The 264,792-nt window shown below is 28.4% G+C and overlaps 1 protein-coding gene across 4 annotated transcripts; it reads left to right on the forward strand.

The window, feature by feature from the left end:
- Window positions 1-30,834: 30,834 nt before the first annotated feature.
- LOC107447905 (sal-like protein 1) lies at window positions 30,835-217,508 on the forward strand. 4 transcript variants are annotated; one of them, XM_016062946.4, is made up of 4 exons: window positions 30,928-31,132; window positions 74,313-74,404; window positions 96,596-96,998; window positions 209,166-217,508. In XM_016062946.4, the coding sequence occupies exons 3-4, from the start codon at window positions 96,950-96,952 to the stop codon at window positions 213,851-213,853; spliced, it is 4,737 nt and encodes a 1,578-aa protein (XP_015918432.3). In that variant the 5' UTR covers window positions 30,928-31,132; window positions 74,313-74,404; window positions 96,596-96,949; the 3' UTR covers window positions 213,854-217,508. The 4 variants fall into 4 exon arrangements, 3 of the variants coding, with proteins under 3 accessions (XP_015918429.2, XP_015918432.3, XP_015918431.2); XM_016062943.4 differs by lacking the exon at window positions 96,596-96,998 and having other exon boundaries at window positions 30,835-31,132; XM_016062945.4 differs by lacking the exons at window positions 30,928-31,132; window positions 96,596-96,998 and adding an exon at window positions 39,330-39,427.
- The last annotated feature ends 47,284 nt before the right edge of the window (window positions 217,509-264,792 follow it).

Here is a 264,792-nt window from a genome sequence, read left to right on the forward strand (position 1 = left end):
TTTGCTTTGGCTTTATTGATACAATATCAGAAAGCACTCTGTTTTGCGGATATAATCGTGTGGGCTGAAGAAAAGATTATATCTTTTTTTCCGGTTTTCTAATTAACCTTTCATTTTTTTATTTATTTATTTATTTATTTATTTTTTTTAATAAACTGTTTGTTATTTTTTTACTTATTATTTCCCCCCCCCTTTTTTTTCATATGTCTATAATTTTTCTTTGTTTTATTCTTCATTTTGAACTATATTATATATATATATATATATATATATATATATATAGCACAATAAAGACAAAAAGATGAAAAGAAAAAGCAAAAGAAATTAAGAAAATTAATAAGTTTTATTAACTGCGCGTAAGCTGCAGTTAAATAGAACTCATAAAATAAGTTCAAAATATAGAGAAAACATGGAAAATAAAGATGAATGAAAGAAGAAGAAAAATTATTAATAATAATAAAAATATATATAATTAAGAGCAGGGGTGTAAAAAAAAAAAAGGAAAAGATTTTTACGGATACAATCGTGTGAGCTGATGAGGAGATTATATCTTTTCACTTTTTTGTTTTCCGATTTTTTTATATGTATTTTTTTAATTTTTTTTTTTATTATTATTAAAAAAATATTTTATTTAAATAACTTTTCTTTTTACCTTTTCGTTAATCTGTATTATTTTCCATGTTTTCTCTATATTTTTAACTTATTATTTTAGCAAATATGATCCATTATGTCATTAATTTGAGCAATAAGATAAAAGTTTTCTGCAACATTATTATGGTGCGAAATTGAACCATGCTTTCCCTTGTACAAGACGGGTTAATCCAATTCACACAATTCAATACCATGTTAATATTGCAGCAAATTTGAACGATATGATAATTCAACTTTCTTTTAGCATTGTTCTATGTATCAGAATTAAGTTTTCAATAATAGGTTTTAAAAGAATGTTTATATCGTATGAGTGAGTAAAAGTTATCAACAAAAAGTTGACATAAGAGTCGACACCATCATTGTAAAACCAATCGGCATACTATCCATAACTTGGTCATAAAAACGATAAGTTTTTGACTTTGCTGATTTTAAGGTCAAATAAGGAAAAAAAAGTTACTGTCAAACTTGATAAGAACTGCCTGAATTGATTAAAATTATGTAAAATAAGGTACTGACGTTACTAATTAATTTAAAGTCAAATTTAAAGAAAAACTATTAGTAGTTATGGTTAACAAAAGAGAAATGCAATAATGTAATCAGTGGTGACTATTGCATTTTAATTGAATTAAAAAATTAAGATTAATTTGCCTATATTTAACTTCAGAAAAAAACTTACATTAATTTTAAAAATAAATCCTATTGAATCCCATACTATCACTGAAAAAAAAATTCATAAATAAATATTTGTATTACTAAAAGAATGAGATTTAATTACGACCATAAATATACTTAATTTAGAAATAAGTATCATAGTTTCAACGTAATTTTTATAACAGGCTTTTTTATCATTCGACCATTAAATTATATAAGTTCCGAATTATCTCATAATACTTCCAGATGCTAATAGTCTTAATCTTTTGTTTATGGATACAGAAGATTACTTTTCTGGTTATTACGTTCCGCTGAAGGAAAAACCATTTCTCGACTGCGTGCTGATTGCAACCACCATACAGTTGCTCCATATAAAACCCATATTCAAGAACCATATCACCTTACCCCAAGAACAAAAACAAAAGAAAGTATAGTGTTGCGAGATGGAATTACAGTCCAAGACCTTCTCCCGTTTTCTTGAAGGCCAAATCTTAACAGAAATAACCGCCAAGTGAGGTAAATAGCATCGACCTCATCTAACTTTTACTAGGCAACGCCAATGCTTGATCCAAGGAACGTGCATTTTACAAATGTAATGCCTGTCGTTGGGGCCAATATTTGAGGGGGAAGAAAGAAAGGTCATCCACATACGAATTTTCGAAAGGTATATACCCATACCATCTATATCTAACGAAGTTCTGCAGGCTTTGAACGAGCATAGTTCTGGAATATTGGTGGGGAAGTGGTCAGTACAACGGTTAGTTGGTCAGCGTGGAAGACATAACCATCAAATTGAGGTAAGTTTCCTCTCTGGAGCGTAGACATCGTCTGGTATTAGTGGTTATAATGTTCTACCTGAGCTGAGGGCACTTTTTTTGTTCTCCGTAGAATAAAACAAAAGAAATGGAGGGTTATTCTTTAACTTTTTTTTTATCTGCGAAAATATTGCACTAAACTTTCCGGAAACAGTTCCTCTTCGCAAAGATAAAAAAGGAATTATTTGTCTTTATTACCAAATATTTACTTCCTTTCTCGGAATTTCTCTTTATGTTTAAGCTATAAGAGAAATAAAAACTTAGATTCAGAAGTATAAGTTTTGCTTTTTATTTCCTCTTTAACAAATGATACTGAAAGTTCATCTTGAAAAATTATCTATCTTGAAAAATATTCGCAATGAAAAATCATGAATAAAAAAAGAAGAAACTTAGTTTAAATTAGAGACCTTAATTTATGCATGCTGCCACAAAAAAAAATTTGTGAAAGTACTCAAAAATGGGGTTTATGTTGAACCATTATATCATTTCTACAACTTTACTTTGATGCTGAGTGATGAGAATTAAAATCTTGATCCATCAGAGAATCCATACTGTAAAAAATTCCGGATCATATTGCGGCATAAAGTATTGATACTTAACGTGCATCATCCACAAAATCCACATTTTACTGTAAAATTTATTTTTACTATAAAGTTATATATCATATTTTTTAAAGTAATATTTATTTAATTCGAGTGATTCAGTAGTTTTACGGTAATTATTACTGTAAAAATTGGATTAAATAACATTTTTTTGTCCCGTAACATGTTCCAGTAAAAATGGATTTTACGGTAAAAAGTACTTAAATGGGCTGAATGCTGGTACTTTTTACCGTAATTTGATCTATAATTTTTTGCAGTGTACAACTTATATTGCTTTAATCAAGTTTTAAGATACTTTTGTATTATTTAAAAACTTAAATTTCATTAATTTCCTGAAAATAATATTGAAATAATCAATTTTGAAATATTTTGTTTGTACTTAGTTTAGTTATTTACATTCAATGTAATTTAAAATTGCTTGATGAAATTGTCGGTTATGACTTTTTAATTTTAATTTTGAAAAAAAAAAGCAAATTTAGTTAAAATTAGAATTGTGTGGGCATTTATGAAAAGAAAGAGCATGACAGTTAAAAGTCATATAAAATTTTAACACCACATTAAAGAGAAAACCAAAGCTGTTAAAAATTGAAATATACAATACATATAATAGTCTTTCATACATAGTCTTACATAGTCTTTGTTCTCACAAAGAATAGGAACCATCAGAGTTGAGTGGGTGGAGAACAAAATGTTTAATGTGACTTTATAACCGTCGATGAGCAGCCGACCCAATTTTGAGTTTACAACTAATAATGCTCAGATCTGTAGCCTTGTAATTTTGAACCCAATTCAGAAGACAAGGGAATTTTGTATCAAGTATTGGACGAAATTTGCCTTTGTAAAGAACTTTTGAAGGAAACTAACCTCATTTGCGTTACATGAAGAGGAAAATCACAAAACCCTCCCAGGGTTAGCCTGACGGCAAGGAAACTGTAACCAATGATTCGTCAACCACTGAGGATATTTTGCGTCACTGTTGTCGGTGCGAGCCGGGGGTGAAATTCGTATCGACCAGCCATCGCTGGGATTCGAACCCGTTTAATCTCAATGTTGGGAGAGCGCTCTATCCCTAGAGCCCCCATGGCTCTTAATATGATTTTAAACATATTCATTTAGTGCTTAAACGTGAACTACCAATCCACTTTGCAATATCTTTAAGACATGTATGGTTTTCTGTAGAGACCACCCTTAATCCTTCAACTGAAATTGATAATTTTAGAATCTTTTCAAAAATGAAGGCAAGAAAGTGGGCACATTGGGGTCAACAACTAATATGTAAGAACGGAAAAATGAAAAAGGCAATTAAAATTTGTTAAATCGTAGTATGAAAAAGGTAGCTGCTGGAAACGCCGAAACCTGTTTCATTGCGTTTTATATTTTAAAAAAAAAATTTGGGCTGTTCAATTATATTCTATTATCATTAGAAGAAGCAAAAAGAAGAAAATTAAATTAAATTTCAACCGAAAAACCAGAACAAACGATGCCTCTTCAAGCAACAAAAATCTGTTTTGTTTCCTATAAACAATTATAAATAATTATAATTGTATTTTAATAAGATATATTTATTAGTAGTTGGTTTCTTTTATGTTTACAAGTTCTGGGTTTTATATTTTATAAAGATTAACATTATTTTTAAAAACATAAATTTGATTTCTGAAAGTCATCAATTATAGTTTCATTATTTGTTTATATAATGTACTAAAGCAGAAAGTTTTTTTCAATTATTAGACCAGTGATTCTCAACCACTGTGCCGCGGCACTTTCGTGTGCCGCCAAATTCTTAAAATATGCCGCCAAATCTTAGAAATGATACAATAAAAATTATAATGCCTTTTTTATGACGAGTAAAGTTTAAATTAAAGAAAAGTGTATGTATATAAAATATTATATATATATGTATATATACATTTTATAATTTTTCCACGCTTTAACAGCGTGAACATCTTTGTCGGCTATTGTTTTGTCTCTGACAATCTTAAAATAAGTTAAAATAAGAAGGAAGTGTTTAAATTGTCTTTGACAATTTTAAAAAATGTTGAAAAAAGTAGGAAATTTAGTGATTATTAAAATTATTAATTAACAGAGGAAAGCAAGCTAAATATTCAAACGGAAATAAATCTAATCATTAAAGTAAGCTATGCAATTAATAGTTAAAAGAAAATTAACGAAGGATAACTGACAAAAAAGTAATCTAACAATTAATAATCAGTAAAAAAACTAGTTAACAAGTAATCCCATAAAAATAACAGTTAATAGCTATAGAAAACAAGCTATAACAATTAATAACTAGCAAAAAAAAGTAACTGTTACTAATTAATTAAAAATTAGTCGAAAGATATAATTAATCCCTTAATAAACGTTCTTTTGTAGTACATATTATTTTATTTCACATTCAAAATTATTAGCACAAACTATTTAACACAGTGTATTATAGGTAAGTAAACAACTTTTTAACTAATTTTTTTCTCAGTGTGTGCCGTCAAATTTCAAAATCGTTAAAAGTGTGCCGCCCCCAAAAAAAGGTTGAGAATCACTGTATTAGACATTTATGAAGGAAGAAAATTTAATTGAAATAGGCTAAAATTGTTTTGTAAATTCAACAGTAAGCATTTTCTTTAAAAAAAAGAAAGTTATTTATTTTCTTAAGATAAACGTATTTTTAAATTCATATTTTTTGAACAAAATTATTATGTTATTTACATAATTTACAGATTGACTATTTACGGATTCCTGAAAAGTCACTCCCTATGCTAGTTTAATACTAAAGAAGTTATAAAAAGTTCACGCATAAAAAATTATTATCTTTACAGTGACGAACTTTTCAAAACATGTTTAAAATATATTCCATTCATTAACTTTTATTTTATAAAAACAACTAATGAAGCAAACAAACAATAAACCAATTAATTAAAACATAAAAAATAATCATAAAGAAAGAGTTCTTACCAAACTAAATGACACTTCAATTTTTTACTCTAACACCTAAAGAAAAACTTCCATTTTTTATTAACATTGACAAAATGACAATGTTTTGTCCAATAAAAAAACTTTTTGGGGATTTTCATCTATGGTTCAATGTGCTGGAAGGGGAAAAAACGAACTGAGACAAAATGATTTTTTTTCAAATTTATTTATTCTTTTTTACTGAATGAAAGTTCTGCTAGTTATGTTCTAAAGCGATTGAAAATCAGGGAATTGTTTGATTCAAAGAGCAGACAGTGGGAAAAAAAAAGTTTCAGGGACTTGCGAACGCTTGGCTAGTTTCAATCAAAGCGTGTTTCGAAAACTCGCCAACCATGTTACTCAAAATCTACATTCCCACCTGATCCTACTAGTTTTCTCGATGGTGCGTAAAAACAAACCGAAAAAAGGTGATAATGAGTCCTTTAATCACAACCAGAAATATTTTTTTTAAATGGGGGCTTTTTCACCATACTCACCAAAAATACAAAGATTCTTAGTAGTTCTGTTCTAGCGAAACTGTTATATAAATATTTTGCTGTTGCCTTCTTTCTTAATCAGTCTAATTTTAATTGATTGAATTAAACTGAACTTCTAACTAAATGTGTAGAAAACCAAAATCGTAACAAAACAAACTAATAACTAAATTAACTAAAAACAAACTAATAACTAAATAAACTGAAAATAAAACTAACAACTAAATAAACTAAAAATTAACGAATAACTATATAAACTGAACATCTTACCAATTAGTAAGTGAACTTAAAATAAAACCAATAGCTAAATAAACTAATGATAACTAAATTAGGCTATGATAACAACCATCAATGGGCACCATCTTGCTAAAAAGTAAATATGTATGGAGCAATGCTGACCAGATTACCACCATAATGCCGTTAGTCACGAAATTTATGAAACCTTAACCTTATTGATTCATTTGACAGAGGAACCGGCTATTGAGAAATTATTTCTAATAATTAAAAACAGAAAATAATAATTAAAGATACCTAAAACTAATAGCTAAATTTACTAACTCTTAGTAGCAGCAATAAACTCTTAGTAGCAACAATAAACTCTCAGTAACAAGAATAAACTAACATCTGAATGAATATGAACTGAATACTTTTTTCAAAAAAAAGTTTATATTATGTAAAAAAAAGAGAAAAAATTTAAAAGAACTCATTTTTATTTTTCCCTCAAACTTGCTTATTGTAGATATAATTGTAATGATCTTGCAATTTAAAAAAAAAATGAAGAAATGCCAATCATTCTTTCATTGGACGCATAATTTTTTAAACACTTCAAAATAATTTTTGAGTTGTTTATGATAAGTTGTAATGCATACCAGCATTACAACTTATCATTACATTCAATGCATTATACATTGCAACTTATCTTTACAGGGTAACAAAAAATTATAGGGATCATTTTTTAATGTTTTTATTTCCAAAATTTATTACATAAATTCAGCGATGTTTCTCAATATGTCGACCTCCGGCATAATAGATTTGTCTACAACGCTTCGGCCATGATTTTAAAGCCCGCAAAATGATTTTCTGGGGGATTTTCTTCACCTCTTCTCTAATAGCTCTTTGAAGGCCTCTCAATGTAGAAAATCTTTTCTTATTCAGTTTGTTTTTCAGATGTCCCCATAGGAAATAGTCGCATGGTGAAGCATCAGGACTGTTTGGAATCCATTGTTCTGGTCTCAGGAATTTCACTTGCTGATCTGTTAGGAATTTCTGGGTGACCTTAGATGCATGCGATGGGGCAGAGTCCTGATGGAACACAGCATCACTATTAGAGTACAATCTGCAGTAATCATCCTTAAAAAAGGGCTTTAATATCTTCTGTATGGAATACTCAAAATTTATTTTGGGCCCCAGGTTTCACAAACCGAGGTTTGGTCGCACCATGGGCGGATATGCCCATCCAAACCATTACGCCTTTGACATGAGGCACCGTGGTTGATGGTGTCAAGTCTCGCCTGTTCTGTCCACGGCTAAGATATTGAACCTTAGATTTAGCATTGGTATCAGATAGATAGATCCAAGCTTCATCAGTTGTAATGAACTTTCGCCATCTGTCCTTACGGAGAAGCTTGTAGAGAGGCCATAAGCGTTGCCTCCTAATCTGCACCGATCTCTCACTTAAATGATGACATTTAGGTTTTTTATGGCATTTTTTCTTCAACTTTTGTTTTAGTTGATAGCTTACAACTTGCTGACTCCCGTTAAGAGCTTTAGCCATGATTGTCTGTGTTGGAGGATCCGGTTTTGATGTCATCTTATCAAGCTTCTGCAAATCTGATTTCTTCAATTTGCTTGACCGTCCACTTCTTTTTGGTTTTGCATTATTTTGCATCGATCCAAGTTTTGAATTCTTGATGCGACTGATATGGCTGAGTGAAATCGCAATACCTTTCTTTTTAAAATGGGTTTCTATAATCTTGTGGCTCCATCGAAGTTCTAAAAATGCTTGTACTTGACCAATTAGCTTTTTGTCAAATTTCTTCAAAAGCATTTTTGTGATTTTATGAAATAGTATTGCAATTGAAAGTCAAATAGTAGAGCTTTAGATCAGTATGCTATATATGTAAAAAGGTTTTAAAACTTTAGTGGTAGATAACCACAAAAGTGATCCCTATAATTTTTTGTTACCCTGTAAGTATGGCAAACAGATTTTAAAAAATATTAGTGAATACTGTGGCATACAAATGTCTCCACCCAGTATAAAGTTAATTCAACTTGAATACAATAAGAAATGAACTGAAAATTAATTATCTTTCAAAACAGCCTTATATTTTCAATACAGCACAGTTTTTATATTCATCTTTTTAAAGTTATGCAGAATCTGCAGAAATCTTCTGCCAGTATATTGTCACTTTAATTTAATTACAATAAATAAATTGAAAATAATTTGTCTTTCAAAACAGCCTTATGTTTTCAATTTACAGCTCAAATTTTATATACACCTTTTAAAAAATGTGGACCTCTTTATTAAGCTATACAATAGCTTGTAAATATCTCCGACCAATTTGATTGCCATAAAAAATAGTTTGTCTCCCAAAACGGATTAATGTTTTCAATATGCAGCATTTTTATATGCACATTTTGAAATATGTATTAATCTTTAAAAAAGCTATAGTAGTTTACAAACGCTTTCATACAATATCCAGATATTTTATTACAATAAAAAAATTAACTTTAAATTATTTTTATTTTAAATCAGAATTATATTTTCAATACTGCAGAGTTTTTATTTGCATCTTTTCTAGAGGGATATAGATCTTGCAATAAAAAATATTCTGAAAATAATGTGTCTCCTAAAACAGATATATGTTTTCAATATGCAACATTTTTCATATGCACATTTTAAAAAAGGACTTTTAATACAGTAAAAGTCCCCAGCCAGTATATTCGCATTTTAGTTTGATAAGCAAAAAAAAAAAAAATGAAAATAAAATTATAGTTATTTGATTTTAAAGCAGCCTTATATTTTCAATATAGCATAGTTTTTATATGCATCTTTTTAAAGTTATACTTCAGTGACCTGAAAAAATCTCTGGTTATTATTTTATTTTGATTACAATAAAAAATAAATTCATCATCAATGTAATCAAAATAAAATATTATTTTATTTTGTTTAAAGTAAAAACTAGTTTTTATTTGTCTTTAAAAACTATTTTATGTTTTCAATACATAGTTCATGCATAGTTTTTTATGCATGTCTTAAAAGTTATGTGCTACAGTGACTTGCAAAAGTCCCTACTCTGAGAAAGAAGTATGGTCAGAACTAACAGAATACGGTAAAATTTGCAGTGTTTCTGGATATATGGAAACACCAGAAAGCTCGGTAGCTTTTACCGAGGCGCTTTGGTAATGATTTTGTGAAAATTGACAATAAATATTATGTTAGAATCTGCGTTAAAATTTGGTGAAGAACGGAAAATTTGGTAATTTTTTCATGATACCTTTTCATGATACATCCAGCATAAAAAGTTATTTATCGATTAAATTTACTTTTCAGTTTCGCATGTTTTACTAATTGTGTGGTAATAAGAACTATAATTTTGAAAACCAGAATTTACTTGAAATCGTTACAGAATTACTGAATCATATGAACGAGAAAATATCAAATGGAATGGTTTAAATACGAAATATTTTGGTTTTATTACTGGACCGTTATTTTTTTTCGTACCAGAGATGTGATTACCATTTAGAACGGTAATTTAACCAGAATTTGTTTCTTCGTGAGACTAGCATATTATTTTATTTTAATTATACTATTTTTTCATCTTTTAAAAAAACTCTTATGTCTTCAACATAGCACAGTTTATTTTTCTGTGCGCATAAAAAGTCAGAAACTGAAATATACTGCAGGAAACGTTTGCATGCCACTTTATTCTCTACTCAACTTCGCAACACTGCATCTAATAAATGAAAGAAATACGCCCGTATGAATAGATATAATGGCTCAGAGAAGAGAAACTTATAAGCTCATAGCTGTGTGTTTCGAGTAAGATAAGCTGAAACCGCATCGGATGTCACCCTTTAATCCCTTGTTTGGCCAAATGACAAGGAAACAGATCATCCCATTGCATTATTCTGGCAAGCATCTTCATCACTTGAGGGTGAAAAATCATAGGATATTGAGAAAATGCACACAAAATAAGTTACGCTGTCTAGATTTGATCTAGAAAAATGAAAAGGTGTAGATATATATAAATACATAAGGAGATTCGAAAGAGGTAATATGTCGAGAAAACAGTTTAAAAATTTGAAACTAATTATTCATCGATTAAAGTTATTTTTATTTCTTAGCTCATATTAAGGTTGCTGCAGAAATAATGGTATAAATTTATTTTATGATTTGAAATACAAAGAAAATATAAACTTTAATAAAATTAGTAGTGCGGGAAAAGGAAAGAGAAATAATAAAGAGTTTCAAAATTCGAAACATTAAAAACTGCTTTTGTAGGATAAAACTTCCATGAAAATTGTTTAATAAAAAATAATAAACTTACAAAGAAATAAAAACTGAACTAATATTTGACTTTCAATTAAACCATATTTTTAAATAGAAATAGGGGTGCTGTTTTTTTAAATGTTAAAAAATAAGCAAGTATAAATGTTAAAAATGGCACCTTTAAATCTTACAAAAAAAAACAGAAAAAGCACCAATATACTTTAAAAAAAAAACATGCTTTCTGCAATAATTATTTATTTTCTTACAAAATGCTGTAAGAAAGAAGTAAGCATTCATTTTCCTTTTGAAATTTACTTAATTTTTGATCATTAGTTTTCGGTACAGTTACTTCAAAATTTGAATTTCTCAATGGTCACTTCATATTTTCAGTGTTCGTATCCCAGTGTATAAATAATACAAAAAAAATGAAATATCTAAAATACATATTTTACCATATTTCCTTATTCATTATATTGAGTAAAGCGAACAAAATAATTTAGAAAAGTTTTATTTTCAAATTAGATATTTATTTCCTTTTGTTTTCTCGATTAAAAAATTAAAATGCACGGGTGTTTTTCTGTGTCGAATGCGAAAAAAAGGAACTCCAATTAATTCGAATATAAAGAGATTAAAAGGGAATTCTGAAATGTAGTTAAAAAAAATATACAAAGTTGAGCTTAATAAAATATAAAAAACCTTTAATTAGAAAAATGTTAAATCCTATGCTTAGGAAGATACAAAAAGAGAAAGTCCTATCAAATAATTCCTTTCTTATTACTAATACTCCACAAACCCTATTCCACATCATAAAAAAATATGCCCACATCCTCATTAAAAAAATAATCGTACAAAGTTGAGTCGTATTAAAATAATGGGATGCAACTAATTTTTAATTTACAGTTATTGAATTAATTATGTATTATTTGTATTAAAAAGAGTCTGATGTTTGAGTAAAATTGCTTGAGGAATAAATCAATTTAAACCGCATATTGGCTATTTTAGTAGATTAAAATTTTTCTGTTAAATCATTTTCATGTTTACTTAAAGAAAATTATGTATATTGATTATTTTTAACTATAGAATATTTTTCAATTTATTGTTTGAAATTAATATTCGTTACTATCACACTAATCTTTCAGATCTTTAAATTTCATGTTTCAGATCTTTAAATTTGATGTTTAATGGTTTTTTAATCATATTTTTTGTATTGTTTTATGCAAGTTAATTAATTGATGCAAAATAAGGAATTCTTATTTAAAGAAAGTAAAAGATGATTAGGGTCATTAATTAAGAAAAAAATACTATCTAGTATTGAAATGATTTTACTTCCAGTAATCGAGCTGAGATCCTTTGTTGTCAAATCATAATGGAGGAACACTTTTTTTTACCTATTTACACAATAAAGCATTTTATAAAGCCTTTATGAGGATTTTTACTTTATTTTGATGATCATTTTGATATTTTGATTTGATTGGATTCATAATACTAACCAACTTTTTAAATATCCCCAAAATAATAACGTTAATGTATTGTAGCATTTCACAGATATTTAAACATTTCCCCCCTCGTTCTTTTGGTTTAATTCAAGGTAACGTACTATTGATTCACAATATTTTCCGAAGCTCAAGGAAAATAAAATATCCACAGTTTAAACACCTTAAACTCGAAATAATTTTGTACTTTTAAACTCTCTATACCTCCTGCCTTAAAAAGGATATAGACTTAACCCTTTGATGCAAAATTTTTATTAAACATATTTTTCATACTTTTTCATTATTTTGTATTAATTTAGGTCAAAATGAATTAAACTGTTATATTTACCATTGTAATAAATCATGGGTATGAAATATAGTATGAAACACTAGTGTCTGTTTCAGTGATAAATATAAAATCTTCCACTCAATAATTTTTCAAATTTGCAATTATTTGCAGATATTTAGATCTAATAAAAACAGTTATTTATCATTGAAATTTCTTTAATTTATAAAATCAATTATTAATAAATTTTTGAATATGAACGAATAAAATATCTTATTTGGACTCCTTTTCTTATTTTATATTTTAGCACAAATATAATTCTGATATTCTGATAGATTTGTTTATCAACTATCATACTGCTTTTTTTTATAATTAAAAATTCAAAAAACCAAATACATTTTTACTTGTACAACTACATTTTTAACTACACTACAGCTTGTACAACTACATTACATTACATTTGCCAGCTACATTTTTACATAAAATACCAAAATAAATTTTTACTTGTAATTGGAGCATTAGGAAAAATATATAAAAGGGACACCGGTGTTCAATCTGTGTCAAAGGGTTGAGAATGGTCAAATAAATAAAATATTTAAAAAATATATAAACTATCATAAACATTATTGTTGAGTTTCTTCAACCTAAATACAAAACATCAAAATTAGTTCTCAAAATATAAATAGTTTTCATAGAAAAATAGTTTTCAATTTCTTCCTATTTTTACGAGCCCATTGAATGCTGCGTTGGAGTAACTTAATAAATACTAAAAAATTAAATCGCAAACGCTTTCAGTTTTCATTTAACTGTGATATTGACGTTTGCGCTATTTTGATAATTAGCATAAAAACACTGGATAAAGATGGACAAAACTTAACATTACAATCATCAGTAACTGTTACTCACTCACAACAGTTATAAAAATGGCATAATATTTGCTAAAAAAATGTTATTCCTTTTGACAATAGAGCCTACGCGAAGGCTCTATCGTCTATAGTTCTATAGACGAGTTTTGAAGTCTATATTTGCAGTTTTAACTGTGGATAAAGAGAACGTGTTTTTCAACTGAAATGCTCAAAAGCTTTTTAATATAATGTAATAAATATAATTAATTACATAGTAAACAGTATAATAACTAATGTAATATATAACATTAAAAGATTATATAATTTAAATATATTATAATTTAATAGTTAAAATTAGAATGTTCTCCACATTTTGAAATATCCTGCTATTAAAGCTAAATGGTAGAGTTTTTGTTTCAAAACAACTACACGGAGAAAAAATTCATGTAAAATTACCATACTGTACAGTAATAACATCTCTGGTAAGAAAAAAAAACCATAATTCCGGTTAATAAACACGCCGCTTAAACCATTCATTTGATAATTTTTTTGTTCATATGGTAACTGTTCACCAGAAATTCTAGAAACATTACTTTCTTTTTACCACACATTTTCTACAAAATACGTAACTAAAAAATAATTTTACAGAATAAATAGTTTTTATTCCATATCTAAGGTATCATGATGAAATTACCACATTCACCAAATTTTATCACACATTATAAAATCATGCTTTATTGTTAATTTTATCAAAATTACCGGAGTACTTCGGTAAACATTACAGAGAGTTTTGGTGGTCCCATAGAGCCCGAAACTCGGTACATTTTACCATATTCTAGTAGTTTTAACCGTACTCATACTATTACAGACCTTTTTTTTCAGTACAGACTTAAAAACACTTATCAAAATTTGAATTCACAAGCATTTTGCATGATAGTAAAATAAGAGCAAATAATGGCAATTTCGATTAAATTTTGAAGTAATTTTGTATTATCAGTGATATCTAATATTTTCAGACCAATGACACTAACAGCAAGTCAATGCTAATTTAATTGGGATAAAGGTTCATTTCTTGATATGTCTATTTTTTTATAGAAATAGTCATCATGCTTAATAAACAGGCGTATTTTTGGTGCTTTAATTATATCAAATGAGATATCTTAGAATTTAAGGAAAACTTTTTTGTGAAAAGTAAATTACTTTAATTTTTCCACAAAACATTCTCATGTTTTAAAGCTATAAGAAATTAAATTTATTTATTAATGCAATTAAAGACAGGATTAAAGTAACTTATCTGACTCTCTAAGTTAATGAATCAGTCTTCCTAAATATAACAATCAATTTCAAATGCTGATCATAAAAAGGAACAAAGTCACCTCATGTCGAGGAAAGACAATCTCAGTTTTTCTTTCTTTTTTCTTCAAATAAATGAATAATAAAGTTAGGAAATTATTATAATTTTAAAATTTAGAGAAGGTCTATAAAGTCTTTTAATAAAAGTCATTACAATACATTTTTAAGAAAATTAAAATCAATTTAGGAGAACATGGCACATACAAATTTAAAAAAAGTAAAACTTTCATCATGATTTTCAATTTAAGTAACTTAAGTTATTAAATATCTCTTAATTTAGAAGGAAGTTAACATAACGTATTATGGTTAACCTGTGCAACCTTTACATACTAAATTTTATTAATTGCATACTCTGCGTGGAGTGATTAATTTAGAAATGTCACTTTATTTTATACAATTATCTTTTCAGTCTTCATTTTAGCATTGTTAAGCACACTTATATTCTTTTTGTTATATCTATTCTCTTAATTTACTTATTTTAAATAAGACTAACATTGAATCATGAAAAGAACAGAGATTATTTACCAAATCCGGTATTTTTACATTACTGCACAGAAAAGTTTTTCATGAAAATTACTTATTCTATAGTAAAAATCTTTGTATTTTAGAAAAGTGATTGCTTGTTCGTTGTCGTGAAAAAATAAAAATAAAAGTATTTTATTTTACCAAATAAAACATACAAAATAAAAAAATAAAAAGATTATTTTCTTTCTACTAGTATCTTGAAAAAATTTTCTATCTGCACACTGGTTTATTTTCCCAATAGAAAAGAATAGGCAAAGGACACTAGATAGCTCTAGAATGATAATAATTATTATCTTAAATAAGACGTTATCTTTTCCCACACAAAATATAACAAGGGTATTTATGTATTCGTTTAAAAACTGAAAACGTCTACAAAAAAAATGCATTTCCAACTCTTCTAAAAAAGAGTTGGGTTTCAAATCTAATCTTTTTATATATCTCTTACTGTTTTCTTTAATCAATAAAGGAGATGACAAAAGCGCTACAATAAAACCTCACCACAGGCATTATGGAATAAATTATTAAAAAGGAACTCGCTTTTCTTTCTCTAAAATTCAGAAGCAATTTTCGAACCACTTTTCTTCGATTCACCCTTTCATTTCAGTCTAGCAACGGCCAGCAGGGCGTATTCCAATAAAGTTGATATGTCCCATCAATTTTGTTTTCCTTTGCAAAGGTCGACCCATATCTCCCTCTTTTGCTTTTCATGTAGGCGCCGTTCGCCATTTCCCAGACATTTTCCAATAAGTACATTCCAATGATACATGAACATAAACTTCTACAGTTGGCTGTATTCAAGAAACAAAACAAAGAAAATGTGCAACGCTATAATAAGTTTTGATTGTATCATTAACTTAGATTTTAGCCAATAGGAAAAGAGACTTCTCCCTAAGTATTTTTTTCTCGATATCTATTTGAAAATTCGTCTGTCATTTCTAGTCTTTTAAACTCAAAAGATCAAGAAGAATGTTTTTTAAAGATACATATTTTTATACAAAAAATGTTCCTAAGTTTAAATCTTGAAATCAAGGGAGTGCCTTAAATAACAATGCCGTTCAAAGATACCTTTTTTTTAATCTAAGTAATGGTAAAATAAAGAAATTTGTTTTTATAGGAAAATATTTGTATTGACTGGAAGATTTTTTAGGTTACTTTTAAATACGATGTGAATGCATTTATTGTAATGAAAAATATTAATTACCATCAAAATATTACATTGATTTTAAATTAATTAAAGCTAGAGTTTCTTCTTAAAAATGAAACTAATGATTCCAGATGTTAAAAAAGAAAAATCTGAGGAGAAAAAAAGAGTAACTAGTGAAATTTGATAAAACAAACTTTAAAAAAAAAGTAGATAAAATAGAAATTGATACACCTTGAATCGTATCAGAGCATTGAATCATCATATTATTCTGTGCTGAGTTTAACTATTTTTTAATTGTTATTAATTAGAAATATGAATAGTCTATTCTTCAACAAGTAACATCTGATTATTGAACATTTCTTAGCGGTGAAATTGTTAAATAAAAATCATTGGTCATTGTATCAGCGTAGGTTAGATTCGCTTTCAATTTGGTGCTGAGTCTGAAACTTAATAGAAATTCAATTTTACCATTTTTACATTTTCGCACTATAGTTTGAACTTAAAAGGTAGCGTGGTTGCTCAAGCCTTGTGCATTTACTGAGCAATCAGATAACCTAATTAATTGGGTACAGCAATAAAGACGTATTCTTTAACAGTACTGAACCATTTTATTCAAATAATTTTCATAGCTCATTTTTGAAACGTAATTTAACTAAGTATCTCTCTTGAAATTTTTTATGAAACATGAATTAGTTGATGAATCACATGATGATACATTTGTGTAAGATAATTCATCAACTGAATACTTCTTTTTGTTAGTTAAGAAAACATAATTCACTTACTGAACCACTTTGCGTTTCATTTATTAATTGTAATGCTACTGACGAATCCTTCTGTGGTTCAAATGTGAAACCTAAGTTAGTTACTGGATGCTTCTGCTGTTAATTTATGGAAGTAAACTCAGCCAATAGTAATACTGGCTATTTATACCGAATAATGTACTGACCTTATTGGTCTTCTTAATCTCTTGAGAAAGCAATCTGATAATCCTTCCTTGCAACTAACAGCTAAAAATTATTCAAATGCAACAGAAAATATCGTCAGAGAGTGGTTTAGAGTTATCTTACAATTGTATCACGTTTGTTTCAGCGGCAATTATATTAGCGTTGTGATTCCCCGTGGCTTTCTCAAAGCAAGCTTTCTGATTTGTGTAGATCGGAGAGTATTCTTAGCAAAGTTGTTGCAACGTAATATCTAACCAAAAGTTGGGAGTTTAATTAGAGATTTGGGTCTCACGGTACCTCCACCTCATCCGGGCATTTGAATGGCCTCCCAGTAATATAGGTTTCATGAGGTCGTCTGGACGTGCACTCCTTTGGCAATGGGTCCCTGGAGGACGTAGAGGCAGTTATGAATCACAACATAAAAGCACATTCATTCGTCGAGGGGTGAAAACCTCTCATGTACCATGCCTTCCCGTCCTATTATTGTGGGATTCGCAGGTGCCGGGAAGACACTCAGGAAAAGTGCTTTCACCTACGTTTGGGTCAAGCACAGAGCAATCCAGTTCCAAATATATCCAGATTATTTAGGAACTTATCTGAACTTCTATCATTTGCAATTATCGTGTGTTATTTTTGATTCAAAATTTCTTGTCTTGCTTGCAGAATTCGGAGGAAGCGTGTAGTTCTTTCAACGCGCGAAATAACGCTTTTTAGCTGAATTGGTAAACTCTAAAAATTGGTTCACCAGAATCATCTTTTGTTTTTATAACTGATTTTATAACAGTTGGTTTTAACTGTTAGGCTATGTTATGTTGATATCTAGCTAGAACCCTCTACGTTGATAATGATGATGGTGCTGAATGAAGAAGTGTTTTTTAATAAATAAGAAGTGCCTGATATCTTTCTACAGTTGAAAAGTTACTTTATCACTTAATCTTTGGGCTCTTAATGAATTTTTGATTGTTTTGAAGATTAAACAATTTTGCCAAATCGATGACAAAGAAATACTTACGAATTTTAAAATATTCAAAATAATTGTTTCATTTTAAGTCCAGTAAATAGTTTTCAACAAGATAGCAGAGTGGGACAGTTTTACCTCGGACTAGTGGGTAAATAATTTTATTTTATTTTATAACTGTTGTTGAGCATCCGACCCAATTTTTTGTGCTTACGACTACTAGAGCTTAACTCCATAGTCTTGTAAATTTGAACCCAATCCGGAAGACAAAATAACTCCTGGATAAAGTATTGAGAGAAATTTGCCTTCGTGGAAGACTTTTTGATAGAACTAATCCGCATTTGTTTGAGAAACATAGAGAGGAGAATCACGAAAGCCTCCTATGGTTAACCCGACAGCAAAGGGACTCTAACCCGCGATCCGTCTATCACTGAGGATATTACACGTGAGCACTGTCGTCGGTGCAAGCCGGATGCGGAATTCGTAACGACCTGCCATCGCTGGGATTCGATCCCGGTTTACCTCATTGGAAGGTGAGGGCTCTATCCCCTGAGCCGTCACTGCTCTGGGTAAATAATTTGCCAACCAGTTGAGAAGTTTAGAATAAGTAGTGTAGACCTGTGACAGGCATTATCCTAAAATGTGGGGGACAATTTCAGGTATACGCTAAGGAATCACTTCATTTAATTTCTTAGATGCTAAGTAATTTTTTTTCAAACAATTTTATATTTCCTTATCGTATTTACATTTGAAAACAGGTTCAAATTTCATTATCTTTAAGGCGAAGTAGAACGATTCTTAAAAAAAAAAAAAAAAAAAAAATTATTTTTGTTAAGCCTAAAAAATCTGAAAACTGTGTACCTGGGAACTGTTTCAGTATCGTACTTTGGGTTTTAAAAAAATATGTTCTTTGTAAATTTATTAATTTTTGAAATATACCAATTAAATATTGTATAACATTTATAATTAATTTGGTTTATTTTAGCTTATTCAGCCAATTTTGAAAAAAAAATTTCAATTGTATGAATATACAAACTCCTTCAACTAACAAGTTTAAAATAAAGGAACTCAAAATGAGTGTTTCTTTGAGCACAATCCAATGGTCAAAAGTTTGCCATAAAGCAAAAAAAAAAAAAAAAAAAAAAAAAAAAGTATTTTTCGAATTCGTTCACAAGAGAAATGACATTAATAGATTAACATATAATGTATTTTCGACAAAATTACTTGAATTTTTAATTTCTGCATAAAAAATAAAAATAAAAATTATCTTGGACCATTCCTCTCTATATATGTAGGTCGATTGATAAATCAGGGTCAATCAATCTTTACTAGCGAGTATGTATCGCCGTCATTTTCCAATGCACCAAATTATCTGGAAAAGTCTCTAACATTTTCTAATCAGTCTAACACTTTTTAGACTTATTTCAATGATTCCTTTTGGGTAGGTAGGTACTTTATTTACGTCGCACTGGAGCTGCACAATGGGCTATTGGCGATGGTCTGGGAAACATCCCTGAGGATGATCCGAAGACAAGCCATCTCTCCAGAGGATCAATTTCGATCCTCTGCAGAGAGGATGGTTCCCCTGCTTTGGTAGCAGACGGTCTGTGAGCGAAGCCACGCACTTAACGGTAGAACAGTTTAATGAGGACCGATACCGCACACCCACGGTCCCTATGCAGATCGATCAAAGGGGTCACCCACCCGCTTACCGATCGCAAACAGTGATGCTTGGCATCGGTGTTCTAATGGGAGCTGCGTCCTTACGATCAGTCCACTGCGGGACCCAGATACTTTTGGACAATGGGCAACTGCATAATTAATACTTTAATCAGTCTGATTTATTCAAAGTCTTTAGCCATAAACACTTTTAGGCTAATAGGAAATGCATAGTTCCTTGCTTAATTAGTCTGATATTTCTTTATTGAAAGCGCTTGCAATGATGCACAGCTCGTTGCAATAAAACTAAACTAATTCAGGCCAAGTAAGTAAAGTTTTCTACATTTTTATTAACCTATGGGTTGATTGTTATAAGCCTGAAAATATTAGGCAGAATAAAACTTCTAAACATTTTTTTCCAATGAGCTGCGTGCATTTCATAATGCTATCAAAGGAAAATTATGGAAGAAGTAATAGATTTGAAAATTTTTAATTTTACAATAAGTATGAAAGCATTTTAATTGAAAAATTATGTAATTAATGCGAAAATATTTTAATTGCTGTCCATTTTCTATAAGTTTGTAAAATTACAGAAAGTTCCATATTATTTTAATGGTTTCGAGAGCTTCACCAAATTGTTTTTTGTTACAGGTAATTGTGCCTTTTAGCCGTCTTCATAGGTATCACTTCGCACTTCTTGACTTCAACAATTTTTTTAGGCGACATCACCACAAGTTTCATCATTTCCATCAACTGATGCGTAACAATCAAGCCTAGTGTTTGAGGCATTTTCCCCAAACTGCAACAAATCCTCATTTCCCCCCCCTTCATTACTAGCATCTTAAAACGAAATAACTTCAATATTTTTAGAATGCCGATAGAACTTCGAAACTATAGGCCGAATATGCTGACCATAAAACAATCTAGGCTGATATTATGAACATTATGAGAATAGCTTTTGTGACGGAAGAGTTAAAATAAAATTATGCTAACGGGAAAAAGAATTATTGGATCGAGGTTCAACTGTTTTGGAAAAATTAAAATAAGTATTATTAGTTCAACAAAGGAAACCAGTCTCCTTCATTGAGCTAGTGAGTTTCAATAAATGGGCTGGCTGCTATTTCATTTCCTTATGAAGTAGTATTAGATTCATGCAAATCAGTAAAATGTTTAAAACTATTAAGAGCGTCATTTGCAAATATAAAATGCTGATTAGAAACCAACACTGTAGAAAAAACCTTTAAATATTCCATATAGCACACTATTAGTGGAATCATGTCAAAGTTTTTGTCTCAATTACACTGATGTCTATAAATTAAGGAACCTCCCACCATTCGCCCGACTGCTAGGAGATTCCAACAAATAAAGGTTCAGAAACGAAACAAATGAGAGTTGTTCATGAATAATAATTTATTAAACTAAAGGTAAATAACGAAATATATATATATAGGTATGATACCATTAATAAAAACTACGATTTTTGCTACCTGGCGGAAATATAAAAAATATCTTTTTTTTAAAAAACTTAATATTACATGGTTGATATGATGGTTTATACATTGCATGTCTCCCATTCGATAAAAATAAAGTCCGTACTATGACTAGACATGCTGAGTTTCAAATTATCTAGCTGATCTAATTTTATTTTATGATAGACGTTGAACAACCAACTCAATCTTAGTTTACGACAATCAATATTCAGCTCCGCAGACTTGTAATTTTGAACCCTACTCAAAACTCTAGAGAGCTCCTGGATTGAGCATTGAGACAAACTAGTCTTCGTGGATGACTTTTTGATGGAACTAATCCACATTTGGGTTGCGTGGAGAGGAAAACCACGAAAAACTCCCACGGTAAGCCCAATGGCAAGGAGATTCTGACCTATGATCCCACTACGCAGGGTATTTAACTCCAGCACGGTGGTTGGCGCAAGCCAGGTGCAGAATTCGTATCAACAAGCCACCGCTGTGATTCAAACCTTGGTCATCTCATTGAGATGGAGGCCCCTCTATTCCCTGAGCCACCACAGCTCATCGAGTTAATCTTGGGAAAGATTGCGCCACTCAGCGAGCAATGTTCTCTGAATTTTTGGTATACATGTAGGAGGCATGTGACGAGCTGCAACTCGTAACACACACATGCTCAATCGGATTCAAGTAAGGTGAGAATGCTGACTATTCCACTCAAGTGATATCTTCAGATTGAAGACATTCGTTTGCGGTGTTGCTAGATAAAGACAGTCAATGTCATCCATAATAATTCACAAATTCTGATCTCATTGCTCCCCTAAACAAACGCACAAGTTGCTCCAGAATGATGCCCCTATAAATTTGGTTGATTATAGTTCCGATTTGAACATGCAGATCTGTTCTGCAGGCAACGCAATTCCTTTCCAAACGAATAATCCTGCATTTCAGTAACGGTGTCGCTCAATGACGTTGTCTTGGCGGTAACGGGTAACTGGCGTTCTCTACATGAGAGTCTGGCGTGAATTAAACTGAGAGTAATCCTGCATCTCTGTAACGGTGTCGCTCAATGACGTTGTCTTGGCGGTAACGGGTAACTGGCGTTCTCTACAAGAGAGTCCAGCGTGAGTTGAACTGCGAGTTGAACCTGAATTAATGATTAGCATCACACAAGACCACAGTGACGATGTTAACATTGCATGTTTTCTACTCCAGACTAATCGCTGGTACCAGTGAGTTCTGATGATGTTTCTTTCTAGTAATTAATTTGCCTCTGTAAATGACCAAATTTGTAAAAAGAAAATTTATTTCATTTTTCTCAATATTTCAAAAACTTTCAGTATGTCTAATGAAGTTTGTATCTACCATTTATCTTGCGAACAGTGGCAGTTGTAAAGATCAATGTAGTATCTAGGTATAGTAAAGAGGTTATATACTATATGTATTAAAAAGTCATGTACAGCACCGCCTGATAAAAACTTTTGGAGTTAGTGATATTAATTCGAATGCGGCAAAAGATTGGAATGATACAAATTACTAAGTTGTAAAACATCATTGATTTAGCATGAAAAATTTTCTTGTAGACGTAAATGTTAAAAATAAAAGAAACTTTCGTGATTAACACTGTAGCAGGACTGCACAATATGGAAAGAACAGAAATTAGTTATGATGAGACAAAAGAAGTTAAACTTTAAGAATTTAAAATAAAGGAATTTAGCGATAAGGTAAAGCTAAGAGAAATTTCACGATGAGAGCAATTGTGCACAAAGAGGATAAGAGGGAAATAGTATAGTAGACTAACTCGGTATTTAAATTTTAATTTTAAAACTAAGCCATTTTTCATGAGGCAATTTTTCATGACCTTGGCAAACAGTGCTACATATGTCAGTGATTCCTTCTAAAAGCTGTCACTTCTCATAAAAACCACACAATCTCTAACCAAAATGGGAGAATTTGACCATTGACTAATAAGAAAAATGGAGCATTAGTCCTATGTTAAGCTAGATTGGGCATGGTTGTTATGTTTGCAGAAATTACGTAGTGTTTTGAGCAGTCATGAAAAAAAAAGAGAAAAAAAGCTGACAAACTATGGCAACTTTTGAAAGCTGTCCAATTCATTTCAGCAAAAGTTAATTGTTCTCATTCTTTAAATTTTTCCTCAAATAAAAATTCTTTTATTTTTTCAATTATTATTTTCTTGTTTCTTTGTTCCTTAATAAGTAACTAGAAATATTCAATTTTAATATTATGATTGAAAAACCTCATAACAATTTTATTTCCAACCCAGGAAAGATATCTCTCCTACGTCGTAAGAACAGAATGTGATAAAGAGCTTTTTCGGTTTTATTACAGTTGTTGTTTAAAATTATAGCAGAACAATAAAATAATATCATAAAAAGCAAAATGTAGATAGTATTACTTATCGTTAATTTAGTAAAAAAGCAAGATTTACTTTTTTGTCTTCTTTTAATTATTTTGTTGTATTCCTTCCAAACTCTTCTAGCTTTATTTTCTTTCTTTTCGTGTTCGTTACATTAAAAAAGTAGTAATAAAGTTTTCAAAAAAATGCTTATTTCAATTATTTTTTTCTTAACTTTAATATCCACAAGATAACTTTTCGCACTAAATCGACGACGCGAGTCAACTTTAAAATTCCCACTTTCTCATTTCTAAATTTGAACGAAAACTCTTCCGTTTTACAAGCAATTGCACTGCAATTGGTTTTATTTTATAGCATATACCCAATTACTTACCGTAATTGAATTCTATTTCATAATTTTTAAAAAACAAAAATAAAATGAATATTCATGATATAAATTTGTATGACATTAACTTTCATATTTTTTAGCTAAATGGCTCACTTATTTTATTTAGAAACAGAATTACCCATTTATAATAAGCCTCGATTTAAAGGAAGGTTGCAATTCTTTACGGCAAAACTATATCACAAATTTACTCAAATAGAAAGTAAATAGAACTCACATTCCTCAAATAGAAAGTAAACAGTGGGCCCCTTTTCAATTGCGTTTAATTTCCAATGATAACGATTACTTCCTTAGCAAACAATGTTTTTTTAAAAAAAATAAATCTAACTAAAATAAAAATAAAATTAAGAAATTATATGAAATTTAACTTTTAAAATAATTGAAAAAGAAATTTTTTTTCGGAATATTCACTTTTAGAACTTGGTGAAAACTGATTTTTATTGTTTTATCGTTGCAGTTTAGAAAAAAATTGACAAAATGAGTATTTTGTCAAGCCTAGTTTGAAACCTAATAAAATACATCTCTATTAAAAAAGTTTTATCATAAATAGTTTTGACTATTTTTTCCGTTTTAAAAATGAAAATTGTTAAAAAAAATTTAACAGCAAAAAATATTTTTAGCGATTTTTAATTTTAGAATTTGATAAAAAAATGATTTCCCCTTTTGATGAAAAACAATTTTCACTTTAGAACTTGATGAAAAACAATTTTAGCTTTATCTAACATTAGTTTCAAGAAAAATTTAAAAGTAAACACCTTATCTCACAAAATTTGAAATCTAATGAAATACAACACATTTTCATTAAAAAAAAGTGTACTTATTAATCAATTGCGTACTTATTAATCTATTATTTAATATAACTGATTATAAACGTTTTACGCATTTTATATCTCCTTCTTTTCAATGAATTTGTGTAGTTTTTCATTAAAAAAGTTTTAACGGCTGTTTTGCTTTCTTTCATCAAATGATTATTTTTGTAACGAACAAACTGCATTAAAATCTGAATTAACAATGTTAAATGAATGCGGTATAGCAGCCAATTGAAAAATCATGTGATATCGTTGTGAAAAATCATGAAAAAGTTGCTCACCGAAAGAGAACATTTTAATTAACTTAGTTGCTCATAATACTCCTTCACAATTATTTGTTTCTTCTGCAACCTCTGCGCTCGTTTTTGGAGGTTCTGTTGTCACAGGAAGTTAGCAAGTGTTAATAAAGTTAGAAACAGTTATTCATTCGCTTTGCCAGCGCCCTCTAGGCTAATTATGAAAACGGCGCAAAGTAGCAAAATGAAGATAAGCCAAAGATGTGTGGAAATGAAAACCCTTTGTAATCTAATTTTTTGATGCTTGAAAAATTACTACTACGTTGTCCGTTCTTATAAAAAGTTGCACAAATTATTCATTAATTTAAAAAAATAGAAAAATAATACCAAATTGGTGGTTTTTAAAAGAGATAAATAATCTTTTAAAATAAAGCTATATTTCCGTTTCAAAGCCCAAATAATTCTTTACGACAAAATAGTACATATAAAATTATAGCTCTGCTTTGTGTTTAAGACACTTGACTTTTTCAATTTTAAGGAAAAACACGTTTATTAGTTTTTATTTATTAGAAAAGCACCTTAATTTATTTAATTAAATGTAATCACCTAAAATTATTTTTATAAACTTTAAATATTATTTTAAGTATAATTATTGCGTAAATATACTTTAAGTCTGGTTTGACAAATATTCAGCATTTCTCAAAACAATGTTAAATTTAGTAGTATATCAACCGTCTGAAGTTTTAATTTTAAGTTATATTTTGTGTTTTAATTTTTCATTGTATTTGTTCTTATTAATATTTTGCTGATAGAAATCCTTCTAGAAAAGCTGGAAGGTCCTTTACTCGGATGAGAACCTTTAGAAAAATGACAAATGATAACATGGAACGATTTTCCTATTTATTCTTATGAATTTATATCAATAAAACTATGCAGTTGTTTTGGATAATTAGCACCTCTTTTCTTTTGTAGATCTTTAAATGCTTCCTTCTATTTTTGATTAAACTGGCGAAAAGCAATATCAATGCTTAATTTTATTTTATCGCCAATACCACAGAATAAAAATATTTTTCATCAATGTAAAAACGTGCTAACGAACACATTATAATCTTTTTCCAAATAACACAACTAAAATTGTGTATTTTTAATTTTAAGAAAAAAAACAAAGGAGGAGGAGGAAATTTTATAATAAGAAACGCAATTTTGTTTATTCTTAGAAGGCAAAACCCTTAAATCTTATAATGTCTCAATATGTTACCTAAGAAAATGAAGAAAGCCTCGGTGGCTTAAGTGATAGATCGCTTTTCTTCCAAACAGTTGACCGAGGTTCAAATCCCAGTTACGGCTGGTTGATACAAATTCTGCTTCCGGCTCACACTGTTCACAGAACTGACCCTCAGTGGAAGAAAGGGGGGCGGCTTTATTCTTTTCTGGAAGTTCCACTATCCCCATAATTAGGCATGTCACACGTCTGCACTCGACTAACTCCCTCTTTAGTTCAATATAAGCTGCGGCAAAATAAAGTTATAGGTGTGCGCCAAGTTAGCGAAACGAAGCCAAATATCGATGGAATGACATTTCATAGGAAGTGTCTGACTCTCTTTTCTTTTGTTAAGATCATAGTGGCCGCCTTTTTAAGAATGTTGCTTAAAATAATCTTCTTTAAAGATTTGTAGTTGGAAAAATATTAGGAGCGCGAGGATGAGCAGAGGAAAACGAAGGGAAAAAGGAATACAGAATAAAACTAGTAAAAATTTCTGTACATATTGAGCACTCTAATTTTTTTTTTCAAATTTGGAACTCAATGTTCCAATGTATAAATGATACTGACAGTTAATAATTTTAATGCGTTTCAAAAATGAATAATTTCATATCATGAAAGACTTCATGACTGGACCAATATATAATTGATGAATGGTTCCAAAGTTTGAACAATCAAATTCTGCGAATTTTACAAACATTATAAGTTTAAATTAAAAGATTTTAGATCGAAAATCTATATTTTCGATTTCTTAAGTTCGATTTCTTAAGAAAATGCGGTGTTTTAAACAAACACAAAAATTAGGAATATTAGGCTAAAAGTCAGGAATGTCAGACCAAAAAACTAAAAAACATGATATAAAAAGACATAATTTTTTTTAGCAAAAAAAAATAAAAAATCAAGAATATCAGGACAGCAATTTCACTAAGGAATATATTTTTCAAACGAATCAAAAAACCAATTTCAAATTTTAAACTGCTTAATTTCAGTGTACAATTGCGCTTTGAAAGAAAGAAAAATAAATACAAAAAATTTGACTTACGGAAAAATGCAGGTGAAAATTTTGTTGGAAAAAGACTACATTTAAAACACATTGTTTTTTACTTTTAAAAAATGCTGAGAGATCCCCCGGTTGCTCAGCTCACGAACGGCTGCTTCGCATTTGCTTAAAAAACAATTTTAATCTTTCTTGAGTTTTATGTTTAATGTAAAATTTTAAGATTTATATCTAATTTTTTTTCTTATTTTCGTTATTGTAAACTATAATTTTCAAACAAATTAGAATTTCTAAAAAAAACTTGTGCTAAAATCATAAATAAAAAAGGTCCTTTCAGAATGTCAACTCTGTAGTTGAATTATTGCAACCTACGCAGGGGCCTGCATGGTATTTTTTACTACAAATTTAGTAGATAAAAATTCTCGAACTAATTATTAAATGTAATTATTTTTTTTTAATCCATCTCAAATCTTATAGTTTTTGCACACTAATGCGAGATGTAACGTTAACTCCCAAAAATAGTCTCCGCTATATTTGGGATTTTCATACAGAGAGACACTAAATAATTAACAGCAATTATAAAGTAGTGAGCCGTGATGGCTTAAGGAATAGAGCGTTCGCCTTCCAATGAGGTGAACCGAGTTCAAACCCTAGCGATGGCTGATCGATACGAATTCTGCATCCATCTTGCACCTACCACTGTGCTGAGGTAAATTATCCTCGGCAGTAGACGGATCATGGATTAGAGTTCCCTTGCCGTCAGGCTAACCGTGGGAGGTTCTCCTCCTCATGTAACTCAAACACGGGTTAGTTCCATCAAAAAGTCCTCCATGAAGGTAAATTTCTCTCAATACTTGATCCAGGAGTTCCTATGTCTTCTGGTTTGGGCTCAAAATTACAAGGCTATGGAGTTGAACATTAGTAGTCGTGAGACTGAAATTTAGTCTGCTGTTCAACGACGGCTGTAAAATTATAAAGTAGTAGTAATATTTAAAGTTTGTTTAAAATTGAAATCGTAGCTTTCGATTTGTAACAATTTTTTAAGATATCAATTACATGAAAGTATTAATTATGAAATTATTTTATTAAACTGTATGTAAACACTTTAAAAACTGTAATTTTTTTTAATTAATAAAATACTACAAAATATGCTCATCTTCTAAATGCTTTTGTTAATAAATGAAAATTATGAGGGAAGGGCTATCTATACATTAGTGATGGATTCTAATAAGTAATCCAACTGGGCGCGCAATCGCAGTACAGATATTTTTCACGTTCTAAGATTTTTTCCCAAATTTAGAGTTATGATAAGTTATTTTCTCCATTTCAGTGAAACTCAACAATTTTCCCTAAAAATAGTGGTTTAATTTTAAAGGGTCGTTAAAAGAGTTGCTAAGGAATTCTATAATTTCCAACCAGTTTCTTTCTCCAAATCTTTGGCGATGGACATGAAAAATTTCTTGATAGCAATGCACTTTCCCCGTAAATATATTGATGGACTATATAACTATATCTATTGTTATAACCCATACCCTACCTTTAGTATGGAAGTTCCAAGTAAGGCTAGCACCGGACTCGCAGTTGGATTATGGATAAAAATTCCCTTAGGGCTAACGGAGAGAGTTTTTCGTGGTTGTGGTAATGGAATTTAGTTTCACCAATAAGTCCTCCACGCATGATAGTTAATCCAAATGCTTGATAGAGGAGTTTCCTTGTCTTCTTGGTTGGGATCAAAACTACAAGGCTATGGAATAAAGCAGTGATATCCATAAACACAATTATGAGTCGGCTGTTCAACACCGGTCATAAAATAATGTAAACTGATATTGGTGGCCAATTAGTAGCTTTTTAAATTTTGTACACAGTTTAGTGATTATTATTAAAATAAGTATCATCATCCTAACAAATTTCCGCGTTATAGAGCAAAATCATTAATTGAAAGATTAGTGCACTTGTTGTTATATTAAAGATGCTTATATAAGCATGTGTATAATATATGTATTTTTTTTTTGCTCTACTTGTTTGGCTTAGATGTTTAAATTATTTTTTTTAAGTAAAAAGAAAAAAATGCATTGAAAAAGTTTAAATCGCTATTTCTTGCCTACCTTTTGGTTTTTACACAATTTTTGTCTCCTCTCAATTTTCGAGCCCACATTCATTGTTCAAAAATATTCTCTGAACTTTTTACTTGACTTAAAACAATGCAAAAAAGTAGAAATAATCGTCTTTATATATAGGGTTATTCATAATTCCCTTCGGGGTTTCGAAGCATTATAGTAAAAAAAAGACGACGAATATGAAAAAAAAAAACATGACATCATTCCGAAACTATTCAAGTTTCACTTACATACATTACAGGTGTTCTATGTGTGAACCCTTGAAATTAAGAAAAGCAATAAGTTTTATTTACTGTACATAAGCTGCAAGTAAATAGAACTCATAAAATGAATTATATATATATATATATATTCCGAAAAAATTTAAGAGAAATATTGCTTTTTTTTTTTTTTTTTTTTTTTTGATCGGTTAGCTTAAATGATTAAGTCATTTTTTGAAATATAAAGGAATAATTGCTTTGAAAAAAGAATAAATCATAATTTCAAGCATGCCTTTTAGTTTCAACAAAACTTTTGTCCCTCCAAAAATTTTGGGGGGACTGTTGAACCTCCAAGGGTTCAACAATCTTTTCAAATCCACATTCACTGATGAAACATTTTCATTAAGTTTTTTGTTTGAACAGATCTCCAAGGATCAAGGAAGAAAAACGAATTTTTTTCCCGTTTTAACAATAATTATAAATTATAACACTAAATCATAAGCAAAAGATAAGACTTAGTAGAGCTTTAGCTTCCATCTAAATTTTACTTAATATTTTAAAGGAATTAAGAAAATACAGTTTTTCATTCATTAAAAAAAGTGTGAATCATAGTTTCAATTATTTTTTAGGCTGAACATACTTTTTTCCTTTCCCTTTTCGATAAATTCTCATTCATTGATCTTTGTAGTCATTGATCTGAAATTTTTCAGAACTTTCTTTCTCAACACCCCTCCTTCAACCATGGGAGGAGGGAACGAAAGAAATCGTTCCAAAAATATTTCTGAGTAATAACACCAAGTCATAAAAAAATAAATAAATAATTAAATAAAAATTAATGCTCTTTTGTTTTTGTTTTGCTTAAGACGCTAAAAGAAACAAGAGAAAAAATATATATTTTTTTCACTCTGCTTGATTGGTTGGACAGGGAAAAATAAATAAAATAATATAAAAATGGTGGGCGTCCGCAAAATAAAATATAACAATAACAAAGGTACGTCAAAAACAAAGGTGATGACAGTTTTCCAGGGACAAGAAAGAGGGGGGGCGATAAAGGACTGGGCATTAGCCCCTCCTCTTCTATCCGTCAGTGGTGGATGCACATATTCAAAACTTCAACGTTGCACACACTAACTATAAATCACATTTGCCACTCTACATGATTGCGCTGACGTCAGAGGTTGGGCCGGGCTAACGGAGCCAATCGGAACAGACAACAGTGGAGTGTGCGCTTAGGAATCAGCCGATACTAGTGGCAGATTATTACAGCACCCGGTCCGCTCGGGGCTTTTCTCCGCTACTTTTCCAATCTTCATTCAACTACAATTTCAAGACGATCAGCTGGAATTCTATTCTCTCTTGCTTATGTCACAGATGCTGCTGCTTTAACCTTATGACGGACATCTTACCTTTTACATGTCTCTGAAGCAGATATCAACCCCCTCAAACGGTGAGTTTAACAATTAGTAAAGTTTGTTTTCCTTTCAAAACTTTGTGATTTTTCTGTGCGCGCTCTTTTGCATCCCCGCCAAATAAACATGTGCTTTCCTCCTATAGGATTTGGGGTGGCTTTTAAGTCTTGTTTTGATCTGTGCTCTCATGTGTACATTTTGATTGGTTTTATAGTTACATTTTAATACATTTCATGTTGACTATAACGCGTATTTTATTTATACATTTTTACGTAAAATAATTCATTTGACAATAAAATTAGTTTATTTAAGAATTGATTTTTTTAATTTAAAATTGCTTTAAAAAGTAAGTAGTAAAATAATAGTTTGTGTGAAAAATAATAAATTTATATTTTTTTGAAGCTGAATCCAAACAGAAAGCTCCCAATTGTTTGTAAATAACAAAATAAAATATATTTGCCTCTTTCTTTCAAAAATAATAATGATAATAATTCGTTTTTAAATGAAATCATACTAATTTAAACTAACTCGTCAATTTCACTAATTCTGTACCATAGTACAGACCTCTTTACTCTAAGCAAATGCATCCAACAACAACAAATACTAATGCCAAGTTAAGGATACGAACCGAAGGGTTTCTGTTTCATAAAGCTTTGAGTATTTATATTTTTTCCTTTGAGTCTTTTACAAACATTTCGAATCAAAAATATTAATTAATAAATATTGCAAATACATTAAAATCTAATCCTCACCCCCATCATTAGCTAATTAACTAAAAAAACATTTAATTATATTTTTTATATATATATTTCCACCCTCAATAAGCTAAATTATCAGGCATATTTTTTTATCAATATGCTCTTAGAAAATTAATTAAGAAATTTGATGCATTGTAGACAGTAAATAATTCTTTAATACATTGTTGATTATTAAGTGAGAGTGTTTGAGTTCCTGAGGTTCCATTTCCTTCAAATTCATTTTAAAACTTTTTAAATGTAAACAAATGCTTAAATTAAGTTCATAAAAATTAGCACTATTATCCTAAGGTAATAGATCACTTATTTAACTAACCATCAAAATTTAATGATTTTATTATATCTAGTACTTAACATGACTTATTTAATTTAATTATTATCGTATCTATAAATGTATCTTACGATTCACATACGTTTTGTGATAACATGAGTTTTAACTAATTTTTTCTAGATATTTAGTGCGTAGAAAACTAAAATGTCAAGTATAGATAATTTTTTTTTCTTTTTCTGTGACAACATAGTTTTTCTTTTAAAAAAATTATGAATATTAAATTACATAAGCATTGTTTTTTTTGTTTTTTTTACCTAAATTGAAGACACATATTCAAGCAGTTAATTTGATTAAAAATTATAATAATTCAATTGTTTTCATGTGCCCCATACAATGTATTTATTTAATAAAATAACTCTGTTTAAATGTGAAAACATTTACTACAGGGACAGACTTAACATATGCAGTATCACTTTTTCACAAGAATTTTTCAACAAATATATACCCGTAGCTAATAGCAATGTAAATATAAAGTGTAATATATATCACGAAATTTATTAATCAATCTTTATCACGCACTTAGTGCACACAATATTATCATCGGAGTTTGATTTAAATTTAATGTCAAAAATGTGTTGAACAGTAAGGGTTTTAATTTTAAAAATAAAAAATTTAATAATCAATATTTTTATATTTGTAAGTGTTGGAAAAAAAAGTATACCCTGATTTAAAAAAATTTTCATATAAATACTTATGAGTTACTCTAAACAATTAATAAATTATATTTCTGAACAAAGAGACTGCATAATAAATTTTGGGGTACCTTTCAAATTGTGTGAGTAAATATACGAAAAAAAAAGTTTTGATTTCTAAAAATGTTTAAATATTTTAAAGAAGTAATCTAAAGAGAAAAGTAAATTAAATAGTTCTTAATATATAGAAAAAAATATAAATTTTAACATGAAAGATTTTATTTAAAATTTCCAATTTTTTGTATACATTTTTTTCTGATTTATATATATTTAAAGATAGGACGCTTTCTCACTTTATTTTAGTCTTCACAAACCAAAATTATTTTAAAGTTATTATTTTCATTTCAAATAAATTGAATTCCAATTACATTTTTTAGTATTCGAGATGTGACTTTTTAAAAAAAAAGCAAAATAAATTTTTTTAGCACTCTTGTGAAACTAAGAGTGTGTAAGTGGTTGCTACAATAACTACTGAGATTACAGTAACTGCAGAGTTTGGGAGTTCCAGGTAGACCATTCCCCCTACAGACTGTTATTGCACCCCAAATGTTTTTAGTTTTCCCTTTCTCATGCATAGATTTATTTAACTTTACTTATTTATTCATTTTTTGTTTTCATTTAAGCGAATTTTTTTCTTTTTATTATTATTAATGGCACAAAATCTAAAACAAATTTTTATGTTAACATTAAATTCGGAAAATCTATGTTAACTATTTTATCAGGGTATATTATCATAAATAAGATAACTCACTGGCCACCTCTTAATGGGATTGAATCAGTACCTGAATGTTTGATTATTCCAATAAACAGCTGATGGTACTGGTCAAATATATACTTCGCAATATAGATGAGATAATATTTTCACGACATTTCACAGCATTATGAATATACTTATACAATAGTATTCATTTAGGCACACTGAAAAAAAGGGTATTTTATTTTATATTTCATAGCCGTCGTTGAACAGCCGACCCAATTTTGGGTTTACAACTACAAATGTTCAACTCCGTAGCCTTGTAATTTTGAACCCAATCCAGAAGACAAGGGAACTCTTAGATAAAGTGTTTGAGAAATTTTGTCTTTGTGGCGGACTTTTTTAAAGGAACTAACTCGAGTATGCGTTACATGGAGAAGAAAAACCACGAAGACCTCCCACGGTTAGCCTAACGGCAAGGGGACTCTAACCCATGATCCTTCTACCACTGAGGATATTTCACGTCAGCACTGTGGTCAGTGCGAGCCAGGTGCGCTATTCGGAACGATCATCCATCGCTGGGATTCGAGCCCGGTTCACCTAACTAGACGGCGAATGCTCTATATCCTGAGTTATCACTGCTCTAGAAAAAAGGTATTGTCACAATTACCGGAATACGGTAAATTTTACCGTATTTCTGGCTCCATGGGAACAACAAAAAGCACCGTAACTTTTACCGAAGTGCTCTGGTTAATGATTTTGGTAAAATGGACAATAAAATATGGTTCTATAAAAAGCGATAAAATTTGGTAATTGTATCACGATGGCGTAGAACATGGCATAAAAATCATTTATTCTGTTAAATTTACTTTTCAGTTTTGTATTTTCCACGAAATGTGTGGTTAATGTGTGGAAATGTGTGGTTAAGAATTACAATTTGAAAACCAAAATTTCCGGAAAACCGTTACCATATGAGGGGGAAAATTATCAAATGAATGATTTAAATACCATATAGATTTATTTTGTTTTTTGAACCAAAATTGCGTGTCTTTTTTTCTTTTTTTCACCACTTCTCCGCATTCTTAAAAATCCGAAACTTCAACTTCCTAAACAATTGATTAAAAATAATTATTAATTTAAGTGAACATGTAAAAGAAGCTGGTATTGTTAAACAAAACCTGAGAATGAACGCTTTTTTACAAAATCGAAGCAAAGCATTACAGCTGGACATTTCTGACCCTTTGATTTAAAAGCTCTATCTCCCTTATTTGATGAGTTTTGATTTCGATATCTAATGGTCTGATAGCAAAACAAATTTCAATGTTGTCACATATATTTTTTTCTTGTTATTAAACTCTGCTGAAACTTTGAAATCTTAAAAAAAGCAAACACACACGGAGGAAAAACTCTAGTTAAATTTCCATACTGTATTTTTGGTAGAAAAAAAATAATTTTGGCTGATAAAACCAAAGCATACGGTATTTACAAAATTCATTTGGTAATTTTTCCGTTCATATGGTAGCGGTTTACCGGAAATCACACCTTATTGCCTCTCATTAAATGAAATATACAGAACTAAAAATTAATTTAACCGAATAAATGATTTTTATTTCAAGCTCCATTTGTCATAAAACCTCGATTGACGAAATTTTTTCAGACATTATAAAACCATTTTTAATTGTTACTTTTACCAAATTCATTACCAAAGATCTTCGGTAAAAATCACCGAGCTTTTTAAGATTCTCATAGAGCCAGAAACACGATAAATTTTACCATATTCTGGTAGTTTTAGCCATACATTTTTTGTCAGTGCATTGTAAGAGAGGGGAAGACATTTCTTTGTGAAAAACAGTTGTATCTGGGTTCGTTGAAATAAGCTATGTTTATAATATTTTTTTTTCTTTCCTTATTCTTCTTCCAAAACTCTTCCCCGGTTTTTCCTTCGTTTCTATAAATAAGTCTCGTCACTATGTCAAAATAGCATTGTTCTAAAAGTAATTCAGTTTCTCGACCTCGTGTCATCAGTAGATGTATAATTACAAAAAATGTTGAAAATAAAATTAACCCTTCGAGGTTTTCAAAAAGCAATTTTAACACTACATTACAGCTATTCTGTCCTCGGGTTGATAAATTTGATTTCTTCAGATATGTGAATCTCATTTATCATTTAGTGTTTATTTCTAGCACTCCTCTTTTATGCTTTGTATTACGCAGCAATATACTTTGTAGTCCTAAATTTTTTTAAATTCAAATATTTTTTGAAATTTGCTTTTTGGTAAATATTAATATTTTTAATATTTACCAAAAAGCACTTCAAATATTTTTTGGAAACTTTTCGGTTTTTCCATTAAACAATGGTATGAAATTGTTTCATATCCATGTCTGTATTAACTTATAATAGTTTAAAAACGAAAAAGTTAGGCCTAGTTACAATTAATTATAATAGTAAATACTTTCTCGTTTTAGCTATCACCCGATGAGTATCATACTAAAAAAAGAAAGAAATACGAGCAAACGTGAAAGCACAAAAATGTGATGCTCCTTTTTGCGATAAACCAAACAAGTAAAAAAAATAAATGATAGAAATCAATTAGCAACAAAAAATAAAATTAAGAGCAAATAATAAATAATCATCACTATTAATTCGATTGTTGACTCGTACAGTACGTAAACTGATTTAAACAGTTATGATATATAATGCAATTGTTCAAAAAGTGTATACTATATAATAATTTCTGAATCATATGAATCGAATTATATCATAATGCATATAAATTTCATTTTTTTCTCTCGATTTTTCGCGTACAGTGAGCAAATATTTTTAAAATAAAAGGAAGGAGGTTTTGAAAATTAAAAATTACTCATAATTTTGATTAAAAAATGAGAAATAAAAACCAATGGTGATATGCGTCGTGCATTTTTTTTAAATGCATAAGCACGTTTAACGCGTTAAAACAGACCACTCCCCTTCTTAGCCCCATATTTCACATTTTTTAAATTGGTTTTATGACATGTTCAAAAGTTCAGAGAAAAAATTCAACTACCGAAGCATGATATTATCTTCTCCATTAAAATTATTCAATGAGTTAATAAATTTTTGAATTTATATCTATGCAAAATAGAATCTTTCCCCCCCCCTTTTTTTTCTTCTTTCGTTCATAAACTCCTTGTGACACAGAAGGTGGTATGTTTCAAGGTCGATAGAGAAATGCTCTTAAAACAGGAAGATAGTGAATCTTTCAAATGATGTAATGTTAATGCCCTCATCTAAGTGGGTTTTTTTTTCTTTCTTTAGCACCTTTATACCTTTTCCTTTTTTAATTAATTCAAACTTAGTTGAAAGTAAGCTATTAAAGTTTCTATTATCTGATGATTTGTTATTAGCAATCAAATATTATCAAAAATCACGTGCTTTAATACTTATTCTGAAATTTATCTTGTTCAATTTGCTCTTGACATTAATAAAATGTTTATCTTGTGCACGTATATATATATTTTTAATACCACTTAGTTCGAAATTAGGCGAATTGATTAGATAATAGTAAAAACTTAAGTAACGTATTGAATTGATTAAGAAAACTTGATCGATGACTTGACTTGACTTAAGCAACTTAAGTAAATTCTTTTTCTAAGACCAATATAGTAGATAGATCAAAATTATCGGTCAAGATAAGAAATTATTATTCCTAAATATAAAAAAATATTATAAAAAAATTCTAAGATGATTTGTGTTTAATAACGACATATTAAACAACAATCAGAAACATCTTTTGTGGGAGTGAACGTGAATGCTTTTGGCAGAAACTTCGTATTCTGAAGAATAAAAATTTAAAAATGAGAGAAGAATTTAATCGCTCCTTGTTAACTACCTACACTGTTCTTTTAAATATGTTAAAATTTATTTTATTGATCATTCCTGTAAATTATTCTTGTTATGTCTGCTTGACTTCATGGAAAACATAAATTTTTTTTAAATAATAGCATGCAAAATAATGAGTTTGTTCAAAAAACCCTGGGAAAAGTAGGCCTCGTAGTTTCAGGAAATATTAAATGAAGAGTTAAATCATTGAAAATGATTCAATAATTTAAAAATAAATGTGATTAAAAAATAAAGGAGAGAAATGTTTTAAATTTATCTGTATCAGTTAAACAGTTTTATTCAAAGCAATAACTGAATCTTACAGATGCTTAGGCCCGGAAATTTTTGCATGAGCCAAAAAACTGATTAAATCCGTTTTTTTTTTTTTTTTTTAGTGAAGTTTAGTCTGAATGAGGAGAGAGAGAAAAAAAATTTATATGGATTATTTTATAATTTCAACGTATTTTTCTTATTATTATTATTACTATTATTCAAAAGAGAAGTTTCCTTTAAATATCACCAAGTTTGCTTTATTAGAAAAAAAATAGAGTTAAGGTCTTAAAATACGGTCACAGTTGCTATAGCTGCATGATTTTTGCAAAAGCATAATTCGTTTTGCAATTGTTTTTGTAAATTGACCAGATTTGAACCAGAAAATACGTGCTTGATTAAAATAAATTTATAAAATAAAAACAAAAAAACATTAAAAAATATCAAATTTTAAAAAATGCTTTTTTGCGATAAGTTTAAACAGTTTTAGAATATATTTCAAAGCGCATGAGAAACCCTATGGCGCCATGGTTAAACATTCATGAACTACTCCAAAAAAAAATGATTTAGTGAGAAAACCTCTTATAAATCATAGGAGAAGAAGTATTTGAAAAAGCTTTTTTTTTTAATCAATTATTACGTAAGTTTTTTATTCTATAATATTTTTGCACGAAATGCAGATTTCTTAAACATGTTCTTCAAACATGTTCCACAGTGGTTTTTTATATATATTTTGAAAGGTTATAAATTTTTAAAATGCAAAGAGAAGGAGTTGGAGCAATTTTAATGTAATCGAGTTGTGTAATAAGAGAATGAACAAAAATAAGGATTTTATATAAAACTTAAATTAGAAAACCAAAACCATCGAAAGACCCAAAAGGATACTTCATTTTTTTTCTGAAAAAAAAGAATAATAAAATTTTGTTTGACGTTGTAACAAAAGATCTAACCATAGTGAAAAAGTTTTAAGTTGAGTCCATAGGATAAGAGCAAATAAGATTTACATAGCACTGTTCAGCAAGCGAAGGCCCGCTATGGACTGTAGTGGCATAAAAGAAAACTAAGGTGTCACAAAATGCGTAAATTGTGGCATTTAAGACGTTCTTGAATTGTTTCTAAGGCTTTTCAGAAAGTTAAAAAGAGAAACGGAAAGTTGTACGTTTTAGCAAATACTTTTCTTGCTATACGTTTATTTGTAAAAAAAATTATTGAATTCATTTAAGTTCAAATTTATACTTTTAAAACAATTAATTCTACTAATTAATAGAATCATAAAATACCCAAAAAATCTAACTAAATGCACAAAATATAACACAATTAATCAGTACGTTGCGTGTAATTTTAATTTTTACTGAACAAAGAATTTACCTTTTAATTAACTGAATAATTTTTTTAGATAAAATATATTAATTTTAATTAAAACGCGCAAAAGTTTTACCTTAAACTGGAAAATAAATTTTCTCTCGAAGACATTGGCGAGAAATTCTCTCTTTGCGCGTAGTTCAATTATAACTAAGAAATTTCGTAATGAACATAAATATTTATGTATCTTTTTGGAAAGTAAGGAACAAAGTTTTTTTGATGGTAGTTATAAGCAACTCTTCTGTCGCCAAATTTATCTGGCAAGAACGAAGATTTAATGTAAACGTTTCACGACGTCTGTAATTAGGAAGAAAGACGGAGAATAGGTAGTGTGAAGCTCTTGGTGCAAGCGAAAATAGAAATGATGAGAGTAAGTTTGTTCGTTTTGTTAAGTAAATTTGTTCTGCAATTGCTTTTCACTCTCTTCGTCAAGAGAGAGGGGGAAAAAAACCTGTATTTTGGGGCTATTTTTGTATGGTTTTCTGTGTAGTTCTCAGTTTTAAAAAATTTATGTATTAATGGTTTACACACGCAGAAAAAAGCTCGGAATTACGTTTTTTAAGGTAAAAACAAATCTCGTAAACTCTCTAATTTTAGATAAGATTATTAGAATTGCAATCAGATATAATGTAAAAAAAGAAAAAAAGAAGTAAAATGGCATAGCCACTTAATGTTCCTAATTATTCTAGAATATTTAACGATTAAGTAAGTTCAATATTATAGTTTCAAAAGTAAAAAAAATTCCACTGTCCATTAATTTTAGTTAAAATTGTTAGAAATCAGCCGTCGTTTTGAATGATATATCATAACAAAGCAAGGTTGAAATGCTAGATAAAGCTTTTTTTTTTCGACAGAAAGGTATAAAATGATTTAGTCAGACCACAATGATTTGTAATTTCAGTATTATTTTTCATAAGTAATAACGAATTTCGTATACTTTCTAATTTTAATTAATATTCTCAGAAACGCTTTGTTTTCTGATAGCGTAGGCAAAGATGGATACTATTTCTGATTATTTTCGGTGTTGTGACTTAGTTCAAAATCATTATTAAGTGCAGTATCACAAGGTAAAATCAAATATCTCTAATTTTAGTTAAGAGTCACTCCACCATTATTTTGGCGAACGAAACGCCATACTTGGTTTGTTTCTGATTCTTTTCGTTTAATAGCCGACCGAATTTTGGGTTTACGGTATCTAATGTTCAACTCAGTAGCCTCTTAATTTTGAATCTGGGTTAAGTATTGCCTTCGAGGAAGGTTTTTTGATGGAGCTAACGCGCAATTACGTTACATGGAGAGGAAGACCCCCACGGTTAGTCTGACGGCAAGGGAGCTCTAACCCATAATCCGTCTACCACTGAGGATATTTCACGTCAGCACTGTGGTTGGTGCAAGCCGGATGCGGAATGTGTATCAACCAGACATCACTGGGATTCGAACCCGGGTTCCCTCATTTAGGAAGCGAGCCCTCTGTCTGAGTCACAGCGGCTCATACAACTCTTATCTTATTTTATAACTGTCGCTCATGATGTATGGTAGTGAAAGCTGACCCTTAACAAAAATTTTTGAAAGTAAATTTTTTAATCCTCGAAAAATATTTGGCCCTATGAGAGAAAATGGCAGGCGAACAGTTTCGTTTGATCATGTGGTCTATAAAAGTAAATCTGAACAACCTCATGTTGCCAGATTCATCAAATCTTATCGTATTAGACGGCTTGGGCATATTTTTAGGTGAGACAATTTTGAGCCATGTTTAAAAGATAATCTTTTTTCTGATACTTGTTCTTTTTCCGATGCAAATGGGATATTTTTAAATTAACAGGTTTAAGTGACGAGTATTACCCAAGTAGGTTATTTTAACTATAATATGAATTTACTTTACCCTCAATGGAAGGAGAACGCTCTCTCCCCTGAGCTACCGCGGCTCTAAATAGCTATTTGGTGAGTCCAACGTGATTAGTAATGACCGCTGATAATTATTATCAATTCAACCAAGTTTACTTCCTCAGAACGGAGTTAAAACTCCGTTTTGTAGATTTCAAACAGAAACTCAGTAATGTTACAACTTCTATCTCATTTAATTCGGATGCTTTTTAAAAAATAGCATGATATATATTCATAACACGAACGTTACAATTTAAAAAAGAAAATATGCGACAAAATTCAATTTATGCTTAAAGTGAAATGCTTGAAATTCTGTCAGGTATGAACACTTATTTACGCAATTTATCGTAGGTAATGTGAGGTCACTCTAAACACTATTTTTATTAAATTGGCAATGCGCAGATTTTTTTTATTTTTTATTTTTTTTTCATCCTAAATTAAAATTCAGCAGCTAAATATATGAGAGCCTCAAAAGCTCTGGAGATAGAGCGCTTGCCTCCTTATTAGGTGACTCAGGTTTAAATCGCAGAGTTGGCTAGTCAATACAAATTCTGCTACCAGCTTGCACCAACCACAGTGCTAACATAAAATATCCTCAGTTACGAACGGATAATAGGTCAGAATCGCCTTGCCTTCAAGCTAACTATGGGAGGTTTTCGTGGTTTCTCTCTCCAAGAAGCGCAAATGCGGGTGAGTTCCATCAAAGAGTCCATCATGAAGGTTATTTTGTCCCAATGCTTGATCCAGGAGTTCACTTGTCTTCTAAATTGGGTTCAAAATTACAAGACTACGGAGTTGAACATTGATAGTCGTAAAATCAGAATTAGATCGGCTGTTCAACCCAGGTTACAAATGTAAATTTAATGTATGGAGAGCCTAGTTAGCTCAGGGAATATAGCTCTCTATTATCAATCATGTGGCCCAGGTTCGAATCCCAAATATGGATTATCAATACAAATTCTGCTTCCAATTCAATCTGATCACAGTGTTGACGTAAAATATTCCCCTTGGCTGACGGATTATGGATTAGACTGGAATTACTAAATCACAAAATAACCAAGTATTACTATAAATACACTAATTTTTATTTACTATTTTTAAAAGTTTAAAATTATTTTTGAGGCAAAAAAAAAATAAATAAATTGCTGATTTTAATTTTAAAACCTGATAGTCACCTGATAGTTCTAACACGTAATTACTTCTGTTTTGCTGATATTTGATATGTTAGCTTTTGTGTTAGTAATAGCCGATTTTTAAAAATTTGGATACAAACAACCTGTTCAAATAACCACGCATTGCAAGGAACACTCTACGGTGTTAGGGGGAAAGATGGTGTTATCTCAGTCAAGTCTGTTGCTTAGCAACCACGGAAGAAAATCCAGGGGGGGGGAGGTGTAAAGGGAAAAATCAAGACAGCTCTTCTCAGTTGCCTAGCAATAGCAAGAAACTGGATGAAATAACCCATGAGCAGTGTATATTTTACACAATTTAAATACCGCAACGTGTAGCCTTTTCAGATAAAGTATGTACTTAAAAAATCAATTACTCAAAAGTTAAATAATTAAAACTACTATTGTAAATTCTGTATAAATAGTAAAGCTCTTTTTTTAGAAGTCCATTCAAAAGTTTAAAATTATTCTGCATTTGTATTTTCAATGTTTTGTTTTTATTCTGTTAAATTTAAACGAAACTGTTTTTAGGCTAATTCGCCGCTCAGCACTTATAGGGGGAAAACGACTAGCTTCTCAATTGCCTTGCAACAACAAAGAATTTATAGAACTCCCCTTAAAAAGTAGATTATTCAAAATAAGATTTTTTAATACACCCTTGTTGTTTTGTAAGAAGGAGTACTTTGCAAACCGACTACTTATAAGCGAAATAATTAAAATAATAAATATGATTTCTACAGAAACATATAAAATGTCTTTTTTGCCACTTAAAGGTGGTTTTAGAAAGTTTGAAGTTATTTTTCATTCCTATTTTCAATTATTTTGTTTTCATTCTGTTAAAACTGAATAAAAGTAATTTGGTGTGAACAATTAAAATTATCTTTAATTATTTACATTTTAGAATGGCATCTTCTACTTTGAAGTCTGTTTTTGAAAACAATAATTTTCTTAATTTCCCACTATGTAATGGAAATTTTCTTTAATTTATTACTAAGATAATACTTTTTGATTATTTAAAAAGTTTATATCATGCCTTAGAGAGAGTTTTGTCACTTGAAAAAAGTCATTATTACTGTTTCAACAAGCAATAAATAAACGTTGTAAGTTGGGTATTGTTAATTATATTAAAAAAATAATAACTTACAATTTTGAATAATAACACATGATAAAATTTATTACGATAAATTTATGATTATTTTCAAAAATCTACTTTTCATTTCATGCTACAAACTGTTAAATAAGATTTAAAAGCAATTTTATCCTTCGCAGAATATTATATGATATAATTTCTTCAACGTCTTATTTCGTTACCATAAGTTTTGCTTTTTAAAATGCCTTTTCTTATTCCAAGGTAAGCAAATATCTAGCTTTTTCTAACAAATAAACTATAACGCTGTTGCTACGTAAGCATTTTAAGTAAAAAAAATAATAAAAATCTTTAACGTCACTCTAGAAAATATGGGCACACCGAGGAAACGATCCTAAGTTTCCATGATGTACAACCTTCTCATACGTCAAACTCCTATCGTAAGAGCCAGGCTCAAAACTAAAAGTGCTAGGTGAAAAAGAGTTCTTTCAATTCTAACATCTTTCCCGAGCTTCACATTTTCTCTAACTCATAAGTCATCAGAAATTTTTTTAACTTTTTGAACCTTTCAAATAGTTTTCTTATGACCACGTATTTCAAAAAGACTTTTCGAACGTAAATAGACTTAAAAGGTCTGTAGACATAAGTCATATTGCAAGATCGTTTTTCTAAAAATATTTGTTTCATCGTTTTATTGTTGGGCCAAAAAGTATTTCGTTAGCGTTGTAGTTACTTTTAATACTTTTGTAGAAGTTTTTTCAGGATAATTTGTTATTCTTATTTTCTTACAAATAAAGATTTTTTAAAAGAAGCTTTAACATATTTTTTAATAAACTGAGATAACGATTTCATATTAACTTACGACAATTGTTGATGTGTTGTGACAGTTAAATTTCATTCGAATGTCGTAAATAATCATTAAATTTTATCTGTTTTATCTATTAATCAGTCATATTGCACAAAAGATAGTTTTCTCAAAATATTAGTGTCACTGTTTTATTGTTAAATCAAAAAATATTTCATTACCAGAGTAATTTTTTATTATTGTCATGAGTTATTAGAGATGTTTCTAAAACTTTGTTAAAAAGGAAATTATTTACATTCTTTTGATTTAAGTTAATGATTTCCAATTAACGCTGAACAAAATTTAATAAAGTGTGACTATTAAATTTAATATCAATAATAATAATCATCATCAAAATTCATATCAATCATAAGTTCAGATTGATTAAGTTCCTGTAGTATGTTAACACAATTGAGGCTCTGTTCTGCGAATCTCAATTTATTACTCAAATTTCTTATCGAATTTTTTGGCATATCGTATTAATTAACTTAAATATAAAATAAAAGAATATATCTTTTAGTCTCAAGTTACTTCCGACAGTAATAAAAACTCTTTTGATCTATAAAAATCCTATTTAAATTGATTTATCTTCGAAAAAAAAAATAAAGTCATGGGAAACTATTTCCCCCCACGTTTAAGGCATATTTTTATAAGTCTCTGGCTCTGTATTAGTCTTTCCTTCAGTTTTCCTGTAGAGTTCACAATTGATTAAATTACATTAATTTTTTCATTGGTTAATAAATTAGCATTCGTTTTTTACAGAAGTTATTGGGACTAAAAAATTTGTAGGAGAACATATGCTGAAAACATATTCAATGAAAGCGAAAGAGTTTATATAGAAACACAGAGACACACAAACATCAGTTATAATAAAAACACATATTCACACAAACCCCAGCTAACAAACACAACTAATGACTTATACATAGCTCATATTTTGTAAGCAGCGATTGAGAAAACTCCGCTTCTTTTAGCTCGGTTAAAACCATTGAATCTCAACTGTATCTTTTGTTTTATGTTTTATGCACATACATGTACATACATTTAATATTTTAAACATAAATTACATTATTTAAATTAAAACTAAATTTAAAAGTTTCCAGGGATGATCTTAAGTAGAAAAAATAATGTGTTTTAATGAAAATCTAAATATTTTGATGATAAAATTAAACGAATTGATTTAAATGAGTGCATAATGCAATTAAAATGAAAATTATAAGTAAAAATTGCAAAAATGCCAAAATACATATTAAAAAATAATTTATTTTTCTTCCCTCGATGCTCAGTTGTTTTAAGACGTTGAATTAGTTGTTTTAGAACTGTGAATGTATAAAAAATTGATAAAAGATGAAGTTTTTTTTTCCCCCTGCAGTTTTGAGGTATGGTCTACCGATTTTGGACCATGGTAGTTATCTTTTTTTTCCTCACTTCTTTTTTTATCTTTTTTTATCAATGCCACAGGTTTGCTATGTTTGATTACAACTTAATCAGATCTGTACTGTCAAATGGTTCAGTGAAATCTTAAAGAAATTTAAATTGAGAGACAAAAAGTTTTTATCATTGGCCATTATCAGTATACATAAAATTAATTAGGCGTTGAAGACAAAAAATAATAGAATTAATTTAGCATTTGTGTGAAGCGTTTTTAATGGTCCAATTCATTTTATAATACTAATTGTTCATCGATTTCTTTGAAATCGATAGCCTGAAAATTACTGACAACAGAAAAAGTGTCAATATGTCCACATTTTTTTCTCCTTAATATTAGACAGTTTATTTTTTGTGACATAACTGCTTTTAATGTATCGTTTAAAAGAGGAAAATTGTACTTTTAAAACAACTCCTTGCTTTTCAAGAATATATTTATTGTAATTTCTTGTGATTCCTTTTTTATTTTAATGTTAAATTATTTTATATGGTGATATATTTACTGTGCTGTACTCATTTGTATTAAAATCTAAATTCCTTATTATAATTTTTCTTGTACTAGATTAGTTTTAAAGCATTTACTATATTTTAAAGGAATTTTAAAAATGTATATTTGCTAAGCCTGTTTGAAATTGTTTTCTAAATGCTTCAGAGATATTCTTTACTTTTTAATTGCCTATAATATTTTATTGAAGTTTGAAATTTTTGATTAACGAAGGAATTTAAAAAATCAAATATTTAGAGTTTTGACTAACAGAGGGAGGCTTTCGTGGGATTCCTCTCTGCGTAACGCAAATGTGAATTAGTTCTTTAAAAAATTCCTCTACGAATGCTAGTTTGTCCCTATGCTTGATCCAAGAGTTGCCTTGTCTTTTGGGTTGGGTTCAAAATTACAAGGCTACGATGTTGAACATTGATAGTCGTAAACTTAAAATTGAGTCTGCTGTCCATCTCCAGCTATAAATTATAAAATAAAATAAAATCTCTACAAAAATTAAGTATCTAAAAACTGTGCTGTATCGAAAACTTTAGGCTGTTTTGAAACGCAAATATTTTTCATTTCACTTGCAATAAAGTTTAGATAACAATATTCTGGTCAGGAGACTTTTATATTTTGTTGATTATTTTTTTGAGTTTATACTGTAATTTTTAAATATTTATGTTCGTGCAGAATAAAATGTGTATATATCTTTAGAAAACTAAAAAATCATTTAAATTTTTACAATAAGTGATGAAAATAACAAAATTTGAAACAAATTTTGTTATTTTTGCTTGAAAGTTCTCAATCATACTTTATATGCCCTTATAAAATATTTTTATGGAAGTTTTAAAGGACAATGTTTAAGAAAGCAGAAAACATTAAAACTTGAAAAAATTGGTCTAAGTACACATTATTTTTCATTATTACATTTAATAATATGCTCTGGCAGACTCCAAAACTAAAAATAAGATCCCTTTGCGTTTAAAAGCATATTTCAAACTTCATTAGTCAACTGTGTTTCATCTGCACATAACTTGTTAATGAATTTTTATTTAGCTTAATGATGAAACAATGCAGCTTTGTACAATAACTAATCTTTTCAAAAGGAAGGAAAATGTTTACAAAATACCGTTAAACTGCATGATTTTATTTACAAATCTAAACCACGCTAATTCTCGCTAAATATCTAATTCTTCTTTAGAAATTTAAAGAATCTTATGCTTTTAAAAACAAAACACTTATTAAATCTACTGATTCTTCCTAGCTTTCAGATGGTCCGACTGGCAAGAAAAAGTTAAAGTTAATTAGCTATTCAACAACTCAACTAATTTCTTAATTCTTTCAAATTAACTTTTGATTTAAAATGTTTTAGTCATTCATATATATGCGAGAAAAAAAAAAAATCTTAGCATTTTCTAACACAAGGAACTAATGGTAGCAAATATTGCGGGGAAATGTTTAAGCAATGTTTAATTCAAAAATACTTTTGAAATTGTTTTGTCGCTGAAAATGAAATAAATAGCAATGATTATTGGGTAGATTCAATTAGAGTCAATTTAGTATTTAAGTTCATTGCTTAAAATTCCACTTTTGTCTATCTTTATTTGGATTACGACTGTTTGTCAAACGTTTTATGCTCTTTAAAAGAAAGAAGGTTCTTAACTATTGCATCGAATGAAGTTAAATTACGAACATTTGTTCGGTAATCACTTGTGATAATTAAGAGCAGCACAATTGCCGTCAGATCAATAGTTTATAATTATTTTTAGAGCTAAAAATAATTTCTTTAATTTTAAATAATTATAAATAATTTCAAATACGTAATTTATTTTTCAAGCGTAATAAATAACTTGATTACTAGCTTTAAGTTCGTGTCTGGTTAAGAGAAGGTTTATCAAAATGGAAAGTTCAAAACTAAAAATCACAGCTGTGTTTTGAAAGTAATTGTAATTAGAAAAAATTATTTTTCTGCTTCTAAGATTTGATTTGATTTTCTAACAGTCGTTGAACAGCCGACCCAATTTCTCAGTATACGACAACCAATGCTCATCGCCGTAGCCTCGTAATTTTAGTACCCAATCCAGAAGACAAGAGAACTCATGGATCAAGTATTGAGAGAAATTTGCCTTCTTAGAAGATTTTTGGGTTGAACTTACACCCATTTGCGTTACATGGGGAGGAAAACCACGAAACACTCCCACGGTTTGCTTGACGGCAAGGAGACTCTAACCCATGATCCGTCAAACACTGAGGATATTTTGCGTCAGAACTGTGGTTGATGCGAGCCGGCTGAGGAATTCGTATCGACCAGCCACTGCTGGGATTCGAACCCACGTCCCCTATTTGAGAGGCAATTGCTCAATCCCCTTAGCCATCACGGCTCTTGCTTTTAAGATTGAAATAGGATATTATAAATATTTTTTAAAAAATATTATATGTAAGTTTTAATGAACTTTCGAGAGCCAGCTGTGATTTTTGGGGGAACCGTTGTAACCTGGCACCAAGGATATATATCCATACCTATTTGGGACCTGTTTGAGAATGTACCGTACTTTAGATTTATCCAAAACTATTTAAATAAATTAAATATGAATTGAATGATGACATCTGAATAATTTTTTAAATAGTAATCAGAATTTATATAAGTGATCAGATATTATATAAAGTTCTGGTCATAAATTAACAAAAAATTTTTCTTGTTTATCATCTAGCAAAAAACAAATAAATAAATAAAAATATAGAAAATTATGTAAGGTATAAAATAATTTAAGTTTTTTTTTTTCGTCTTGTCATCTTACCACTCCTTAAAAAGTGATTTATTTTCGTGAAGTATGATCTAAACGAAATCCTAATTATGAAGGCTTCTTCTACTTCAAAATGAAAGAAGGCGGCCCTAAAATATGTGACTTGCTATCTATATTTTATGTGAAACATGAGAAGAATGACTATTTGTATTACGACGCTTTCTTCGCTGTATGTACCTTAATCTTAAAAGGAATCGCCTTAATAAACTACTTCCTCAGAAGTCAGCTACCACAAGATCCTCCTTAATCGAGGACGACATCGAAAGGCAAGATCTAGATTCTTTATAGCCATGTTCAGCAAGGCTGTCGCTCATAAAGTCCATTTCAGCTCTTAAAGTCTTCTTGTTCATTTCATTTCATTTTTTTTTCTGTCTTCAAGATTGCTTAAGTAGCGCAATATTTGTCGTCTTCCTAACTCGACCGCCGTCGTTGTCACAACTTAAAATGCTTGATATTAATCTACGAGCTTAAAACATCAAAATGAGTGTTAAATACGGCGTTACTGAAAAATACTGATTTCATTTAAAGCGAACGCTTCGTTGGTTTATGTGTGGCTTTCTTAGAGATCATAGTAGAAAAATTGCCAATTACTTTTTAATTTATTTTATAAGCGTTTAATAGATTTGTGTCCTTTACTGAATTATTATTGCTAATTTTTCGATGCATTTGAATTGTTAATATCAAAATCAAAGTTGTTTTAAATTGAATAATTATTGCTAATTTTTCAAAATATTTTAATTTCTAATGTCGACGGCAGAGTTGCATTAAACTGAACTATTATAAATAATTTTTCAATGACTGAATTACTAATATCAATGAAAGAAGTTTTTTTTTTTTAATTTTTTTTTTAATATAATTTCTTTGGTTTTGGCATGTGTTGAACTATAAAGTTTTGCCAATTTTGAAACGTAATATATTTCAACGTAAAGATGTAAATGTTTAACATTGATCAAATTTTTATGCATGTATAGATTTTAACTGACACATATAATATGTATTCAACTAATTTCTTTTCCGTGATGTAGAGCAGCGATGTAAATTTTTTGGAACTGTAAGGTGTGGTATTTCAAAAAAGAATAAAATGATGAAAACTGAAATATATATGAAATTACAATGCATTGCTGCGAAAAAAAAAAAGCATACAGTTCTTAACTTTTCTCTGAATTTCTATATTTGAAACATAGATGCATCAATTTTAAAGGAATATCTAATTACCTACAATATAGTTACCTACAATATATTACAGTATACTCATTATAAATCATATAATTTATAATGAGTTTGAAAGAATTTTTCTTAAGTACATTTCACAAATACAAAGTTGGTTCTCTAAAAAAAGCTTTACTATATGTATAAAAACGCAAGATTCTTTTAAAGAAACTAAATTATAAGGAATTTATGAACTTAACAATAAATTATTAAATTGTGAAAATTAGTCTAGAGCAGTTTAGCATTTATAACAGTTCAAAATTTATTTTAACAGTTCAAAATTTAAACAACGAGACGTAAACTATGGTACTATTTTAAGCCAAATTATTGTTTAAAAAAAACTAAATATTCAAACTAAGCAAAATACAGAAATTCGTTTTGAGTTTCCTAAGAAAACTTATAAACAAACTAAAAAACTTTTAAATTTTACAAAAAAATTATAAAACTTTTTTTTAAAAATACATATATGTATTTTAAAAATTCCTTAGAATTTCGAAATATCTTAAAGTAAATATTATAAAAGAAAAGGCGTAACTATTTGAAAAGAATCATACAATATCCGTATCAGCTATGCATTTAATCCATTCACAAACATTACTTATTTTTGTTTCGAGTATTTAGTAGCGTGCATAAATCTCAGGCAAGTATAGTGTTATTTTAATTTGATTAGAATAAAAAATTAATAGAAATTTTTTGTCTTCAAAATAGCTTTTTTTTTAATACAGCATATTTTTTATAATAATCAATAAAAAGATTTATGTATCTTTATTAAAGTGATTTGTATAAATAGTAAAATATGAAAAAAGTTATTAAAAAAATATTGGCCCTATAATTTTGCTGGCTACTGTATACTTTAAACCTTACAACTTCTTCGGACTCTCGATAAATCAACTGACTTAATTCACTAAATTCATAAAATATGACTTAATTTAACTTAATAAGGTGTCAAATTTTTGCTTTTCTGAATAATTCGTAAAACAGGTTTAATTTTCAAAAAGCAATTTTCCTATTATTTACAACTACTAATTCACCTAACAAGTTCCAATAATTTTATATCACAAAATTTAGGACAAAACAATATAAAGTATAACATAACTTATAAGTTGTCAAATTTTTTGCTTTCCCAGGAAAATAAATTTAAAGTAACTTTCAAGCGTCATGCTTCAGCAGTTATTCGCTAATGTAACTTTTATCAAGTTGACACTTTTTGAAGTTTATTATATGCTTGTTGATAGAATACAGCATCTGTTTTCTATTGTGTTACACAGATAAATTAAAAGCTTCCTACCTTTCTGACATAACTATCTCTTTCTCGCTGCTACTAGTCATTGTTTTCGATATGCTTATCGAACATTTATTTTCCATTTTTACTATCAATCGTAGTTAATGAATTGTTAATCATTCTAGGAATGACATAATTCCTTGAAAATCGAACATTTTGGAGAGAGAAAATACGCTTTTAAAATTTGTAATGACATATCAAAAGTATAGAGGAGAAGAACAAATGAAATTCGGCTGTATCCATAGGAATTCATTATTTATTTCCTCCGTTTCAAGCTGTCAAATACAAGAGGCTCCAATTATTTTAGCTATATTTTAGTTTCCGTTTTATCTTCTAGGTAGGTTAATGCCAGAATTTAAAATTTTAATCTTAATTCTCGATCATACAAACATTAAGAAGACATTCTGTGATATATATGCAATATATATAAAATTAAATAAGCACACAAATCTGCATATGTATGTGTAGCATAAATAAATACTTAAAATAATAATATTCTTTTCTTTCCTTTTTTTGTTTTTTTTTTTTGCAGTTGTTTAGTCTTTCTACCAAACGGTATTTAAAATGAAGGTAGCAGGTTCGCACCAAAGCGTAACCATGGATGTGCAGTAGTAAATAAATAACTTTGGTTTAGTTGCATAAACAGGCTCGTGTGCCAAAGGCTTGTCAAATTGCGGAACTAATAGCACAAAACTGAGAAAAATAGCTCAAAGATATTGAACCCGCTGCCTCTACACTTCAAAGCATTTGGTGGATGGACCAAACCTCGTGGCATAGGAGGCCCTAATAATATATGATCGTTCTATTTGCAAGTCGCCGCGCAGTATTGCTTTTCATCTAACCGCTCTGAAGCGTAGATGTAGTGGGTTCGAATCCCGCTATAACACTGAATGCATATTATTGCTGTCCTTCGTAAAAGTGCGCTATCTGTTCTTTAAACTGAAAAGAGTTTTTAATCCGGGTTTTTTATTTACAAATATATCTTAGTTTCTTTAATACGCGTTAATTAAACATTTGAAACCATCATTCATTTGCCTTTGCTTCCTGTTATAATTGAAAAATTGCATTAGAATAAGTGATAATTATTTCCTAACTCCAATCAACATTTAAATAAACCACCATTTAAATAAAAAGAAAGTATGGAATTAATTACCAGATTATAAAACAGATTTATTACCATTTATTGTAAAAAAACATAGACGTCAAACGGTTAAAATTATCTAATGAATGGTAAAACGAGTGACACTTCTGACGGATATTTTGGTAATTTTATGGTTATACTTTGGAGCATGGAATAAAAACCATTTATTTGGTAAATTTGCATTTCACTATGTATTTTTTTAAAAAATTGTGGCAATAAAAACTATAATTTTGAAAATTTTACCAGAATAATTTCTTCCATAATTATATATATATATATATATATATATATATATATATATATATATTCTGGAGTTCGATACTCAGTGGAAGTTGAAGCACACTCAACGTCAGACCGAAGTGTAAGCCACCTTGTCTAATGAAAGTAAAGACAGCTTGTGCGCAGTGGTGACCACATTGCTAGTGCTGTTGATCATAAAATGGCGAAGCCTTAATCTCCATGAACCCTTGGCCTACAACGAACTGTTGCGAAAATGCTTTACTTTTACTCGGAACGCAATCACATTAAATTCGGAACAATGAATCAAGCTTAAGCTGGAAGCTGTTGATAATTTTCGGGACGATTAGACAAAATCTTTTTCGTGAAATTCTTTTTCCTCGGTAGCAAAGGGAATGAATGCTCTGCCTTTCAATATTAAATGATTTCAAAAGTTTTTTTCCTCTTTCTTTTTCAAGAGAATAATGGAAATATTTTGAAAGAGTGATATGAAACTTTGAGATGAGATTCTTTGAGTGGTTTTTTAATGGGGAAAAAATTTTAAGTTCAAGCTATAAATTTCATTCCAATTTCTTTAAATTAAGATTTATTTATAATATTAATGTTCACAATTCATCGAACTTTTAATATAATAACTTAAAATTATCTTTTTAAAAAATGCAAGCAAGCTATGTAAGATTTTATTAAATTATTCTTATAAATTAGCGACACATATAAACTTGTTACTACAAGCAAAAATATTTTTCATAAAATTTCATAAACTCATAAAATTCTTTATAAAAACTCATAAAATATTTTAAGTAAAATTGCGTGATTAATAGCATTTTGATTTAATGTAGCATATGTTAATCAAGTCCTTCTTTTATTTTGAAATGCAAAGCGATTAAATTCGGGAAAATATTTAATATCCTCTTTAAGAAAATTATAATTAGTCTCATCTGTGAAAAATAGTCACGCGCGACCGAGAACGGAACTGTTTTACTTCTTGGAAACAAATTTGTACTGTAAACGCGTTCAATTACTGAAAAAAAGAAAGGCAAAATTAATTACTCTTTTAAATAACGCAAACACCTTGGGAAAGCATATCACATACTTCTTTCTAGTCGTTCATTTGAAAGCGCGCTTTATAAAAACAGTTAAGCAGAGATTTTAATATTTTGGGTTTGCCGGGGAAAATTCTCGAGGGATCATTTTTCTAATTCTTTCATCTTTAATTTTCTAAGCTTTTATTTATATTCTCATTTTCTGTTTCATTTTTATCTCAATCTTATTAGAAAGAGGATGCATTTTTAATTCTTCTGTTGAGGCTTCAGTTTAAAGCTATGTAATCGAAGTATTTAGTTATATAGGGTTAAAATATTTTCACAATTATTTTTTGTTGAAACGTCCCATATAATTAATACAATTTAATCTTTTGGGCTGATGATAATAACGTAAAAAGACATTATTTGAAGAATTAAAAGAAAAAAAAACGTGTAAATAAAACTAATAAATACGTAGAAATAATCAGAAAAAGTTTAAGTAAAGTTATTGAAACATGTCTAAAAGATGTATGATAATTTGAAGACATTTCTAAGTGGATAGATTAAAAATATTGCTATAATAAATGAAAGTATTGTAACAGTAACTTTAGTTTTAACTTCTTATTTAAAGATCTTAATATAATCATTAGATTAAAGTTTGAAGCTATACTGTCAAATAATATGTAATTTAACGCCCATTTACTGCATAATTCTATGGACAAGGCCCACTTTTTAATTTTAACGGTACAGTTCCGTAAACTTACGTTATTAGTATAATGTTGTGACTTACTAGAGTATTTTTTACTTGCAAAGATCGTTTACACATGCAAGATGTTCAAAAATCTACAAACAAGCCGTTTATTCACTGTCAAATACCATCAAATGAAAGCTTGTCAGTGGCATCATAAGAGAACGCTTTATTTTCTGTGGTAAAATCATGATTACTAGTGAGCTCCGCTCTCTGCTTTCTGACGCTCGCCAACAATTAAAAGATTGCTGCGCGATATTATACTTTGAAAAACCAGGCTCACTTCGTTTGCTACTTAAGATGACCACATTTGAACCGTGACTTTGTAAATACAACCAATGAAGAAAATGGCAATAATTTTAAAAATTCCTCCTTAAAACTCCATAGTGATTACATGCCACAGAAATAATTGCAGAAATTGCATTGCAACAGAAATATTTGCAAAAACATTGCTCAACTGAAAATGTCGTAAAACAAAAACTCGTACTTAACATTCAAAATTTTTTTGAAAACCCAGTAATATATTTCGTGATTTAGAGTTATTACAGCCTTACAGAAATAAGGCTGTCAAATGACCTAACACTTGTGGCTCTGTTACCAACTTTTAGAATTATATGTTTCATATTTGTCATCAATGCTTTATTCTGTTTTACCAGGGCACTTTTTTATTATTTGTAAATGGCAGAGAAACAAGTCTGATATTCATCTTTTAATTGCAATTTAATATTCATTTTTAGTTGTAATTAAAGAGCCAAAAAGAAGAGCGTCTTAAATGGTATTATATATTAGTAAATTTTTAAAATTCAGTTAATTCACTAATATATGAAACCACCTTTCTAACTACAAATAATTTGGTCAAATATGTCAAAACAACTTTTGGCCATATTATTGTACCATACTGCAAAAATTTCCAACCATGTTTCTAAACATGTTGAAATCAAGATTGTGAATGTTAATCCTAACTTTTCATAACTATTTAAATTCAACCCTTAGTACTCTAACCATGACACTGTTAAAATAAACCATAATGGAAATACGGTTTATTTTAACAGTGTACCAAATACCGTAATGGTAGCTCAGTGACGTCACGAGGACGTCATCATTAAGGAGGTTAAAACAATGGAACTCAAAAGCCCATTGGGAATAATTTTCTTTTAGTACAAAAAGTGAGCTAAGCGGTCTTCGTCATTTAAGCTTTTTTCAAATACAATGAATTAAAATTTAACAGGAAAAAAAAGATTATATGAAATAAATACGGTTGGAGAAGTAAAATAGTATCGTAGTTTCGACTAGTATTAAAACTTATTAACGACTTTTTCATTTCCTTCTGTGTAGTTTTTCACTTAATTCTCTTACGAGTTCTTTAAAAAGAAAAAAAAAGCTATACAGTGGGAGAAACTTTTCATCACAAATTCTGTTTTACCAACATAGCTAATTTAAAATTCAATGTACAGAAGATGTGAGTTCAAGCAAATATAGAGTAAGCCGTGAAATTTCAATTTCTGAAAAAAAATTATAAATGTCAAAATGCAAACAAATTATTGAAAGAGAACTTCCCCATTGCGCAATCCCAGGATATCCTATCATAACTTGTTTTCATTTTGATATTTCAAAAAATTTTCTTCTGTATTTGAAACTTCTTGGCTTGCTCTAAGTTTGTCTGAATTTACTTTTTCTATACATTTTTATAAATTATGGAGGTGAAAAAGAATTTGCCATGAAAAGTTTCACCCGTGATAAAGCATTCCCTTAAGTACTGAATGTCCGTAATGGCTCAGTAGTCAAATGCACTGAAGTATTACTGCGATGGATGGAGGTTCGATCCACAGTGGCGACTTGCAAGTCACCCAGCATTAGATATAAATCTTGCGTGGGCAGAAACAGAGGCCTGTGCATAATGCTGACCACATTACCACAATCATGCCGTTGGCTTCGAAATTGAGGCGAATTGTTAGTCTCCAATTTAATTTTATTCTGTTGCGTTATTTTATGGACAGTGTCAATCTTATACTAGGGATCTTTTATGTAGCAATTGTTATTTTATGGGCAAAGCTGCTTATTTTATTGACTGATCCTATGTTTGCTAGAATGTAAAATTAGATATTCGTAATTTAAGGTTTAAATATTTTTTTTACGGACTTTGTTTGAAAACTCTGCTGCCGGCTTTTGCCCGTATTTTTACATGGATTTTTTTTTGCAGTGTATATAGTCGAAGTATTTAGTTACACGGTGTAAACTTTTTTTGTTTTATAGTAATTATGTTTCATCATTTATGCAATCTAATGAATTAGACTAGTGATTGTAATGTAATATGTCATATTATATATTTAGAGAAATGTAAAATAATCGACAAACAAAAGTAATAAAAGGGTAGAGATAAATAAAAAAACAGTTTGCAAATTTAAAGTAATTTCAGCTTTGCCTAAAAATTTCACAATTCGTTGTATTTTAACTTATGTATTCCTTAACTTATGTATTCTTTCTTATGTATTCACGTTGTATTCTTTCAAATACATAATTTCTGTTTTCATTTTTACCATTTAGTTTCACTAACCATTTAGTTTCACTAACTGAAAATAGGATATGATAGGACAATAAATTTTTTTGCCATAAATTTTAATTTTTTCTGCAATTAATACTGTTGTTTCTGAAATAAATTTTATTGTGATTAAAGCAGTGTAACCGAAAAAAAATAATAAACCACAAATATAATTTATTGGGCTTTATGCAATTCGTCAGTCATCAGAGTTCTTATCCAAGGAAACGTGTACTTTTACATTGTAAAACATTAAAAATTTGACAAAATGCCATTAAATTTTATTTTGCCTATAAAACTTTTAAACTAATTTTAAATATTAAGTAATCAAATGTAGATTTGGAAATAAAGCTTCTCTTTAATAAAGGAAAAAAATCAACGGAACAAAAAAAAAATAAAAAAAAGAAGAAAAAGAAATATTTTTCGTTTTTATGATTTATGAACGAAAGAGTAATGACTTTCATTGCTATCCCAAATTAAATAAAAATACTATTTCAAAAATTTAATCCGCAAAAAGAAATCACAAGAATTTTACAATGCGAAGTTATTGTTTCCATTGGCCTTAGCGTAAAATTGTTGTTTTCCCTGAACTAAAAAGAATTAATAGTTTTTCTAAGGAAAAACGAGAAGTAATCAATAAAAAAACTGATGTTTTTGAGAGTTTCTGCACTTGCTACATGGAATATTTGGACGAGTAAGCATAGACAGTTCTCCATAAGTGAGCACTGTCTTCGTCTTTTTTTTTTCTTTTGCTGTGTGTTTAATTTCCAAATGAGTGATTTTCTTGATACTGGACTGATGACAGAAAAATTCTTTATTTTTAAACAAGTACAACCCTCCCAATTTTCGGAGTCAGTGTACCTAAAATAATATACACACAGACTTCCTGGAAACTTCAGATAAAAGCTTTACTTTCCATTGAAGGAGTTATGTTTACAATCATTTTTTTTTTCCAAACATATTTGTAATTATAACAAAAAATTTTTCAAATTGATATTCTGCATTGTTAAAGTCTCTGGAAAATGCGAAAATTTGCGTTTACTTTATCATCCCATTATATAAAATTGTTAATTTTCTGCATACTAATGCCATAAACAAAAAATAAAATAAAATATTAACTTCCTTTTTAATCATTCATCATTTCAAATTTTTACCGTATGTCATTTTCAAATATGTAGTTTAGTGTTAAGAAAGCATTTTTAACTTTATTAATTTACTGTTTGTTTTAACTGTAAGTAGCACGATTAGAGTTAAATACCGATCAGTATTTACAGGTTAGTGAGCTGTTGTAATTTATAACTAATACAAAAGCTCACATCTAATTATTTATCCGACAGATAATGTGTGTTAAAACATATAGGGTTTGAAATAACTGTTTGACTTAACTACCAAAAACAATTATAGCGTACTGTAGTCTTATACTAAACGGGTGCAGCATGAAATCAATCTAAGTATACCACAAGATATTTCATTAGTAAATAAATGAAGGAAAAAAAAACAGTCATAGCCAACTGTAGTAATCCAAGAAAACATTATGGAGTCGGGGCAAATTGTTGATCCCTGAACGCTTACTATAAAACACTCTTTGTGATGGTTCTTATTTTTTCCTTTTGTTGTTTTAACTTTATTTGGTTCTTGTTTTTTTTTTTTAAGTTCTTCATAATTCTGAACATTCTTCCCAGTTCTGTCTGAAACAATGAGTACTGAATCCTTTTTAAAGCCCATAAAGTACAAAATACTTATTTTTCAAATTTGTATGATTCTGGGCATGTTGACAAATTAACTTGTAATATTTTGAGACTCAATAAACGCCATGCATGGTGGCCCAGCCGGGTCACTTGGCTGGGGTGCTGGGCCTGGGTCTATCTCTCACGGGAACTATTAGGACTTTGAATACCGAGATACTCGGAATACTTTCAGAATACCGAGTTGGGACGCCTGTCTAATTACTTACTGTAGTAATCTTTACACCCAATTTACATTTACAGCATACTGTAGTAATCTTTACTCCCAGCTTGCATTTATAGTGTACTGCTGTTATCGTAACACTCAGTGTTCCATGAAATCAATCTATTTAAGGCCATAAAACATTTTGCAAATAAAAGGATGAATAAAGAAGCAATTATAGCTTCCTATGATAATCTTCACACCTTATGTAACATGAGATCAATATTGATATGCCACGAAACATTTTATTAGTAAATATATAAATAAATGAGAAAAATAAAAATAACTTACAGTAGTCATTTTCCCACTTACAGTCCCTTGACAATCTAGTGGTACCACGAAGCAATTTGCAGATAAATAAATGAATGAAAATTGACTCAGGAGAATCAATTTAATTTATGTTCATTATAAGAACTAGAAATAATACAACATCTAAAATACTTCACATACCCGATCTTATTTTATAAAACAAACAATATAATAGCAAATCTTCATAAACAAATGATAATAGCAAATCTTTATTTGCCTCAAAATGTTACAGGTATATGATATTTTACTCTTAGATGTAAACAAGGAAATATGAGTTCCTTTTTATTAAAAATATATTTCTTTTATTCTGATCTCAATCTTAATTCTTCTTTATTTGACATTAAATAATAAATCGTTTTTTCAAAGAAAAGTATTCTTTTCTAAGAATCTTATAAGGAATTAATCGAATTCTAAGAATAAGAATTCTGAGAATCCTATAATTATTTTGAATTGTCAAAACATTTCTTTGAGATGATTTGGGTAGCTGATTTTTATGTGTTAATGATTTAATTTGGGAAAACTAATCATTGTTGCTTTTTTTTATAAAACATTTTTCAAATATCCCAACACTCCATGTTTGATATTCACAAATAAAACTCTGAATTGTGACTAATAGCATGTTTTAAACACTATTACATTGATTGAAATTCAAGGTAGAATGATTGGCGCCAATACCAAATATGAAGGTCTGGCGTCAACTTTCAAAGATTTTTTTAACATATGTTTGGACAAAAACAAGAGACAATACGGCAAAAAAAATTTTTTTTTACTTAGTTATCGAAAGTGATTGATAGATTTAGATATGTTTCATAATTTTTTATTTATTTATTTATTTTGAACTTATGTTTGCTTAAAAATACTATTTAACAGGTTTAATTATTGAAAATTTCGAATATTTGTTGCAATGTATTTTAAGTCACTTTTAAAAAGCATTTCACAATTGGCAATAAATGAAATATTTCCTGATAGCTATTATTTTGCTAATTGAATTTTTGTTAATTTCAATATTTACGAGGTATTTATTATTTATCAAAAATTTTAATATGTGTTTTTATCGAGAATTTTAGTTTCCTTACAATAATAATAACAATGGTGGTTTCTGATTGCATTCGAAACTTTTTAAACATACTGGTCGTAACGAATTGAATTATTGTGAATATTTAGATTTTTTCATCTCCAAATAACGTAAATGTGATTGTTTTAAATTAGAAAGTCATGAAGGCTAATTTGTATCGATTCACGGTTTACGTTTTTATGCAAAATGGAAAAATGCAACATTGATTAAAATCCTTTATTTGGTTTTAACAGAACATTAAAAGAATGTGAAATATTTACTGCGTGAAATATTTTATTATATGAAATATTTTATTATTAAATGCATTATGCTTCAAATACAAACTGTAAATAAATTTTTTTTTCTTCAAAGCATTATGCATTACCTGAATATAAACTCTGTCCAAATAAGAAATTTATATTTTAATATTTTTTAAACAATGATCTTTTTTATTTTATGTTTGAAAAATTAGGACACACAAAATGTCCCAGAAATTTAAAAAAACAAATTGAGAATAATTACTTTCTCTGTGCTACTTCAATGTCAATTAGTTTTACTTTTTTTGGTTACTCATATAATTTTTATAAATTTATTAAACTATTAAAAGTTACTATTAATTAAATTATACTTTTTATTTAATAAAACTATATAATTTCTTTTCTTCTAAAAAGGATTATCAATGCGCGAAGAAATATTTATATCTAACTTAAAACAATACTTACATAAATATAATTATTTTTGTTGTTTAATAAAGTCATTTATATGAAGGATCTGAAAATATCTTGCTTCTTTTAAGACAAAATCTAAAGATATAATAATATTTGTATAATTTTCAAATGATATCCATAAACACCCGATCGCCAGTAGAAACAATATTTTTGATAGAATTTGCTAATGAGAAAAATGAGGAAATTTAGGAAAAAAATGAACATAAAATCTAGTCAAAACATCCTAAAAAATATAATGTACATAAAATACAATACATACACATGTATGATTAATGATTATTTTATTCTTACAATTTCTTTTCATTAAAATGAAATATTCAAAAGCTAAAACTTAAATCCTATATATATATTCTTTTAAAGTCAATACTATTTATTTAAAAAAAATTTAAGATTAAAACATTTTCAATAAAACCAATTATATTTCCATAATATTGAATTGAATATGATAATTTAAGCAGCTATTTTTCGCTTTTCACAGAAACTTTTTTTTTTCTTTTTAGCTTAATCTTCGAGCCATAACGGTATTTTCATTTTTTTACTCTTATTCAAAATAACTCTCCACAAAGGGAAGGTTCTCTTTATTCTCAAAGTAAATTCAATATCATTTGATATTCATTCAATTTGTGTAAAAATATTATATCTCTCTCCATAAAACAAATAACACAGACTGCTTTTAATGGTTGCACAGGTGAATTTTTCCTTCCTTATGAATTATTTGTTCACAAAAAAAAGAAGTATATCTTTATTGACTTACTTCGAAAGAAAAAGAGGTGGATAAAAAAAAAATTGAGCCTGCGCTTCATATGATAAATTCACAATCTTTATCCAGAAGACAGATGAAATCCATATCAAAAGGGAAAAAACTCTCCTTAGAAACAATATTTCCTCATACTCTTTTCTTGACAATTTATCTCAATTTTCTCAGCGTTGAAAAATGGACTATTTTTCTTGTAAAAAATATCGTTTATGTCCTTATCGTTATTTTTGCGACGGAATTGCTACTGTTTTTAGTATTTTATTTTGAATAAAAAATGACATTTTACTGTTAGAAATAATTTTAAAATGTCCAAATTCAGCCTTTCTAATTGTGTTATTTGGATTTGAGTTATTATAGGGTAATATGTCCTTACCGCTATTTTAGTAATAATTTATATCCTTTTCGTTATTTTTAAGATATAGCTGATATCGTTTTTAGTATTTTATTGTGAATAAAACCGATATTTTTTTATTATAAATATTTTTATAAAGTCAAGCTTCAACTTTTTTGTTTACATTTATAGATTTGAATGATTATTAGTTATTATGTCCTTTTGTTCTAAACGTTATGCGTTATAATAATAACATAAATATAATATCTTATGTCCGTACCGTAATTTTTACGATGGAATTAATTTAGTTTCTAATATTTTTTTTTTAAATCATTTTTCATTATTAAAAATAATTTTAAAAAGTCCAGCTCAACCTTTCTGCTTGCATTATTTGAATTTGAACGATTATTGGTTAATATGTCCTTATTGTTAAGAGTTAGAAAGTCTTTAAGTCCTTATCGTTATGGATTAGTAGGCCCTTTTGTCCCAATAGTTATTTTTATGGCATGATTCATATTATTTTTAGTATTTTTCTTTGAATTAAAAAAAAACAAACTTATATTTTACATTTCGAAACAGTTTTATGTAGTCCAGCTTCAACCTTTCCGTTTGCATAATTTGGATTTTACCAAATAAGATTTAATTTACGTTAGTTATCTTTAAAAATAAGATAATAAAGTTAAGCAACAGTTACGCGAGAAAGTTGTTACTCGCCCATGTTAACAAAAAAAGTTACTTTTTGTCTTGACACTTTCAATGTCACTGAGTTATTAAATATGCCTTATTTTCTTCTGTTAAGAAATGGTGTTCGGTACGGTACCTTAAATTAATTAACTCATGTTAGCCATATTTTTATGCTGCTTTCAAGCATAAAAAAAATCCTGTCATCTCTATTTTTGAAAATTTTGTTTAGCTTCTTAACAACTTGCTGCCTCTCAGATAGAATTACTGTAACTCTGAAAGGATTGTTGCATCAGGCAAACAGAGATAAATATTGAAAATAAAGGATTGATGGAGATTGAATTCATATTTAAATCCAATCTACCAAATATAGTCAAAATATGTTTTCAAAAACACAATCAATTATGTGCATTAAGCGTACGCAGCGAAAAAAATTCTGGAAAAATTACTATCCTGTATGATAATGGCATTTCTGGTAAAATAAACAATAATTCTGTAATAAAACCAAAATATACGGCAATTAAACCATTCATTCGGTAATTTTTCAGTTCATCTGGTAATGGTTTACCTTGAATTCTAATTTTCAAAATTACCGTTCTTAATACCACACTTTTAGTAAAAAATACAAAACTGATAAGTAAGTTTAACCGAATAAATGGTTTTTATGATATGCTCTAAGGTATCATGATAAAATTACCAAATTTTATTTCATTTACCAAACTTTATCATACATAATAAAACCATATTTTATTGTTAATTTACAGAGCTTTTTTGTATACTCATGCAGCCGGATGCATGGTAATTTTAACCATATTCTGTTCGTTTTGACCATACTTTTTCTCAGTGTAATGTCGAGCTAATTAATTACAACTTTAATATGGTTCCTATTGTGTAAATTAAAATATCTTTCACGATAGTACGGTAACTGAAGCGTAAACATGAGTCAACTTAACTCCATATTAAGATTGCAGTAAAATTATATGGTATTATTGATTAAAGTTTAAACGATATCTAGAGAGGGATTATATTTACGCAACATGTGCCCTTTTTTAATATTATGAAATTTACTTAAAAAGTAAAAATTTTACATTTAACTGCATAAATTCCAAAATATGCTCCCAAAGAAAGACTAGTTTGATAAAACATTTAAAACGAATAAACATTAATCGATTGCGTTTTACTTAAATTTGCCATTACTTTTCTATCTTTGATTACGAAGTTTCGTTTTTCCTTTATAAGGCATGGAAAATCAAACAGGTTCGATTTTTTGAGGTTTCAGAAAGTCAAGGTGAAGAATTTATCATAGCTAAAAATTCGAGTTTGACCACCCTGTTTAATAGCATTGTTCTTCATAAATTATACTTATTTTTCATTTTAGTTGAGTAGAGAATTTTTGCTATTTATTTATTGAAGATTTAAATTTCTCAGTCTGAAACTGATTATTTATAGCAATTTTTTAATAAAAAAGTCTATGTTTAAAATATCAATTTATAATATTATAAACGATTTTCAATTATAGTCTTCTTGAAATTATTTTTGTTATCTAACAATTAATTCGAATTATTTTCGAGATTACCTTAAAACTATAGAATTAAGTTATTCTGTGTTTCAAGAATATATTAGTCCTTCATTTAAATATAAAAAGATGAAATGAGAACACGAAATTATAAATAACTATGAAATATTTTTTTAAAATCATGCATAATTCAACTAGAATTTTGGTCGAGACGGAAAATTACGTTTCTTGGTTTACTATTCCTCATCATCCTATGTAATTACTAAATTTACTTTCGTTTGAAACTCCTAATTTATTGATAAAAAAAAATTATTTTTTTGTTTTAAAAATGAATTTTTATAAATGCTGTTAAAGTCGCATTGTTCCCTTTGAATGTTCTGAGATATTTTGAATTATAAATCAAAACTAAGAATTTTTTAAGGAAGTCAATGAATTACGAAATGTTTGTTTACGTTTAATAATTAAGAAATTTAATGTAAGTGACATTCTTTAATTTTGTTTCACTTTTGTATATTCTAGTTTATTAAAATATTCAGGAAGTAAAACTGACAAGTACGAATATATTTTAAGTTCTTATACTAAGTTTTACTTTAAAATTAAAAAATTTCTTTTAATGAATGTAGTCTCTCTCTCTCTCTCCCTCCCCTAGTTACTAGTTATTAATGTGTGCAGTTTATGATTTTATGTTTAATTTATGTATGTAACTTACTTACATATTTTTTTTTTTTTTTTTGCGCACGTTAATTCAAGTTGCACGGTGTTGATATTGATTTCATTCAACTATAATTTAAGGTACTCTTCGATTTTTTCCTTTATTTTGACTTTTTTTTTTAACTGAATAATGATAAGCACACTAAAGAAAAAGAAAATGTGAGCAACGTTTTATGAATATACTGTATTGCTTCTTAAAATTGGAAATTTGTTTTTCAAAAAGTTATGATCTAATGAAATTATGTTAAAAAGTTCTATTACAAAATTATGTTTTCTTAATTATTATTTTGAACGCAATCTTTAATATGCATTTTTCATCTCTTATTATTTTTCTTTTCTTTCTCATACTTATAATTTGCAGTATAAAATAAATTAATTATTACTTTGACCCATGAATGCTTAAATCAAAGTATTTTGAACTTTCAAAATTACTATAAAAAATCCTACTCGATTAGTTTTGTTTAAAAAAAAATTTATATTACATATATATTATGTAATGTTAAAATAGTTACATATAAAATATAATTTATAAATAGAAGTTATATCTAACTCGCAATTAATTAAAGCCTTTCCCACAAAAAAAAACAATATTATTGAAAACAAAACAACAATAGAAACAAAACAAAACAATATAATTATCTCAGAAAATTTCATGATAAGACTTTACTTGCTTGGGAAATTGATCATTCCCACGTTACTAAGACGGATTAATATTTAAATATAACATATAAAAACTCTCGTTCCAATGTCAAACTGCCTCTTCTTTCCACCATGTAATGTTCTCATTTTTGGGCTTTGGGCCTCCAGTACTTACTAAAATAAAATTCTATTATTTCTCCATTTTCCTGCATCTATTTTCAATAAGCACCCGCCGCACTACAAATTTAAAATGTTTATGCTATCAAAACATAACAAGCATACATATATATATATATATATATATATATATATATATATATATATATATATATATATATATATATATATATATATATATATATATATATATATATATATAAAGAGACAATAAAGAATTAAAAAAAAGAGAAAAAGTTTTTAAAGAAAAAAAGCCGTAAGAAAATGAAAAGATGCTGATGATGAAAGGATACCTTTTTGTTATCAAATTTTCTAATTTTAGTTATTTTTTTTCCACTTCTTAATTTTTAATAAATTTAATAAATTTTTCTTCAAAATTCTGTGATTCAAATAAAGAAAGTAGTGACGTTTTCCTATTTACCTTGAAATAATGAAATAATTGTGGAAGGAAACTAAACTGATTATTAAACAATTTAACATCCCTTATTTTCACAATGTGAAAGAAGCAATTTTTAAAAAAATTAATACATACTTGAGGATTAGAAAAACTATATTATCTACCTTTGTCACCTATTGGCATTTATAAAATTTAAAAGTCATTAATTCTTTAAAAATATTTTTTGTTAAATGTGCAGTTCTAGCTGATTTTTCTTTTTTTTTTAAATTTCAAGTTTGCAAAGACGCTTTCAATGAAATAATACATACAGAGGTACTGGATTATTTAAAAGGGTTTCTATACGCATTTAGTGAATGTCTGAAAATTCTTAACAAAACCAGAAAGTTTGTAACAGAATTTTTTAACATAGTTGGTACAATATAAGATCCATACAAACTTTTTTGGCTATTTTTTTAATTTCGAAAGAAATTGGAAAATTGCATGACGAAATATTTCTTTAATTTTGACTAAATTCATTTTCTCAAAGAAATGAAGATGGTTATTTCGTCCCTTTGACGAAATTTTTGCTCCGAGCATATGCCAGGAAACAGTTTCGTCAAAAGAGAAGAACGTTTCGTGATATTGCAGTATCTATTTTCTTACAGAATGTAAATACGTGAAAAATTTACGAAATTTAAGATATTATAACTTTAAGAGATTTAAGAAAATTTGATAACTTTAAGAGAGTCTAAAGAAATAAAAATAAATGTTAGTCATTAATTAGTTGACACTTCATACGCATTTAAATTTGAAATTAAATTAATTCTAACAGATAAAATAAGCATCTAATTAACAGTATCAAAAGGAGAAAAATAATCAGTCTGCTAGAAGCTCAAAGGATCTTCAATACATATCTATGATTAAAGACCCAATACACTTTTCAACTGCGAATAAATATTTCGCCTTTTAAAATTCTCAACTAGTATTTTTCGGTACTTTTGATTCAGTTTTGAGTAAATGTCGACATATACCAAAGTGTACTTTATTCAATACCTTTTCATAAGTTGGGCAATTCTACAATTGATCCGCCTTCTCGTTCACGAGTTTTCATCGCGGTTTCCTTTTCCCCTCACCCAGTGTAATAGTCCTGGAATAGAAAAGAAAAAAAGATTCAGCAAGCACCTGTCAATTTTCTGAGGGAATCAAGACCTTTGCGTTTGTATCGTTCTTCCGCCCTCAAATTATTCACTTAATAGGGTTGGTGAAATTGAAATAAAAATGAAAGAGGGTCTCTCCTCAGTCTTTTAAACTTCATTATGTGGATGAAAGGTGATATGTGCGGCCATTGAAAAGACGATATTATGACATATCAATAACAATTAGAATATATTTCTAATATTTCAGAAATTTTAATAAATTCCATATAAGAAATTTTTAAAAAAAAATATAGGTATAAAATTGCCTATATCATGTAAAAAAAAGCGAATATTTTTGATTAAGTTATCATTTTTTATCGAATGATTTGATTTTCACGTATTAGGAATTAGTCTTAATGGTTCAAAAACCTAACCTTAAACAAACTAATATATTAGCGCAGAAGATATTTAAATTAAAAATCGGGTACAAAAGCGCTATTTAACTAAATAAACATACTTCTCTTTTGCTTTTCGACGGATTGGGGTCATTGACACTCAAAATAAGAGGGGGGGCGGGAAGTCGCATACTGGAAAGTATGGTCCGAATAGTTTAGAAACGAAAGCGGTAGCAGGTTTGTCCCCTTAATATTATCGTCACTTTTTGTGAAATTCGCCATAGCTCCAGAACTAATAGAGCGCATCAAAATAATTTTGCACAAAATATTAAAATGTATTTATTCAAAGATAATTCTATATTAAAAAATGTTTTTTTTTCCTAATTATTTATTAGTTTTTATTGCTTTAATTTACCCATAGTCGATAAAATCTTGAATGGTAAAGTATACATATTTTTATACCTATTTAATCTACGCAATTTTGAACCCAAAATTTGAGTTTTTGTCGGATTGAATTGGTATTTAATAGGAAGTAAGTTTAAATTATCTTTACTAATTTATAAGAAATATTGACTGTGGCTAATTATTTACCAAGTATTTTCAATCTTATCGGATTGCTTTAACAAACTAATCATATAAATTGTTATAAAATGCATGTTTGTTTTTAGTTGTATAATAAAAATAGTTGTTTTCATAAAATTTATATAAATCTGTCAAATGTATAAAAATAGTTTTGTAATATGTAACTTCTAATCGCTTCGGTTTTGCTCGAATTCATATTAATACTCTGTATGTTCTGTGTGTATGTCTGATTATCAAACTAATTTTATTTTAAGAAATATTGTATCTACACATCCTAATTTTATGATTCAAGTTAGATTCTAGTGTATCATGAAAATAACTTTACTGATTCGTGTGTATCATATCTTAATTTAATTATAAATTTTAATGCTTTTATGAATGCTAAACATGATGACGGCTACTTTACACCAAGTAATAGTTTAAAAGAACATTCTAAGTGTTTCACTACACCAAGAACTATCCTTGGCTTTGGTGTAGAGCAATACCTAGTTAAGTACCAAATGCAAAATAGTTATAACCATTTTTATCGTTCCGATACACCAGATTTTTTACTTAAGATAAGGCTTTCGAGTCATTAAGATTGAGTCCTAGTACCAGAAAATTCGATCAAACGATTGAAAGTCATTAAGGTGTTCGAGTTCTCCTTTCGCGTTTTGCTTAGAAAGGCAAAAGATTTGTTCGCCAATTAAATTAAATTTCTAAAACTTCTTCTATAGATCTTCTTACAATAAAAAAAAAAGAGCATCCTCCCCTCCAGAGATGGATTCACCAGCGATTCCCGTGGTGGCCTTGACCTAGAATCTGTTAAAAGGAACACTGAGATTCAAATAATAAATTTGAAAGAAGTATTTGTTTGGTCATCAATTAGTTATAATATTTTTCATTAAAAAGGAAGAGAAGAAGAAAATAATATACTTCTTCTTTCTCCGTAATTCTCATACTTCTTATTTTGCCTAAAAAGTTTTGTATTAACTGCCTGTATCATTGTATATGATTCCTAGGTTAACTGTACAAATATAATAATTCTCACATTTCTTCCTCTGTCCCCAAACTGCCAATCGCTGCATAAAATGCCGCTATTTCCTACCTTGTTTATATACACATATATATAAACTTCAATTACAATTTTGAAAACAACTAATTAAACTTTTGGCTCAAGTAAAATGAAATTTTACCCCTAAAATGTGGAAAATCGAAATTATTTTTTCAATTTTTTCTGTGTTACGCCTATTGCTTTCGAGTGTCCAAACCAGAACGAAAAATATTATTTTTATATTATTTTCTAAATCAAATATTTTTTTCCTCTTTTTATAATTTTTTTTTACTATCCGTTACTTGTTTGACAGTTTTGTCTTAATTTTTAGTTTAAAAAAATGAGTCTAATACCATTAATGCATATAGTTAGTTCCTGTATTATTGTACATCTTGATGAATCTTATTATACTTAAAATTTCTTAATTAAATCCATTATTTTTTTACATGTTTATATAAACTTATTTAGTTTTACAATTTCACACTGAGAAAAAAAGTTGTCAAAAGGGCCAGAGCATGGTAAAATTGACCATGTTTCTGGCTCTTTGGCCAAGCCAAAAATCACGGTAATTTTTGCCGAAGCACTTTGGTAATGATCTTGCTAAAATTAATATTAAAATATTGTTTTATGTCATTTGTTAAAATTTTCTAAATGTGGTAAAAGCTGGTAATTTTATCATGATACCTTAAAGCATGTCATTGAAACTACTTATTCGGTAAATTTACTTTTTGGTTATGTATTTTTACTAAATGTGTGGTAAAGAATTATAATTTTGAAAACCAGAATTTCTGGTAAATTGTTATCAAATTGTTAGCATATGAACGGAAACCGTCATCACATGAATGGTAATACCGAATATTTTGATTTTATTTCCAAAACTATATTAAATTTTTCTTCTACCAGAAATTTCTTTACCATACAAGTACGATAATTTTACCAGAATTTTTTTCTCCGTGAATTTTTTTGTATGAATCCATCAATTTTTTATAAAAATACAGAAAGAGGCAAATATTTTTCGAGTTAGCTATACTCACGATTGAGTATAAGGAAGCCTAAAATATGAAATACTTTCCTAAAAATGAAAGAGAAAAAAAAATCTGAAACGTATATAAATAACTTCAATATTCGCAAAAAGAAAAATTTAAAAAATCAAAAAATGTCTCGTCACATGATCTTGCGAAATTATTATTTTAATTAAAAATAAAAACCATCTCTGGAATAAAAAATCGACGCGTCGAGTGTTTTGTTATACAAATTTTTTCTACGATATGTATAAAAATAAACTTATCGAGAAAAAAAAAATTCTGTCATTTTTGATAAATCATTTGTAAAAAAAAAAAGAAAAAAAAATCGTTTTTATTGATTTAATAACTTCAGTCTCGATACCTGAAAATATGTAAGAGAAATGTAGTGAACAATTAAAAGTAAGAGCACCCAAATAAAATAATCTCGCCGGGCTTGTACATTTGTTAGATGCCTGAGATTTTCATTAACTCGTAGCTAAGTGGAAAAAAAAAATTAAATATGTCGCTTCTTCTTCAAAAAGAAAAAAAAAAATGAATAGCGGTGAGACAAGTTGAAGGAGCAAGGGTAAGAGGAAACGAAAAGTGGATTAACATTAAAATGAAAACCTAGGAAGGTTTTCAGTTGAAAATTCTAATCATTCTCTATACTTGCCCTGATGTACTTAAAAAAAATTATAAACGGAATGTTTTTAAAAGTGTTTTGAATGTTGATTTTCTTCCTTCATCTTATTAAACTTCATTCACATAAAAAATATTTTTTGTGGGCTTGATTAAAAAAAACTATCATTTTTCCTATGAATAAAAGTTAGAAATATGCTGTTAACATAAAAAAAAAGTTCACCTTTATTTCTTTCTCGATTGTTTTAAATTAAATAATGAATAAGAAATGTTCCTATATTTTAATATTTAATATTTTGAAATTAAAATTTATAGTAAAAAATTAAATAATAAAATTTTTCTTGAAGGAATTAAAAATATATAGTTTTTTAAAAACATGGACATATGTTTTAGTAAATATAAATTTATTTTCAGTTCTCTTTCTTTCACTATTGTTTTAAATGAAATAATAAGAAATATTTTTACATTTTGATATTTAAAATTTAGAAATTAAAATTTTTGATAAAAAATATAATTTAAAATTTTTCAGATAAAAACTAAAAATTTACTGTTTTTCAAAAAAAAATTTCGGGGTGTTGAAATATGCAAATTTTCAGCATATATAAGTTAAGTATATGTTTTTTTTTTCTCTATTTCTTTGAATGAAATAATAAGAAATGTTTTTACACTTTAACATTTAAATTTTTGAAGTTAAAATTTTTATTAAAAGTATAATAATTAAAATGTTTTTTCGATGAAAATTAAAAATACATTGCTTTTTAAAAATTTTTGATGAAAGTTGTGGAAAAAAATAATGTTTTATTCATAACAATTGCATATTAATACTCACATATATGTAAGGATTATAGACATTAAAAATATAAGATATTATCTTTTGTAAAATACGTGCAACAACGGAAAAGGAAAATAAACGAAAATACTTTCCAATCATGATGAAAAATGTTTAATTGATTTTCTGATAATTGAAGATCAATAAGATCAGGTTTTCAAGGTTTGTCTTTTATTTACACTATTGCTGGTTGATTTCACGCAACCTTCGCAATCAAACATTTGTTCTGCTTCTTTAAAAAGAAGCTGTCTTGTCTTCCGAGTCAGATTCAATCGAAATAACTGTGTTACAAATTAAACGTTTGCGAGCCATAAGCCATGAAAATTGAGAAAATGTCTTAAAAATGCTTCAATTGAAGTAATATTTTGTTGAAGTGGTGAAAATGCTCAGTTTTACATATTAAGATATAAACTGTAAAGTTATGTTATTTATAACATTTTCTCTTATAATAGGATATAATATTATTTTATTGCTATAACAAAAAGTTTGATGTTTAATTTCAAGACTTATTACATTTAGTTTTCAATGACACAGAGCATAATGTTTGCTATAAATATTCTTCGTTTTCTGGTTGTCTAAGTTATTTTTGCACTATCAAATACAAAAATGCTGTCTCAAATGCTTTTCCTGAAATATAAGGGTCAAGCGTTTACGTAAAACACAGAAAAACTATTAAAAGAGAGATCTTAACAGCAATGCCGCCATTTTTGACCACCTAAAACCATGGGTGAGAATCGTCACACTGTAAATAAGTAAATTAACTATTTACAAAATTCACCTTAGTTTTGATCTACAATTTTTATCTCAGCTCGAATTGAAAATTTTAATAACCTTATAAATAACGAGTTACGAAAGAAAAGACTTTTACGAAAGAAAAAAAAAGCTTATCATGCCGTTTGTATTTATGAACATTTTCTGTAAAATTAAATTTTTAGTAAATAAAAAAGCAATAAAAAGCTCATACCATGTTAGAATTATTATAAAGTTATTAATACATATAGCTCAACTCCGAAATGAAAAAGATTATGCATGATAACATCATGAAGTATAAATTTGAGTTCTGTTCCTGCTCAATTTTCGCACCCTTCAGTATTCTTCTCTCACATTATAGATATTAATTTAAAATGGTAAAATATATTTCCTACAAATTATGCGCCACCATAGCTGCAAATTTAGACCCATTCTAATTTATTTATTTTTCGCAATATGTTAAGTTTAATCTGTCTAAGAATCTATCTAAGTGGACTTATATTATCAAGAACTGCATTTATCCTCTATTATAAAAGGGAGCAAAATATTTGTAACTTTACCACATGTTTATCTTATATGTTGACCGCTGAAACAAATCATATTTGTCTGCAAGGACTATTAAATGCAATAATATAAGAAATGATAAGGAGCAATGACATTTTAGCCAACGTACTATCTAAGTTGACCGGTAAAGTAATGTTCCCCGCCCCCAAGTGGTCAACTTATATAAGTTCTATAGGTATATACTGGTAGAGGCATGCTGCGTTTTGAAGAAGTAACGCCAATTAACTCTGATAAAGCATTTTTGATTAAATAAATCTTTCTCTCTACCATTCTTTGAAATGCAAAGAAGGAAAAATTATTTAATAATATACTTCGATTAAGCAGGGTTCAACGAAATTTAAATTAAACATAGTTCAACGAATCAAAGCGCACCCGACACGCTTCCACATTTTTAGAAATAAAACTCTCAGTTCATCAATACTTGAGCTGCATTACGTTATTTTTGACCGTCATTTCGTCAAGAAAAACATGATTTTTAACAAAAAGCGTGATTTTGATGAAACTGTTCGTCACTCGTGTGTCATTTCACTGCGTTCTGGTTGTCCTTGAAAATTTTTTTCTTTGACTCAAAAAGAATCCGCACTAAAAGAGGGGATGGTACAGAGATTTGTGTAATCGCTTGTAAATCAAGTTTCGCGAGCTTAATTCTTGGCAATGACTGAATATTCATATTCCTTTCTCATAATGTATTTCCTAATCAATTAATCAACTAAGCCTAATGCTTTAGACGAAATCCATATCCTAAAAAATAGCAAATTCCTCAATTTTACTAAATGCTCGCTCGAAACGTAAACTTTTTGTCAATAAGGAAAAAACTCGCGTAATTTTTTAAGGTCGTTTTCTTATACAATAGATGAAATCACATCGATTAAAAACAGCGAATATAGTAAACTGGAAACTAAGCAGCTGTATAAAGGAGACCTATGCTTTATGAACGCTGGATGAAAAAGCTTTAGCGGGCAAGAGTAGAAAGACCCTCGGCTGAAATGAACCGCCCATCTACGGACTATTCTTTCATCCTCCGGCTAGCGGATGGGCGGCCAGGCATCGGTATCTAGCCGAGGATAGAAGCGGTGGTTGCCGTGGTCGAAAGATGGGGCGGTTCGCTTATGATAATCGGTCGGGGGTGGATAGATTGAGAATCATAACGGGGGGAAAAGAACGCGCGTGCGCTGGCTTCATATGAAGGACTGATTTGACCAACTGTGGATTTTTATCATTGCAGAGGTCGAGCTTTTAGGAAGATGTCTCGTAGGAAGCAACTTCACCCGCTGCACCTCGACGCTCATGATCAACTAGGAAGCCTTCTGGATAACGGTAATTCTATTTTCTCTCTATTCTACACCTCCAACCCCTCCTATTTTATTTCTGGTTATCTCGAAAAGAACCAAAGCTTCTCAAATTTAAATCTTCAGCAATGAAGGCGGGAAAGCCTTCGGTTCCTTATTGAGTGCAAAAACTAAAAAAAAAAAAGAAGCTACTTACGATTTTCCACCGATTTTTCTCGCCTGGAAGAAAGGAAAATGTGAGTGCTCCCCCTCTTTGACTTACTCCCTCTTCTAGAACAGCCACCCCCTCACCCCTTGGTTGAGGGAGATCCCTCCGTTTTTCCCGATTTAAACAAACCGCTCTCTCTTAAGTTCAAGGTCTGCTCCAACTTCCGTACCTTCCTTGAAAGAAAACTTGAAATCAATGTCCCTACGACTTCATTCAAAACAAACAGGACGATGAAAAAAAAGAAGAAAAGGAAGATAAAAAAGTAGGAGAGGCAGACTATAAGGGGTGGGTACAATTGCTTAAGGCTGCCCAAGAGCCTTATTAGATTGTAGAAAAGGTGTCCATATTGGCTAACCACTAAATGACCAAGAAGCAGTTGTACTAGGTCAAGAGTCTGTTAGTTCCAATGATATATTTATTGGTAAATATACATTTAAAGCAATAAAATACTTTTTTTTTTAATTTTTATGAAATTAAAATTCTGCATTTCAGGATAATAATATTCGCATTGTAATTCTTTTACTCTTAAGAAATCTCTTCGAATGTTGGAAGCTATTAGGATATATGTAATTACAGCCTCATTTAAATATGGATTAATTAATCATGTAAAACTATGGGTGCATTTGACCTTTAGGTTATGGGCATTTAATGATCTTTTTACAGAAGAAATTATTATCAGGTAGGGATTTTGTACTTGAATTAATTATATTAAATTTCAAAAACTTTCTTCAATTTTAGATATTTCATTTCCAAAATGAAGCTTTTATTGCTTTGATTAATACTACCAATTTCCAGATATTTTCGTATTCATTTCATTTTAATAAAATTATTTACAGCCTTAAAATTTTGAGTCCCCTGCCTCAAATGATTATCTAACCACATCAACACTCAAATCGGTTACAATAAGAAGCTGAACGTTATTGGATAAATTCAAAATTAAAAAATATGTAAAGGAAACAATTTTCACCTTTATACTTAAACTTATTTTTCATTAATTCGAATGAATAGTTAAAATATTAGTTGAGAAAATAATGACTATGAACATCATGATAAAATGTGTTTTTGAAATTGTTTTACTTTATAATAATTCTCTACGTAATAACAAAAAATAAAAAATATCTTCATTGTGATTCTAAGACTCCGTTTCGGATTAATTTTGTACAATAATCTTTTCGACTGATAACTTTATTAAATATTTGAGACATTCATTAAATGAAAATTAATATTTCTCTTCGAAATCATTTAAAAAAAAACATTACCACTGATTCCACTGAAATTAGTATGTTAGATGATGAAAAAATTAGAAGTTAATAACATTTTATGACTTCTACAAAAAGTTCTGAGGCATTCGTCTTTTCCTCATGGGTAAGTAAAAATCTTTTAAATTTCATGTTCGACTTTATTTGCATTTGGATGAAAATTATTCGATGGAGTAAGTTAGGTATTAAATTTTCTGATAATTAGCGATATATATATATATATATATATATATATATATATATATATATATATATATATATATATATATATATATATATATATATATATATATATATATATATATATATATATATATATATATATATAATTATTCTTTATTCAGAAATATTGCATTTATCGTAAAGGGTGTGTCCTGATGAAGACCTTTACGTTTTCTCATTAAAAGTTTTTCTATTTTATTTTATTCTTCTTCTTTGTGTTTATATATATTCTCACACATATATATGTGTGTGTGTAAACACTTTACTAGTATTTCTGATAATTTGTTCACTAATTTTTATTTTTATAAAGATTTCAGCTATTTCTAATGTGCTGTATCGTACTTTAAATCAATAAAGTGTAATAAATATTTTTAATTTAAAAATTGGAGACTAAATAAATGACAGTTTATTCTTATTTTAAATTTGCTTTGAAGCTGAGACAGAGCATGTTTAATGTTGTCTTAATTAGTATCATCAATTACTTACTCTACATCGTCAACATTAACAAAAGGAATTTCAGTTTAAATTGAATAAAATTTCGTAAAAAAAATAAAGTAAAAAATATTAAACTTGCAAAGCACATAATCATCTTACTAAAAAAAACATTGTGTATTTACTTATGATTAAATTTAAAACGTACTATTAGAAGAACAAGACCTTTGGATTACAATGGAAACAAGCAATCAATATAACTGCTTGCTTCCATTGTACAGTCATAATCTAAAATAAAAGTTAATAATTTAATTTCATCTTTTACTTTTAATAAAGTAAATAATTTTGTTTGACTTTATAAGTATCATCTTTTTATTCATTATTTAAACAAAGATTTCACATTAAAGAGTTTATCTGAAGAAAATAAAGATTAAGAAATATGACTTTGGAAATTTAATTTACCACTTTACAAAATTCCTGAACAAGCAAAATTCGAGACAGTCTCTTCGAAAGAAATAATTTTCAAAAGATAATTCAGTCAATTTTAACCCTCCTAGATGAATTATTAATTCCTTCTGGTTACAAAAATATAAATAATTTATGAGTGAGCAAAAATAGTCACATAGATCAAATAAGAAAACCGTTCTGGTCTTGTGGTAGGTTCCTGAAAATTTAAAATTGTCTGCAACTGTGCTTAAATTCTCAGTAAACGATTTTTTTTTTTTTTTATCTTATTTGTATTTAACGAAGCTCTTTTGCAATTGAGTGCCATTTGCATTCAAGCGAAGTAAACGAAAATATTGTTTAATATTTTCTATCGTGTAACTGAATAAACTTCACATTTTTAATCGTCATTTTTCTTTAGATATTTCTTAATATTTATATTTTATTTAATGCTGTTAAATGTTAAAGCAACATTTTTTCTTTAAATTTTTTTCGGTAAAATTTATTGGTTACCTTTACACAATTGTTAGTTAATTTTAAAGATTATTTACGTTTTGCTTAATATGCGGAATAAATATTTGCTGCATAACATTTCCTAACAAGTGGGCTTATCTGACTAATGTCATGAAATTTAACTATTTACGTTTCTTTTAATTCAAAATATAACGTTAAACATTTTCTTTTTGACCACTTTTTATTTTAATTATTGTTATTTATGAAAAAGAAAAGAGGAACCAACTTATTTACTTACATCAGTTTGTATGCACCCGCAAAAAAAGGAAATAAATAAATAAATAAAAATATTTTTCTGCATTAGTAACTATTTTTCTGTCTAACTCTACACTGAGAACAAGAGCATAGTAAAAATTACCAGAAAATAGTAACATTTACCATGTTTCTGACCCTATAGAAACACTAAAAAACACGACAGTTTTTGCCGAAGTGCTTTGGTAATGATATGGTAAAATTAACAAAAAATTTTGTTTTGTAATATGCACTAAAATTTGATAAATGTGGTAAATTTGGTAATTTCAGCATGATACCTTAACGCATGGTATAAAAACCATTTATACGGTTAAATTTACATTTCAGTTTTGTATGTGTTACTAAATGTGCGGTAATAAGAACTTTAATTTTGAAATCCGAAATTTTTGGTAAACTGTTACCATGTGAACGAAAACTTACCAAATGAATGGTTTAAATACAGTGAATTTCAGCTTTATTACAAAAATCAAGTTGTTTTTTTTTATACTATATAGTTAAGAGATTTTAACAGAATTTGTTTCACCGTGAAGCAAAGAAAATACCTTACAGTATTTTAATTGTAATTTTTTTTAAATTTCGTTAAAGTAAAGCAAAAACATTTTATTTCAAGAGGCAGATTTTAGGGCAAATGGGTTAATAAGTAAGGTAAGTGACACCATCTGATTTAAAATCATGCTTAATAATAAAAACTATACATGCAGTGTACGATTTAATTAAAAACATTTTATTGTATTCATTAAAAAAGTGTAACTTGAACAAAATAAACCCTAAAAAAAATTTCACTACTTTACGCCTAAAAGTTTATTTTAGGCAAACATTTATGCACGTATACCTTTTAAACATGTCTAGTAATTTCAGTTGGTTTGTTATGCAATCAATGCTGACAAAAATTTAATTAATGAACAATTTTTGTTCACTCAGAAACACGTTGGTCATGAGAACATAAATAACTCGTAAGATTATGGGTTAGTTGGGAAAAAATGTGTTGTATCTCTAAAGCATCCTTTCTATTTTTACTCTAAAAACCGAGTCAAAAGAAGATATTACACACGACAGTTAAAGTGGGGTGAAGGGGAAGGAGGGAGAAACTCAGTCAAAATCTCAGACATATTAGAGAAGTTTTGATGAATTTTGCTGTTATTCGTTTGGATCTAATCCAAAGATTTTTTTTTTCTTCCTTTCTCAACTGAATATTTTTCTGAGTTGTTTGGTGGTAAAGAATCTATAAACAGAGCAAGAATAAATCGTGCCTAAAAGTTGGTGAAAATAAATATTATATTCAATGTTTTTCGTCTCATTCTAGATGGAACAGCAATTCACTGGATATTTATATCTTACACAAAATTCGGAATACATTCTTGCTTCGAAACATCACTGCCAAATTCCATTTAGAGAAAGCTATCTGTATCCTGTTCTGTAGCATCGTAGAGGTACTGCGAGCAGTAAATTTTTCATGTTTTTGAGATTCAGTAATACACGTATTTTACCAGAACCTCATGATTAAAAATAAATAAATAAATAAAATTTTCAAAAGGATATTAAAAATTTACGATAAAGTAAAAGTAGATAAGAATTTATTTCTTTATTTAAAATTATTCCCAGTTAAACAGAAGCTTTATTTTTCGGATTTTATGTCTTCATGGTACATTAACTATAATATCACAAATTTCTCATATTAAAATGTGTATTTGCATAAATATTATAGAATATGTCTAAATAGTAGAATAATGAGGCAAAGGTCAGAAAAATTCTTCCCTTATAAATAACCCCCCATCTACTTAATTGAAATTAAATTTCAGATAATAATATTTAAAGGTAAGTGCAAGAAATCGTGATGATTTTTTATAATCACACAAAGAGAAAAATTCTGGTAAAATTACCGTACAGTAAGGTAACGACATTTCTGGTAAAATAAGCCATAATTCTGGAAATAAAACTTTGGGATACAGTATTTATGATTCAATTTCCCGTCAGTTGGTAATTTTTCCGTTCTAATGATAACGATTTACCAGAAATTCTGGTTTTCAAAATTATAGTTCTTATTACTAACATAAAATTATAGTTCTTGCTACATTTAGTAAAAAAAATATACAAAATGAAAAGTAAATATAACCAAATAAATGTTTTTTATACTATGCTCTAAAGTCTCATAATAAAATTATCACATATTTTAAAACCATTATTTTACCACATGTTATAAAACCATATATTATTCTTAATTTTACTGAAATCATTACCGAAGCGATTGGGTAAAAATTACCGACCTTTTTGGTGTTTCCTTAGCGAAGAAACATGGTACATTTTTACCATATTCTGGAAGTTTTGACCATACTTTTTCATTCAATAAGAAAAACGGTGGCACTATGCAATGAAAAAAAACCGCATTCGATATGATTTAGATCCATGAGCATTTCAGCTCTACAGAGCATTCTCTGATAACAACGAGGGGAAAAAAGAAACAAAGTGAATTAATTCTGTGCTGGATTTTGCTCTCCTCATCTCTATCTAGCGCCGCCACTTTTTAGGCTAAAAAATTCATTCCAACTCAATTTTAAGTTTTTTATTGTAAGGACTAGGTTTCGATAAGAAAAAATAATTGCTGCCAATTGAAATTTTGTTCTCTGTTGCAGTAAAAGCTAATTTATTTTAAACTAAAGTCTCGAATGCATATTTTCACATAACAATTTATAAATTTCATTTCGATTAGTCCAGCTTGTAGCTCACTAGAAGTCCGTATACAGGAAAAAAAATTTACAGATCACCCTTAATTTCTTTCTAGCTATTAATTTTTGTTTAAAAGTAGAAGAATAATCGTAATTGAAACTCTCAATTTATCGAGTTAGTAACTTTTCATGAAATTCTTTGGCATACATTAAGGTTACAAAGTGCAATAACTCTATGTAATATTTTTTCATTTAACATGCCTTATTACTTAATTCATTATTCAGAATGAAAAAAAAAAATTTTATAAAAGTTTTTAAGTAAAATTGAACTTCTAAATCATTTTGTTCAGGTAAGATCATGATTTTTTTTCCGTTTTCACTCAAAAATTTCATTTTCACTTGTAATAATATAAAACCAATTAATATATCCGATGAAAACAAGTTTTTTATTGCCGTAAAACAAGATTCTGAAAAATGTATGCTAGTTTTATCGATGCTTAACATCACGGATATAAATCAATATTTGGTATTGATTTCTGGAAAACTAGTTTTTACGTTAATGGTTTAATTAATAACTCTTAAAAACCAAATTATATGTAAATTGGTATGAATCACACAGGTTTTTTTATTTTCGGGGTTGAAATATATGTCCATGAAATACAATTTTTGTAAAAATCAAAATATGACAAACTGGTTTATACGTCAAGTTAAACCAAATAAATAAAATAAATAAATAAAAAGGAGTGAATAAATATTTTATTGAAAAATCAAAGACGAAAAAATTGATAATCAGAAATCAATATTTGGTATTGATTTCTGGAAAACTAGTTTTTACGTTGATGATTTAATTAATAGCTCTTAAAAACCAAATTATATGTAAATATGTATCAATCACACAGGTTTTTTTATTTTCGGATGTGAAGTATATGTCCTTGAAATACAATTTTTGTAAAAATCAAAATATGACAAACTGATTTATACGTCAAGTTAAACCACAAAAATAATAAAATAAATAGAAAAATAAATAAATAAATAAATAAAAAAAAGAGTGAATAAATATTTTATTGAAAAATATAAAAGGAAAAAATTACTTTAAGAAGAAAAAGTTCCGTACTAAGTGCAGCTATTTCGGTTACCAACATTAGCAACAACATTGACTGTTTAACATTATCCGTTTAATTTTCCGACCATTAAAATAACTACTTCGATATAAAGTTAGGAAACTTGAAGTTTACAAGAAGCTTGTCTAAAACAAGCTTCCTTCGTGTGGTTTCTTTCTTTGAGATTAGAAGCCATAAGGACATATTCAAATAGAAGCATACCTTTTAAAGACGCGTCCAGTCTAAATAAATATTTATCTAGAAGTTAAAGCGGTATAGAGCCCAAGGGAAGTTATCAACGAATGTTGAGAATCTCAAGCCGTCTCTCGGTGTCATTGGTCTTTCATCAATTGAAACCTGGATTATTTCAAATTTGTTCAATGGCCAAAGGAATAAACTTTTAATAAGATACTACTTTGCCGTTTCCTCTTAACTAAACTGCTACTTAATACTTATTTTTGTTCCAAAGTTTGCAAGTTATTGTAAAATGAAATATTTCTTTTCTTTTTTTTTTTAAAATAATAGCGAAAAATGCTCCTAGATGGAAACGTAAATAATTTAGTTTTAACGATTAATTCAGTGATGAACACTGGAACTGTTCAAATATTACGTAAGCATTTAATTGGGAAAGGGATTTGAGATTTGCTTATTTTTGCTGACAAACGAAGAAGCGGAGGCAATGCCTCCTCAAACTTTTTTTTTACTATTATAAAATAAAAATAATAATAAATAATTATTGAAGATTCTTTTTTGTGTGGAATTACTGTTGGATAAATGAATTTCATTATTGTATGCAAAATTTTCGATTCACTTAAGAAGTTCAAGATATAATTAAATACGCAAAAAGTAAAATTAACATTTAGGGATCCAAACTTTTTACCGCTCTCTTGCCTAAACCAATAGGTTTATATTTTCCAGATTGTTGCTACCCCAATATTTTAAAGCACAAAAATCCAAACCCTTTGAAAACAAAGGGAATGTTCATTCAGAGAAAGTACGCTTTTGAGTCTGACTTCGTAATTTAAATTATCGTCTAATATTAATATGCATATTTAAGCTAAGGCCGTGAAACAATTAAAATTGAGTCCTGATGCGAAAAAATCCGATCATTAAATCAGAAGTTATTCAGGTAGTTCAGATTTTTATTTTGCGAACTATTCAGAACGTCACATTTCAAAAATATGAGAACTAAAATTTTATGTACTAATTGTTCTATGTAAATTATTTAGACCTTTATTTCACATGTGAATGAACTTAATTATTGCTATACTTTTTTTTTAATTAGTGAAACTTCTGCTGAGATTAGCAATATACCCACTAAATAGGTTATTTTACAATATTGTCAGACTTCATTATAGTTAGAGATTCATTTTTTAAAAAAATGTTTCGTTTTGACAATTATTAAATTAATAAAATTAAAATAATTGTCCTCAAATTGCTGTTTTATCAAAACATAAACATTGTAAATTTCGGTATCTAAATTGACCTAACTCGATTTTCACATATTTGTAATATTAAAATCGCGGGTACTCCGGCAAATGTAAAACAGCAAAGCAATCTTCTAGGTGTATTTTAAGAGAATAATATTAGCCTGCTATTAACTGCATCCGGTATACTTAACAGGTTTATGAGCCTTTAAATAAAGTTTAATATCAGACTTTAACCGCCTGCTTTGCAACAAATTAAAGTATACTGAGTCGAAATGAAACTTTTACTTATAATTTGGTTGCAAAAACTGCCACAAAGAGAAAGAAAAAATTATGTATTAACCGAAATTTTCCTTTGTATGTCTCAAGCGATTTAAAAGACCTAATTTATATCCAAATGGGCTCGTACTTATGAAAGGCATATTGCGAGAAATATAAGCCAGTAAATCAGCCACAGAGGCCACGACTCTATCTGCCTCATTGATAAATAAATTATAATTCAATTTTTATTTAGTAGCAAGTTACATGCGAAGAGTGATTAACTTAAATAGTGTCTTTGTTGAAAACCGGTTTCTATAAATGCTATGTTTAAGTAGGGATTTGAAATCTTCGCCTTGTAACTATCTATTCAACAATGACTGTCACCTAACTGGTTCAAAAAGAGCTTTAGAAACTGTTGAAAAGATCTTTAACCTTTTTGTCCCTACTCTTATTCAAGTAATTAGTGTAAGATTTTGAATAGTACGGTTTTCTTCTGGAAACGAAAGCATTTAATCAGTAAATCGTTGGGCGGAGTAGGAAAGATTTACCCAAGTTGAATTGTTTGAGCTCATCCTATTTAATACCACAGAAGCCATGAGGCGTCAATCTAAACATTTGTCTTAACTTGCTGAGTTGATAATGAAAAATATTTTTTGCTTGATATCTTTTATTTACATTTTGATTTCTTTGGTGCTGTTCACACTATTGTATTGAAGTATTTTGTTTTGGCTATAGGAAAACAATATCAGAGAGCACTCTGTTTTACGGATATAATCGTGTGAGCTGACGACGAGATTACATCTTTTCCCTATTTTGTTTTCGGGCTTTTAATTTTTTAATATTTTTTTAACAAAAATTGTTTGTTTATAATTTTTCTTCTTCTCTTTAAAAACATTTTTTCTCTGTTTTGTTTACATTTTCAGCCTATTTAATGGATTCTATAGATTTGCAGCTTGTGAGCAGTAAATAAAACTTACTATTATTTTTTCTTAATTTTCTTTTCTTTTTTGTCTATATATATATATATATATATATATATATATATATATATATATATATATATATATATATATATATATATATATATATATATATATATATATATATATATATATACTATATATATATATATATATATATATATACTATATATATATATATATATATATATATATATATATACTATATATATATATATATATATATATATATATATATATATATATATATATATATATATATATATTGACAACGACTATTTGCTTATACCATTCTTGTTTCTCTACCATTTAGTTTTTTATTTTTATTTTATTCATGTTTTTCATGTTAATTTGTGTATATATATATATATATATATATATATATATATATATATCTGCTCATGTTTACTTCGATGGTTATTGCCATAAGTAGACAGACATTGTCAATAGCGCAAATTTGCATGAATGAATTTTTATTTCAATTATTATCTTTATCAATAATTTATCAATAATTATCTTTATCAATAATTTATCAATAATTATCTTTATTCTCAATAATTATCTTTATTGATTATACTCTCGATATTTTCGTACTCGATATTCCTCGTTGAAAATAATGATCACGGTATAATTGTTTACAATAATTATCGTTATTAACCCCATCATTATTGTATTGGATCATTTCTGACAGTAATATTTACAATACGACAGTAATATTACGATGTACAGTGATATTTTCGTCACCGATTATAATTATATCTCTGAGCACTATAATATTTTCGACATTTATTGTAACTCATAATATTGACGATGCATCGTAAGAATAAATTTCGAAGTATTGTATTTCGATAATTTCATTACATTGTTCAAATATAAGAGTATACGTTTTATCAACTATTGTTGGGTAAAGAGAGTTGAATTTACGTGTGAGCAGGGTAAAACATGAAAGAAAGTAAAAGTCCTTTTTTTGTGTGTGTGGTATAAACAGATTTTTTTTACTTCCTTATTATTAGTAAACATTTATAATTTTTCAAAGTTTATAAATATATTTACTCTTAAGATTATATAATACTATAAAAACACATCGTCTTCTGTTAAGATCCAGAATTTTAGTTATTAAAATATAAAAAAACTTTATCTCCTTTATTTTTTATCCTTACTATTAAAAAATTATCGATAATGAGCCTTTTAAATTTCCTTACTATAAAAAAGTGTAAGAATTTAACAAAAATATTTCCCCATAACCGTATTTTAATGACTTAAACTACGTATTTCAATTACTTAAATACTGCATAGAATAGATAACTTATTATTTGATGTATTACGGGTGCATCCCACAATAATTAATAAATGTAGTAATTAAAATCTATAAAGATAGTATTATTTTGCAATTGGATTTGAAATATGACAAATTTATCCCATGAACCAAAATAACATATCTGATAAAGACCAAAACCTTTAAAAGTATATTCTGTCCATTTGAAATAGGACAATTTGTCCATTGTTAAGAAGAACCAAAATAACACATTTGATAAGGACCAAAGCCTTTAAGATTAGTTTAAAATTTGAAATATGATAACTTATCCCATGAACCAAAATAACATATTTGATAAGGACCATAACCTTTAATAGTATATTCTGTCTATTTGAAATAGGACAATCTATCCATTGTTAAAAAGAACCAAAATAGCACATTTGATAAGGACCAAAGCCTTTAAGATAAATTTAATATTTGAAATATGACAATTTATCCATTGTCAAAAGGAAACAAAATAACACATTTGATAAGGACCAAAAATTTTTCAAGCTTAAATATTACAATGGTCAGAAGTAAATTCATGATGACTGGCCAATAGAGTTAAACAACAATACGAGCAAAATGAGATATGTATATCTTAGACAGTGATTACTTCCCAACAACTATAATAAATTGTGTCGTGAAAAAGGGGAAAAACTAAAATTACAGAAAAAAGAAGAAAAAAAAACACCGACTCATTTTGTACAAAGGCCATGGAAACTAGGCTAACCCTTTTAACCATGACAAAGAATGAGATGTTTTTTACAAAACCTTCTGACAACCTATAATATAAAGTTATTCTGGGAGGCAGAAAATGAAAACAAAGTATATCATTTTTTTGTGCCTTTTCCTGCTGCTTTTAAGAGACATTGAAGTCAAACAGTGCAATAAATAATGATTGGATATCCTAGCGTATCCTGTTTGTGTATGGATATTTTTTTAATGTCTCGTTAGCTTTTGTTTCTTGTAGACATATCTGTTCCTGTCTCGGTAGACAAACCGATTCCCACACATGGTCACCCTGCGTTACGGGTAACAGTGCGGTACATAGCAAATCGTTTCGCGCGTTTTTATGAATAAGCTGCTTTTTATTTTTTTTCCCTTCTGGGAAAGGCGATATTAAAAACGCTTTATGTCATACTTTTATGATTTTAAAACTGTTTAAATGTTTGGCAAATTTTTTAACGTAAGTTTCCACCATTAAAATTTTATTTAACCCTTTCTATAGCCATTTTTTCTAGTAACATGTTAAAATATTTTTTGAATTCAGATTGTTTAATAAAAAGAAATTCATGCGGCTTATTATCAAAATTTTGAGACCGCTTTTTTTTTTTTTTTTTTTTTTGGGTGGGATGGTAGGGGGCATTTTCGAAATTTTATATTTTGTGGTTATAAATAACCACATTAAAAAAGTATGTGTTGATATAACTACAAATAAACTCGGTGAGAAATGATCGCATGAATGAACGCATAACTTACAATAGAAAACAGCTTCCCAGTGTTGGCTTCTCTTCTTGATCCCACACAATCCTTTACTGTTACCCACATTTACATAAGCAAAGCCTCCCATTGTTTATTTTTTTCCTGAAGTTATCAGAAGAAGCTTAAATCATAGTTAGAAAAATAACATTTAAAAATTAATTAACTTAATGGAAAATATACTTCCCCAAACTCATAAAAAGTAAAATCTAGCACAAACTTAATTAATGGCATGAAAATAATTTCATAATACACTTTTAAGTAAAAACTTCTGTTGTAGGTAATGATTAGATTTTTACAATATTATTTTTAATGATCCAGGGAATGGCCTTGCATATTTTAATCAATGACTGATAACAAAACTACTAGTTAAAACAAAAAATATTTCCTTTCTTTTATTAAAAAAAGCACTCTTTTTATTCCAAAGAATTCAAATACTTACTCAGCAACATTTGAGAGATGAGGAATGATCTGTTAAATGTAACCTCAATAGTCTATATGAGCTGTTAATATTTTGCATTACTCAATGTTATTCTTAAAATTAGTTGTATTTTGCTAAATCAAATCAGTCTGCCTCAAATTTTGTATTTTGCTATATAAGATTACATTCTTTAAAATGATGCAAAAAATTGTAAACCTTACAATTCAAAAGTTTTCTGACCATTCTAAAATAAAATAATAAAAAAATCATGAATATTTGCTGAAAGTTACTTTTTGCATGGAATCACCTTTAGATAAACGAATTTCATAATTGTGTGTAAAAATTTTTAAATTCGCTTAAAAAGCTCTCGAGATATAGCGAAATACGCAAAAAGTGAAATTAACATTAAGGGGTCCAAACTTTGGAGCGCTCTCCTGACCTAACTATTGGGACCTTATTTTCGGAATGCGGCTGTCCCCTATATTTTGGGGGTCGGAAATCCAAATACGTCAAGAAAGGTATGTTTATTCAGAGAAAGTACCTTTTTTGCTTCTGATTTCGTGTCTTAAAATATTGTCTGCACTTATCAATTAGCATATTTGAGGTCACACCCTCGAGCCATTAAGATTGAGTCCTAGAACGTGAAGATCCGATTATAAAATCAAAAGTCATTCAAGGTGGTCCGTATTTTTTTTTCTTTTAACGCATTGTACGTATTTTACTTTTAATAACTGATAAAGTTTTAAAATGTAGTATATATATTAATTCGCGTGGGTATTATATTATAAGTTTTTAGGTCCTAGTAATGACAATTTATAATTTACAACAGCCTATAAAGTTATGTAATTGACATATTTTGCAATTACTTTGAAAAAATGGAAGAAAACCATAATTTGCGTAACAATAAAAAAATCTTGTCAACGAGCAGAATTGTTTTTCAGGTTTTCAAATAAGGAAAAGTGAGGCTGTTCTTTGAATACTTTGTCATCATATGAAATAACGTTTATTTGCAAAAAATACACTATTTTTGTCACTCTTATTCATGACGATTCGGTAAAGTTTCGCCCATCTTTTATCAGAGTTTTCAATTGTGATTATGAAATAGGTGTAAAATTTCAATATGAAAAGTCATTGGATATATTTAATATTTTTCAAGTTACTCCAACGCTTTAATGTTTGGAAAACCAAAAATATATAAAAATTGAGCATTATTAATTGGTTTGTAAATTTTCGTCTGGCGTAGAAAAATCCTGGCAAATTAGCAATTTTTAAAAAATTGAATGATTTTAAACAGTGTATTTTTAAACTCCAGACAAGGAAAGTAAAAAATCCACATTTTAATTGTTTTAAACATGAGGCATATATATAATTTTATAATGTATTTATCATCTTGTCGTAAAGGATAATCTGGATTTTAGAACGGACAAATTACTTAAATATTTTAAAACTCATCAAATTAGCGAGATTTTTTTCAACTTGATAAAAAGTATCAAAATCCATGAATAATTCTCAATTTTCGTTAATTGTTATGATCCCAGGTAAATCAAAAGTAGCTTTTTAAATAGCAAAAAAATTAGATGATAAACACTTTTCATTTTCATAAAACTGGGAATTTTCTTCAAATTAACATTTTTCAGCTATTTTTCGAATTATTATAGATGGCGCTGTCTGAAGATTGGTTTAACTTAACCTAGCAATCATGAATAACTGTTGCAATTTCACAGCAGTTACCAAAATAGCTGCAAGAAAAGCGTTTTTTCGTTCGACGACCGAGCCTTCGAGATACAACCTTAAGCTATGAGTTTGTCCCTTTTGAAGTTCAAACAATAATTTCGATTGGATAGCATATATCTTTTAAAATTAAAGCTTCTTGAACCGAAGCTTTGAAGAACCTGCTAATTTATTTGTTTAAAGGAAGAGAAAATGGATATATATTCATTAAATTATTTTTCCTTGTTTTCCTATAGCGGCACACTCTAGCCACAATCCTTCTTACGCAGTTTTGTCACAGATAATCAAACAGTTGCATGACACATGTATGAAAGTGGTCACGTGCCGGAGGGTCAGAGGTGCTTACGCCCCTACTAGTAGTGCGCACAATGCGTAAGTTTTATATTCTCTGGACTGGCATAGGGTCATCGTATTGATGAATGCGCTTTGTCCACTGGGTTCACGACCCCATGAAAGATTAGACCAACTGCTCTTCAACACTGAATTGCGGCTGGTCTACAAAGCACAACAATACCTGAACAGCCAGTAACTAGTGCCACAGAAAGGATTTCCTCAGTTATTGGTGGACATTCTTTACACTTACACCGTGTGTCTGTGGCAGATGGTATTGTTTCCTACCATTTAACTGCTCTTTCGTATTTCATTTCAGCTGCAACTGATGACTTCATTCTGAAATTGAATTTGCGGTATCCAAAAGGGCAAGAAAGCCAGCCTTGCCATTTTCTGATTTATAATAAATATAGAATAAGAGTGACCTATTGTTAATTTCCGGTCATTTATGGTTGTTGATTTTGGTATTGGACTGTCGAAACATCTGTGACTTTTTTTTGGTATTCAGTAAAAATTATGTCAAGTGAAAAATTAGTTAACTCTGCGAAAAAAAAATTTTTTTTTGTCCTTCTTTTATTTTAACTCGCACTATTGGAGGATATTGGCCATGCATAATCCATCCATAATTTAAAGTATCTTTGAAAGGACTTTTTCAAAAAAATATTCAGATTATTAATTGTTTCAGAAAAATAAGTACTAGCAGGATACTCGATTCCTATTAGTTTTCCAGCATTGAAGTATTAGTTGTTTTCCAGCATTGAAGTATTAGTTACAACTCTTTACCTTTTTGAGGGAAGCTGGCTTTGGGTTCACATTACATGGAGCTTAAACAAAATAAAAACAAAATTTTTTTATACAAAATACACTTAGCAGCAACCGAACTTATCTTCCGTCCATCATTGCGAATACTGTTATATCTGCTTTAAGGTAAATGCTTATCCATATTGCTATAATTTTTTGGTAGCTTTGAGCCGTAAGTTAGCCGCAACATTATAAAAGCACCAAATTGAACAATATTATCATGCAATTTAATCTTATTTAAATTTAATTACTTGATACTATTGTTAAACTGAGTTGTTATTGATACTGTTATTGATACTGAGTATCATTTAGCATTAACTGTTCAATTTAACATCTTATTAGAATTTCAGTAATTTGTGCGATATTAGTATTTACAGTTTAAGATACTATTATAACGGTTCTACATAGGACCGATTTTTCTGACAATGCTGAACTAGGGTATGTTGTGTAAAAGCATTTTAAAAAAAATAATTATCGAATGCGAAATTCACAGCAAATAGTGTAAATTTAAATTTCTGTCAAGTTAATTTAATTTATTGAAGTGAATAGTTTATTTTTCATAAACTTATTAAGTGTTGAAATTAATTTAAAGTTACAAAATTAAAATAACAAGAAAACGATCTAATTATGAAAACAAATATACTATAAATGTCTAAATGAGGCATATTAAATATTTTAAATAATAATAATGAAAACTTCGAGTATTGTGTCCATTGTATTAATGTTTTTTATTGATACACAATTATAATGATTATTTTGAATTTTATAGTGGAGACCGTAAAATAGTTAAGCTGAACTGAAGTTTTCAGTTCTTTTTAACATATTTCTCTTGAAAAAAATTCACTTTATATTTAAAATAAATTGTTAAATTTTATTACAGCTCAAGTTTCGAAACAGCGTGTAAATAAAATATAATTGCCAACAACATATTTTTAATAAAATGGAGCGCCGAATACGAGAGAAAAAATGTGCTTGGGTTTCAACTTTTGGTAAAAATTAAAATATCGCAAAATTTTATATACTAAAAGAAATATTACATTTATGTAACAAACAAATTGTAGATGTTAAATTTTAAATAGGTTTTTCATCTTATATATCTATTTTTTTTTTTTTTGGATAAATGCTTTAATAAACCCTTTAATAGCCTATTTTATGAATCAAATCTATGAGTTTAATCAAAATGAGTCTAATCAAAACTTAATTAAATATTGTTCTCAAGTAGTATAAATTTTTGTTTGCTGTCACAAAAGCACAATTTAACTTAAAGATACTTTTTTCTTCTTTTTTTTAAAGTAATAAAAAATTTTTATGGCTTCACAATTGCCTCTTATACATATTTTCATTTTACTAGATCTCATATGCTATTAAAGATGATAAAATGCATACTTAAATCCTATATTTACTCTTTCCCTGCAACCTCTTAAACTATGATAAATCTACCCACTATTTGTCACCATTCAAAGTATTTAATAAATATTCATGACACCATAATGCCGTGAAAAATAAAAATGTGATATGAAAAATAAAAATTGAATTCACATTTTATTTGAAGAAATCCTAAAGGGAAATGTTAAAGAATAAGGGTGAAAAGGAAACGATTTATCAAGTTAACCAAAAAACCCATCTAATTCCTTGACAGATTGATATAGACTGGCAGAGTAGGAAGCAAGTGCAATACAAATGCTAAAAATTGTCAAATCCATTTAAATTCCAAGCACCGACCCTCCCTACGGTTATGATGTATGTGTATAGAAAAACGACACAAGCTATTGAGTGAGTAACATTTCGAATATAAAAACGATCGCTAAAAGTATTACCGTCACATAAACCGATTTAGAGCATTGCCGGTTGTTTGGCTTGCTTGAATAACATTGCCAAGTGAAAAGAAAACATCGTATGGGTAAGAAAAGCGAAAAAATATTTGCATAAGATTCTTTCGCCTTTAAATCGCCTTGGCAAGCAATGATAGAAATATATGGATTATATCTTATCAGATTTGTGATATAACGTAGAGGTATCACATAAACCCTATTTCGTTATAAATACTGCGAAACAAGATGTATCTGGTATCAATATTTTAATGCCATATCTATCTCGACAGGTTTTATTACGAAACTGGATGTTGATATTGGCATTTCTTTTTTATTTCATCGGGATATATTTTTCTCTATGAATAACGTTTCTTGTGCAAATTCTTTCAATGTCTAGAAGGAATATATATCGAGATTCTTTCTGAAATTTTATATCGATGAAATCAGCATATAGATGAGAATAAAGTATTTCGTCTCATATAAATAATACATGAGTGAGAAATGAAAGTATTTTATTTTAGAAAAAAAATACTAAGAAAGGTATTTTATTTTAGAAAAGAAAAAAGATTGAGGTATAAATAAAAAGAATAAGAAATTGGGGGGAAGATTTCTCTTCAAGGGCAAATTTTATGCACCAGATTTATTCCTATACCATTGAAACCAATGTATTTCATTTCTTAAAACTAAATTTGACTAATTTTTTTAAAGAATTACATTCAACAAATAATAATTGGTTTTTTGAAAGAAATTTCTGAATTAAAAAGTAGTGTTCAGTAGTTGAAAATAAATTATTTTAGTTATTTAATTCGTTTTTTTTTTCTCAAAATATTATTTAATGTAAAGCTTTTGCGCTTAATAGCATTAAAATACATTTGTTTTAACTAAAATAATGCGTTCGGAAAATAATGCTTCCACTAACATTGAAAATACTTATCCTGAATATCCCGTTAAAAAAATAATATTTTCATCATATTAAAAATAAAAAAAATTCATCATTTACTCGTGCTGAATTTGATGTTTGGAAAAGAGTACTTAATTATATTTTTAAAAAAGTAAGTGCTTTGACATTCATACACTGATTTGCGAGAAAGTGGTAGAGAATCGGCAATTAAAATATAATATGCTTTGCTACTTTTTCTCGAATTACAAATTTATGAAAAATTTCTTCTACCAAAATTTCATTTTGGATTATTATTTTAAGTTTTATTCTCACATATTGTTGAACTTTTTTTATGATCAACTTACAGTTTTTTTTTTTTTTTTTTTTTTTGACGAATTTCTTTCCTGGCAAATGCCACGAGTGAACACTGCGTCCAATTAAGAAAATTGCTATTCTCTCCTGTATGGGGAGACGAATTCTATAACTTGAACCCGAGAATCTTGCTTGAAAAAAAAAAAAAGCTCACTAATTCATGTTCCATCCCATCATACAGTAGTAATCGGGGGAAGCAGCTTCTGTAAATATTTGCGAGTTCGCATTTCGTCAAAAATGGTTGATTTCATTTTGAAATCACATAAAATTCACATGAAGAAATTGTCAAACATAACCAAATATAGCTCAGGAATTTCTAAATCGTAAAATAGGGGGACTTTTTTTCCTTCGAGTGCAATAATTTAAAAATATTATTTTTATTCATACATAATTATATACTAATACTAATGAATTGCGTTTTGTCATAGATCGTTATGTATTTGCGTGCGTTAAAATAGGTAAACATATTAAGCCATATTTTAGGTAATTTCAAAAAATAAGTTTAATATATATAAATACCCCAGTAAAATGTTTATAAGTATCTTTTTTTATTCGAGACCTTCATTATATTGCTGCTTCTTTATTTCTTATAAGAACCTTATTTCCATTTGAAGACTTTTTCTTGTAACTTGAATAATTTTTACATTCTTCAAAAATAGTTAGATAGCTAAAAACAATTTATTCGTTTAATTTAAAGTCAGACAATTTTCAAATTTATTAAAATTTTTAAACTAAACTTTAAAATTAAGTTTTAAAAGTCCCGTGAATAAAACAACATCAACACTAACATAAAAAACTAGTTTTCTTTATTCTAATTTGATCTTTTTTAATTGAATCTTTTTATTTAAATTTTTATCTTGCGTGTCTTTTTGTATACAATTTCATGATAAAAGGAAATATATATATTTTTTTCTTAATTGTGAAATTATTAATAACTTTGATGTTCCACAATAAATGCCCAATGGCTTCATCATAAAATGGTAAGAGCTCTCCCAAAAATATTATCTGTAAAAATAGTAAACTTTATAGCGAGTTCATTTAAACTTCAGTCATTTAACACCGATCTACGGCGGCGATCTTCTAATGAATTGTAATGGTAAGACAGTAAATTGGTTTCAAGTCCACAGTCACAATAGCAGGAAGGATGACTAGCAAAGTATTTGAATAACTTACTCACGGAAGGTAAGTTCTTTTTACTATTTTTTAGTATTTAAAAGTAGAAAAATTCCAATTATATGCAAAACTTAAGCATACATTATAATTTTTAAGTAGTTTACATTAATTTACTAATTTAGAACTTAATAAAATGCGAATGAAGATAAAGTTCAAGTTTCTTCTTAAGCTTGCAATCTTAACTTTATTTCAAATTAGAAAGAAGAGGAACCTTTCTTCCTCTGTCTCCTAAAGCTTTTGGTTTTTATACTAATTCAAGCCTAATTTTTCAAACTATTTTAATTGTATTAGTTTTACTAAAGTTTCTGGCAACAACCGTAAACTAGTAAGAACTGAAAGCATCAAGTATAAATCTGTGTGGTGCTGTTGTTGTTGCTTCAATTCTTCCTGAAAAATTATTATCGAATAATTTTTGTTCTCAAAAGTATTTAACTATTCAGTTTACCCTTTAATGTAGCTAACAATAGTCTCACCATGTAATGATCCTAGTGTGATTTCATTTTAATATGTTCAGTGTTATAATCAGTGTGAACCGAAGGATATTTCAGTATAAACAAAAGTATACTTCATTGTGAAAAACAGGATCCCTTAGTATGAACAAAGAGTCAAAAAATATTGGAAAGTGAAACTTTTAAGATTTACACAAGAACCTTGATTATCCGAAGCTCTTTGATATAAATACCCATTTTAATCAATATCTATTTTTTTTAAAGCACGAGATCTGAGAAAAGTTTTAATTTCGTTAATATCAAGAAATTATTGAAAGTTAGAAACATTGAAAGAATTATTTGAAATATTGAATTTCCGTTTTATTTTAATACAACTGCACAAGTCCTTCAAAATAATATTGAAAAATTTAAAAAAAAAACACTCTTTGAAAGTATGACTACATTTAATTGATAATTTCCTGCGAGCAACAAATAAACTTTTTGCTAGTTGTTTCTTCTTGGTTTCGCTAAGGAAGTCAGAAAGTTTTAATTTTCGCTGTTTAAATCCCACTAATAATGAAAAATTGGTTAGTTTGACCACCATTGCATCTACTTCTGCTAAAAGAATGCGTTGTATCTAATATATATATAAGAAAATGCTTCATAGTACGAGAAAAATCAAGAGAATACCTTAAAAAGGAATGTAAATTATTGAAATATACATCGAAAATCGATGAAATCAGCTGTAATTTAGAATTATATGTTGCTTTATAAATGGTTTATTCAGAAAAAAAGGAATAATTACCTGTCTTAGGCAGCACTGTAAGTGAATTTCAAAATAAATAACTCTTCACCTGCTTCATAAAAATACAGGCACTAAATGATCATATTAAAATTCAATTTCAGAAAACATATCAAACATTTATTCATTGAAACCAATAATAATAAACTAAACTTTCAAAGTTCATATATGAATGTAGATTAAAAAACGATCATATCTCAATGACTCGAATATATTGATTATCAAAAGTAAATCTGGTCCCAATTACTTAGGTCCTTCTATACCTGAAATAAAAATATAATGGCAAGATTTATATGATTTTCTGTTCTATAGTTAGACAACATACGTGATCATGATAGTTCTTAAATAATATCCTTAAAAAAAGATATAACAGTGATGCATATCTTCGGACTATTTTACAAGTAAGCCAATTTAAATATTGGTACACATCCTTGGAAATAAGTAATAAATGACAAATATTATTCTTATTGTGTGTTATTCTTTTTACTATAAGGGTATGGATGAAAGGGCTCGGGGCATCACAATGCTAAGTCACATGTTTACATGCCGAGTGAACTATCTTTTGCCTGTTTTCAAAAATTGTTTTTCCTTTCGACGAATATTGTTGCTGCAAAAGCTGTAGCAAATGTGAAATATGATGGAAAGTATATTTTAGTTGATACAGAAAGTTGTGCTAATGCTTATTTCACAGCAAAAGTGATAGTAGAATCAAGAAACAGCAAGTCTGACTTCTGAAGATGTGAAGCTGTAACCAATGTAAGTAGCCTATCGTTTAATATAATTTAAAAACCTAAATTTAGCATTGTTTTGCCCCCGGCTCTTTATGCCCAATTTTATATTGATTTAGTGACAATATGATACATTTTAGCTATCTCAGTTAGCAAAAGCTTAAAGTTCAGACCAGCGGGTATAATGTGCAATATTGTTTTACAGATACTTGCTGCAGATGCCTTCAGCTAAACCTAATATTGCAGATGGATCTTACATGAAAATTTTTTTAAAAAACTGAAGAATTTCTGAATAGTTTTAAGAAGAATGTTGTTTTTGCTAAGAACTCTAATAACTAATTGGAAGCAACACTCAAAAATGAACAATCTTTGGAAAACCATAGGAATAACATGAGACTTTAGAGAGATATTTTGAGATAATGGCCAGACTTTAATCAGGATTAAACCCTTCAAATATATCTCTTTTGATAAACCTGCTTTCGCTGAAGATCACAAATACTGAGCAAGTACTACAGGAATTGGTAGCCTGCGAAACTAGATCATTTCCACTTGTAGAAAAATGGCATATTGGAAAACTGATCTTCAATCAATTGAAGTTAAAATCGAAGGTAAACAACAATGGCATATTATATGAATGTTCTGGTAATTGTATGTAATAAAGTTTTAAATTTGAATCGCTACTAGCGTAGAATTCCTTGTTAGATGCTTTCATTAATTCAGATTTAACGTGTGACTTAGCATAATAATGGATACCCGAGCTCTCATCCATTGCTTATTATGTCAAATATAAAACAAAAATAGAAATAATTAGGTTTAGAATTATTTCGTTCTGCATTCAACAGATAAGAATGTAACAAATTTAGTTCATTTATATTATAGATTTTAATACCAAAATAATGAATTTTATGATTATGTTTTTTTACTAATTATGCTTCGTTTATTGTTTAATATTATTGTTTAATATTATTGCATGATATTTAAAGATGGTGATGGTAAGAAAAAGAAATGGAGATAGTTTATTACTCTTTGTGCTGAAATAATTTGTTAGAAGTGTTGCATTTTCATGTACTTCTTTATCTCTGACAGTTAAATTACTTACATTCTTATAACTTCATATATTGATTGAAATCATGCATCCTACTAAAATAACTAACAATCGACTATTTTATGTAAATATTTTGATCACTAAGGAATGAGTAATGAGTTACAGTTTTTATAAAACATTAGTTTATATATTAGGTTTTTTCTGGGTTGAAAACCTCACGTATGTTTACTTCTCCAATAGCATTTAGTATTTTTATAATGATGTGGAAATTTAAAATATTCGTCGATTTTATAAAACAAAAATTTTATTTGAAAACTTAACAAATTACTTGAACTAAATTTAAATATAGAAAAAGTTTAAACCAAATTTTTGTTAATAGTTAATATGCTGAAAATATATGACAAAATCGGTAAATATATATTATCTTATAAATAATGTACAAATTAAACCTCTTTATCATTTAATAAATTCAGTCTTATTGTTTACTAATTTGTAATTGAATTCTGGTGATAATATTTACTTACTTACTACTTACTTATCCTCTACGTGCCTTGGGCACTTAAGGCCTCCAGCATATCCCTCCAACGCCTCCTGTCTTTAGCAATAGATCTTGCTTCCTCCCAGCCAGATATTCCACATTCTTTTAATTCGCCCAAAAACATGCGCTGGATGGTAAGTCTGGGTCTTCCTCTTGTTCTCTTACCATCAGGGGCCCATGTAAGCGCAACAGATGAAATTTTTTCTTTGGGCATTCTAAGGATATGTCCGAGCCAGCTCCATCTTCGTTTTTTAATTTCATCTTCGATTGTTTTTATTTTAGCTTTCTTTAATAGATTTTGATTTGATACTTTGTAAGGCCAGAAAATTTTAAAAATAAATCTTAAACATTTGTTTTGAAAGGTTTCTAATTTTTGTATTTCGATCTTAGTCTGTTTCCAGGTTTCTGCGCCATATAATAGTACTGCTCTAACAATAGCTTTGTAAACAACTATTTTTGTCTTTATTTCAATATTTGACTCTCTCCAAAATTTATGTAATCCCTTAAAACATGTTCTTGCTTTGATTTTTCTCTGTCTAATATCTTCGCTACTTCCACCTTTTTTATCTACAATAGAACCTAAATAGCTAAATGATTCTATGTCATCTATTTCGTGATTTTCGATTTTAATTTTGTCATTTTTCTTTTGATTTATTCTCATTACTTTAGTTTTCTTCTTGTTCATGAATAAACCTACACTATTTGAATATTTGTTGAATTTGTCTGTTTTAAGTTGAAGGTCTGTACATTTGGATGAAATAAGTACGATGTCATCAGCAAAATCAAGGTCTTCTAAAGTAGTTGTGAAATTCCACCTTATTCCTCTTTTTTCATCTTTCAAGCTGTTTCGCATAATCCAGTCTATCACCAGTATAAATAAAAATCCCGATAAAACACATCCCTGTCTCACGCCAGTTTTTACTAAAAAGAATTCAGTTAATTCTCCATTTACTTCTATACATGCTTTGCTGTTATCATACATATCTTTGATTATGTTAATATATTTTTCTGGTATATTATAAAGTGATAAAATTTCCCATAATTTCTCTCTCTTAACTGAATCAAAGGCTTTACTGAAATCAATAAAGTTTAAATATAAAGAGGTGTTAAATTCTAAGCTTTGCTCAATGATATTTCTAAGTGTGAAGATTTGCTGCATTGTTCCACTTCCACTGCGGAAACCTGCCTGTTCTTCTCTTAAAATTCCATAAATTTCATGTTTTAGTCTATTCAAAACTATTCTTCCAAATATTTTTCCCGGTATGGAAAGTAGGCTAATGCCCCTCCAATTTTCGCATTTTGTTAGATCGCCTTTCTTGGGAATTTTCACTATTACTGCTTCTTTCCATTGTTCTGGTATTCTTTCATTTCTCCAGATTTCATTGAAGAGCTTTTGCAACTGTCTTGTAGCGGTTTCAAAATCTGCCTTAAGCATCTCTGCCACGATTCCGTCTCTCCCTGCAGCCTTCTTTGGTTTTGTGGCCCTCAGGGCACTCTGTACCTCATCCAGCGAGATATCTTCCAAAGAAAAATCTACAGTAGATGCTACATTTAATGTAACATTTGGGAGTTGCTCAGAATTTTCAACATGGTGTGCGTTAAGCGTATCTTCAAAATATTCTCTCCATCTTTCTTCGATCCTCTTATCCGTAGTAAGTAACTTATTGTTTTTGTCTCGTACTGCACATTGCGAATTTCGTTTATTTCCTTTTATTTGTTTCACTTTCTGATAGAAAGTACTTATTTGTCCTTTTTGCGCTGCATCTTGAGCCTCATTGGCAAGGTCTGTGAAATATTTCCTTTTGTCTTTTCTGGCTGACTTTTTTACTTCTCTATCAATTTGACTATACTGCTGTCTATACCGATTAAATAATCTTTCAGACTTTGTAGTTTCCATCTGTATTTTCTTTTTCCTTCTGCTTTCAATTAGTATTAATGTTTCACCCGTAATCCATTCTTTGCTTTTCTTTCCTTTCTTTTTACCCAACACTTTTTCTGCTACGTCGCAATAAATGTTTTTGATATGTTCCCAAGTCTCTTCAACTTTTTCTTTTACCTCATTTTCTGATTGCCCAGTGTTGCCATGATTTTCTTCTTCCTTTAACAGCTCAAATCTGTTTTTCAACTCGATTGAAAATTCTTGTCTGCACTCTTTGGCTTTTAACTTAGCAATGTCATAGCTTATTCTTTTATGTCCCGTCTTCTTCGGTGGTTTTCTTAATTTTAGTTTTAATATTGCAAGAATCAAGTAGTGATCTGATCCAACGTCGGCACCTCTCATCGCTCTTACGTCTCTTAGTGAGCTCCTGAACTTGTTATTAATTGCAATATGATCTATTTGATTCTTTGTTCTTCCGTCTGGTGAGGTCCATGTACATTTATGTATCTCTCTATGCTTGAATCTACTCCCACCTATGTTTAAACTATTTAGTTCGCACAGGGAAACAAACAGTTCTCCATTTTCGTTCCTCTCACCCGGTGATTCGTTTCCCATGGAGGTTTCATCATCACTAATCCGTTTTCCAACCTTAGCATTAAGGTCTCCCATAAGAATTATCATGTCATGTTTTGGAACTCGATTTAAAACACATTGTAGTTGATCATAAAATGTCTCCTTTTCCTCCTCATCAGCATCATTCGTTGGTGCATACACTTGAATAATTGATAGTTTAATATATTTTGAATAAAATCGTGCTCTTAAAATTCTTTCACTGATTGGTTCCCATTCCAAAAGACTCTTCGCTGTTTCTTTATTAATGATTAGCGCCACGCCTCTTTCGTGCTTTTCTTCAGCTCCTGAGTACAAAATGATTTGTTCACTTCCAGTTTTAATCTTGCCAAAACCTGTCCATCTAAGTTCTGATATTCCCAAGATATCCAATTGGTATCTATCCATTTCCATTGATACCTGTCTACTTTTTCCACATTGGTACATAGTTCTTACATTCCAAGCACCAATTCGTAACTTGTGTTTAGGTTTCATCAATGACTTCTTCCGCATCGAAGGCTCCAAATGGCTTTCCCTTCGACACTTCATAGGCGTGATTTCCTCATTCCAGGTTAGATAACTGTCATTTGGAATTTCACAAGTCATTGCTTCCGCCAAGAGAATTTGGCCCGATATGCTTTTGGTTTCTGTAGTCAGGGATGTTTTACGGGGTAGAGGGACTAGCCCTACGCCCAACCCTCCTCCTTTATCCAGGCTTGGGACTGGCGCACGGAATAGCCGAAGCTACCCATGTGGCGGAGTTGGTGATAATATTTGGCATCAAGTTTATTTCCAGAATAAATAACTTAACTAATGTAGTTAATAAATATTTTTTACTTATTATAAATTTGTAAAAATATTAATTTATTCAATTATTAAAAACTAGAATAAAAAATTTGTCAATATGCACACTTGAACGATAGGCATTTAATTTAATCCCCAAATGATTTGCTAATAAGCCTGGTCTAAATAAAATAATGAAATATTCCAAAATAATATTTCCAATAAATAAACATATCCCGCAGGATATGAAATTGAGCTATCGAAGATTTGTAAGATTTTCTTTTTAAGAACGTGGCTGCATTTCATAATTCTAAAAGATCTATAATAAATTCAAGAAGTTTTTTTTGTATAAAAAATACGCTAATTTGATATGTATGCAAAGAAATCTTAAGGGAGGGGGAAAAAATTACATTTGTTTATTAATTATTTTGGTCGGTAACTTATTAAGATTTCTTCAACAATATCTCTCTTTTTGTTGTTCACGCCGATAAATTTATTGTTAGAAGTATTATCTTCCAATTTAGACTTGTGGAATTATAAAGACATTAATGCCGCTATTTTTATATTTTTTACACGCTTATGACAAAATCAAACCGCTTTTCTCACCCTAATGAAAGTTTTTTTTGTAATTTAAAACATTCAGTCTTAATTAAAACAGCCTGCAATAACTGTGGCATAATTGCAGTTTATAGAAGATTCTTATGCGTTTAATTTTTACTTTATTATTGTTATTTTTTCTTTCAATCTCTTAAAAAGATGAAATAAAAGAAGCGGGTGATAAGAAAGAATGTCTTAATGTTGATGAGAAAGATCTCCCATGAGTAAAAATGGTAGATTTATAATGAAACTATTGCTACTCAAAACGTTTTTATGCGTCTTCAACCATTGTTTCGCAACGATGGAATTTTAATTATAAAAGTGTAGAGGTTATTTATGAAAGAACGTAATATAAATATTACTTTTCGTTGAGACTAAATTTCTATATTCAGAAAAGACACTTATTTTTCTTCCTATGAAATTTGCATTTCACAAATATTTTTATTGGACAATAATATTCATTTGGAAAATGTACTGAGTATAAAATTTTTTACGCCAGTTTTTATAAACATTTTTTTGTTAAACATTAACCATCTGTACTGCGGAGGAATTTTTATGACAGTTTTTAAATATATTTTTTAATTAAACAATAATATTTATTTGGAAACAGTACTATAACAGAATTCTTTTTATGCCAGATTTTACTAATATTTTTTGCAATAAACAATACTTTTTTAAACAATAATATTCGCTTGGATATTATTGTTACAATTCAACAACATCCAAAAACAATAATATTCGCTTGGAAGTTGCAATGTTATAAGTTGCAAAAGCAAAGCAACGTTTTGCAATGTATACATAAATTATACAAAAAAAATCTTATTTTTTATTTCGTTTCATTTATTTACTTATTTTTTATTTTTGACAACGTTGAAAACGTTTGAAGATTCAATGAAAAAAAGGCGAGTCTTGTTTCGAAAAAATTTAAAGTAAACGCATATTTTTTGAACTAAATTTGCATTCAAAAGAGAAAAATATCTTAAAATTTTTTTTCTCCTTATTTGGAACCTTGCTACAAAAACCTTTTCAATTTGAATCTTACAAATTGAAAAAAGTTATTTTCTAAAATAATTTACATGAAAAGCAACAAGAGGCATAGTAGCAAAATTATGTTTTTAATAATAAAAATAATATTAAACAAAAAATTTTAAAAAAATTAACTCTGTCAGAAATCGAAAATACTAATTTCAGATTGTCTTAATTTTTCATGTTACTTAATATTTGAAGATAATTATCTAAAACATTTTCTGTAAATATGAATCCTAGGAGAGAGAAAAATTTAATTTTAATAACCATGAAATTAAAAATCATAATTTTGAAGAAAAATATAAAAAGCGATTTGCTAGAATTATTGTAAAATTATATGTATTCAAACTTTTAGTTATGCACTGTTTAAATTATTGGAGCTTGTTGGACAATAATATAGTTCCTGCAATCTTTAATATAGTGTTGGGTTGAATCTCATTATGATACTTCTTAAACTTGATGATATGATACTGTACTTCTATGATACTGTACTTATTTTTGCACAAATTTCGCACCATATTATGATTCAAAGTTGAGCTGATTCTTCTAGCAGAGTATTTAAAATTTAATTTTGCTACTATAAAATAATTGAAACATCACTTTCGATGCTTGCAATAATATCTTTTGACGTTGGAAATAATTGTTTGTAACAATAATATATTATTGTTAAAAAAAATTTTTTTTTTCAATTTTCATTAGCTAAATGTACTAATGCTATAGATTCTTTAATTAACTTTCTTTGCTGTTTCCCCTTGTTTTCTGTCATAAAAATAATTTGATAAAATCGATGTGTGTTTCAGCAAGAGAAAAGGAGGGTTGAAACCACCCCCTAATCATAACAAAGCCGTTTATATTTATGTATTGTTGGACCCTGTCCGAATGCATCTTTGATACCTTTTTATTTGGTCTGAATTGCAAAGGGAAAAAGCGTCATCTCCCCATTCATGTGTGATATCCTATGCCAAACAATGGCATAACCCCCAGATGAATATACTTTTATGACCTATCTTTGTCATATTTCCGAACGCATATTGGAAACACCAAACTGATTACCCTGTTCCTCTTCTGTTTAGTTGGCAGGAAATGATAAACGGTAACAAAATATTTTTAAATATTCCAGCGCAAATAGTTTTTTTTCTTTTTTTTTTTTTCTCTGTTTCAGGGTTTTTCCCGGTCAACATAGCGATTTCAAATATAGGGTAACCGCGTACCTGGAAAGTCATGAAAAGTCATGAATTTCGGTATTGAACTAAATTTGTCACGAAATGTCATGATTTTAACTATTTTTTAAAAAAAATATCATGGAAAGTCATGGATTTAGGTTGCCGAAAAATTTAATTTTTAAAATGGAATCCCCAAATTTCATGGTGTTTCGAATATCTTAATTTCTAACAAAATCCCCACTCACAGTCATATTTTATTAAAATATAAAATGCTTTTATCATGTTCTTTAAAAATTATGGTGTTCTTTCAAAAAATGAAAGAAAAAACATCATTTCTAGAGCAAATTATCTTTTAAACTTCTGTGATTTCAAGAGTTTTTATTATTATTATTATTATTATTATTATCTTATCAATTTAAAATCTATAAATAAGAAGATGCAGAGTATAACAGTTTTGGTTGTGCCTATCATTTCAATTAATGTTATTATAATGCCTTTTTAAATTTATTGTTCTGTTTTTGTCGGAGAAAATAGTAACTTCGTTAAGTCATGAAAAATTCTTGGAATTAGTCATGGAAAATCATGAAAAGTCATGAATTTAAAAATCTAAAATTTAGCAGATACCCTAACAAGCACCATTTAAATATACGTATTCATACATTTTTTTCCTTAGTTATTTTACTTAAGATAGACCTTTTTTTTCGATTACTTGCGTAATTTCTCAAAATCTACTAGAAGTTTATAAATAAGCACAACTGACTTTGAGTAATTTAAAACTATTGTCATGTAATCGAAATATTACTAGATTTAGTGTTAGCAATTAGCAAACACGTCTTTAAATACTTATCAAAGCATGACTATTGCTATAAATTAAAATGAGGAACAAATTTTCTGTCGCATTCCTACAAATAATTAATCTAGCCTAATTCGGGTGTGTGGGAATTCAAATCTGAAATTTATTTTGCTCGTAAAGCTACAGATTTTTTTTAAATGACATTTTTGGTCTATTTTTTGTTGAAATTTACAATAAATGTAGATCATATGTAACAGGAATCGGAAGTCATCGTGGAGAAATCTTCAGAGAAAGGCATTGGCTCACATTGGGCTGTCTGGCCAACTATGATGATGATATGTAACAGGGAGTCGCGCAAATATTGTGACAAACTTTAAGCAGAGATCATCAGGATTAAAACTACACACCTATAAATGTCATTGTATCCGTCTGGGGGAACTTCCCGACTATGATATATTTAGAACCACACAAAGAAACAGTTCATAATAGGAAAGCTCCCCTATTAGCGTATGAAGACATTTCCGGGCTTGAGTTTCAATTTTATTCCTGATGATGTTTTCTAATTCCCTAAAAAGTTTGTCGCAACATCAATGCGATCCCCTGTTATAAACAGCAATTTTAATCTTGAACATTTCGATAAGAACTAGTAGAATAATAGTAGAAAAAAGTCAATTAAAAAAATGCAAAGAGAAAGCTTTTGCAGATTTAAAAATTTCATGCAACTGAAAAAGAAAATTTTTCCCTAGTGTTATTGCATGAGTGAATACATGAAAAAAAATGGAAATAACTAGTTATCAATTAATGACTGTAAATTATTTTACTGGTTATAATTTTAATTTTTTTTTACTCAATTAATTATCCTGTTCCTGTGCAATTCGTTTTCTTTCTTCATTAGTGCCTCCCCCCCCCTGAAAAACATAGCATTTTTAAATATTAAAAAATATGTAATACTTGAATATAATATTCATAATATTTATCTTGATTATTCGCATTTGTATTTTAATGATTTTTAGGCAGATAAACATGAATTCAAAGTTCATGATTAAATGTTTCAGTAAGTAATGAATTAAATATATGAATGACAGAAACAACAAAATAAAAACCAGTTTTCAACTATAAATGTTGTACTGGTTTATTTGATTTATTTTGAAACAAGCAATTTTTTGCATTATGCTTATTTTCAGAATTTTTATATCAATTCTGCATATATTATTGCAGATTTCAGTTGCTTTTGGCGGTGTTCTTTTATAACAAAATCGTTTCGAATTTCAATAATTTTTTTTGTCCATAATTTTCAAAAAGAAAAGTAAGTCGGTATTAAATTTAAAAAGCGAACACTCTTTAAAAATTAAAAATTTATTTTACTTCAAAATTGTGCCTGTTGACAATTTTTTTTATTTGGATGAAAAATATTGAATAAATAACAATATTTCGAATCATCATCATAATTTTTAATTTATTTAGTAATAATTAAATAAATTAAAATTAATAATAAATAATTTAATAAATAATAAATTAATAATAAATAAATAAATTAAAATTAATAATAAATAATTTAATAAATAATAAATTAATAATAAATAAATAAATTAAAATTAATAATAAATAATTTAATAAATAATAAATTAATTATAAATAAATAAATTATTTATTTAATTAATCATTTTAAATTTATAATGTAATTTTTTAATATTTTAAAGCTTATGTTTTTATACTGCAATAATTTCAAAAAATATTTTTCCATGTAAATACATTTTTTTTAAAGAGAAAAAACGAATAAGCTATTAATTTAAACTAAAGCTCAAAGCTCGCATCTCTAAAAAATATTTAAAATGAAAAAAATACGTAAGATTAATTCGTGGTAAGTTAATCGTATTTTTCCGCTTATTTGTTAATCTCGCATTATAGCTGTGGTAGGTAAAAATATATTCGACGAACTAACTTAGACTGCAGAAAATGAGCAAATGACGAAGTCTTCGATCTAAATAATTGATTAGTTACAAAAATCTTTCAGAAAGCTGCAAGTCAGTATTTATTTCTTCTTAGTTCAAAAAGAATAAAAGAAAACTGTCAGGGTAGTTCGACTTGCATATATTCATATGTCTTTTTACTTATGAAAACGATACGACCGTGTTTATATATATATTTATATATATGTATATTTTTTTTTCTTTTTTTCCTCATCTTGCTTTTAACTTTGCTGTTTTCTTTTCCTACGGTTGGAAAGTTCTTTAACTGTCTTCTTCTGAATATTTTGTAGGTATAGAATTGTTTCTTTTCCTTTCGAAAAGAGATTATCGTTGGTCAAAAGATTAAGAAATCTTTCGGGTGCTTTTTTTTCGGAAATAGTTTTTTCCCCTTCTGTCTTTTTTTTTTCTTTTTTTCCGTCTGCTTTTTTTAGCCATAGAATATTTTAAATAATTCAATTTAGATTAAAATTAATCTGTAGTCAAGAAGTGAAGTTTACATGCAGATATTATATTATTCACGCGTCTCAAATACGAATGTAACTTTTCCGCTTTAGAAAAAAAAGGGGGTTCAAAAAGACTCACTTTTTTAAATGCGATGACGTTCTTTGTTGCTTTTTTATTCTATTTCTTTCGTCCGCTCAAAACAATTCAACTGCAGTAGAACTTTACTAAACATTTGTCAAAATTAAATATTAATGCTTCGACTTCTTAGTAAATCTAGAGTCTTTCTTTCGTTTTTTTTTTCTTTTGTTAGCCATTTTTTTTTCCCTTTAAATTTTTATTTTGCATTATAAGTGAATAAGTACTAATGGATATTTTCTTGTCTTCAATGTATAGAAATTATTAATATCCAAAAATAGAGACAAACTCAATAAATATAACAAATCCATTGTTAAATTTTAAAATTTTTCTTTATTCGTTAAAATAATTATTTTTTAAAATTACTATACATAGACTAAAACGTATTTTTGAGATTGAAACTGTTATAAAGTAACTATACAATGCGGTCCTTTTTAAAATCATCGAAATAATGTTCAATTTATGTAGAGCAATGATTATTTGCTTACTTATTATCTTATGTTCCTCCAATTGTGTTATTTTGAATTGTTTCTACAAATATCATTTTTTTAAAGTATATTGATACTAATAAAAAGTATATAATGTTTTGAAACTAAACGAATTTCAACTAAAGAAGTGCAATCGTAAGCAAGGTTTTAAGAATGAATATTTGATCTTTCTGTAAACGATTTTTAGTTTAATAATAAACCAAATAATTTACATTTTGTAACCAACTCTTCAGCAAAATTTCATTATTGTCTGTTTTTCTACTTTGTGTATTTCATATTTTTTTACTTTTTATATTCATACATTTTATATTCGAATAATGTTTAGAATGCTATTAAATTCCTCGGAATACAACTAATTTATTTCTTAAAAAAGCCTGAAATTATTACAGCTACTCGTTATCTTTGTTACGATCGAACCAAATGTTTTCAGAAATTTTATACTTCTTGCTAAGGTACCCTTTTGAGATTAGAATCTATGCTTTTCTGTCTATTATTAACTTTCAAATGTTAGGATTTAAAAAGTTAGTTGTAACATCTCATAAGCAGTGGGGAATGAAGCAAGATTTATAAGAATGATTATTTAGTCTAGCTCCTAATGATTTTTAGCTTTAATGCAGACAAAATAATTAAAACTACAACAAACTTTTTTAATAATAAAGTTTATGTATCTTTTAGTATCCTACTTTTTTATTTTCATATTTCTTACATACCTGCTTCAAGTTAATCTCCTAAAAATTTTTACTTTATGTCCCCATAAATTTTATTTACGAATAATTTTTAGAACACTATTAAAATCTCCAGACATCAACTACTTAGAATACAAGCTTATGGAAGATATATTTTATATCTTAAAGATGAACTGAAGTCTGAAACTTTTACAGCTGCTTGATGACTGCGTTACGATCGAAACAAATGTTTTCAGAAATTTTATATTTCTTGCTCACTATTGTAAAAGATGGCCATTTCAGATTACAATCTATGCTTTTTGGACTATTATACGCTTCCCAAATGGTTGATTGAAAGTAATAAACTTGCGTGCGTGCATTAGTCAGAAGGCATGAAATCTCTTCAATACCAAACTGGTTTCTGACATACCTTCACTATTTACAATCTCCCCAACTGTGGCTCTAAAAGTGCAGAAAAGTCAGTTTTGTTAGCAAGCTTTGAAGTTGGCAGTTGCATGGAAATTTGACTTAATTGGTATAAGCCTGCGGTCAAAGAGAAACGGTTCAAAGATTATGAATGATATATTTGTTGATAAGGGCTCCTCCTACTTCCGGGCAAACAGAACCAACCACTTTTCATATCTATCAAAAGTTCACGCCCATTTTTACCTGGAAGACCTACCTGTTCAGATAACTTTTTGTTAAGAAGTGTTTACGTCTGATTAATTAAAAGAAATTGCCGAAATCGCAAGAGAGAAGTGATGAAACTGTTAAATACAGATAAGTCTTTATCTCAAAATATTGAACATTTATTTTTGCGTGAAGTTATTTAACTATATAAAAAAGTTAGTAATATCTAGTTTGATATTTTCTGAAGTTGGCCATGTACGTCAATACTAGTACGATAACTATTAACAATGGTTTAAAAAAATATTTAATTAAAGTTTAATTATTTATTAAGGGATATTACTTCTGTACACATTTTAGGATTTTGGAAGTCCTCCCTACTTCCTTTTCTGAGTCAGTAGTTAAGAAAAAAAATCATAACTTATTAAACATAAAAATAATAATGATTCATTGGTAAAAAATAATGGGTAAACCAGACATTGAAATATAAATCTAGCAAACAAGGAAAAAATTTTAAAAAAGTCGAGTCAAATATTATTCTGATTACATCTTCTGTTAAATTAAAACATTGAATTTTATACTAACATTCTAACTAAATAATTTTTTGCGGAAAATTACTTTTATTATTTTGCTTATCTACTAATAGAGATAAAAAAATTTACAGAATTAAAAAATGAAGACAAATTAATCCAAAATAACAAACAGCAATTATTTTTAAAATATATAGTTATTTTTAAAATATATAGTTTTAGCAAACAAAATTCAATGTATAAACTATGATATCCAAAAGAGTTTAATACAAATTACAACGTTATAAATCAAATAATGTTAAATATTCAACAAACGCTTAGCAACTTATTAGCTTCGTTGGAGAAGTTTAGTAAATGAATTCTTTTGTCCGATGAAAGTAATTAAAACCGGTCCGATCCATTAAAAGTGCAATTACTCGTATTTTTAATTTCACAACTTTCCAAACTTGCATTTGATTTCAAGTTTTCCAACTCTTGGGGTGAAAATTGTTAGAGAAATGATGATAACTTCCATTCTTTTCCAATTGAAAAGATACTAGAAACAGAGAATTGATCGGTCCAATACTCGTAAGGGTGTTGTGGATGGAATGAAAGAAAATATTCATTAATTCCTTTGTGAAAATGGCAGAAACGTGAAAGTAGATAAAGCTGTTTATTGCATCGCTCTATAAAAATTTCTGAAAAGCAGTAACTCATAAAATTCTAAATCTTATCTCTCCCGTTTTCTGAGCTATTTCCAAAACTGGAGCGAGAAAACAGTTTCCCAAGTAGTATTAATTGGCTCAGAATCTAATTAGGCGCATTTAAGCCCGTTCTTCTCTTCATGCACATTCATTATAAGCCAAAATATTACATTATGTTAGAGTACACCATTTGTGGAGCTGAATTAGTACCGCTCATTTCTCAGAAACTTAATTCTTTATTTTTTCAGCTTTCAGTCTTTCTCCTCTTATCGGGAGAAGCCGGCTCATTTTAGCTATTAGCCTTATTACTTAGTGCGCTTAATCACTTTACAATCTTTTCTTCAGAATTCTGCTTATGACTCCAGATTCTTACCTCCTACATCTTGATATAGCAGAATCCATTATGCTTGTTAATCTCGAAACAGCTCTCTCACACAATATACTTCCCAGCTTTTGAAAACGCTACATATTTGCTGGTAGATGATGTTTTCTGACAGTGGCGTCTCTCTGATAAAAAGGTACTAGAATAAAAGTTTTAAAGACGAAGCAAGACATGTGATTTTAGATTAACTTTGACGTAATTTTTAATGGAAAATTTTTGTTGTGTATTTTTCTTTTTTAAAAATGTTTTAGCTTGTTGCAGATTTTAATTCAAATTTAAATAAAAAAAAGAACATTAATTTAAATTAATATCGTTGAATTATTAATGCCTGCCGACTTTATAGAGGAATGATGAAAGAAATGTAAAAGTTTTTTTCATTGAAAGTAATTTCCTAAAACATTTGTTTTAAGAAATCAAAAGGCTTCATTATTTTTACTAATTATCAAACAGTGTCTCATTTATGGTTCAAATTGACCTATCAAACAAATGTTTAACTTCTAAAATAATAAGGATTTACCGTTAATATCGTATACATAAATTAATGGCTTATTGCTTTTAATTAAATTCAAAGCAGCAAATATGAGCGAATGTCTTTTATTTAAAAATAAATTACAATTATTCTACCCTGAACTTCTTCTAATGTTTTGTTTATACAGAATTAAAGACAAATTTATGTGATGTTAATTTCTTTATATTTCTGTTAGGGACAACATCGGTGAATAGAGATCAGAATTTTTCAGATTTTTGTTTACAAGTCAAATCAAAGAAAGTTATTTTCGGATTTTCAGATACAATATCTCGAGGTCAAACTTTAAGGTTCGAAACATGGGTTTTAAATATGCTAATTAATAGTGTTGTCGATATTTCATATGTAATATGAATATATATATATATATATATATATATATATATATATATATATATATATATATATATATATATATATATACATATAATGGAAATAAAAATAATTATTACAATTTATTAATTATTATAAAAATAATTATTCATCATATATAGTATATATATATAATGAAATTAAAAATATAAAGAAAACAAGAAAAAAATTAAATTTTGAAAGAAATTCAAAAGCATGAAAACAAAATAACAGAAAGATATAATCTCATCGTCAGCTCACACGATTACATCAGCAAAATAGAATGCTTTCTAATATGGTACTAATATAGCCGAAGCAAAATATATTAATGCAATAGGGTACTATATATGGTTCCATATGATATATTGGTTCTATGTACTTATGCGCAGTTAATGAAACTTATTAATTTTCTTTGTAAATTTCTTTCTTCTTTTTTGTCTCTTTATTGTGTTATATATAAAATTAAGAGGAAGGTAGAAAAATTAAGAGGAAGGTCATGCTGTCTGCTTACGTGCTTCCGACTAAATCTCAGTCTTATTCCGACAGAATAAATGACAAATTCAAATATTCGGAGGCAGCTTGGAAAAAAAAAACAGCTTGAAGAATTTGCGATCTTCTAACGCGATAGGGAGTTATGAAAAATCCTTCTCCAAGTGTTCCCCAAAGTCAGCAAAAAATTTATGTGGGATGGATCGCAATAGTCGTAAAAAGTCTTTGCAGGGCTCTCGACCTTCCTAGTAGAAAACTGGGGGAAAGATTGTAGCGGTTCTAGCAAATTCTGGACGCGAGAAGCTTAGGAGGAGGGGTAGCAAAGAAACGATTTCCCACGAGCAATAAAGATAAGTTACAGTCTGAGTCTGTGGTGGTCTCTGATACCTTTTCGTCCCTTGCAAGCCGTTGTTTACGATAAACTAAACTCCCTTTTCTTACTTTTTAACTCAAGAAAATTTATTTTTTTGATTAGGAATGAATGAGAAATAGTTCGCGATATTTGTCATTTGTTCGTTTTCTTAGTGTTATCATTGTCAAATTTCACAAGAAAGAAAAAAATGTTCCACAGCTTCAAATTAGTAGTTAGATTTTTTTTTTTTTTAACTTGAATTTTAAACGTTTTCTAGGTTTTGTCACTGTTAAATATTTCATAACAAAGAAAAATGGAAAATAAAAATATTTTTGAAACTATAATAACTCTACAATAAATCGAGACTAAGATTTTTTTTTCCAGTAAAAAGCATCTTTTTTGATTGAATTCATGAAAAATTGAGGAATGATTCTAGGTTTCTGTCATTAAATCATTTTTTTGGTTTTATTATCGCCAAAAGAAAGGAAAAATCATGTTGCATAAGCTCAAATTATTCATTGCAAATTTTTAAGCAAAATAAAATATAAAGAGGGAGAGAAAAAAAAAAAGAAAAAACAATTTAAGTATGTTATTATCCTTTTTTTTTAATTAAAAGCAAATAACGGATTACGCACATTTAATTAAAAGCTTTTCAATTTTTTTTTAAATTTTTTTCTAAAAAAATGCTGGTTTTAACTAAATTTCTTAAATTTCAAGTAAAATTATTTAGTTACGAGCTAAGTTTACTTGAAATTTTCAATTTATAGCTATTATGTTCTAATTTAAATGAATACTTGGTGACTTGTTGTTTAAAACAAGTAAAATATTATTATAGTTTTTATTGAATTCAGATTTTAAATAATAGTTAATGCCATTTTAGAAAAATTACATTTATTGGTAAAATAAATATTTAAAGTTAATAAAATCCGTTTTACTATCTTTTAAATCTTTAGAATAAAAAGAAAGTTATAATAATCTACAACAGTGTCTTACAATAATTTTTTGCCAAATATATCTCTTTTTAACAAATGTCTATATGAAGCTGACAATATATTTTATCAAACTTAAAATTTTCCAAATAACTAATTATTTCATTTAATCCTTTCATTAAGTCATACTTTCTTTTTTGCTAAAGTTAAAAACTACTTATATTTTGTATAACAGAAACAAATTACGTAATTGTGCAATTGTGTTATTTAAATAACATATTTTATACCATAAGTAAATCCTTTATTTTTAAAAATTTTGTTAGATCAATTATATAGCAAAAAATACTAACCATAACCATAACTAAAAATTAGTAAAACCTGAGCTTAAAAATTTCAGTTTAAAATCCGCTTAGATAACAAAATAAACCGAACAAGTTAATCAGAGTAACAGTATTAACCAAAAACACGCAATAGAACCAAGAAAACGAAGGAATAAACGAACCAAAAAAAAGAAGAAAATCTTCGGAGTGTCTATATTTACGAGCTATCTGAAATGCATCTAAAAATTAGGATATGTACAGTAGGTGAAATATAGAAAAATATATTTGACGGAGATACTATAAAGGGTCGTTCGTTCCCTGGGGGGTCTTTGTGAGGGCCAACAGAATATAAAAGAAAAATCTTTTTCCATTCTTCAACGTTTTTATAGTAGACTGTAAACAAGCTATCCTCACCTTTTTTTAGAAACTTCGGGGGTTGTCTAGCATATTGGTGTCTAGGGCCATAAACTAAACTGCCTTTGAGTAATCAAGGAAAAGGTCTAGGCTTAACATCCTTGGGGAAATGGCAGCCACGCAGGGGCAGCACTTTAGGGATGGGGGGCGCATCTCAACACGCTGCCTCGAAAAGTGTTTCTCATATTTGGCGCAGTGTCGCCATATCATTTGAAAAAATACTTATGTTTCAGTAGAAAAAAATATGAATCGTAGTGCAACGCTTGCTGATACTTTTCACATTAGAAAAAAATTAAGTTTTTAAATGTTTTTATTAAATGTGTTAAAATAGAAAAAAAAAAGGAGGGTCTGCCAGCTGTAACTTCTTTTTGATAAACAAGGCACGCGCCTGAGCGGCTGGATCGTCTCTTTTGAAAGATAAGACATATCTTGTGTTAAAGCATACTTCGATAGTCCCTGCTTTCGCTATAGTTTACGAGCTTTTAATTATTTTCGTCCTTTTGTTTTGTTATTATTATTTTACTTTTTGCGTAAATGTACTTAAAGGAAAATGTGTTTTAGGTTCCTATTCGATATTTATTATTTAAGAAAAAATTATTACTAAATTTATGGGTCGGCACGGTATTATTTATTTATTTTTCTCCTGATGATTAAAATAAGCATAAAAGTTGTTCATTTTAGCTTCAAATCCTAGCTGTGGCATCAAATTAAAGTTTCCTAATGTTAGACGGTCGGAAATTATCACTTGTTTCATCCCTCTTATTGGGTAGCTACAAAACATTAAAGGAGATTTGATGTTTCGATGCTTCTTTCTGATGAGTTAAAAGTTTCATAAAGTATATAACTACTTTTTTCTCAACTATATGGCCTAGGTTTGGATCACGGCCTAGACTGAAGAGGTTCATATAATCATGTGTGTTTCGCTTGGTGTTTGCTGGAAAAAAATATTTTCAATCGAATATAGACCATGAATTAAGGGATCCATCGACGCAGAGTTTGCTAAGAGAAGTTTTCATAGTTTTTATTTTCCTCGAAATGTGGCTTTCTGAGTCGAATTCAAAAATGTGAAATATTGAGGGAAGAATTGATCACCTAAAATCCACAATATGTATTGGTTAATTCTCAATAGTGATGTAGAATAAAATAATATGAGATTTAAAATATTCATGAGTTTTTGCAAAATTTTACATGTGAACTTGAAACTATAAATTGCACGATACAATAAAGTTAATTTGTAATGCAATACAGCTAAGACTATAATTAAGTTTCAATCCCGAAAACTAGTAGCTTCTTTTTTTTTCAGAAATCCAACGCATAAATTTTACTTGAACTCTTTTATGAGTTTTTCATTACTTTCAATAAATAGTGCCCAAGAAATTTAACATTTCTCTTTTAAATCAAAACTTAACGCTAGAGAAATATTTGAATTTAATGACTTGTTTAAAAGAGCGACATAACATCGAAAAGTAGTATCTAAATAGAAGGAAAAAACAGCGATGAGTGAATTGAGCTGTTGGCGAGGAGCAATCGGGCAACCCCGATGCTTGGAACAAAAAATATTAGGCATCATTCTCCACGGATTGGTTCCGTAAATCCTGATCTTGGCTCGGCCAGCCGACAGTGCTCAGAATTCCATACGTAACCTGGCCACTAAAGGCAGATTTACGACTTGGAGGTGGCTCTTTTTTCCAAAGGCCAGAGGTCTCTTGGGTAAGCATAAAGGCAGGTCTGGACCAGGTCCTCGATTGCTGTCCCCATCTGTACTGGACTAGTACATAGACCCTATCATAACTGTCCCTGGATTTGGGGAAATAAAATTGTTTCTCATAAACTTTCGACGCATGAGCCTTGGCCACTAGGTCGTCTATTTTATTTGGCAAGACTGAATGCTGCTATAGAATTTACAGTGTAATATCTGTATAGTCCTCTAAAGCTACTTTTCTGACGGAGAGTTTAGTATATGAAAGATAGAGAGAAAAGAGGGAGTCGGGGATTTGAAGGGGAAAACGACTAGATAAGCTCGCTTTCTTTAAAAGAGATTTACTAAAAAACTCATTTTTCCCCTTCTCCTTATTTTTCCTCACCTTTTTATTCCCGTTTTACGATAGGTAGGTGATGTCATACGCCATTTTGTCTTTGTTGGGTCTTTTTGGAACTTGTTCATACCTATTCTTGTCATCTAGTAATCTGAACCATAATCTTAGCTTTGAAGACTCATATTTACTTTTAATATATAGAAATTTATTGCCGAAATTATAGATTAAATAAAATACGTAACAGGTCAAATTATTATAATAATTTGAATTTTCGATAATTTAATGATATAAAGCAAAATCAAGAATTCTTCATTATTGAATATGTTTTGTAAACATTCCTGCTAAACATTTCTGAATTCGGTAGGACCTGTTGCATAGATTAAGACTTTGATTCTATATATTTTCATTTATACAGAAAATTAGTGAAAGAGAAAAACATCTATCATTAAATATGTTAAAATACTTAATGATAGATGTTTCAGATAATGAGAGTTCTCATGTTCTTCAGAACAGAATTAAGAGAAAGATATCGTTCAGTATATTACGATCGCAATTAGAAATTTTGTCTTTGTCTTATATTACATAAAAATTTTATTAAAAGTCTGATACAAACTCCAAACATGTAAATATATCTTTTGAAAAAAAAATCAGAATTTTAAGAATATTATTTATTAGAGAAATCTAAGAAGTATGGTTTCCAAAATGTAAAAATAATAAAATTTATAAGTAATTATTGAAATACACCGATTAATGTAAAATTCATATTTAATCAATTATTAATAAATTATTTAAAGTATTTATGCATTATCAAACTTGATGTATTAGTTAAAAATGTAATGGATACTTGCTGTTTTAAAAATTAAACTAAAAACCATGCACTCAAGAAAATAATAATAAAGCTCCGATAAACTACATGCTAAAATTATGACAAATCAGACTCTAATCACACAAAATATTGAACTTATTCGACAAAAACAGGTCATCATCAAATTATTTAATTTTATACTTATAAATTTAAATTTGATTACTACACTTAAAAAAACATTCCCTTTCTAAAATTACTCCTTTGATCATACTATTTATCTGTCAAATCTGAAGATTTATATTTCCTATTTCGGTCTATTCAAAGTATAGTTAATCTAGAATTATAAACTACTTTCACAGTGTCGAGTATTTTTACATAACTAATTAAACTTTTCCACGGAAGAAAGTGTAAAAAAAAATATAGTGTTGAGGTGTTTACAATTGAAGATTGCGTTCGGAAACAGGTAACTACAGAAGTACTCGCCACCTCAGAGAAAATGACTAGGCGCGAATAGCGGCAGCCTCAAATAATAGGTTTCACGAGACATGTCATTGTACGGAAGTTCTGTCAAATTTCTTCTTCTTGATCCCACACATCTTCTAAAGAATGATGTGTTAACGTTTCTTTATTCTGTGAGTGGTCATTGCCGGACACGAGTCTGTGTGGTCTCTTCTTCCAATTTATAATTAGTTCTCTAAGCTCCATTATTTAAAAACCATTGGCGACTCCATAGTGCCTGCTATTGTGTTCCTGGCAGGAAATAATACCTGTTTCTAGCTTTCAGTCCTAGTATTTTAATGAGGGGTTAAAGATTCTAAAACTTCAATTTAAATTCTATCAATTGTGATTTTTAAAGATTCTTTTATTTTATATTTTATCCCAAAAGAATGATAAAAAAGATTTTTTATGAAATGAGATATATGAGATATATAACAATTAGGAACATTATTAAAGATTTTCTTTCCACTAAAATGCATTGAGTTACGTTAATATACTATTACCAACATTTGTTATTTCCTATTAAGTTACGTTAATGTACTATAATCATCATTTGCTATTTTATCAGTTTAATATGGTATTATTTTTTACTTATTGTATTTTTCAAATTTACTTCTGAATATATATATAGTAGAGCAGAGCTAATTGTAGCAGTAGAATAATCTGATAGTGCAAAGAATTACTAGTTATAAATAGTTTAAGAGCCCCTGAAAATATTTTATTTTACTCACAATATTTTACACGAAAAAGTTTTTTAAAGTAATGAAGCATTTTAAATAAGCTTTAAAAATACTTTTTTTTCCTTCTCTTCTGAGGTATAAAGAGAAAATTTAGTTATTCATTCTTTTCTTTCAAGTCAAGTTTTTAAAAACCATTCAATTGGGTGAGCTCGTTGAATATTCGTGTAAAAGATTATGATTTAATGTATATTGCCCCAATGGGATAACTTTTATAGGCTACTAGGCTCACCGAAAAAAAAAATTTGGTCAAAACTACCCGAATGAGGTAAAATTTACAGTGTGTATGAGAACACCAAGAAGTTCGGTAATTTCTACCGAAGCGCTTTGGTAATGATTTTGGTTAAATTAACAATAAAATATAGCTTTATGATGTGTGATAGAACATAGTAAATGTAATGAAATTTGATAATTTTACTATGAGACCTTTGAGTCTGACATGAGAATAATTTTTTCGGTTAAATTTAATTTTCAGTTTGCTATTTTTTATTATATATGTGGTAATAAAAATTATAATTTTGAAAACCGAAATTTCGAGTAAAGCGTTATCACATGAAAAGAAAATGATGACTGCATGACTACAAAATAAATAGTTTAAATACCGCATGTATCGGTTTTTATTACCAGAATTATGTTTTTTTTTTTTTTTTTTTTTTTTTTTCTTTTTTACCCGAAATGTCATTATAATACAGTACAGTAATTTTACTAGAATTTTTTTCTCCGCGTGGTTAATTTTAAATCACTGTGCTTTTACTATTATTCGTTTTATTTTAGTCATACTATTACTTTACATACTTGAGTCTGACCATAACTGTTACTTTTACTATTGCTTGTTCCAAGCAATAAAAACAATTTATCATATTTAAAGCTTAACAAATCATTTGCGCATGTAAAGTAAAATTCAAAATACTCTAGTTAAAGGAAATTCCCATCACTTGAAAAAATCTCCAGAAATATAGCACAATTTTCAATAAAATAAAAAAGTGTCTGAAAAGAAATAACACTGGAAAGAAACTGAATATCACTAATGGTAAAAGAATGAACGAAAAAGGAACATAAAAAAGAAGGAAAAGAAAAAAACAATCTAAAAGAAATATTCCTCCCCTAAACCAACTAAATAAATATTTCTCTGTTAAGCCTAGGGTGGAAAATAAATATCTTAGTATATAGCAAAAAGGAATCTTAGTAGTGAATTGTCATAATTATGGCGCTGTCAGACCGTGATTGATGATCCAGTGTCATCCACAAATATCATGATGGCATGTTAAAAACCTACATATTTTTATACTGTGTTGGCGTAATAATGGGGCAACACATGAAACCTAACAAAGACATTGTGTACAGTGTAGCATATGAGTTTATAAGAGGCAGAGGAGTTGGGGTAGTCAAAATCTGTATAATTTGGCGTGTGTGACTCCATTGCTGTCCACGCGCGGTCATTAGCGTCTGTTCGGCACACCCCTACTATTCCGGCCAGTGACGTCAGAGGTATGCAATATCCGTCTACACTTGGTTGTTTTGTCCGGTTTTATGAATAACCAGTCATTTCTTTGTGAACGAGCCTTTTTTTTTCTTCTTTTTTTTTTGGTGGAATATTAGAATTTTTTTCTTTTTCGAATCTTTTGAGGGGCGTCTCTGGTTCACCTACACATACTTTGGAGATAACGAGTTTAATCATGCTTATCTTGTCTCTTACAGAGTCTAGTTTTGACTTATCAAATACAGATTGAACTTGGGACTCATTTTGATCCTATGACTTGAAGTCTTAATTCTCAAGTTTAATGTCTCCTTTATTTCATTCTTTGTGTGCATCATTCTTTAAACGTTAGGTTTTAAAGAAAATAATGTTCCTAAACGATTCTAAATTGTCTATAGTTACAGCAATTGAGAAATTCTGTGTTTTAATACTTTCTGAACAATGCCTTCGAGTTCTCAGATAATTTATGCTACTTTTGTAACAAAAATTTTTTTTGAACTTTAGTTGTAATTTAAATAAAATCTGAATTTGTGATTATGTATTGATTGCAAGTACAAAGAGTTTAAACTGGCATTTTTTTCATCAAATTAATATGCAATGTTATTAATTTTTTTTTTCTCAAATGAATAGTGATTCATTGTTGATCAATACGTCTAACGAATTAGTTGATCAATACGTCTAACAAGTCGTATTGATCAACTAATTTCGAAAGTAAATAAGAACTAAATCTATGAGCTAAGTTTGGCATTTATTCCAAATACGTCGAAACAAGTTAAGATTTCACAAATATATATTTTGTATGAAAAATGCACCGAACTATAAAAATTATTTATAACTGTTATTCTTCACAAAATGTTTCGTCTTTACTTAAGATTTTTTTTTTTATAAGCCAATGCACAGTAGGGATCAGAAAAAATAATAATTTTATAATCATATTTTTTTCTCGTAATTTTGATTCATATGATTAATTTTGATATATATAATTCAAGTACGATTCCCGTATATGTCAGAAGTGAGACCAATATTTCTTAAGACATCCATATAGATTTATTCTAGATTAAACCTTTAAAATATTTACCCCTTAGTGTTTCCTAAACAGTAGACGGAAAAAAACACACTGGAAAAGAAGCACTTGGAAAAAAGAACACCAGAAAAAAAAAGCACCGGAAAATCATTTCTGAGGATATATCATTACTGAATTAGATAAATTTTGCTTAAGTGTAGAATTTCTTTCGAATCTTTCATAAATAATTCCGATTTATGCTCTTACAATGGAAAGTTAATAAGAAACTATTTAACACATTTTAAAAACAATAATTATCTGTGGAACTTTATTTCTTTTATTGTATTTATAAAATGGGTATTTCCGAAATGCTATTATTCCGTCTCAGCTGTTAATTAACATTAATTTGCAGAGTATAGTTTATAAAATAAAAATAAAATTCGACTTTAATAAAAAACATTTTTTAAAAAAAAATACATTTATTAAAATGAATTTTTATTTTAATTATTTTTGTTTTGCTGGAAATAAGTTCACTCATTAATTATAACTAATGCTTATTAGACCTATAGAATTTAATATTAATAAAATTTTTTAAAAAGTGTTAAGATTCTTTACTTCAGATCGTATTTTTAGGTTAGAAACAGTTCCATATAGATTATACTTGCTTTCTTTAAAAGCAAAAACGATTTAAATAATCAATTTCATTACATGTTCACATTTACCCTAGCTTGCTTTAAATCAAAAATCTAAAAATACACACATCTCAATTGTGAGGTCATGTCATGACCATTAATCGGTCATTAAATTCACATGTCCTTAAGCAGTTGTACGTTTTAAAAGTTCTTCACATCAAAACTAAATAATTCTATTTTTTTCTCCTTTTTTTTTCTTTGTGATATTACATGGATTCTTATGTGAAGCTTGCTATTTCAGACGTTTTTCAACGATGCTTTTTTTTTCTGGATGCTTTTCTCTAGTGTTTTCTCTTTTTTTTTTCATGATTGTTCTAAAATATCAGTCTCTTTTTCAATATTATTTCGATTTTGACTATAATTTAAGAAACTTAGGGTATTTGTGAAAAATTAATTTGCTTAACATTTATCTTACGATTTTCATAAATAAACAAGTATTTTCGTAAAAATTGACATTCGATTTTTTTTTCTTTTTTAAAATGTAATTATTTTGATAACTGCAAAAATAAATTTAGTGAATTAGTTTTCGTTTATTTAATCCCTAATTATATTAAAATATTTGTAATTATTTTTTCTTTTTCAAAATGTAATTATTTTGATATCTGCAAAAATTAATTTAATGAATTATTTTCAGTTTACTTAATGCCTAATTATTTTCATAATATTTGTAATTTGTTTATTTATATTTATAATTTATATGTATAATATTATAATAACAAAGGAAGACCTTACAAAGTTTAGTTTTTTTTTTCAAAAATTATTTTAAAAAAAATTTTTTTTTTTTTAGTCTTTCTTTTTTAGTCTTTTTCTTTTTTAAGTATTACACTTCTATGGGGCTAAAAATTCCTTTCCCATAACATCAAATACTATCCAGTTTCCTGTTTGTTAGAGAAAGGAATTCATGATCGGGAAAAGTGGGACCTCGAAGGTTAAGAATGTTAGAGGGGGAGGAAAAGCACCGCAAGCTGGTTTCCTGATTTCCAACCATGTAGGTCTGGTTCAATAACTTCTTTCTCAAGTAACGCAACTTCAGTTAAAACAACTGCAGAAGATTTAGAATTTATTGCGTGGATAGGGGTGTCCTTGACCTATAGGCAGGCAACTTTTAGAAAGGTCAAAAATTCAGACATCTTGTCGTAAGTGTCGCGTAACCCATGGTCAGCGGAAGATTCTTTACACCATCTGATATAACAAGACTTAGGTGAGAGTCAAGTTTTTCGTGGAATTCTCCAGATGGAATGGTTGATTATGGTTTAGTTCTAAAAACTGGCAGAAGCATTTTTTTTTCCTCTTCAGGGTTAGAACTAAAAGGTTATGAAGGATTAACTCTAACACTTTATAAAAATAAAGATCTGGTTTTGTCTAAGGGGGTGACAGAAATGTTTCTTCTTTTTCAGTGGTAAAACTAAAAGTGCATGAAAGATTCTTTGGAACAATTTACAAATAAAAAATTAGTTTACAACATGTAAATATTTTCCGAAATTTTAGTATTTAATTACACAATGATTCCATTTAAAGTGCTAGATGCAATTCCCTTATTTATCCCTTTTACACAGTATTTGGCACTAATGGGCTTATTTTTAATACGCCAAGAATCAGCAATGTGTGAATTTAACCAAAAAAATTCATTACTGCTTTAAAAATTAAGTTTTAATGAGTTATATTTGAAATAATGTAATAATGGGGAATAATTGAAATAATGAATACATGAAAACTAGTTCAAATTTATCAAGTAAATTGAGACTTTCAATATATATGTTAGGAATTTCTTTTAATTAAGCAAATAAATAACTGAACATATGATGATATGATATGATATGTCATGCAACTAATAAAAGTGGCCGCTGGCCAGTAGTCCACTCAAAGAAAACTTAATTGTTTAAAAGTTATTGTCAGAAATATTAACTTAAACCGTAATCGATTTTTTCACCAGAATATGACAAGTTTTACAGAACTAATCCACTGCGTCACTTATTTTTTAACCAAGAGAAAAATGTATTTTTTTTAATAAAAATTTATTTAAAAATAAGTAACATATTTTAAGTAAAATAATTATATTTTAGATAACCTATAAAATTTTATTTTATTTCTGTTGGTTTAAAAAATGGGCTCATTAAAAATATTTAAATTAATAAAGAAATCAGTTTAAAGACTTGAATCAAGGAGAAATAAATCCCTATAGAAAAAGCATATAGAAAAAGAACGGGAAAAAATGCAACGAAAAGAGGCACCTAGTTGACTACTATACGCCTGATTCTTATGATTATATTTTACGCCTGATTCGATTCTGTCGGTTAAAAACGATTTTAAAGTAGTTAAAGATTTATTCGAAATTAATTAGATGTTTTTAAGAAATATATTAAGAACAAAGTTTAGTTAGAAGTTCATTAGAGTTAAAATATTTATAAATTTTATTGTATTATATATATTTTTAATTTTGTATATATAATATTGTTATATAGTATATAATAGTATTTTCACATATAATGTATCAATTAACAACAATCTCCTAGACTTAATCTTGTGATAATCAACAAAAGTAACAAACAAGATATTAACAAAAACTATGAAGTGCTTTATTTAAATAATAAAATTTAAAAAAATCACAAGTTGAAAAAGCATTATTTCTATGTTATTATAACATAATACAAAGAGTGTAATTATTGAAATTAAGAACAATTTTCAGAACTACTTAAAAGTTAAATGCAAACTACATTTTACACAATAGTATGCAAAGGGAAAACTCTTTTCCTTTAACTTAAACTAATACTTGCAATTTTTAAAATAAATATATATTTCAATTCAAATAAATAATTAATTACGCTAAATAATGGTTCAACGCACGAATACAAATTATTAAAGTGGTGCTCATTCTGGAGACGCCTTTTTCACCCATGTCTTCCGGTGCTTTTTTCTGAGCTGCTCTTTTTGTCGCTTTCTTTTCTCTGAGCCCATCCATACGAACTTATCTTTTCCGCTTAAACGTTGATGATTCAAACACAAAGGATTCACGAGAACAATTCTTTTCCTTGTACTTTTAAAATAATGCTTTTACAAGCAACCTCCTTATGATGTCCATAATAGTTCTATGCAATATATGGTTCTATGCAACAAATAATAATACAATTGTAAGAAACATGCAATTAAAAAATATAAAATACTGAAAGTTTTGCCGTAAATTTTAAATTTATACTTGTAAATTAATTAACGTTTTAAAAATATCTAATTATATTTAAGCAATTTTTTAATTACACTACATATGAACTCAATGTATTATATATAATCGGCCATAAAATTCATTAAATTGTTAAATAGGAATTTTTTTTTTTTTTATTGATGCATTTTTTGTTTCGGCACTGTTTATTTCTGTTCTGATGAAATAAAGCGGTACGTTTTATGCAACAAAATGTGATAAATTTATTACAGTAAGTCACATCCTTGCAAAATGTTATATGTTTTTACTAAGGAGAAGAATTATTATAACAAAATAAAGATAAAAGGATATAATTCAGTAAAATCTATTTAATTTTGCACCTGCAGGACTTACTTCTAGGCATAACTGAAAAGAAGATTATTTTGTCCATAACTAATGCAACAAAAGTTTATTTATGACTACTATTTCTCTCACGATTATACCATGCGTACACACCTGCCCTCTTGCATTTTGAATGGAAATATGCCATAAATTTTAACTTTACTTACTTTTTATGAGAGCAATATTGTCTTCGCCTTGCCCCAAGTGATGATAGTGTACGTAAGCACAGGTGACATAACTAGTTTTTCCGCAATAAAATTTGTTCTTTTTGTACGAAGCGAGAATAATGTTGTTTGAACTTTATATAAGTAATGCTTATTAGAATACACATTAAAAAGAATTAGTTAAAAATAAATCTAAAATATTGCTTTCATAACTAATACATTAATCTATCGGAATTGTTTTTATGCTTTTAAAACTACAAAATTTTGGCTATATTATCATTAATTTTGTTATAAAGAAATTTGAAATTTATTATTCTTTAAGCCATTGCAAAAAAAGATAGAAGGATTTCTAACTTTTTATTTATCTATTGCTATGATATTCGCTAATAGCATTAAAATATTCTTTTAACTAGTATCATAATATTCCAATAACGATGCGTAATGTTTATGTTGCGTTATGTAAAGGATATTTTTTGTTTCGCGATTTTTCTAACTGAGAACTTTATCGCCTATTTTATATTTAACATAAAAACAGTTATGAATTATAATTTCATTTAAAAATAAATATTTATAACAAATTTTCGGAATAGTGAATTGTAGCTTAATTTCTGGTTCTTCACATCATGCCTAATAATAGTAATTTCCTTTACTGGTTTACAGTTAGCATTCCTTCTAAAAAAAATGAAATAATATTCAAATTTGTGTATTGAACTTTGCATTTTAAATTAATTTATTTTGTTTGGTGTAAAATGTTTAAAAAATATTAATTTCTTATTTAATATTTTCTTTCTCGTACTTTTCTTATTTTTTTCTAGTTGTCTTGTATCATTGTATCTTTATTCGTATGGTCTTAATTGATTGAATTGAATTTGAATCGATTGATTTGATAAAAATGGTTGACTCGATGAAATTTCTTTGCTATTATTATTTTTTCGCCATTTTCAATGTATTTAAGAAGAATATTATTTTTTACAGCATTCGCAATTCAAGAGTGACGAGACTAGATCATATTAAGTTCCTTTTTTAATACGAACCACCACTTTTAATATTACTTTAAAACCTTTCCTTTTTTTGAAAATTTAGGTAGATTTATTCCATTTTATGATTAAAAAGAAGAAACAATGTTAAAAAAAATTCAATATTTTGTAAGAAACAATGTTAGGAAGACATTGATCGATGGTGAAATAAAACTTTGACATAACTCCCAAAAAAATTTCGATATATTCATTCAAAGAATAAATCTTAATAAAATATTTGTGGTTAAATTATTTCTCAATAAAACTATAAGCAATGAAACAAAGAAATTGTAAAAATAGGCGAAATTTTTTTTAGAAATATATTTGTACATTTTTGTCGTCTCCCCCCCCCCTTTTTTTTTCACACTTTCTTTTTCAATTTTATTTAATATTATCTAAGATTATTAATATTATTAAGATAATAAAATTATTCTTTAAGAGGTATTTAATTCTTCATGCAATTATATGGAAGTCGAGCTTTCAGTACCAAAAAATACACACATTTTATTGTTAAAAATTACGCATTTATTGATTTTTCTTAAGCAAATGATAACAATAACGAAAAAAAGAGGAAAATTATTTGATTATTCGTTATTGCATGACTGTTGACTCCAAATAATTTATCAAGAATAACATTTCTACCTGTTGAATTATGAAATCCGGTATTCTCGAGACATGAAGCAATTTTTTCCCATCCATTGGAACCGTTCTTGTTTTACCATATATTCCCACTAGTATTCTATAGTGTTTGCTTTAAATCCAGTTTCATTTTAGATGCCAGGCAATTTTTTTTTGTATGTTGAAGGGGGGTATATAATAGTGCAATTAGATATGACCTCTCATTTCCACCCCCACGTGACAATAGCCACTTGATAGTGAAGAGTCTGGACCAACTGGAGAGCTTGCACCAGGCCACTAAAGATAGGTCCGGTTTGTGCTGTTGCATTTTGTTGAACTGAGAAATTCGGCACTTTACATGGTTGTGTGGGGGCACCTGCCTTAATATGAGTGTCGGCATAAGAAGGTTGCCGTATATTTGCGCCCACCCACGTTTAAAGGGAAGACGATTCTGTCAGCTACTTCAACTATCATAAGCGGGCCGTTGCAAGGTCAAGGTTTTTTTTCCCGCAACTTTTTTATCATTACGCTTTTCCAACACCTTTAATCGTATTCGCATTTTATTAATTTTTTTTTTTTTTTTTAAATTGTCGCGTTTTTATTTTGTTCTTCTTAATGGAAAGTAAAAATTTTTTCCCTTGGAATTAAATGGAAAAAAAATAAAATAAATAACAAAGATTTTTTTAAAACTCGTTTGCTCGCTCGGAAAATGTTCTTATCTTTTCATAATCATCCATTCTTCCTTTTGTCAACAAATTTTTTGCCATTGGTGGTTAAATTATAAAACCTAGTTTAATCGTTTCGCTTATCGATTAGCTAGAAATTTTTAATTTTCATGAAAACCTATTTAATTTTTGAATTTCCATAAATTGCTTTACTGCTGTAATTTACATCGTGATGCTTAGAGCAACAGCTTTTCCCGAATTCTTCTTTTATGACACAGCAGCCCATTGTGAGCCTTTGACTGTTGATAGTTTTTGGTCCTGCTCTTGACCTCAAATTTTCAGTTGATAATAGAAAGAATTATTTTGCAACAAATCATTATTTTAATGACAATTATCATTTTAATGACAATTATTATTTTAATCCTTTATCATTATTATAACAACTGATAACATTTAAGAAACAAACTTCAATCTTCAGTGCTTAAATCTGCATAAAAACTCAATGTTAGCAAAACATGCTTATAAAGGATTAGTTAATTCTATAACAATTTCATTTATTGTAACATATAAATTGTAACTACTATAATTATTGATATGTGATTAATTTCTAATTTGTTTGTTCTGCGTCGAATAGTTATAAATTTAAAAAAATAATAATTTGAATAAGACCATAAGACTTTTTTCTCTACCTTTAGAAGTGGCTAAGTTTTTTTTCCCCACATTCAAACATTTTGCTCTTACTTTCACAAATGAGTCCTCATCTTTTATTTTGAATGAACCATTTCGGTCACAAATGTTATTTTTTGCAATATCCTTTAAACATAGCCAGGCATTCTTTTTGTTATCCCAAAATAGCAACTACCTCCAGGAGACAATGTTCTTTTCTATTCATATCTATCCCATCCTAACTTCTTAGCAATGTTTGTCTTTTTGGCACAAGTCTCAAAGTGATAATTCTCTATTGTTTCCTCCATACCACTTTTAGAAGAACTTTATTGTTAAGCAATGAAATTAATAAGAAATGTAACCTAATATTGCTCGACCCACAGAGAAAATTTCATTTTCTCTTAAAATAAAATTCGAATTTTATTTTAATATAAACCCTCGTTTGAACCTAATTACTGATACCGCTCATTGCTGTTTTTTTGTTTTTTTATTGCGTTCTTTTTTTCTGCCTTAGTGCCTTGTAAGTTTCATGGCATAAGAAAAAATTAGCAATACAACTAAATCGTAGTTCAAGCTTGGTTTGCATTGTCAGGTTTTCATTAATATATACTGTAAAACTCCAGTAATAATTATAATAATTTACGTAAAATTGTAATAGAGTTGTTTGTTTTAATTCCACTCTGGTATGAGAGGAGTAAATGAAGTTATTTCAAATTGGAATAATAAAACTTTTTTTTTTTAATAAGAATTTTTTTTTTTCCTATTATCCTTTTTTCTCGGCCTGTAGATTCCATACTATCATTTTCGCAAACCTTTTACTCAAAAGTATAGCAAGATATAATAATTCCTTTATTTCTTAAAATTTAGTCCATAAATTTTAAAACTAGCTGAATTATTCAAATGCTACTCAAAAATTCAGTAATTCAAATGTAAAAATTCTTCCTCCAAATAAAATAATAAAGTCATATTTTAAGTGATTTAACCTCGAAGCAAAGTTTCAGAACATATTGCTGTAAAGAATTATATTTGATCGTTAGAAGAGACAATAAATATATTTAGAGATATTTATAAAAAAAAAATTTTAAAAAATGCCGATTAGGTGAGATTTTTCATCCAGAAAAAAAAATATTCAAATAATTGAATAATTCTAATTTTTTGTACATTTTTTATGATCAGCAATTTTGTAGTGCCTTTTTAAAGCTTTTTTACATCACAAAAGCTTATCATTTCCACCAAATTGCGGCTTTCTTTTTTTTTTTTAAAGTGACATTTTTTGAGTAGGTTTTTTGAAGTGACTTTATCAAAACAACTTTCATAGCAAAAATAGCTTATAAGAAACAAGCAAAAAATAATTAATCTTTAAAATTTCATTTAAGAGATAAATTTGTGCATGAAAATAGCAAAAGCAATTTCATGATAAATTTTTATCTCACAAAATCAAAACGTTCCTATCTAATCATTTCTTTCTTTTGCCTCGTTTAATAATATAATATAAGTAAAACTTTATCCTATCTGTATCCAAAAGTATTGCATATAAATGAAGGTTTTTATTAAAATAGTGTATCATCTCCTTTTATTAAAAAAGGAAAAAAATAATATTTTTATGTTCATAGTAACTTTGTTTCCGAAGATGGCTTTCAAGAGATGAGCTATGGTTAAGTTACCTAATTGACAGATGATATTTTCTTTCCTGACCCCCATTTCGCAATTGTATGCGCAAATTGTAGTAAGTATGACGAGGGGTCTCTCTGCATCCTGTCTCAAATCTTGCCGCTCAGATCCCTGTGTTATTGAGTTACGAGGACGCCTGGATGGCGCCGACCCCTCTACTGTCCGGCTCCTTAATTTTAGCTATGAAACCTCCCAACCAGAGTTGTGGATGACGCTGTCCAGATCACAGTTTTAGGGGAGGAATGGGGACACCTCATGGTGTTGGTGAGAGGGATCCACCAGTGAAGGACATCTGCTCTTCTCTGACATTGATAGTGAGTAATGGCTTACAAGATTCTGTCACCAACGCTGCCAAATGATTACTTATCCAATCCTTAGTATTGCGCAGACGCATTCAATGTAATGCATGCAATCTATTCCAACTGCATACAATAGTTGCGATTCCTACCATTCATTTGACTCAATGGAAACTATCCAAGCAATGCATGGACTGATTAAACTATATTTAGTAGATACTTTAAACTGTTTTAGGTTTCAAATTATTTTTAAAAAATTTTAAAGTGGAGTTAAACATTGAATGAGGTTCTTAGTACCTTTTGCAAACTTAAATACAGTATACTCTTGATATCTCAAAGTTGAAGGAACTCTAAAGAAATATCGAGTTTTTGAGATAAGTTCAGAACGAAATATGTTCTAAAAAGTAAAAAAAAAAATATCTTCTACAATATTACTGTGAAAAGTAGAGACATGAAACATACGAGTAACTACTTTTAAATATGTATGCAATGATGGTTGGCTATAAGTCAAAATACAACAAGGATAATTTCAATTTTAATAGTAAGCCAAAAACATCATGCATTAAATAGAAAAGAATTGGTTTGCAATGAACTTAAATTTCGATTTTTCCGAAAAATTCGTCATAGCAAAGTTTTAAGAAGAAACCCTTCGACATAGTAATTTAAATTAACATTAGGTGGATATATAATGCAAAAGGAAAAAATATTTTTTTGACATAACAAGGTTTTCGAGATATCAAGAGTATATTGTATTACTAAACATTACTTTTTGATTAATCTCCAGCATTAAATTCAAATTAATTACAGAAACAAAAAGCTTATGAAATATGTAAAAAAATACACATTAATGAAGGCCTTCATTAAAATGTATATCATCCTCGCGCCTATTACTCGAGTAGAAGTTATTTCTATCTTATTTTAAAACTAGTACACCTCTGTCTTATTTTTGCTACTAAATAGAGGGAATTATAAATCACACAATATGGGAAAAACAATACACTCATTTTTTTTTAAGCTCTATACCATAAAATGAAAAAAATGGGAATTGGTTTACTCTTTAAACGAGCCTGTGAATAATCTAAACAATAAAGTAAAATGTACTATTCAAATAAAATATAGGTAAATATTTTTTTTTTAAATTTACATGAATTCATATTTTTTAAACAATTTTTATAGCAATTTGGCGATCGAAGCATATAAAAATACATCAAAAATTTTACTTTCTACTTATTTTTAAAATAATAATAATAATAATTTCTGTCGATTTTTCAAAATCAATAAAAGAAAAGTTTAATAAGATGTTTTCTTAAATAAACGATTTCGTTGACTAAGTTTAACTTGGTCTTATGCATCAAATTCTTAAAAAGAAAAAGAAAAAATCATATATTATGTACGGTGTTCTAGTTTAATGTTTTCTGATATGGTTTGATAAACACAAAACGTATCATTAAATGATGTCTTGATGTTTTCCTATTTTCGCATATGCTTTCATGCCAGTCTAGTATGAACATGTATTTTGTTTCCATCAATAAGGAGGATGTTTTGAGAAGCATGGAAAGAATGTGGTATTTTTCAAAATGATTTCTTATTAGCCTTAACCACTTTCAATTTAAAAAAGCAGTCTAGATTTTCCTTAGCTAATATGATTTAAAATGTGCTGCCTACAGAGATTATTATGTTACATAACCTCCATATCGTAATCGGAAAATATTATTTATCATTATTTGATAAATCATTATGTTCCCATTACTTTTTCCATGCTATATAATTGAAAATTCTAGAAATTTCGAAACAGAAATATTCTACAGAGGTACAAAAAAGAAAGATATTAAACTACATAAATTTTGTTCTAATGATCAGGTTTTCTCGTACTAATTAATTAATGCTAACTATTAAGTTACGAAATCAGACTCAGAAACAAACATCAAATGAATATATAAATATATATATATATATATATATATATATATATATATATAACTATATATATATATATATATGTATGTGTATATATATGTGTATATATATATATATATATATATATATATATATATATATATATATATATATATATATATATATATATATATATATATATATAGATTCATATTTCAATCTATATGACCTAACTTTTAACTGATTGTTGCCACGCAAATCTTTCCAACTTTTGAGTTTTACAAAATTGTCTTTGACTCCCATTCCACAGCGATGGTTGAAACACGATTAGTTTCGTGTGTCGTTGGGACTTGAAATGTGATGCCGAAGTCAGAAAAGAAATCATACAATATTTAGTGGTGTGAGGGAATCGTATAGTGAAGGATTATTTTGAAAAAGTGCTTCACTCGAACTTCGGGCACTTATAAGTTCAGTCGGTTAAATATAATAAAAATAATAAAAAAAATTCATGTTATTATAAATATTTCAAAAATAATCAATCACTTTTAAAAATTACTTGTAGGAAAAAGCAGGATTTATATGTATGAACTTAGCTTTTTTCTTTTTTTTTTTTTTTTTTTACTTTTCATTTCAATTTATAGGTAACATTACATTTTGTATTATGTTCTTCCCTTCTTTAACCACGCTTCTGGCACTTTCCCTTATTTTTTTTTATTTTTTTTTTTACAAGTGAAAAGAGTGTTTTTGTGCTTGAAACATGTCGAGTGAGTTTGAATTTTTATAGAATCTTAAGAGCTTTAGTAATCAAATTGATTACTCTTCAGTTTACGCAAGTTTAAACTATTTCTGAATCGAATAAAATGCCTGGGTTGTATTTTTTAAACTAGGGAACTTATAAAATCATCAGAAACAATGGTATTACCAAAAATTCTAAATGAAATTTAATTTATAACTTCCACGAGAGCAATTTCTGTCATCTAAAATATCTTAAATATCTAAAAAATGTCATATAAATTTTTTATAGGTAAAGTATTATACAATAAAACAATCTTTGGAGAGAACAAAAATATTCTTTAAAAAAATCGATTGATTTTTTTTTCCTGAAAGCTTTCTAAAAATTGAAAATGCTTTGAGAAAAGCTATTTAAAAGCAACACTTTTCCTTGGCATTAACTTACTTCTGAGAAAATGTGTTTCTTGCATGGAAATAGTCACGCGTCATAAACTAGGCTATTATATAATTCTCATAGCATGTCTGAATCTTGAAAAAAAAAAGAATTGAATCATTTTCTTGGAATGAAAAGGTAGATAGATAATGTATTTATAAACTATCACTAAATGAGAATGTTTACTATCCACTCAACGGAAAATAAAAAGTCAATATTTTGATATTAAAAAAAGGAGAGAAAAAAAACAAGTATCCGGTGCTTTATAAACCATTATTTCCACATAAACTAAACTTATAAAAACAGATATTGGGCGTATATATTCATTTGAGGTTAAGGGTTTTAGTGCTTAAATGTATTTACACATAAAGGATTTTAAAAACAAACGACTATTTGGTACTTTGTGATACCATTATTTACACATAAGTTAAAGTTATGAGCACTGGTATTATTCATGCATATACATTTAAGGTAATGAGTATAGTGCTTATATGCATTTATTCATAGTGGGTTTTAAAAGGGATAAAACCCTCAAATCCGGTACTCCATAATACCATTATTTCCGCATAAACTAAATTTAAAACCACGGATATTTTGCACGTATATACAATACAGATTTAGAGTAGTTATGCTTATACTTGTGTATTTATATATTACGGATTTTGAAAAAAATTTTTATATCCGTTGATGCATTGTACCATTATTTCTGAATTAATTAAATTAATAAACATGGATATTGTAAATGTTCAGTGAGCGAAAAAAGAAAAGAAAAATGGAACATCTTTAACTTTTGATCTAATGATCGGTTTTTTTTTATTATAACTAGATCTAAATTTCGATCTAATAATTTACCTTGGCGAAAGAATTTCGGAAAACAGCCTTAACAGTAAACAATTATCGTGCCATTCTAAATGTATAATATGGGTACAAGTAACAAATGTAAGATAATAAACTATTTGTTTGGAGAAAGATATATTTTGATATCCTAGTACAACAATTGGTTTATCTGAATAATTTAACTTTGCCAATGTGTTAACAAGAAGATTCATGCAACCCTGCGTTCCCGGATTTCTTTTTGCCACATAATATTTTAGTGCCAGAAACCTCTCAGATTGTATTTTTAAAAGACAAATAATAAGAGAGCAGTGATGAAACATCATATACAAACTCTCGTAAACACTGTAAGAAGTGTTTAGAGTTCCAAAAGATATTTGTTGTGGCATGTGACATAATTAAGTTATAGTGTGAAAAAACGTTGTTCTGAAAAAATTTCCCGAAACTGCCACATAAATTTCTCTTCCAACAGTATATGGACAGTCAACGGGGGAATGTCTGTAGCACCAATAATTCTGTCAAAAACAGGGAGAGGGTAAAAGAAAATAAAAGGAAGTTGAAGAAAACAAGTTACGTTTACCACCCACATAACATTTCTCGCAGATTTGCCTTACTTTTTGTCTCTTTGTTTTGTTTTGTGTTTTGTTTGCCAAACAAGTTAATAAGCAAAGTGTTAGAAATTTTAGAACACGTTGAAGCTCAATATGTTGAAATTTGGGGATATCTTAAACTCCCACCAAACAAAACCATATGATAAAAAGCAGTTTTTAAAAACTTTTTACCCGATAATAGGGTTAATATTGAACTGGAAAAGGCTTTCAATTTCACACCTAGATAACGCTACAACCAATTTGCATGATGTAGCAATTCAAGTATGTTGAACTGATTTTTCTGAGAGTGACAAGTACTTACTAAAAGAAAAATATCTAATAAGCATTATTCTGTTTTTTAGATTTAAATTCAATCATGTAAATTTTGATACGAACATTCGATTTTGTTAATTTTATATGTGACAGACAACCCAGTGTTTTAGATTTTTGTACCAGTTTTGAAATTAAAACATTAACAATTTCTCAGTTCAAAAAATCTTCTGGACTCTTTATTCAAATCTTCTGGCATTCTTTAATTCAAAGTTGACATCATTGTATTCCCCATTAAAGAAAAAGAAAAAATATGTCATATGAACTTTGGGAATTATATTCTCTAAGAAATGAAAATCGCATTATAATTTAGAAAGGTAGAATGCATTTTTACTGGCAGAAAGAAGTCAAAGAATGCAAAAATTTACTATAAACATAATATAATATTTATTTTATCTATGATTAAATGGACCTTTTGTATTTTAAGACAATAACTATTAGTCTTATACGAACTGAGAAGATAAAATAATTTTAGAGTTAAATATTGCAACTAATCACCATAGTATATGGTTTTTTGAAGGAAAATAACACAAATATCATCCTACTGTAAGGAAAGCTTCCGATGATTAGTCCAAAAGCAATAAAACTTTATCGCTCCAATACGATTGAAAGTCTTTTATGTTTTAGCTGTGATCATTAGGAGTGGGATAAATTTCGCAATAATTATTTAGTCTGATAAACATAAACAGAACATTTTTTCAAATCCTGACAATATATTTGAAAGAATAAAATAAACATTGTTTTCCGTCAACAATTTAAAATTTTGTGGCAAAACATGTTTCTCAATTCGGGTTTTGCCATCAGATTTTTAGTTACAACGTTCAAAATATCTTGAAATGAAGAATGAATAGCAAAGGCTTGGTGCCAAAAAAGCTACCGTTGTCATCTGCATGCGGCGTCAAGAAGAAATCGGAAGTAGTTCATCCAAAGTAACTAAACATCCTCCTTTTCCAATGTTGCAGAGTATTGTATTGTTTCCCTGAGCCAAAGAATGGATCGGTTCCAACCATCATGAGCATAAGAAATACTGTTGGCTTCTTCCTCAAATTTTGGGACGGTGATGAACGAGGCAGTGCAAAATGCCTTCACAAAGTTGACTCACTTTTCTTGATAACTAGCCAGCACAGCATTTGCTAATGTTGGACCTAAGTATGAACACCTAATATAGGCGCCTCCCCATGTTTTCTCTTCGCATAGCACTAATTTATGGCTCTTAGTGCTGAAATACTAGCTGAATACAACTTTTTTTCTTTGGATGTCCTTGTCATAGAAAACATCTCTTAATGAGTTTCATATTGAAAAATGTTCAAAATATTTTAGTCTGACTCATGGTTATTGTTTTAGACTCTGGCATTTATGCCAAAGGTTACTTTGAATAAAACTGGCCATGTTTTTGTTTAATAGTTCACTCTTTTTAACTATTCAAATTAAATAACATATAATTAGTATTCATTATTGAGCTTCTTTAGTATCATATAATTATTTTAATATTTGTATTACTATTTATTATTAACAATAAGTGAAATAATACCGTTACCAAAATGAACTAATTTGTTCAAAATATTCTGACCTGTCACATTAGCATTGAACCTTCTAATGTTGGGAGTAAAAGGAAAAATCTAATAAACGTACATAGCTGTGCTTTTCTTTGTCATAGCACTAATCTCTTGATGTTGGATACAAATATTATCTTCGGATTTCCTTGACCTAGAAAACATTTTTAATAAGTTTCCTATTCATAGAAAAAAGATTCAAAATATTTTAGTCTGATTTATGGTCACTGTTCAGCTTATTATTACTATTTTTTTTTATTTCCAATTTCGTTTTTATTGTTAGAATTATTAGCATTAAATTTTGAATTTTTCAGCTGCTATAATTTTTTTTATATATATATTCTAAATTTAAAGCGCATTGAACCTTATTATCTGCTTCAGACTTAAAATAGTGCAAAGACGAATTATATCATCGTTAAATCGTAGATCATACTATATTAATTCTTGTTAAATTAGATAATACGATACTGTAGTTTAAATTAAATGAAGATATGGTTACATTTAATTATTTATTATGTACAGTTATTGAGCGGTTTTGAGTCTCACATAATCAAGGTTGCACTGATTTTTCTAAGAGTGTAAGACATTCTATAATGAAGCACGCATTGCATGATTTCAGCGCTTTATGAAATACAAAAAGCGCATTAAAACCAATTTATCACCCAATCAGAAATTCGCATTTCCACTTAAACTCAACATTAGCTTGAAAATATTAATCACGTGGCATAAGCCTTATTTTGAGAAAAAAATTTTTTAATTAAAATGAAGGTTGAAGAAAAATCCAATAAATCTGTAAAAACATGAAACTGACAGAAGAAATGGTTTTCTAACTGTTGTTCGGTGCACCATATTCTCATGGTTAAGTTATGAATAATTAATTTAATATTATATATGTCTTAAAATAAAGAATCTAAAATTTTCGGTTAATCTTCAATATTTTACCTCGATTTTAATCAAATACGAAGTTTAAGTGAAGTTAGATAATCTGATCCAAATGAGTAATACATTAGTTTTTCTGTAAATAACGATTAAGTAATGAGAAGAGTAAGAAATTTCAAAATTCACATTCTTATGGCTTATAAATGCTAAATAATTTTGTGCACCTAAGTGCTTCTGATGTAGTTTTTTGCTAAGCTTCTATTATCTTGGGTGATTTGAATAAGATATTTTTGTTAATTTACGTCGCACTAGAGTTGAATAAGATATAGTGAGTTAGATATGCCTAAAACCAATGAATCTTTCAATATATTTTTTTTTCGACTTTCAAAGATAAAGAATTCAAAATGAAATTAAATAATCGATTGCGTAACTTTTTACATTCGGACGAAGTTCAAGAGAGCTATATGAAATAGTTTTTCTATAAATAACGGTTAAATAATGAAGAAGTTAGATGATCTGAAATCATTTAATCTAAAATCATGCACTTAAAGTTTATAAATTCTAAGTAATTTTCAATTTCGAACATTTAGTTGTTTCTGATTTAGTTTTTTAACAAAGAAAAGTTTCCATTACTTTAAGTGGTTTTAATAAGGTATAGTACACTAGATATGCCTGAAAGCAATGAATCTAAAAACCTGGAGAATCTTTAACGTTTTGCTTCAGCTTTCATTAGATAAGAAGTCAAAATGAAGTTAGATAATCAATTCTGTAACTTTTAACATTCAATCGATGTCCAAGCGAGTTATATAATAGTTTACATTCCATATGTAACGGATAAGCAATGAGAAATTAAAGAAAAAAAATAAGAGTTTCTTTCCTGTTCCTTTTTTTTTTTATTATTTCACGAGAAAAAGTGGAGGTGAGGATGCAGTCAGAAAAAGAAAGAGAAAAAAAAGAAAAAACGTTTAAGAGCTTTCTCGCTTTTTCATCTTCGATTTCGTTGTGATTTTTTTTTTTTTTTTCTGTTTCGACACAAGACAAAGGTTTTTAGCTTCGACATTTCTGTTTTTGTAGAAAATGGGACTTTTGGTATTATTTTTTAAAACTACTATTTATTCTTTTTAATCTTAGATATTTTGTATATTATTTCAGAAAGAAGGATCCGGTATAATACACCGTGTTCTGAGATAGTATTAAAAACCTGAATGCTTTGAAGTACTTAAAAGCATTAAGTATTAAGTTTATGCTAGTTAGTTTTACATCTCCATGGCTATATAGCATGCCTTTTTTTTTTTTTTTAAATCCTTTTTTAAAAGTTATTATCTTTTTTGAAACATAAAATAAAAAAATAAGCAGTTGTACAAGAAATGTATTAATCATATTTTAAGTTTGTGTGAGTACTGTGTCAAATTGCTTGATTTTCAAATGTACTAATAATTTTTTCAATAAGCCCTTAGGCTATGATTTGACGTAATCCTTTACAGTTACAGTTAGTAATGTGAGAATAAATAGGCATAGAAAAATATCAACGTAATTACAAAATTTTCATATTTATTTTGATTTTTTTATTAAAAACTAATTCCCATTTCTCTTTTATATTTTTTTCAGTGATTAATATTGTCTAAAGATTTATTGTCATACATTAAAATTTAAAACTTTGTTTAATGTGGATATTTAATTTTAATGTTTCTTTTTTTTTGGTTTTTACTAATTTTTAATAATACTGTTATAAAAAAATGATCTTATGCCTCAAGCTGGATTGAATTACTTATAAAGCTCATCGCAAATTAAAAAATTCGCACATCGGATATTTTTTCTAATCACTTGTACACTTCATTTCTGAAAAATGGAATATTTCAGTTAAATATGAATCAATATATTCAAATAAATATTATCAAATATTTTCAGACAAAATTAGAAAAGCATTTTTTTTTAAATTTGATTTATTTATTAATTTTTTTGTATATTTATTCATTTTTTTATTATTTTTTGGAGTTAGGTTGATTTATTTTATATACTTGTAAATCACTACGCATCTCAGCAGATCTTTTTCGCAGATGTTTAGTTTAACTGTTCACAGTTCCATTGTTAATCCAAGTACAAAAGTAATCACTTTGTAAGAGTACAAAAGTCATCAATATGCAAAGCTATAGTTATGTACAAAATCGCCTCATTGATTGAAAGAGAACACCGTTCTACTTTTTGCTTCAGCATTTTTTTAGCATTCGGTTTTCTGATTTGAGCATTTTTTTAACATTCGGTCTAATTTGTTTGAACCGAATTTTTTTTACTGAATTGGGAAATTAATAATCGTAATTGTGAATTAATGAAATTAATATGGAATGAGATTTTTGATTGTACTCCGGTTTAATTTAATTTATAGTAAACGGGTATTTTGTGCTTTTAACATTAGAGAAAAAATAAAATTCGAATTTTAAATTACTTATTTTTTTATTATGTACCATAAATGAAATAAAAATTAAAAAATTTAATACTTATAAGTCTTTTTGATTATACAAAGCACAAACTTGATTATCGTAGTTATTCGTATGACACTTTAATTTTATAATTTATTTCATTTAATTAAACTCTTTGTAGCTCTTTAATATTCTAATTATTGCCAATAACATGATTGTTAAGCATTCTGAAAATAAAGAAGAAACCAATTTTAATTTAACCGAGTATTCTAAATTGTAGACTCAACCTGTATTCTTACAGAAATGAGTTATTTAAAACCTTTCGCTTATGCCTTTATGGATTTTGTAATGAAATAAAATGGATTAAATTCTCGAGTTTATCCCATACTAATTACTGAAAAGAATATTCTATTAGTAAAAATTGACGGAAACTTCTAGAAATTATAATATTTGGTAGGATTAAGAGGATTAAAGAAAATTAGTTATACATTTTGTGCATTATAGGAACTAAAAATTAAGAATCCATCTAAAGTAGATAAATGTTTTCCCATTAAAAATGTATACTGATTTACTGCTTAGAAATTTTATGAAATTGATGCAAATGGATTTAAAATGATATTAATTCATTAAATTATCCAAAATTGGAACTACTTAACTTTCTTTTTATTATTTATAACCTTAAATTCTGATTTAATACTGTTAAGGTTTATTGAATATATTGTTCGTTTTTAAAAAGTATAAATATGATTTTTGAATTGGTAAAATTAAGATTTTATACTGGTGAGCGACCACCTTTTTTGAATAATTGTCAAAAAATAATAAATAAATAAAAAATAGGTCTCACATATTGCCTAAAGCAGGGAGAAATAAAAATTTTATCCTAATGTGTCAAATCTCTGTACTTAAAAGAAATTCTTGAAAAATTGCGGTATTCGGGATTCCAGTATTTTTTACAGTCAAATTTTATACCGCAATATTTTTTGAATTACAGTGAATCAATAAATATTGTTGCAAAAATTACGGTTTATCAGATTTTTTTTTGTTTCGAAAAATTGTACTATAAAAAGCCTGATACAATAAATTGCCCCGGAGTGTCAGTACTTTTTACAATAATTTTTAAGGATTGTTTTTACACTGAAGTGTGGAAGGCGGAATGAAAACATTAGACCCTTTTTGACTTTCTGATGAATTTTGAATACATTTCTAGTCATCTCCTTAATTTTATCTCTTAACACTCCAGCAACTGAACAAGTCTTGAAGACGTCAGTCCCGCTTACGTTAGTAGTGATTTGTTAGATATTTACTGCATATGAAGATCAAGGAGGAAGAACTGTTTACGACAATTTTTCATAAAAATTGACGAGTGGATCTCCATTTTATATATTTCGATGACTGCTGAACTTTCACTAATCAATAACGTCGAAAATCAGAGTGAGAAAATATTGATTGGGGAGGAAATCTTGAAGAAAAAACGGTTTTTGTCCAAATTTTTGAATTTTATTTTTTTTCAAGATTAAAACTTGTGCATTTTGTTTTGAAATTTTCAGAGGATGCAAATAAACGCTTTTGCTTGTACGATTAAATTTTTTTTATTAATAAATGAATTCTTAAATAATTAAATTCAATATTTGAAAATTCAGTTAAATAACTGATTTTTTAATAAACTTAATTATTGATATTAAAAATAACGCTTATTTAATCGACAGTATTTTTATTAATACTTTTAGATAGTGATTTTTTTCATTAAGTGATAATTAATGATGGAATGATACCCTCAAATTGTTATGTGAGCTGTTGTGGCTAGAAATATGGTTTCACAACGACATTTACTTAAAGTAAATATTTTTATTAAAATTATACAACACATATAAACAATTAAACAAATACAACATTTTTAACGGCTAAATATTGAAAATAAAATAAATTTGAATAAAAATATTTATAATTACATCTAATAATTATAACCAATATTATAATTATAATCGTAAATACTTAACGAAAAATATTTATTGTAATGTTAAAAGAAACAATAATAATAGTTTTTTTTAAAAAAAATAAATTTATAAATTTTTAAATTAAAAATCCATTTTAATAACTGAATTCGTTAAACTCTGTTTAAAGAAAAAATAACACTCAATTTACTGTTTTCTTACTGATATTTTTCGGTATTGAATTTTTGTAAGTAGTGATTATTTTTGATGAAATGATACCTTCAAATAGTAATGTAAGCTGTTGTAGCCGGAAACACGGTCTCAGAACGAAGGTTACTTGAAGTAAACGATGGATAGCAGACGAGGTTGATTTCACCACGCTTCCAGCTTACCTATCATTCAAGTCCATAATTGATAGGTGTGAGGCACAGCATCACTTGGGATTTTCACACTTTGTCTCTTCCTTCGAGTGGGAGGACATTTTTTTCATTCACATTTCGTCTAAAAAAGAGCAGTTCCTTTGATTCGTTTCTTTTTTCTTCTTTTCTTTAAATGGTTTTATTTTAAGTCTTTTGCTTTTTCACATCTGAAAAGTTTTTGATCAACATTTTTCTACTGTAATAACTACTGAATAATGTTCGGAATTGCTACATATATTACTTCACATTTAATTTCATCATTTTATTCATTTTCTTTTACACTTTAACTCCTACTATAAAACTGTTTCATTGAATTCATTTTTTTAAATATTTGTTATTCATCGATTTCGTTGTTTTGCATTTAATTGTAATAAGAACTTTTATTTCGAAAAATCGACTTTATAAGATCGGATATTTAAATAATTTCTGGTAAAATGACTTTAATTATTACACAAATGAAATAATTATTTTTTTTTTAATTCTTATTTAAATATTTATTAATACAAAACTCACTGTTCACAATTTTTAGCTCCTAAATCAGATTCAAAACTAAAGAACCTAAAATACCCATTAAAATAGGCATGCTTTGAAGTTTTAAGTAGATTATACTCTGAAATATTGTATTAGTAATAAACAAATAGTTTTTGTTATTAAAGGAAATTTTTTATGCACTGAATTTTGTTACTTTTATTAAATGAAATTTGAAAATATTTTACATACTGAAATATAAAATATTTCATACAGTAAAATTTTAAGCTTTCTTAAGAACTGGCATTTAAAAATATATATGCACTAAAATAAATTATTCTCTGAAATATAAAGTCAATTCTTTTTGTAGCAAAACTTAAAATTGATTATTAATTAACATTTAAACTCATTATACATAAATAATTTTTATTCTATTCACAATAATAATCTACTTTAATTGATTTTCTACAACTTTGCATTCTTGTTAATTTTTTTCACCATTAAATCTTAAGCAAAATTTAAAAATATTTTAAGAACAGTACCCTTTAGTAAACTCAAAGTTATAATTTGTCGTGTTATTGTTTATGAATTTTTTTTTCTTTCTGAAAGAGCAATGAGCGCTCAATAATTGCGACAATCCTTTGTTAATTTTTTGCAGTTCAGTTGTTCGAATTCATTTTGAAAATTTTTTAAGGCGGGACATATCAAGCGCAGATTTTTCTATCGTTAAAAACGATACACCCATGTTGTATAGGTGAAGAAGAAAATAAATGAAATAGAATAAGGGACCATTTAATGAATTGACTAATTTAATTAAAGCGAAAGATGCGTAAATCATAGGAAGTGTTTCGCTCGATCGACAAGTTTCTAATTAAGACAGTAAAATATTTGCGAATAACGTTATCTCCATAGTGAAGAAACAGAACCGTAACTGCATTTATAAAAAAAAAATTCTTCGAGTATTAAGTGAAAATTTATTACCCTGAGAGAAAACATTACATCAATACGCCTCTAAAAAGAACAAGGATTTACTTGAAGGTCGCATTTAGCAAATTAGCGATTAAAAAATACAAAAAATTTTTCTTCGCAAAACAACTGCTTTTAATTAATCTCGTTGCCTCATATGCGGTAGCGCGTTTGAAAAGAAATTGAAATCAAAAAAGAGATAGAAAGAGAAAGAGAGCTTTGGGGCCTGAAAATTTGTGCTAAAAGCTGGCGAGGATCGATCCATGTGCGAATTGGTGTGCATCTTGCAGTGCAGTGCAGTTTTGATGAGTAGTTGGAGTTTTTGTGTCCTCCATTGGTCATTAGCGGGGTTTTGAGTTAATTGCGACGAACAGTTTTCCCTTACTTCTCCAAGAATTGTCGATGACATCTGAAAGGCGTGTCATTCAGTCCTGGTAGGGTAATTAGGTTTAATGCTTCTGAAACCTGAAGAAGCGCATTTTGACCGCTGCATCTGCCTTCCTCTCTTTCGTTAATTATCGAGGTTTTAATTTGCTCGAGCACTAAGTATTTGTTGTTGAAATAGCTTCATTTGATAATTTTTTCTCGACTTCCCCGCCTCGTTTCATTTCATCCTTATTACCTACTTTTCTTAATTATCAGACGGTTTCTCTTTACCCAAACATTGCCTCATACTAGTATGGATTATTCACGCTTTTACTTGAAAGAAGATAAACACATCGCGGACGGTGTCGCACTTTTTACGACCCCTTTTCCGTCTCAAATCCTAACTACCACTACAACATTATTAAGCTGTATTGATTATGCATTCGAATGCTGAGATTAAGATCTTTAGCAGTCATGCATTTATCTTTTTCTTTTTCGAAACTCTGATCGTTAGAACAAGTTTTAAAATCATTCCACTGGATTTAATATAAACGTGAGTTCTCAAAGTTTCTCGTGTTCTCTCTTTCTTTGTATACCGATTTATAAATTAGTAAAAAAGTTATAGTGCCGTACACTGTACACTGAGTACAGTGCCTTACAGCAATGCGATGATTTTAAACTATATATATATTCTTGCCATGAAGAATTATCTGGGCTCTTGAACAGACAATAACTTAATAGTTATTTGTCTGCTCAATCTTAATATCTTATACCTTGATATCTTATATCTTAATACCTTATACCTTGATATCTTATATCTTAATACCTTATATCTTAATATCTTATATCTTAATATCTTAATATCTTATATCTTAATATCTTATATCTTAATATCTTATATCTTAATATCTTATATCTTAATATCTTATATCTTAATATCTTATATCTTAATATCTTATATCTTAATATCTTATATCTTAATATCTTAATATCTTATATCTTACATCTTAATATCTTAATATCTTAATATCTTATATCTTAATATCTTATATCTTATATCTTAATATCTTATATCTTATATCTTAATATCTTATATCTTAATATCCTATATCTTAATATCTTATATCTCATTAATAAATATCTTAAAAGTTATTAAACTTTTTTAAAAATCACCAATTTTTCGACATTTTCCACCTAAATGAAAGTTATAAAAATCACTGCCTTATTCTCAGTTTTTGCAAATTTTTATGAGCCCAGATAATGCAGCATTGGAGTAAGTTTTTAAATATTAAAAAAATAGACCACAAATGCTTCTCATTTTTACGAAACTGTGGCTTTTCTCCATAATGACATTTTGCCCTATTTTAAAAATAAGCGTAGACACCACTAGCTTTAGATAGGCTTAACTGGACCTAACAGTTATTAGTAATATTTGCAAACTCAAAGCAGTAATGAAAATAGCATATTATTCGAAAAAAAAGCTTCATTTCATGTTACGACGTTGCCTTTTACGCTTTTGAAGATTTTGCATTGATTTAATAATTGTTTGACATTGTTCTTAAATAAACTAGCAGTCTGGAACTCTTTCATTAAACTATTATTAAGAAAATCGTTTTCTGTAGCTTCAAACAGATATTTCTAGATCTGAATTTTTCTTCCTTTTATACATTTTCTAAGTTTCTAAACAGTTGACTTTCTGTTTAAGCATTTTCTTTTTATTAATATTTTTTATTAACTGTAACTTCCACAATACATTGTCGTGTTCAATACTTAAGCAGTATCTTTTTACTATTTTATACTATTTTATACTTACTATTTTATCTTTAAAGAAAAAATCATTTAAATACTGAGATACAGATCTTTTGAAAACTCGCAATGATCGTTTTATTTTATTCTAAGCGTGTATTTAATTCTCTAAATCGTTTGTGTAAAGACTCCTTTTCCAAACCATTCTAATGTTATGTTGTCCTAAATAGAAACTCAAATGCTATTTTCCAAAAGTTTCCCATGTCTGTTAATCTAAGCTCGTTCTGTTTATGATCCAGTGATTCAACGTTGAAGAAAAGTAAATATTATTCTAAGTTGGTATTAAATTATACTGCACTTAGTTACGCATGGTATATTCAACGCTTAGTTACGCTGTTTAAGATTTCACACCAAATTTGAAAGTTAATTTGTTGTTAAGTAAATTACAGAATTAATCACCTGATGCTTTAGGTTCTCAAATGATCATTGTGATCATTTAATTTTTTTTTTCATTGAACTCTACAAATTGACTCTTTAAATTTTTATACAAATATACGTTAAATTCTTCGATGGATTTCAGTGAATTATATAATTTATACTATCACAGATAAATACATTCTAGTCTCGAGCTTTTATAATGTATAAAAACATTTTCTTTGATGTAGGACAAAATAACTTTGTAAAACATAAAACATTCACAACAAACATTTTGTAAACTACATTCTAAAATTAAGTGAACCTGTCGGGGTAACTGTTGGAGTGAAACTAATATTTGCATTTTATGAAAAGGCAAATGAAGAACCTTCTCGTGGTTAGCCTGATGGCATTGAGTTTCTGTTAGTTACTACTTTTTATTAATATTTCAATTCGTATTCCTTTATTTATATATCTCTGTATAATTTATTTACAATTATCAAAAATTTTTAATGGTTTTTTGATATCAGTGAAAATGTGATGGCATTTTACTTTCGAGAATAATTTCTAGCATTTCAGTAATTTCTTATTAATATTTTAGTAATTTCTATTTATTTATTATTGAACGAAATAATAAAAAAAATTAAACACTTTGGAACGTTTATTTTGGGTTTTAATCAAAACCTTAAAGCTGGTGGATATGAAATATTATTTCCCTAGACATAAGCCAAAGTAAACAATCAAAATGCAATGAAAGAGTAAAAATAAACACTGATTTTTTTCGAGTAAAAATAAACTATTTCGAAAGTTTTTAAAAGTTTTATTGAAATTATAACTTTTTTATTTATTTTTCCTGCTGTTTTTTTATAGTGCGATCTTCGAAAAATCAACATTGAACCATAATGTTTGTATCTTAAACCTTAAAAATAGACAAATTTACTGCAACCATAATAACGCATTAAAGTGGACCCTATTTCGTCAGCCATAGTACCGTGCAATCAAATTTAAGTTGATTCAATATGTTCTATATAATATGGTACTCTATAGAAGTCTCGATATTGCAGTATTTATAGCATGCTCCAGAATATGATACTGCGATTGAATTTAAAGTGTTAAATTGAAACACGCAGTAAAAAATTCCGGATCAAATTACGTTAGAAAGCATTTTTACAGTAAAATCTATTTTTACTGGAACATGTTACGGAACAAAAAAGCAGATATACCGTAATTTTTACAGTAATAATTATCGTAAAATCACTAAATCACTCTCATTGAATAAATATTACTGTAAAAATTACGGTATAATACCGTATAATATTACTGTAAAAATTACGGTATAATATTTTACGGTGAAATGGATTTGTCGGAACTTTATACTGCAATTTTATCCGAAATTTTTTTCAGTACATGTTTCAATTCATGTTGAAATCAAGGCGTAATTAATCAAGGTTCAGAGGTAGATAACATGGTTCAATAATATAACATGATTCATGGCACTATATAAAGGTTCAACGCGTTCGAAAATTACAAAAAGTTCATTTATGCCAATTTTTTAGCAAAACTGAAAGCTTGCTGCACATTTGCTTGTATAAGCAATAAAATATGTATACTATCAACGTTTTAAATCAATCATCAAATTAAACCTAATAATTACCCAAAATTAAATTAAACCGAATTTTAACATGATGTAGTTAAATGTCTTCCAAAAATTTTAGCAATGGTTCATAAGCATTTTAGCTGGATATAAAATGTTATTTCCTGGTGGAGGGACCAAAGAAAACAACCACAATGTTTCGCACAAAACCGGAAGTAAAACCGTAACAATTCAAAGTTCAAAACAGTGCAAGCCATTATTAGAGAACCGTCCCTTTCCTATTTCTCCCTAAAAAAAAATTTTTTTTTTAAAGCATTCATATATTTTGAGGGAGAGGGGGTTTTCCGCGTATATACCATATTCACCGGAAACTATGAATGTTATATATACGGTTGGTGCTTGGTTTTCGCTAATGATATGTTCTTTACTACGAATGTCTATTATACACAATAGTCTAACATGCGCTTTTTCTGAAATTGCTGTCTCTTTCTTTCTCTACTTGAAGGCTGTGATTAGACTTTTTTTTTTTCTAACCTCAGTTTTTCACGCCCAACTTTTTTTAATCGACCCAAGGTCAATCATTCGTCAGGTATCATTTAACTTGACATTTCGCCGGTCCTCATTTTATTGGCTATAACAGGCCGTCGTTAAAAATATATTCGTAGTAATCGTTTCAACGGATAAAGGATATAAGATAGCCATTAAGTAAAAGGTCAAAGTTAGTAATGAGGCGCAACTTATGGATATTACACGAAAAATAACTTCATTTCCAATGAATCATTTTGTTTTTTAAGCATCTAAACTGCACATTGTAGGGATGTTTAATTTTATTATTTCCTATTTAAGTTCTACTTCATTAAGTAAAAAAGTATTCTTGTCATAATAATAACTAATTGTTTTTTTAATTAAAAATCAATCGTATATTTATAAAACTGTCTATACAATTAATTTAATTTAATTTTAAAAATTAAGGGACTTTTTTTTTAATATATAATGGAGGAAATGAAAATAAGCATCTTTTAAATTTTAAATATATTTAGAATTGTATTCAATTTATCGTTCAAAAATATTATTCTTTGCTTTAAGTTAAGCACAAATATTTTTTAATTTTTTTCAGAAGGATTGGTTTTTCTATAAATCTATTTTTTTTCATACAATTTAAAAAACGGTTTATAGATGAGAAAACAGCCATACGGAAAGTCATTTTTATTTAAGTCAACTATTACAACAATTGTTTTGTTTTTTTCTTCCTTTTTTTGTGATTTGAAAATAGCTTATTATTTTATTTTTGTATAAAAACGCTGTTTGAAAATACATTTTTATTTCAAATTAACTTTTTTTTATTTAATAAATTCTTAAAAGTAAAGAAAACACTACTAGAGTTTAAACGAACTCGTTTTTTTTTCAGATGATTTAGTAATTATAATTCTATCAAACTCTTCGACGCAAATATTTTCACGGAAACATCTTTAGTTAGATTCTTCTAACGAAAAGGCTATACGCATTTAATCATAAGTCTAATAAATTTTTAGAAGCTGAATATTTTTAAGTAGTAATAAACATATTCATTGTCATACTGTGAATATCTTAGAGTTAAAATATGCAAAATGGAAGAAGTGTTTAATATGTTTAGTTCTTCGGTAAACGGGTTTTCTTTTACTTTTTCTATCAATAAGAAATCCATTAAGAGACTACACTTTATATATTTCTAACTTTCATGAAATTTATTTTAAAGTTGTTGCAATTACTTACATTAAAATTTCTAAATGAAAATTAAACTTTATAAATTTATACAAATTTATAAAGTTTATATATTTTTATTTGCAATGCAGTGTTGGAAAGTGATTTGTTGGAGTACGAAAGAGTTAGGATGTGAGGAATAGGCATTTTTTACCAAGAAAAATAAAAAAGTTCTTAATTTGTTTAGTTCTCTGATTAACAAACAGCAAAATTTTTCTTTTACTTTTAGTAGCATTAAGGAATCAATCATTCACGGGATTTGGCGTAAACTTGTTTATCCGTAATCTTATTAAAATTAAATTGAAAATAAATAGTTAAATTTGCTTTAATTAAGACTTCTAAATTTTTATAAGCGTAAATTTACTTCAATAAATCCTATTTTATGAGTATACACGTAATGACGTGAAAAATTGGAAAATGCTATCTCATTCATAATGCGAAGTAGACATTTGGTTAGAAGAATCAGCCGTTTATTGGATTCAAAACCTTCAAGTACCAATGTAACCACGTTAAATGATGGGCACTTTATTAGACATTACAAGTTTTTTTTGGAAAGAAGTTTCAATTTTTGAATCCCATTTGTTGTAATTCTGCTGTTTGTACAACAAAGCGGGCATTGAAGATAATGTCTTCTTAATTCAATCCCTAACAGTTTCATATTTTGTTAAATGATTGGCACTTTATTAGACATTACAAGTTTTTTTAGAAAGATGTTTCAATTTTTGAATCCCATTTGTTTGAATGAAAATAACATACATGGTCAGAGTAATTCTGCTGTTTGTACAACAAAGCGAGCATTGAAGATAATGTCTTCTTAATTCAATCCCTAACAGTTTCATATTTTGTAACTAATCGTCACAGGAAACAGGATACTCGAGCGACATTCTCGCCCACCGGTGCTGTTCAGATGACACATGTACGAACATAAATATGCGTATGTTTAGAAAGTTTTCCTGCAGGGTACTACGTGAGAAGTATTGAAGATGATTCCAATACATTTTCAACTCTGACTCACAAAGGTAAGCTCTGTATATAACCTTCAAAAAAAGCTCGCTCGACACACGTTCAATAATAAAGCGAAACCTTAGCTTATAAATTAAGCGAACACTACAACAGTCAGTATCCTCGTTAGATGTGACTCGATCTGCTTTATGATAAAACGTTATGGTGGCGAATATTTCTTTTCCTTGGCTGTTACTACATTGCGGCAGGGGGATAAGGGTGGAGAGGTAGTTATAAAAACCACTTGGTAGTCTGCCAGCACTCTACCAGAAACAATCAATTGAACTGGAGGTGAAAACAAAAACGGTTTTCCTTTTTATGACGCGCTCAGCACATTTTCTAGTCAGGGTGTCTTTTACCTTAAAAGAGGACTGGATTGTAATACAAAAGGGGAGGGTCGCGTTTTACAAGAAACCTTTTTTTTTTTTTTTTCTTCAGATCTTGTGTATGACAAAACTGATATACAGCCGACTTGGCAGCAAGCTATAAATAAAAACTAACGACCGTAGCTTGCGACTGCTTTATGTGGCTAACTGGACCTTCACTACCTAACCCACCTGTCTTACATTCTTCTTTTTATTAAATAATAACAAAGCATATTCTGTTTCGATAATCTGCCACTAATTGTCTTGTCAGAGTTTTTCGTGGCAATGAAAAATTTCGATCGTCAAAAACAGCGCAAAATAAAGCACAAATTTAAAACAATTTTCTGTCATACTTGATAAAAAAAAAATTTTTTTTTTTGCTGTTTCGCTAATCTGCCACTAATTGTCTTGTCAGAGTTTTTCGTGGCAATGAAAAATTTCGATCCTCAAAAACAGCGCAAAATAAAGCACAAATTTAAAACAATTTTCTGTCATATTTGATAAAAAAATTTTTTTTTTTTGCTGTTTATATAATCTGTCACTAATTGTCTTGTCAGAGTTTTTCGTTGCAATGAAAAATTTCAATCGTCAAAAACAGCGCAAAATAAAGCACAAATTTAAAACAATTTTCTGTCATATTTGATATTAAAAAAAAATTTTTTTTTTTTGCTTCTTTTAATCCTTTCTTCTCATAAATTATTTATTCATTATGTTTCGGTGATTTTTGATAATATTATACTATAAAGTTTTTTAAGTGTAGAGTAACTTGAAATAAATGAGAAGTTAGTGATATTTTAAAACAAAACCAGGATACTTACAGTTATGGTGTGTCTATACTCCTTAGATAATTGAAAAACCTTTTGCTCTAGTTATAGTTTTCTTCTTATTATAGTTGTTGTTGAAAATCCTTATAAACTTATATCATTTACTGGATATATATATATATTAAAATCTTTATGTCATTTGTTTACACCCGCCGCTTTAACTTATAAATCATTTCCGCTTTGCTTCATTTAATTATTTGCGGATTATTTTTTAAAGTCCTATAAACAATTCTTAGATTTCCTTGAGCAATTGCAATAAAGAAATTTTCATCAAAATTAATTCTTTTATAAAAAATTGGAAGTTTTTAAATTTAACAATATTTGTAAAACTAAATAAATACATGTTACAAAATTTTTAACCGAAACCTTAATACTAATGTTTTCATGCACATTTTAAATTAGTTTTACCATCAAAACTTGATAAATATAAAGCATCTTAAAAAAATTTATGAATAACTTTAAAATTGTCGTGAAATAATTCCATTTCAAACAAAACACCAAACACATTTATTTATCTAAATTCAAATGCAAAACTAAGGGTTGATTTTTGTTCACCCTGTAAAGTCATGTAAAGGAAATGCCTCAGAATTTATAAATTACGTCAATTTTTTTTAAAGAGCAAACATTGCATGAACGTACCTAAAAATAAACCAACTATATTAATTTTCAAATCTTACCATGTTTCAATGGTTTAACTTTTATTTGTGGTGAATTAAACTACTATAGAAGGAAAAAAAATTCATCAATTAAGAATAATGAGCTTATAATCTTTTAAATCCTTTTTGAAGGGAGCTGACTAATCCTGTGATTTTTATGTTCTTATTCCTAGAACTAATCTTTCAGCCATTTGATTAAAAACATTTATGTTAATTATCATTATGTCATAGTTTAAGCTTAAAACGACGTTATACTAATCTCTAATAACAAGGCGAATTCATTAATATTGCTTAAATATTTTCTTTTAAAAAAATTACTAATTTTTTTCTTAAATAAGAAATTGATCTATGGTCTATTTAGGTAAATTTCTATAGTTAAATGTTTTTTAGATTTTTATAATTAAATGTAGAAGAAGCATTTTTCAACAATTACGCCTTTTTGATTTTACAAGCTGCAATTACAAACTTTTCGGGTGGGTAGAGTTTACATAAATTATGCAAGTTACTTTGTAAAAATTTGCTCTTGAAAACTTTAAATTAATCGAATTTTTATGCCATTTTTTTGTTTTAATGCAGTAAAAAGTGTCGTCAAAACTAAAAGAAGAGGGTAACATTTACAGCATTTCTGGCTCTATGGGAGCATCAAAAATAGCAGTAAATTTTACTGATTCACTTTGGTAAGGATTTTGGTAAAATTTGGTAAACATGGTAAAATTTGGCTATTTATCATGACACATTGAAGAATATCATGAAAAAAACATTTATTTGGTTAATTTTACTTTTCAGTCTTGTATTTTTTACTAAATATGTGATAATAAAGTCAATGCTTTTGAAAACTTGCATTTCCGGCAAACCGTTACCACATGAACAGAAAAATTAACAATGGTTTAAATACTATATATTTTGGTTTTTAATGCTAGAATTGTGGGGTTTTTTTTACCAAAAATGTTAGTACCCTACAATTAGATAATTTTACCAGAACTTTTTTCTCATTCTGAAAACAAATAAAATCTCAACTAAATCAAACAACAGTCTACTGCAACTTCCTTAATTTCTGCATGAGTGGCAAAAGGACATATAAATTTTGTAAATCATTTTAAAAATAAATTTTAATAATGATGTTTTTAATAGTATAACAAATAAAAAAAGTTCTTTCCTTCGTGTTTTTCTTTTTTATTTACTTTTTTTTCCTTCTAATTTCTTCTCTTACTTATCCATTAAATAATTCTTTTTCCTTCCTAACATTATATATTTTCCGAAAAGAATAGCTTATCACTTTTTGAAAGCAGTGTGTCATTTTTGGAAAGGCTGATAAAGCTTATCAAACCCAAGCATTTTTTATTGTTGAAAATTTACTGAGGCGCTACTGAAAGATCAGTAACGCCCGTGTCAGAAATAGCCATTTTGTTATGAATTATGCTTTGTGTTTTCTAGCTTTTCTAATTAAAATTCCGTGCACACTCCAAACAGATGTCTTTTGAAGCACGATTTTCCAATCATATTAGATAACTAGAATCCTTGCGACATTGAATATTATTTTATATCTTATGAAAGATCAGAAAACTTATATGCTTGCGATGTTTATAACATTGTGTTTTGCTGGCCTCCAAATGTCCATTTTCTTACAATCTTCGAAATTTTACGTGCAAAGTTTGAATGAAATAATAATAAAAATAATATTTTTTTTTAAAAGTAAGGTAATCGATAGTTTTTATAAAAGATATAAAATATTTTTAAGGCTAATTAATAATAGCATGAGGTATTGTTTATGCTATGAATTAAAATTTGAATTGAGTCCCAATTATATAAATTAATTGAAGCCATGGTACACAAAATTTTGAAGAAAAAAAATAAGGAAACATTTTAAAGAAATTCTGAAATTGTTTTGCAGGAATGTCATTCTATCGATTTTTGAAACAGCTTTGTAGATTGAGATTATCGTATTTTTTTAATAGTACATTATTCGATATATATTAGTTATAAATTTTAATTAAAAACGTTTTTGAGGTTTACTTTTCATACTTTTCTGTTCAGAGTATTTATAATAGACTTTCGAGTTTTTAGAACGAATTACATAGTTTTGAGATTAAAATGACGACTTTCTGCAATTTCAATTTCAATTTCCTTGCAGTAACTTACAAGTAAGATAAGATAGGTCATAATGAAGGTATAGAATTACTACTTATACCTTGTAAGTACACATTTACAAGTTAAAAATAAAATACTAATATTATGGTAGATCTAATGATTTTTTACATAACTTTTATTAAAAAATTTATTACTTTATGTAATAAATATTATTTAAGATAACAATTTTTAAAAGCAAAATTAGAAGAGCACATTTAGTTGATAATTTTTTAAGAAATATTAAAAATGATATCTCTAAAACATTTTTTAACCAATTTTGTACTCACAACTTGACACATTTTTACTGTCACCTTTATGATTAAAGATATCATATTCCCCTAATTAGTATAATCCATCATCAGAAAGAACGAATCGATCAATAATTTAATGCGTCAAAACATATATTTGATTTGAAGTACTTGAACATTAAATAAAGATAAAGTCAAGAGTATTTTTGAGCTAATGTTGTGCTCCCAACTTGCACCATTTTAATTACTATCTTTACGATTAAAAAATCATTTTCAGCAAATTAGCCTAAACCAACATCAGAAGAAACGAATCAGTGAATCAACTGAAACAATGTTGTAAACTGAAAATCCCTGAAAGTTAGTGAAAGTATTGCACAAGTGATGGATACTGATTCTCTCAGAGTAACTACTGTAAAAATAGCTGAGTTCTCTTTCCCTGTTTCTCTCTGGGAATATAATTAAGCCATATCGGGCTCCCCCTAATGTCCATTAGTTCAATAATGATATTTAATTATTCTAAATGATATTTTAATGCTTCTACATAATAAATATTATTAAAAATTACATTTTTGAAAAGTTATGATCTGTAAAAATTATTCCAGAAATATTTTTCTCTTAATATTTCTACGTCCAACCTGATACTTTTTTTTTTATTATTATCTTTATGATTAAAAAAATCATATTCCATTAATTAGTGTAATCCAACATCAGCAAGAACGAATCTATTAATGATCTAATCTGTCAAAACATACATATTTAGATTCGATTTTGCCTGAACATTAAGCAAAACTAAACTCTGAAGCATTTTTGAACTCATTTCTTACTCCCATCATGCAACATTTCAATTATTACTTTTATGATTAAGGAATTATATTTAACGAATTAGCAAAATACAACATCAGAAGCAACGAACCAAACTATGAACTCGATGTTCAAAACTGAAGTTAATGAAAAGCATTCTGAACTCATTTATTACTCCCATCATGCAACATTTTAACTATTACTTTTATGATTAAGGAATTATATTTAACGAATTAGCAAAATACAACATCAGAAGCAACGAACCTAACTTGCTGTTTGAAACTGAAGTTAATGAAAAACATTTTGAACTCATTTCTTACTCCCATCATGCAACATTTTAATTATTACTTTTATGATTAACGAATTAACAAAATACAACATCAGAAGCAACGAACCAAACTATGAACTTGATGTTTAAAACTGAAGTTAATGAAAAGCATTGCGCAAGTGTTGGATACTGTCAGAGTAACTAATAGTATTGCGCGATTTCGGTGAAGTGTGGTACGTATTCTGATGAATTGAATCCCTGAGTTCTCCTTTCCTATCTCTCTCTGGGAATATAATTAAGCCATATCGGGCTTCCCCTGCTGTCCATTGATTCACTAATGAATCAATGCGCTTATCAAATCGATTCTATCCCTGGCTGGAGAAGGAAAAGAGAAATCAATTGTCACAGGCAATCAGAGTAGAGAAAAATAGATAGAAAGAAAAAGGTTCTCGGCCGAATTACAGATGGGCAGGGGCTCGTGACAAGGCCTGTGATTTAGGCCCTACTCCATCCCCACCATTTCTTCCTTCCTAAAAGAAGGAACTCACTGGACGGGCCCCAGAAAAGTGAACGAAAGTCTTGGTTTCAGATGACATGTTGTTATTAATCCTGTTATAGGTGCATTAGCGAAGGTGCTCTACTCATGGGTTGGGGGGTTTTATTCGTAAGGGTGGTGGGAGAGTGAATATCTGGAGATGGAAAAGACTAGCAATTTCTTCTCTCTTTCCTTCCATATCGAGAGAAATGGGCAGTCTTTGATGAAATAGTTCTTCATTAATTCGGCTGTAGTTAGATATCATCTTGTAAGAGTGAGTTTGAACTACTGTTCCAGCAAAGAAATATAAATCATTTGCATAAAAGAGTTGAAAAGATACACTTGGAATCTGAATCCTAATCAATGAAACTTATTTTCTGATCGTAAGATTGAACTTTTTATTTAATCACAACTGTGTTTTACAGCAATGTTCTTTTATAAATTAAAACTTATAAGGCTTTGTCAATTTTGGAAATGTGAATAATTGTAATGAATGTTCAGGCAACATTGAATCCGAATATGTTTGGACATATAAAACACAAATTGTCGGCATGTTTTTGTTTAAAATTACCGAATAAAGTAGTGATTAGTTAAATGTTTGAGGTAATAAATAAGTAACCTCACCTCAAAATTTAATTTCTTTTCGCAAATATATGCAGTGATGATTGTTCCAATAATGAGCAATAAAACATTGCAGTTAATATATTACCAAAACGGTTTTTTTTTTCCTCACTTGGTAGCTTGTGTTTGTAGGCTATGATTAAAATTGTATTCGTTTGTTGGCAACTAACTTTTTTCTACATTTTTAATATAAATTGAACAAATCGATGTTCCCTTTCTACAAATTTCCCTACAAATAGATATTCCATTTCTACAAATTTCCCTACAAATAGGTATTCCATTTCATTAAAAAATAATAAATAAATAAAAAATAAAAATTTTAAGAAAAAGATGTCTACAGTGATGGATTGACCAGAAAAAGTAAGAAAAAACACTCCTACCAAGCAAAATATCAGTTTCGAAGAAATCATCTTAATTATCGTATTTTTTAAAAGTTTAGCATGTTTCTTAACTTTTTTTGAAAATTTTTATGAGTAGGAAAATGATTTAAAGGAAATTAATAAATAATATTTTTTTCTATAACTTTTTAGATAGAAATTTGTTTTCGAGCAGTTGGTTTTAACATTTTATAATGAAGTTCGAATTAGTAATGCTTTTTAAAATTGTATCTTGGACGTCTTATTATGTTTTGGATTTCCAATGATTTAAACTTAACACTTCATTTGGTACTTTTATTAATGTTTAATAATTCTTCCGAATTGTTTTTCAAAAATTATATTTCATTTTATTACATTTTGAAGTGACGTTGTAAAAAATCAATAATAGTCTAATAAATTTGCAACTGCACACTTTTTTATATTTTTATAATGGCTGAAATTACATCTCTGAACTTAAATCTTTATAAGCTGAATAAAAAAATTATAAAAATCGAGTACTAATGCAATTTATTAAAATGCTATTAAATTATTATTAATGCATATCATTGATTTGCATGAACTACCAAGCTTTTTTCCGCATTATTATATAATGTATTAGATGTGTTATTTATCCATTTTAAAATATCCCTTAGGGAATTTAGAATTACCTTGTTTCTAATTTTTTGAAAATTATAATAAAACAAAAAGAATAAACAAAGTAAAATGTTTGAGAACTTTAAACTTTTAAAACTTCTTCATAACTATTTTCTTGTAAATAGCACAAAAGTAAAATAACTATTACGCAGCAGCAGTATTAAAAAATCTCTTTTTTTCTTAATTGAAGAATATGATTAAACATTACTAGCCATATTTTTAAAGCATTTATGATACTTAAGAAAATTAAAGAGTAATTGTTAAATCTCTTAAACAGTTAAACAGTTTTTAAACAGTTTTTAGTATGACGCGATTTCAAGAAGTAGGTAAGAAAAAATACAAAAAAGAAAAAAAAAATAAAGAAAATCTGTAATTAAGGCGTGAAATTCTTTCGACATAATTTCTTAAATCGAAGGGAAAACTAAAAAAATTCGTAATTTACCACAGTTATAATTTTTTATTTATTTTTTTTTCTAGTTTTTAAAAATTATCCTTGTTTTATTATAACTATAATTCATATAAAAAAGGTTTTTTTTTTACAGTAAAAACTCAAAAACAACAGTTTGTAACATAAATTCAACAAGCTGTGCTTCAATTACATTCAATAATATTATAAATTCTATTATAGTATTATAGTTCTGTATCAAATAAATTTCTTATGGAACATAGCATTAGATTTTTAAAAATCTCTTAAGTTAACCGTAATAACAGATTCAGGAACAAATGTTAACTTCGTTGCATTCGCCCTTGGCTTACCTCAACTAAATTCTTTCCCCTTTTGCGATCGAAAAATAAACTAAAAGTTGAATATGGAAATGAAAAGCAAAGAGAATTTCAGCTGGGAAAAACTGTTTAGTATTCTAAACTGCAATCGCTTTATGTATCTCCAATCAAGATTTCCGCCAATCCTTCGCCAACTGTATTGACATACACGATTCAACGAATTTCACGACTCAAATACTTCTTTTTCGTTTATGATCGGCCATATCTAAATGGATCGGCAATTATGTTGGAAGAAATATGACCGCGCGGATGAGGATTAAAAACGAATTATGAGACAAGGGCTGAGAGGCGAAATAATTGCTTTCAAGATGAATTCAAACCACTCTTTTATCCAATTGGGCGGACAAAAGTCTCGGTCGTCGTGCTACGATGAGTGTTTATAATGGCCGACTTAATTTTCAATAAAACATATCTTCACTAATCTTGGCGATAAATTTTGCTTACTATTTATAAAATTGATCCTACGCTATAAAATCTTAAAGAATTGAAAGCTTTTGCTTTGATGTATGTACTTAGAAACAACAGAACAACCATAGATATAATTTTTGTTTTATCATACAATCTCTGCAGTGTAAGCTGCATCGAGAAGAATGTAATAATCCATATTGTTTTTACTTGAAAAAGTTTGCCTTTGTTTTATAGCAAGAGCAAAAAAATTGAATTTAAATCAATGAAAATTTTTTATTTTGTGGTGAGAATTATCTTTAATAGGCATGCATGACAAGTTAATGAAAGCTGGAGCAAAACTAGGGGAAATATCGATAAATAATATTTAATGAATCTTTACAGATTGTTTGAAAATAAATGACGTTTCGTTTAATATATTTATTTTTTCTAACCGAGAGTTGGAAGACAATTTAGTTGAGTCTGTTTATGAAAACAAAGAAACCTTATATAAATTTATCTATTTCATACAACTTGTAAAATTTACTTAATAAATTTAATATTTATTTTCTCATAAAATTAGTCACTACAATTAGATTTTTGATACAATTCACCGATTTAAAAGATTAATTTTTTATACGCAAGCGCCTAAAATAGGGTTTGTGAGTTGCTTTATTTTGTCGACGAGAGTGAAGGAGGGTAATGTTTACGTAACACACTAAAATCCCTCATTTTCATTTTTTTTTTTTTTTAATAAAACATGAAAAAAAAGTTTAAAAAAACTACAATTGGAAAAATTTTAAGCAAAAGTTAAATCCGCAAAAAAAAAAAAAAAAAAAAATAATGGTTTGAAATTTTGACATCAGGAAAAAATCTCGTAAGATTCCTAAAGAATATTCGACTCAAAATTTTATAAAAAGAATTAAGACTCAAATGTCTCTTTATGCAAAGGTACATATTTTATTTGAATTTTATCCTAAAATTAGATTACTAAAGTCGAAGTTATAGCAGAAATGGAGGGAATTGTAACTTCCTTACGTAAGCAAGGGGATGAATTTGTGATTTGCTTATTTATGCTGACAAGAAGTTGGGGGATCCGAAATTGCCAATAACATGCTTACGTAATATTAAAATGGCCCTTACTACAAGAGAAAACCATTTTTCTCCTTTACTAAGGAGGGTATAGGATTTTAATTATGAATGAACTAACTTCGTTCTTGAAAAAACAATTATAATCATCAAGTTTTAAGAACGTACTTCATTTTTATTCAATCTATTTACTAAGTTAAATCAAAGTAAATACTATTTATCTTTATATTTTTTACATTTTCTTTCTTGGGACGTACAAAATTTTAACTGCAACAAAACAAAAATTTGGAAAAGCATATTCATTATCAACATTCATCTGAATTCTAAAATAAGTTAATGTAGTACAAATTCATAACTTTTTTTTTCAAAAAGATTCTTAAATATTTATGTGATAATTAAAAACGAAATCGTTTTTCAATTTTGATTGCGCTTTTATTTTCCTTTCTAATTTAAATGAAAGAAAGAATAAAGTTTTAATTTCAAGAAGATTCGAACGCACATTTTATCTCAAGTTAACTCAAAAACGTAAATTTTAAATTTAAGATATTCAATTGTTACTTTCAATAGATGTTGCCAAAACTTTTAATTACAGCTTTTAATTTTCTGCCCTTTTATTCATTGTATTTTAAATTGTAAAATTTATCAAAGTCACATAGGTTTAATTGGCTTGATATAAACTTTAATAATTATTTCGAAACATTTTACTTTATTTGTTTAGTATCCTTCCCTTTTCATGGGATTTATACTTTCTTTTTACAATCTAACAATTTTTTGTACTTGAAAGATATAATTGGTATAAACTTCATTTTATATCGAACAAAAACTCTTTCACCATTTTTCAACGAATGCCTGAATTTCGAAGCATGCGTTAACATTTGATCATTTGCATTACACTTTAAAACACATGTCTTCCTATTTTTAAAAATAATTTGTTCCTAGCTTTGGCCTCATATTTATTCTTCATACTTAAGACTCAGCATTTGAAAGGAAATTAATGTTCATATTATTCAAATAAAAAAATAAAAAATATAGAGGCTGCATTATTTAATCATAATAGACATATCTTAATATCTATTATGATTAAATAATGCAGCCTCTATATTTTTAGATTTAGCCTCTGATTAGGTATCTAGATTTATTTAGCCTCTATATATAATAGATATATCTTATTTAAGCATCATAATAGATATACGTGCATCATAAAATGGTAAAAGTTTAAGCATAAAGCATTACTGCCAGATAGTTTTTAATGTTCCTTATCAAAGTAGATAATTCTCACTCTCCAGTTTTTTATTTTTACAGATTTAAAATGATAGTTTTTTTAATTAAATTTTAATAGAAATATAATCCCTCTGTATATACGTGCAATAATAAATGTTCAAATGTTAATCTAATAATTAAATGATCATTTAATAATTTTTTATTGTTTTTTTTTAAAGAAAAAAACAAAACTTTAAATATAGCATTAAGAAAACTAAAAAAAAAAAATATTTTAAAGAAATGGTAGGGATTATCCCATTCAATAAGGTAGGAAAAGAATCTGAGAAACAATTTTAAAAAGAATCACGATAAATTCATCTTAAAAGAATGATAAGGATAATTCTTTTATCATGAAAAGAAAAAAAAACTAATCAGCAATATATTTATCATTGTTATTTTAAATAATCTTCCACATTCTCATTTCAAATAATCTCTTATTAAATTCATCTTAAAGAAATGACAAGGATAATCGCACTCAATAAGGAAAAAAACTATGCAAAACAAGATATATATCATTCCAAAACTTTTTATATCCATATGATGTTTTGAATTAATTTACTTTCCTACAAATTTAATCCTTTTGAATATTTAATTAATAATAAATGTTCACCCAATAAATTTCCACAGTTATTTATTAAAACTAAGCATTTTAAAAAACATAATATATGAAGAATGATGAAGATAATGTTTCTTCCAGTGGATAAAAAGAATTAATAAACAAGATATTTATCATTGTCATTGTAAACAGCCTTCCATCTCTGATGAATTCGGATTACTTTTAAAATTTAATCCTTTCGAGTATTCGTATAGTAATAAATGTCCATCTAATAAATTTCTATTGTCATTTATTACAATTAGACATTTAAAAAAACATATAATAACTTCATCTTAAAGAACTGATTAGGATAATGCTATTCAATACGGAAGGAAAAGATCTTCAAAACAAGATATTTATCATTGTCATTGTAAATCAATAGATAGGCCACCATCTCTCTCTATGATTTTTAATCTATCTACAGCGACTAAAAGGCGGTTCCTATGTCTCACTCATTTGCTTAAGTTCTTAGAAGGCGGCTGTATCGAGTTCTAATAAGGCTGCTTGATGAGTTCGTAAAGCCGGGGCACGTGATAGTAGAAGCACAACCCAATCAACGCCATTTGGGTTAGGGCGGAGGTTTGTACAATAGGGCTATGATTTCATTACCTCTCTGACCGAAACTGACTCCCCCCCTCCCACCATCTTTCAAACTTTAGGAATGGAAAAGGGAGAACACATTTATTTATTTGTTCTTTTCCTTGCATAGGGAGGTATTGATAGAAGCTTTAATTGAGAAAATGAGGTGAAAGCGGGTTTTGGGGGTTGTTTTCGATGGATTTGCGGGAGGGTTTTATTAAAATTTGACCAAAGCCTCATTGTCTTGTGTCGGGATCTGTCCCTGTGTTGCTTACAAAAGTGATTAGTAGACACTACGATTTAATATAGATGGTTGTTTGCTGGTCTTTAGAAGGACGTATTACAATTAAATTTAATTTTTAAAACACTGCTCTAGATAGAGTAGTGGAATATATATTCTTAGCGGAAAATATATTCCTGATGCATATAGAAGGAATAGAATGATTCAGTTGCATGTATCAGTTTATAATAACTAAGAGCCAAGAATCCATATAATATCATTATGCATCGAATAATGATTATTACATTTTTAGATTACATAATGTCTTATTAAATATAAGGATTTAAAGAAAATTTAGTTACGTCAAATTCATTTCGTTAAATTATGTAACGATTTTCCGTTAAGCATGTGTACAAAATAATTATTGTAGAGATTATATGCTATGTTATTGTTTCTAATGCCACTTGCCACACGGACAAGTTGGCTTGGTGAAACAGAGCAAATTCAAGTCAGAGTGCGAGTTTCTTATTTTTCAGTGACGCATTCCTATTGCCAAGAATTCGTCTTCATCCGCACACACGTCACAACCCGTTTTATAGGGCGGACCCATTCATACATCCATTCATTCATCCACAGATCGTAATTTTGACCTGAATCAGAGAACGATCGATCTCCAATCCAGTACCCCCAGAGGTATTGATTTGTTATGGGAACATGGAGGACTTTGCTACTCCAAAGATTCAATGTGCATCAGTCACCATTTACTACACGGGGAGTCTTCGGCCAGCGGTGTCCGAACCCACGAAATCTTGGACATGGGCTCAGCGCTCGACCGACTAGGCTATCCCAGCCACATTATATGCTATAAAATATGTAATCAGTATTTTACGAGAGTCATAACAATATATGTCCATGAAACGGAAAGAACTGGCAGCATAGTTGGACATATATACAGTTACTTTTATGACTCTTATAAGTTTATTTAATTGTTAATTTAAAGTTTATCCATTTGTAGCCAGTGTCTTCTATATTGATAATGTAAAAGCCCAAAATTCAGTATGAGAAAAATTTAAATTTCTTTTTCAACTTTTTTTTCTTTTTCAAAAATCTATTATTTGAAAACATGATTCATCAGTGCATTATTTGTTTCCATAAAAATAAGCAATTATTAAGAATTTTTCATTGATAGTAAAATAATTCACATCTAGGTGAAAAAAATCTCGCCAAACAAACATTAAAAATTAACGTTTAGCTTCGTTTTTATTAAAATATTTGAATAATATAATGTAATTCGAATAATGTTTTTACAATATAATTAAATAATATTGTTTCATTGAAGTAAGCTCCTTTAAATCTTTACAGCAAGTTAGTATTTATAGTTGAAAATTAAAGCGTTGTATATCTAGTTTAAGGTACTTAAACTATGGCCTTTTTTTATTTATTTATTTTCCTTGATAAAACAGCTTTGAAAAATAGCCACAGTGGAAGAAATTATAAACATTTTTTTATGTCTATGCTTATGGAAAATCTATCTCACATCACTTTCTAATGGGATTTCCAAATTACACAATATCCACTGGTTATATTTATTCCTATTCACTAAGAGCCTCAATTTTTATATGTTTTCCAGATAAATGCAGAGCATATTTGTAATAGATAATAGAATCAAAGAATTGAGTATAGAATCTACGATTACTATCCAGATTATTAAAATCCATGATAAAAGTGTAGCAATATGATTCAGTAGTTCCTAAAAGTACTAAAATTGATAACAAAAAATTATGAAGTTTTAAAACGCCATAAAGAAAATTTTCGAAAAAGTAATCCCTCATATATACAATACGTTATAACATATACAATCCGTTAAATAAATAATTACTCCTTTACAGACGACAACGAGATACTTCTAAAAGATAGAAAAGTATTTAAGTTTGTGAAAATAATAATGGAGTGAAAAAAATATCAAATTGTGATGAAATTCTTCGTAGTTTTCAAATATATATACTTCGTCTTTAATGGATTGAAAAATAGAAACTTGGACTGAGTAAATAAAAGAAGCGGAAACATGAAAAAGGGTTAAAGCAAAAATGCCCTGAGCTTCCTCTTTAAAAATGCAAGTTGGTGAAGATAAAGTTTTTTAATAATATAAACTTAAAGAATTTTCATGTTCTTTCTGATTTTTTTTCTTCTTTATATTGCTACTATTCTCATCAATAAAATACGTATTTGTTTGTTGCCAGCTCTCTAAGCAAAATTATAAGCAATATTAATGTGAACTATTCTATAGTGATGTAACATTTTTTATCATACTACATACAATGCTGAAAGGTTAGGTTTGCCATAATTACATATAATACAGTCATTAAAATTTTTAAATCATTTTCAGAAAATCGTATTTAAGAATAATACTTTGAGATGAGAAAATTTTTATCCTTACAATTTTACAATCAAAAACTACATTTTTAGGAAGTTGAAGATGGTGTTAGTTACGAGGTAAAGAAGGTTTTTTTTAAATTTTTGGTAAAAAAAAAAATTATTTTTTTTTAATAATAAACTGTAATATTTATTGCTTCAACTTTAAAACTAAGCTCACTCAATGACAATCAATTAATCACAATTTTGCATAAATTTAGTTAATACTGCGTTAAGAAAAGAGCTTTTTTCATGACGGTTTTCAAAAATTAGTTTCATCAATATAAAACAAATAAAACCCTTAATTCGTTAAAGCTTAAGAGTGCATACAATCTTTATACCATTCTCTGTTTATTCATTTATTTATTATTAATTTTTTTTCAAATTCCCCCTATTTCGAATTATATAATATTTACAATCTATAAATTTAGATGTTTTAAGTAAATATTAAATTATCTTAATAAGTTGGTTGCTAGAAAACGTGAAACTTTCTTATTTTGCAGATTTGTATTGCTAATTAAACGAATTTTATAAGAAGTCTTAAGCAATTGTCAGAAAAAGATTAATTTAAAAACATTGGGCGTTGTTCCCACAGTCTAAAAGATAAATCATTCAATTCTCTGAAATAAAATATAGCATTATATATTTTAAGAGAAACCTTTAAAATTAATTTTTCGTTTAGAGGAGCACACACCCTTTCATTTAAAAACGTTTTCTCGATTCTTTCTGCATCCTATTATCGTAAATAATATAAAAAAAAGTGGTGCGATACTAATATGTTTGAACTTAGAAAGCAATAAGAAAAATATTTTTTGGCAAGGAATTTCGTTGAAGTTTATGTCACGAAGTAAACACTTAAGCAATAAGAAAGATGCAACGATCCTTAATCTAAGAAAATGATTTTCTTAAACATTATCTGAAAAAGCCTACGCCTTGTGAGGCACAAAAACTGCTTTTATTTCAGATGTATCTCGTCTTCAGTTAGTGGACTGCGAGGTCCCATTAGCTTTCTATCCCCGCCTCACCGGACCTCCAAAAGTATGGTTCACTAGTGAGGAAATGGCAACAGTTGAACCATTATGGACAGTCATTACGCCCCATTGAGAGCTCAAGCAAAAGTCTATAGAGATCCACCCCCTCTCCACTTCTTCATTATGGAAGCATGGACAATTAGTGGATGGTCGGTTGCCTTTACTCATCCATCAATCAGCACAAACGCTTCAATTGCTCCAACTTTGGAAAGCTTTCTCCTTCCAAATTAAATCACTTGTTCATAGTTTTTCACTTTCTTCATCTACCCCACAAAGAAACTTCCCCAACACTACTTACAAACCATTGAAATATGTACATTTTTTGTGCTAAGTTCTATAGCGGAAGTTCATGCTACTTGGATTTTCATAGAGTTATATCATTAGCGTCATAAAATGCGTCATAAATAGCATCATATAATTAGAAAAAATAGTTAGAGTTGAACAAAAACTAGTTTTCCTTACGAAAAAGGAGTTAACGAGAAGTAATCTCAAACTCAAAATATTATGAGATTAAAAGTTTTATCTCTGACGTATGATCCACATATCTATTCACCAACCAATGAAAAATGATCAACTGAAACCACTCTTTTGACATATCGGTTTGTATAAGAGCTATCTTTTTTTTAATACAAAATTGTGATCAATTTGGCATTTTTGTTTTACCTAAATCATAATAAATCATCCATCAATTACTACAATCACTTTAACTTGAAAAGTCTTTCTCTTTTTACAAAAAAATGAAGGTAACAGGAAGTATTCTCAAAATAATATGAGGTTAAAATTTATTGCTCCCATTTGATGCATATAATTATCCGCCAACAAGCGAAAAATTTTAAAATGAAATCACTCTTTAGACATAAAAAAAATAATAAGTATGCATGAGATTTTTTTTTTTTTTTGAAATTTTTTCTTATTGCAATTTTTGCAATTTTTTGAAGGAAAAATTTTTTAAGCAATTTGGCACTGTGGTTTCACCTAAATCATAATAAATCATCTGTCAATTAGTACAATAGCTTCAATCACTTTATCTTGAAAAGTTTTCTCCCTAAAAATTAAATAACTTGTTCAAAGATTTTCATACGACTTTCATTTTTTCTCTTACATTCCCAATTTCTTCTTCTACTCCCGCAAAGAATGGCCAGAATAATATTTATTTATCGACGAAACTATTAAAATCCGTAATCTTTTGTGGTAAATTTTATATCATCAATTTATGAAAATTAATTTTCATTGATGTCATACATGTACTTAGTGAATTTATAATTAAGAAATTAAGATTTCTACTAAAACTTATTTTATTTACAGAACTGAACAAGGATCAGAAATCATCATTTGTTAATATAATTCATTTTTAGATTATATTTCTATTATGTCATCCATATGATTTACATTTTATCTATTTGTACAGCTTTTGGGTTATGTTCTAGAAAAATAATTTACGTTAATTCAATTTCATAGTTCTTGTAACGAATAGCATAAATGCTTAATTAGTGAATTTATTATTAATAAAATGATAACAGTTCAGTAAAACTTCCTCTTATTTTAAAAACAAAATAAGGATAACGATAAATTTGAAAATAATTTTTAACTGAAAATATTATCTGGAATTATTTCTCTCTATCGTATTCATATATTTCATTCCGACAACTTCTTTCGCATACTGAAAATAGGTTGCTGAGAATTTTTTTCATTCATGTTATGTATAATATGTAAAAACTTTCAAAAATAAATGTTAAAACAATGCCATTTTTTAAAAGCAATTTAACATTCTGGTGTAAACTTAATCGTGACATTTAAATAGATAAACTGCTCGACAAATTTAGCCAAACATATTCAAGGGCATGCTCATTAAATATATACAATAAAAATAAATGACATTGTTTTTAAAGCAAAATTTTTCTTATTCTCCTTTTGCTGTCTTATTTTTTTCTAAATTAATTTTTTTGTAATTTAAAGTCAGGTGCTTCAAATCAAGTAACCCTTTTTACAATTTCATTGTAAGATAACAAAAAAAAGTATCATAACGACCGAAAAAAAAAAGTTTTTGATCGCAAAATACAAAAATAATTGTAAAGCTGCCATAAATGTGTCATGTTTAATAAAACTACACATTTTTGACAAAAAGTAATGCATAGTTGCTTCAAAATATATCTGATTTAGTGTATTGTAATCATAAAAAAAAGAAAGAAAAAGAGGAAGAAAGATTTTTTAAGAGTTTTTTAGATGAGCTCATGAACAAGGAAAGAAACCGGTTAGTACAGTGGCAAAACAATCATCTCGGGGCAAAACGGGTGTTCTTTGGGCTAGTGAGCTTCTCCTTTATTCAGATTTTTCCCTTGTGCAGCTAATATTGCGGAAAAACAATCAACTCGAGGCAGAAAGGGCAAGTTACTACTAATTAAAATTTGCCCTGTTAAATGCTCGGTTTGCATTACAAAGATTTGTCATAATGGCGACTAAAAAATTGTGATTGTATTAAATAAGAAAGAATTTATTATGTTGGTATTTAAAGATCAGATTTCTTATTTACCATTTATCTCTGTAAAATATTTTCGGCGGTAAGATGGCTTTAAAATGCGAGTCCATGCGGAAAACGCAGCTCGGATTAAGAATGTAAAATATGCTAAACTTATAAATGATTGTCCAATTTATTAATTGTTTTAAATGATATTTTTTAATATTATAAGTGATATGATTAAAAGATTATAAAAATATAAAAATATTCAACCCATGATAATAAAACACTTATAAATGAAATAATTCAAGCTTTCAGTTGTTTTTTTCTTTGTTTTTTTTAATATATTTTTTTTAATGAATTATCAATCAGTTTAAGAAAAAAAGAGACAAGATAACATTTATTTCTGCTTATGTTTCTCCAATAAATGTTTCTCAGAAAATTTGAAATTATTGTAGCGTTATTTTTCCCCGGGAATTAGAAAAAAATTCAAGTTTACATTTTTAAGAATATAAAAATTCTAAGTTGATTTTTCTACTACTTAGAAGTCTTTACTTCTTAAATAAATAGTGTAGTTCGCTTAAATTTAAACAGTTGTCACACGCGTTGATTCCTGAACCAAAACTAAGAGAATTTTTCTTTATAAAAAAATATTGAGATTTTTCTAGTTTCCGCCTGATTACTTATCCAACAGCATTACTTATAAAAATGATACGATTTTTAATATATTTTTGAAAGGATATTCGAAAGAGGAGTTTACCCTATTAAAAGACTAATTATTGGAAATTTTCCATCCCCTAGATAATGCTTGCTATTTATTAAGAGAGTGCAGCATGTTTAAAAAAGAAAGAAGAGGAAATTTACGGCCTTCATAAACTAAATGGCTAGCCATAGCTCTTAGACTCGTGTTAATTACATTAGCCCTGGTAGATATCTAAGTGGCAGAAATAAAATAAGATTTATGCATACGTAGGTGGGAGCAGTTCTTTGGCTGGGTTTACTTAAAGATTCTCTACTCCATCTCATTAATTCTTTCTTGACGGAGAATGAAAATTATATGTAATTCGTAAGCAATAGCGGAGACCTAAGACTGATGAAGACTGTCTTCACTCTGAAGATTATAGTTGACGTTCCCAAAGAATAATTCAAGCTCACCTTAGCTCAGACCAATGAGACTGTCAAATGCGGATGAGAATTAGAGAGATATTACAGCGGGGAGCGAGCCCCTTTCCTTTAATGATGTCGTTTAATTTTATATATCGCAGGAGGCGCATACGTCATATCCGCCGTCGCCTGGAGACGCCTTATTGTTGCCACTATTTCTTGTGAAATATTGACTGCTAACGACATCCAAACCGGACCCATTAACCGCGTACCGCCGGGGAGGCATTTAAGAGACTTCAAGAATGGCTGAGACGCTTTATGGCACCAACTAATAACACTGTGCATCTTCAACTACCCCCCACACTAACTGATTTCTCTCACTTTTCACTATCGCTCCTGCTGCATTCCTTCCCTGCCAGGATATTGCAATTAAAAATTGCAATTTCAAACCGCTCCCGGGGTTAGAACATAAAATAAATTTCGCAACCAAAAGCCCCCTTTCTTAACTTTATTTCGCATTCATTCTCTTACGGAAACGATCTCTGCATTAAGAAACAGTTTCCTCCAATCATCTTAGAGAAAAGAATATTTCTCTTTTATCTAAAATGGCCAGTCACGTGAATTGAAAAATCAAGAATCTTTAGAATATAAAATTAAGTTTTCATTTTATAAAGGCGTTGAAATCGCTTTTGGCTGCTCTAATTTGGCGGTGTCTGGGATGACCATTAGATTTTATTCCTAACAACTTGAATGTTTAAATCATACTTATAGAATCTCATTGAATTTAAGTGTTGCATATTTTCCTTGATGGTATAATAATTTCAATGCAATTAATTACATAATGGTGATGAAATTAAATTTAGTGTTTGTTTGAATATTAGGTGACATTTAAATAAATATTCTATTTTTTAAAGGTATTGCTGGATAGTTGTGTTGTATTTAAAACTCTTCGAAATAAAAACCATACACAACTTAATTTTACGTAACTTGAACAATATAGTTATAAAATTATACAAATTTAAATTTAATTCTAAACTTTTTTTAAAAAGTGATAATATAAAAAAATATGTATTTTGAGATAGATCAGTTAGATATTAGGGTATAATCAGTTTATATCACATCGGTTTAGTTTAAAAATAAAGCTGATTTTCCAGCTTTCAAAAAAGTTGAAACCAAGCAACAGAAAGAAGGCACTTTTGCATAAACTAAATTTTTAATTATCTCTAAATGGTAGTTGAGAAGGATAGTAAAATATAAGTAATTTACCAACTGTTTATGATTTGTAAAATTCCCGAGCAAATGCATTAGTTTTTAAAAATACAAGGTCGTTTTATTAAAAACATAAATAACATTTTAAATAAAGCCATCAACTTATATTTTTATGAAGCGATGCATTAATAATAGTCATTAATTTAAAATGCTAAACGTCCTATTTTTAAATCTTAAACTCATTAATAGCTTATAAGTTCTAAATATAATTTATTTTTAAATATTGAAAATAATGCTGTATTTTTAAAATGCATTTATTTATGTTGTTTTTTAACCCAAGAATTATTTGATCCTTTACTTTTTTCAGATAATATTTTTATGTCCAATGTTTCTTTTTTTTCTGGGTACCAACCAAAAGTTTTACTTAACTATAAAAAACAAAAACAAGAAAGTTTTCTGAAAAATCATGCTGTTTTAATAAGAATATTTCTTTTAAATTTTATTAGTAATTGCAAATAATGTTTCTTTTATTGTTTCCTGGAATGATGGCTATTTCAGAAAAAATATTTCATGAATATTTGGAAAAATGAAAATGAATATTTAAATTTGGTTCATCATTTAGCTTAATGTTTATGATTTTTTCTTTTCATTTCCGAAAAACAACCCTAATTTAGACCTATCTCCCTTTAATCTATAAATTGTTTTACTTTAAATAAATTTAAAACCGACTGTTTAAATCGGAAAAACTATCGTAAACTTTCCTTGGTGGATTACTAGTAAAATTTATTCGTCATTAGAAAATTAACAGGATTTTACTTTAAAATAGTTGTAAACGCTCAAATTATTTTACTTAAATGAGTTTATACATTTTTTTATGTATTTTTAATGTATTTCTTTATATATTTTTTTATATATTTTTTGATATATTTTTAATCCAATCTTTTCGATACTACCAAAACATTTTAAAATTCGTATAAAGCATTGTAACTGAGTCTTGGTTATATTTATTATTTTCATGAAGAGTATCTTAGTATTTTTCACATTCTCCTATTTATGTAGAATTCTTTTTTACTTAACTAAATACGATTCACAGATGTTTTTTGAGATTCAATGACTGGAATGAAGTTCGAAGAAAAACAGGAAAACATAAATTCTTGTTTATAAAATGTTAGCTACTTTCTTTCTTTCTTAGTTTAATTTCTTTTTCTGGAAAATAAATGTGAAGTCCTGTAAAATCTTACTTACTTTCAATTTTTAAAGAAAAATTGTAGATTAAAATTTTCTGATGAGATATTTCTCTAATGAATTTCAGAAATTTTGACATTTTTCCAAAAAACTTTAAATTGTAATTATAAAAAATAATTAGGTAAAGATATTTTTCTTCAACTATTAGACATTTCTCAAAGCTCTCAAAAGATTAATGACTAACTTAATAATGGTTAATTTTTATTTATTTAAAAAATTAACCTAATACTCACAATCTTCAATCAGTTTCAACCAAATTTATACATATAAATTTTTTTTTAATTTAAAAGAACTTAATTTTTGAACATTATGTAAGTAGTTTGCAAAACTTACTCGGCTTACGACAGAAAACTAGAATAAAAAAAATAAAAGAAGTGAAATGCCAATAAAAACATGGAAATGAAGGTATAGAGATTTAAAAGAATTAGTAACAACAGCAAAAGTATTAGTATTTACCTCTTCGAAATTACACCGCCACGTTTTATATAAAATGGAACATCCCCACATCATACTGTTATAAATGATTATTTAGGTAGAAACCCACAGGGCTTCAGAAAACTTTCATAGTACTTTTCGTGTTATAAACATTTCTATTAGAAGGATTTTTCGCCTTTTATTTCATTAGAATGGGATCGAACTAGATGAATAGATTGCTTTGAGTCTTGTTGACTTTAATCGATGGTTGAATTTTCATGGATGCGCGCCTTCGTTTGATGAATCATGATTTGATGATACTGAACCAAGTTTTAGCACTACTTTTCACTGGGCACATTTATTTGTTTAATGCTTCAATATCACTTAAAAGGGTCAGAAATAGTGACTGAAACTTTGTTTATTTTAAGTCATACTTGGATTACTCAAAATATTAAATCATTTGAGCCACCGACGCAGTCAAACCTTGTTTGTTTACCTTTGTATTGATTTTATTCAGCATTTGTGGAAAGTTTTCTGGACCTGCACACTGATTTATGATAATATCTAAATGTAATTGAATTTCTTTAAATGTAGATTTATTTATTAATTATTTATTTGAAGGAATATATTAATAAATTGAGATCCTTAAAAAATGCTCTCGATTTAAAGACGTTAATAATTTTATGTTCTTCGACAGAACCTGAATTTTTATGTGCTCTAAGCATTCTAATATTTTGTTTCGTATAATAATTAGTTTGCTTCTAAATTCTAGTTTAGAAACCTTACTCGATTACTTCGTTTTTACGAAATCTCTAAAGATATATATTTAAGATGGTGATTTAAGAACACGCTGTATTGTTTTTTTTTTCTTCTATTAGATAACTTGTTTTTCAAAAAATTTTATAATTTGTAAATGCATGACTGTTCTTATCGAAATATCGTTAAGACAATATATTGGAATTCATACTAATTATTTTGCGATGGCATCGTCTACCGAATACGTCAGTAGCATATAGCTATAGCTAAATCAACAATAATAAAAGAAAGCATCCAAGATATGTGCAACAAATTATTTCTTTTTATATTCATTTTTTATCGAATTTTATGAAACATATATCACAATTAGTGTTTATGGAGGTAATATAATTTTCTAACTCATCAATAAATGAAATAACTAACTATATGACATTTTATATCAATAATGAGTTAAAATCCATTAAAATAATACCATTTTCTCCTATTTATCCTTCTCTCACTTCTCAATTTTTCATCTTTTAACTGCTTTCTTGTAATAAAATTCAAAACTACCTACAATTTTCCAGTACATCATTTATTTACAATAAAAATACAATATTTTCATTTCATTGCGATAATTAATCAAAATTAGTTAAAGTATTACTTTTCTTTCTCTTATTTATCCTTACACTAACTTTATTATGGATATTTTTTTTTACCCCGTTCTTCACTTCAAAATAAAACTTTATTGGAATGATAAATATTCTCTACAGCAATTTAATAGCAGTTTAGTAAGAAACTACAAAAAGTAGGTATGAATAATTTTGATATTTGAATTTATGCTATCTCAAGGGACTATTCTATAAATTTAAAATATGCACAAAATGAAAAAGAGAATACCTTAAAAAATAGTTCTTAATATAATTATTGGATTATCACGTACTAGGATTCAATCTTAAGGACTCGAGGGCCTAAACTTAAATATGCTAATTAAGTGCAAAAAAAATCAGACAAAAAATCTCATTTTTTTTCCTGAAAAAACATAATGTTTTTATTACAGATAAGGATATTTACCCTCAAAAAGGGAGGGGGGTAGCCACAATTCTAAAAATGTGGTCCCAATAGCTTAGGGAAGAGAGTAACGAAAGTTTGGGCCCCTTTATGTTAATTTCACTTTTTTGTGTATTTCACTGAAACTCAGGAAAGCTTAAAATGAATCACAGAGCCGCCATCAAATTTTAGATTTTGTCATTAAAAGTTACTTCGATGAATTTAGCGGGAAAATTTAGTCACCTTACAATTTGAAATTTTTCTATCATTAATAAAATAAATTATAAAAAATAATGTTTGCATGGAAACATATTTGAGTAAACAAGTTATATAATTGTGTGCAATATTTTAAATTTAAGCCTTGGAACTACTAAAATTGAGTCTAGTATATTATGATCATTAAATCAAAAATTATTAAGGTGTTTCCTTTTTTATTTTGTGCATCATACTCATTTAGGAAAAATGTTCTTTATTTATTATTGTCCTAAATTTCCATTATTCGACTTAGTTTATCCGTATATATTTGATAATTATTAATCATCACTATAATAGCCAGAAGGTAGACTACCTTATAAAATAATTTAAAAGCTTATTTTGGATGTTACATTTATTAAATTTTATAAGTTAAATGATTTATTTTTAATTTTTGAGTGTTATGAAATTTATTAAACGTACCAAAACTTTTAATGAATTTAAAAAATACATATAATTTGAGAAATAAATTTGCAATCGACATAAAAATCATCGAAAAATAAATTTAGATGACAGATGTTCGGGAAAAGTTTTATCCAAAAAATGCTGTTTCCCATTTCTTCCACCATGCGGTAATATAGATCTAATGATTATTTATCATCCTTTAAATACCCAAGAGCAAGGCACCCTTACAATATAATTCAAAAGTTTATTTTGGATGGTTACAATTTACAATTGAAAATTTACAATTTAAATGACTTACTCTTAATTTTTGAGTATTATGTAATTTTTTAGACGTACCTATAATTGTAATAAATTTCAAATGATCATATATTTTGAGAAATAAATTTACATTCGATAAATAAGGTGTATAAAAATCATGTAAAAATAAACTTAAACAACAAAGTTCGGGAAAGATTTTATTCAGGAAATGTTGTTTCTGATTTCTTTCGCGATTTGGTATTATAGATTTAACGATTATTTATCATCCCTACAATACCCTAGAGAAAAGCAACCTTACAAGTTAATTCAAAAGTTTATTTTGGATTACTATAAATTTCATCCATTAAAACGTCTAATTTAAATGATTTATTTTTAATTTCTGAGTATTATAAAATATACTAAACGTACCAAAAATTGTAATGAATTTCAAACATACAAATAATTTGAGAAATAAATTTACACTAGATAAAAAAAAGGTGTATAAAGATCATCGAAAAATAAATTTAAACGACAGATGTTCGGGAAAGGTTTTATCCAGAAAATGCTGTTTCCGATCCTTTTCGCCATGCGGTAAGGATGATATATACTGGGAAGAAGAAAAAAAAATTGAATTAAATCGAACGAAATGGCAGAACTCGGTAATACTGCGACTATCGAAAGAAAAAAAAAATCCAAAAATGAAAAAGAAATAAATGAAAATAGACGGGTTGTATGTTTGAAGTGTAGATATAAACACGGAAAACCATAGGTTGTCGATTGTTGTTTAGGTTTGGGCGTTCTATACAGAATTTGAAATCGGGGAAGAGGAGGATTAACTCGCAAGCATCTTTCCCCCAACATTTGACATAAGGATAAAAGTTGGAGCTCTCTTAACTGCAGCCGAGTCTTCTTTGTGTTGATTTGAATAGCGTTTTTCGGTGCTTCATCAGCTTTAGGTGTATTTTTGTACTGTGGTCCACTTTGTGGTTTTATTCTATATGCAAGATCATACAACGAAATCGAAAGAACCACTCAACTGAAATAATATGGCTTTACACTTTCAGTCTAAGAGAGAATATAGTATAAATGTTTGGGAGGGGAGAGAGGCCAGCTTTAGATGATTGTTGAGTGAATTGAATATTGAATGGAACTTCTGGTTTTTAAAGTATGAATGTGTTTAGATGGAAAGTTTGTTATGGACATGGAATTAAGAATAGTTATAATTAAGATGAAAGGAAAATGAATTGTTTTTACACCTTATTTTGGAATAAGGAATTTTGTGCTTGTTAAGAATTGTCTTACTTAGTGCTGCGAGTAAATAGCAAGATAAATAAAACAAAAGCAAGCTAAATAAACAAATATATATACATGTTCAAAATGTAGAGAAAACAAGGGGAAAATTGCAGAACAATGAAAAAAGGGGAAAAATAAAAATAACAAAAAACCGGAAAAAAGACAAAATTTTTTAAAAAATTCGGAAAATAAAAGATAGAATCTTTTCATCAGCTCACACGATTATATCCCCGAAAACGAGTGCTTTCTAATATTGCATCAATATAGTCAAAGCAAAATATATAAATACAATAAGTTTGAGAAGTACTCAAAAAATTTTACAAAAAACTTACAACAAATAAAATAGAAGACAATAAGTAAAAATATCACGTAAAAACAGAAAACAAAATTCTTAATTTTCTTCGTGTTACTTGTATTTATTTATATATATATATATATATATATATATATATATATATATATATATATATATATATATATATATATATATATATATATATATATATATAGATATATATATATATATATATATATATATATATATATATATATATATATGTAAATATATATATATATATATATATATATATATATATATATATATATATGTAAATATATATATATATATATATATGTAAATATATATATATATATATATATATATATATATATATTTATATATGTATAAGTAAAAAATAAATTTATCTTTTTTTTCACAATAAATTGCAAATTTAATGAGCAGCATGTCTTGTGCTGTAAGAAAAATATGCCCTGCATTAAAAATTCTTAATGTTCGGTTTTTGAAAAATGCGCTCAAATTTTAGAAAAATACTAATGGCATTAAAATAAGCTAAAAAAATATATTATACAAAAACAATTTAGAAACTAAAAAAATTTCATCTGTTCTTTTTTTTCTTTCTGAATTTAAGTTGTATGTATGTAAGCTGTGACGTTGGTGACGAAATCCAAAACAGCCAGTCTATAGAGAAGTGCCTTATATTTCTCAGCTAAAGTGATTGCTGAGCCTAGAGAGACTTGAATGTTTAGTGATGCTTTGGCAACGATCCTCCGTTCCAAAGAATAAAATCAATTCAATCGGATTTCTCGCTGCGTGAGTCGGATGTGGAGGAGAAATACCGTGAGACAGCGTTGAGTTGTTCTGAATGTACGCAACCTTAAACCCCCAATTCACTAATTTGTTGTTGTTAAAATATAGAAATGCCGTGAATAAAGCCCCAAAATTATTATCAATAGAGAAGAGCTTTTACTTTTTCTACAAATTAATCGTTCTGGCTGGAAACTCGAAAGCTATATTGACTACTAAGAATATCCCCTACAACCTTTTAGATTTTCACATCAAGAACATATGAAAGAATAACTACAAATGGGTGATAAGATGAAATATTTTTTTATTGTAAGCCATTTACGTGAGATATATTTATTTTCATAATAAATGGCAAAAATTCTTGTATGAATCGATAAAACTTATAATGAGAATTCAAGTCAAATATTTAAAAAAAAAAAATTTAATGTTAGCGCATACTACTTAGAGCCAAACACTCTTTTTCTTAAACCAGAACTTAATTTTCCTTCCTTTTTACTCTTGTTTTCCTTTCAAGTTTTATTCACACGGCTTTTCATAGCTGCCAATATGGAGAGGAAAAATCCAGTAGATTTTAGGAAATAATATAAATTTCATGATAATTGTAGCAAAATATACTAAATATTTTACACATAGGGAATTTTAAGGATTTTTATTGTCATCAAAATAGAAGAACTGCAATATTTTCCAGCTATGATTTTGCATTAAATGGTCTTGGAATTTTATGTTTTATTTTTATTCATTATTTTGAATAGTAATAAGCCTTTAATTCATCCAAGGTAGTTAACTCAATCTTATAAATGAGGCTCACTTTATTATGTATTCGTGACACTTTTTAAAATATTCAAACAGGCAATAATCTGTACAAAAATTCTATTTCAATAAGGATTTTTTAAGGAAACTTACTCAATTTTAGGGAATTTTCTAAAATGTACAAAATCCAGGAGAATTTTTATTAAACCAGTAGATCAGGAGAAACTGGCAAAATCCAGTAGTGTACTGGAAAATCCAGTAGAGTTGGCAGCTATGCTTTTTCAATAAATTGAACACATTTTGCATTGAATTGTGCTTTAAAAATAAAAATTAAAATTAAAAAAAAATAAAATAAAACTTGAAAGACATTTTATAATGATATTGAATTTTAACCTAATTTAGGCCGTAATTGGTGGAATTTAGGTCGAAAGAGTTAACCATGAAAAACAAACAAAATTTTGTATATTTTTTTAATTTAATAAAGTCGAAAACTTCAATATATCGTAAGTATAATAAAGGCGATAGAACAAATATTTCTTAAGTGAAGAAGAAACATAAAAATTTCAGAGAATTGAGTGAGGGATCCTCACATTAATAGAGCGAAGGCCTCCCTTCCCAATGAGCTTTGAATGAGCCCAGGAACTGAAGATTACCTCAACTGTAATATTGGAATGATGGCTACTAACCCGTATTACTTGTATACACAGGCACATGAACCTCTCCCCTGGAGACAAATATACGTCAGTCGAGGGCAGGGGATCACCCTAACATATGACCCTCGGGGCTCTCCTCTCTAAGATGACAAGTAGAGGCACGTATTAATACGGCTTAGGCAAGATTCGGTGTCTGTGGGTACACAAGCCGGTAAAGTAATTGCCTCTGTTGGTGCCATTCTATGGAAATGAAGCCAAGCCAATGACTAATACTTCATGTCTCAGGTGTGAGGTTCGCTCCTCCGATTCACACATCCACCCTGTCCATATGACATTCTGAAAGCAAACATTGCTTTGGCTGCGATATAGTCTATCATATTGCAATCACTTTGTTCAGGCGGCAAAGAGAGTTTCGAATTGATTTAAACGAATTGACTAGACCAATGGATTATTTTAGCAAAATGTATTCACGCATTATTTAGCTTAAACGATTTAAAAGAAAAGATTATCCCCGTTTTAAGTATGTTAAATCAAAATGTTAAATACATTTGAGATATCCATAAATTAAATGTTCTGTCGGTCAAAGTATCAAATGCTATTAGACATCATTTTATTAGACATAAACATATTTTAGCAAAATGTATTCACGCATTATTTAGCTTAAACGATTTAAAAGAAAAAAATATCTCCGTTTTACGTATTTTGAAACAAAATGTTAAATATATTTCAGATATTCATGAATCAAATGTTTTGTCGGTCGAAGTATTAAATGCTATTAGACATAAACATTACGTCAGGCGAGTTTGGAATTAATTTAAACAGATTAGCTGGACCAAACTTAATAAATTACTTAAAAAAGATATTTATTTTAGTTAAAACTATTAAAACGAAAAATAAATTTATTTATGTCCATCATAAGCATTTTAAAATACTGAATCTTGTTGTTTTTCGGATGTATCAAATGCCTTTTTGTTGGACATAGTATCAACTGTTATCAAACTTTAAAAAAACATGACGTTTGAAATTTTAGAGAACAATACCATCGCTCAAATTTGAAGCAGTCTTAATACGGCGCTAAGTTGAACCATTCATTGCACTTGATTATACAGTATTATGGTTCAATTCGAACGAAAGCAGGATTCAATTTTATACTTTGGTTCCAAATTGAGCCAATTTATCTGTGAGTTTGATAATTTGTTGGTATTCATGCATTCAAGTTCTTTGTTTAAAAACTTAGTAACTTACATTTACTACTACTTACATGATAACCAATTTTCATACTTTCGTTTATGAGACAGTTTCGCAAGTCAGATTCTGAAACATATTTTAGAAAGTTCACACAAATGATGTTATTTTTAAACGTTTTCATTGATGAAATATATCGTTTCATTATTGGAAAATTGGATCGATTAACGTAAGAAATGATTAAAAATCTTCTAAGCGATATTTTGTATACCAAAACAATGAATATTACTCACAGATTATGCTTAATATCGATAATTTTTCTGATTTATTAGGCTTTTATTTCAAAATATCCAAGTTAGTTATAACGTAATTTATTTCATCAAATGCTATAGATATTGATTTCCTTGCCATATTAAATCAACTCTTTCTTATGAAATTCTGGTTCAAATGTTATTTTCATTACGCTTATTCTTTGTCTTGTTTTTCGATTACTTGTTGGAAATTGTTACTAAAAATTAGGTAATTTATGACATTGTCTTAAAGGTTTGAAAATATTGCATGAATTCATATATCGATTAATTATTTGTGCATATGAGCATTCAATGTGTCTTCGATTGTCGTTGTCTGTCGGACATGATAAATAAATGATATAGTTTAATGATCTCTCTTCTTTTGAAAATATATCTTAAAAATAATGAAAAATATGATTCATTAAGAAAATTATTAAACACAAAAATTTAATTATTTACGAAATAATGTTATTAAAATCTATCAAACGGTTGAAATTCACTTTTTTACTGTCTGTTGTTCCTGTCAAGTTAAGAAGAAAACAAAATAAAGGCCTATAATAGATCGATTCCAAATAAGAACTGTTTAAATTTTACAAATTGTCAAAAAAATAATTAAAATCATCTTCATGACTTATGCTCTGTTAATTTTTTTTCAATTTAATTATAGTTGAAATTAGTGCTATATTAAGAGTTAAAGATATTTTGAGGGAAACCATATGTGTCCTCTTCCATTCATTAGACTGCACATATGATGAAACATTACATTTGCAGTTTTATGCGTTGAAGCAACAGTAAAATGTTGGAAAAAATTAAATTAACTGTACCTTGAAATTGTCACTCGCCCCAAAAATTTCATTTTCAGAATTTTTTAATTTATTTATTTCCTATTAAAAATCACTGCACTATTCTTCTATAAAGTCCGATGCATTTAATTAACCTATTTACTATTCTAAGAAAAAAAAACGTTTTAGTTTATATGAATAATTTATTTACTTCAGAAATCAAATAAAAATTTGGAAACGCAAACAACTGCGATTTTTAACAATATCAACATCATCCTTACTACAATGATCTTTCTAAACATCATATTTTCCGTAATTATCGTTTCAGCATATAACATTTCATGCTAAATATTTCATTAATGTATTAATTAAATAAGTATGCAGGAGTATCGATAAGTCTTATATAACAATCATTTGTACTATCATTCTTTCTATAAAAAGAAACACTGTATACCGAATAATAACAATCTAAGTGAAAAGCAAGATCAGTAAATATTTTTTCACTCTGGGATCCACTCAAAAGATGAAGTTATAAATGGTTTCTCCAACAACAGTGGAATACAAAAATAAAAAATCCATTGCTATTACCCTACGGGCTCAAATGACCATAAAACATTGACTCTGGGACCTAGGGGTCGGTGCGCATCCAGGGATTAGGATTCACCCCTGTTTATGGCTGGAGACGCGGGGCTATTTATTTTTTCGCTTCGGCAGGGATTTTCATCCCGGAAGATAAGGGGGAGGAAAAGAGGGCTGGAGGTTACCCCCTGTCACATCCCTCGACAGCACTAATATCACGCTTCAGCGGCGTTGGAACGCCACTCCTGACCTTCGGTCGTGTCACTAGTCGAGATGGCCTTCGCACCTGCCATATGTCACTCAAACTTACACCATTTTTGCATTATCACTTTTCACGATAGATAAAAATCCATAATAAAAGGGTCGTCAAATGGTGAATAAATTATGTTTTTTTTTCTTTTATTGAATTGCATTTTTGAACGATTCTTTACAAATATTTAATATTCTAAAAATTAATGCGAAAAATGAAAATTTTTTCAATCGCTTTACAACTATCTTTGAAAAGCATTTCATTTTGGATAAAATACTTCAATTTTGAATTGTTTCAAACGGATTGTAATTTGTTCAAAAATAATACTTTAAAGCTTGGCCAAAGAATACCACTTGTTTTTTGTTCGCCAAGCTTTAAAGTAAGGTAAACTTTAAAGTATTAAGTAAGTTTTAATTACTTACTTAATATCCGTAGTAAAAGTAAGTAATTAAATCTTTCATTAGGACACTCATACTTTTTACTTTTAATTTTTAAGTGACATAGTTTCAGTGTTGTTCACTATTTTTCAATTTTGAACTTTTGTTGATGAAAAATTAAGCTATATTAAGATGCTTAGGAAATAATATTATTATCTGCAATTCATAAGTTGTACAAAAGTTGAGCTCGTTAAGACATTTTCTTAAAAGATATTAATCAGTATTTCTCCTACTTTAGCAATAGGAGACAACAACTTCAAATTATTGGAATAAAGCATGGACGCAGTAAAATTACTTATTCTAGTTATTATTACTGGTGTAAGCTGTAATCATTGCTAAAGTCATATTCATATCATACTTTGGGGGATTTAATCGATAACCTTCACAAAGGAATATAAAAAAGTCCCAGTTTAATTACCCCATACTTGAGGCAATCCTATAATTTTAAACTCTAAACACCAACTTGTCGTTAAGAAGCGTTTGAGCTTTAGAACAAACTAAAAATATAAATATTTTAAAGTTTATCAACTTTTTTATAAATCGCTAATTTAGCAAGATTTTTCAGCCTAGATGAAATTCATAAAAGAAAATAATAAATGAAAAAAATGCATAATTCTCTCAATTTTCGCAAATTTTTATAAACCCATGTAATGCAATGAAGTAACTTTCTAAATATTGAAAAAATTAGATCTCAAACGCTTTTCATTTTCACAAAACAGTGATTTTTCTCAGATTTACGTTTTGTGTCATTTTCAGAATTGGCAATAGAGGGCGCTGGCTGAAGAAAGGCTAAACTTGACCTAAGAATCGTGAATAACTATTGCAAACTCACAGCAGTTGTGAAAACAACACATAATTTGCTGAAAAGCATTATGAAAGCGAAAAATCAGCTTTTTAAATTCAGCAAATGTTAACCATATTTCTTATTCTATTTCTTTTATTAAGAAGGAAACAATTCCTAAGCTATAATTGATTTCAATATGAATATACATACATAGTAAACTCTTGAACAGATTCATTTGTTTAATTTTTTTATTGACCAAGCTGTTTGTTGAATTACATACTTAATACCGAAATCAAATTTTAACTTGCACATTATATGCCTTTTGCACACATAACAGAAAACTAAGAACTCCAAGGAAAAAAAAACTTAAGCGTTCTAATCTAATACATTTCCGAAGCTCATAAATTCATGTTAAACGAAATCGAAAATTTTCTTACCTAAAGAAAAACAATATTTTATCTCCCTCAATAAAGTTACTCAAGTCAACCTTCAAAGAAGAGGAGTTACAATATGACATACCTTAACTGCTCATAAACTATAGGCTATAATATAGCCAAATATCTGGGTGCAGCTATAATGTCAGAACCAATAGCAATGTCTAGGTAGTAAAAAAGCTATTCTTCATCTTGTTATATCCGCAACGATGCAGATCTGTTGATGAAACTCATCAGTTTCGACAAATATCATCCATTGGACGTTTACAATCATTTAAGATTTATGAAAGAGTTGTAGGGGGGCATCTTCTTTCATTTTATTATGTATTTTTTAGTGCTAAGCAGATTTCGAAGAAGGCGGGAAATAACCCTCGTCACAATCAATTTTCTTCCAAATTGGAAGAAATTTACTCGCGATTCTCTATTTATTTAAGAAAACGATTTTGATGATTGATACCATGCTTACATAAAATGAGAAAAGGAAATAAAGTTGTGGCTCATGAAGAAACAATTTTATGTGATATTAAGGGAAATATATCAAAATGCTTGTAATGAGTGTTTCACTGTGTTCAGAAACATTTTCACAAAAATTTTTGTGTTTGGATGCTGTAAACGCGTACTGCCGAAATAAAATTGGCTGGCTGGTGTGCGATAATTATACTTTTTATAAATTACTAACTTGTGAAGCATTAAAACATAAAAATGTTTAAATTTTTCTTCTTAGAAACGAATTTTTTATAAGTATTTTAACCGTTAAAATCTTATTTATAAAGTTATAAAATACAAAATAATATTTTTGTTCTATTTTAGTAAAATAAAATAATACTTTGAATGAAAACTTCGAAAAAAAATTAATAGTTGAATTGATATTTTAAACAATTGTTTTGAAAAACTAGTGCATATTAAATATTAAAAGTTAAAGTTATTTGAAAGCATAAAGTTGTATTCCTACAAAAAAAGATAAGACTTTATATGTAACCCTTTTTTAAAATATAAAAGGTGTTTTATTTAAAAATAATGGGGTGACAATACTTTCAGGATTCATTGTCAAATATTTTGAAGGTCATTAACCTGCCATTCCCGTTCATTGTAGAATATTACGAAAGAATAAAGGATCAAGCAAAGGAAAAAAAAAAAACAGTTCCACTGAGACAATTTGTAGGAAGAGAAAATGCATTTCTAAAAATAAATCGGAATGCACAACAGTCGGCTGAGTTACGTTAGGAAATATGTATCTAAAAATACAGTCTTACTTCATTCGACCTACTTAGTGCATAGATAATTATTAACTATATACTGAAATATCAGGAAAATTTATGTTAATGAAAGATTAATTGTTTAAATAATTCTTAATATTTTCATATTAATGGAAGCTTAGATTTTGGTAGGTTTATTTTAGGGAGAATTTATTTTTATAACTTTTTTTTCTCTTTTGTATAAGGTACTTGTAGACAAGGCTACATTTTGCAGAGGATTTACTTACTTACATAAATAAACATTAAACATAGATATTGTTTTATAATAAAACTTAACATATAAATTCTTTACATTCTCATTTAAGTATGAGTAAATTTTTATGTTCATATCACTAAATTTGTTTTAATTAAATACATGTTGGTAATTTTCAATAGAAATCTTATGGAACCTTTAACGTAACTTTATTTATTACTTGACTAGCAAGCTGTGAAGAACATGGAATGAGTTTCCTAAATGTTTATGATATTAGTGTATGGATCTAAAAATATTTTTTCTTAAATTATTAAACTTGTAATTTTGATAGAATTAATCATTGTTTTCATATATTTGTCAGTAATTTTGATTAATAGTTAATAAGATATGTTAGTTTAAAATATTTTTCTCTTATTTAATGATATATGCTATTCTTGGGGCGAATGTCTGTCATTCTTAATAAATAGATACATTATCTAATGTATTATTTCTAACACTAATATTTCAAATTTCTTTTTATGAAAATAAGTTAGTATTATTATAATGTTTAAACAATTATGTTATTTAGATCATGAATTAAAAAAACAGAAAGAAGAATTAGTTAAGATGTTTCGTAATCTCCACCCTTAATGTATGATTTTAGAATAGTTATCAAAAAAAAGTATGCTCACTAGAGATGGCAAAATGATATTTAAATGAAGAAAAGAAAAAACATGAATTAAAAGTCTAAAGATAAATATTGAGAAAGACAGGATTAAATATATCAAATCCAGTTCGATTGTCTAATGAAACTTGTAAGTGTTTCTAATAGCTATCTTTCACATCCTCTCAGATATCTCAGACAATCATATATGTTATGTTGCTTTTTAATCTCGCATTCCTCGTTATAAATCCGTCGGATTTAGATAACTTTTGGATTTTTTTCGTTTAAATATCAATTTAATATCTCTAATGTGCATGTTTCTTTAATTTCTATTTTTGACAAAGATTCTGAAAATATATATTAATGTCAGTGATTACAGAAAACCTAAGTCATTTAAAAAGATTGCTTTCCTACAACTAAATGTAATAGTATAGTCTGCAGTTTTCATATTTAATTTTTTTTAAGTTATTTTTATTATATATCTTGCAAATTTTCAATTTTATCCCATTTCTTAAAATTTTTAGATTGTTAGATGTAAAATTCTACGCATTGTTATTCTCTCTAAAAGTACAATTTTCGTAAAATTATTTAGTCTGATGAAAAAGCCAAAAGGTAATAAATGTTCCATCCCTTTTTTTTCTTTGCAGTAATAATTTCAATATAGTATTTATGGTATTAAAAACAGAAAAATTATTTAAAAAAAATTCCAATTTCGAAGGGAAAAAAAACATTTTAAAAAAAACTAAATGTTGTGATAATTCCTTTATTCACTAAAAAGAATTTTTTTTTGAGAAAGACGATCTACTTTAAATTCTTAAAATTTCTAAATTAATAATTCTGATTCACCAATACTAAATAAACATTAAAAGTTGTTTGAATTCCTTTAAAAATTTAAAATATTTCATCTCTAGAATTAAAAATATAATTTTAACTGGATCTAAATTTCAATGAAAGTCAACAATTTTTTTGTTATGAAATCCAAAATTGTTAATGTTTCAATTGTTAATGTTTGTTATGAAATCCAAAATTGTTGTTCAGCAAATTAAAAAATAAAAAAAAATAAACTAAAATATTAGATGTCTTTTTGTCAATCTAAGTTCATTTTTACATACTGATCTGAAAAATGATAATAGCATAGAGAGTTGCGAAAACAGAAAGCTACGCTTCAAAAAGAATCTTTTCAAAATATTAAATACATTTCTATGTTCCATTTTAACGTGCAACAAAGTGTAGAAACCCTATAACAAAAAGGTGAAAGTTTAGATAGCAAAACTAAACTGGTGTTTAAACATTTCATACATTTGAGGCGTGAAATATTTCCATTATTAATTTCCTTTATACAAATTAAATGCAACATTGTATCTCTTCTATTGTATACATTTTGATACAGATATGGATGGTGTTAAAATATATTTTGCATTTGTAAGCTTTTGTCAGGAAATCCTCTAAGGAAGTACTTCAAAATGTGAAATATTACAACAGATTTAGTATTTTTTATATGTTTATTTTTTGTTAGCCGGATGTAAAAAGAGAAAGAAAAGTTATTAACGTATATTCTAGTGTTCTCATTCTTGTGCCTTTTATTATTGTATCATGCAAAGTATTATTAGAAGGACGTGAAATTAAGGTTTTTAGTACGACTTAAAAATAGAATTGCTGCTTTATTAATCAACGTTTACTTTTTGAATCTATATATTGCGAAAACCATTGAGGTTTAAAATTTGTTTTAACCTCTTTTTGAGTTTTTATTATTATAGGGCTTAAATAACTATTGGATGGGCTAATAATTTTTTTAATGCTAATTAAAAATAAAATTATATATTAATTTTTGGAAAACAATTTTTACAAGAAACATATTATTTCTATATTTCTATAATATAAAATATTAAGATTCAAAACATTTTATTAGCTTATTTTTCTACTTCTTTTTATTATTATACATCAAAAAACATTATTGAATGGGTGTAAAATTAAGCTTTTCATAACAATTTAAAAATAATATAATTACCATTTTACTAATCTTTATTTTCGAAGAATACGTAGAGTGATGGATTCTAAACTCTGATAAAATTATTCAGAATGTAAGATATTTCTACATTCTGAGCAATTGATATTTTAAACAATTTCATCTCAAAACTTCCTATGCTAATAATTTCATTTTTCATCTTATTAAGACCTTTTCTGAGTATACATTAGCGAATTAAATCGCTTATATGTGTTCACTTGAGAACAAAAATAGGAAAAATATTGTAGGAGTTTCATGTATTTGAAACAATTTAAGAAAACTTTTACTTTAAATAAGAAAGAAATCACAAAAATGTTTAAATGCATTAGCACTATCTCTCTTTTTATAATCCTTTCATACCATACTCAGGATACGGGCAGACGCAGATATTCAAAGCTCTAAACAGGAAATATAGAAAAAAATAAGTTTGCTAGTTTTTTCTTATTTCTAAAACACACAGCTAAGACCAAACAATTATAACATATACGTTAAAAATACCTTTTACTGTAATTAAACAAGTTTTAACTATAGTTAAAACATTATAAAGTATTAATATACAATAATAATAATAAAAATTTAAATTTGTAACTTTTTTAACTTCGTATGTTTTAATTATTTCTTTGCCTTTTTCAAATTTTATTCTCCAAGAAAATTTATTATAATGTTTAATTAAAAGAATGTATAGAATTATTTAGTAAACTGGAAAGTTATAATTAAAATCTTTAAAGTGTTTTAAGCATTTTTTTAACTTTATTGCTATTTAGCTTATCATTTGTGCCTAAATATTCGTTTAAACGTTAGAATTCGTATATATTCACATAAACCCATTAATAATTCGTATTGAACGTAGAATGCTTCATTAAATTTCATTTTAAACTTAAACTGAAATTAAAAATAGAAATTAAGATCCATAAAAGCAAATAATTTGAATGATTTCTTTTATTTAATGGCAAAAAGTTGTTGCTTTTTTCATCTTAAAAAATGTTTTCGTTGAAAAAAAAAACTGCCAATTAGATAAACCGATACCGAAAATATGCCCTTTTGAAAAATGTGACTGGAGTTGAGTAGTTTTATCTAGCCAAATAATGAAGTGTTTCGAAAAATACCGCCAAAAATGAGATCACCGGCTGTGTTATTTAATTAAAAAAAATGCTTAAAAAAAGTTCATTCAAATGAAATGAAAGATTACAGTATAGATTCAGAGTAAGTGTCATTCTTCTAATTCTTGGTTAAATTAAGATTCGAACGAAAGGGACGTCTCTGATAAATAAAAAAGAATATTTATCGTTTTCTTTTGGCATCCAGAGAATTATTTAAAAATAAATAAGAAAAATATAGATAGGCTGAATTCTTTTCTTTGCGAGTATCAATAATAAAAAGAAATAGAATTTATTATATTTGCAGCTTCTTCCATAACTCAGTTTAATTTATTTAATTTAAAATTATTATAAATTGTTTTTTAAACATTTGACATATGCCGAAAGCACGCTATTAAAATTTTACTCAATGGCTGTTATTAATTGAATAATAAATAAACTCATTCTTTAATTAAAAACGGGTAAGTATCCATATTATTTGAAAACACATTTCAAGCGTTCAGAAAACTTTAAAATCTAATCTTACTTTATTAATATTTATTAGCCCCTTTTAAAAAATAACGTTATGTTTTTTAAAGTTAATTTGTCAATTAAAAGACTTTCAATAAATGTCATGATAAATGTTAAATTTATTATTATTTGCTTGGGTATATTTTAGTTTAAGGAAGAATTAGTTTTTTTTAATTACATTATTTCTAATACTGATTATATAGTTTTATTAGTATTATTGTAATTATATCACTTTAACAATGAGCTCAAAATGTAATCTTATTAAACCCAGGATTGTAATTTATTTTCTGTAATCATAGATGGATTCTTTTCGACATCCTGAAAAACTTCTGTGGGAATTTAAAATGTTTATAAATCAAATGCTTAAAAGAATCTATGTTTTTTGTTTCTTTCTGTACTTTTAGTAAATTCAGACAATCATAAGTATATTTTATTACCAAAATAAATTAAATATAGCGTAAAAATTTGCTCAAATCATAAAATATGTGAGGCATATTACATTTCTCTCAAAACAATTCAGATTACCTTATTTCGATTGAATTAAGCAATCTGAACTTTAAAAAGATAAAAAGAAGCTTGTTTTATAATAGAGAATAAGAAAACAGCGTTTTTGACATAACTTTTTTTAATTTCAATTTTAAGCTTTATTTATTTACTCACTTAAATTAAGATATATTAAATATTAAAACAGCTTTGCTGTTAAAGCAATATTTTGTTATGTGCATAAAATTTAATAACCAATTTTTTGCTAAAAAAGGAAAATCTTAAACTAAGGCTGCGTTTTTACATTTTTAGTATGTTCTTTACTTTTTTAAAATTTAAATTACTGATATCTCTAAGTGAACTACAAGGCAATTATATGAGTATGGTATTATTTCCAACTTTAAGAGTAAGCTAATAAAAAAAAGTAAAAATACTTTTTCTCGAGGTAATAATGATAACAGCAGTTGTAATAATGATAAGTGTTGCACATTTCTGACTTCCATCACGAAACAGTTTTCTCAATTGTCGTTCAAAAAGTAGAGGACTCAAATTCATCACCCATCGCCCACAATGGTCCCACTTTGAGAAACACTTGAAGAAAATGGCTTCCAAAGAAATGAGGGATTGGTAAGGGGGTGGTCGAGGAAGCAAAAGTTGTGTTTGTTTTGAAGCCGGCCAAAAATGTCAGGGAAAGACGTGAAACTACTTTAAAATTGAAAATGGGTGAAGAGAGGGGGGGGGTGAGCATTAGCTTCAAATTTCTACGTCATCGTTTGCCAACAAAAGGAGAAAATAAACTTTCTAGCTGCAAAGAGTAACTCTTGGCAATAATACGTTAAAGAGAAAACTTTTTAATCTGCTGAAAGGCTGCAAGAAAACTGACCTAAAAACGATTGACACAAGAGAAAACAAACTTACAAAAACATTAAAGGGAGTGAAGGAGAAGGGGAATCAAAGTATCATGAACGCGAGAAAAGTAGTTTCTCCTTTTTACAGGAGAAAATTTTTTTTCTCCCCCTTTTTTTTTGACGATCACCATTTTGCACGTGAAAAATGTATGTTTTCCATGATTGCGTATTGGCAAGCTACTTAAAAATTGAGGCGTCCCCCCTTAAAAAGATGAGTGCAAACCAGTGTTTTCTACATTAGGCGACCAACAGCGTTGGAGTCATTTTATCTGGCACGTGCAATGATAACCCATTGTTGCAATCCGCCCTCCTCTCCGCCCTTCCAACAATGAGAGGGAGCTTTCTTTTGCCTTCAATAGAAGCATTTCTCGGACGCGGCTTCGATTAACCTCCCCCACCTTTCCCCCTATGGGGCTAACGTTCTTTGTTCAAATAGATCCCTTTTATTTTATTCCAATTTTTTTTATACTCCCCTCTGATTGTGAGAAGTATTTCCTCTTTCTCTTTACGCGTTTCTATGTCTTTTCTAAATGAGACACCACAAAATGTTGATGATTAATAAGATTTCATTGCGATTTCAATTGCAAGAGGAATGGAAGAAAAAAAAATAGTTGGTATTAAGATGTAGAACAATGGAATAAGAAAAAAAAATATTATGCGTAGTACTTTTTTTTTTCTGAATGATGAGAAATTATTTGTGACTTCACTTTTTAAGTCGAGCAATTTTAAATTAATATGGATTTATGACTAGAATATCTGAATAAAACATAGAGGAGAAACATTCAACTGCAAATTATATTTTTATAAATTTTTTGCACCGTAACATTCAAGTGGAATGGAAAAATAGTTTTCTATTTAGATTAAGGACAGTGGACTAAGAAGAAGAAGAAAAAGATATTTTGCGTAATATTTTTCTTTTTCTTCTAAATTATAATAAACTATTTGTGACTTCATTTTCTAAGTCGAGAAATTTTAAATTAATATGGATTTATGACTAGAATATCTCAATAAAACAGAGGGGAGAAGCATTCAACTGCAAATTATATTTTTATAATTTTTTTGTGCTGAAGCATTCAAGTGGAATGAAAAAATAGTTTTCTATTGGGATTAAGGACAGTAGAATAAAAAGAAGAAAGATATTTTGCATAATATTTTTCTTTTTCTTCTAAATTATAATAAACTATTTGTGACTTCATTTTCTAAGTCGAGAAATTTTATATTAATAGGGATTTATGACTAGAATATCTCAGTAAAACATAGAGGAGAAACATTCAACTGCAAATTATATTTTTATAATTTTTTTGCACTGAAACAGTCAAGTGGAATGAAAAAATAGTTTCATATTGAGATTAAGGACAGTGGAATAAAAAGAAAGAAAAAAAAAGATATTTTGCGTAATATTTTTTTTTTCTTCTAAATTATAAGAAACTATTTATGACTTCATTTTTTAAATTGAACAATTTTATATGAATATGGATTTATGTCTGGGATATCTTAATAAAATAAAGAAAAGAAACATTCAACTACAAATTATATTTTTTTAGGTTTTTTAAATTGAAACAGTCAAGTGGAATGATAAAATAGTTTGTGTTGGGATTCAAGACAGTAGAATAAAAAGGAGAAAGAAAAGATATTTTGTGTAATACTTTTCTTTCTAAATGATAGGAAACTATTTGGGACTTCACTTTCTAAAGCGTGTAATCTAAAACTAATATGAATTTATGACTAGCACACCTCAGTAAAATATAGAGGAGAAACTTCAACTACAAATTATATTTTTATAAACTTTTATAATGAAACATTCAAGCAGAATGAAAAAATAGTTTGTATAGGAATGAAGGACATTGGAATTAGAATAAAACAAGTTTATATTATGTGTAATGATTTAGTTTTTTCTTAATGAGTCACTACTAGTGAATTTATCATTGAAATCTAGCAGTTTTAAATAAATATGGATCTACTTCTATTATTAAGTATGGATTATAGATTTATTAAATAAATAAAAAGAAATTCTTTCACTTTTTGAAAATAAAATGTGTATATATATATATATATATATATATATATATATTCTAATAATTCGTCATTGTCTAAAACCTTTGATAGATTAAATAATCTTTTTAACCTCTTTGTAGTACATATAGATTCGTAAGATTTGAATTACCCATCTCATCTTTAACCAGAACTATTTAATCAAGTGTGTTTATTAATTATAGTTCACAATAAAAAAAAAGAAATATCGAAGCCCCCCCCCCCCCAAAAAAAAATAAATAACAATTATAAAAGAGGAAAGAAAGTTACATTGAATAAGTTTTTTTTAAAAAATAAATTTTGGCTTGCTAGAAGGTTTTTTCAAAACTCCTTGCATAAAACGTTCTGATAAAGAGGACATATAATCGATTGTTATTGCTGATGCATGCTTCTATTAAATCGTTCATTTCCCACTCCATCAACAAAATGACAGAACCAAACACTGAAGCTCAACTGTATTTTATTCAATTTTTTTTAACCTTTATTATTTTGAACTCTACTTTCAGAATGCTTGTCAATCCCGATTATGTTACTCGATCTTAGACTTTCATTTTACCTTACTCGTGTAACTTTAGAACATAAAAGAATGAGAAAAATTGCCTTTTCAATGCTTTTTTTTCTTCGTTTTTTTATGATAGCAATTTTAATTTACCAGAAAGGAAAAAATTATTTCATTTCTTATGCAATTATATCATTTATAGATCTTTTTTTTATTTATTTCAACTTTGTTATTAAAAATAATATACTTTTTCTTGTCACTAATATGCTGAATTTTTTACTGTTACGCTTTGTCTCGAACTATTAAGTATTCTTACAACGACACACCAGTTAAAGTGATTGATAAAGACTGCCATTTTCAAAACCGTGTATTTTTGCTATTGCACTTTTTACTCAATAAATAAGTAAGTAAAAAAGCTATTGCTCCTTCTATGCAAATTAATCGTTTATATATTTTTTTTATTTCAATGGTGTCATTAAAAGTATTATGCGATTTTCTATAACTAATATTTTTATACTGTAAGCATTGAAAAATATTTTATTAGTTATAATTTATTTGTAACCTATGTATATGTATGTGTAATCATAAGTTTTAGAAATGAGAGGCTATTTTTTCTCTTATAATTGCATATTTTTTAAGTAGTCATTTAATTATTATTAGTTGTTAAAATTATTATTAGTTAATTATTATTTAAAGAAATGCAATTCAACTATGAAATAAGATTTTTTTTCTAAAACTATGAATTAAAAATTTTATCAGTTCAATTGCATTAAAACCATACTGTTTTTAAGCATCAAAAATATTTTAAATTACTTTAGTTCGCAAAAAATAATAAATAAACAATCAAAATATGTTCTTAAACCAAGAATAAAAGGATGTTCTCTGTTATTGAAATTTAAATGACTATATGTGGCATTTTTTGACTATGTGTTAAAAATTTGCATGATGTAGCATTGGAACCAAACAACTAAATTATACTCGCTTAATGCTCTGAACAAATTAGGTTTTTTTACGCGCTTTTTTTGTTTTATTTTAAATTCTTCGTTTATTGCAGCGTTGAAGTTTTATTTCATTGGACTTTACAGAAACTGTGGATTTTTGCATGTAAATAAAACGCTCTACAAAATTATAAAATTTCTCTTCAACCATTTTAGTGAGGAAAAAAAATGACAAAATGCGCCATTGCAGTGTTTTTCACTACATGCGAACTTAGATCATCAAAAAAAAATTTTTTTTTCCTTTTGCAAAATATATTGTGATCAAGTAAGTGATTTTTTTTCATTCACTTTTTTTCAAATTTATTGTTTTTAATGTTCTGGTGGTAGGGGGTCAAAGAAATGGGAGGGCCTTCACGTGCAAATGAAACTCTAAATAACCACGATAGATTATCAAATTTTACTCTCCACTAAAAGAAAATTTTATTTCCGTTTTTAGATCCACGAAATCGCAAAACAAGGACAATAAAAATTAAAGGAGTAATTATAGGGTTTGAAATGATGTTACTAATGTTTATAATTATTTTTCCCAGCTTGGAAATGAAAAAAAAAAGATTATCATTAAACTCAACTAAAACACGTTATACATATGCAAATTAGAAATACAATTTTAGAACATGCGATAATTTACGCAATGATTGCATTCGTTATTTCCGGGTCTCTTCAGTTTCAGAGTACTTTAGCAAACATTTACTGAAATTGCAATTTTTTTTCCTCCCGCAAGCGAGAAGGGAGGGGGTCTCATTTTTGTAATTTCACTTCCTTTTGAAGAATTAATGTTTATTACTACCGTAAAGTTAATAACGAATCACATGGAGAAAAAAAAAATTGGCATTATGTTTTCCAACCTTTTGAGATGAGGGATTGATTCTAGATGACTGTTAAAATTCTCGTAAGTTGGAACCAAGTTCAACGATTAATACTTTTTTCAGTAAAGCAAATGATAATTATTTTTTAATTTATTTCTAAATTATTTTCCTAAAAAATTTTGCATTTTAGTACTTTTTTTAGCAAGATGTCGATAGACTCTGCACTAAAAATATTATATGATAGTAAGTTGGTGAATAAGTATTTGATGACTTAAAACTAGGCGGGGGAAAATATGCAATAGAGTTTGTGAATTTCTATTAAATTAAAAATTTTGTTTTAAAATTTAAAGGAATAATTCTCTTAAGCAAATCATATGTGATGTAACTTAAAATCTAAAATTTAAATTTTATTTCAAATTTTATTCATTTATTGCGACGCAATGCAATCTAAAAATTTTACATATATGCTTTTATTCAATGTAAATTAACTTTAGTAAAATAACGTTCTAATGTATGCAACGAAAATAATGATCATGCATAATGGTGTGAAATGAAAATAATGGTAAAATGTAATAAGAAATGAAAATGATTAAATAAAATAGTAAGAAACAAAAGTAATTGGAAAATATCTACTTTATTCATTACAAAACGTCGTTAGACGAGTAGTTTTTTTTTTTTAAAGACTTAATTTTTAAGTTAAAACTCTAGAAATGTATGATTATAATTTATATATTTATAATGTATAATATTTAAGCATTTTATTATAAGCATTTTATATAATATTTATATTAAGCATTTTATTATAAGCATTTTATATAATACTTATATTAAGCATTTTATATAATATTTTTATAATGTATATTATGTAACAAGATTCCTTGGTTTTATATATTGATGCAACTAAAATATGCTTGAAGATTATTCAAATTATTGGTTTAGGTCTTTTGTGGTTTAACAAAGGTCCTCTCAAACCAGTTAGTCAGAAATGAGGAGTATTATGTAGTTCAGAAACCTAATAATTTAAAATTTCTAACAAAATAGATGCAATTTTATTTCAATTATTACAGAAAAAAAACAAATATTAAATTTCAATTTTTCTATTTTTTAGTCAATCAATTTTAGTTTTTTTACTAAAAATAAATAAATTTTTGGAGGGGAGAAGGGGAGAATTATGTTGCATAACTTTGTTAGTTACTGTAATCGATCTAAAATTTGGCTAAAACAATCTAACACAAAATGATAGTTTAAAACAAAATGAGAATGCAATTAAATTAGTTTACGCAATAAACAAATATTTATCAGATTTATTCATCATACAATATTTTATTTTTTGAAATAACTATATTGTTCACTTTGTAAGTGTGGTTGCGACTTATACTTTAAATCGATTTTAATTAGGTCCATAGTTACACTAACAAAATGATGGAACTGCTGACCAAATATTTTAATATGAGCTGCAACGAATCAATTGAATGGCTTTGAAATAGTTCTCCAGTTACTGACCTAAATATTAAATGATACAATTACAAGAATCATAAAGCACTGATATAAAGGATGACCTTTCTTTTAAATAAATTTCATCATTAATGAGATCATATTTCGTATATTTCGAATACTGAATGCTGAAAAATGCAGGTGCTGTTTTTCAAACGCTAATTTATATTGCTTTAAAATATTTTTGTAATTTTATTATTTAATAATTTCTCCATACATAAGTAATTAGATAAAAAAAATATTTTACAACACTTTTTTTGTTTTCAAGTTTTACTTCTAATTGTCAATTCAAAATTTGATTTCCACTAAAAATGTTTCAAGAAAATTTGAATTGCTAAAAAACTTAAAAAATTAAAAATTATCAAGTTTCAACATTGCTAAATTCTTTAAGTTAAATCTGTGATTTTTAGGAATCACTTTCAGAGCAACATTTTCCGATTGGTTGAAAATCAATTTTTCAAGTATGAAATCATGGTTATGATCTCACAACTTCTGGGCTGATCAGAACTTAATTGCTTTTGTTCGTCAGATGATAATATATTTTGAGAGAGAGTATTAATAAAACTTTTGAGATAGTTTGTCAAAAATGGATTAAAAATAGTACTAACTTTATGTTCACAACTTCTAGGCTGATCAGAACTTAACTCCTTTTGTTCGTCAGATGATAATATACTTGAGAGAGAGTACTAATAAAACTTCTGAGATAGTTTGTCGAAAATGGATTAAAAATAGTACTAACTTTATGTTCACAACTTCTAGGCTGATCAGAACTTAACTCCTTTTGTTCGTCAGATGATAATATATTTGAGAGAGAGTACTAATAAAACTTTTGAGATAGTTTGTCGAAAATGGGTTAAAAATAGTACTAACTTTATGTACTTCGTATTTTCTAAAAACCCCAATCATATTTTTATTGATTTGAATGCTTGCGAATGTTATTTTCAAACTTATGCTTATTTTGTTTGTTATTATTATTTTTTTGAAAACGAAATGCATCAATTTGTTTAATTAGCTCATAAATGTTCATATTTTGGTGAAACAGTTTAAACAATCACTAAAAGATTTAGTCAAGTTTTTATTATGGTTAAAACTAGATGTTCACTTACATTCCAGAAAATAGTAATTCTTGAATCTAAATTTAATGTTTATTAACTATTAGACAAACATTGAATTTTTAAATAGAATGCAAGGCTGTATTTTCATTGGTCAAAATTAAAGGAAGTGTGCAAGAAAGCTGATTTAATTTTTAATCCAAGAAAAAAATTATGTTTATTCACCGATTGAAGAAAAAGGAAAAAAAGGATGTTTTCTTTTCAAATAAAAATAAGATATTAAAACTATTCAGATTAGTATCGTAACTATTATATTAGTTGTTATCAGAGAATTTCCCTACTCCATTCATTAAATTTTTTCATTATTTATTTTGCTATAAAAATCATTCAAAAATGTAATTACAAAGTATAATGTAAACAAATAAACTTTTTATATGCATTTTTTTCTTTCTTTAAATTCCACATCTAAATTGAAATTTCACAACCAATAAAATTAGTTTTTTTTTTTTTAAATAATATCCTAGACAACATAAAATTAATGAAAATAAAGTTGTTTCGAGAATTAATTCACTTTTTACGTTGATTTTCAAATATTGGCTGTATTCTTTTAAATTGCAATGTTCTTTCTTATATTTTTTGTTCCTTATATGATACTTAAAAAAAAACTGTAGCATCTTTTAGACAGATTTTCTCTTCTTAATGCTATAAAACATAGTCTTTCATTATGTATTATTTGACAGTGGTACTAGAAGCAAACAACGTGGGCGTAAACAATAGCTAAAAAATTCCTGCATCGAAGGAAAAGGGTTTGCAAGCATATTCCACAGAACAAAACAGAAAAAAAACAAAAAAACTCGAAAAGGATGCATATCATCATAAAGTAGCTGTATTTTTCCGACATGTGATTGGCATAAGTAATTTGAAGCATACAAAGAAATCTTTTCCACTAATTAAATACTTTGGAACGCCATAAAAAGTTACCCTGGCAAAAAGATGTAAAATGAGTTTTACTTAATAAGCTCCTCTTTCACCTTTAATAAGTTTTTGCATCGTTTTCTTGAGGCGGAACTCGTGATTAGTTTCATTTGATAGAAAAATAATTGATTGAGACATAGAATCTTCAACAAACAAACGAAAGAACAAGAAACACAATGTAAATATTTCGCGATTCAATCAGTTTAGCGAGGTATGAACTTTTATTTTTTAACCCATCTCTTTTCTCTTCTATCATTTTATTAGAGACTTTCTTTTACTCGTTGGCAATCGCTTCTAATCGCACGATCTTATTTCTTGACAGATTTGTTTGTTTTATGGTTATTTGAGTCGCTAACGCTTCTTTTACGCGCGATTCCACCCCCGCCCCTACCTCCGTAAGGTGTTATAGAAAGAAAAAAAAAGTTAAATCATTAAATTTCTTAGCAGAACAATAGAGTGACATTATCTACCTTCCTTTCATATAAACCGAATTCTTCAGATATTGTGTCAATATAAACTTCATGAGAAAAAAAAAAGCCTCGTTCTAGCTAACGGCTAAATATTGAATTTACATCGGGCTTCACTTACAAATACGATGGGGGGTGAAGGTAAGGTGAAGGAGTTGTAGAAGGGGTAAAAAAATATTCTTTTCATTCATTTTAGCGGTTATGCACCCTTCTTTCTATACTTAGAAAACTGACAATGCCCACTCTAATGAATATTTTAAATATGCAATTATGCCGTCATTTTTTTAGCCTGATTTTTAGCTTCAAATAAAACCATAAGGAATCTAAAAGTGCTAATTAGAGAGGAGAATCCTTGCAATTCGACGGCGAAATGAATTGAGAAATATAAATTGCACTCCAGATTTCTTTTTGGTGGCGCTTTTAAAAGGAGGTAGTAAAAAAATCTTTTGTATGGAAAAATTCTTTTACTTTGCATTGAATAATTCGCATTAAAGCTTCTTTAGCTTCTCTTCGTTTACATTATACCTAACCACCTTTGTTAAAAGGGCGCTCTTTTGGTTTCTTTTAAACAGTTGAGAAAAAGCGAGCTCATTTTTTTTTATTTATTTACTTTTTGTTTTTATTTTTATTTATGCAGTTCATCCTCGCGTTCCCCTCGATTATGATTTACTTTGTGTAAAACAGTAATTCTTAGCGCAAACTTTTGAAGATTGCTTTTTGGATAACGATGTGACAAATTTCTGAAGAAGCAGTTTTTTTTTTTTTCAATCATATATCTTAATGTTTTTATGAATATTTTTAGCATATGATTTGTTTACTTGCGTTCAGTAAGAGATAATTTAAAGATTTAGTCCTCCTCGTCTGGAATTTATCACCATTGGTCACATGAGCACTTGCTTTTTTCAAACAAAAACACCTTTTCCGCACATAAAACTTCCAAATTTTTAAAAAAAATCTAATTAATTCTGTGTAAAATTTTGGATATGTATTTTTCGAAAAAAATTCACATTTTATAAAGCTTGCATCCCGCGTGCTTAAACGATTGTTAAACTTCGCTTGAAAACGAATTAAATTTTATGATTACGATATCGACAAATTCGCACAGTTGGGACTTATGTTAAGTAATAAAGATATGAAAATCAAAAATTGATGTAGTCTAGTCTGTGAAAATTTTATTTTATAATCGTCGTTGAACAGCTGACTTAATTTGTTGTTTACGGCTTCTAATGTTCAGCTCCGTAACCTTGCAATTTTGAACCCAATCCAGAAGACAAAGGAAGTCCTTTATCAAGTATTGTAAGAAATTTGTCTTTGTGGACTTTTTGATGAAACTAACCCGCATTTACGTTACATGGTTATTAAAACCTCCCATGGTTAGCGTAACTGCTAGGTGACTTTGAACCGTGATTCATCTACCGATGAGGATATTTTACGTCACCACTGTGGTCGGTGTGAGCTAGCTGCGGAATTCGTATGGATCAGCCATCGTTGGTATTCGAACCAGGGTTACCTCATTTGGAGGCCAGCGTTATATCCTCTGCGACTTGCGAATGAAGACATACACGAAATGTATCTTAATAAATCAATGATCAAAGATTCTTTATAATAATAATATATTTAGTATAATAGCCGAGGTGTTCCCTCCAAAACCAGTTCAATTTATTGAAATAAAAATAATACAAAGCATACAAAAAAGTATATTCTTCCAAGTATTTCAATTTGTTGAAATGCTTCATAAGCCCCAAGGTTTGTAATTATTTTTCAAATAATTTTTCCATTAAAAGCAGTTTAGTTTTTATAAAAATTATGAGCTTATTTCGAATCCATCTCATTTTTCTTTAGTTTGATTCCTTTGGGAAATAAAAAATATAAAAAAATAAAAACTACCAGTGCCTGTAATTGTTTTTGTTGAGCTGTATTTATTTTATAAAATGTAATTGGTCTAAAAATGTCTTTGACTTTTTTTTTTTTAATTTAAAAAAGAAAGAAAATTACATTCGCATAAAACTATGTTTTTTTTTAAATCTTTGAAAAGGATTTAAATAATTCAAAATTAAGAAAAGGATTAAAATTAATTATCACTTTGAAAATCTTTCAAATGCTCCGCAACTATTTCATATTAGCTTTATTTGAGCTTATGATTGATCATTTATGATTTCAAAAATTATGCTTTTTCAATAAAAATAACAAATCGAATTTTAGCAAAAATAAAGAAGTAAATAATATCTTAAAATATTATTATAATTAAAGTCAGTTTAAAAAATAAAAAACTAATTGTTTGCGCTGTTATATTACTTATTAAAATACATCTATAGCCGTTTTCTATTTCCTTTTTTTTTAACTTTCCGTAATAATAACATTTTAATAAAAAAAAATTAGAAAAAAACATGAGATTTTTTTTTGGCTCATGGCAGAAAGTTAGATGATAAATAATCAGTGAACCTTAGTGCCCGATTTTAGAAAGTTCCTTTCACCATGTCAATTGCTGATGTTAGATAATGCTTACTTACAGAAATAGCTATTTTCTTAACGACGCAGTGCAAAATTTTTTAAGTAAATCTACCACTGAGCGTCAGATTAAGGAGAGAGACAGAGAGAGAGAGAGAAAAAAAAAAGAGCGAAGTGAGGAAACACCAATGTCTATTAGTTTCGCTATAACTGGGATGTGCGAACCGCTTATATCAGTATCAATGTTTACAAACCGCTTAAAAAGTCATTCGACGAAGGAAATGGAAACACTTTTTGATGTTATGCTTCAAAAAATTACCTGTGAAGCAAAAGGATGATTCAATAACGATATTTCGAGTTTCTTCAGAAAATGTGGTAATGCATATAACAATTATAGAATACAGTCTGGTTATTTCAATGTGAAAAATAGCTATTCTCAAACGTTATGCTCTCAAAATTATTCTTTCGTAACACTTTGAGTTTACACAGATTTAGTTGGCAGCGAGAATCTTAATAAACGCCGCTTAAAAGATATGAATTTAACCATTAAGTAGTTTTAAATTTTCTGCGTGAATAAAGAAGTAATTGTTTGCTTTTTATAGCGAAATTGTTGGGTAGGAAAGTTAAATGGTTTTTAAAAAAATTACTAGTAACATATTTTCCTAACAAATTTATTTTAAAGTTTGTACTTTTAAGAGTGATTTCCAGCTATAATTTTTATTCCCTTGAGATCAAAGGTAGGTACTTTGTTAACGTCACACTAGAGCTGCACAATGGGCTGTTATCGCCGGTCTGGTAAACATCCCTGAGGATGATCTGAAGACATGCAATCCTCTGCAGAGGGGATGGCTCCCCTGCTTTGGTAGCCCGACGACCTGCACGCGAAGTCAAGCACTTTATGGTAGAACAGTTTCACGAGGACCAATATCGCCCACCCACGGTCCCTACACAGGCTGATCAAAGTGGTCACCCACCAGCTTACTGACCGCAGTCAGTGATGCTTGACTTTGGTGTTCTATTGGGAACCCTATTTTTACGATCAGTCCACTGTGGGACAAAGATCAAAGGAAAGCTTTAATATTAAACTATATAGACTATTTTGCTGAAAAACAATGATTGGATTTTAAAACGGAAAAAATACCAAAAAAAAAATATTTATGCTTCTTAAAAATATTTTCATATAATTTTATGAGCCTAAACAATGCAGCGCAGTCATTCCATTTTAAATATTAAAAGATTATAACACAATAAACACTTTTGATTAGAAATAGAAAGTACGGATTTTCTTTTTATCCACATTTTACTCCATTTTCATAATCAGCTACAAGACCTAGTGATATGCAAAATTTAATCTAACAGTTTTGAATAACTGTGTTTTTTTTTTTTTTACTCACAACAGTTTTAGAAATAGCATAGTATTGCTTAAAATGAATAACTTATGAGGATAGTATCCTTTTAATTACAATACGTTATGCATCAACATTTAACTTGTATTTCGTTATTTTTGACAACCATTTCGTCATGAAATTACCTATTTTCTGACAAAACGCGTGTCTTGAATGTTTGACGAAACTTCATCTTCAGCCATGTGTCATACAGCAATCAGTGCGATCTCCAACATTTATATGATTTTTAAATTCGTTTTTCCTGTATGACCGGATAGTACAAATGCTAGAGCGTTTGCTTTTCAAGAAGAAATTCTGAGTTCGAATCCTACTAATGACAAATAATGAACTTACTCATGCTCCTTTTATTTTATGTTACATTTCTTAATCAATTGTGTTCACCGATGTGAAGCCTTAATGCTTTAGGCAAAATTTATATCCTCAAACAAGTGAAGAAAGTAATTTCAGCATTTTTATGAAATGTTTGCTATGAGCGTTTCCTTGGAAACAGTTTGTTCAAAAACAAAAAACAATTACGCAAATTTAGGGAATCTATTTTTCTCAGTGTAAAACTTAATTTCTAAGACAAAAATATTTCCATATTTTATATACATTAAGATTTCGCTAACAATCTTTCAGTTTTTTTACTTGGCAATTGAACAATGTAAAATACAGAAAAATTGTTTGCGTGCAATTCTGTGTACCTACTGTAAAATCATTAACCCAAAAATAGAAATACCGATATTCGAAAGTTCTTATGATTTACCAAATTCTTCGGAGGAATTTTCTTTCTTAATGTAAATGGAATTTAAAATGTGCCTGCCACTAATAATCGATTCAGGTTCCACTTAGACATTCAATCGAATGGAACTCTCATAATCCCTCTTCCGGAAGAACAGTTAAATTTTTTTCATTTTAGTTACACCTTATTCTAAATTAAGGGTGATCGAAAAGACTTTTTTGGATTAATATCGTTTACTTTCGCATTTTCCATCGAAATCTTGATCCATGGATGGAAAAGTAGTTGTCATTTACATTACTCATTGGTAGAAAACTCTCGTCAAAGCGTATCCATTTCCACTTTTGCGAACCCCCCTTCAATCTTATTCTTCCCATCCTCGGACTTAATCCGCGTGTCAACTTGCGTCAATCCCTTCTTACCACCCCCACAGTCACCCCTTTTTCCATTCTCTTTGAATTATTTTTTTAAACATCATTGTGGAGGTTTCTTCTTTTCCTTCATTTTCAACTCTCTCAATTTTCCGCCAAATGTTCTTACTTTTCATCAATCAGCAATATCTCCTTCCGCGCATTTTGAGTACTGTTCCACCCCCACTCTTCCTTTTTAGGGATTTCTGTACATTTTTACCCTCCCATCCTCACCATCTTCTCTCCTGAGTTACATCTTCATTCTCCTCATTTAGTTCCACCACCCCCGTGGTCCCCATACCTAACCACCGTCAACAATAGGCAGGCATAAGCATGGCAGCGACTCAACGAAGACAAACATAGACTAGACAAGACAAATGTGCGGCTTACAGGCGGCTTAGCGATCGTTCGCCTTTTGCAGGGTACGGGGGTGGGGTCATTTTCCAGCCTGCGAATAGGAAGCACGCTCAACGTATAGAAAATAAATGCGTTTATTTCGGAGGTTACGTCTTCGATTAATATATAGCCTCATCGAGACGAGCGGAGCCAATAAAAACGTGCCAAATCACTTACGAGAATTAAACTTAATCGCCGGCCTCGCCGATGGGTTGATCGAGAAAAATTGGCAGGGCCGTCTAATGGAGCGAAACCGCGGCAAAATGGGGATTTGCCTGGATATGGGAACGTCACGGCCTGGTATAAATCGGGTGACTTTCAAGAGCAGAGTTTAATACTTTAACTACCTTTATTACCTGAAACCCAAGTGCTTCGTCTTTTCTTTGGACTCATGTCATCAAGAATGACATGGATCCAACTTTTCTCTATAATAGGTTATAAATGAATAGTCTCTTTTTCCTACAATCCTCTCACTATTTCTTTTGAAATTACTAAATCAATAATTGTTAGATCAGTTCATAAATTCCCCCCAATTTTTATTCTTTAAATGTGATCGAATTTCTAAAATCATTCTTAATCAATAGAGTACTAAATTTACTGCTTTGTTTCTGTTTTTAAAACCCAAAAGCAAAGCTCTCTATGTTAATTTATATGTATGCTCAAAAAATGAGAATAAAATTATCAAATTCAGACGCATATTGTGGAAGTCAATCACAATAGACAACACATCACATGCCCAGCCGGGCATGTAATTTTTATGCTGATTACGCATTCCAGGCGAATATGGGCCTCTTAAACTGTACCAAAAGAGGTTAAAAAAGAAGGTATATTGATATGACCTCAATATTATTGGATTTAATTAAGGCTTTATAAGAGAGAGTTAGCTTATTTTTTTATATTCCTTGTCATACTTATTTTTATTAAAAAAAATTGTACCCAATTGTTCATTAGAAAAAAGTTTATATTATGAAAGTTTATAACTCCATTTTAAAGAATGTCATGCACTTACGATAATTCTTATAATACCACATCTTTCTGATATAAGAATTCCATCACTATCAAAATTGATTTGCGTTTAATATTTCCTAGTTGATAAAATACATAATACTTCCTTGTTAACAATGCTTATCATAACATATATATACATATATATACATATAAGTGAATGAAAATGAAAGTGAATTTTTGAATATTGAAGTAGTGATCCATCAAGGCAATTGGTTCTGTGTAAATGGGGTGGATGAAGTAAAAGAAGGTCACAATCCATCTGCAGATCACGTGTTTTATCACTCATATTCCTTGTGAGAAAAGAAGGGCTCCAGTCAATCTTTTAATATAAGGGGGGGCCTCTCTTTGTATTCAGTTCAGGGAGTGGGGTGACTTTCGCTGATTGATACCAAAATGGAAGGTTCGGGAGAGCATCATTTGGAGGAAAGGGAGCTAAAAATTGAATAAGCATTTGGATACAAGGAGTAAACGGAAAAAAGAAATTGTCTTGCCTTAAAAATAGCACTTTTCACCTTCGAGTGGATTAACTTTGTTTCTTTTCTTTAGGTTTGTGTCCAAAATACTATCATTTCCTTCCCGATTTTTTTAAAGTACAATATGTTTTGCTTTTCTTTTGTAAGCCATAGTTCGTCCTTTATTTAAAAACTTAGACTTTTATTGATTTAAAATGTCACAAAATAAATGTATTAGACATTTCATCTGATTTGACTTAAGTGTTTTAGAGTACATATTTAAACCAAAATTTTGATATGAAATAATCATTTGGAGTGGAAATTTATTTATATTAATTGCTAATGCATTTTTCCTGTTAATACATCATTTCATTATTGAAAGATCTAATAAATTTTTAAAAATGGTTCTTTTAAAAATATTGACTCCTAAGTCTTAAATGGTTAAAAAATTATTTAATATTTTTTAAAAAATATTCAATAATTCAAGTAGTGCTTTTTCATTTGAGCCGCTATTCTTAAAAGTGGAATAAATCCACTTGTAACTGAAAATTCGTTATTTATTTATTTATATACAATTTTGATAAGCAATATTGAATTTTGATGTTTCATCAAACAAAATTTTTGCCAATATTTTTAAATTCATTCAAACGCTAACACTTAAAGGCCTGAAAAATGGAAAATGTAAAGCATGAACTTATTTCACTTTCAAACATAACGTCTTATTTATATAAATTTTGAAGATTTATTAAAATATCTGCAGAACATGACGAAGATATTCAAATTTAGCAGCTATTTTAATACTTCGAATCCGCACGCTTAAACTTTACGATCAATTTTAAAAGTTAAAATAGAGTTTATTTAACCGATCGAAATCACTTTATCGCAAAGCTTTTGCTATTTCAATAATTAATTCTTCTTAAATATTAATATTTTCAAGGCGTGATTAAAATACACAGCAACCTAAAATTAATTTTTCCTGTAACACCTATTTCATTCCATATCGTCTGCCTTCAAATCCTTTCCGAAGTCATTATGTTTAAATAAATTCGAAACAAAGCAAATGTTCCACCTTCAATAAGAGCTTTCACACTAATACGCGAACGAAAACACTTCTAATTCTTCTTTTGTTTATCAAGTATCTTTCATAAAGTTACCCAATTCGTTAAACTAAAGACAAAAAAGCGATAGTGAAAGCCAAAGGAAAATGAGAATCGGAATATTCTCTTATAATTCTTATTCATTTGCAGCAATTCATTCAAGCTATAATACATTGTTGCAGAACAACAATGGCCTTTTAGCTGCAGATACGAAGGTGTCGCCGTTGTTTGGGGTAACAGCATTTGTCAATTAGTCACATTTGAGAGCACACTCCGTTATTATAATAATGCCAGTTTCACTCCACTTGACAGACGCATTTATTTAGGAACGATAACTCATAACGAAATAGAGTTTTCAATTCTCGAACTTTGCTCAAAGAATAAGTTATCAATAGAAACTAGTTACGTGATTTGTAATTTGATTTTTTAATCGGAAATTGTACAATGAAATAGTGCACCAGGAAAAAAAATATTAAGTAATAATGAAAAGAAAAAGATTACAAATTATGGAATAAAGTTTTTGTTTTTTCTAACTTTATAACTTTTATAGAAAAAGTAAGTTATCATAGTATGTAATTCTAAAAAACTTTTACCAGACATAAACTTTGCTTTTAGTTTCTGCGTATTATTTTTTCTTAATCCTTAAATTTCACTATAAAATAACGCATTTGAAAAAAAAAAACTGATAAAATGAACAATAATTTGTAATGAAATAGAGTTTCAATTTTTTAAACCTTGTATGATGAATAAGTTATCATGTTAATTCCTAAACTATTACGTGATTTGTTATCAATTGTTTTTGTTTTTTTTTCCTTTTTTTTCTTAAACTTTAGAATCAACTCAAGGTGAATCTTAATTTAAATAGATCTAAAATAATTCTGTGATTTTTGTGAAACAATAAAAATACTTTATAAATAGTTTTCTTAACTTATTTTATGATTGTTAAAAACGTACATTAAAACAGTTTGTATAATGTGTTCAATGTGATACTGTGCCTTTGAACACATTTTATGCTCTTATGATTATGTTAAAATGTATATTTAAGGTAATATCATTGAATGAAAATTTTAAGAAAGTGAACAATGTTAATTTTTAGTGGACATTTTAACAAATTTGCAATATTTTCTCTTCCCCTGCTTGTTAACTAAACGTGCTATCATAAATTATTTTGAGTAAAATATCAAAACAAATTAAGGCATCTTTTTCAAACATTTTGTTTTTCAATAAAAATGCTTTAAAATCTGCAGACACAGTAAATTCTTAAGTTTGAAATTAAAATAATGCAAAACCATATTATCTAGAGTTTACTCTGTGTAATTAGCAATAAAAACATTCAGAATAGATTAGTCACTGAAACAATCCTATAAAATACACCAGGGAAATTGAGCTTTTTTTACCCAAACATTAGATGTGTTCACCCATTTTCTGATAAGAGATCCTGTAAATATTCCTTTTTCGTCCTTTTTTTCCCGTTAACCTGTGTGAACATGATGGAATTGTATAATATCTTTCACACGTTGCGATTAAAACCATTAGAAATTTTTTTATGATATGTTTAGTTTTGAGTAAAAATCATTTTTGATAGATTTTATTTGTAAAAAACTAAAAATATCACCATTAATAAAAAAAAATTTAGCACCTGAAATAATGCCAAAAAGTTTCTCTTATTTTCTACGTAATTTAATTTTTTTTATGAAAAAAAACATTAAAAAAACCTACATTTCATTAAAAAAAACCTGCAAAAATATTTTAATGATGACTATATCTCTAACAAGTGGTCTTAGAATAATCATTTTAGGTTTTTTGACAACATATAATGGTTTTCATCTTTGGAAAATTAAAATATGCTGCAACCCTTAATAAATGCTTTTTCAAAAGTATTTCTTTAGTTATTATTAAATATTTTGTCACTAGAAATCCTCTAAAAAAATAAAGGCTACTGCCAACTTTTGGCTACTTTTTACTAAATCAATCACATATTCAGTAACCAATTTTATTCGCAATAATTCAAATATTCTTCATAGCTATTATTTTTTGCAGGATCATGCAACGAAGATGAAGAGGCAGGTCTAGGAGATGAGCATGTGTGTGGTAAATGTCGATTAGAATTCATCGATTTGTCTGATTTCCTTCATCATAAGAGAGTTTGTACGAAAAAGCGTTTAGTTCTTGTTGGAGAAGATGATAGCAGCGATGAAATGGGAGCTGAGGATGAAATGGAAATTTCATCGATGGAGTTTAAAGAAGAAACTGAAAAGTATGAGAAAGCTATACACACTATTCCTTATTTTATGGCTTTCCCACGAGTAAAGAATTGCTTCGAAGAAACTCCTGTTATGCCACCATCAACGATTGAAAGTAAAAAAGATTTTTCTGAAGGTGAAGAGCAATCCATTGATCTTGAACATTACCCCAAAACAGACATTTATGAAAATAATTCTGATGATAGCAATCAACCCGATTTAAAGAAATGCGCTACTGAGGCAAATTCATTTTCGAACCCACCACCTCTACCTCAATACCTTCTGATGCATTCTGTTCCAGATACAAATGTTACATTGCAAGCACTCCAGAACACGCGAGTCGCTGTTGCCCAACAAGGTGCGGGTACAGCAAATTTATCACACCTTGCTCTGCATACGGCCCTGTACACCCTGCAGCAGCAACAAATTATTCAACTTCACCAAGTTATACAACAACTACAAAATCAATTGGTTAATTCTTCAACTGTCACGAATCCCTTAATTACTACTACACCTACTATTGGCTCCCTTACGGGCTCTGCGGCACTCACACCTCCTCAGAGCACAGATGGTAACAATGGAGGAATTTTAACTTTAACAACAACTACGCCATCCACACGAGCTATTGAATCTGTCACTCAGGCTGAAAATCATACTGTCGCAGTTTCTACTACGCCCTCTTTAACAACTTGTCGAAATTCAACAAGTGGAAGCACAACTCCAATAGTGTCCGAGCCACCACCTCCACCTCCTCATGAACCTAATACTTTAGAGCTCTTGCAAAGGCATACAGAACAAGCTCTTCAAAATACTATGGCTGGAAGTTCATTCTTACTCAATGGGTTAAGTGGAATTGGAAGTAGTTCTGACATTTTACGCTTCTGTAAAAAAGGAGATATCAAAAAAGAAGGAGGTGAGGATGCTTACTTTCGACACAGGTGTCGCTTTTGTGGTAAGGTATTTGGAAGTGATAGTGCTCTTCAAATTCATATAAGATCGCACACAGGTGAAAGACCATTCAAGTGTAACGTTTGTGGCAATCGTTTTTCAACAAAAGGTAATTTAAAAGTTCATTTTGGACGGCACAAAGAAAAATACCCTCACATAAAAATGAATCCACATCCCGTTCCGTTACATCTGGATAATCTCCACCCCCCTCTAGAACCACCAGAAGCCTCAGAAACTCCACCTATAATAACGCAAACATCAACCTGCCAAACAGTTGCTTTAAGTTTACAGCCACCTAATCTAGTTCCAGCTCAACCACTCCCTTTGGTTACTCATTCTCACGAAAAGACTTTATTAAAGGAAAAGGAATCATCTCCAAGTGATACAATTCGACATTCTGAAAGCAGTTTTCAAATAGACAGGAGAAGTGTTTCTCCAAATGGAACTTCAAATCTCTCAGACGATTCCGATGGCTCAGTAGGAGATTATTGCACTGATGAAAATATAATGAAAGATGGAGATCAAAATCACTATGATGATGATATGGATAATGATGATGATGATAGCTTTTCAGATTCTCCGAAAACTGAGCAAAAGGAATTGGATGATAATATGGATGATGAAGCGAAAACGCCTACGACAGAAAGTAATGGGCCACTTTGTTTGACATCTTCCATTCCTTCTTATACTAGTAACGCCGTGCCACCAACATTCCCATACTTTTTTCATCCTTCACGATCACCCCCATCGAGTATTTCAAATCCTAACTATCCGCCAATGTCTACTCCTCCATTAACTAGCACACCATCAAACAGAATTTCATCTGTGAGTCACACAAATAATGATGGAAACGAACAAGTCGGGCCGTCTCACGATCCAAATCTTTACCAAGATCTTTTACCTAAGCCTGGTTCAAATGACAACTCGTGGGAAAGCTTGATGGAAATCACTAAAACATCAGAAACGTCAAAGCTTCAACAACTTGTTGACAATATAGAACACAAATTGAGTGATCCTAATCAATGTGTGTTTTGCCATAGAGTATTAAGTTGCAAAAGTGCTTTGCAAATGCATTATCGCACTCATACTGGTGAACGACCTTTCAAATGCAAAATTTGCAGTCGTGCCTTTACGACCAAAGGAAATCTGAAGACCCATATGAGTGTTCATCGTGCGAAATCTCCCCTTCGAGTGTTGCATCAGTGCCCGGTTTGCCACAAGCAGTTTACAAACTCTCTTGTCCTCCAACAACATATTCGAATGCATACTGGTGAGCCTACTGATATGCATCCAGAACAAATAATGGCCAATGAAGTAAGACATGGACATCTCCTTACTACCTCATTTCCTAGACCTATGATTCCAACTTTACTACCAACTTTTCCAACGCCAACATCTCTCGCTCCTAGAGCTTCATCAGCAGGCCCACCAAATATATGCACGACACCAAAGTCAACGGAAGCCACATCCTTATCTCCCTCCCCTGTTCACTCTTCTTCTATACACTCTGAAAGTGTTATTAAAACAACTGTCAAACAAGCTGATAATCTAACGACTGAGAATTCATCTTCTCCAACAACCATAGGAAATTCATCTCGGCCTTCATCAGCTCGAGATGAAAGATCTGAAACCCCTCAACCACCTGTGCTAATTTCTCATTCATCTCCAAAAGACTCCTCAACTCCTCAAATGTCTCCTCCTAGCATGGATAAACCAATTGTTACAACAGCACCTTACTCTCCCGCATACACAGCCTCTCTAGTAGCTTTGGAAAATCATGTTAAAGCTATTAACACTACGATCCCGCAGCCTTTGCCGTTTTCATCCTTTGGAATGGGGCTTGCAATGGGTAGTTTTCTCCGATACGAAGATGCGGGATATTTAAATAGGAGCAGCCATATGAATGATAGCAATTGCGAGAAATCTCTAATTAATCATCGATCATATTCTCCATCACCAAACACAAGTCGAGCCGGATCCGATGCTTCAGGTGACGAAAGATCAACTCCGGGCTCCATTATCAAATCAGAATCACCGGTATCTATGAACAATAATCATGCGAGAATTGCTACAGGCGTGATTACGCCAAAATCAGAAAGTGGGGCTTTAGATTTGACGCCGAAAAATTCGCTTATGTCGATTCCACAATCAGTTGCCGATATCCAGCTATTTCCATCTCCTTTGGCAGGTCTTCCTTTTCCAACTACACCTGGGAGGTTGTCTACAACGTGTCGCATTTGTTTTAAAACATTTGCTTGCAATAGTGCTTTGGAAATTCATTATCGTAGTCACACCAAAGAGCGTCCTTTTAAGTGTAATGTTTGTGATCGTGGTTTCACCACCAAAGGAAATATGAAACAGCATTTACTAACACATAAGAGTAGAGACCTTCAACCTCTACTCTTTGCCTCTGCTGACAACTCTGTGCAAGAAAGCGAAACGAACTCTTCGACGAACGCAACAAGCCCACGAACCTCGAGCCCCATGAATGCATACGAAGCGAATTTAAGCCAATCTAGTAATCCTCCAGAGGAAAAGAAAGATATACCACTGATTACAACTACATCAAATCCATCAATGGTAACTCCTTCACCGGTAACTGCAATTATTTCTACCGTTAGTCAAATTGCACCATCTATTGTTTCAACTCCTCTTCAGAAAACAATAAAAACTGAAAGCGAGTTTAATGTTAAGAGACAAATTTCTGAGAATAATTCATCAAGTCCATCTAAAAGAAATTCTGGTTTTCCTAAGCATTTTTGTCATATATGTCATAAACCCTTTTCTAGTGCTAGTGCGTTGCAAATTCATAATCGAACTCATTCTGGCGAAAAACCCTTTAAATGTGTAGTATGTGGAAGAGCGTTTACAACCAAAGGTAATTTAAAAGTTCATATGAATACACATATGGCACAGAATAATGGGAATTCACGACGAGGGAGACGTATGTCTTTAGAATTTCAGCCACCACCACTTCCTGCACATGGTAAACCTGATTTCCCACCGCATGCAAGACCAGAATTATATTTTCCGTATTTTCCACCAGGATACATAAATGGTATGTCTGTTCCACCAAAAATGAATGAAATATCGGTAATACAAACGGCTGCTGGCGTAACAAACGGGAATATAAGCACATCGACAGCTATGTCCTTGACTCCTGCCGTCTCAATGATGACACCGGTAATGACTTTGGGTCAACAACCTTTCATAAGAAAGCAAGTGCAACAAAATTCTGATGGAGATAATGGTGATTACGCGGATCCAAGATCTCCAGATGAGGCTGAAAACTTGAAAATTCAGCCTTCACCGAGTCCTCCTTTAGAAAGTGCTTCACCTGTGCGTCCTGTCCCAACGTCTCCTTCAAGAGCTTCCAACAACGCATCTTGCTGGAGTTGGAAAACAGCATGTAACATATGCAGTAAGATCTGCTCTTCTTCATCAGACCTAGAAATTCATTTAAAATCTCACTGTAACCCTGCAATACAAGATACTGTTAGGTCTGCATCTCAATCAGCCAAAAATCTTGCATCTTAAAAGTGCTGAAACTTATACATTAATGTATTTTGACAATACCCATCGTCAAGTACGCAATTATTTATCCTTTAATAAGTGAAAGGATGCTGGATACATGTGCTTTCATGTGGAATAAAAAACTCTTTTCGTATTCAGCAGGGAGTTACAAATTTGGAGAACGCTGATATGACGTAGAACGTTATTAAAATCGCGTGCTTCTGTTAATCCCTTGAAGTTTGACGTATTCCCCTTCTTTTATCCTTCCTCTCTTGGTCATCTAGAAATATGATCAGGAAAATTGGTTCCTATGATAACTAGTCCAAAGGCTAACACCCTGCTCCACATATTTAAATACAAATGTGGAAAGACATTACCTATAATAAAGCTGTTTAGGTGGTAGCCATTGTGCAGGGTAATCTGCTCTTTCTGTTGTACTTAGTATTATTGCACATTAAAGGGTACACCCGAAACTATTTATGTACAAGTAGTATACATTATATGAAGTGCAACGCGATTTTCACTCAGCTACATGACTGCTAGTTGAAATATTCTGCTTATTGTATTTTAATTTCTCCCTCGTGTGATTGTTATGTTTGCGTGAACACAAAGGAAGACAAACATTTTATTATGAATTGTTTTTATCTCACTGATTGTTCTTAAGTTATTGTGTATATTTTGTGTTGTTAATGCTGTTTGATGCAACACACAGTTTATGTGAAATTTTCCCTACTTTCTCACAATAAGAACTAAAGCTCTTTACCATAAAATTATTAAGAAAAAGTCATTCTAAATTTTATTTCAGTATCGAGGTCTCGGTACAGAAAGAAATTTATGAATTTGCGTGGAAAATTTCACTAAGGGAGAGGCCAATTTTTTTAATGTTAAAACATGCAAATTAAAAACTCCTTTTCTCAAAAGCTATTGGAGATAATGTACAATGCAAAAAATTCAGGAAACTTTTAAAGCAATTATGTTTATATAAAAAACATTATTGACAGTACCGCTCAACTTTTACAGCAAATTACATCAGAAAAGTAACTCTATAAAAAGCAGTGGTAATTTTTTTCCTTTAACGTAGTGTTTCAACCGATTTTCTACGATCTTTTAACTGCTTTTGAAACTACTATTTCAATGCTAAAATGGGCTAGATTTCAGGAGAAAAAGCTTGCTTCTGAAACTGGTTTCATATATATTTCATTATTTTTGTCATAAAAGTACCGGTATTCTAATTGCCAAAACATTCACTCTCAAACTTTCAGGACATTTTTTATTATTGTATAAAATTTCAATATTGTTTTCATTGATACTACTTTTATTAATCTTGTTTTTTATTTGATTTTCTTTATCTATGAATCATTAATTAAGGTAATTTTCTTTACAAGCTGTGAGAAATATGAATTTTAACATCAGTCTTTTATTAAATGAAAGAAAAACGTATAAAGAAATGTTTGTTACAATACGTACATATCTTCAGGCTATAAGTTACTCAGACACTTTATTATAAACTATACTCTGTTGCAAGTTAAGAAAAAACTAATATCCCAACATAGAGAGCCTGTTTGCATTTAAGTGCAAGCCAAATGGATGCCAAAAGAACGAATATCAACATCACCGACTCTTGAAATGACGCTGCACAGCCTTCTTTTTTCTTTCTTTTTTAAATCGTGAGCAATGAGGAAAACAAAATTTATTAAATAATGAACTAATAAGTAATAAGAATTAATAAAAATGATACCAAAAAATCGTAACAAATATACGCTTTTCTGTTCGTATTTAAAGAAACTAATGAAAGAATAATAAATATTGTTTTTTTGCAGACGATTTTCTTCTACATCGAAACAATAGTAAAAAACCTTTATCTCGTATTTGATTTGTTAATTGCATATTAGCATAAAAAGCGCCATTTTTAATGGTCCAATCAAATCCAATGCTCTTGCAGCATCATATAGTTCCCTATTTTTCAAGAACGAATGTTCTCCTTAGTTATCGAAATAAGTCGCCAAGTATAGGATTCCAGTAAGACTATAAAACTATAGCCTTTTTTTAATAATTCCATAATATATATCGTAAATGATAGCACGAATTAAATTTCTATCAGACATGTTTAACTTTTAAAAACTTTTATATTGTTTTGAAAGCATATTCATATAATTTGATAACAAAATAAAACGGAACTATATGCAATTGCGGCTGCTTACTTAAATCTTATACCACAATGACCTTTTCTTAACTTGCAACAAAGTACAATGGCTATTATTAAAAAAACATAGTATGTACTGTAAACACTAAAATCATGTATCTTTAGTAGTTTCTGAGAAAGCAGATTATAAAATTTCTTGTTTGAACATTGGCAAAGTAGCTCCTACTATTTGATCTTAACACCAAAGTTAATATTTAGCTATTTTGAAGAAATTAGTCTCGTAAAATCATTTTGTATACTATTAGCATTTAATAAAAGATTTAAGACAAACAATAGTTTTATATTCAACAAAATAATTGTTTTCAGTGTTTATTGTGTAAAATGAAATACAATTTCAAGTTTGTGGAAAAGAACTAAAGCCTGCAATAGTTATCGTGGTAATCAACTAAAGAAGTGAATGTAATTAGTGTAAAAAGATTGTATCTTACAGTTATGAAAATGTTAGAGTAAGTGAACTGTGTTTTATAAATATATCACTTATAAAGTTGTTTAAAAAATGTGCAAAAATCAAAGTGGATTGGTTTTAACTTTATTTCTCAACATGAAACAATGTGTTAACTTGATTGTTTTAAATTTTTCATTTAACATTATTTTCTCGAAACTTTTTTTTTTTTTTACAATTTTTTTAGTTCTTAGATGATGAAGATTGAATAAGAATAGTTTAAATTTTACTACGTTTGTGCAAGGGAGAAAGCACAAACATATTCCTTGTTCCACAAAGAGACCATAAACAAAATTCTTAACATCATTTTAAAAAAGTTCGTTTATATCTTGCGTTATTTGCCACCGAAGGAAAAATAGAACACAGCCTTCTTCTAAACAGTGCTATAATTCAGTTAAAATATTTGTTATAAAATTATGATATAATGTATTCATATATGATGACTTATGATATAATTTATTCTTATTTATGATATGATTAATTATTTTTTATGTGGAGATTATGATTTATGAATAAATCAAATTTTTGTTTATAATGTGTTCTAAAAATTAAAATACATTTTAAAATTATTAAGGAACTTTGAAGAAAATGATAATTTTCACTTAATAAACAGAGAAATGAGACAAATGGCATGTTCGAATAATATTAATTTCTGATACATTGATTTTATATTTTTGCGAAAACATAATAACTGTTTTAATTCAAATAACACACGAGAAACAAAATCCTACATAACTATAAAAGCTAGTTATTCTTTATTTAGATGTGAAGGAAAAAATGCTATACATAAATAAATAATACAATGTCTTTGAAGTATACGATAAAACAAGTCGTTCTCCCCCTTTCAAATAGCAGCTCTTTTCTTTTTTTTTTTCTTTAGTAAATTTGCTTGCAGTCAAGCTAATATGTTACATAACAAGATTTTAAAATGAATCATGAATGCTATAAATATATTTCTTCCAAAATTTTTTGTGCAAAGGAAATTATTACTTTACATTCCATTAAAATTAAATATCTTATTTTCTTCAAAAAAAGTTTCTGAAAAAGATTACAAGAGTGATACAAAAAAATTAAAAAGTTTATTTTACAAGCAAGTCATTGATTGTTAAACAAAACAAGTGAACAAGTACTTTATAATGCAAGCTCTGTATTTCTTAGGTAGAAATAAAAGTGTTTAATGTCAAAATTTGTGAGGTACATATGTTTATAGCGGAATATAAATATTGAAAGGAAAATCTTTACGCGCAAGTAGGCATAAAAATTTCTAGAAAAAAATTTCTTTATTTGTTTTTTTTTTTAACGTTTACTCAGTTGTTGATGATTTTATGGTTTTGAGCCTAAAATTTTGAACCACTTAAAAGATTCTAGTTGGCGAATCTATTTAAATATGAAAAATAAATGGTTCGAACCCCAATAAGTCTTTCATTACTTTTAAATGTAAGGATGAATTTCCAATTTTTTTTCTGAAATGTGTCAATCATTTTATTTTTAAACTGTACCTTTTGATGTTATCAATTTTTACAAAGGTGGTATTTTATAGTTGAATAAATATTTTTATACACTATAATATCTCCGTGGTGTTGGACAAAACCAGGTGTTTGTATTCCAACGTCCAACACTGCGTGGGGTATTAACTTATTATATTTATTTCTAAGATTCTTTGTTGCTAATGAATAAATTTGTGATGATAATTTTTATTTTCCTCTTTTTTTTGAATAAAATGTTAAAGTACTGATCTCCATGTTTATTGATTTTGTAAAATGAGACATGAAGAGTGAAATGTGATTTTAAAGTGTTGTTGAATCGAAAATCTTCGTAAATGTTTCTTTTGTGATTAAGGCTTAAGCAGTTGAGGAATTTTGCATAGATCGGGTTAATTTGTTTTAGTTCATAAAAATATTTCATAAAAACATCGATTTTTACCTCTGGAATCAATGTTTTTAAACATATTTTAAATCAATTTTAAATATGAACACCAAATTAATTAAAAATGTAATTAAAATTTAATTGTTCAAGAATTTGAGTTAAATAATTCGATGGGCAACAAAAAAGGTAAGCACGAACACATATTATAATAACGTTTAATTCTTCAACTGCTTTCGTTTAGGACTGTACTTTGTAATAAAAATGGACTTACTAATAATATTCAAAAGTAATCACAACGACTGCAAATAATTACGAATAAATTAACTTCGAAATATTTAAAATTACATTTTAAATATTTAAATGGCTTATATAATAAAATAACGAGATTTTGAATTTAGTGTTTTCTAACTTAGATTTATGCAATTAAAATTCAAACTTAGTTGAATGCAAAAATGTAATTTTTCATCTATTCTAGAAAAATTCAAAAATAATTCCGAAATTGGAAGTTATCATTAATAAAATTGGCAAAAATAAAATGAAATGCTTGCTCTAACAATTATACCCGTTCTATAAACTGAAACGCCACATTTTGTCCAAAAATGTGTATTTTGAAGCAATGTAAACTTAAAAAAAGCATCTCAATTCACTTATTGAGTGTTTTACTTACCAAAACGAATATCTAATTAATTTATTCGAGAAATAATCACTCTATGTTACTAGCACCTTTAAGTAATTAAGTATAATTTAATTGAGTAATACTTTTCCTACAACTATTTCAACTGTAGACAATAATGAAAATTTCTACTAGCATATTTAGGCAAACAGTTCATTGCATTGAAATTGAAGAGAATTTAACTAGTAATTTTATTTGCATATGTAGATGAAAACAAGTTATTCTGTCGAAGGAATTAAATGAATTTTACTGGCATTTTTAGACGAAAACAATTTTCTTTATTGAAATCAGTAGTGGTCAAGGAGTAAGGCAATAATAATTATTATTTAATCAAAAAAAACTACTGATTTTTTTTTCTCCATTATCGGTTTATTTAACATACTAAAAACTTCTTCAGTTACACATACGTTGTTATTAGTAAGTCCATTGAAAATATCTTATGAGGCGTTTGTTTTATTTTTTTCTTTTTATTATAAAATTTGATGTGTTCTCATAATATATAGCTGCGTTAAATGTCATTTTCATAATTTAATCTTCATACTAGCATACTCTGTGTTATTGATTCTTCATCGCATGTACAGGGTGTTCTCTACACGCTGCATATATTTTTAGAATCCTTCAAAAATAAATTTTTAAAACTCTTCATAATAAGGGTATAGATTAATTTTAAAAAAAAAGCAGATTTAAAAAGAGCAAACTTGCAACCTTCTGTAATATTATTTAAAGTTTTAATCTTACAATTCACAATTGGTCTTCCAAATTACTTAATTATTTGAACTGATAGCATGACAATTTTTTTTAAACACATCATTTAATTTTACCGTCATATTCATTGACATTGAGTAAACTCGCCCAATTATAATAAATTTTTTAACCCCTATAAGCTGTTTATTTAAATGCTAAAAGATTCTAAGATTATTGGATTCAGGGTGGTGATTAGAGAATACTCTGTAGCTATCGCAAACTTAAGCAAATATGATACTCACCAAATAATATTAAAATGGGAAAAATATGAAGTTTTCAACTAAAAAAGTTCATTTAAAGTATAAGTTCTATATAGATATATATTTATATAAATTGAGTATGAGTTCGTGTGTATGGATCATAGGGAGAACTAAAAATGGGGGGAACAGATGCAATGGTGATACGACAACTGTGATATGTTCTTCCTCATGCGTTGATTGTAGCACAAATGATTCATTCTACACGTTTTTTCGGTCTCTGCACCGAAATATAATATAACATTAATCATTCCACAGATTCCAGGGAAATCTGGAAATGTCCCTCTTGTGCAAGCAGCTCTCTTTTTCTCTCACCCTTTTGTTCCACTTTTGTACATAGAACACAAACAAATAAAGAACCATACTCAAGAATCAAGTGTTTTAGAACAGGTATTTAGTGTGACAAAAAATTAGATGATAACATCGTGCTCCCTCATTCATTGTTTCTGTTTGTTTTCTCATTTTAATATTTTTGTTTTCAATTCGGTGATAATGTTAATTGTTTTTTGATTGACTGTCCCCTCGATCCCTCCGCGAGTACCCAGGAGATTGCTATTTTTGTAACAATTGTAGTTTCGCTTGAGGGATCGATTGGGGACAATTGTAGACCTTCTCTGGAAGGATCAAACATTTGGTGCATGTCACTATTAAAACTCCTCGATAAAATTATGTCTTTGTGTCTTTTTTAACTCTTAGATGAACAGTGCAAATTTGGTGCAAGGGCCGTTTGGATATTACTTAAGCGTATGTCTAGCAATTTTGGATTCTATCTTGTAAGCAAAACACAAACCCCCTCTCATTCTAACGTAAAAAATTCGCAACCTCTTTTTTTCGTTTTAACTTTTACAGTAGTATTTAATTTCAGAATTAAATTTAAGTAAAATATGCAATTTAGCATAAAACAAAATTTATATTTTAGTTCATTTAACAAAATAAGGAAACTGTTTGACAAATTGAGTTTAATTGTTACTTAACATTTTTCCAAGTAAATTTTTTCCCAAATTTTTAGTTAAACTAGTTTTAATTTATTAATTAATTTTTAGTTTTGTTTTAGCTTAATTTAAAAACGTAAAGAAATTTGAAAATAAATTTCAGAATTTTACGTAAGCATTGCTCATACCTCCCTTCCATCCACATAAAAAAAATGAGTAAATTACGAACCCTTTCTTCCCTTTAAGCGCTTACGTAATGTTCAATCGGTCCTCAACCTGTGTTAAATTGAACTACTGTTGAAAATGAGCTACACTATCGTGTAATCAAGTTTAAGGGCAGAAAAAAGGATTTAAGCAAAAATAAAATATTCCATGTTTGCGGAATTTAATTATTTATTAAGTAACTAATTAATATTTTATTCACTGAAATGTGTATTATTGAGCTTAGTTACCAGATAAATCTACAATCACTAGGTTCAATAGTTCTGAATTCTTTTTATTCCTTGAAATGAGCAATGCTTCATTTTAATGAATAAAATGAAGCAAAAAATATTCAAGAGTAGAATTTAAAAAAATTGCATAAAGAGAAAAATTATGCAGACATCCCTTTTTTGTCGTGTTTAAGTTCTTTCACCAAGGAATATAAAAAAAAAGTTGCAGTTTTAGTACCTTATACTAGAAGTAAGACTACATATACCATCAAACTGTAAAGAAGACCTCTAGAAAGAACAAGTAGCTTAAAGTATTATACATTTATAAAAATCACCAACTTGATGATATTTTCCAATTAAAAATTTTAAATTTATGAGCATTATTGTAGTAATATTAAGAAATTAGATTCTAAACACTTTTCCCAAAGCTCATATTGACATTTTGAGTCCCGCAGTGGACTGATCGTTGAGACACGGTTCCTAGCAGATCACCAAACCGAAGGACCAAACCGAACTGACCGAAGTCAAGCATCACTGACTACGGTCAGTGTGCGGGTGGGTGACCACTTGGATCAGTCTGCGTAGGGACCGAGGGTGCGCGGTATTGGTGCTCGTTAAACTGTTCTACCGTAAAGTGCTCGACTTCGCGTGCAGGTCGTCGGGCTACCGAAGTGGGGGGGGGCATCCCCTCTGCAGAGGATCAAAATTGTGATGGCATGTCTTCGGATCATCCTCAGGGGTGTTTCCCAAATCGTCGCCAAAAGCCCGTCGTGCAGCTCTAGCGCGACGTAAATTAACTACAACAACGACATTTTGCGTTTGTTTCATTATTAAAATTAAAGATTGTCAAAACATAACCTTAGAGTCGTTAATAACTCTTATGAAACAGCAACAATTATCAAAATAGCATAATATTCATGAGTTTTGCATGACAGAGCTTTCGAAAAGCAGCCAGAGAAATCATAACTGTAATATGGTTCACATTTACTGTGCACCTAAACATTGAACAGTAATACGGTGCAAATTTGCTGAAACCCTAACAAGGTGTTAAATTGAAGCACGTTTCCCTTTATTAACCGTAGCATGGTGTAATCAAGTATAAGAAGTAGGATTATATGCTTAAACGTATCATATATTCTTTAATTCAACCCCCTCGAATAAAAGGCCAAGAGGAAGGCCCAAAAAGAGATGGAAAGACTGTGTGGATGAGGATTTTGCCATCCTAAAAGTAAAGAACTGGAAATCAATTGCTGGGAGAAGGGCAGAATGGGAAAAGCTTCTGAGGAAGGCCCAGGCTCGCAAAGGGATGTTGTTTCAATGTTGATGATGTATCATACAGAGATTGTAGTAAGTTTGAAAGATATCATGGCTACTAAAGCTCCAAAATTACTATCACTTTTACACTATTGTTCATTCTACAAGAATTGCTAACAAAATTACTCTCCCAGAATGTAAAAATATAACTATTTCATATAAATCCGCAAAAGTAACTAATGGTATATATATTACGGTAATAATAATGACTGAAATACATTCGATAAAATAATTGTTATGTCAAGGAGCATCGATCATGAAATTATTCTCCCAGTATTTAAAAATGAAATTATTTCAGATAAATTACGGCATTCGCAAAATAATTAGTAGTATAATTATCTCTACGCGTCAATAATAATGACTGAAATATATTTCATAATAATAACTCATTATGAATAATTCAATAACTAAATTACAAAATAATATGAATGGTTTCGACTATTGATTAATTCAAAATAAATTCCTACTCTTAAGTTTCGCAAATTATAATTTTGATAATTAAGCAATCCAATTGATTATAAAGAAGTAGAAAACGTATTATAAGAAGGAAAATTTCCATTTTATTTTTCCAAGACCAGGATTCTTTTTATATTAAAAATAGATTAAATAATTTAATGTTGTAATGATGAACTACTTTTTTTTTTAAAAAAATAGAGTATTCTAACTAACAATTTATTTTTTAAATAATAAGTAACTTAGAAAATAACTACTATTTTCAAACTTAATGCACATGCTTTTGTTGAGTGAAATGTTAATTACGGTGAGTTCAAAATCATTGAAAAATTAAAAACAAAAATCACATCAATAAACGACAGCAAATAGGCCTAAGTTTAAGCTCCGATTACTAAAATTCCAATGTTAAGCTGCAAAATTAGTTTTAGCTCCGAATACTAGAATTCCGATGTTAAGCTCCGAAAGTAGTTAAAGCTCCGAATATTATTTTCAGAGTTTAAAAATTTCAATCCACACCACATGTCATTAACTCAATTTTGTTATAAGTTATCTTTCCGATAAAGTAAACCACTACCTATTTGAATGGATTCAATGTTGCTTTTCGACAATGATAAACTATGAGAGCCGTGATGGCTCAGGGGATAGAGTGTTCGCCTTACAATGAGGTGAACCAGGTTCGAATCCCAGTATCGGTTGGTCGATACGAATTCCGCATCCAGCTTGCATCGACAACAGTGCTAACGTAGAATATCCTCAGTGCTAGACGGATCATGGGTTAGAGTCCCCTTGCCTTAAGACTAATGTTGGAGGTTTTCCTCTCCATGTAGAGCAAATGTGGGATAGTTCCATCAAAAAGTCCTCCATGAAGGCAAATTTCTCCCAATCCAGGAGTCCCCTTGTCTTCTAGATTGGGTTCAGAATTAGAAGGCTGCGGTGTTGAACGTAAGAAGTCGTGAGCCCAAAAAATGGGTCGGCTGTTCAACGACAGTTATAAAATAATAAACTACGAGTCGTGGTAGGTCAAGGGACCGTCACCCCATTCCATCGATGGCTGGTGATACGAATTCCGCACCCGGCTCGCACTGACCACAGTGCTGACGTAAAGCATCCTCAATGGTAGACGGATCATAGGTTAGACTCCCCTTGCCATCAGACTAACCATGGGAGGTTTTCGTGGTTTGCCCTCCATGTTACAAAAATGCGCATTAGTCCTATCCATAAGTCCTCCATGAAGGCAAATTCCACGCAATACTTGATCCAGGTGTTCCCTTGTATTCTGGATTGGGTTCAAAATTACTCTGCTACGAAGTTGAACGTTAGTTGTCGTGAACTCCAAAATTATAAGAATAAAATGATCAATTACAAATATGAGCATTTATAGTAACTTCCTACGGGAATTTATAAATTAAAAAGACCCTTTCTAATTATAAATGACCTCTTACGTTACAATATACATACAGGACTGTAAACTTTCTACTCTTTTCGGAAGAATTTCCAGTGATTGCAAAGTTTGTGTTTAAAAGTATGATTCTTAGTTTTTAACATTTGTTTTAAAGTTATTTTCCAAACCATTACACGTAAATGATTCAAAAGTTAAGTGCCACTTTGTTCCAACTCTCTCGCAGAGAGAATTTGAAAATTTTGACAAAATTAGGAAAATTCCGAAAGCTTTAATTTTACATTGTCTACCGCGTAGTTATCTATCGCGGCAGACAGCCCTGGACGCATTACACAAGGATTGAAATCAGGGTTGTTAATTAATATTAAGGGGAAGAAAAGCAAAATAATAATAAAATCTGACGAATTACTATAAATACAAGAAGCTAAATGCTAATTATTTCATATCTTACAATCGAATCATAAAATAGTCATTGAGAATTCCGTAACTCATTTAACAAATTACAAATTTGAGTAAAAACTTCGTTATTCTATTTATTAAATATTTTTTATTTTATTTAACAAAAAAATTTCTCTTAAATCAGAAGTAACGAAGTGGTTATAAGAAATTTTTATTAGAGAAGTCGAGTGAAAGTTACCAATACCCTTATGCAACTGTAACGCGTTTCTTCGTTTCAATTTCTTCGAATTCGTTCGATCGCTATTCGAGAGTGACCGGTTTCCTAATTCAACTGTTACATTAGATCGCTATAGAAGTGAAAGGGTTGCCCGTCAAAGAAACTTATCTTTTTCTGCAGGTCACGTGTGCTATTTTTCTTCCGCCAATGAAAAAATTCATGCGCGTTTTCTCTACTATGGGCTGGGGAAGAATTTTAATTGTGACTTTTGAATTAGCATCTACTAGTTTCAATCTTATCTTGGATTTTTATGTCTGTAATCATCTGAAATATTACTTAAACTGTTTAAATATTTTCAATATTAATTATATTTTTTTCGAAAATGTTTTTCAATTAAAAATTAATAAAGTTTGCTTGATTTGGAAAATTTATTTTAAACAATTTTGGATGCAATGATGAACAGTTTTCATTTAAAGATTCTCCTTAGTAAGCGTTTTAGTATCTTATGATTACATATTTTAAATTTTTAATCTATGATGAAAGTACTTTTTACATTCATCTTAGATAATATTTTGAGATTTCTAAATTTTTTTTCTTACAATTTCAAAATACTTATGCTTATAAAAACACATACATCTATCCAGATCAACGTTAGTTTGTCTTAGGAACGGCAATGAGATAATATTATGACAATTATCTTGAAAAAATTAATATTAATTGAATAAAATTAATATTAATTGAATAAAATTAATATTAATTAAATAAAATTAACTGATTGATAATTGATAATAATAATTGATAATTGATTAAATTAATTGATAATAATAATTAATTGATTGGCAATTTATTTTTATCAGAAATAAATTACAAATAGGAATTAAAAGTAACTACGGATAAAGCTCTAATCATAGTTTTGGATTTCAATCCCGAAGTTACTTTTCAAATGCAAGTAAGCAATTTGAAATACTTGCATCTTATAATAAAAATTAGTATGTCGTTGTAGTCGGCCATTAAAGCAGAGGGGCTGCTATTGGTCCAGTGGCGCCATCTATGGCCAAGAATTCGACTTCTGCCACACCCATACGTCACACCAGTTAAAAGAGCAGACCCATTCATTCATGCACAAATCCTAATTTTGACCTGAACCAGAAAGCGATCAATCTCCAGTTCAGTAACCCCCAGAAGTATTGATTTACTATGGGGACTTGGAGGACTTTGTGACAAGACGGATTTAATGTGCACCAGTCACCATTTACTACACAGGGAGTCTTTGATCGGCTGAATTTGAACTCCCGTTCTCACAAACGCGAGTTCAGCGCCCTGAAAACCAGTCTATCCAGATCCAATTAAAATTAGTAAACCAATGTTGAATCAGTGTATTATTTGAATAAAAGTATCAAGGATTGTTTGTAACATATATAACCAAGTTTTTATCCTCTTTTCTCCCTGATTTCTCTCCCCTACAGCCATTAAACGGAGAGTATCTGGTTTGTGATTGGTCAGAAATAGTTCTATCGAACTTAGCCTTCAAAGTCAAGCTATCGTGCTGTCACGTGACGAAAAACGTTCGAAATATTTCAGTTGTGAATCAGGAAACGGACATTTTTTCGAAAAAATCGTGCGGAAACCACTAGTTCGATTGAATTTTGTTTCAGTTGCATAAGACTGCAACCTAGTATTCTCATCCTAGAATTTGATACCAACGTTTCTCGCATTGAAGTTGAAAGCTTTTCCTACACAACTCGCTTTATATCTCTTATTTTATTGAAGAACAATGCGTGAGGGAAAAACAAGTATACAATTCAAACGGAGACTGATCGCCGAAGTCGATACGATGTATAATATATATATATATATATATATATATATATATATATATATATATATATATATATATATATATATATATATATATATATATATATATATATATATATATATATATATATATAAATATATAATTTCTTTAAATGAGCTTAAAATATGTAAATAGTATAACATCGAAGCAGCAGTCGATGAGAATACTTTATTAAAGTTAATTTTTATAACCTATATCGATATAACCTTTTATCGAAATATACAATTGATATTAACAAAATAAGGTTTCCTCCATTTCAAATTCTGGTCTCTGCGTTTATTTATTTATTTATTATTTTTTGCATACAAATCTTTTATTTGCGTGGTTAAGGAATAATGTATACAAAATATGTTCAAAGTATAAATTTTTGCAGTTAATATGGTTGTTATAAGTTTTTGAAGTTTTGTTATTTTTTAATTTGCTTAAATTTCCTTTTCGTTTTACTATTTAAAATTTTTTTGTCTCGAAATCCTCTACTAAATTATTTATTTTAGAAATTGTAATATCCCAAAAAGTAAAATGCATGAAAACTCGTTTATTGAGAGCATTGATTAAACGAGATCTCGGTTTTAGCGGGAAAATATTAAATAAATGCTTGTTTTAATGCTGGTTACTGCTTAAATAAAACAATAGTTTAAGAGCGTAACGTGGATTAAAAGGGAAATTTTTCTCAAAATTTAACAAAAATATTTTATTGAAGATTTCAGGAAAAAAAATTGCGACTGTTCGAGAAAATTTCACACCCTTCAAAAGGGTCTTAAAGCACCCTGTTAGTTGAATTTGTTCAAATATTGCATGTAAAAAAAAGTAAAGAGAAACAAGAGAATCTTCATACAAGATTATATCTGATATCTTTCTTTAAATTTCACAGCCAATTTAAGTGGCAATTTCTTGAACTATGGATGATAAATACTATAACAGTGGTTGAGTGCCTTCCCGTGCCACAAGTCAGGGGTTCGATCCTTGGTTCCACTAATATTAACTTTGTCATAAATTGGGTACCAAGCACGCTTGTTGACTAAACACAGGAGGTTTCACGTTTGGTTTACCACCCAACCGCTCCTGCATCCCATAGCCCAAGGTCTAGAAAACTGGGATGAACACTGTAGGCCTTGTCCCTCCATGGGCTGTCAAGCCACCGAGTTTAGTTAAAATGCAATAACTAGCACAAGATGTTGCTATGCAAACTATTGAATTTATTACACAATGCTTGCTCTCCAGTCCAAATGTTTGTAAAACTCAGTGAGGATGAAGAAACCAAAAAAAGCAAAAGGATGTGGGATTTGCCAAAAAATTTAAAACTTTTTTTAAACAACCGAATTGTCTTGATTCCTATATTTTCGTTGTAAATTAAAAATATTGTATCTAGACTTTCTAGAAATGGAATTTTCGAGAGTAAAAAATACCTATTTTTCCCTCAGATAAATATATTTCAAGAAATATACTATTTTCTAAATTCGACTAAAGTTTCACAGAATTGCAGAAGTTAGTAGATACAGTAGAGCCTCTTAAGAACGAATTTCTCCCTACAACGAGATTTTTAATCGGAATGTCAAATAAGATTTAAAATAGTCTCAATTTAACAAAGTCGCTGTCGTGTTTCACTAACGTTTATCTTTTCGATTTTCATAATTTTCAGAAAATTTTTAGTCCCATATTTTCTCGATTTTCGCCGTTTTGAAGAAAGTTACAGTTGAAAGCTTTGAACGTAGTAGAAACATAAGAGGAAGGAATGAATGAATAACTCTCTCCTAATTTTTGGAAACTGACGGAGAACTGTTAATTGTTTTATATCCAACAGATGAGGATATTTTGAACTGTGTAAAACCAGAAAAAAAAATTAAAATGTGATGCATTCAAAACCACATAAGACTGAAATGCTAATAAATTCCAATTCATTTGCGAATAAATTCGAAACAATTAAAAGAGGTTTGAAAATGGAAGAAAATGTGCCAGACTAAATTTTTAGTTCACCGTTAAAATCTTAAAATTAAGAAAATTAATTTTCGGAAAATGCAAAGCAATCTAATATGACGGATAGTTTTTTTAAATAAAGTAAACTTACATTCCAATATTTATTATTTTCTAAATTGTTTACTTGTTGCATTGAGCATTTTCTTTCTTGCAATAAAAAATAATAATTTCAATAAATTTATAGCATACACTTACTTCATTTTTAATTAAATACCATATTTATATACTTTTAAATTTATTACATCAACAGGAAATTTTAATTAATAACTGCTAAACATCTTAAACCTCCTTATAACGAAGCATTTGTAACGAATTTTATAACTGAAACCAAACGATTTCGTTGTAAATAAACTATACTGTGTTCATTAATTTCATTTCGCAATAAATCATCATTTGTTTGCTGACTCCAAAAGAAAAAATACTTTCAATTGTGATTTAGCATTAAATAAAAAAGATTCAATTTCAATAAATTATATATAATTCAATCTTTTCCCATCACCGGCCTTTTAGCAGATAACATCACCTTCGATTTGCGTTTATCGATTTTATTTTCCCTACTGCTTATAATTTCAATTTAACTAATAATAAAACAAATCAAAACATTTGCGGGAAATCCTTGTCTGAATCAACGTTAGCTATATAAGGGAAATTCCATATGTGGTGACCTCTAAATTCTATTTTTGAAATGATCTTCGATGAATTGAAGTGAACTTTTTCTAGAAACTTTAAATGAAACTCACCTCCGTATGTTAAGTATTTCGTATAATGTTCTTTTAGAGGTAGAAATAAGAACAAATGAAAAACTGCCACCATTAAAATTGTCAAATAAAACAATAATTTGAAAAATCTCTCGAAAGTTGTTTCAGTGAAGTGATAAACTATTTTTATGATAGTGATTACATATTTTTAGAGATAAAAAGGATTAAATGATTCTGTAAATAATGTATTTTTAATGACACTAAATAGCAAAATTATTTACAACAGTCGAAGTAAAATATTTATTTGGAATCAAAATATGCTAGTAGAATTATCATTTTTATTATTTTTAAGAAACCAACATTTATGCTTTGGTTATTCGGTAATTCTTAACTTTATCAAGCTCTGAAGCTAACTTAAATTTATCAATATTGTTTTTCAATGATATTACATGTGCTACATGAGTAATATTCGAAATCATAGCTTATCCAAATTTCATAAAATAACAATATGCCAAACTAGTTTATAGTTGCTTATGTTTAATTTTTTTTCCTCCCATTTTTGAGCATAACTGATCCAGAATTTTCGAAACTATGTCAAAAACTCATAAAATTATGCCTTATGACATTCGCTTTTTTTCTTTAAGGTTAAACTCGTTTTTTACATATTATACAAATTATTGTAAGAATGAGAAATTACTGAATGTTTTTAATGCTTTGTGTTATTTTAGTTAAAAAAAAAAAACATAAATATGTATAGCTTATCCAAATTTCATAAAATAACAATATGCCAAACTAGTTTATAGTTGCTTATGTTTAATTTTTTTTCCTCCCATTTTTGAGCATAACTGATCCAGAATTTTCAAAACTATGTCAAAAACTCATAAAATTATGTTTTATGACATTCGCTTTTTTCTTTAAGGTTAAATTCGTTTTTCACATATTATGCATATTATTGTAAGAATGAGAAATTACTGAATGTTTTTAATGCTTTGTGTTATTTTAGTTAAAAAGAAAAAAAAAACTTAACTTTTGTCTTTATATATATATAAAACTTAATATATGATATGAGGAACTCAAAAGTAATTGGGTACAAATAACAATATACTATCTCAAAAGAACATCAGAACATCATAAGAATCTTATACGTTTTTTTTTTAAAATTTATTTCGAAAGGATATTCAATAAATAATACAAACTATAGTAAAATGTTCGTACAAAAAATCTAAAATTACTACAGGCGTTCGGTTGAAAAATTCATTCTTCAAATTTCATACAAAATTTATCTCTCCGAAAATATCGGTTTGTTTTGTTCGAAAGAGTTTCAATATTCCGATGATGGAACGCAATCCACTCTCGACTTTTTAATCCAGTTTCTACAGTGTGAGCTCAGCATTTCGTATTTACCACTTTTTAAAACCACCCGATTTTATGATATGTTACGGAAATGCAAACGAAACGTGTTGCGTGCAGCTCAAGGGTGATGAAAAAAATATTCGGGAAAAGAAAAAGAAAAAATTGAATCCAGGATGATACTCCTTTGGATGGGATTTGTGGGGGGTAGGTAAGGAATGTCCGCGCAGCATCACAAAACCCTTTAGCTGCATCGACTGAAAGAGTGTTACCATGGTAACTAGTGAAAGGAGTCTGCTTGGCCGAGCGGGCCTAACCCAATAGGGAAAAAAATCAAAACAAAGTGACCAAAATAAACGGCTGCTTCCCGGGAAAAAGAGCGCCCTAAGGCAAAGAAGCTACAAACGTTCATAATACTCTAGGGTGGAAGCAAAAGCCACAGAGTAAGAAAAACAATAGAATGTGACTTTAGATGATTTATGAGGGGGTGGCCCCACACCCCCTCAGAATATTCACTCTAGCCGAACAATTTACCATTTCCTCTAATACATTTCTTCTAAGGCAACAACTGTGAAATGAATGAAGTATTTTTTTTTATGTATTTCTTTCATTTCTATTCTTTGGGGCATGTCACGACAGGCTAGAAAGAGTGACATCCATTTTCGCAAGATCAAAAACGTCTTTAATATCTTCGCAGTGATATCGATAATGAAACTGGCTGCTGAGATAGATACGGCGAGGAAAGCATTTTATCTCCTCCCTCCTCCCATCAAAAACACTTTGCTTTTCGGAACATCGGTTTTTGGCGAATGCTTTAAAAGTGACGCTTCCATTTAGATGAGTGTTCTACGGATTCTTCTTAATATCCCCACCCTTCTTATTTCTGCTTAATATCCTCACCCGCACCGATGGAATTAAATTAACGAAATGCAATACCTTTGTTGGATATAGAGAGAAGCTTGCTCAGAAAGCGTAAATAATGTCTTTCGAAAGTGTGTCTGCACATAGAGTTCATTTCCAATTCTATATGATGAAATGCATTAGTATTAAAATTTCATTCGAGAAAACTATAAATGTAATGCATGCCAATTTTATTCTAGAGATTTTGTTCTTGCTTCGACAATCAGTGAGTTGCAATTAAATTCTTTATAATTTGTATGAGAAAGATATTTGACAGCTTTTCAACAGTTGTATAAAGTTCGTTTGATTGACGTATTATCAATTTATCGAAACATAAAATCTGAAAATCTATTTTTTATCTAAATGAAAATAAAATGTTGTCCTGATTCTTTGTTTCAACAATTCGTACGATCATTAAGTTAATATTGTTGAGTGTTAGTTTTGTGATTATATTCAATGAAATCTGATAGAAAAAAGTTTAGGCTCAACTTTTAATAAACCTTCTGGCTAGCCAATATTATCTCATTCAGAGCTAAGAAGATTAAAAAAAACATTTCTTAATCTGCATGTAAGCCAATATATCACATGTTTAAATAATCATCATAAATCCCGCTGAAAATTACCGCTTAGAATCCTTTTTGAGGTATAATTTTTCTTCTTTCCTTATCAAACGGTTATAGCAATTAAAATATGACAGAGACATTGTGTTTGCCAACTTTGCAAAAATAGTGTAAAGTTAATATCATTAACCTTTTACAAGTGTTCCATTAATTTACTGAAATCTACAATCTAAAAAGTAGTCATAACTCCAAACTAATAACCTCCATAACCAAATTTGTTTTATGTTGCCGAATTCATTTTAAAGTGAGTGAAAATAATAACGAATTTTGTTAATTGAGTTTAAATAGTTTTGCGATTTAGATTGGTGGATTTGATACGTTTCAACAATTTGTTTCTACTTAGTATTCGCATTTTACTTTTTTTTCTAGTAAATGAGGATCATTATATTGCAATAGGTTTTTTAAAATGATTGCTTGTATTTATATCTTTTCATTAATATACATTAGAATATATATATATATATATATATATATATATATATATATATATATATATATATATATATATATATATATATATATATATATATATATATATATATATATATATAATGTTCGGGTATGTATTTCGTACACTTACGTGCCCGGTAAAGCATGTAAAAATTGAGATTTTTTGCCACCTGACGTTCAGTCACGTGATGCAAAATAATCATCGAGTTTCGAGAATAGAGTGCATTTGTTCTAATTAATCCACGTAGTCCTAGTACGCAATTACATACTTAACCTATACTTAATTAAAATAATATAAGTTAAAAAATGTCTTTACAAATATTTATGAAAAAAAACGTGTTTTCTTACAAATTTACATTTTGTGTTGATTTCAATATTTAAAAATAATTCAAAAGCACTAATTATCATATCAATATCCAAATGAAGATAGGGTACACGTTGTGCTACTAAGTTAAAAAGCTTAAAGAAAGCACTAACAATGGCACAAATTCTGCTGTCTGAATTGCTATTGATTTATTCAGATTGGTTTGCTTTATTAATTAGCAATGTTAGTATTATTGAATTATAAATTGTAGTGTAAAAAAAGGAATTTTCAGTGATAAAACAATGCTTTTATTCATAATAGATGACAAGATTAAAAACAGTAGCAAAGGGCGTAATTTAAAATAAATGCGGCGTACAGAGGCGCTAAAAAATCATATCTATGACAGCTGATGCGCCTAATAATCATCCGATTAGCTTTACTAATAATCAATGTTAGTGTTATTGAACTGTAATGTTAAAAAAAAATTATTATTAATAAAACAATAATGCTTTTATTCATAATAGATTAAAGATGACAAGATTAAAAACAGTAGCAAAGGGCGTAATTTAAAATAAATACGGCGTACAGAGGAGCAAGAAAACAATATCTATGACAGTCGATGCGCCTAATAACCATCCGGTTAGCTTTACTAATAATCAATGTTAGTAGTATTGAATTGTGATGCAAAAAAAAAAAAAAAATAATGATTATTGATAAAACAATAATGCTTTTATTCATAATAGATTAAAGATGACAAGATTAAAAACAGTAGCAAAGGGCGTAATTTAAAATAAATGCGGCATACAGAGGCGCTAGAAAATCATATCTATGACAGCTGATGCGCCTAATAACCATCCGGCGGTTTACTCAAACACAATCAACCCATCAGCGAGTGTAAGTAATGAATATTTTATGACTTGAGGGGGCAAGCCAAACTGTTAATAAGCTGTCATCTTGCAGAAGGGGGTTTTCTTCTTCCCACCCCACTTATTATGAAGCCCCTTCTTCCCCCATTTGAAAAGGGAGCATTTCCTAGTTAGCCAGAACTTCAAGTCAATGGCTTAATTAAAGTGCTGAAGGAGGGTGCTGCCACCTATCCACGTGACATGTTTGTTAAGTCAGAAAAGGCGGAACAACTTCAGATAAATATCTCTTGATATTATTAGATGGGGGAAGACGAAGTATATAACAGCATTAGAAATAAACCTAGGATGATCAGCAAACATGGCACGCCAAAAGATCTGCTCTGTCAGAAACGCAGCTTTTATTCGAGTGACACGGAAAAGCTTAAATAAATAGGAATAAAAGATCACAAATAAGCATTTGCTAATCACTAAATGTGTAATCTCAAAAGATACAACTCAATGATTGCTTCCTTTCTTTACAGTGTGGTTCTCGAATCAAGAGGACAGTCGTGACTCGAGATATCAAATATTTATTAAAAGGATTAAATATACTTTGAGCTTCTCCTTAAAAATTATTTTTCTCAAATATAGAAGTTTCATAAATTCCAGTATTTTTCGTTATAACTGCCGCCAAAGGCTTTCATAAATATTAATTTACTAAAAGTGAATTTGTATCTAATTTAAATGTTATTCCAACAAATACTGTTCAGGTTTTGAATTCAGCATTGATTAATAAAATAAATAATTTATTACTATCCGAGAAATTATTTATTTCTATTAAATTAGAAATAATGAGAATATATTAGTTTTCTTATACATTTTAGTGGTTTAAACAGACTATTTAAATATATAGATAATAAAAAGTGGTTAAAAGCTTGCGTCGGGATGAAGTTCCCTTTTAAACTACAGTATTTTTGTCATTAACATCATTACTTTAGGTACACCATATTCTGTTACAAATCTGTAATAAATTTATGTTACAATTCTGTTACAAATTCTGTAACAATGACTGGGATAATGTGTTTTGATTTGTTCCTACTGAATTAGGAATAATTTGTATGCATCAATTTTGTAACTTTTAATGTAAAGTAATGTTTTGTATCTTCAAGAAAATTTAATTGTTTCAAATTAAAATAGGTTTGCTTAAAAATCTCTCTAAAAAATAAAATAAAAATTATATTGCTTTAGCATTATTATGAAAAGTTTAATTAACGAATATTTTAAGAATTTTAAAAATTCATTCGTTCGAAAATATCAACAAATTCGAATTTAACTCCTCCTGACGTACTATATATACTGTTGTTAAGAGAGAGTATCATCAGTTATTAGTTCTATACTATTCTTCTCACCACTGTATTTGTTCTTTTTTTTTAGTTTAAAAAGTTTATTTAAAACAACAATTAATACATTAGTTCATTCCTAGTTGTAAATAACAATACTGAATATATAAAACATTCACTAGGGAGTATAGTGGCAATAGTTAACTACAAAACCTTATCGATAATCAAATAATAAACTGTAACAGTCAGAATGAAACTGGGAGCACTCATTATGGACACTTGGTTCATAATACTTGCAAAAAATATACTCTAAATCAAAAACTTTCCAAGTATATAGAAGCTTGGTAAGTGAGACACTGCTTATCTAAGCTTCTTGAAAATGAAAATCTATTCACTTACACTAAATAGAATATTCGTTGCGATACTTTAAGTTACAATAACTCCAAAAATATTTCTCCAAAAAGATAACAAATTAGCGGTATCCCACAATAATGACAGAATCTTTAATTTCAAGGAAGTTATGTAAGTTTAATTTTGAACATAAGTTTCCTTATCATAGCTTGCACACACAATGAGCTAAAAACAAACTTTCTTGGAGGTTGTCAGATTGAAATACTTTATTTATGAAATGCTTTATTATTTTGATATTATTAAACTGCCTTAAAGTTTGTAAGACTGAAACATTACGAAACATAGTCTTTTAGACTTATTGTAATTTACAAGTAGAAACATTGCAGAACTTTATTTTTTAACCTTCTCGTAGTTTGTTGGTTTGCAAGATTTTTTTTCCAACCTTCTAACAGATTATCAAGCTAAAACATAGTAGAACTTTGTTTATTAAATCCTTTTACAGTTTTCTAGGCTGAAACATAGTAGATCTCTGCTTGATCGGAATCAGTTTAGCAATTTTTGCTGAGATCTTTGATACATTTTATTTGAAAAGGACCGAATTTTTCACGCCGAATTGGGGGGTTTATCATAGCTCTCCCATCTCACTCCATTTGTGGTCAGATATTGTGCCTCTTTCCTTGCCTTGCCTATTGTTTCCAATTAATTAATAATCGTACTTCGCCAATTAATTTTAATTCCCCCTCTTTTTCTATTGCCTTGAGGGTTCCAATGAAAAAATTGCTTTTTTTTTAAATAAAAAAGTTCCAACCACAGCAATTTTATTATTTTCTTTTGCATAACAAAATATTTAAACAAGTTTGCCCTACTAAGATGCCACTTCAAAATATAAGGTTCTGGTGGACTATAGTGGAATAAATATGGCAATCAAAGAGGAACACCGATTAAGTATAACAGCAAAGAACCGATATAGTTGGAATTTGACGCAACTCGAAATAAGGGAGCGACAAAATAACATTCAAAACCAATATCTAGATAAATGGTTTATGGAGGAGTTTGATAAGCATCAGAAAGGGGGTGAAGTAGCAGTCTGTCGCCTGGCAACTTGCCCTGTGAAATTTTCTCCCTCTCTATAGGGGTGGCTCAGATGCAATATAAAAAGGTGGGGGTGGATGGGTAAGGTCAAAGTGTTAATATATCGAGTTGAGTGGTAAAAGTGTAGCTCATTGTTCCCCACGATGACACGAGATGCTCGGGGACTCGTAACACGGGGCTGAAAGGTCACCCCCACCTTTCTTGATAATATCTTGATGAATAACCGATGATAAGTGCACAACTATGAATTTAACAAAGAATATATATATATATATATATATATATATATATATATATATATATATATATATATATATATATATATATATATATATATATATATATATATATATATATATATATATATATATATATATATATATATATATATATATATATATATATATATATATATATATATATATATATATATATAACACAGATAATAAAATAAAAATTAATATAAAGAGAAACTAAAAGTGGGAAAACCAATAGTCGTTATCAAGACACATCTATTGGTATAAATTAATGCAATATTTCTGAATTAAGAATAATTATCCTAAAATAAAAATTATTCCTTATATGTGCCGATATCGCAAAAAACATATATATATATATATATATATATATATATATATATATATATATATATATGTATACTCAATATTAGCACAGGCTTGCAGTTTCGTGAAAGAGATATTTCTAAAGAAGCACTTTTATAAATGTCTCCGCTAATTCAATAATAAACAAATACTAAATGACTTAGAAAGAAGTGAAAAATACGCGCTTAATTCCTAAAAGTGGAAAGCTGTTGAATTTATAAACAAATATTAATGAAGCTTATTCTAATTGCAGAAATCAATAATATTTTAGAACCATATGTAGATTGCCTTTACACGTTTTGGATGTAAGGTATTGAACTTCGAATCTTTTTACTTTTAGCACTTTGTTGACCGGTAACGTGTCAACTCGATATTGCACTGGTATTATCTATTTCAATTTATATATATCATTCAGTATAAATGAAATTTATTAGATTTTATTTTGGTTGCTTTATTTTACTTCCATATTCAATTAAAAAATACCCCCCCGGTGACGTAGTTTCTGCGTTGAATTGCCGGTCTACAAAGAGTTAGTGCTAAACCTAACCCAGAAGATAAGGGAAATCCTGATTAAATAATTTGGCTAACTTCATCAAGGAACACACACCCGCTCCCGTTAGCAGAATAACTATATAATCATGACTAAAAACGTATTTTTTCAATAAAAATTTATTAATGAATGATAAAGATAGATGAACACCTTAATTTCTTTTTTCTTTTTTTTTCGAACTATAAAATCGAATTTAATTCTTTAATTTTTCATACGTTGTATAAGTAAAACTAAAATTAAAAATACTATTTTTTAATTCAAAATATGTTTTTTTTTTCAAAAATTTGTTTAAATTTTTTTTTTTAAATTTACTTAAATAACATGTTAAAGTCCATGCCAATACAAAACGTTTTGAATATGCTCTGCTAAAATTGATGTATATATATTTAGAAATATTAGTCTGAGCAACTAAAATGATATTTAATGATTTTTATATTTTTCACTGACATATTAAGACGAAATTTACATTTTTACGAAGAAAAAAAAATTAACGATTTAAGTTTTTTTTAAATAAAATTCAGTACAAAGTAAAATAGTGTTGGTTTAAATTATAGATTTACGCATAAATATTATGAGGACAAAACTTATTTTATTCTATGCAATAGTTTATATTAAACTTTGAAATAGAGCATTAGCTGAATTAAAAAATACAGTATTAGAAAAAAGTACAAAAATTTAAATTTCAAGATAATTCTGCATGCTTGAAGTTTAAGTATCTCATTTCTTAGATAAAGCTGTGTTTAATGCAGTAAAAATTAAAAAAAATAATAATAATTTATATTTTGTCACTATATAATTCTATGTAATATTTAATTCTTCCGTCAATATTTTACATTCTGTCAATCTGAAAAAACATTTTTAAAAAAATCTATTTTAAAGGTATGCAGCTCCTTTAACATTTCTTTTGCTTGCAAAAATGCTTTTCGAACAAGAATAAAAATCATAAGACTACATTGTTGCATGATCAAGCAAATGATTGGAAATCGGCCTTTATTGGCAAAATTTTATGGAAAAAGAAGTTTCTTGTCAAATTTATGTGGCAAAAAAAAATAGATCTCATTGACTTATGTTGCATATATAGAACCATTCCAATAAAGGAACTGAAGGAACTTATAAGATTAACTCAATCATTTTGATTTACTAGTGAGATTCGCCGTGCATTCATTTCGAATTAAAAAAAGGAGGTGGCAAAAATATTTCGAATATTTTACTAGAAGTCATACTCAAAAGCGGGGGAGGGAGACAATATAGCTCAAAATACCAGCAAAAATTTATATAAAACACTGAAGTGTATTTATTGTTTTCGTTTCATCAAATCTTTGAAAGGAATATAATAATTTTTTTGTTTGTTTTGTTATGATTTATTATTATTCACATTTGTGGTATATATCATTGTTTAAAAATAAACCCTTCGTCCATGTCTTTTATTTTTCCTTAATTATTCGTGTATTTGTCTTACCTATCCCATTACAATTTTTTTTAAGGAATCTAGTTTTAAAACTAATTAATTCCAAAAGCATATTATATATATATATATATATATATATATATATATATATATATATTTCATTATGTCTTTTTCTAAATTTTTCCTTTATTTTTCTACAATTATTACGAAACACGTGACATGATTTGTTTCATACCAAACAATTCTCGCATGTTAAGTACCTAAAAAACTAATAGCTTCTGTACTTAACTTGGCGATTAGAAAAAATAAAACTTGGCGATGTTCTCTAAGATGCTTCCAGAAATACAAATGCTGCTTTTAAAATTGATAGCACTTAAGTCATCCATACTGAAATATTACCAGAGGATTTATGAGCGACAAACAGAGTATAGATAAACAAATAAAACAACTCTGTTGCCATTCTTGCAATTATTTATTTCTCTACAATGAGACATAGTCTTAAATGGGTGTTTCACTTTGCAGCAAAAGCTATAAAGAAACTTGAATTTATGACAAATAATTTCTTTTTGAAACAGAGGTCATTGTTCTATAAAAAACACAGCCGCTTTTACCTTCTTAACAAGATTTGCCATCCTGCCCGTTGTTAACATTAGCAAAGGGAAAAAAATAGGTTTCTGTTTTTAAAAATTATTTGTCTATCTGGTAGGGAAATATGGTATAAATATAAAGAATTAAAAAAATTATATATTTTTTTTATACTTGTAATGATTAAGAGCTTATTTTACATGAATGCTAGTATGATTATATTAGGAAACAACGCTTGAAACTATTAAATTATTTCATAGTGTTTCCTTAAATTGAAATAAAATTTATGTTAAATAGTTAGAAAACAGAACAATATTTCTAAGGCGTATTAGTTTTAATTAATTAAACTTTTGCAATTCAACAATTAACATACATAGTTAAACTGCATAGTTACTACTAGATTTTTATTATGATAGTATAATTTTGAAATCATTGAATCATAAATTTTTTGTAGCCGAAAATTGCTTTCGCTGGGTCATTTATTTTTGTCAAGTGATTTTGGCTTAAAATTTGACAATTTTATTGCTTTGCACGTGTTTATGTAATTATTACACTCCATACTACGCATACGTAAGAAAGGATGTTGCAGATATTAAATGTTACGTAAATATTGGAAAAATAAATGCAATCTGAAAAATAAAACAGGAAATGGGATACAGATTTTCTATAAATGAGCAGGTAGCTATTTTATTTTGTAATAAAGTATCATCTTAATACAAGTTATTTTCTTTTTTAATAAAGTATTCTTAATACAAGTCATGAAATGTTTAAAATTATGTGACTAGGGAGTTTTTCTTCAAGGATACTTTTTTAAATTATGTATACAATTTAACTTACTTTTAAAAATCATTCATGTCCCATTCCTCTCTCGTGCAGGGAAAAAAAGACATTTTCACCTCGCTATTTATTTAATAAAGTATTCTTAATACAAGTCATGAAATGTTTAAAATTATGTGACTAGGGAGTTTTTCTTCAAGGATACTTTTTTAAATTATGTATACAATTTAACTTACTTTTAAAAATCATTCATGTCCCATTCCTCTCTCGTGCAGGGAAAAAAAGACATTTTCACCTCGCTATTTTGTTTGATGTGTAAAACTATTTTTTCTATTCTTACTTAATTTGTATATTTTTAATTACGTAAAATATTGCAAAAAACGTTTTAAAACTTACCTGCAGAAATAAAATTATAAGACATATTTTTGCGAAAAATGTCCCATCCTTTCCAAACCCTCTCGTGTATTAATTCATATAGCACCATTTAAGTATTGTTAGATTAAAAAAATTTGTATACAAAATTCAGAATGAGACATCTTTGCATTATCTACCTATGGAAACTTTTAATATCGTAGCTGTCAGTCTTCCTTTTAAAAACATTTCAATCATTAAACTTGCATTTTAATCAAATATTTAAATAAACTTCCATCGACAAAATGATGATATGAGTCAGATAAAACTTCTTCGCTCAGATTAGAACCTTATACAAAATACTTTGCGGTGAATTTCAAATTTCGTTTATATGAACCTCTTAATTAACCGAAATCAATGTCTCGGGCATATTTTTCTTAGTTATTTTTATTCAATATCAGCCGAATATTGTCACTAATTTTGGAGACGTTTCATAACATGTTGAAACTCAGAAACCAAGATGATTTGCAAACGTAAATAATAAACAAAAATATGCCAGTTGAGAATTTTATACCATTGTAAAGGCAAGTTGTGCAAGTTTGAAGTGATAAAAGTTCAAAATAACTAAAATATTTTATAAATGTATTCAAAAACCAAATAGCATTGTAATGCATCTACCACTACAAAAATTATAATTCCGATTCACTAGTATATAAGACATTTTAACTCGATTCTATGGTGAGGGGTACCTACTTATAGATGAAAGTTGTCATTGTCTATAACTTCTCTCCTCACATTGGTGACCCGGACGTGATGTGAACATGCCTACCTTTTCAGAAACGCCCACTACGATTTGAACATGCTTTCTTCGAAGGATTGTCCACATTGAACAGTTGAATTGCTATTTGTGACTACAACATTGTCCTCCTCACGCTATTGCTTCTCAGCCTCGATCACACACAATGTACAACGTAAACACTCGTCTGCTAAAGGCAGCACAAGAGCGACCACGAACGTGAACTTACCACAGCTCTCACGATCAGCACTCAAGAAGTACGGTGATCTTAATACAGCTCTCCAGCTTCTCACAAAACAGCAATGAATCAACTAGCGGTATCCGTTCATCGCTTTCTATCACAGATATAATTATGGTGGAGGAGAACTGTAGTGTATCTACCGCTATAAAAAAGTATAATTCCGATTCTCTAGTTTGTAAGACATGTTAACTCGATTCTAAGGTGAAGTAACTTTTCATAGATGAAGGTTTACATTGTCGTTAACTACTCACTATCTCCACAGACATTAAAGGTGCAATAATAACAGAATTCGGAGATGAAACTTTGATTTATGAAGTTTGTCCTTTACTAAAGTAAATCCTTGATTATTAAAAAAATAACTAACTTTATGGAGTAAGTTAAGTGGCAATCAATTTACAACCTAAAAAAAAGCATTCCAAAGCTTAAAGTTTCTACTGTAATATATTTGTGCATTTGTAATAAGTTGGTGCGCATTTTAATAAAATTGACGAAAAATTCATTTATATTTTGCTCTTTTTTATAAAAACAAAATTGAGAAGGACAGTGTCATAAAGTAATTTTAAGTAAATTAAATTTTTAATCGAAATTTTACATTCACATAACCCAGCTGTAGCCAACCTGTTATATACCATTCGCCATCTTTTTACAGACGAATCCATATTTCTAAAGCACGAACCCCGGTGCCCTCGATCTTTCAAGTATATAAATTAATTAAGCAATAACCAAGATGAAAAAAAAATAAAGTTAATTAAGCTAAAAAAAACAGTGGCTATCCGCAATAGCAGAACTGACTGACTACTCACCAAATACTTAACGTTTGCCCTATGCACCAATATTTGACTACCCCGACATATCCCTAATTTCTTTGAGAGCTTTGCTTATTAACTACAATTTATCAACGTTTAAATAGTGTAATTCGGTATTAAGACGATACATTCAAAACCAATATTTTCAATTTCTTCCCTACATATATGTGTACAGATCACCAAAAGAAAAAAAAAAAAAAGGGGGGGGGGACTATCCTAAATAACTTTTGATCTAATGATCGGATCTTCACTTTCTAGGACTCAATCTTAATAAGTCAAGAGGGGGACCTCAAATATGCTAGTTAATATGTGCAGACTTTAATTTGCGAAATCAGACTCGAACTTTTTCTGAATAAACATACTTTTTTTTCTCCGGCGGATTCGGATTTTTGACCCCCAAAATATACGGGGTGGCTACAATCTGGGGAATATGGTCCGCCCTAATATTTTGCTTAGAGAGCGCTCCAAAGTTTGAACCCCTTAATGTTAATTTTACTTATTGCGTACTTCGCTATATCTCGAGAACATTTTAAGCGAATTGAAAAGTTTTTGCACACAGTTATAAAATTCGTTTATCCAAAGGTAATTCAATGTTAAAAATAACTTTAAGTATAATGAATAACTTAAGTATTTATTATTTTTCATTATTTTACTTAAGTATATAGCCATTTATTTATTTTGGTCAAAATAATTTCGAAATGTAAGAACACAATTTTTGCATCATTTTAAAGAATATAATTTTCATTGCAAACAACAAAATTTGAGCAAAATTGGTTGAAATATGAGTAATTGAATTTCATGAAAGTCAGATACTTAAAATTCAATTTTTCAAGAACTATTCGACCGATTTTGCTCAAATTTTGTATTTTGCCATGTAAAATTACATACTTTTAAATGATGTATAAAATAGTATACCTTACAATTAAAAATTTTTTCGACTATTATTTAATAAAATCTTTTCACTATTTTACCATAATTGTTAGATTAAATTATTTCTGTTGAGTGGGCAAAAATGTGTTCTATGGCTCCCTGAATGTTCCATTTCTAGTTAGGGTAGTCAGTTTAACAATTGTTATTACATTTGCTGTTATTATATTCTAAGAAAATAAAACAAGGTAATTATCTTTTATTTACATTTCTCTCTGTTACTAGCACAATTTTTTTTTTAAATTTATTAGCTTAATGTTCATTTGATTTTTTTCATGCTAAGATCAAATTATGTTTTATAAACATTCTTTATGTTTTATAAACGATCTTTTTATAAACATTTCGTCTTTTTAATGGAAATTTCCAAGTGCAATTTCATTTTTCCCCCCTGTTACTTTTCCGTTCTGTAAACATGTCAATGATAACCTTATTTTTTGACTTTTAATTTAATATTTTTCTTACCTATCAGGTTATCAATATTTGTATGACTAAAATTCGATAGCTAACAATGCAAGAACATTTAAAATTTAGCTCTGCTCTATTCCCCTATGTCACCTTTTCCCACTGTGTTACATACCATTTATTCAGCTTTATTTTCTGTGTAATTTAACAAAAAGCAATTTCAGTGATTTACAGTGTAAATTTGACTAGAGTGCAAGTTATGTAAAAAAATGTAAAATATTAACTTGAAATATAAGATAGTAGATTTTTAATAAATGTTTACAATTTTTCTGTAAATAGTAACAGAGGAGAAATATTTTTATTTTTTATACTAATAATGTAGAAGAAGAATTGATTCGACATGCTTGTAACAATGTAGGTTGTAAAACTGTGGTGTTTATTGTTTCCTGTAATTTGTTATTTCATAAAGCATTTTTGAACATCGGTAACAAAAGGGGACATAATGCATATAGAAATTAATGTTTTATTTTTTTTACTTTATTTTCCAAATAAAAAGGTCACTGCTGTTTTAAGTTTTATGTACAATGCATTCTAATCGCAACTGGAATTTTTATTAATAATAGTCAGCAAATTTCATTTTTTTTATGAAAAAAAATAAATTCTCAATGTCTTTCTACTTCGAAAATGACCCATATACTACTCTACGAAAGTTAAATAAAGAAATAGTTTAGTTGATCGGGTGATCGTTACAAAATATAAATTATATAAACGCAAACTGAAAAAAATTGAACAAGTGTAAAAAAGATGTTGTCTTTTCAGGCTCAATTTCAACCCTGAAATGCATGCTTTACAATTTTCAACAAGAAAAAATAACCCTCCCTCAGTGTTTGTCAAAAAGTGTCATTAACATAAGTGGAAGTTTATTGTGCAAATATAAAAATATATTAAAGGGATAGAAATAAAAAAAAACTCAATATGGCTAAGAGGAATTTTACTACAGGCGCATAATATAAAGTGTCTAGAGATTCATTTAAAAGATTTTTTAATATTGATATTTGGAGAATGACGGGCGATAAATGTAAAGTGTTTTTTGAAGCAGACCTTTCGCCCCCATTTATTACTTTGAGCGTGTGGGTGGATTGGGGTGCAATGATTGATTAGCTAAGATGGCCGTTACGGGCTTCCTGCGGCTATATTTTATATGATTTTATCCGACTCATTTCACGCCGTCGCTGAACCGTTCGCCTGGTCACGTGACACCCACGCGTAAAAAAATTTTTAAAACTGTAGATTCAGTTTGGAGTAGGAGGGTGAAATGGGAGGGACCCTCCATCCCCTAATCAGCCTCTTCATTAAAGGTTCAATGGATGCTGATCCACAAGTATTATCAAAACACGGTTGCCTACTTTCAGTTATCAACAGTGGATGTCCTCAATGTTTTGGAAAAATTCTCTCCCTCCCAAAATCTACTTGAGGAAATGGAAAAAGGAACTACTTTACGAAACTTTAATTTAAGTTGCACATTTTTGAAAAAAGGAACATAAATTTGTGAAATTTAAAACTGCGCCATTTATTTGATTTCTGTCTAACTCATTAGTTTCCATAAAATTACATTATAACACCAATATTACAAGGTTTTCAGTGTATTAATAAGGATATACAATATAGGTTAGTTTATGCAATAAAAGTTGGTGTACACAATATGTAAAGTGTTATTGTATATAATACAATATTGTTGCGTATGAAGTAACTATTTTTATATACCCAAAACAATAATGAAACAACTAAATAACGTTGAAATAAACCTTTAATTTGCATTGCGTTTTAAAAAAACTTTGGGTTGCGTTCTAAAAATGTGTATAAATTTCCGTTACTTAAAACTACGGTATTTAATCAATTTTTGCAATTCTTTTTATCTATTTAATAACATTATATGCTGATGCAATATTATAATATTTAAATATTCCTATATGTGAAGCAACAATTCTTATATACTCAAAAATGTATTAAACATGCAAAGGATGTGGAAATAAAAATCTAATTTCTAGCATAAGAGAGACACTTAAATGTAAAAAAGAATAATATTTCAAGAAAATTACAGAATACGCAAACTGTTTTATTTTATTCTATTGCCCCGACCCATGTCGGATTTCTAACGATTAACTCATGAGACAAGGGGACATCTGGATGAAGCATTGGAAGAGGAACTCAGCTCGAGTGAAGATTTTTCGAAAGAATTAACCAGCATCTCCGTTACAGAGATAGAAAAACCACGAAAACATCCCACGTTTAGCTTGATGGCAAGGGGATCCTAGTCCATGATCACTGAGAATACTTTATTTCAGCATTGTGATTGAAGTGAGCAGTGTATGAATCAACCAACCATCTTCAAGATTCGAATCTGTGCGACGAATGGAGCAGTACTCATTCTCTTGAGCCACGTTGCTTTTTGTAATAAAGATAAGCATTAAAAATTTTTAAGAAATATTTATATCTTACCTATAATTAGAATGGGAGTGCTTTGAAAAAATAATGCCTACTGGACACAGATAACAAGCATTCTTTGAAACTATAAAAAACATCTTGAGGATCGTTAGTATTTAGATAACTTTTTATGGCTATAAAACTTAAACAAAAGAAAGATCGTTAACAACCAAGAGACACTTGCTGTACACTTACCATTGTTTTATTGGAACAAGACAGACATGTACTAACTTATTGTCACAACTCTTTCATTTTTGGCACTCATGTTAATGTGATACGCAAGATATTTTTGAAATTTAAAAAATGGTACCTACTTTAAAACAAAGGTTAATGTATTAAAAAGAATTTTTTTTTAATAACTCCTTTTCGGACAGCTTATGGTGACTAAATACCGGTGACTAACAAAATGTATGTGTTTTAAATTACTACTTATTATACGAAAACTAGAAGTTCCATAATTTTTTAAATAAAAATGCCTTTGAGACAGATTTTATTTTAATTTTATTTAACTGTATAACAAAGATTTATTTTTAAGTCTTTAAATTTAGCAGATTTTTGTGTATGAAGGTGCTAAGTGACACTCTTTGAAAGTATTTGGAGTGAAAAAAGGTTCTAAATGTATTTGACAATGAGCAGTCGACGAATTATCTTTAAGTCTCGCTTTCTGTAAACAAAAAGGGAAACAAAGCATTATATTTATTTTCTAATGTCAATATATAGCTAATTTACTTAAATTCATTAATATTACATTTAGGACCTTATTCCAATCAGCTCTTCAAATATGTTTGTCATTTAACATAGAGGAAAACCTACTGCCTAGGCTATAGCAGAAACCTAACTAATCAGAAAGAAAAAATAGTCTGGTTTTGGTTTCATTTGAGGGAGACTTGATCCTCCCAAGAAAACATAAATTCTCGAGGATATTTTATTAATCGGAAAAATTTGTCATTAATAAGTGTAAATGTTATCTTTTTCTTTTCATTGAATATTTAAACACAAAACCCTGCAAATCTTACATTTTACGCATAGCTAAATAAAATAATGATAAATAAATTTAACAAAACTACATCTCAAACTAAACCTGATATTAGTTAATAAATCCCTCAGTTTTCAAAAATTCTTAATTATTTTTCACGATTTTGTGGAACTTAGCAAATCGATCTTACAGATGGTATGTGTTAACCTTAGGGTTATCTAAATTAGTCTGACGGTTTTTAAAAAATTATGTCAGAACAACAGTTGAAATTTTTTTTAAAAAAATAATAATAATAAAAAATTCTTGTCAGAATTTCATGCGTAAAGACATAAATCTGAGTTCATCATTTTAGTTCAAAAATGTTCTGACAAACGACACAGTAAGTGCATCGTTTTGACGCATAAAAATTTCTTTCTCTGATAATGGTATGCAATTTTGATTAATCAGAGCCATTTCGAAAATATCATAATTTGGTTTTCCTTAAACGAACCATTTCGAAAAATTTTAACGTGATTTTCAGTTCTTTTTCATCTTTTTACAAGTTTACTATTTACAACGCCATCTATTAAAAAACTTTTTAACTGAAGAGAACAACTCTAGGGGGTACATGAATTTAGTGAAAGATTTTTTTTTTTTACAGTTTTAGTTTTTCTTTTAAATTTTTTTATTTCTACTTTAGGACGCCCTGTACTACATTAAAGATAATAAAATCAGATGTTTGACTAACGTGACCAACTCTATGATCTCCCAATATTTAGTTCAAGGAATTTACTGGCATTGTATTGTATCATTAGATCTTGGAAAGAAGTGAATGAATCCTGACAAAATATATTTTTGTTCAAAACTAATTTTTAATAGACGAGAGCGAACATCACTGAGGCGAATTAAGTCTAGTGGTCAAAAAGTTTTTTTAACATGAAATTATTTTTCCGAAAAGTGTTATCAAAAGTTCTAACTTTCTTGTTGTAGTTCGCCTACAACTAAATGTTTCAGCAGAAAAGCTTGAATTTAATATTTGCATTTTTATTTAATAATAAAAATGTAATTGTAAATAAATGTAATAAAATCCTTAGTATCATAATTCTTGGCTGCAATTGAAACATAACTTATAAACTTAAACATAAATTATTACTAAAAAAATGTTGTTGAATTATTATTTAAAACTATTATTATCAATTAAGTTTGACATGGAATTGAAACGTTATTTTGTCATTATTATTAAAAAAACATGATTATTGAATATATTATTAGTGGATGCATATTTATTTAAATAGATTGAACTTAAAATTAATATTGCTTTTAAATTATTTTATTTACCCTTAGCTCCCTGTCATTATTATTATTATTATTTTTATTTATTTTTTTTTTTTTGATATTCGTGTTATATCAGCAACAAATGCCACAATGAGTCCATATGTATGAAAAGATAACACATAAAAATGTATCAATATACATTTTTTCTGCTCTAAATTAATATTTTTTTAATGTATAATTAATAAGTTTATACTTTCTACTTCTAAAATGTATCCTAAAATTATAATTAACGTTTAAAATGTTTCAAACAGTAACGAGTTAACCTTAATTTAATTACCTTAACCTTAAGTGGTATGGTTGTCAATAATTATTATTAAAATATATGCAAAAACACCGCAATGGACCAAAAAATAATAAAATTTGACTAAAATATGCTGAAAATTAAAAATAAATAAATAAATTATAGATTTTGTCGATTGGCTATTGGAAGGTCTTAAAAGTTATTCCTTTTTGACAAGAATTTATCTGTTCAAAATTTTGAAAAAAAACTTACTATTTTCTGCCATCTCAATAGCAACAAAAGTTGGGATTAAAGGGGCACAATTGAATATCTTAAATTAATATTTTCTATCAACTCAGTGGAAGCAACAAATGATATCAAGTTAGAATTCTAGAATTTCGTGCACCTATTGTTGTTGAGAAATTAGAATTACCATAAAATTATCAACAAAACTATGATTACTTTTCAAATCTTAGGCATAATCAATCAAATTTTCGAGTTCTTTAATTTCAGAGTGAAACCATGAAGTTCGAAATGCTTTCAAACTATAAAAAGGCAAACAAGTAATGGCTGAATTCATTAAGATTATGCAGTGAAGTAATTGTGTAATAATTTTTTTGCATTTTGATTATCAAAAAGCAAATCAGCATTTGGTAAACTTTATAGTTTACTCTAGGCTTACAAGAACTCACTTTTCTCTGAACATTAAATTTTAAAATACGAATGGAAATGGAACAGAATTTGCTATTAAAAGTTACTCCTGCCATATAGCGTCCTCTAAACGATGGTAGTTGGCAACTTTACCGCACTTCCATTAAAAGATTACATAAAAACATTTCACCTTTTTAGATTGATATTATGAATTACCATATGTGCTCAACCAATCATACTTTTGACAACTTATTACTTTTTGAATAAATGTATTACTTTTTTCTCCACCTTTCTACTCAAAGATAATGTTTGTCCTCATAGAAGTAGTATTAAATTCTAAAAGGTTTCGCATTAATTCTTATCCAAAGAAATCAAAAACAAATAAAATGGAAGGAACTTTATTTCCCATCTTAAACAATCAAATAACTTTTCCAATTTTGAAGAAATGTTTGTACCGCCTAAGGTTGTAGCATAAATGGAAAACAGAAAGCTGCGCCCCGGCACCTCTATTCGATGGGGGCATTCCTCACACCACGAAATGAAAGGGTAAAAGAGGAAGAAGAGCGTCAACTAATCAATGATTGATCGGGGCTACTGAAGACTCAAGGTAGAGGCTATTACGAGCACCTACACGTCTGATTGATATGGGTAGGGAGGAAGTATGCGGCCTACCTAGCAATCATAGCTCTCCCTGAAAATTATAGAGATAAGTCGCCTGGAAAAGTATCTAGGCTCGAAGGGCTGAACAGCTCCCAACCTAGGCATAAAGTTTCACTTCCTGAAAATTGCGTTTAATCAATAGCTTGATAGTCGTCTTCGAAATAATTGCCTAATCTCCTTAGTAATTAAGTGTTGGAGAGCTTCCGGTATTCCCAATTTTAATGACAATCATATCAAAGCAAAATGTTTTAGTCAAACATTAATTATGATAATTCAATGAATAAATTATTCCCCTATGTCAATTTATTGTTAAAACGAAACTGGAGAGCTGAATAAAAAGGAGGTGTTAAAAACTGTTTCAATTTTGTTGAAATAATTTTACTAGAGCAGAAAATTTGAATTATCTCAATAATATTTCAATATCGATTCATTTTTTAAATATATTAATATTTTATTAGAAATCCTTAACTTTTAAATTATGTCTTATCGCTTTATTGCTGAGAGACTTGTTTATTCACAATTTAGCAAATCAAGAAAAACCACCGATTTCTCTTGAAAAAAATTTATGTCACCTTCCAATAATCTCACAAATTTCTGTAGGATAAAAGTTTAAACTTTGATTATTTTTTTATGTTTTTTAATTTTAATATTTTGCAGTATAGAATTCAAACTTAAGAGTTATCATAACAAAAAAATTTCATTTTTTAGAGCATTGATTGATTGATGCATATGGTTCGATGTTCCTTACTTTATAAAATGCATGATTTTCTTGGCATTTTAATAGGACTTTAAGGAGAGAGTGATTGAGTATTTTAGATACCCACCTTTACCATTAAGTGACCTACACGAGACTTTTCTACGGTAAAATATAAATAAGATTATAGAGACTAGTCATCTGGAAAGATATTCAGTCTCTGAGAACATAGAGTAGCAAATTTGGCTTTCGCTTGAATTCTCAACTAAAAAGTTTTACCTCCTAAAAAAATCCTATGTCACATTTAATCAATAGCTCAATCTCTTGAAAACTTTCAAGCCGTTTTCTAAACAACTGTCTAATATCCTAAGTAATTAAATATGGGAGAACTTTCAGTAATCACAATACTTATTATCAACGACAGTCATAAATCATATCAAAGTGTTATCTGAACATTAATTTTGAGAATTCAGTAAATTAATAATTATTTTTATCTTAACTCATTGTTAAAAAGAAATTTGATTAAAATCTTTATTGAAAAACCTTGTCAAAAACAGAAAAATTGATGAGTTATTTGTTAACCTATTCGAGCAGTTTATATATATATATATATATATATATATATATATATATATATATATATATATATATATATATATATATATATACATCATTTAAAATTATGTCATATCTCTTTGTCACAATGGTATTTTTCGAAGCTTTTCAGCCACGAAAATCTTAAAAAGTCAACAATTGAAATGTCATAAATTTGAAGCTAAGCTTTAAATTATGTATACTACCTTGCTGGAATGAATTCTCTAAATTTTAAAACCGACAATTAGCTTAAGGTTGTTTTTTGAAGGCTGTGTCGTCACATAAAATAGCCCTTTTTTCGCGAATTATATATATTTTTTTAACTGTGGAAAGTATGAAACTTCTATTCATGACTGTTAGGTTAAGTTAAGTTAGCCAGCGCCCTCTTTTCTAATTCCGAAAATGGAGTAAAGCATCAATATGTAGAAATACCACAGTTTTGTGAAATTGAAATGCGCTTGTGATCCATTTTTTTAATGTTTAAAAAGTTACGCCAGCGCTCCATTTTCTGGTCTCATAAAAAGTTGCAAAAGTTAAGAATTATTCATTAATTTTGATAATTTTCATCTAGTTGGAAAAATTTCGCCAAATTGACTATTGAGAAAAAATTATTAATTTTTAAGTTTTTTATCCGCTATTAAACTCTGATAATTCTTTACGGCATGAAGGTGTGCATTATTTAAATTTATGCATTTTCTTCGAATCTAAGCTTTTTTAACTGTGGTTTTTACTTTTATTTTCCTTGACGAAACAGTTTCGGAAAACACCTAAATGTTTAAAAAAAAAGAAAAAACACCATTGAATTTGAAAAGCAATGCAAATTAATCCAAATTTTTCTACCTGTATAAAAATTATTAGAAACAATGAATAATTATCAATTTTTGCAAATTATTTTAAGTCCAAACAATGCAGTATTGAAGTAGCTTACAAATATTAAAAAATTACTTTTCATTTTCACAAAACTGGGGCTTTTCGTTAATTTGCGTCTTTTTTCATTATTAGATTTACTTAAGAAGTTTCTTACACAATTTAATTAAACAATCAAAAATAACTGTTACGAACTCACAATAGTTTTAAAAATAGCATGTTACTTTCCTACGACGAACAGGCTTCCGAAGAAAGTTAAATTTACCTATTAACTGTTTAACACAAGAAACAAACAACTAATTTTTTTCATGTCTATTCTTAATGATCTCATAAATTTTCTGTAAGATGAAAGGTTCTAGAAGTGTCATGATTTTGATGGCTCATTAATTTAAGTACTCGTTGTAAAGGACGGGGGTTCAATCTTCTGGGGCGTCTTGAAGTCCATCCAGCTTATGATCCATAGGTACCAGTTTGTCTTGGAGGTAAAGGCGGGTGGTGCAGAATACTGACCACATTTCCATCATAATGCCGTTAGTCACATAATTGTGAAAACTTGTCTCAGCGTGAGCCAGGAGGCTGGCCCACGCTGAATTGTTGAGGGATGCTTTACTATACTTATTTCTTTTCTATATTTTTATAGTAATAAATACCTTGAATTTTGAAACTTGATTTCCTGGCATTATTATGAGTAAAAAATTTTTATCTTTTGTCAAGTTGATTGCTACATATTAAACTATATTTCTTATTTGTATGACATGCGTGAAGATAATTTTGGTATTTTGGTATGACTTTTATGAGAGGTATTGAAATATTTTAGAACCAAAGGCATTCTCATACAATTATGTTACTACCACGTTACTTCACTGTCGAAACAAAACAACTAGGGTTATTCAGTTTATCTTTGTTTTATAACTATTAAAAATAATGTTATTAATTTTAGGGAAGTTTTTCAAATTAATTCAGATACTTTAGTTCTTTAAAAATGTGTTTTTATTTTTATTGATGCACTGTTTAGTTTTTTTTAAGACAAGAGTGATTAAACGCAAGATATGAGAAACACTTCAATCATAAAAGCTTCAGTGGTTCTACTAGTAATTACTAAGAATATCGTTTTATGAAAGTGCTGATATGTTGAAGAGGTTTTTATTTAAAAAAAAACTATTTTAAAGTTTCAATTAATGTTTGCAAATAATTTTTATTTCTGTATGTATTATAATTAGGAAATAAAAATACTTTCATTTTCTTTAACGACGCATTAACATTACACTTTAACTACTTATTAACATTCTTTAATCTTATATTTTTGGATTGTAATTTTAATCTTTTTTTTTTCTGCACGATATCATCTTTAAACCTTAACCTCTGATACATTTTATAAAAAAAACGGCCTATTTAATTTAAATAGAGAAAAAGATGTTTTTGTTGTTGAAAGATGTTGAAGAAAAAGTTGTAACTGAACCTAAAAATTAGAATGTTTAACTTGGCGTTTAGTCTGAAGATTAGATTGTTTTATTTTGGCATCATTTATTGCAAAGTTACTGTTAGAAGACTTTTGTTACACAAAAATACTTAAAAGACTTCTGCTGCCATCTGTTATTGAATAGTAACAATACTTTAAACACTCCCTAAATAGGGTTACCTAAACAATTTGGGTATCCCGAAAATCTATTTCATAAATTAATTTCTATAATCCTATTAATCCTATTTGTTTACATGTATTATCCATCAATATGTATAAGATATACATGCGTTTATATGTCTTTATATGTATTTCGCGTGATAGTTTTTAACAAAATAATCGGGGGGGGGGGATTAAGAATAATCTCCGATCTAAAATTATATTTAATCGAACAAAACATAGTTAAAAGCAAGGTAATGTTTATTTACCAGTAAAAGAGTCAGAAAAAATATTTGATATTTTCCCCCCAAAATCAAAATATAGCTTAATCTTTCTTCAATAAAAATGCACCTCTAGTTTTATTTCTATTTTGTATAGTATACCAGCATTTTAGAAACCTAATAAAGTATAATTGTCTTCTTAAACATTATTAAGATGATGTTGACTTAAATTAAGTTTATTCAAAAAAGGCAAACATCATTCCAAAATTAAAAATAATAAATGAAAATATATTTCAAAATTAAATTTTTTTTTATCAAACTATATGCAACACTAACAGTATTTCAAATGAAGCTGTTATTTAATTCAACTTCTCCCCTCCCTTATGTGGCAATTGCTCATAAATATCGGAGGGGGTCAATCCCTATCTATATATTTTCAGTTTATTATTGCATGATCCTTAATTTATAACTGCTTTTGAAAAGCTTTAAAAAAAAAGAAATAAATTTATAAAAATATTGAAAAATTTTAATTGCACTTGAAAAACTAAACAAAATATGGAAGAAAGGAAAATAGGTAAAAATGTAAATATATTATTTTTTTCCGGTCTTTATGTATTGAAAGAAACTAGCAGTCAACAGTCGAAAGTTCGGTTTTTCAACTTTTGTGTTCTGATCTACTAAAAATGCACTTTGTTTACAAATATAAATTCCAAAGTTAGTTTATCCAAAATTAGTTTCACTTGAAAAATATTTAATAATATTTGATTCTATCATTTATTAATTTTAATCCACATTGTTCGAAAAATTCTAAATAAGCACGAAGCTTTCATTTTTATTTTATTGAATTGACAACTAGTAGAATCTAAGTAGGAAATATCTTTTTTACCAAATGTGAATTTATAGAAAAGTTCTATTCAAATTTATAAAAAAAAAAAAAATCTAAATAAATGAATAAGTAAAAAACAGTAAAAATTTACGGTATATGACTGTCTTTGGCATGGTAGTGCTATGTGCTGTAATGAATATCCAAAGGAGTTTCTTTCGATTTATATAATCTACCTTTTACATCTTCTAACACAGCGTATACATGTGTATTATCGAAATCAAATCATTTTCGTTGATTAATATAGGTTTCTATAGGACTTTTTTCTAAATAAATTCATTATTTGCAGTTTAATCTTTAGAATTAATGAAATCTAGAATATATTCTAGGGACCTGTCCTAATCCATTTACCTGTAGCAATTATTAATGAGATCCAAGAATCTTATGAGATCCACTTTCAGATTTCACATAATGGAGGAATATTTTCTGTTGCCAGTTATTTACGATTGGTAACAATTGAAAACGAGCATGATAAAAGGTAGCGGAAAGTATATGCATTAACTGTTCAATCACGAATCCAAATTGCAAAACATTTTTTAGATATTTATCTACGTGGGAAGCATTGTTTTCCCCGAATGTGAAGTCATCCAAAAGTTCTATTCAAATTTGTAAAAAAATCCGAAGTAAAAAATTATAGATTATAACTGATTTTGGTATGGTATCATTATATACCGCAGTGAACATCCAAACGAGTTTCTTTCAATTTATATAATTTACCCTTTACATCTTCTAACACATCGTATACATGTGTATAATTGAAATCAAATCTTTTCCGCAAATCAATATAGGTTTCTATAGGATTTTTTCTAAGTAAATTCATTATTGACAGTTTTATCTTTAGAATTATTAAAATCTAGAATATTCTGGGGACCTGACTTAATCCAATTACCTGAAGCAATTATTAATGAGATCCAAGAATCTTATGAGATCCACTTTCAGATTTCACATAATGGAGGAATATTTTCTGTTGCCAGTTATTTACGATTGGTAACAATTGAAAACGAGCATGATAAAAGGTAGCGGAAAGTATATGCATTAACTGTTCAATCACGAATCCAAATTGCAAAACATTTTTTAGATATTTATCTACGTGGGAAGCATTGTTTTCCCCGAATGTGAAGTCATCCAAAAGTTCTATTCAAATTTGTAAAAAAATCCTAAGTAAAAAATTATAGATTATAACTGATTTTGGTATGGTATCATTATATACCGCAGTGAACATCCAAACGAGTTTCTTTCAATTTATATAATTTACCCTTTACATCTTCTAACACATCGTATACATGTGTATAATTGAAATCAAATCTTTTCCGCAAATCAATATAGGTTTCTATAGGATTTTTTCTAAGTAAATTCATTATTGACAGTTTTATCTTTAGAATTATTAAAATCTAGAATATTCTGGGGACCTGACTTAATCCAATTACCTGAAGCAATTATTAATGAGATCCAAGAATCTTATGAGATCCACTTTCAGATTTCGTATAATGGAGGAATATTTTCTGTAGGAATATTTTCTATTCACGATTTCTAATAAGTGAATGAAGCGAGATAATAGATAGTGGAAACGATGTACTTTTGCACCTTTAGCTGTTCAGGCACGTATCCATATTACAAAATTTGTTTTAAATATTTAGCTATTTATGAAATATATTTGTACTAGATGTGTATTCATAAAAATAAAAAAAAGTTCCATTTAAATTTATAAGAGAATCCTAAATAAACAATAATAATTTAAGACTGTCTCTGCCCTGAAATCTTTTTTTTTTCTATCCCGCAATGAATTTCCAAATTAAATTCCCTCTTATAATCTAACCTTGATATTTTCTAACAGTGCATATATTTCCTTATAATCAAAATCAAATCTTTTCCCATTCGTTAATAAAATAGGTTTCTATAGGATTGATTCAAAAGAAATTCATTAATGACAGTTTTAGCTTTATAATTAATGAAATCCAGAATATTCTGTAGACGGCGAGATCTGACCCAATCCATTTACCGGTTGCAATTATTAACGAGATCTTATGAGATCCGCTTTCAGATTTCCCCAAATGTAGGAATACTTTCTGTTGCCAGTTATTTACGATTGGTAACAAGTGGATATGAGTGCGATAAAAGGTAGGGGAAAATATAGGGAATACTAAGATGAGATTGTTCGTGGTTGCGAGGAAAAGACCCTACGAAAGAGATACTTTCAAGCTTACGTGTCATCATTTCGGAAAATTCGCATTCAGGGAGCAGGACGAATGTAGTTGTAAACTTACATTAGGGGCTCAGCGTTGGCGAGTTTATGGAATATAAGCGTTATTTATTTATCTGCCAACCTTCTGTCGGTATAGAGAAAATCGAGTCTTAAAATCATAATCTTGAACTCAGGGCCAACTGGTCCCCCATCCAGAAAATTGCCTCGAATCTTCTTCACTTCACGAATGACTTATTGAAAAAAAAAATTCTATTTCAAGCGAAAATGGCATATCGTTTTTGTTTTTGAAAAACACAGATTTTTTTATTCACTTTAGCAATGAGTATCATTATAAAATGCTATGAAAAATGAAAAATTTTTACTTTTTTTTATTCACTTTAGTAATGAGTATCATTATAAAATGCTATGAAAAATGAAAAATTTTTAGTTTTCTTATTCACTTTAGTAATGAGTATCATTATAAAATGTTATGAAAAAGAAAAAATTGTTAGTTCTTTTTTATTCACTTTAGCAATGAGTATCATTATAAAATGTTATGAAAAATAAAAAATTTTTAGTTTTTTTTATTCTTTTTAGCAATGAGTATCATTATAAAATGTTATGAAAAAGGAAAAATTGTTAGCTCTTTTTTTATTCACTTTAGCAATGAGTATCATTATAAAATGTTATGAAAAATGAAAAATTGTTAGTTCTTTTTTTTATTCACTTTAGCAATGAGTATCATTATAAAATGTTATGAAAAAGGAAAAATTGTTAGTTCTTTTTTTATTCACTTTAGCAATGAGTATCATTATAAAATGTTATGAAAAAGGAAAAATTGTTAGTTCTTTTTTTATTCTCTTTAACAAGGAGTATCATTATAAAATGTGATGAAAAATGAAAAATTTTCAGTTTTTTTTATTCACTTTAGTAATGAGTATCATTATAAAATGTTATGAAAAAGGAAAAATTGTTAGTTCTTTTTTATTCACTTTAGCAATGAGTATCATTATAAAATGTTATGAAAAATGAAAAAAAATTTTAAAAAATATTGTGATAGTAATTCTTTATTATATATTTTATTATTATTATAATCGAAAAGTTAAAGCTCAGATAAAAAATTACACATTAAAATCACTAAATGAAGCATTACTGCAATAAAATTTTTTTGTTTTAGTAGTATTCTAATAGATTGCAGACAGAACTCTTAATTTGGAATAATCACGATAATTTCAGTGAAAATGAAATAACAATTAAATTGGTAAAGGCTTTTCTCATTGGCACTTTAAAATATCAAAACATACTTAAAGTTTTTGTGTAAATGTTGATATCATTTAAAAATTGTAGTGGACAAAATCATTTTAAATAAAATGTTTAAGTGTATCATTTGCCACAAATTAAATTTTTTGAAAATTCTCTGGTTGAAATATGAAAGAATTGCAGACCTGAGTTTGTAATGATTCAAAATTCACATGCGACTGAAATCAGTATTAAGAATTAATAGTTCTTAATTCGTAAACATAAAATTGTAGTAAAAATATGTATTAAAGAGATAGTGTTTAGAAACTGCCTAAAAAAACAAAAGTATAATGTGATGCATATTTCTTTTAGTAGTACTCAAATACGCCTATGAAGTAAAATTACATAATTGATTAAGACTAAAATCAGGGTTAAAACTTATCTTTATGATCGTTAGCATAAAGAAATGATAGTCGCCAAATTATGTATGAATACTTACTTTTAAAAAAAAGTAAGTGTCAATATCTTAAAACTCATCCATATATGTCAAGAAATATTTAAAGAATTCTTTTTTTTTAAAAAAATATTCTCTCTGCGTAAACTTAATAAGATCAGAGGAAGTATATCGCTTACATTAAAAAAGGTAATTAACGAAATTTTTTAATTTTTCAAAAATGCGAAAATCATTTGCAACTTATTTTTTATTGAAATGTGAGCATCAATTTGAAAAAAATTACCCACTTGTGTCGCAAAATATTTATAGAAAATTTTTTTTCTTAAAAAAAGCTTGTTTAAACTAAAATATGCTTAGTTAAGAATAAATAATATTGCTTAACTAAGAGAGGACTCTTTACCAATTTCTTAGTGCTTTGTCAACTTGTTTAATATTAAAAAATTAGCGCCAACGTGTAAGAAAATAATACCCATATATGTTAAGAAATATTTATAGAAATTTTTTTAATAAGCTTGAATTGAAAGCATGCTAAATTCAGAGCATATAACGCTAACTTAAGGGAGGGCATTTTAATATATTTTTTAAAACTTTTTAAAATGTGGATATCATTTGAAACTAGCTTTATCTTAAAAAATAAATAATATTTGACATATGAAAAATAGTATATAACGAGAAATATTTATCGATTTTTTTTTAAATAATTTAAGTTTGTTCAATAGACTATATCGAACGAATTCGATGTCTAATATCACTAACATAAGAGAGAATATTTTACTAATTTTTTATAATTTTTTGCAATGTTGATAAAACTATTTCACACTTGTATTATGTAAAAAAAAGTAAGTGCCGATTTGTTACAAATCGGCTATGTATGTCAAGAAGTATTTAAAGAAAAGTTTATAAAAAATCTTGTTTAGTCCATAACTCAGCCAGTAAATAAATGTTTAATATAAGGGAGGACAATGAGGGAGGGAAGAAATCATTCAAAATGAACTTCAATTTTAAAAAAAATGCTCATATATATTGAGAAATATCTCAGGAAAGTTTTTATAAAAAAATCTATTTAGTCCACAACATGCTTAGTTCAGCTAATAAATATAAACTTAACCTTTTTTTTCTCCTTTTTTTCGAAATGCGGAAATTATATTAAACTTATTTATTTAAAAGTAATCGTCAGTTTATTATAAATCCCCAATATATGTCTAGCAATATCTGTTGAATTTTTTTTAAAAAAAGGTTTATTCGTCCGAAACATGCTAAGTTAAACACGTATTGATAACAAAAAGGAGGACAATTTATAATTTTTTCATAATATTTTGCAAAGCAGAAATCTTTTGAAACTTGTTTTATACTAAAAAGTGAATTCCAATTTCTAAGAAATTATCCATATATGTCAAGAAATATTTAATTTAAATATATATATATATATATATATATATATATATATATATATATATATATATATATATATATATATATAGCACAATAAGAACAAAACCGAACAAAATATAAACGAATATTATCTACTATTAGCTTACTTTCGTTTTCTTTTTGTTTCCGTTTTTAGTTCGTCTTCTAATTTCGTGTGTTTAGGGCATTGCTCTTTGAGCCTAATTTTTGGATTTCAGCAGCAATAATAATTTGGCTCCTGCTAAAAATCAATTCAAAACGAGTAAATCCTGTTTTTTTTTTTTTTTTTTTTTTTAAATAATAGTTTTAATTATCAAACCTTTTAATTACAAACTTTAAATTATCCTGTATTATATTATTACCTTGCGCGCATCCATTTTCGGGCCCACCCAAGGTAACTAACAAATTAGACGCGCTTCAGTTTTGCAGTAAGAACGTGCCATAAGATATCACTTTATTTATGCTTCTGTTTTCATACATTGTAGTCTGGCAATCTTATTACGAAAATATTATAAATCATTCTTGAAAGATTCCGGTACGCGTAAGTTCATTTAATTCACTCCTCACTATGTAGATTTCCTTTCGTGTACTGTTCTCTAATTTCTTTACATTTTATTTTCAGTTTTTTGCTTGATATATTTGTTTGTTTTTCCGTACATATTTTTTACCTAATGTGTTCCAATTTCGTTTAAATTTTTTTGAGTGCTCCTCACACTGTTGTATTGATATATTTTGCTTTGGCTATATTAATGCAATATTAGAAAGCACTCCTTTTGCGGATATAATCGTGTGAGCTGATGAAGAGATTATATCTTTTCTTAGTTTTGTTTTCCAAATTTTAAATATTTTTTTTTTTTTTTTTTTAAGGTATCAAAAATTATGTTATTTAAATACTTTTAAAAAATTATTGTTAATAATTTTCTTCTCTTGTCATTATTTTTTATTTTTTTCCATATTTTCTCAATTTTTTAGCTTATTTTATGAGTTCTATATACTTGCAGCTTACGCGCAGTTAATAAAACTTATTAATTATTTTCGTTTTTCTCTTTGTTTTTATTGTGCTCTCTCTCTATATATATACTTCTTTACAATACGGAAATATGAAACTTGCTTTATATTATAAAGTGAGTCTCAATTTGTTAGAAATCATCCATATGTATCAAGAAATATTTTAAAAAATCTCTTTAAATAGCTTTTTTAGTCCATAACATGCTTAGCTCTAAGCATACATGTGGCTAACATAAAGGAGAACACTTAGCAAACTTTTAGTTTTCTGCAATGCGGAAATCATTCGCAACTTGTTTTATATCAAAAAGTTATCTTTAGTTTGCAAGAAATACCCATATATATCAAGAAATATGAATAGCAATTTTTTTTAAGTAGTTTGTATAGTCTACAACATGCTTAATTCAGAGCATATGTATGACTAACATAAGGGAGGGCATTTTACGAATTTTTATAATTTTTTGTTATGCAGAAATCACTTGAAACTTATTAAAAAGAAGTGAGCATCAATTTGTTACAAATAAACCATATATGTAAAAAAAATTCTGTGGGAAATATTTTTTTTTTTTTTTTTGAAAAAAACTTGTTTAGTCCAAAATATGGTAATTTCAAAGCATATATTTCTATAGTTACAGAGTTAATATTGATATAAAAAGAATTCAATACATGCGGAATCAATTTTGAAACTTAAGGGAAGACATTTTACGATTTTTTTGTAATTTTTTGGAATGCAGAATCATTTAAAACACGTTTTGCATCAAAAGTGAGCGTTAATTTTCTGGACATCACTATATTTATAGCAATTTCATTTCATTCAATAAAAAATTTTTTTACTCCATGACATGATGAATTCAGAGCGTATACAGAATGTAAGAAAAATTTGGTAATGGGGAGAAATGTATATCAGATCAAAAAAAAGTGAAAACTGACGCATTCAATATATTTTAAAAAAGCTATTCAATGATACCAAACTCAATTTTTGATCCACACATTTGGTGGTGTGGCGGAGTCACCTTTGAAATCGTAAATATTAATCCCTTTTCTTTATTACAGATTTGGATTCTCCGGAAAGAGTAACCATATTTGACCTGATGGTTTATGCATTTTGTTTTAGGTTACAAATGGAGCTGTAACCAAAAAATTAAAATGGAGTACAAACTGGTTAACTTGGTGGTATCTCGAGTTAACCAGATTGAAAAAAAAATTCAAATAAAAAATTTTAGGTATTTTTTCTTCAAAAAAAATTTAAAAATTCGATACAAATAATTAAACATGTCTATTTTTATGTTCTTAATCTGTAGAGTCTCGCAATGTGGAAATCATTTGAAACTTGATTTATTTGAAAAGCGAGCGCGAATTTATAACAAATTATTCCCATATGCCAAGAAATATTTATAGAAATTTGAAAACAAACTTGTTTAGTTATGCTCAGTTTGTTAGATATCACCCATATGTATCAAGAAATATGTATAGACATTTAAAATTAAAAAAATAACAAATAAAAATAATAATAGTAATAACTTGTTTAATCCAAAAACTTGCTTAACTCAGAAAGACATCGTTGACATAAGGGAGAGCAATTTGCAATATTTTTTAAGGTAGAAATCAATTGAAGCTTGTTTATATTAAAAATGCTTAAAATGTAAAATATACCACCAATTTGTTACAAATCAGGGATGAAATCAGCCTCAGGAGCAGCAAAATAAGCAGCAGCAAATCAGCCAAGAAATATTTATAGAATATTTTTAAAGAGCTTCTTTAATTCATAACTAATTCACGAATATTTTGCAATAAATAAATTATTTGAAGTGAACGTCAGTTTGTAAGAAAATACCCATATACGTTGAGAAATATTCATTAAATTTTTAAAAAAAACAACAAAAAAAGGAAAAGAAAAGAAATCTTTCCTTAGTTTACAATAAGCTTAGTTCAGAGTTACACTAGAATAAGGATGGACACTTTACGAATTTTCATAGATTTTTGCAATGCATAAATCACCAGAAACTTTTTATTAAAAAGTAAGCGTCAATTTGTTAGAATTTCCCCATATATGTTAAGAAATATCTGTAGAAAATTCAAAAAAAAATTTTTTAACACTGTTTCTTAACTGAGTGCAAAACATTTCGTATTCCTCAAATAATTATACCTCGATATATCATAAGAACGCAGCTGTCTCATATTATGGTCAGACCATTTTGGAGAATTTTTAGCTAATGAGAAAAAAGCGTATGATGTGATCAATACCCCAAACAACCAATCAGATAAGAACAACATCCCGAAGAAAACGTTTGCTTAGTGTTTCAGCGTTCTGTTGTATCAGATGGCCATCGCTACAACTTGCCAACTGAAAGTGCAACTGCGGAAGTAGCTGCTGTAATTGTAACTAGCAGTGATGGTTATATTCCATCTTCAGTAGATTTTATTGTGTATCCCAAATATCATCAAGAGTTTAAAAAAATTATACAAATCGTTACATCATATAGAACCTATGGATTTTCTACTACTCTTTCCGTCGGGAAATCCAAGCTATTCTATAAATGTGCAAAACAATGTTTCTTCTTCCCGAAGAGTAACAGCAGTGCAGTATTTTGGATGGTAGTTGCGTGTCCCCCATTGTTTTAACATCTTTACTATAGCAGGTAGATTGACACAGCAATATATAATTTATGGGTATATAGCGAATAAGTGGAATCGTCAAAATGATATCAGCACACATCAGAACCAGTTTCGCCGAGAAAGTGTACAAGGTTAAATTGATTACATCGAGCGTAGCGCTGCAAACACATCTGATTCCATACCACTTGGTAGAGTTATGGTGCGACCATGAACATTAAATTTGTTTGCAAAGCATATATATATATATATATATATATATATATATATATATATATATACCGAAGAGCCATTATGACCACCCTGTTAATAGCACGTAGG

This window comes from Parasteatoda tepidariorum, chromosome 11 (genome assembly GCF_982258835.1).
Source record: "Parasteatoda tepidariorum strain Cologne lab strain chromosome 11, Ptep-v5.0, whole genome shotgun sequence".
In the NCBI taxonomy this organism is placed as follows: domain Eukaryota; kingdom Metazoa; phylum Arthropoda; class Arachnida; order Araneae; family Theridiidae; genus Parasteatoda; species Parasteatoda tepidariorum.

Coding starts and splice junctions, on each gene's coding strand:
- LOC107447905 (XM_016062943.4), top strand. CDS start 74,332: ATGTCTCGTAGGAAGCAACTTCACCCGCTGCACCTCGACGCTCATGAT. Junction 74,405..209,165: donor AGGAAGCCTTCTGGATAACG/GTAATTCTATTT, acceptor TATTTTTTGCAG/GATCATGCAACGAAGATGAA.